Consider the following 288,358-nt stretch of genomic DNA (forward strand, 5'->3'; position numbering starts at 1 on the left):
TACACTTTCATACGGGCAAAATGTGCCACATCGAAATAATGGTTTTAGACCCCAAGTATGTTTGGACGAAATGTGTTTCAGACAATTTGGAGTCGATTGAGCAATGTCCGTCCGTCTGTCTGTCTGTCTGGCTGGCTGGAGCGCACGATAACTCTCGAAGGGATGAACCGATTCTGTTCAAATTTTGGCTTTCGTAATATTTTGTCCAAACTTAGTTTAAGTTCGAAGATGAGCTATATCGGTCCACTCCTTCCGGTACCTCCCCCACAAAAGTTCGAAAATGTTCGGAAAATTTGTACGCACGATAACTCTTGAAGGGTGTAACCGATTTGGTCCATACTTTGCCCATCGTGGAGCGTGTACCAGACTTAGATCAGGTTTTAATATGGACTCAATCGGTCCACTCCGTCGGGTACCTCCCACACAAAATTTTGGAAAAGTTCAGTTTAGGAACATCTCTCGAATCGCTTTGATTTTTGCTTTAGCAACTTGTATTCACTGCCCTCCATACGACGGTATAAGTTTCATCAGGGGCAAGTCCATACTTCCTGAGAAAATAGCCTGAAAGTTGCAAAAAAACCCTATGACACCGTGTGAGGAGGTTGGAGGGCAAAATAACTCTCGAACAGGTCTGCCGATTTGGTACAAAGTTTGGCCTTAGTAATATTTTGTCCAAACATAGTTTAAGTTCGAAGATAAGCCATATCGGTCCACTCCTTCAGGTACCTCCCCCACAAAAGTTCAAAAATGTTCGGAAAAATTGTGCGTACGATAACTCTTCAAGAGAGTGGCCGAATTGGTCCATACTTTACACATCCTAATATATCTACCAGATATAGATCAGGTTCAAATATGGTCTATATTTGTCCACTCCATCCGGTACCTCCCACTCAAAATTTCGGATACATGTTCACTTTAAGACCTGCTTTCGAATCACGTTGATTTTTGTTGAAGCAACTTCCCAGCAAAATGTTCGATGCCAAGGATGCTATTGAATCATGGGTGCAAGTGATCTGGCATGTCATCTTTTTAGCATTTTCACTCATGAATTTTTGATATGATCGTGACCACCATAAGATGACATTCATTTTCGGATCTTAAGATGGCATTCATTGTCGGATCCTAAGCATGTCATTTTGGCCAATGCTTTGACATGTCATTTTCACCAACCCTTTGGCATGACATTTTCATGTCTTGTTTGGAAAATGGAAAATTCTATATTGAAATATGATTTTCATGACAAACCAAACTCTTTATTAATTCAAACTAATTCATGAAATAACTAGAACTAATTTATCAGCATAAAGTTTACACCCAAAATTTCACTTTAATCACCGCCGCTGCACCGCAACAGAGTTTACTTCGTCCACTCACAGCCACTGATTTTGTTTCATCTTACAAAAGCTTTTCTATTATCTTATCATCACCAGTTCAGATGTTGACATGGACTCCAACAGCACTCCTTTAAGAATTTCTAGTTCGTGAACCTACATTTAATTTGTAATTTTGTAATTTTATAACAAAAATTTTGGAATTGTATACCCTTTTGTTTTGATGTCGCTACTTCTAGGGATGTACAAATCGACTTGTTTTTTTGTAGTGATCTGTACAAATGATTCAAATGCTGATGAAAAGATCGGATCTTTCACGACTTCCTTTGCATGGGTTTAAATGTTAATGAAAAGATCGGATCTTTCACGACTTGGTTAGAACCAATGCAAAATATGCCATGAAATCACGTCATCGAATAGAACCCCTTCCTGCAAATTTTGCTGGGTTGCGTTCGCTGCCTCAATTACGAAGGTAAAATTTTTGTCAGTGGCAAGTCCAAATTCTTGAGCAAAAAGCCCGAAGGGTGTAAAAACCCCCTATGGCACCATATGTAGTGGCTGGAGATCCACTTCCATAATGGTCAATGTCGATCCATTCCTTTAAGTGTCTCCTCCGCAATACGTTTGATCCTTAATCCTAATCAACATTTTTGTTGTTCATACATCCAAAATTTTAAAAACCCCCTAAATACATACGTTTTTTGGGAAAAAATTGTTTCAATATACACAGGCTGAGGGTATATCTATGTCAGCAAAGCTGACTGATACTTTTTTACTTGTTTAAAGATTATTTTTACACCCACCATCAGACCAATAAACGTGGATTTTTTAAAGATTATTTTTACACCCACAATCAGACCAATAAACGTGGATTTTTTAAAGATTATTTTTACACCCACCATCAGACCGATAAACGTGGATTTTTTAAAGATTATTTTTACACCCACCATCAGACCAATAAACGTGGATTTTTTAAAGATTATTTTTACACCCACCATCAGACCAATAAACGTGGATTTCTTAAAGATTATTTTTTCACCCACCATCAGACCAATAAACGTGGATTTTTTAAAGATTATTTTTACACCCACCATCAGACCAATAAACGTGGATTTTTTAAAGATTATTTTTACACCCACCATCAGACCAATAAACGTGGATTTTTTAAAGATTATTTTTACACCCACCATCAGACCAATAAACGTGGATTTTTTAAAGATTATTTTTACACCCACCATCAGACCAATAAACGTGGATTTTTTAAAGATTATTTTTACACCCACCATCAGACCAATAAACGTGGATTTTTTAAAGATTATTTTTACACCCACCATCAGACCAATAAACGTGGATTTTTTAAAGATTATTTTTACACCCACCATCAGACCAATAAACGTGGATTTTTTAAAGATTATTTTTACACCCACCATCAGACCAATAAACGTGGATTTTTTAAAGATTATTTTTACACCCACCATCAGACCAATAAACGTGGATTTTTTAAAGATTATTTTTACACCCACCATCAGACCAATAAACGTGAATTTTTTAAAGAAAATTTTTACACCCACCATCAGACCAATAAACGTGGATTTTTTAAAGATTATTTTTACACCCACCATCAGACCAATAAACGTGGATTTTTTAAAGATTATTTTTACACCCACCATCAGACCAATAAACGTGGATTTTTTAAAGATTATTTTTACACCCACCATCAGACCAATAAACGTGGATTTTTTAAAGATTATTTTTACACCCACCATCAGACCAATAAACCTGGATTTTTTTAAGAAAATTTTGTCACCCACCATCTGACCAATAAACGTGGAGTTTTTGAAAATTATTTTTTCACCCACCATCAGACCAATAAACGTGGATTTTTTAAAGATTATTTTTACACCCACCATCAGACCAATAAACGTGGATTTTTTAAAGATTATTTTTACACCCACCATCAGACCAATAAACGTTGATTTTTGAAAGATTATTTTTACACCCACCATCAGACCAATAAACGTGGATTTTTTAAAGATTATTTTTACACCCACCGTCAGACCAATAAACGTTGATTTTTGAAAGATTATTTTTACACCCACAATCAGACCAATAAACGTGGATTTTTTTTAAGAAAATTTTGTCACCCACCATCAGTCCAATAAACGTGGATTTTTTAAAGATTATTTTTACACCCACCATCAGACCAATAAACGTGGATTTTTTTAAGAAAATTTTGTCACCCACCATCTGACCAATAAACGTGGAGTTTTTGAAAATTATTTTTTCACCCACCATCAGACCAATAAACGTGGATTTTTTAAAGATTATTTTTACACCCACCATCAGACCAATAAACGTGGATTTTTTTAAAGATTATTTTTACACCCACCATCAGACCAATAAACGTTGATTTTTGAAAGATTATTTTTACACCCACCATCAGACCAATAAACGTGGATTTTTTAAAGATTATTTTTACACCCACCGTCAGACCAATAAACGTTGATTTTTGAAAGATTATTTTTACACCCACAATCAGACCAATAAACGTGGATTTTTTTAAGAAAATTTTGTCACCCACCATCAGTCCAATAAACGTGGATTTTTTAAAGATTATTTTTACACCCACCATCAGACCAATAAACGTGGATTTTTTTAAGAAAATTTTGTCACCCACCATCTGACCAATAAACGTGGAGTTTTTGAAAATTATTTTTTCACCCACCATCAGACCAATAAACGTGGATTTTTTAAAGATTATTTTTACACCCACCATCAGACCAATAAACGTGGATTTTTTAAAGATTATTTTTACACCCACCATCAGACCAATAAACGTTGATTTTTGAAAGATTATTTTTACACCCACCATCAGACCAATAAACGTGGATTTTTTAAAGATTATTTTTACACCCACCGTCAGACCAATAAACGTTGATTTTTGAAAGATTATTTTTACACCCACAATCAGACCAATAAACGTGGATTTTTTAAAGATTATTTTTACACCCACCATCAGACCAATAAACGTGGATTTCTTAAAGATTATTTTTACACCCACCATCAGACCAATAAACGTTGATTTTTTAAAGATTATTTTTACACCCACCATCAGACCAATAAACGTGGATTTTTTAAAGATTATTTTTACACCCACCATCAGACCAATAAACGTGGATTTTTTTAAAGATTATTTTTACACCCACCATCAGACCAATAAACGTGGATTTTTTAAAGATTATTTTTACACCCACCATCAGACCAATAAACGTGGATTTTTTAAAGATTATTTTTACACCCACCATCAGACCAATAAACGTGGATTTTTTAAAGATTATTTTTACACCCACCATCAGACCAATAAACGTGGATTTTTTAAAGATTATTTTTACACCCACCATCAGACCAATAAACGTGGATTTTTTAAAGATTATTTTTACACCCACCATCAGACCAATAAACGTGGATTTTTTAAAGATTATTTTTACACCCACCATCAGACCAATAAACGTGGATTTTTTAAAGATTATTTTTACACCCACCATCAGACCAATAAACGTGGATTTTTTAAAGATTATTTTTACACCCACCATCAGACCAATAAACGTGGATTTTTTAAAGATTATTTTTACACCCACCATCAGACCAATAAACGTGGATTTTTTAAAGATTATTTTTACACCCACCATCAGACCAATAAACGTGGATTTTTTAAAGATTATTTTTTACACCCACCATCAGACCAATAAACGTGGATTTTTAAAGATTATTTTTACACCCACCATCAGACCAATAAACGTGGATTTTTTAAAGATTATTTTTACACCCACCATCAGACCAATAAACGTGGATTTTTTAAAGATTATTTTTACACCCACCATCAGACCAATAAACGTGGATTTTTTAAAGATTATTTTTACACCCACCATCAGACCAATTAACGTGGATTTTTTAAAGATTATTTTTACACCCACCATCAGACCAATAAACGTGGATTTTTTAAAGATTATTTTTACACCCACCATCAGACCAATAAACGTGGATTTTTTAAAGATTATTTTTACACCCACCATCAGACCAATAAACGTGGATTTTTTAAAGATTATTTTTACACCCAGACCAATAAACGTGGATTTTTTAAAGATTATTTTTACACCCAGACCAATAAACGTGGATTTTTTAAAGATTATTTTTACACCCACCTTCAGACCAATAAACGTGGATTTTTTAAAGATTATTTTTACACCCAGACCAATAAACGTGGATTTTTAAAGATTATTTTTACACCCAGACCAATAAACGTGGATTTTTTAAAGATTATTTTTACACCCAGACCAATAAACGTGGATTTTTTAAAGATTATTTTTACACCCACCATCAGACCAATAAACGTGGATTTTTTAAAGATTATTTTTACACCCAGACCAATAAACGTGGATTTTTTAAAGATTATTTTTACACCCAGACCAATAAACGTGGATTTTTTAAAGATTATTTTTACACCCACCATCAGACCAATAAACGTGGATTTTTTAAAGATTATTTTTACACCCACCATCAGACCAATAAACGTGGATTTTTTAAAGATTATTTTTACACCCAGACCAATAAACGTGGATTTTTTAAAGATTATTTTTACACCCACCATCAGACCAATAAACGTGGATTTTTTAAAGATTATTTTTACACCCCACCATCAGACCAATAAACGTGGATTTTTTAAAGATTATTTTTACACCCACCACCAGACCAATAATCGTGGATTTTTTAAAGATTATTTTTACACCCACCATCAGACCAATAAACGTGGATTTTTTAAAGATTATTTTTACACCCACCATCAGACCAATAAACGTGGATTTTTTAAAGATTATTTTTACACCCAGACCAATAAACGTGGATTTTTTAAAGATTATTTTTACACCCACCATCAGACCAATAAACGTGGATTTTTTAAAGATTATTTTTACACCCACCATCAGACCAATAAACGTGGATTTTTTAAAGATTATTTTTACACCCACCATCAGACCAATAAACGTGGATTTCTTAAAGATTATTTTTTCACCCACCATCAGACCAATAAACGTGAATTTTTTAAAGATTATTTTTACACCCACCATCAGACCAATAAACGTGGATTTTTTAAAGATTATTTTTACACCCACCATCAGACCAATAAACGTGGATTTTTTAAAGATTATTTTTACACCCACCATCAGACCAATAAACGTGGATTTTTTAAAGATTATTTTTACACCCACCATCAGACCAATAAACGTGGATTTTTTAAAGATTATTTTTACACCCACCATCAGACCAATAAACGTGGATTTTTTAAAGATTATTTTTACACCCACCATCAGACCAATAAACGTGGATTTTTTAAAGATTATTTTTACACCCACCATCAGACCAATAAACGTGGATTTTTTAAAGATTATTTTTACACCCACCATCAGACCAATAAACGTGAATTTTTTAAAGAAAATTTTTACACCCACCATCAGACCAATAAACGTGGATTTTTTAAAGATTATTTTTACACCCACCATCAGACCAATAAACGTGGATTTTTTAAAGATTATTTTTACACCCACCATCAGACCAATAAACGTGGATTTTTTAAAGATTATTTTTACACCCACCATCAGACCAATAAACGTGGATTTTTTTAAGAAAATTTTGTCACCCACCATCTGACCAATAAACGTGGAGTTTTTGAAAATTATTTTTTCACCCACCATCAGACCAATAAACGTGGATTTTTTAAAGATTATTTTTACACCCACCATCAGACCAATAAACGTGGATTTTTTAAAGATTATTTTTACACCCACCATCAGACCAATAAAAGTTGATTTTTGAAAGATTATTTTTACACCCACCATCAGACCAATAAACGTGGATTTTTTAAAGATTATTTTTACACCCACCGTCAGACCAATAAACGTTGATTTTTGAAAGATTATTTTTACACCCACAATCAGACCAATAAACGTGGATTTTTTTAAGAAAATTTTGTCACCCACCATCAGTCCAATAAACGTGGATTTTTTAAAGATTATTTTTACACCCACCATCAGACCAATAAACGTGGATTTTTTTAAGAAAATTTTGTCACCCACCATCTGACCAATAAACGTGGAGTTTTTGAAAATTATTTTTTCACCCACCATCAGACCAATAAACGTGGATTTTTTAAAGATTATTTTTACACCCACCATCAGACCAATAAACGTGGATTTTTTAAAGATTATTTTTACACCCACCATCAGACCAATAAACGTGGATTTTTTTAAGAAAATTTTGTCACCCACCATCTGACCAATAAACGTGGAGTTTTTGAAAATTATTTTTTCACCCACCATCAGACCAATAAACGTGGATTTTTTAAAGATTATTTTTACACCCACCATCAGACCAATAAACGTGGATTTTTTAAAGATTATTTTTACACCCACCATCAGACCAATAAACGTTGATTTTTGAAAGATTATTTTTACACCCACCATCAGACCAATAAACGTGGATTTTTTAAAGATTATTTTTACACCCACCGTCAGACCAATAAACGTTGATTTTTGAAAGATTATTTTTACACCCACAATCAGACCAATAAACGTGGATTTTTTTAAGAAAATTTTGTCACCCACCATCAGTCCAATAAACGTGGATTTTTTAAAGATTATTTTTACACCCACTATCAGTGGATTTTTTAAGATTTTTTTAAGAAAATTTTGTCACCCACCATCAGTCCAATAAACGTGAATTTTTTAAAGAAAATTTTGTCACCCACCATCAGACCAATAAACGTGGATTTTTTAAAGATTATTTTTACACCCACCATCAGACCAATAAACGTGGATTTTTTAAAGATTATTTTTACACCCACCATCAGACCAATAAACGTTGATTTTTGAAAGATTATTTTTACACCCACCATCAGACCAATAAACGTGGATTTTTTAAAGATTATTTTTACACCCACCGTCAGACCAATAAACGTTGATTTTTGAAAGATTATTTTTACACCCACAATCAGACCAATAAACGTGGATTTTTTTAAGAAAATTTTGTCACCCACCATCAGTCCAATAAACGTGGATTTTTTAAAGATTATTTTTACACCCACCATCAGACCAATAAACGTGGATTTTTTTAAGAAAATTTTGTCACCCACCATCAGTCCAATAAACGTGAATTTTTTAAAGAAAATTTTGTCACCCACCATCAGACCAATAAACGTGGATTTTTTAAAGATTATTTTTACACCCACCATCAGACCAATAAACGTGGATTTTTTAAAGATTATTTTTAAACCCAGACCAATAAACGTGGATTTTTTAAAGATTATTTTTACACCCAGACCAATAAACGTGGATTTTTTAAAGATTATTTTTACACCCAGACCAATAAACGTGGATTTTTTAAAGATTATTTTTACACCCAGACCAATAAACGTGGATTTTTTAAAGATTATTTTTACACCCAGACCAATAAACGTGGATTTTTTAAAGATTATTTTTACACCCACCATCAGACCAATAAACGTGGATTTTTTAAAGATTATTTTTACACCCACCATCAGACCAATAAACGTGGATTTTTTAAAGATTATTTTTACACCCACCATCAGACCAATAAACGTGGATTTTTTAAAGATTATTTTTACACCCACCATCAGACCAATAAACGTGGATTTTTTAAAGATTATTTTTACACCCACCATCAGACCAATAAACGTGGATTTTTTAAAGATTATTTTTACACCCACCATCAGACCAATAAACGTGGATTTTTTAAAGATTATTTTTACACCCACCATCAGACCAATAAACGTGGATTTTTTAAAGATTATTTTTACACCCACCATCAGACCAATAAACGTGGATTTTTTAAAGATTATTTTTACACCCACCATCAGACCAATAAACGTGGATTTTTTAAAGATTATTTTTACACCCACCATCAGACCAATAAACGTGGATTTTTTAAAGATTATTTTTACACCCAGACCAATAAACGTGGATTTTTTAAAGATTATTTTTACACCCACCTTCAGACCAATAAACGTGGATTTTTTAAAGATTATTTTTACACCCAGACCAATAAACGTGGATTTTTTAAAGATTATTTTTACACCCAGACCAATAAACGTGGATTTTTTAAAGATTATTTTTACACCCACCATCAGACCAATAAACGTGGATTTTTTAAAGATTATTTTTACACCCACCATCAGACCAATAAACGTGGATTTTTTAAAGATTATTTTTACACCCACCATCAGACCAATAAACGTGGATTTTTTAAATATTATTTTTACACCCACCATCAGACCAATAATCGTGGATTTTTTAAAGATTATTTTTACACCCAGACCAATAAACGTGGATTTTTTAAAGATTATTTTTACACCCACCTTCAGACCAATAAACGTGGATTTTTTAAAGATTATTTTTACACCCAGACCAATAAACGTGGATTTTTTAAAGATTATTTTTACACCCACCATCAGACCAATAAACGTGGATTTTTTAAAGATTATTTTTACACCCAGACCAATAAACGTGGATTTTTTAAAGATTATTTTTACACCCAGACCAATAAACGTGGATTTTTTAAAGATTATTTTTACACCCACCATCAGACCAATAAACGTGGATTTTTTAAAGATTATTTTTACACCCACCATCAGACCAATAAACGTGGATTTTTTAAAGATTATTTTTACACCCACTATCAGACCAATAAACGTGGATTTTTTAAAGATTATTTTTACACCCACCACCAGACCAATAAACGTGGATTTTTTAAAGATTATTTTTACACCCACCATCAGACCAATAAACGTGGATTTTTTAAAGATTATTTTTACACCCACCATCAGACCAATAAACGTGGATTTTTTAAAGATTATTTTTACACCCAGACCAATAAACGTGGATTTTTTAAAGATTATTTTTACACCCACCATCAGACCAATAAACGTGGATTTTTTAAAGATTATTTTTACACCCACCATCAGACCAATTAACGTGGATTTTTTAAAGATTATTTGTACACCCACTATCAGACCAATAAACGTGGATTTTTTAAAGATTATTTTTACACCCACCATCAGACCAATAAACGTGGATTTTTTAAAGATTATTTTTACACCCACCATCAGACCAATAAACGTGGATTTTTTAAAGATTATTTTTACACCCACCATCAGACCAATAAACGTGGATTTTTTAAAGATTATTTTTACATCCACCATCAGACCAATAAACGTGGATTTTTTAAAGATTATTTTTACACCCACCATCAGACCAATAAACGTGGATTTTTTAAAGATTATTTTTACACCCACCATCAGACCAATAAACGTGGATTTTTTAAAGATTATTTTTACACCCACCATCAGACCAATAAACGTGGATTTTTTAAAGATTATTTTTACACCCATCATCAGACCAATAAACGTGGATTTTTTAAAGATTATTTTTACACCCACCATCAGACCAATAAACGTGGATTTTTTAAAGATTATTTTTACACCCACCATCAGACCAATAAACGTGGATTTTTTTAAGGATTTTTTCCACCACATTGGCTGCCGAACCTTAAATAAAACAATTTGAAGGTGTTTGTTTTTGGAGTATGGAATTTTTTATTTTGTATTTATTTTTTCTCTTTACTTTTTTAAAACGAACTTCTTTAATTTTTAAATGTCTTGGTGATTTTTTTCTAAACATAACAATAGATAAAAACAAAAGGAATACTTTTTTTCTTCAGAATAAAAAAAAGGGCAAATAAATGTTATGTCGTTGGGGGTGGTTTGCTAAATAAAATTTTTGTTCATTTTGCATTAAAATTAAAAAAAAAAACATGTTTTAATGTTGCATTTTATACTAAATATCATCACAATTAAAACAAGAAAAAAACATGGCATGATTTGTTTTGTTTTAATAAAAATTAAAAAATAATTTAAGGCCGGCCTCGGTTTGAAATGAATGAAGCGGGGTTTCAACTCCTTTCCCACAGAAGTAGGGTTTTAGTAATTTTTTGAGAACTTTTGGTAATGAACTCACTTCAATTTTTAGTTTTGAACTATGTTTTTTTTTAATATGATATGGCCAAAAGTTCTTAACAAAATATTTGTATAAAAGTTATTACTGCTGAAATTGTTTCTCTTGTGTTCTTCATAGTGTTTTCTCCTAATAGAGAGGAGACTTAAAAATATTTGTTTTCTCTTCTTTTGCTTTCATTACTTTTAGCTATTTTGTCAAATGATGAGGTACTTAATGTTTTTCTTTAATTTATTTAGGAGAAATTTTAAAAATTTCTTTACTTTTCTTTCTTTTATTAAATACAAAATAGTTGTTGGTGTTTTAAACTAATTATACTGACATTTTGCAAGGGGGGGGGGGGGGGGGGGTAATATTAAATTAGAGTATTGCAAAATAAACCAAAATTAAGTTCAATAAAATTTTTTTAATATTTATCTTAAAATTGTTTTAAAATGTAAACAATTTCCATATGAAATTGTAGGTTTTCCTACAATTATCGAACTCAAAATTGGCTTATTTTGTTTTAATGATATTATATTTCGTTATTGTGGGCATTTTAGCTTTATCTAGAATCTTAAAAAAATAATAATTTGTTAATCTTTTGTGGGCTTCTTTCATGACATTTATAAAAGAGTTATAAAATATTTATTTTACAAAAAAAAAAAAAAAAAAACAAAAAATGCAAAAACAAACTAAAAATTAGTAACATATTTCGTTTAATTATCACTAGCAAAAATAATAATAATAATTACAATAAAAATAATAGTTTTCTTTTTCAACACTATGGTTCCTGATTTTGTCTTTTTGTCGGTGTGTTTTACTTTTAGTTTTTTTTTATTTATCATGGAAGTTTTCAATTTTGCTCCCACAATATTCAATTCCTTAGTTTTCTTTAAAAAACAATTAACAAAAAACAGTTTTAGTATGATTTCTTTTTTCTTCTTATTTTCTAAAACAAAAACAAAAATTGTTGTATTTAGCCTTTTCATGTGCGTTTACGGGGGGTACGGTACTGTACGGTACATTCATACATATTTCTAAGAACTTATTTACAAACTATTAGTATTTGTTTTTTAATTATTATTATTATTATTTATTATTGATTAGCTGTTATGGCTGCAGGTATCCGTCTTCGGGTGCTATCCTCTTGACTGGAGACCTGCGTTTGCGACTCGACGGCATTGTTATCTCTAACATCATTATCGGGGTTATCCCAGAATTGTCGTTCACCCGAACCGAAGATATTGAAGAAGGTACCGGCAATAATGTAAATGGCGGCGGCAATAAAGAATACTTTCTGCCATTGGGCAATTGTGGGCTAAAAAGAGGAAAAAGAGAAAAAAAGGAAACAAATTAGAAATCAAAATTTTATTTAATTTTTAAGGTTTTTGGAAGGATTATCAGAGTTATATTCGAGAATTTAAGAAATGGGTTTGTGATAATTTTGAGAGAAGCCTATTCTTGAAGTCGATCTAAATTTCCCAAAATTTTCACATAAATTCAGTTTAAGGTCACTTATTTGATCGTGATCAATTTTCTATAGCAGATAGTTCTTGTGGTCCTGATTACAGCGGTCCTGAGGAAGTTCATAAGTCCTGAGAAAATGGCAAGAAATCTCAAAAAATACAGTTTAAGGCCTCCTCTTGGATCATGTTCTCATGAAAATGGTCTTAGGAAGCACCCTTTCCCAACGCAAGGTTCTTAGGAAGCACTCTTTTCCATGAAAAGGGTCTTAGGAAGCACGCTTTCCCATATAAAGGGTCTTAGGAAGCACCCTTTCCCATGGAAAGGGTCTTAAGAAGCACGCTTTCCCTTTGAAAGGGTCTTAGGAAACACCCTTTCCCATGGAAAGGGTCTTAGCAAGCACCCTTTCCCATGGAAAGGGTTTTAGGAAGCAACCTTCCCCATTGAAAAGGTCTTAGGACGCACCCTTTCCCATGGAAAGGGTCTTAGCAAGCACCCTTTCCCATGGAAAGGGTTTTAGGAAGCAACCTTCCCCATTGAAAAGGTCTTAGGACGCACCCTTTCCCATGGAAAGGGTCTTAGGAAGCAACCTTTCCCATCTCAAGGGTCTTAGGAAGCACCCTTTCCCATGGAAAGGGTCTTAGGAAGCACCCTTTCCCATGGAAAGGGTCTTAGGAAGCACCCTTTCCAATGGAAAGGGTCTTAGGAAGCACCCTTTCCCATGGAAAGGGTCTTAGGAAGCACCCTTTCCCATGGAAACACCCTTTCCCATGGAAAGGGTCTTAGGAAGCAGCCTTTCCCATGGAAAGGGTCTTAGGAAGCACCCTTTCCCATGGAAAGGGTCTTAGGAAGCAGCCTTTCCCATGGAAAGGGTCTTAGGAAGCACCCTTTCCCATGGAAAGGGTCTTAGGAAGCAGCCTTTCCCATGGAAAGGGTCTTAGGAAGCACCCTTTCCCATGGAAAGGGTCTTAGGAAGCACCCTTTCCCATGGAAAGGGTCTTAGGAAGCACCCTTTCCCATGGAAAGGGTCTTAGGAAGCACCCTTTCCCATGGAAAGGGTCTTAGGAAGCACCCTTTCCCATGGAAAGGGTCTTAGGAAGCACCCTTTCCCATGGAAAGGGTCTTAGGAAGCACCCTTTCCCATGGAAAGGGTCTTAGGAAGCACCCTTTCCCATGGAAAGGGTCTTAGGAAGCACCCTTTCCCATGGAAAGGGTCTTAGGAAGCACCCTTTCCCATGGAAAGGGTCTTAGGAAGCACCCTTTCCCATGGAAAGGGTCTTAGGAAGCACCCTTTCCCATGGAAAGGGTCTTAGGAAGCACCCTTTCCCATGGAAAGGGTCTTAGGAAGCACCCTTTCCCATGGAAAGGGTCTTAGGAAGCACCCTTTCCCATGGAAAGGGTCTTAGGAAGCACCCTTTCCCATGGAAAGGGTCTTAGGAAGCAACCTTTCCCATGGAAAGGGTCTTAGGAAGTACCCTTTTAAATGGAAAGATCTTAGGAAGCACCCTGTCCCATGGAAAGGGCCTTAGGAAGCACCCTTTCCCATGGAAAGGGCCTTAGGAAGCACCCTTTCCCATGGAAAGGGTCTTAGGAATCACCCTTTTTCATGGAAAGGGCCTTAGGAATGACCCTTTTTCATGGAAAGATCTTAGGAAGCACCCTATCCCATGGAAAGGGCCTTAGGAAGCACCCTTTCCCATGGAAAAGGTCTTAGGAAGAACCCTTTCCCATGGAAACAGCTCGTCTATAAAGACGACCTTCAGCTCGTCTATAAAGACGACCTTCAGCTCGTCTATAAAGACGACCTTCAGCTCGTCTATAAAGACGACCTTCAGCTCGTCTATAAAGACGACCTTCAGCTCGTCTATAAAGACGACCTTCAGCTCGTCTATAAAGACGACCTTCAGCTCGTCTATAAAGACGACCTTCAGCTCGTCTATAAAGACGACCTTCAGCTCGTCTATAAAGACGACCTTCAGCTCGTCTATAAAGACGACCTTCAGCTCGTCTATAAAGACGACCTTCAGCTCGTCTATAAAGACGACCTTCAGCTCGTCTATAAAGACGACCTTCAGCTCGTCTATAAAGACGACCTTCAGCTCGTCTATAAAGACGACCTTCAGCTCGTCTATAAAGACGACCTTCAGCTCGTCTATAAAGACGACCTTCAGCTCGTCTATAAAGACGACCTTCAGCTCGTCTATAAAGACGACCTTCAGCTCGTCTATAAAGACGACCTTCAGCTCGTCTATAAAGACGACCTTCAGCTCGTCTATAAAGACGACCTTCAGCTCGTCTATAAAGACGACCTTCAGCTCGTCTATAAAGACGACCTTCAGCTCGTCTATAAAGACGACCTTTAGCTCGTCTATAAAGACTCCCTTTAGCTCGTCTAGAAAGACGACCTTCAGCTCGTCTATAAAGACTCCCTTTAGCTCGTCTAGAAAGACGACCTTCAGCTCGTCTATAAAGACGACCTTCAGCTCGTCTATAAAGACGACCTTCAGCTCGTCTATAAAGACGATCTTAAGCTCGTCTATAAAGACGACCTTCAGCTCGTCTAGAAAGACGACCTTCAGCTCGTCTATAAAGACGACCTTCAGCTCGTCTATAAAGACGACCTTCAGCTCGTCTATAAAGACGATCTTAAGCTCGTCTATAAAGACGACCTTCAGCTCGTCTATAAAGACGACCTTCAGCTCGTCTAGAAAGACGACCTTCAGCTCGTCTAGAAAGACGATCTTCAGCTCGTCTAGAAAGACGATCTTCAGCTCGTCTATAAAGACTCCCTTGTAGCTTCTCTATAAAGACTCCCTTGCAGCTTGCCTATAAAGACGCCCTTGTCTATAAAGCCTCCTTTCAGCTCGTCTATAAAAACTCCCTTCAACTGCTCTATAAACTAAAGACTTAAGTTGATTCTTCTTCTTGAAATATCTTCTTACCTGATTATTAATCAAATTGCCAGCAGCAATGGGAGCCAGCAGACCAGCCAAATTAGCCGAACAATTTGTTATGGCCATAAGGAAGCCAGCAAAACGAGGTGTCAAATCCAAATGATTAATTTTGAAACCTGAGTAAATACCACCATTCAAACCAACACCAATGGTTAGAATGGCCAGTGTAAGGACACGATCACAGCCAGTATAGGAGGCGGCAACCAAAGCCAAACCGGGACCATATTGACCTGGAACACAAAAGGGAGAAAAAAAGTTAAGGTTATATTTAAAACGTTTTTAAGACGTCGCAGGGACTTACCAATCGAATTCATAACTTTTCTGGTTGCAGTGTGATTGAAACGTTTTGAGGAGATCATCCAATCGGCCACAACCGAAATACCCATAGAGAAGATCCACATGGCCAAATAGGGCAAGGAGGACAACAAACCATTGGATTTCAATGAAAATCTCAAGACTTGTTTCATGTAGGTGGGCAATTCTGTCATCAAAGTTTCATAGCCATAGTTGTGGCCCATGTGAGCGAAGAGAATGGCATAGAAGGGCAAACACTTGAAGATGTTCTTGAAGGGAATGGGAGGGCTCTGTAAGAATAAAACATAAACAAAAATTAATAAAAATCACTTTAAGTTATGAGGTTCCAACCTACCTTAATTTCCGTGGTACCCCACAATGCGGTATTGATGTATTTCTTTTCCCTTTCATCAATGGTGGGATGGGCCGAGGGATCTTCATATACCCAAATGATGAAAGCAATCGACCAAATGGTACCCACTGCACCGAAAACATAGAAAATAGAGGGCCAGCCTCCATCGAAACCATATTCAGCCAACAGACCCGACAGTGGCATAGAAATAATTGTACCAAACTGAGCCCCCGCATATACGGCTGCACCCATACGTGATCTTTCATTGGGTGGAATCCATTTAGCCAGCAAGGCATGGGTGCAGGGTACAATTGGTCCCTCGCCCAAACCTTGAATGAAACGAACGATACACAAACCCCAAACACCACCTTCACGAGCAGCCACTGGCACCAAGAAAGCGAAGACGGAGTTGATAAGCATACCATAACCCAAGAAATTCAAGGCACCATATTTTTTGGCCAACATGCCAAAGGGAATCTGTGGAAGAAGAAATGAAGTGGAAATTAGTGTTGAAAAAGAATTGGAAAGGGGTGGGGTAAGTAAATTGGACACATTACCTGTGTTATGACATAGCCATAGAAGAATGATGACAGAATATAACCCTGCAAGGCGGAACTCCAGGCAAATTCACCATCTTGACCATGATCCTACAATCAAACATACAAAAATATATATATTAAAAAAACATTCATATGTGTGTATATATATTCAAAGTAATGTGAGAGTAGGGAATTTTGAGATGAAACCTATTGTAGGTTATTTAAAACGTTTAATAATTTTTGATTTTTTCAATAATTTTGATCTCAAAACTTACCACTTCTGTATAATTCGAATCCGGACATTCATCATCCAAAATATCTTCATGTCCATCATTAATGGCCGTATGATTGACCATAGCCACAATGGCCACAGACATATTTGTTCGCATCACATAGGCATTCGCCATGCCCAGGAAGAGCATAAATGTGACAAAAAAACGGGTTTGGAGGAGACCTGTAAATAAAGTAAGTAAGAAATTAGTAAATAATTAAAAAATAAAAATAGAACCAAAGAAATGATGAAATATTTAAAAAAAAAATCTTATCTCAAAAAAAAAAAAAAAAAAAAAATCTTTTAACACGTGAAGTCATGGGTTCTGATTTCACTTCCCCGCATGATGACGATGCTAATAATAATAATAATCATTATGACTAATTGTATTATGTAGCGAATGATATGTGGAGCATATTTAGTATGTTTTGCTTTATTACCCCTGGCCGGGGGTGCAGATTCTTTATTCATGGAATTTTTAACACATTATTTAATAACAATATAAGAACAATAACAAAAAAAAAAAAAAAACAACCATATAAAAGAAAAATGTGTATTTAAGTGTAGCACATTTTTATGGTTTATATTTCATTAACATTTGTTGTTAATAGAAGTGCTAAATACTTTTTTTCGTGTTGTATACACTTAGAGGCATCTATGATGAGGTGATGCAAGATTATTTTGGGAACTTTGAAGATAACTTTTTGGTTAGAAAAAAATTAAAAAAAAAAAAATTTAAGGCGGCCTTCATATCTTTTGTAAAAGGGTGTGCTCTAAAGACTTCTTTCAGGTTGTTAATAAAGACTCCCATCAACCCGTTTATAATGACTCCCACAGCCTGTCTATAAAGACGCCTATCAGTCAGCTATAAGGATTCCCTTAAAGTCGTCTATAAAAACTCCCATAAACTTGTCTATAAAAACTCTGTTCACGTTGCCTGCAAAGACTCCCAGCAGGTCGTCTATAAAGACTCTCTTCAGGTCTTCTAAAAAGACTCCCCTCAGCTCGTGTTTAAATACTTCTTTTAAGACCCTCTTCAGGTCGTATAAATACTTGCTTTCAGCTCATCAATAAAGACTCCCTTCAGCTCGTCTATAAAGACTACCTTCAGCTTGTCTGTAAATACTCCCTGAGAGGAGTCTAGAGACTCCTTTCAGGTCTTCTATAAAAGCTTCCTTCAACCCATCTATAAAGACTCCCTTCAATGGATAATCTTACAGTTTGCTCTACTCCAAAAGTTTGAAGCTAGAAAAATAACGAAATGTTCCTAACGGAGCATTTGAGTCGATGCAATTCACTCAACGCAACTACAAAATTCACGAACGACTCTGAGAAACTAACTCAATACCTGCATCAGTCACCTAATCCACGACGGACTTGAATTCCTAAAAGTTATTCTTCGATTTCATCGCCTTTATTAATGATTAATAAAATTTTCCTCACCGAGTCTCTGGATCGATGCAATCCACTCAAACAGAGTGGGAAAATTATCCCGCGATTCTAACACAACTAAAGGGTGTTTTTTTAAGCTAGATAGAACTTTAAATTGTAAAAAGTAACACAAAAAATTAAGGGGTCGATCATCGATAACAATTATTGTTGAGTGGCGTTGCCAGTTGTCAAAATTGATCCACGTATGGCAACTCTCAACTGAAGTTGCGAATCTCAGTTGACGAAGCGGCTGTTTTTCAGCAACCACCAATTTTCAGTTGCAGTGAACATTTTCGAAGAAACAAGAAGTAAAATAGAAGGAAAAATAAACATTTTGTTAACAATTATTGATTCTTTGCATCTTTAATTAATTTTGTGTATCAATATGGTGAAAATAACGACAAAGCAGCAGTTCGAAATATTAATTGATAAACTGTGTGATAATCCAAACTTAGCCCGAGGAGTTCGGGAGTTTTGGTGAAACCAAAGCCAAAGCGGATGAAGCGTGGAGGTCCATTTCCGAGTTTAAACAGCCATGAACCTCCAACACGAACACCTGAAGAGTGGCAGAGTCTGGATTCACTTTAAAGCAAAGTTGATAAAGAAAATGCCTCAAAATAAAATAAACTTCAACGACACTGGTGGTGGTCCATCACAATAAGTGAATTTATCGCCTTTGGAGCGGACAGCAGCAAATCTTTTGCAAATGAATTTGGTGACAAATACAGTAGGTTCAGTTTAAGTACAAATGACGAACATCCTCCATCTATATAGCCAACTACACCAGGGAATTTCGTTTTTGAATAAAAATGGTTTTTATTTTGCCTTTTTTCCTCCTCTGTCATCTTCGAAACGATCCAATTTTGGCATAATTTGTCCTCTATCAAGTGGACAACTTCCTTCAATACTCTCGACAATGTAGATTGAGCCATGCAATTGTTGAAATGTTGACTTTTGGAAACTTCCGTAATCCAAGAATCGCAACGCTGCGCACACTTTTAAAAGTGGGGGTATTCCTGTTGATCTGTAACTTTCTTTGAAGTCATCCTTTAACGTTTCCACAACGAAAACTACGGCATCCTTTGGCAATCCAAAATACGCCTTAAACCTGAAATAATTTACTGATTATACAGATCTTTCCACATGATCATCAGCTTACAGTGCAGATGGCAATTCCAATGGATTCGACTTGTCCCTCAAATTTCTTCTAATTGATGCAATGTCCTTAACATTTTCTTCATCATCAAAAAGTAATTCCACCGAACTTATCATTTTTTGGGACAGCAAATAAAACTTGACGATCCGAAGATTCAATGGGCAGGTTATATTCCAATCTTGGGTTGTTTTCCAAATTTGCTCGAAAACTCAGCCAAAATATTAAAATATTGTCCAGAATACACAAAAGAGTTATCCAAAGCGCAATTATTTTTAAAATATTTTTTTTTTTTGCGAATAGAGGTCACAAGTTTGAAAAAACACTGATCGATAACATGTTTATCGACCACCCAGTTGAGTTGACATTAGGTATGTTCGTTTACTCAACAATTTGTACAAATTTGTACAAGTTCAGTAACTTCTTGTAATCGGCTAAGGTATTTTGCATTGTACTGTAGAGTACACGAACGACATCCAGTAACAATTTGTACAAATTTTGAGTAAACGAACACACCTATTAATGGTACAACATTTCGTCTCAGTCGCGCAGACAACTGACAACGCAACTCAATTTTAGTGGCAATGCAAGATAGACCCATAAATTTTGATGAAACTTTTTTTTTATTTGTTTCAGTATACTCTGACAAATCATCATGAATAGACTCACGCTTGAACAACGCTACGAAATTATCCAAATTTACTTTGAAAATCAGTTGGCAAATGATCCGTTGTTTTATCGCAAAATTGTGTTCAGCGATGAGGCGCATTTTTGGCTTAACGGGTTTGTTAATAAGCAAAATTGCCGCATATGGAGTGAGACCAATCCACAAGAGACCCTACAGACTCCATTACATCCAGAAAAATGCACCGTATGGTGCGGTTTTCACGCTGGTGGCATCATCGGACCTTATTTCTTCAAAAATGAGGCCGGAGCTCGCGTTACGGTCAATGGAGATCGTTACCGCCATGGTTTAATAAGAAAGGTTAGCCAAAGCTTTCTGTCAATTTAAATTTTTTCTTTCGACTATTCCTAAAACGTCAAAACAATATACACAATATACATATGTATGTGTGTGTGCTGTTTGAATAATATGCCAAACAATTTTAAAAACAATCCAATTCAATGATTTTTAAATTTGTTTTTAGAACATTTGTATGGAAGAAATTCGTCAGCTTTGCATTGAAACAAACATTTTATCATATCCACAACTCGATTATGTGGAGAAACCTTGACACTTCATTCATTTTTCGCGTTTTTTATAAAATGCTCAAAAATGGTATTGTAAACAAACCCACTTGTAGCTTTTGTGTTTACTAATATTGACGTTTTAGGAATTAAGGAAAAACAAGGGTTCTATAAATTGTTTTCATTTAAATCTACCTCTTTACTTATACCATGGTTACCGCACCATGATCAATGATTTTGTAATGTAATTTTGTAAAAGTAATGATCGAATTACAAAGCTTATCCACATCCATTGCCTCCATTCATTCTAATACAGAACAGCCGCCTGAATAACGGCATTTTCCTGTATGAGTTTTTGAGTTGATGCACTCATTGTTTGACTCAGATTGTTCCAAACTTCCCTAGTCGACTTACAGCCCTTTATCAAAGATAGCTGGACAGGTATGACACTAGGTGTATATGTATATCGCCACCAGAAATGCCCGAAGCCGTAACCCAAATGAAAATCAAAATTGGTTTTTTGATGGAATATGATGCAACAAGCTCTAATACATGCTCTGACAACATTATAAGCTTCTACGTTAAAAAAAATAACGATCCTAAACAAGAAATGTAATTTCTGAACCTTTGATTCACTCAAACTGTTCCAAGCTTCTCCAGCTTAATGGGGGGTGAGACTAAGTATGATGTGATTTTAATATGAGTATTTAGGAGAAGTGTTTTTATATTAGGATCTCCACGATATAGTCATGTGATATCAATTTGTTCGTAAACAAGTCCATTTTTCCTGAGACAATGTCCTTAGAGCTCTAAAAAGCCTGCAACCACCAAATACATTGAATGCTGGGCACTTGAGAGCTCTCAAGTTAAGAAGGTTTAAATAGAAGAAGAAATTCGGATCCTTCCTCATAAAAGTGCAAAATTTTATGTGGAGTTTAAGGGCTCTTTGAGTATTCTATGGGAATCGGATTACAATGTAACTTCGGCTTAAATGTCGTTTAGGGGCACCTCTCGGATCGGGCTGAAATTTTTACAGTAGATATCCCTTGGCATCCTGAACACAACGATATATAATTTTCCGGGGGAAAGTCCATACTTCCCGAGATATGGGTCTTGACATTTCGGAAATTTCGTACTTTAACACCTTTAGGTTGTTTATGGGCACCTTTCGGATCGGGCTGAAATTTTTACAGTAGATAGCCCTTGGCATCCTGAACACAACGATATATAATTATCCGGGGGAAAGTCCATACTTCCCGAGATATGGGTCTTAACATTTTACAATTCTAAAGTAAAGGCCATATGGCCATCGTTTTAAAGCTTATGGGGAGTACTTTTATGCACGCAACCTATTTTTACACCTCCTTATAGGAGAATGTATTAAATTCCTGGTCGAAGTCGGCTGCTTAAGAAACTATAAATGTAAAAGAAAGTTTTGATTGCGTAGCCCCCTTTTGTCCCTGTCCATAGGAGAAAGTCTTAAATCCCCGGCCGAAGGCCGGCTACTTAAGAACAATTTCAATTTAAAAGAAAGTTTTGATCGCGTAGCCCACTTTTGTCCCTGTTCAGCCCGATCAGCTTGTAACTTGTAACAACATAAAGGTGTTACAAGTATGAAATTTCCGAAATGTTAAGACCGATATCTCGGGAAGTATGGACTTCTGCCCGGAAAACTATATATCATTGTGTTCAGCGTCCCAGGGGGTACCTATGGTAAAAATTTCGGACCGATCCGAGAGGTGCGCCTAAACGACACTTGTTCCGTAACTTCTTCGTGGGTACGCTTGGATGCTCTCTGACATAATGGTCCAAAAACTCTAGAAAAAATCTTACGGCGACAACTAAAATGGCTATTGGACACGATAACTGTCGAAAGGAGTGACTGACATTGTCCGAACCGTTAGACATCTTAATATTTTTCTCAAACTTCAATCATGTTCCAAGAAGTCTTTCGGAAAACACCTTCTGCTCCATCCAGCCACCAATACAATTAAATGTCACGGAATCCTCCAATATTATTTTTTTCTATCATTATCCCTTAATATAAATACTAACGGTCTGTTCCTTTACTTTTGAAAATAGTAAAACCGGCAAAAGTAGTAAAAGTTGGAAACTGCTCCCATATGAATTGCATTGTGTCTGAAGTAAAGGAACGCTTTTCGAGTAAAAGTGGTAAAATTTGAAGATTCTTGCTCGTAAAGGAACAGAGCTTAAATAAACACTAAGTGGCAAACAGCTGATATGTATTAGGGATCTCTAGGTAGATATCTTGATCATTTTCGATAATGCCACGGCAGAAATGTACGTAATAAAAAGCTTTGTTTCGCACTGCTTTTTTGGACGTCATAGCGTGAACTACAAAACCGCATAGCGAGCGTGTATTCTGATCAAGAAATAAATAACCAAAAAAGTGTTTCTCTGGAATTAAAAAACCTAATCAGTGTTTACGAAAACTTTTTCTAAATCAAAACTTTAAATTTTTCAACCATTTCGTGTGGCCAAAAATTTTAATCTACGCCCAAATTAAAAATAGTGAAAAACAAGACCTTAATAAATAAGAAACAGAAAAGCTGTGAAGAATCCATTCCCGTGCAGCGGGGGGTGTTAAGCCAACGAGCCTTTCTTTTGTGGAAAACAATATTATTTCCACAGGTTGGATTTTTCTTAATAAATAATTAACATCAAGGAAAAAATTGCATCATAAATTGTTGACCAGTGGAATTTCAAGGTTAAATTTCTGAATTCTTAAGAGACGCCAAACAACATCATACGGGACTCTTAGAGATCCCGTTATATCCAGTTTTCTTTGTCTTTTTGCACATAGTTTCTTAAAAAAAGACTAGTGCGAGGGAGAAGGCAAGAGACGCCAAGTGCATCACAAAATGGAAGGGGGAGTAAATCTTCCCCCTCCGCCGGGGAAGCAGCCGCCTGATAGGCAGAACTTCAGAAAGGAAAAAAACAACGAAGCGAAAATGTATGAAAGGAAAGACAGGAGTAGAAGCAGAAGTATTACCAGAAAAACAGATAGTGGCAAAAAACAAAAACTGGAAGAAGTAAACAACAAAAATGTGATGTCTGTCGATCATGAGGATTGTCAATCAAGCCCTTGTGTCAATCATACCTCATCTATAGACCAGGGAGCCTCTTCTATTGCTAGCAAGGAAGGTAAGGTAAACTACAACAATACTTATGACAACGACCATAAAGGTCCTTATATTGCTTATATCGATAAAAAAGTGACTGAGGGTGACAAGTCCGGCATCAATGGAATCCATGTCACTAGACTATTAAAATCTTTGAAAGTTGAGGGTGTTCTTGAGGTATTCAAAATAGGCTTTGGCCGTGCCAAAGTGGTATTCAAGAGCGGCCTTACAGCCAATCTACTTTTAGAAAATGAAGAACTAAAAAATCAGGGCTACATCCCTAAAATATTCCCTCATTTTGTGTCCAAAATAGGTATAATATTTGGTGTGCCCATTGAAATATCAGACGAAGAATTAATCAGTGCCATTGACTCAGAAGTCCCAATATTGAACATTGTTCGCATGACCAGAATGTGCCAAAATGAGCGTGTTCCAACCACCAGAGTTAAGATTTTCTTCAAGGGCGTGAATCTGCCTCAATCGGTTAAATTCTACGATTACATGAAAACTGATGTTAAACACTACATATCGTTTGGGCAGTGTTACAACTGTTTCAGATATAATCACTTCTCACAATTTTGTAAACAAAAAATCCCAGCCTGTAAAACATGCTTTATTGCTCACAATCAAAACGAAGATTGTGACCCAGAACCCAGATGCACCAACTGCCAGGGCAATCATGAACCTACGTTCAAAAAATGCCCTGCAAGAATCAAAGCGTACCAAATTAAAAAGATCATGACTATTGAGAACCTAGCCTATAGGGAAGCTAAGGCAAAATACTCAGCGGTTTTTACAAATCGTTTTGAAATCTTCAATGAAAACACTGAAGAAATATTCCCAGCTATAAAAAATAACAAAAAACAAAATCATTCCAACATCATCAACAACACTGCTGAAGCAGCTAGTTTTCTACATTCATCAAACTCTTTTGCAAAGATTACTAAAAACAATCAAAACAAATTAAGGGAGGAAGCCAATGCAAGAAGGAATATGGAAGAATATAAAAAGGCATTAAATCAAGAAGAAGTTCACAAATCACCGAACGGCGTTGCGCTCCAGTCCAGCTCCCGTTACCAATCTAAACAACAACCAATCTCATATGCATTGGCTCAATCAGAACAAAACTCTCAATTTGAGAAATATGATAAATTAGAAAAATTCTTGGAATCTATGGTTCAAAATGTTGACGCTTTAAGAGAGAAGTGTCAGAAAAAGTTAGAAAAAGATGAATTAGACGTTTTAACAAATATTAAGCAAAAAATGATCACAGAAATGTTAAATCTTGATGTACTCATGGTAAATTCGAGTACGCTATCTTCTAATATCGATGCAAACGTTCCCTTCGGCGACGAAGAGGAACTCCTCTAAGGTATTTTATTAACACATTTATAATCTAATCTTATATATCTTTCAAAAAAAAAAAAATTTTTTTTTTAGTTTTTATTTTATTTTCCTCCCTTTTTTGACTATGATAAAAATTCTTCAGTATAATATTCAAAGCCTAAATAAAAAAGGCAATAAAGAACTTTTGGAACTATTTCTAGAGAAGAAAAACATCGACATTGCTCTCTTCTCCGAGACTTGGATTCGAGACACTACAACTACCAACATTTGCAATTATAATTTTGTTAGTAAAAACAGAAATGATGGCTTTGGAGGCGTCGGTATTTACATAAAACGTAGCATAAAATACCGCATCATCAACTTTAACACCAGCGCTGAAATCATTGGGATTTCTACCTTAAACCTTCAAAAAAATATCAACTTGATTGTGGTCTATATACCACCCAACACCAATCGCAACTTATTCAAAGAAATAGTTTCAAACCTGTTCAAAGCTGCAGCTAAACTTAAAAATCCAACATTCCTAGCGGGGGATTTCAACGCAAAGTCAACATCGTGGGGTAACCTTCTCACCGACTTTCAAGGTGAAACAGTCTACAATTGTGCCAACAGTTCTAATTTCAAATGTCTCAACTCAGGAGCTCCAACCTTTACAACCAGCAATTCCAGCTCAGCCATTGACTTGTCATTCCTAAACTGCGACTCTCTACACACCAATTGGTCAGTGTCAAATTTAAAAATTACCAACAGTAACCACCTTCCTATCATTATTGAAATTCATGGAGCCTTCATCCCACCCAGAAATTGTAAAATTGTCTGTAAAAAAAGAGTTTTACAACAGCTCGCCAGCTCCCAAATTGGAAACAATTTGATTGAGGCTGTAAAAACCTTTCATAAGGCCATTGACAACAACACCATCACTGTAGATCACCGCAATAAATATGTTCCAAAGGCATGGTGGAACGACAGGATCCAGGACCTTTACAATCAAAGGAACCATTTAAGAACGCAATTTAATAGGACAGGTGATTGGGAAACCGGCTTGAAAGCAGGAGCCATGGAGAGGAAACTATATAAACAAATTGAAAGACTCAAAAGAAGGAATTTTAATAACCATCTACAGGAATTATCGGAGTCAACAGATCCTAAGGCCATGTGGAGCATGCTGAAAAACACCAAAAAATATAAACAAGACAAATCTCCTAATAACTCTTGGGATGAAGACCAGAAGGAGGAATTTCTCAGCCATGTGACCAGTTCGTCTCTTGTGGGGGAAGAACCCACACCTGTCATTTTTGGAAATATATTACAAGATAAACCTCGCCTGGACAGAATGGAAATGATTAATTTTATCAAAAATAGAAACCCCGAGTCAGCTGCTGGAATAGATAGAATTTCTTACAATATGATTTCTAGCTTGAGTGAAACAGAAAAACATAAATTTTTGGACATCCTGGATATGACATGGATGCAAGGCAATTTCCCCGAGCAATGGAGGCACATAAAAATAGCTCCTGTTCCCAAAAAGGGAAAGGACCCCTCGGACATAAAAAGTTTCAGGCCAATTGCACTACTCTGCACCTCTCAGAAAATTGTCGAAGGAGCCATAAAAAAACTGATTTTGGAGACAATAGAACAAAACAACATCATTCCTAAAAGATCTTACGCCTTCTGTAAAGGAAAATCTACAACTATGTGCATAAATGACGTCATCAATTCGGTAGAGATTCAAAAGAACAAGGGCAACTTCGTTGTTGGAGCGGTAATAGACATTGAAAAAGCCTTTGATAACACAGACATCGGGTTACTGGCTTTATCCCTCTTTGAGAAAGGCATTAACGCACATGTTATTAAGTGGTTATACGACGGTATGAGTGATAGAACCTTATCTCTGGGAAGCAAGAGGACTCAAATCAGAAATGGTCTGCCTCAAGGCAGCGGGCTCAGCCCCTTATTATTTAATATTTACACCAGCTCTTTACACTCAACTACATCTGACAAATGTTCCCTTTTCCAGTTCGCGGATGACTTTTTCATTCTTTATTTTGACAATGATTTTGACTCTGCTAAAAATGGTCTATGCCTCAAGATCGCGGAATTCAACACTAAATGTAAAAAACTCAAGCTAAGTTTCAACATAGAAAAAGTTAACGTTATGCACTTCAGCAGACGACCAAGAAATTTAAATATATCACTGAATGGTACGGAACTAGTACAAGCAAATTCAATAAATTACCTGGGTGTTAAGATTACCGCCAGCAACTCTGCCAAGATCCACATTGACAGTATTACAACTGCAGTAGAAAAAAGTTGCTCCTTTTTGAGAATTATCAGTGGGTGCAGTTTCGGAGTTAAACCTTCGAGAGCAATCCATTTTTACAAAGCCTTTGCCAGGGCTAAAATAGAATATGGCGCGGCATCGCTTTCCAACCTCACTAAAGGATCAGAACAAAAATTGAAAGTTTGCATCCAAAACAGTCTTAGGAAGTCTCTAGGTTTAATTAAATCAACTCCAGTGTCAATAATTTATAACTTGGCTGCAGAATTGCCTCCACGACAAAGATTTCAACTTGCTACGGCTAAAGAGCTAGCAAAATGTGTTGCCTTTGGATTACCGGGTGCAGAGTTAATGTCTCAAAATCCACTTTTAAAAACTAGCTACTCCTTGATATGGCAAAAATTCCACAACATTTTAAACAACATTGCCCCAACAAAACTTTATAGCTCCATCTCTAACATAGCAATCTATGATGATTTCTTCAAAGGCCTTGTCTCCAACAAAGCCGATGCAAGCAAAGAAATGATACTACAACTGGCTTCTGAGAAACTCAGCGTATTACAAAACAACGGATTCCAAATTTTTTACACTGACGGTTCGGTTTCAGGCAATCTAACAGGTGCGGCATTTCACCATCTCAATGATAATACAACAAATTCCTTCTACGTGCCCAAAAAATTTTCATCAATGTCAGCGGAAGTCCTTGCTTTTCTCAAAGTAGCTGAATATGCCGAAGAGAAACATTTTAATCGCATTGCGATTCTAACAGACAGCCTCAGTGGCATTCAGGCAGTGGTCAATGGCACGCACAAAAACTACATTATAGACAGGCTCATTAACAAGGTGATTAGTTTATCTTTTACTCTTGAACTTCACTATATTCCAGGGCATTCTTTTATTACTTATAATGATATTGCAGATCGGGCAGCAAAAAATGCACATAGGGATGGCACTCTTTTGGACCTACCCTGGACGCTTAATGATGCTATAAACGCAATGGCCAGTTCTTTATGGGAAGAATGGTCCGATGAATATAAGGAACTTGCAAATCATGGTAATTCTCATTATTTTAGAATTTTTCAAAATACCTCAAGAACACCCTGGTTCAAATCATCCACTTTGGATGCATTAACTCAAAAAATGTTTAATAGAATTTTAAGTGGGCACTGTTTCTGTAACAGCACCCTAGCCAGAATGAGCGTGTCACCCTCACACTTGTGTGATATATGCGAAGTTGAAGACACAGCAGCACACGTACTTTTCAGCTGCAGTAAGTATAATAATGCTAGAAGAGGTTTCCAGGATCTATATAACTACTCTTCACTTGAAGATTTTATACTTTTCAAGGGCTTGGACGGTCTGAATGAGCTGGCAGATTTTTGCAAGAAGGCATCTATTGAGTTATAACCTGCTTTACTCTCCACTTTAACGGCCTGCTTGGACAAAAGGCAATTTTTATATCTGGTTTCTTCTTGGAAAAAAAAAAACCAGACATCCTATTGCAATTTTCCTACTGAATGAAATCAATTACAATGCACTACAATGCACAATCATCACTCTTATCAACTTTATTAATGGCCCCCCTACTCACTCATCGCATCAACATTCATCTTAATTCATATACTAATCCAAAAACACGCCTACACAATTGGAGATGACTTTAAACACCCCCCACATTGGCTACCCGCTATAATTCTATCTACATTATCCTGATCATGAGTTCCATCTACTTATTCCCTCATTTTGATTTTTATCTTCATTTTTCCCGAGTTAACTACATTACACAATCAACACTAATACACACGCTCGTTCACCTTTAACCCACTGTACATTCTTATCGCACATCGCATCATCATCAACATAACTCTAACATACAACTGCGAACTAAGTTTGCACAATTGGTGATGGCTGTGAACACCCCCTCATAGCTAGGGAGTGGGCCAAGGAGTTATTCTCTTAAGTTAATAAGGAAAAAAAAAAAAAAAAAAAGCTTTGTTCCTTTATGTTAGTTTCTTAATGTTTTACCATTTTTAACTTGGAAAGTGTTCCTTAACCCCAAAAATTTGTAAAACTTAAAGCAAAGTTTAAGAGAGAGAGAGAGCATGCCAAAATGGCTTTCTCTTTTACTACTTTCTGCTCGACAAATTTCGTGGTGTAAAAAGTGGAAAGACTGTCAAACTGCTGATTTGACAATTAAGGCAAAGGAAAACAACAACGCGCATTGTCAAAGCAAAATGAAAAGAAATAAAATAAATATAAGGTCTGTCTGTTTACTATCCCATCAAGAATTGTCCAGCAAGAACTTTCTCAGAGAGTAAGGAATTTTTATTCTCTTTTGCAAGAAAATTGTAAAATGTAAACAAACACCTTCCCAGCAAAAACCAGCAAGCAATCAGCTGACTTGCCAAAACAGAACAATTTGTCCGCCAATAAAGGAACCAAAGGAAACATATGTACATGTTGTATTTTATTAAAAATAAAAAAGAAAATGAACGAAAAAAATAAATGTTCTATTTTGCAACTTGGTTCTCAAAAAAAAAAAAAACACGTTTGACTTGCTTATTTTCACAATAAAGTTGTTTTCAATTTGCACAAACATAAGTCAACGAAAAACTAAAAACATATGATTGATTGTTTTCAGGAAGAAGAAGAGTTACAAGTTCTTTCTAGAAGAAATTTGTCCAGTAAGAATTTGCAAACTCTTTTTGTGTTAACAGACGACTTCCAGAAACAATTGGTACAAATTGTAACAAATTTTAGGGTAACCAGATAGACTTATAAATAATAAAAAATTTAAACCAGTGAAATAAAAAATAACAAGTAAAAAAGTATCAGTCGGTCAATGGATCGACATTGACCATTATGGAAGTGGATCTACAGCCACTACATAAGGAGCCTATGGAGTTTTTATACCCTTCGGGCTGTTCGCTCAAGAAGTATGGACTTGCCCCTGAAAAAAGCTTTTACCATCGTAATTGAGGCAGCGAATGCAAGTTGCTTCAACAAAAATCAAAGTGATTCGATATCAGGTCTTAAAGTGAACTTATCCCAAATTTTGTGGGAGGTACTGGATAGAGTAGACAAATATAGTCCATATTTGAACCTGATCTATATCTGGTAGATATATTAGGATGTGTAAAGTATGGACCAATTCGGCCACTCCCTTCAAGAGTTACCGTACGAACACTTTTTCCGAACATTTTTAAACTTTTGAGGTACCTGAAGGAGTGGACCGATGTGGCTTATCTTCGAACTTAAACTATGTTTGGACAAAATATTACTAAGGCCAAATGTTGGACCGAATCGGCAGATCCGTTCTAGAGTTATCTTGCGCTCCAACCACCTCACACGGTGTCACAGGGGTTTTCTGCAACTTTCATGCTATTTTTTCAGGAAGTATGGACTTGCCTCTAATGAAACTTGTACCTTCGTATGGGGGCAGTGAATACAAGTTGCTAAAACAAAAATCAAACCGATTCGAGAGATGACCCTAAACTGAACTTTTCCGACATTTTGTGTGGGAGGTACCCGAAGGAGTGGACCGATTGAGTCCATATTGAAAACTTATCTAAGTCTGGTACATATTTCAGGATGTGCGAAAGTCAAAAATTGAACCGAATCGGTTCATCCGTTCGAGAGTTATCGTGCGCTCCAGCCAGCCAGACAGACAGACGGACGGACATTGCTCAATTGTCTGAAACACATTTCGTCCATACACACTTGGGGTCTAAAACCATTATTTCGATGAGGCACATTTTGCCCGTATGAAAGTGTATATACCCTCGTTAGCATAAATGCTGAAGGTATAATATAAAAACAGTGAAATTTATTTAGTTTTTTTGTTATTTTTACATTGCTGCCAGATCTACTATTTTTCCGTTCCTTTACTTTTGTGCAAAACTTGTTATGTGAGAGCAATTTTGACAGTTCTCTCTTTTGATACTTTTACTATAAAAAAGCATAGGAACAAAGCTAAAGTTGTTGCGTAAATTGTTACATCTCCAATGGGAAATCTTGTTTTAATGACTTCTTTATAGTCCAATTAAAAATAGAACATTTTTAATTACAATTTTAAATATTTGTTTACATTAGCTGTGTTCCAGAACTAAAAAGTTTTTACAATTTTTACCACTTTTACACATTTTGCGTTCCCGTACACAAAATTTATATGAAAATCGTTTACGACTTTTACAACTTTTACGACTTTTACCACTTTATAAAGTACGGGAACAGGCTAATTATTGTTAAGTTTGCAAAATTGCCTCTTCTTCGATTACAATTGTTATTTTTTGCGATAATAAAATGTCTGTAAACATTTGCATTTAATCAAAAAAAACATTTCAAGTATGCCAACAGACACGTGTTTTAATGCCACATTATTTGCTGCTGCTGACTTATGCAATTGATTATTAATTTACTACTTCAGCACAAAAAAAGAGCGACATTTACACAGGGAGACAAATTTCAAAAAAATATTTATTTACATTTACGTCTTTTCTTTGACAGTTATATTCGGCTCTCCAGAATGGAGTAGAAATAAAATTGCAAACGTAATGTCTGCGTAAATTTTAATAGGCAAGGAGGGGGAACATTTAAAAGTGAACTTTCATTTGCAATTCTTATCTTTTTTAATAAAACAATTAACACGACTTAAAAACTAGTATCGCAACTCGATGACATTATTGCAATTGCATAATTCGCGCTTACATTGTCCGCATTCTCCTTCGGGTTCATAGTTTTGTTGCATCCTTAAGCTTTCAATTAATATTCCCTTTTTCTCCTCTATTTCTTTATCTAGTATTTTGATATTTAGTCTTATTCTGAACCAAAATTCCCCGAGAGTTTTGCCTTTCCGCCGTTTCCACTTAAAGAGGAGAGTCTGAGAAAACTCACGGGGAATTTACGTGAAAGATAGCCTCCATTATCAAAATCAAACTATATTTCTTTTATATTCATGAAGAAGAGCATGTACTATTTGATCTTATTTTTTGAATTGAATTATGTCATTCGTTTAAATGTCAAATTTTTGAAAGTGAAATTGAAAAAAATAAAACAAATTCAATAAAAAATTTAACGATTAAATGTCAGTGACATTTCCAGCTGTCTGTAAATATTTCATGTATAGTTTTATTATTTAAATAAACAATTAGTTGCCGTCTCTAATGAATTCATTTGTTTTTCATTTCAATACTAAAATTTGTAAAAAAAAAATGTATTGCTGTTTTGTGCGCCTTTGTGGATAATACGTCAAGCGTTTTATATTGCTTTGAATGAATTTGTATTAATTTTATTTCATCATCACTTGACAATAAAGTTGATGATGTTATTCTTGGTTACTAATGGAAAATTATCAGCAGCTATTTTCAATCTAATTATAAAAAATTTACGACAATATTTGTTTCACTATTTGTTACATAAAATGTAAACAAAAATAAGCGCTTCAGAAACTTGTTACTAAATGCTCGGAGGAGAGATAGTATGAGGGTTCGATTTTAAGTTCACGTACATTTATACCTATTAAATGACACAAATGCCAAACGAACCGTAGAAGTCAATCCCTCCAAGCACCAATAGGAGGTAGACAACAAGAGTTTATTACCGCCAAGGAAAAAATCTGTATCATGTCAAAGCAGCTGCTGCTGAACTCTTAATAATTCTCCCTTCCTCAGATATCGACTTCACTCTAGTCCAGGAAACTTGATTTTTAAAGAATAAGATGGAGGGCAAAATCAAGGTGAGAATATGTTAAGTCAACAAAAATAATTTAAACCTAATCATTCTCTCCAATTTTAGAAGATGTGACAACACAGCCGTGAGACTGGATGGGGGCACTCGGCAAACTCCTAATTTTGTTCTCAGTCTACATGCTTTACGGGGATTCACACAATGCCAATGTTCCTTGCATTCATTGGGAAAAGAGCGATACCAATGTCAAAGGTGAATCCATAAATGTTAGATTTTATTTTAAAATAATTCCATTCCATTTCAGAACAGATATTACATATTTTTTTAAAAAAATTCAAGAAGAAAATTTCTAATATTTTTGTATGGTTTCAAATATTTTTTGTCATATTTGTTCATAACAAAATATGGCGAAATATATTCTAAATCATGTGAGTATTTCAGAATTTTCTATTCGAATTTTTGAAACATATGCAGAATCATATGACTATGGATAAGTAACGGATACAGCCATTACCAATATTGACGACACTGATATTAAGATTGCAAAGATGCTTATGAGTTCTGTACGATCGCATCATGGAGATCCTAATATTACAACACTCCTACTTAACAGAAATTTCAAAATCCAAAAATTATCTGAGCCTCACATATTTCCTCCTATACTGCGTAAAGGGCTGAGCTGTTAGAGAAGCTTGGAACAGATTGAGTGAATCAGTGCATCGAACCAAAAGGGTCAGTGACGAAGGTGTGCTTACTTAAGTTGCTGTTCAGTATGTTAATGAATGAAGACAGTGGAATCTAAGAATACCTGTTCGATCGACCACCTAAGATCCTAATATTTCAACATTCTTACTCAATCCACATTTCGAAACCAAAAAATCATACTGAGTATCACTTCTTTACATCTATGTATACTACAAAAAGAGCTGTAAGTCGGCTAGAGAGGCTTGAATAGTTTGAGTGAAACAGTGCATCGGCCCAATGGCTCAGTGTGAAATATGTCGTTATTCAGGCACCTGCTGAGTATGAGAATCAATGAAGGCAATGTAATCAATGAATTTCTGAACGATTACCCACTGAAGATCCTAAAATTACCGCACTCCTACTCAACGCCCATTTCAAAACCAAAATATCATATTGAGTGTCACGCCTTTTTTACTAGTCTTACATGAAGTCTGGAGTCTGCAAGTCAGCCAGAGAAGCTTGGAACAGTTTGAGTGAAACAGTATATTGACCCAGTTGCTCTGTATGAGAATCAATGAAGGCGATAGAATCTAAAAAACAAATACATGTACGAATTCACGTGGGTTGATCCTCAACACACTTTTTATATCCAAAAAGTACTGAGTAGCATTACTGTACATCTATCTTACATAGAAAGTTGTAAGTCGGCTTGAGAACCATGGAACAGTTTGAGTGAATTTCGAAAAGGCTCAGAAGGATATCATTATTCGATCAGCAGCTAGACGAGTCGATGAAATCCATGAATACCGGTACGAATAGACGTAGGCATGTATTGATTTTACTGAAGACTTTCTAATCGTCGCCAGTTTGCCAGAGTCATTCAAGAACTTTGTTTACCAGTTTACCTAAGTTCTTTGAGTTTGAGTAAACTGCATGGCCTCATGATGTCTTCTATAGACAAAAGAAGACCTCCTGAGGTCTTATATAGACAACAGAAGACCTTCTGAGGTCTTTTATAGACAACAGAAGACCTCCTGAGGGCTTCTATAGGCAACAGTAGGCCTTTTGAGGTTGTCTATAGACAACAGAAAACCTCTTGAGGTTTCCTATGTTCAGTAGAAGACCTCTTGAGGTCTTCTATGGTCAGCAGAAAACCTCTTGAGGTCTTCTATAGGCAACAGAAGGCCTTTTGAGGTTGTCCATGGACAACAGAAGACCTCTTGAGGTCTTCTATAGGCAACAGAAGACCTCTAGAGGTCTTATTTGGACAATAGAAGACCTCCTGAGGTCTTTTATAGACAACAGAAGACCTCTTGAGGTTGTCTATAGAAAACATCTTGAGGTCTTCTATAGACAACAGAAACCCTCTTGAGGTCTTCTATAGGCAACATAAGGCCTTTTGAGGTTGTCCATGGACAACAGAAGACCTCTTGAGGTCTTCTAAAGGCAACAGAAGACCTCTAGAGATCTTATTTGGACAACAGAAGACCTTCTAAGGTCTTTTATAGACAGCACAAGATCTCTTGAGGAGACATTCCCTTAGAAGGTTTATTGAAATGCCCAATAAAACTCCTATTAAAATCAAAATTGATGAAAGACAATGCAAGAAGTCTAATGGCCAAGGTGGAGGGACTAACCCACAGAACCTCTATCCACGCCATTGTTTATTTGATTTGCATTGTCGTCTTTGAATTTCTTTCTTTTTTTCTTGATTCACAGACCATGCGCTGATATTGCACAATGAAATGTACAGAAACCACAAAAAATAAGAATCAAGAAATAAAACATCTTAAAAGAAAGATAAGAACCGAGAAGAAAAAAATCGCTAAGCACGTGTAATAATAAACATGAACTAATTATGCAAAGCAATAGCAATAAATAAAAATGAAACACAACGACAACATTCAAATTTGCAATAAATCAAAACGACAAAAAATTATAAAATTTTTATTTACCCAATTTTGGATTTGTTTCCTCAAAGATTTCATTAAAACTGTTTTGATCCCAGACAAGGACATGACCGTTGCGTTGACGATTTTCCGTTTGTTGTTGGTGTTGGCGTGTCAAAGTCATTTTGTTAATTTATGTTTTTTTTTGGTTAATTCTTAATATAATTAATAAATTGTAACACTTATAATTAATAAATAAATAATTTAAGAGAATTTTTTGTAGTTGGTTGGTTTTTTGGTATAACTTTTGGTTGCGAAAGGAACGTTTAGAAGAAGTTGATCAACTTGGTTGATTTTGAAGATTTTTTCTTAAATCTTGGGTTTTTATACGGATTTTTATTACTGTCGATTTTGAAAAAGTATTTTGTCAACACTTTTTACGCACACGTTTAAACCATTTCATGTTCTACCGCGAATTTGTTAAAATTTGCCTCATTTCCGGATGTGGTTTTTTAGTTTATAATTGTGAAAAGGTTTAATCTGATTCAAATAATTGCGTTTCCTCTTTTAGTTTCGCGTAGCGCAGTGAATCACGTATTCACAGTTCACTTATCCGTTGTAAAGTTCTCAGCTAACTAAATTCTTCGTTGTGTTGATAGCAGTATAGTGCGGCACAAGAATTTCGAAAATGCTGTGCTATGTGCTTTTTTCTTCAGAGCTTCAAAATTTGCGGTGACGTTAATTCTGGCTCGTGGGTAGGTAATTTCTCTTTTTTTATTATTTACGAAAGGTGTCTTTTGTAAACTGAGTTGAGCGGAAATGCTTTGTAAATAATTTGCTCACTCAGCAGAATTTGTTCTCTTTTTAAACGAAAAAAACAAAACGATTGCAATTTTTTTTGTATTTTTATGTTACACGGCTAGTCTGTCGTTGGATCTGTCGCGTATTTAAATTTCTATCTACTTGGCGCGCCTTCTGATATTCAACTGACACACGGCTAAGTGTAACGGCAAACTTTTATCTTTTCGAACGGAATTTTCTTGCATTACGCTATGTTGGCTGGCTAGCAGTTCAGTTAACACGTGAATGTATGGGCGCGTGAGTGTGTGTGAGTCGTATATAACACGAGGGAGAAGAGAACATTTCTCTTGTAGATCAAGGGTGATTTTGTTGTTATTATTTGGGGTTGCAAAAAAGCTCTGCTGCCATTGTAGTAGTGCTAATGGAGGGTTAGAGGTAAGTAGGGAACCGCGCAAGAGCTATTGTTTTACTGATATTTTACAAAAACAATGCTAAGGTCGGTTTATTATATCCCCTTCAAATCCCGCCAGCTAAATGCTAAGCATAAATATCAAAAATCATCAGGCACGATTCCACGATTAATGACGCACAGAAGTATTACTTGACAAAAAACGTATTCTTAGATGGGATCTAATCGGATACTTCTTAGCAGGTATTAGAACAAGGTGATCGTTATAAGGCACTAATATTCGAACAAAGTGCCAAATAGATTTAGAAATGATGAAAAATGAAAGCTATTAGAAGAGCGGGAGGTAGATCCAAAAGGCATTTAATGACAAAAAAAAACTACTAAAGTCATGAAAGTTTTCTGGCGGAGCTGCAACATCTTTATTATAGAAGAACAGAAAGATCTTCTAATAAATAAGCTGAAAGAATTTTTATTACTGGAACTACAGGTCCTCCCAATAGATAATAAAATATTTACCAAGAGAGAGCTGAAAGCTAGAAAGTTTTTTAAAACGTCTTGTAGAAGAACTGAAAGTCCTACTAATAAAGTCCTTAAAGGTTTCTTCTAAATTAAAATAAATAGCTTCTTGAATGAATCATGGAGATCCTAATATTACAACACTCCTACTTAACACACACATTTCAAACCCAAAAAAATTATCTGAGTCTCACTTTTTTTCCTCCTATACTAAATAAAAAAGTTGTAAGTCGGCTAGAGAAGCTTGGAACAGTTTAAGTGAAACAGTGCATCGACCCAAAAGGGTCTGTGAGGAAGGTATGTTTACATAAGCAGCTGCTCAGTATGTTAATGAATGAAGACAATGGAATCTAAGAATACCTGTACGATCGGTCACTAGAGATGCTAATATTTCAACACTCTTACTCAACACACTTTCCAAAACAAAAAACCACATTGAGTATCACTTCTTTCTACCTATACTACATAAAGAGGTGTAAGTCGGCTAGAGAAGCTTGGAACAGTTTGATTGAAACAGTGCATCTGTGCAACAGTGCAAGCCTCAGTGTGGAAGATGTCGTAATACAGGCAACTGCTCAGTATGAAAATCAATGAAGGCAATGTAAATGTAATCAAAGAATATCTGTAGGATGACCCACTGAAGATCCAAATATTACCGCACTCCTACTCAACACCCATTTCAAAACCAAAATATCATATTGAGTGCCTTTTTTACTAGTCTTACATGAAGAGCTGCAAGTCAGCCAGAGAAGTTGGAACGGTTTGAGTGAAACAGTAAATGGACCCAGTTGCTCTGTATGAGAATACAAATACAGGCACGAATTCACGTGGTTTGATCCTCGCATGATTAGTTTCACTCCCACTCAACACACTTTTTATATCCAAAAAGTACTGAGTAGCATTTCTGTCCATCTATCTTACATAGAAAGTTGTAAGTCGGCTTGAGAAGAATGGAACAGTTTGAGTGAATTTCATAGACGAGAATGCTATTATCATTATTCGATCGGTACGAATTGACGTAGGCAGGTATTGATTTTACTGAAGACTTTCTAATCATAATGATCCTCGTCGCCACTTTGCCAGAGTCATTCAAGAACTTTGTTTACCAGTTTATCTAAGTTTTTGAGTTTGAGTGAACTGCATGGCCTCATGATGTCTTCTAAAGGCAAAGCAGACCTCTTGAGGTCTTTCATATAGGTCTTCTATATACAATAGAACACCTCTTGAGGCATTATAAAGACAATATAATAATCTTGAGTTCTTCTTTAGACAACAGAAGACCTCTTGAAGTCTACTATGGACAACAGAAGACAGAGACAAGAACCACAGAACACCTCTTAAGGTCTTCCATATACAACAGAATACATCTTGAGGTCTCCTATGTTCAGTAGAAGACCTCTTGAGGTCTTCTATAGGCAACAGAAGGTCGTTTGAGGTTGTCCATAGACAACAGAAGACCTCTTGAGGTCTTCTATAGACAACAGAAGACCTTCTGAGGTTTTTTTATAGACAACAGAAGACCTTCTGAGGTTTTTTATAGACAACAGAAGGCCTTTTGAGGTTGTCTTTAGACAACAGAAAACCTCTTGAGGCCTCCTATGTTCAGTAGAAGACCTCCTGATGTCTTCTATAGACAACAGAAGACCTCTTGAGGTCTTCTATAGACAACAAAAAATCTCGTGAGGTCTCCTATGGTCAGCAGAAAACCTCTTGAGGTCTTCTATAGACAACAAATGACCTTCTGAGGTTATTTATAGACAACAGAAGACCTCTTGAGGTTTTCTATATGCAACAGAAGGCCTTTTGAGGTTGTCTATAGACAACAGAAGACCTCTTGAGGTCTTCTATAGACAACAAAAAATCTCGTGAGGTCTCCTATGGTCAGCAGAAAACCTCTTGAGGTCTTCTATAGACAACAAATGACCTTCTGAGGTTATTTATAGACAACAGAAGACCTCTTGAGGTTTTCTATATGCAACAGAAGGCCTTTTGAGGTTGTCTATAGACAACAGAAGACCTCTTGAGGTCTTCTATTGTCAGCAGAAAACCTCTTGAGGTCTTCTATAGGCAACAGAAGACCTCTTGAGGTCTTCTATAGGCAACAGACGACCTCTAGAGGTCTTATTTGGACAACAGAAGACCTTCTGAGGTCTTTTATACACAGCGGAAGACCTCTTGAGGTCTTCTATTGTCAGCAGAAAACCTCTTGAGGTCTTCTACAGGCAACAGAAGACCTCTTGAGGTCTTCTATAGGCAACAGAAGACCTCTAGAGGTCTTATTTGGGCAACAGAAGACCTTCTGAGGTCTTTTATACACAGCAGAAGACCTCTTGAGGTTGTGTATTGACAACAGAAAACCTCTTGAGGTCTTCTATAGACAACAGAAAACCTCTTGGTGTCTTCCATAGAGTGACATAGATGACCAAAAAGTCTTCTCGTAGAAGATCATAGAAGACCAACGTTTTTCTCATAAAAAGATGTGATCTTCCCATAGAAGATCATGCATCTTCCCATAGATAATCAATAATTTTCCACATTAGATCAGTGATTTTTGTATGGAAGATCAACGATCTTTCCATTGAAGATCAACGATCTTCCCATAGAAGATCAACGATATTCCAATAAGATCAATGATATTCTCATAGAAGATCAACGATGATCTTGCCATAGAAGATCAACGATCTTCCCGTAGAAGATCAACCACCTTCCAATAGAAGATCAACGATCTTCCCCTGGAACAATAAATATCTTCCTATAGAAGATCAGCGATCTTTCTATAGAAGATCAACGATCTTCCAGTAGAAAATCTACGATTTTCCCAATCTTCCCAAGGAAGATCAATGACCTTCTCCAAGAAGATCAACGATCTTTCCGTAGTCGATCAACGATATTCTCAAAGAAGATCAACGATATTTCCATAGTAGATCAACGATATATACTCATAGAAGAACAACTTTCTTCCCATAGAAGATCAACGATTTTCCAATAGAAGGTCAACGATCTTCCCATAGAAGATCAATGATCTTCTCATAGAAGATCAACAATCTTCCTATAGAAGATCAACGATCTATCCACAGAAGGTCCACAATCTTCCAATAGATGATCAATTATCAACAGTATTCTTCTCACAAAAATTAACGATCTTCTCATAGGAGATCAACGATCTTCCCTTAAAAAACAACGATATTTTCTTAGAAAATCAGAATATTAAGGATCTTCCCATTGAAGGTTAGATATTTTCCCATTGAGGATCAGTGATCTTCCTATAGCATATCAATGATAATAAAACATTAATGATCTTCCCATAAGAATATCAAATATCAGTGATCTTTTCGTAGAAGATCGGAGATCATTCCGTAGAATATTGAAGATCTTTGCGTAGAAGATCGGAGATCTTTCCATAGAAGGCAAGTTATATTCCCATAGAAGATTAACTGTCTTCCCATAGAAGATCAACGATCTTCGCATTGAAGGTCAGCGAACTTTTCAAAAAAGATCGGCGTTCTTTCTATAGAAGATCGGTAATTTTCCTATGGAAGATTGGTGATTTTCCTTTAGAAAACTGGCGAATGATCGAAAAACCGATTATAGCATTTCACTGCATATCCCTATATTCCCTTGGAAGATCTTCGATCTTCCTATAAAAGATCTTTCCGTTGAAGATCAATGACCTTCCCGAAGAAGATCAATTATACCCAAGAAGATCAGCTATTTTCCTATAGAAGATGGGCGTTCTTTCAATGAAAAGATAAAGATAAAGAATATCGTTGATCTTCATCTAGAAGTGGTTTCGGTGAATTCAACTAATCTTTGACCCAATTTTAATGTTGCCCTTTTTTACCAAACTAAAAGAAAAATCAATCATCAGTGATGTTCCCATAGAAGATCAGTGATCTTCCCATAGAAGATCAGCAATCTTTTTATAGGAGAACGGTGATCTACCCGTAGAAAAATCAGTGATCGTCCCATAGAATAGTAGTAATCTTTGCTTAGGAGATAAGTTCAGAAGATGACCGATCTTCTAATAAAATATCAGTATTCTATTCCGTGATCATTCCATAGGAGATCAGCTACCTTTCCATAAAAGATCAGAGATCTTCTAAGAGAATAGTAGAGATATACCTATAGAAGATCGCTGATCTTTGAATGGAAGAAATTACAACATCCCATAGGAGATCAGTGATCTTCCCATACGGAGTCAGTGGTCTGCTAAGAGAATAGATTGGTGATCTTTCTATTGAAGATCGATGATTTTTCCATAGATACTTGGAGATATTCCTATAGAATATCGATGATCCAATAGAAGATTGGGTGATTTTCCTATAGAATATCAGCAATTTTTCTATAGAAGATGGTCGTTCTCCCTATGAAAGATCAGTGATCTTTCTATATAAGATCACTAACGTTCCTAAAGAATTCGGGGATCTTCCTTTAGAAGTGATTTCGGTAATTTCTGCTATTCTTTGACCCAATTTTAAATTACGTTTTAAATTTCAAATTGTTCCCCTTTAACCAAAAGAAAAGAAAAATCAATCATCTCCCCACTCTACGATTTTCTCGCCTCTACCAACAGAAAAAAATTGCCGGCAAGCGGTCACGAGATCAATATTTTAGTGTGTTTTTCTTTCTTTCAATAAGTGAATGAGGTATTTGCATGATTTTGCGTAGATGATGATTTAGTTGATCTATTTAGTTTAGCTAACATTTTGTTTTTATTTATTTTTAGTGAACTTTAAAGACGAAAGTCCATTAACACAAGTTTATTGGTCTGTTTTCAGCGTCGGTTGGGCTTTCATTATGAAAAAAGAATGAAAAAAAGAAAAGCACTAAATAAAATAAAAACAACAAAAAATAATGTATTTGGTAATTGGTTGTAGTTGATGTATTGGTTTTGTTGTTGTTGTGTTTTTATTTATTATTGCTCTTCAATTGGCACAAAAATGTGGCTAAAATGAAAAATTTTTTAATGACCGACTAGTCTGTTTTTGGTTTAGAAAACAAAAGCAAAATAAAATTTGAAAATAATGCTGATGATGTGATTAAAAAACAAAAACAAAAAAAAATGATTTTATAGCGAATTAAATTTATGGAATTTTATATACACAATAATAAATGCTATAATTTAATAATAAAAATGAATTTAATAATAATAATAGTTTTTATATAAACCAAATGCAGAGAAGGTTTTCTTTAGCAAATAGAAACTTTTTATAATTTTTCCAAAGAGATTAATGGATGGATGTCACAATTAAATGATACAGATTAGCTTCTTGCATTACCATTTTTCCATAACTTCCGATATTCAGAAATATGAAATGTTCCTAGTTTCGCTTTAGCCTATGGAAATTTACTTCAAAAGGGTCCAACATTTTTTTATAAACTAAAAATTTCCTACAAATTCTAAAGAATTTCATCACCTTAACCACCCGCAAGTAATGCCAAATATTTACATTGTCAATAATCGTGTTAGGTCAAGTATACGGCTGCCGTATAATTGTATGAGTACAACCCTCTTGTTCATGTTTTTCATTCATGTTTAGCCTGCCAATCCATACCTTGTGATCGATAGCGTAAATGTCATATGGGGCTGCTGTTCTCGTTTATTGATCATTCGAAATAAAATTGAAATTCATTTCATTCATTGATCTTTGGCAATTAAATCATGTCAATATTTTTGGATCAATGACTCATCGATGGTACAGGAAATTCTTTTAATTGCTTTGTCTATCCTAGAATAGTTCAAGGCTAATGACTATATATAGTTATATAATCGAAGCAAATGTAATTGGCTGTAATTTTAATTAATTGCAATTTGTACTCTTAAGAACGCTGCTTTCCTCTCTTAACACTTTTTTTCGTTTACTCGGCAAATTTTCTTAATTTGGCATTCAGTTGTCACAAAAGTGTCGATATAAAACATGCATTCCATCAATATATAACAAATTACTTTTTGAAATTAAAAATAAAAATCGATTTCCAACGAGAAATTAATTAAAAATAATTTCACATTAAGCAGAAATTTTTTATTTCGAATTTTTATTAGTGTTACTTTTTATTTAGAAACTGCAGAAGATTTTCACATAGAAGGTCAGTGATATTTCCACCGAAGACCAGTGGTCTTTCCGTAGAAAATCAGTGATCTCTCAATAGATGATCATCCCTTAGAAGATCGGTGATATTCCTATTGAAGATCAGTGATTTTCCCAAAGAAGATCACTGATTTTCCCAAAGAAGATCAGTGACCTTTCCAAAGAAGAGCGGTGATCTTCAAATAGAAGTTTTTCCCCATAGAAGATTAGTTATCTTCCTGGGGAAGATCAGTTAGATCAAGAAGAAAATAAGTGATTTTCCAACAGTTATCTTCACATAAAAGATTAGTGAACTTTTCACATAAGATCAGTTAATTTCACATAGAAGATCATTGATTTTCCCATGGAGGATCGGTTAACTTCCTATAAAATTGATTATGTTTCTATAAAAGGCCAATTATTTTCTATGGACTGTCAGCGATCATTCCATAGAAAATCATTGATCTTACCACAGAAGATCGGTTATCTTTCTTTACAACATCAGGGATTTTTCGATTAAAGGTCAGTGATTTTCCAAAGAAGATCAGTGGTATTTCCAAAGAAGAGCTGTGATCTTCTCATTGAAGATCAGTGATCTTCCCATCGAATATGAGGGATCTTTCGATTGAAGGTCAATGATCTTCCCTTGAATATCAGTGATTTTCCCGTAAAAGATCAGTGATCTTCCCAAAGAAGATCAGTGGTCTTCCCATAGAAAACTACGGATCTTCTGATAGAAGATCAGTCAGTTATCTTCCCGCGGAGATCAAGAAGAAAATAAGTGATCTTCCAACAGAAGATCAGAGAGATCTTCACGTATAAGATCAGTGAACTTTCCATAAAAGATCAGTTACTTTCACATAGAAAATTATTAATTTTCCCATAGAAAATCAGTGATCTTCCCATCGAATATCTCTTGTATTCCCAGAGAAGATCAGTGATCTCCCCATAGAAGAACAGTGACATTTACATAGAAGGGCATTGGATCAGTTATCTTCCTTTGGGAGATCACTTGACTCTCTATAAAAGGTCAATGATGAACTATGGACTATCAATGATCCTTCCATAGAAGATTGTCACAAAACATCGGTTATCTTCCTTTAGAATATCAGTAATTTTCCCGTAGAAGGTCAGTGATTTTCCCAAAGAAAATCAATGATTTTCCCATAGAATAGTATTGATCTTCACATAGAAGGTTAGATCAACGATATTCCGGTAAAAGATAAATAATCTTCTCATAGAATATCAACGATCTTCTTATAGAATATCAATGAACTTCACGTCGATGATCCGTAATCTGTCCATAGAAGATCTAAGAAGACCAACAATCTTTCATAGAAAAGTTATGTTCACATAGAAGAGAAGCGATCTTCCCAATACAAATCTAGGATGTCCTAATAGTAGAAGATCTGTGAACTTCCTTTGGAGAATAAGTGGTCTTCCAATAGAAAATTAGTTATCTTCCCATAGAAGTATCAGTGATTTTTCCATAAAAGAGTGATCTTTCCATAGAAGATCAGTGATCTTCCCATAGAATGATAAGTGAAGATCAGTAATCTTCCCATAGAAAATCAGTGATCTTACCTAAGAAGACAAGTGATGATCCCATAGAAGATCGCTGCTTTTCCCATAGAAGATCAGTGACCTTCCCATAGGAAATCGGTTATCTTTCCATAGAAGATAAGTGATGATCCTCCCATAGAATATCAGTGATCTTCCCATAGAAGATCGCTGATTTTCCCATAGAAGATCAGTGACCTTCCCATAGGAAATCGGTGATCTTTCCATAGATGATAAGTGATCTTTCCATAAAAGATCAGTGATCTTCCCATAGAAAATCAGTGATCTACCTTTAGAAGACAACTGATGATCCCAAAGAAGATCGCTGCTTTTCCCATAGAAGATCAGTGACCTTCCCATAGGAAATCGGTGATTATTCCATAGATGATAAGTGATATTTCCATAGAAGATCAGTAATCTTCCCATAGAAAACCAGTGATCTTCCCATAGAAGATCGGAGATCTTTCCATAGAAGATCGGAGATCTTTCCATAGAAGATCGGAGATCTTTCCATAGAAGATCGGAGATCTTTCCATAGAAGATCAGTGACCTTCCCATAGGAAATCGGTGATCTTTCCATAGATGATAAGTGATCTTCCCATAGAAGATCAGTGATCTTCCCATAGAAAAACAGTGATCTTCCGATAGAAGATCTCTGATTTTCGCGTAGAAGATCAGTGACCTTCCCATAGGAAATCGGTGATCTTTCCATAGATGATAAGTGATCTTTCCATAGAAGATCAGTAATCTTCCCATAGAAAACCAGTGATCTTCCCATAGAAGATCGGAGATCTTTCCATAGAAGATCGGAGATCTTTCCATAGAATATCGGAGATCTTTCCATAGAAGATCGGAGATCTTTCCATAGAATATCGGAGATCTTTCCATAGAAGATAAGTGATCTTTCCATACAAGATCAGTGATCTTTCCATAGAAGATCAGTGACCTTCCCATAGGAAATCCCTGATCTTTCCATAGATGATAAGTGATCTTCCCATAGAAGATCGGAGATCTTTCCATAGAAGATCGGAGATCTTTCCATAGAAGATCATAGATCTTTCCATAGAAGATCGGAGATCTTTCCATAGAAGATCAGTGATCTTCCATAGAAGATCGGTGATCTTTCCATAGAAGATAAGTGATCTTTCCATAGAAGATAAGTGATCTTCCCATAGAAAATCAGTGATCTTCCCTTAGAAGGCAAGTGATCTTCCCATAGAAGATCTCTGATTTTCGCGTAGAAGATCTGTGACCTTCCCATAGGAAATCGGTGATCTTTCCATAGATGATAAGTGATCTTTCCATAGAAGATCAGTAATCTTCCCATAGAAAACCAGTGATCTTCCCATAGAAGATCGGAGATCTTTCCATAGAAGATCTCTGATTTTCCCGTAGAAGATCAGTGACCTTCCCATAGGAAATCGCTGATCTTTCCATAGATGATAAGTGATCTTCCCATAGAAGATCGGAGATCTTTCCATAGAAGATCGGAGATCTTTCCATAGAAGATCGGAGATCTTTCCATAGAAGATCAGTGATCTTCCATAGAAGATCGGTGATCTTTCCATAGAAGATAAGTGATCTTTCCATAGAAGATAAGTGATCTTTCCATAGTAGATCAGTGATCTTCCGATAGAAGATCAGTCATCTTCCGATAAAAGATCAGTGACCTTCCCATAGAAAATCAGTGATCTTCCGATAGAAGAGAAGATCAGAAAGTTCATCAGTGATATATTTTCTTATAAGAAAAACATCAGTGATGATTTCTTTCCAAGGAAACTTTACCTGTCATGACTTTTTTATCGGAAAGTGGATAAGTAATGATTTCCCTCAAAGGAAAGTTCACTTGTCATGACTTTTCTTATAGAAAAAATTATCAGTGATAAGTTTTCTAATATCAATGATCATCGGTGATGATTTATCTCAAAGGAAAGTTCACCTGTCATGACTTTTCTTATAGGAAAAATTATTAGTTATGTCCTTTCTTATGGTAAAGTCCATCAGTGATGTCCTTTCTTATGGTGAAGTCCATCAGTGATGACGTTTCTAATAGAAAAGTTCATCAGTGAAGATTCCTTCCAAAGGAAAGTTCACCTGTCAGGACTTTTCTTATAGGAAAGTTCCTCAGTGGTGATTTCTCTTAAAAGAAAGTTTACCTTTCATGACTTTTCTTATAAGAAAATTCACATTTCATTAGTTTCTTATAGGAAAGTTCACATGTCATGACGTTTCTTTTAGGAAAATTCATCAGCGATGGCTTTCCTTTTTTGATTGTGGGTAGCTGTTGCTCAAAATTTTAACGCCACCCTAATACATCACGCAATAAAAAGAAACTAAACGGAAATAATTTCATTCAGTTTGTGTATGTTTCAAATTTTACCGGCATCATAAAATGACATTGACCATAGAAAAATGTTATGCTGTTATAAGATTTATACACAATTTTTTCCTTCTTTCATTGCACTTGTCTCTTGGATGGTTTGTGGTACATGTATTTAAAAATAAATAATGACTTGTCAAGTAAATTTTTAATGATAAATCAAAAACATAAATTGAACATACAGTGGGTTTGAAAAGTAAAAATATCTGCAGGTTTTTATTGAATCTTGATTTTTAGTTAATCTTTACAGCGTCCGTCTTCAATAATCTGAAGACAAATTAATGCATGTCGCAATATTGTAATTAGTCGCTTGCGTGTCGTAATGTGTTCTATGAGTACATGGAAAATGATATCGTGATTTCTGAAAAGCAAATTCTACTAAAGGTAAGGAAGGATACAACTGTCTGCTGGAGTCTCTTGAATTTCAGAGAAATTTTTTAACTTCATATATCAGAAAAAAACTCTTCCCCTAAGTGACGAGAAATAGAATTTGGGACGTAGAATCTAACTGCATAGGAACAATGACCAGGATCTCCTCCTCTACACGATGCCAATTCCCAAAACATAAATTAAAAGAAATATTTCAATGACATTCCTTGCAAATTGTCAAAAATTGTCTGTCGCCTGTCTTCACAGTTTTTAAGTTAGAAATTAGTGCATTAAATAATACTGCAATTAGTCGCGACGTTGCGTAATTCAAACGTAACGCAAATCTAATATCTGGGGCTGGATTCTTGTTCTATGAAAATTTGAAATGAAAAATATTTTCATTAATATTTTCTTTTTAAAATGTTTCATTTGACATTTATTCCCTTTATAAAAGTTTTTTCATTTCAGATTTCACACAATAGAAAACCTCACATATCCTTTTCTACTATTACAACTATAGAGAATAACCTTTGGATAAATTTTGAATATCTCAAATATGTATTTCCAAAAATTAATGATCCAACCCTAAACAATAGCAGTAATACCCCTTCTGAAATACCACAACCCTTATCTACATTTCATAATCATCACGCTTCACACTAAACCCTCGTGATTTATGAAAAGCAAATTCTATAACCAATTCAAAATACATTCATTTTCTATGACGGCAGGAAGTTATCTCTCTACAAAAAACAGCAAATCAACATTTCCAATACAAAGTCTAAAAATATCAAACACAAATGTATTTCAACACCTTGCCTATTAAAAAATATGCAAAATCATTCGAAAATAAAATGGGTGATAAAATTGTGCAAATATTAATAATAATTTGTTGTTAGATTGATGGAAAAAAATCACAAATTCACGTTTTATTATTTGTTCGCATTTTTTTTTGCCTTCTTAACATTGTCACGTTAACAAATTCTAAATGTTTGACGGTAGGTGTTCCTTTTCGTGTGACTGTACAAAATTTATTGCAACTGACAAGTTCTAAGTTTAGATGACACATTCAAGTTCTTATTTAATTTTATTAGATGAAATACTTCTACGGACTGACAACGGTGGTGGTGGTGCTGGTGGTGAAATGATGAAGTGTGTGCGGATGGATGGTTCGGCGGGCTGTGAGTATTGTGGGCTCACGTGTATGTCGGCTGATAGTGTAAAACACCAAATAATTATACAAAACAATCATTCTCGAGTGCAAATAAATTCGAAATTGACAAATGTGCAGAGAGAGGTAGAGAATGCGAACAGAAGAGAAGCATATTCGAGTAGAAAAGCAATGAGGGATAGTTTACACTGTCGACACTGTGACGTATGATTGGTGTATGTTATTAATACGTAGAGGTGACTAATTAATTAAAATAACTCATTCGACACCATATTTTTTCAAAGGCCATTAGAAGCGTGGATTATTTAAAGAATATTTTTCAAAGGCCATTAGAAGCGTGGATTATTTAAAGAATATTTTTCAAAGGCCATTAGAAGCGTGGATTATTTAAAGAATATTTTCTCAAAGGCCATTAGAAGCGTGGATTATTTAAAGAATATTTTTCAAAGGCCATTAGAAGCGTGGATTATTTAAAGAATATTTTCTCAAAGGCCATTAGAAGCGTGGATTATTTAAAGAATATTTTTTAAAGGCCATTAGAAGCGTGGATTATTTAAAGAATATTTTTCAAAGGCCATTAGAAGCGTGGATTATTTAAAGAATATTTTTCAAAGGCCATTAGAAGCGTGGATTATTTAAAGAATATTTTTCAAAGGCCATTAGAAGCGTGGATTATTTAAAGAATATTTTTCAAAGGCCATTAGAAGCGTGGATTATTTAAAGAATATTTTTCAAAGGCCATTAGAAGCGTGGATTATTTAAAGAATATTTTTCAAAGGCCATTAGAAGCGTGGATTATTTAAAGAATATTTTCAAAGGCCATTAGAAGCGTGGATTATTTAAAGAATATTTTTCAAAGGCCATTAGAAGCGTGGATTATTTAAAGAATATTTTTCAAAGGCCATTAGAAGCGTGGATTATTTAAAGAATATTTTTCAAAGGCCATTAGAAGCGTGGATTATTTAAAGAATATTTTTCAAAGGCCATTAGAAGCGTGGATTATTTAAAGAATATTTTTCAAAGGCCATTAGAAGCGTGGATTATTTAAAGAATATTTTTTCCAGGACCCTTTCTGAAAGAGAGGGTGCTTCCTTTCTTCCCTGTGTTAAAGAAAGGGTGCTTCTTTAGACGCTTTCTGAAAGAAAGGGTTCTGCTATAGTCCCTTTCTGAAAGAAAGGGTGCTTCTATAGTCCCTTTCTGAAAGAAAGGGTGCTTCTATAGTTCCTTTCTGAAAGAGAGGGTGCTTCCTTTCTTCCCTGTGTTAAAGAAAGGGTGCTTCTTTAGACGCTTTCTGAAAGAAAGGGTTCTGCTATAGTCCCTTTCTGAAAGAAAGGGTGCTTCTATAGTCCCTTTCTGAAAGAAAGGGTGCTTCTATAGTCCCTTTCTGAAAGAAAGGGTGCTTCTATAGTCCCTTTCTGAAAGAAAGGGTGCTTCTATAGTCCCTTTCTGAAAGAAAGGGTGCTTCTATAGTCCCTTTCTGAAAGAAAGGGTGCTTCTATAGTCCCTTTCTGAAAGAAAGGGTGCTTCTATAGTCCCTTTCTGAAAGAAAGGGTGCTTCTATAGTCCCTTTCTGAAAGAAAGGGTGCTTCTATAGTCCCTTTCTGAAAGAAAGGGTGCTTCTATAGTCCCTTTCTGAAAGAAAGGGTGCTTCTATAGTCCCTTTCTGAAAGAAAGGGTGCTTCCATAGTCCCTTTCTGAAAGAAAGGGTGCTTCTATAGTCCCTTTCTGAAAGAAAGGGTGCTTCTATAGTCCCTTTCTGAAAGAAAGGGTGCTTCTATAGTCCCTTTCTGAAAGAAAGGGTGCTTCTATAGTCCCTTTCTGAAAGAAAGGGTGCTTCTATAGTCCCTTTCTGAAAGAAAGGGTGCTTCTATAGTCCCTTTCTGAAAGAAAGGGTGCTTCTATAGTCCCTTTCTGAAAGAAAGGGTGCTTCTATAGTCCCTTTCTGAAAGAAAGGGTGCTTCTATAGTCCCTTTCTGAAAGAAAGGGTGCTTCTATAGTCCCTTTCTGAAAGAAAGGGTGCTTCTATAGTCCCTTTCTGAAAGAAAGGGTGCTTCTATAGTCCCTTTCTGAAAGAAAGGGTGCTTCTATAGTCCCTTTCTGAAAGAAAGGGTGCTTCTATAGTCCCTTTCTGAAAGAAAGGGTGCTTCTATAGTCCCTTTCTGAAAGAAAGTTTCCTTTAATTCTTCTATCTTCTGGTACAGTGTAACCTAGCCCTACCCAAACAGCGACACTTGAGTTGCCATAAATCATAGTGCGGCGACATCAGATCAAATAGCTCAACAAACTATAGCTATTAACATTTATTTGATTCGATCATAACTCATGAGGTCTTTCCCCTCTGTCGGCACCACAAATCATACTACATACGAACCTATCGAGAGAGGGCGTTAATTAAATCAAATAGCAATTCATTAATACGATCACGATAGGCGAGTTACTATTTTCTCACTTGCGGACAGACAGACGGAATACTGAGAAATAATTTCACAATGTTGTCAAAGGGGGAGAGATGTTGTTAAGTTGAGTTATCAGCCGTAATGGAAATTGTTGCCGGTTCTGGTGTTTATGGATTCTGTAGCTGACTGTTATCGTCGTTTACCCCACACGTTTTACTTTCCGCCGACTTTATAAATAAACTTAAACTCGTGACAACTATACGTTTGTTATTCGGTCGTTGTAAATATAATTGTCGAGAGCTCACGTTATGATCTTATTTCATTCTATGGAATTTATTGAAATCGACTTTATAAGGTGGAGGATGGATGGCTGGTTGGGTGGATGTTGGAATGTTTTCATTTTCAATTTATTGACAGAATGAAAAGCAGGTTTTTTTATTGAGACCAAATGAAATGCGTTGTAGCTAAAGAAGAATATCGGAAGATTTATGAGACTCTTAACACTTGATTTGATACCCAAATGGAGGTGGTGTGATAAGAGATAGGAGGGATCATCTACATGTCCATGGAAATATTTTGAAAAATTCATAGAAAATCATGAATGATCTCTGAGGAATTTTATAGACAATTAAAAGCTTTAGAAGACTTGTGAGAGACAAAAATGAGAGTTTAAAATGTGTCATAGCCACGAATTCATAAAATCCCCGCTGTCAGAGCAAAGGTTCTCTTTATCATTTTTCTCCCATTATCATTTTCCTTTTCAAGTTTATCTCCATTTTTTAAACTTTTCATAAATCATGACATGAAAAACGTGTGAAATTATGAAATCCGCAGAAAGTGTTCAGTGCACCGAACACGAGTTTACGTCATTATCAAGTACGCCATAACCCACATAAGATAAGTAGACTATGATAAGGCAAGCGGTCCCTCAATGCCAATGACTGGGCAAAGTTATTTCTTTTCTTTGAAAAAACAATTTTTTACAACTTATTTAAAATAAGTGAATAATATAATGACAAATAAGCGTATGTGTTATACAATAAATAATTACTAATCGAAGGCGGAGATGGGTAGGAAGATAAGCAGATACAATATAAAATAAGCGTTTAATCTAGAAGAGTAAACATTACTTATTGAAATTGAAGATACCATCATAGGAAGTGACATTACAAAATAAGTTTTTAATCATCGAAAGCAAAATGGTTGAGGATGGGCGGAGGTATTCTAGAACATGAATTATTGTTTTATAATTATTTTTTATACTCGTATTGAAGAAATTTGTTTGTCACTTTTCCTGGAAGAGATAGAGAGGCCGATTAATTGGAATAAATTATATTATTCCTCTGTTCATATTAAAATTCAACTTGGAGATTTTAATGGAAAACTGAGACTGAGGGAGGACAAAGTTTGTTCCATCTTTAGAAAGTTAAGTTTTTATGCCGACAACAGCTAACATTTCCTTCTGCAAATATCGGCTCATATCAGTATCTGCATCCCGGTTTATAAAATTCAATGGTGGAAAGCTAGTTACGAAACTCCCACAGAGTTATAAAAAATCTCCTTTAATTACCTCAGGAATAAAATGGCAACAATTCGAATGACGAAGAAAATGAGGAAGATGATGCAAATATGAACAGCAAAGGTCATTAGAGCGTGGATTATTTAAAGAATATTTTTTTCAAAGGCCATTAGAAACGTGGATTATTTAAAGAATATTTTTTCCAGGGCCATTAGAGCGTGGATTATTTAAAGAATATTTTTTCCAGGGCCATTAGAGCGTGGATTATTTAAAGAATATTTTTTCCAGGGCCATTAGAGCGTGGATTATTTAAAGAATATTTTTTCCAGGGCCATTAGAGCGTGGATTATTTAAAGAATATTTTTTCCAGGGCCATTAGAGCGTGGATTATTTAAAGAATATTTTTTCCAGGGCCATTAGAGCGTGGATTATTTAAAGAATATTTTTTCCAGGTCCATTAGAGCGTGGATTATTTAAAGAATATTTTTTCCAGGGCCATTAGAGCGTGGATTATTTAAAGAATATTTTTCCAAGGCCATTAGAGCGTGGATTATTTAAAGAATATTTTTTCCAGGGCCATTAGAGCGTGGATTATTTAAAGAATATTTTTTCCAGGGCCATTAGAGCGTGGATTATTTAAAGAATATTTTTTCCAGGGCCTTTAGAGCGTGGATTATTTAAAGAATATTTTTTCCATGGCCATTAGAGCGTGGATTATTTAAAGAATATTTTTTCCAGGGCCATTAGAGCGTGGATTATTTAAAGAATATTTTTTCCAGGGCCATTAGAGCGTGGATTATTTAAAGAATATTTTTTCCAGGGCCATTAGAGCGTGGATTATTTAAAGAATATTTTTTCCAGGGCCATTAGAGCGTGGATTATTTAAAGAATATTTTTTCCAGGGCCATTAGAGCGTGGATTATTTAAAGAATATTTTTTCCAGGGCCATTAGAGCGTGGATTATTTAAAGAATATTTTTTCCAGGGCCATTAGAGCGTGGATTATTTAAAGAATATTTTTTCCAGGGCCATTAGAGCATGGGTTATTTAAAGAATATTTTTTCAAAGGCCATTGGGCGTGGATTATTTAAAGAATATTTTGTCCAAGGCCATTAGAGCGTCATTTATTTAAAGAATATTTTGTCCAAGGCCATTAGAGCGTCATTTATTTAAAGAATATTTTGTCCAAGGCCATTAGAGCGTCATTTATTTAAAGAATATTTTTTCAAATGCCATTAGATCGTGAATTATTTAAAGAATATTTTTTCCAGGGCCATTAGAGCGTGGATTATTTAAAGAATATTTTTTCCAGGGCCATTAGAGCGTGGATTATTTAAAGAATATTTTTTCCAGGGCCATTAGAGCGTGGATTATTTAAAGAATATTTTTTCCAGGGCCATTAGAGCGTGGATTATTTAAAGAATATTTTTCCAGGGCCATTAGAGCGTGGATTATTTAAAGAATATTTTTTCCAGGGCCATTAGAGCGTGGATTATTTAAAGAATATTTTTTCCAGGGCCATTAGAGCGTGGATTATTTAAAGAATATTTTTTCCAGGTCCATTAGAGCGTGGATTATTTAAAGAATATTTTTTCCAGGGCCATTAGAGCGTGGATTATTTAAAGAATATTTTTTCCAGGGCCATTAGAGCGTGGATTATTTAAAGAATATTTTTTCCAGGGCCATTTGAGCGTGGATTATTTAAAGAATATTTTTTCCAGGGCCATTAGGGCGTGGATTATTTAAAGAATATTTTTTCCAGGGCCATTAGAGCGTGGATTATTTAAAGAATATTTTTTCAAGGCCATTGGAGTGTGAATTTTTTAAAGATTATTTTTCCAAATGACATCAGCGGCGTGGATTACTTAAATCTTGGATTATTTAAAGAATACTTTTTCAAATGCCATTAGATAGTGAATTATTTAAAGAATTTTTTTCCAAGGCCATTAGATCGCGGATTATTTAAAAAATATTTTCTCCAAGGCCATTAGAGCATGAATTATTAAAAGAATATTTTTTCCAAGGCCATTGGAGTGTGAATTATTTAAAGAATATTTTTTCAAAGGCCATTAGAAGCGTGGATTATTTAAAAAATATTTTTTCAAAGGCCATTAGCAGCGTGGATTATTTAAAAAAATATTTTTCCAAGGCCATTAGAGCGTGGATTATTTAAAAAATATTTTCTCAAAAGCCATTAGATCGTGAATTATTTAAAGAATATTTTTTCCAAGGCCATTGGAGTGTGAATTATTTAAAGAATATTTTTTCAAAGGCCATTAGAAGCGTGGATTATTTAAAAAATATTTTTTCAAAGGCCATTAGCAGCGTGGATTATTTAAAAAATATTTTTCCAAGGCCATTCGATCGTAAATTATTTAAATAACATTTTTTCAAAGGCCATTAGAGCGTGGATTATTTTTTAAACGGCCATTAGAGCGTGGATTATTTAAATAACATTTTTACAAAGGCCATTGGAGTGTGAATTATTTAAAGAATATTTTTTCAAATGCCATTAGTAGCGTGGATTATTTAAAAAATAATTTTTTAAGGCCATTAGATCGTGAATTTTTTAAAAAATATTTTTTCCAAGGCCATTAGCTCATGATTTATTTAAAAAATATTTTTCAAAGGCTATCAAAGCGTGGATTATTTAAAAAATATTTTTCAAAGGCGATAAAAGCGTGGTTCATTAAAAAAATATTTTTTCAAAGGTCATTAGAGCGTGGATTATTTAAAGCATATTTGTTCATGTACATATGTTTTTTATTTATTACTTTTATTTTATATTATATATTAATTTAAAAAAATATATTTTATTTCTTTAATAAAGTTAAATATTTCCTAGGCTCTTAAAGGGTTAATATATAAAAAGCTTTTATTCGCGATAAGCTTTGACATTGTAATTGATCGGCATACTTTGTTGACTACCGTAACAGTAAAAGTGAAATTTAATACGTTTACTTTGTGGCTACATTTTAAAGCATACTTTTAGGCGCTTGTAATAAAAAGAGCCGTCATGAAGTAGAGTTGAAATTATTGAAAAAATACAAAAGAAATAAATGAAAATTACTTCAAATGTGGAAAAAATGAGAATAAACACTTAAAAGAAACACAAGAAGATGTTGATGGGAAAAAGTTTTTTTTAGAGTATTCCATCACACACAGCAACGTATGCATATGCTACGTTTACATATAACTGGATTTATAAGTCCAGTGGATTTTAATTGTCAAACTCATTGCAAATGTATCAAAGAAATCCCCATAAAGTAGGCTCTACTGCTCTGATGTAAATATTGTGTTAGTTACATCCACTACTCAGAAGTGGCCGCCATGGAGAACATTACGGGGGATATTCTGAACAAAAATTTCCCATGAGTTTGGTTTTTTTCACAGTTTCAACTTAAAGGAGAGCGCATGAAAACTAACGGGAATTTGCGTTCAAAATAACCCACAATTAATTTCTACAAAAAGAAGGTATGTTGCTCTCCACATGTTATTTTTTTATCATTGTTGAAGTGTATATAAAAAATAGATCGCACTGGATCTAAAATATCTTTTTAAAAGCCTGTTTATATTATAGCTTTTTGCAGTGTTAACCTTATTTGTGAGGATTTATTTGATGTGTACGCAATGGCATTAACATTTGAAACCCAGTGGGTTTGTTAAATCAGGTTATATGTAAACCTACTATTACATAGCATTTTCTATAATCTTTTCTAATCTCAAATCTTTTCTATAAGCCTGTAGCAGAACCTGCATAAATCTAATTTTTTTTACTACGTTATCGAAGAAATTAGTAGATTCTTGCAGTACTGGAACAGACCATACATTCATGTTTTCTATGCACAGACATAGGGTCTGTTCCACTAACTGCGAAAATCAATTGTTTTTTTACATTTTTTTTAAAATTTTTTCCTAAATAAATTTGAAAAGTTTCACACACATTGTTTCCCAAGCCAAGTATGATTATCTATTTTTAAAAATCAATTTTGATTTAAAAATAAATGTAATAATAGAATAATATTTCATTATTATTTTTTTCCGCTGTTGACATTGATTTGAATCTTTTGGCGTGTGCAAATCCCCATAAAACCAAATAAAATTACATAAAATATTTTTTTTGCAATGTGTAATTTTGTTAACATTGAAACGACGAATGGATTTAATAAAAGTGCAGTGTCAGTGCCTGTCATTGGGATTGTCTTTTTTGCAACAAGATTTGTACTTGTCTTGTTAAAAAGGGTATAACAAAAAACGAAATTACATGAAATTTATTTATAGCAGGATTATTTAAAGAGCGTGGATTATTTAAAGAATATTTTTTCCAGGGCCATTAGAGCGTGGATTATTTAAAGAATATTTTTTCCAGGGCCTTTAGAGCGTGGATTATTTAAAGAATATTTTTTCCATGGCCATTAGAGCGTGGATTATTTAAAGAATATTTTTTCCAGGGCCATTAGAGCGTGGATTATTTAAAGAATATTTTTTCCAGGGCCATTAGAGCGTGGATTATTTAAAGAATATTTTTTCCAGGGCCATTAGAGCGTGGATTATTTAAAGAATATTTTTTCCAGGGCCATTAGAGCGTGGATTATTTAAAGAATATTTTTTCCAGGGCCATTAGAGCGTGGATTATTTAAAGAATATTTTTTCCAGGGCCATTAGAGCGTGGATTATTTAAAGAATATTTTTTCCAGGGCCATTAGAGCGTGGATTATTTAAAGAATATTTTTTCCAGGGCCATTAGAGCATGGGTTATTTAAAGAATATTTTTTCAAAGGCCATTGGGCGTGGATTATTTAAAGAATATTTTGTCCAAGGCCATTAGAGCGTCATTTATTTAAAGAATATTTTGTCCAAGGCCATTAGAGCGTCATTTATTTAAAGAATATTTTGTCCAAGGCCATTAGAGCGTCATTTATTTAAAGAATATTTTTTCAAATGCCATTAGATCGTGAATTATTTAAAGAATATTTTTTCCAGGGCCATTAGAGCGTGGATTATTTAAAGAATATTTTTTCCAGGGCCATTAGAGCGTGGATTATTTAAAGAATATTTTTTCCAGGGCCATTAGAGCGTGGATTATTTAAAGAATATTTTTTCCAGGGCCATTAGAGCGTGGATTATTTAAAGAATATTTTTCCAGGGCCATTAGAGCGTGGATTATTTAAAGAATATTTTTTCCAGGGCCATTAGAGCGTGGATTATTTAAAGAATATTTTTTCCAGGGCCATTAGAGCGTGGATTATTTAAAGAATATTTTTTCCAGGTCCATTAGAGCGTGGATTATTTAAAGAATATTTTTTCCAGGGCCATTAGAGCGTGGATTATTTAAAGAATATTTTTTCCAGGGCCATTAGAGCGTGGATTATTTAAAGAATATTTTTTCCAGGGCCATTTGAGCGTGGATTATTTAAAGAATATTTTTTCCAGGGCCATTAGGGCGTGGATTATTTAAAGAATATTTTTTCCAGGGCCATTAGAGCGTGGATTTTTTAAAGAGTATTTTTTCAAATGCCATTAGAAGCGTGGATTATTTAAAGAATATTTTTCAAAGGCCATTAGAAGCGTGGATTATTTAAAGAATATTTTTCAAAGGCCATTAGAAGCGTGGATTATTTAAAGAATATTTTTTCCAGGGCCATTAGAGCGTGGATTATTTAAAGAATATTTTTTCCAGGGCCATTAGAGCGTGGATTATTTAAAGAATATTTTTTCCAGGGCCATTAGAGCGTGGATTATTTAAAGAATATTTTTTCCAGGGCCATTAGAGCGTGGATTATTTAAAGAATATTTTTTCCAGGGCCATTAGAGCGTGGATTATTTAAAGAATATTTTTTCCAGGGCCATTAGAGCGTGGATTATTTAAAGAATATTTTTTCCAGGGCCATTAGAGCGTGGATTATTTAAAGAATATTTTTTCCAGGGCCATTAGAGCGTGGATTATTTAAAGAATATTTTTTCCAGGGCCATTAGAGCGTGGATTATTTAAAGAATATTTTTTCCAGGGCCATTAGAGCGTGGATTATTTAAAGAATATTTTTTCCAGGGCCATTAGAGCGTGGATTATTTAAAGAATATTTTTTCCAGGGCCATTAGAGCGTGGATTATTTAAAGAATATTTTTTCCAGGGCCATTAGAGCGTGGATTATTTAAAGAATATTTTTTCCAGGGCCATTAGAGCGTGGATTATTTAAAGAATATTTTTTCCAGGGCCATTAGAGCGTGGATTATTTAAAGAATATTTTTTCCAGGGCCATTAGAGCGTGGATTATTTAAAGAATATTTTTTCCAGGGCCATTAGAGCGTGGATTATTTAAAGAATATTTTTTCCAGGGCCATTAGAGCGTGGATTGTTTAAAAAATATTTTTCCAAGGCCATTAGATCGTGGATTATTTAAAAAATATTTTCTCCAAGGCTATTAGAGCGTGGATTATTTAAAAAATATTTTTTTCAAGGCCATTAGATCGTGGATTTTTTAAAGAGTATTTTTTCAAATGCCATTAGAAGCGTGGATTATTTAAAGAATATTTTTCAAAGGCCATTAGAAGCGTGGATTATTTAAAGAATATTTTTCAAAGGCCATTAGAAGCGTGGATTATTTAAAGAATATTTTTTCCAGGGCCATTAGAGCGTGGATTATTTAAAGAATATTTTTTCCAGGGCCATTAGAGCGTGGATTATTTAAAGAATATTTTTTCCAGGGCCATTAGAGCGTGGATTATTTAAAGAATATTTTTTCCAGGGCCATTAGAGCGTGGATTATTTAAAGAATATTTTTTCCAGGGCCATTAGAGCGTGGATTATTTAAAGAATATTTTTTCCAGGGCCATTAGAGCGTGGATTATTTAAAGAATATTTTTTCCAGGGCCATTAGAGCGTGGATTATTTAAAGAATATTTTTTCCAGGGCCATTAGAGCGTGGATTATTTAAAGAATATTTTATCCAGGGCCATTAGAGCGTGGATTATTTAAAGAATATTTTTTCCAGGGCCATTAGAGCGTGGATTATTTAAAGAATATTTTTTCCAGGGCCATTAGAGCGTGGATTATTTAAAGAATATTTTTTCCAGGGCCATTAGAGCGTGGATTATTTAAAGAATATTTTTTCCAGGGCCATTAGAGCGTGGATTATTTAAAGAATATTTTTTCCAGGGCCATTAGAGCGTGGATTATTTAAAGAATATTTTTTCCAGGGCCATTAGAGCGTGGATTATTTAAAGAATATTTTTTCCAGGGCCATTAGAGCGTGGATTATTTAAAGAATATTTTTTCCAGGGCCATTAGAGCGTGGATTATTTAAAGAATATTTTTTCCAGGGCCATTAGAGCGTGGATTATTTAAAGAATATTTTTTCCAGGGCCATTAGAGCGTGGATTATTTAAAGAATATTTTTTCCAGGGCCATTAGAGCGTGGATTATTTAAAGAATATTTTTTCCAGGGCCATTAGAGCGTGGATTATTTAAAGAATATTTTTTCCAGGGCCATTAGAGCGTGGATTATTTAAAGAATATTTTTTCCAGGGCCATTAGAGCGTGGATTATTTAAAGAATATTTTTTCCAGGGCCATTAGAGCGTGGATTATTTAAAGAATATTTTTTCCAGGGCCATTAGAGCGTGGATTATTTAAAGAATATTTTTTCCAGGGCCATTAGAGCGTGGATTATTTAAAGAATATTTTTTCCAGGGCCATTAGAGCGTGGATTATTTAAAGAATATTTTTTCCAGGGCCATTAGAGCGTGGATTATTTAAAGAATATTTTTTCCAGGGCCATTAGAGCGTGGATTATTTAAAGAATATTTTTTCCAGGGCCATTAGAGCGTGGATTATTTAAAGAATATTTTTTCCAGGGCCATTAGAGCGTGGATTATTTAAAGAATATTTTTTCCAGGGCCATTAGAGCGTGGATTATTTAAAGAATATTTTTTCCAGGGCCATTAGAGCGTGGATTATTTAAAGAATATTTTTTCCAGGGCCATTAGAGCGTGGATTATTTAAAGAATATTTTATCCAGGGCCATTAGAGCGTGGATTATTTAAAGAATATTTTTTCCAGGGCCATTAGAGCGTGGATTATTTAAAGAATATTTTTTCCAGGGCCATTAGAGCGTGGATTATTTAAAGAATATTTTTTCCAGGGCCATTAGAGCGTGGATTATTTAAAGAATATTTTTTCCAGGGCCATTAGAGCGTGGATTATTTAAAGAATATTTTTTCCAGGGCCATTAGAGCGTGGATTATTTAAAGAATATTTTTTCCAGGGCCATTAGAGCGTGGATTATTTAAAGAATATTTTTTCCAGGGCCATTAGAGCGTGGATTATTTAAAGAATATTTTTTCCAGGGCCATTAGAGCGTGGATTATTTAAAGAATATTTTTTCCAGGGCCATTAGAGCGTGGATTATTTAAAGAATATTTTTTCCAGGGCCATTAGAGCGTGGATTATTTAAAGAATATTTTTTCCAGGGCCATTAGAGCGTGGATTATTTAAAGAATATTTTTTCCAGGGCCATTAGAGCGTGGATTATTTAAAGAATATTTTTTCCAGGGCCATTAGAGCGTGGATTATTTAAAGAATATTTTTTCCAGGGCCATTAGAGCGTGGATTATTTAAAGAATATTTTTTCCAGGGCCATTAGAGCGTGGATTATTTAAAGAATATTTTTTCCAGGGCCATTAGAGCGTGGATTATTTAAAGAATATTTTTTCCAGGGCCATTAGAGCGTGGATTATTTAAAGAATATTTTTTCCAGGGCCATTAGAGCGTGGATTATTTAAAGAATATTTTTTCCAGGGCCATTAGAGCGTGGATTATTTAAAGAATATTTTTTCCAGGGCCATTAGAGCGTGGATTATTTAAAGAATATTTTTTCCAGGGCCATTAGAGCGTGGATTATTTAAAGAATATTTTTTCCAGGGCCATTAGAGCGTGGATTATTTAAAGAATATTTTTTCCAGGGCCATTAGAGCGTGGATTATTTAAAGAATATTTTTTCCAGGGCCATTAGAGCGTGGATTATTTAAAGAATATTTTTTCCAGGGCCATTAGAGCGTGGATTATTTAAAGAATATTTTTTCCAGGGCCATTAGAGCGTGGATTATTTAAAGAATATTTTTTCCAGGGCCATTAGAGCGTGGATTATTTAAAGAATATTTTTTCCAGGGCCATTAGAGCGTGGATTATTTAAAGAATATTTTTTCCAGGGCCATTAGAGCGTGGATTATTTAAAGAATATTTTTTCCAGGGCCATTAGAGCGTGGATTATTTAAAGAATATTTTTTCCAGGGCCATTAGAGCGTGGATTATTTAAAGAATATTTTTTCCAGGGCCATTAGAGCGTGGATTATTTAAAGAATATTTTTTCCAGGGCCATTAGAGCGTGGATTATTTAAAGAATATTTTTTCCAGGGCCATTAGAGCGTGGATTATTTAAAGAATATTTTTTCCAGGGCCATTAGAGCGTGGATTATTTAAAGAATATTTTTTCCAGGGCCATTAGAGCGTGGATTATTTAAAGAATATTTTTTCCAGGGCCATTAGAGCGTGGATTATTTAAAGAATATTTTTTCCAGGGCCATTAGAGCGTGGATTATTTAAAGAATATTTTTTCCAGGGCCATTAGAGCGTGGATTATTTAAAGAATATTTTTTCCAGGGCCATTAGAGCGTGGATTATTTAAAGAATATTTTTTCCAGGGCCATTAGAGCGTGGATTATTTAAAGAATATTTTATCCAGGGCCATTAGAGCGTGGATTATTTAAAGAATATTTTTTCCAGGGCCATTAGAGCGTGGATTATTTAAAGAATATTTTTTCCAGGGCCATTAGAGCGTGGATTATTTAAAGAATATTTTTTCCAGGGCCATTAGAGCGTGGATTATTTAAAGAATATTTTTTCCAGGGCCATTAGAGCGTGGATTATTTAAAGAATATTTTTTCCAGGGCCATTAGAGCGTGGATTATTTAAAGAATATTTTTTCCAGGGCCATTAGAGCGTGGATTATTTAAAGAATATTTTTTCCAGGGCCATTAGAGCGTGGATTATTTAAAGAATATTTTTTCCAGGGCCATTAGAGCGTGGATTATTTAAAGAATATTTTTTCCAGGGCCATTAGAGCGTGGATTATTTAAAGAATATTTTTTCCAGGGCCATTAGAGCGTGGATTATTTAAAGAATATTTTTTCCAGGGCCATTAGAGCGTGGATTATTTAAAGAATATTTTTTCCAGGGCCATTAGAGCGTGGATTATTTAAAGAATATTTTTTCCAGGGCCATTAGAGCGTGGATTATTTAAAGAATATTTTTTCCAGGGCCATTAGAGCGTGGATTATTTAAAGAATATTTTTTCCAGGGCCATTAGAGCGTGGATTATTTAAAGAATATTTTTTCCAGGGCCATTAGAGCGTGGATTATTTAAAGAATATTTTTTCCAGGGCCATTAGAGCGTGGATTATTTAAAGAATATTTTTTCCAGGGCCATTAGAGCGTGGATTATTTAAAGAATATTTTTTCCAGGGCCATTAGAGCGTGGATTATTTAAAGAATATTTTTTCCAGGGCCATTAGAGCGTGGATTATTTAAAGAATATTTTTTCCAGGGCCATTAGAGCGTGGATTATTTAAAGAATATTTTTTCCAGGGCCATTAGAGCGTGGATTATTTAAAGAATATTTTTTCCAGGGCCATTAGAGCGTGGATTATTTAAAGAATATTTTTTCCAGGGCCATTAGAGCGTGGATTATTTAAAGAATATTTTTTCCAGGGCCATTAGAGCGTGGATTATTTAAAGAATATTTTTTCCAGGGCCATTAGAGCGTGGATTATTTAAAGAATATTTTTTCCAGGGCCATTAGAGCGTGGATTATTTAAAGAATATTTTTTCCAGGGCCATTAGAGCGTGGATTATTTAAAGAATATTTTTTCCAGGGCCATTAGAGCGTGGATTATTTAAAGAATATTTTTTCCAGGGCCATTAGAGCGTGGATTATTTAAAGAATATTTTTTCCAGGGCCATTAGAGCGTGGTTTATTTAAAGAATATTTTTTCCAGGGCCATTAGAGCGTGGATTATTTAAAGAATATTTTTTCCAGGGCCATTAGAGCGTGGATTATTTAAAGAATATTTTTTCCAGGGCCATTAGAGCGTGGATTATTTAAAGAATATTTTTTCCAGGGCCATTAGAGCGTGGATTATTTAAAGAATATTTTTTCCAGGGCCATTAGAGCGTGGATTATTTAAAGAATATTTTTTCCAGGGCCATTAGAGCGTGGATTATTTAAAGAATATTTTTTCCAGGGCCATTAGAGCGTGGATTATTTAAAGAATATTTTTTCCAGGGCCATTAGAGCGTGGATTATTTAAAGAATATTTTTTCCAGGGCCATTAGAGCGTGGATTATTTAAAGAATATTTTTTCCAGGGCCATTAGAGCGTGGATTATTTAAAGAATATTTTTTCCAGGGCCATTAGAGCGTGGATTATTTAAAGAATATTTTTTCCAGGGCCATTAGAGCGTGGATTATTTAAAGAATATTTTTTCCAGGGCCATTAGAGCGTGGATTATTTAAAGAATATTTTTTCCAGGGCCATTAGAGCGTGGATTATTTAAAGAATATTTTTTCCAGGGCCATTAGAGCGTGGATTATTTAAAGAATATTTTTTCCAGGGCCATTAGAGCGTGGATTATTTAAAGAATATTTTTTCCAGGGCCATTAGAGCGTGGATTATTTAAAGAATATTTTTTCCAGGGCCATTAGAGCGTGGATTATTTAAAGAATATTTTTTCCAGGGCCATTAGAGCGTGGATTATTTAAAGAATATTTTTTCCAGGGCCATTAGAGCGTGGATTATTTAAAGAATATTTTTTCCAGGGCCATTAGAGCGTGGATTATTTAAAGAATATTTTTTCCAGGGCCATTAGAGCGTGGATTATTTAAAGAATATTTTTTCCAGGGCCATTAGAGCGTGGATTATTTAAAGAATATTTTTTCCAGGGCCATTAGAGCGTGGATTATTTAAAGAATATTTTTTCCAGGGCCATTAGAGCGTGGATTATTTAAAGAATATTTTTTCCAGGGCCATTAGAGCGTGGATTATTTAAAGAATATTTTTTCCAGGGCCATTAGAGCGTGGATTATTTAAAGAATATTTTTTCCAGGGCCATTAGAGCGTGGATTATTTAAAAAATATTTTTTCCAGGGCCATTAGAGCGTGGATTATTTAAAGAATATTTTTTCCAGGGCCATTAGAGCGTGGATTATTTAAAGAATATTTTTTCCAGGGCCATTAGAGCGTGGATTATTTAAAGAATATTTTTTCCAGGGCCATTAGAGCGTGGATTATTTAAAGAATATTTTTTCCAGGGCCATTAGAGCGTGGATTATTTAAAGAATATTTTTTCCAGGGCCATTAGAGCGTGGATTATTTAAAGAATATTTTTTCCAGGGCCATTAGAGCGTGGATTATTTAAAGAATATTTTTTCCAGGGCCATTAGAGCGTGGATTATTTAAAGAATATTTTTTCCAGGGTCATTAGAGCGTGGATTATTTAAAGAATATTTTTTCCAGGGCCATTAGAGCGTGGATTATTTAAAGAATATTTTTTCCAGGGCCATTAGAGCGTGGATTTTTTAAAGAATATTTTTTCCAGGGCCATTAGAGCGTGGATTATTTAAAGAATATTTTTTTCAGGGCCATTAGAGCGTGGATTTTTTAAAGAATATTTTTTCCAGGGCCATTAGAGCGTGGATTATTAAAAGAATATTTTTTTCAGGGCCATTAGAGCGTGGATTATTTAAAGAATATTTTTTCCAGGGCCATTAGAGCATGGATTATTAAAAGAATATTTTTTCCAGGGCCATTAGAGCGTGGATTATTTAAAGAATATTTTTCAAAGGCCATTAGAAGCGTGGATTATTTAAAGAATATTTTTCAAAGGCCATTAGAGCGTGAATTATTTAAAAAATATTTTTCAAAGGCCATTAGAGCGTGGATTATTTAAAGATTATTTAAAAAATATTTTTCAAATGCCATTAGCAGCGTGGATAATTAAAAAATATTTTTCAAAGGCCATTAGAGCGTGGATTATTTAAAAAAATATTTTTCAAAGGTCATTAGAGCGTGGATTATTTAAAGCATATTTATGTTTTTTATTTATTACTTTTATTTTATATTATATATTAATTAAAAAAAAAATATATGTTATTTCTTTAATAAAGTTAAATATGTCCCAGGCTCTTAAAGGGTTAATATATAAAAAAAGCTTTTATTCGCGGTAAGCTTTGACATTGTAATTGATCGGCATACTTTGTTGACTACCGTAACAGTAAAAGTGAAATTTAATACGTTTACTTTGTGGCTACATTTTAAAGCATACTTTTAGGCGCTTGTAATAAAAAGAGTCGTCGTGAAGTAGAGTTGAAATTATTAAAAAAAATACAAAAGAAATAAATGAAAAATACTTCAATAATGGAAAAAATATGAGAATAAACACTTAAAAGAAAAACAAGAAGATGTTCATGGGAAAAAAGTTTTTTTTTCAGAGTATTCCATCACACACAGCAACATATGCTTATGCTACGTTTACATATAACTGGATTTACTAAGACCAGTGGATTTTAGTTGTCAAACTCATTTCAACTGTATCAAAGAAATCCCCATAAAGTAAGTTCTACTGCTCTAATGTAAATATTGTGTTAGTTACATCCACTACTCAGAAGTTGCCATGGAGAACATTATGGGGGTTATTCTGAACAAAAATTTCCCATGAGTTTGGTTTTTTCACAGTTTCAACTTAAAGGAGAGCGTGAGAAAACTAACAGGGAATTTGCGTTCAAAATAACCCACAATTAATTTCTACAAAAAGAAGGTGTGTTGCTCTCCACATGTTATTTTTTATCATTGTTGAAGTGTATATAAAAAATAGATCGCACTTGATCTAAAATATCTTTTTAAAAGCCTGTTTATTATAGCTTTTTGCAGGGTTAACATTCTTTGTGGGGATTTATTTGACGTGTACGCAATGGCATTAACATTTGTTTAATCAGCTTAGGCCGCCATCAGACCATCTGCTTTTTCACATGTATGTTGTCACTTTGGGTATACTAATATACAGAACAGCTGATTCATACATGTGAAAAAGCAGATGGTCTGATGGCGACCTTATATGTAAACCTACTATTACATAGCATTTTCTACCATCTTTTTTAAACTACAAGCCAGAACCTACAAGAACCAAAAATTTTTTACTACGATAACATTTTTTCCTTCATGTTATCGAAGAAATTAGTAAAAATTAGTAGATTCTTGCAGTACTGGAACAGACCATACATTCATTTTTTCTACACACAGACATATGGTCTGTTCCAGTACCTGCGAGAATCTATTATTTTCTAAATTTTTTCCTAAATAAATTTGAAAAGTTTTACACACATTGTTTCCCAAGTATCATTATCTATTTTTAAAAATCAATTTTGATTTAAAAATAAATGTAATAATAGAATAATATTTCATTATTATTTTTTTCTGCTGTTGACATTGATTTGGATCTTTTGGCGTGTGCAAATCCCCATAAAACCAAATAAAATTACATAAAATATTTTTTTTTTGCAATGTGTAATTTTGTTAACATTGAAACGACGAATGGATTTAATAAAAGTGCAGTGTCAGTGCCTGTCATTGGGATTGTCTTTTTTGCAACAAGATTTGTACTTGTCTTGTTAAAAACGGTATAACAAAAAACGAAATTACATGAAATTTATTTATAGCAGGTTTATTGTTTATAAATTATATGTGTCAACAAAGCGGGGGAGCAAATTTGTTGCGGAAGTTATAAATAAAACAAATATGTAGGTATATATTTCGAATTTACAATAATGATTACAATCTTTAGTAAACAAAGTGAGTTGATATAAGCAACGTTCCGTTACTTTTTTAATGATAAAAGTTACTAAAGACTGAACTGTCAAAAATTGCTAGCAAATAAAAATTTTTGCAAAGAGCAAGGGAACGAAAATGGCAGAAACGTTAAAAACATGAAGAAACGTCAAAATCGGCGTGCTAACTAGTTAGAAGCCAGGGGCTCAATTCTGTTTGTATGAAAATGTGAAATGACAAACTTTGTAAAGGAAATAAATGTAAAATGAAAAAAAAATGTAAAGAAAATATTTTTCATTTCAAATCTTCATAGAACAAGAATCCAGTCCCAGCTTCAGGAAACAGGTTACAACTTTTGCTCGCTCTCATATTTGTTGTGTAAAAGTTTCTAAAGTGAAAGCTAAGCTATTCCCTGTCTGGGATCTTACTTCTTTCACAGCTGGATAGCGTGGATTAAAATTCATTACCAACCTAATATATTCAACTTGGCGGTATTTTTTGTAACGCCACTTTATGATGTGTAGTTTTCTCTTAAAATAAACTGTCTTGTTGATCACACAATTTTCATAAGAAATTACACACATACACAATACTGTCAAAATGTTACATTTTGCACAATCGATGACATATTTTACTTTCAGTAGTCCCATAGAACCAACCCCCTGGCTGACTCTTCTCTTTCTCTTGCAAAAAATAATAAAAACAAATAATTATTTTTAATCAATTAGATCTGTGTGAAAATGAGAAATTATGTGAAAGAAAAACGAAAGGAGAGAGGGAGAGGCGGGAATTTTAAATTGTTGAAAAATAAACAAACTACAGTTAACTATGTGTAAACCGACAAAAGCTCTAATGTAAACATGGCGCGAGATAAAGTTGCTAAACTTTCTGTTGTAATTCACGAAAAGAAAATTCTTAAGTCCCGGTTCACACTACAGTGACATCAAATAAAATAATTTCATGAAATTAGGCGTTCTTAGATCGTGTTCCCCACTACAACAATTTCATAAAATTACTTTAGTATGGAAGGGAGGGAGTGCAGTTGAAGTCCACTTGGAAATCTGAACAGGAAGACAATTTAAAAATACTTTAACTTTGCTATGATAATCTTAAAATATTTTCTAATATTTTTTTTTAAATATTTTCTAATATATTTTTTTCTTCTGGGTGACGTAGGGGATGAGAGATACCAAGGAACGGTCCTGACCGGCTTTAACATGGCAAAGTCCGGGATTTATCTTGGTCCCTCTCTCATCTCAAGTGGACACTGACCTCCCCGTGGTGTCATCTGGGGAGCTGCCTTTAATACCCGTTAAAGGCAGTGAGCTAACATGTGCCGCGCGTTCACCCATAAAAACGTTAAAAACTTGGGTTTGGGCGCCGGGTTAGTAACCCTCCCCAAGAAAAAGCAGCCTACTATGAAAAAACAAAAGAAAAGAAAAACAAATCCCTCTAAAGTTGACGACCCCCGCAAACGTTTTAAGGACCATGATCTGCGAATCTGCACCTGGAATGTTCGCACACTTTATAGAGAAGGTGCAGTTTACGCATTGGCAGATGTACTTGAAAAGTACAAGGCCGACATTAGTGCCATACAGGAAAAACGATGGAAAGGGAAAGGCGTCACAACAACACCTAAAGGTGACGCGCACTGTATTATAGCTGCCATGACATAAAGCATGAGTTTGGTTGCGGATTTGTAGTTGGTCGGAGGTTAAAACACCTGGTCTCGAGCTTCACAGCCGCGAATGAAAGACTTGCTACAATTCGAATAAAAGAAAATTCTTCAACATCAGCTTTATTTGGGCTCATGCTCCCACTGAAGACAAAGACGAACAGACCAAAGATATATTTTGCGAGCGCTTAGAAGAAACTTATGACCGTTGCCCTGCCCATGACATTAAAATTATACTAGGCGATTTTAATGCCTAAATTGGAAAGGAGAATATTTTTGGCCCAACAGTCGGGATATTCAGTCTCCACAGTGAAACATCTGACAATGGTATGAGGCTGATAGACTTTGCAGCTGCAAAAAACATGGTAGTTAGCAGTATCAGATTTAAGCATCTAGATATTCATAGGGGCACCTGGCTGTCGCCAGATCAAAGAACAAGTAATCAAATTGCTCATGTTGTGATACATGGAAGACATTCATCGAGCGTGTTGGATGTGCGCTCGTTTCGAGGTGCAAACATAGACTCGGACCACTACCTTGTTGCAGCAAAGGTACGTACCCGATTAAACGTAGCAAACAAAGTGCGAACAGACACAACACGGAAGTTGGACATCGGTAAGCTGAAATCACAACAGATAGCCACAGCATATTCCACTCAACTGGCCCAACTGCTTAATCAAAGCACTCTTTGTCCCGATAACATATCAGGACAATGGCAAAACATTGCCCACTCAATGCAAACAGCCGCAAAATCAGTACTTGAATACCAGAGACCTCCACCAAGGAGTCCATGGTATGACCAGGAGTGCCGTGTTGCTACCGAAAAGAAAAATGCGGCATATAGGGCTACTTTACAATCAGTAGCTACGCGTAGCGCACGAGTGAGCAATCACAACATATAGCCACAGCATATTCAACTCAACTGGCCCAACTGCTTAATTAAAGCACTCCTCGTCCCGATAACACTCCATGCAAACAGCCGCAATATCAGTATGACCGTGGTATGACCAGGAGTGCCGTGCTGCTACCGAAGAGAAAAATGAGGCATATAGGGCTACTTTACAATCAGTAGCTACGCGTAGCGCACAAGAGAAAAGGAGAGAGGAGAAACATCTTTTTCGCAGGAAAAAGAGAGAGATGGAAAAGCAAGAGTGTGAACAAATCGAGATGTACAGGAGACAGAATGAAGTCCGAAAATTCTACCAAAGAGTGAAACATCGAACTGATGGCTTTGGTACGGGCACCTCCTCCTGTAGAGACCAGCAATGTAATTTGGTAACTGATACATATAATGTGCTCAGGATATGGAAAGAGCATTTTTCAAACCTGTTGGTATCCAGCGAAGACGACGAAGATACCACAGATCAAATCCCCAGAAGATGGTATTGAATGTATACCGCCCAGGCAAGATGAGGTAAAGACATCAATAAACCGGCTGAAGAATTATAAGGCAGCAGGAGCCGATGGATTACCAGCCGAGCTGTTTAAAACCGGAGGCGACACGCTGATAAGGTGTATGCATCAGCTAGTTAGCTCCATCTGGCAGGAAGAACGAGTACCCGACGATTGGAACCTAATCATCTTGTGTCCCGTCCATAACAAAGGAGATAAGACTTTATGCTCCAACTATAGGGGCATAAGTCTTCTTCCTATCGCTTACAAGATAGTGTCAGGGATATTGTGAGAACGACTAAAGCCCATGGTCAACGAAATAATTGGGCCATACCAATGCGGCTTTAGACTAGGGATAGGTATTGGAAAGCAATAATCGATTTTTCAACTTTTCGATTTTGGCCTAAAACTAAAAATGCGATTTTTCAGTCTAGCGATTATTTCACTTGTCATAAAACTCGACTTTCGACTTTTTTATAACCGCAGAGTTTTCTTTCGAGTTTTCTTTTGAAAATGTAAAACCGCCAAAACTGTAAAACCGCCAAGTCAGCAATCAATGGGCAAACTCGAAAATCGATCACAAGATAATCGATTATGCGATGTTCCCAGCAGCCAAAAGTCGACCACGATTTTTAGACTTTTAACTGCAAAAAGTCGACTAATCGATAAATCGAGAAGACCCAAGAAATTCAGATCGACACCTACCACCTCTTTGTCGATTATAAAGCAGCCTTCGAAAGCCCACTACGTTCAAAGGTATTCCAGGCCATGTCTGAATTTGGTATCCCCGCAAAGCTTATTCGGCTTTGCAAAATGACTTTGACACAAGATCCTCAGTTAAAATAGGAAAGAACCTCTCCGAAGAATTTTGTACCAAAAGAGGTTTCAGGCAAGGAGACAGCCTCTCGTGTGATCTCTTCAACATCCTGCTGGTAAAAGGTTATTCGAGAGGCAAACGTCAAAAGAAGTGGCACAATCTACACCAATAGCCTCGTGTTACTTGCTTATGCTGATGATATAGACATCATGGGACAATCAGTAAAAGAAGTAACAGATACCTTTATGAAGGTCGAAGGAGAATCTGCTAAAGTGGGTCTGGCGGTAAACGGCGGGAAGACTAAGTTGATGGTGTCGACGCGCAATGCGTCCATAGAGATCGGGCCAACTGTTGACGTTGGTTCCTATAATTTTGAGGTAGTAAAAGACTTCGTCTACCTCAGCAACGCCGTAAACACAACTAACGACATCAGTTGTGAAATAAAAAGAATTGTATTGACTAACATATGCTACTTTGGCTTAAGTAAGCACTTCAAAAACAAAGCCACAACTCGTCAAACAAAAATAACGCTTTACAAAACACTGATACTAGCCGTGCTGATGTATGGTTCCGAAGCCTGGGTACTTGCTCAAGCAGATAAGGCAGTGCTTGGTGTGTTTGAGAGAAAAATTCTTCGAAGGATCTACGGACCAATCTGCGTTGACGGTGAATATCGACGTCGTATGAACCTCGAGCTGTATCTGCTATACAACGACATCAATATAGTTAAACGTATTGAGATGCAACGATTGCCTTGGCTAGGCCATATCATAAGAATTAGCGATGATGAACCCGCTAAAAAGGCGTATAAATATGAGCCGCTTGGCGGTGTACGCAGAATTGGCTGGCCAAAGAATAAATGGCGCAAACAAGTGGATGAAGAGATGACAAGGCGCTGTATTCCAGAAAGAGAAGCAAGAGACAGAGAGAAATGGAGATCTTTTCTTAGTTCGGGCTATAGAACAAATGTTCTGTAATGGGCCAGCTAAGTAAGTAAGTAATATTTTTTTCTAATAACGGGTGATCCTGCAAGAGGTACTTTTTTCAACAGCCTTTTGTGACAGATCACGCGAGAGTCGTGTCACGTGTTCATGTTATTTTTGTTTAGTACTGTTTGACATTTTATCATGGAAAAGCTTACGCCTCTACAACGTTTACAAATCGTTCAACTTTATTACGAAAATTCGCGTTATGTGGGGAGTGTGTTTCGCGACTGATTTTGTTCAGTGATGAGGCACATTTCTGGCTTTTTTAGGTATGTAAGGAAGCAAAATTGCCAGAGAGATTCAAGAGATGCCACTTCATGCAGAAAAAATAATGGTTTGTGGGTTGGTGGAATCGTCGGACTCTATTTCTTTAAAATTATGCCGGTTAGGACTTCACCGTCAATGGCGACGGTTATGCACCGTGACAAGCGACTATTTGATGTTCGAAATTGAAGCTCGTAATTTGGCGAAATTTTGGTTTCAACAAAACCGCACCACTTCCCAGATATCGCATCAATCAATGGAAAGAAAGACTTGAAAGAACACTTTGGTGAGCCTGTTTTGGACAAGTCAATTGGCCACCAAGATCGTCTTTATACCACTCCGATAGACTTTTTCATGTGAGAATATGTAAAGTCAAACTTGTATGCGGATAAAGCTGCTTCGATTCCGGTCTTGGGGGAAAACATCAGACGTGCCCTTCGCCAGTTACTAATCGAAAAGCTTGAACGAGTCATTGAAACTTGGACTCAACGGATGGACCGTCTGAGACGTAGCATCGGCCAATATTTGTTAGACATAACCTGCAAAAAAAATGTCATCGAATGTTCTTTCAAATGCTAATAAACATTCCCCATTCAATTTGATTTTTCTGTGTTTTTTTTCTTTAAAGAAAGTAGGAACCTCTAAATGGATCACCCTTTTGTTTTCTAAGTTGATGGGAACTGTTTTGTTTTAGAATCTAATACTACGTTTACATTTACGAATTCCACTCGATTTCAACTGTTAGATAAAATCCAATGGATTTGAGATGAGTTTTCATTTGACTTATACGCAAAGGAATTGACAGATGAAATTCCCACGATTTCGTAAATGTAAACGTACTATAATACCACTTGCAACTAAATTTTTCTCTAAAACTTGTACAAATTTATTTGTACATCATCTCTGTATTACAATTACTATTATTATCTTAACAAACTTCTTAGGATTATATTAATTTTGACATTATTTCACTAAACCTTCTTATGAGAATGGTCCTTCGATGACCTCTCATTCTAAATTCAAAAAATTAAAAAAAAAAATCGATAGTCGTGAATTAGAGGAGTGAGCTGTATTAGGGATAGGTAATGGAAAGCAATAATTGATTTTTCGACTTTTCGATTTTGGTCTAAAACTAAAAATGCGATTTTTCGGTCTTGCGATTATTTCCTTTGTCTTGTAACTCGACTTTCGACTTTTTCATAACCGCAAAAAATCGATTATAATCGACTATTCGTCGATTTTCGAGTTTTCTTTTGAAACTGTAAAACCGCCAAAAGTGTAAAACCGCCAAGTGAACAATCTATGGGCAAACTCCAAAATCGATCGCAAGATAATCGATTATGCGATTTTCCCTCCAGACAAAATTCGAATACGAGTTTTATATTTTTGACTGCAAAAAGTCGATTAATCGATTAACCGAAAGTTGACTTAACTATCCCTAAGCTGTATTCACTTTGTTGCACGCCTGAATTGACAATTATATGGCCTGTTCCCGTACTTTATAAAGTGGTAAAAGTCGTAAAAGTTGTAAAAGTCGTAAAAAATGTTCATATAAATTTTGTGTACGGGAACGCAAAGTGTGTAAAAGTGGTAAAAATTGTAAAAACTTTTTAGTTCTGGAACAGAGCTATAGAAAATACATACATACATGTAGTATATATATGTTTAAAATAACACAGTTGAATGGAATTGATGATGATTTCCGTTTAATTAAATTTATTTCTATTGAATGTCTGTCTCCCGTGAAAAAAATAATGCGAAAAAAGTTTGCAATTAATTGGTTCACAAGTGAATGTAAACGTGATGTGATTATTTCGTGTGAGTGTGTACTAATAGAAGTGTCGTAGAACAAAATTCACTAATGAACAAGATGATTCAGTTTTGATTCCCTTTGTCAGATTGGAGTATATTTTGCGATTAAAACAAACCTTCAAAACTGACCTAATTATTTACACAATATGTGGTAATTTGGTACACGTTTTTGGCGGCAATTGCAGCGACAAATGTTATGGAGCGAAAAAAGTGTTATTAAACTTTTGTTTTTAATATGGAATTCCTAAAATACCACTCGAAATTACGTTTGAGGTAAGTTAACCGGTTCCACATAACTTGAATGAAATTATACTTACTCCGCTCAATCGTGATACAATTTCGAATTTGATGACATTGATTTACACTTACCTGTAAATAAAAGAAAAAATTTTTGAATTAATAAAAATGGAATAAAAAACAATTTACAGAAAAAATAATTAAGAATGAATATTTTTTTATAGAATAAAGCCACAAAAGGTGCAATGTAAACATGCTATAAATAAATCAATTTGCTGCTTTATATGGATGGATTATATTGGGGTAATAATGGGCATAGTTTTCCCAACAACCCAGTCTACACAAAAAAAAGAATATAATCCTTCTTATGTTGCGAGAAATATGTAGAATAAAACAATGACTATAAAAATATTTAGGGCAGGGACCCATAAATCAGGAAGTGAAGATTTGAAGATTTTATTGGTGTTTCAGCACAACCAGATGTTGTCCATGAAGTTGCACGGGCCGGAGACCACTCATACTTCATTCAGCACAACAGAAGAACGCCATGTGTCAAGGCAAACGCGAGAGGTTTTGGTCCAATTAAGGTCTGGAACCATTTATCCCCGGATTCGTTATGAACACAGTAGAGTTGTGTAGTTCCGGAACGAACTAGTTCCAAGGAACTATTCCGGACAAGGGACTATTGGAACTATATCCAGCTCTTGCGTTAGGTTAGGTTAAAGGACGCGTAGCTGTCATATTGGACAGCCACTTCACTCGGAGACCTTATGGTCCATTGTGTTCATCCTGTAGGTGGTTTGAAAGAGATGTAATGTATATTACATGGAAAAGAAGAATAGATATCAAAGAAAGAGTTAAACAAGGTAATGGAGTAAAAGAGTATTAATGGTAGAGAAGTCATTGAAAAGGATGTTTTAGATATAAGAGCGAGAGAGGAGAGTTTGCCACGCTAAGGCGCATGGGTTGGTTCTCGTTGAAGCCATTTTAAACCTTTGGCCAAAAGAAGCAGTTTCGTCGGCTCGACTTGGTAGAACGTTGCCAGAGATGTTGTGGTGTGTTCACCCACCTTTCGAAGTCTCCTGACAACGACAAAATAAGTGCTCAATCGTCTCCGTCTCTTCTTCATCTTCGCATAATCTGCAGTAGTCGGTAGTGTCGTCTCTATCCCATCTGCAGGTCAGAGATCTTATCCTGCAGTGTCCTGTGGTTGTTCCAACCATTAATTTCAGATCGGATTTCTTCATGGAGAGAAGGGATATAGTTCTTCGCTGAGATAGGTTGGGCCAGATTGCCTTTGATACCTTGCAACCGGGTTCATTGTTCCAAATCTGACCAGCCTTGTCCCGGTAAACTTGTTCTAGCTGCCGCATGAAATGACACAAGGGTGGCTTGATAGAGTTGTCGATTTCAATTTCGGTTGACTCCGATCCGCTACGTGCCAGCTCATCCGCTATCTCATTGCCTTCGATATTGCAGTGACCCGGGACCCAGCATAAGGTAACGATTGATTTTAGGTCTGCCAGAGCTTTCCTGCAGTCCAAGACCGCAGCAGACTTGATTGAGTGGGATTTAAGTGATTTAAGGGCCGCCAGTTATGTCCCCTTTCTTATTGCTTATCAACTCTGCTGCTTTCTTAACTGCAAAGATTTCAGCCTGGAAGACACTAGAATGCTCGTTCAATCTGTATGAGAGCCGTAAATTGTGGGTATCGCTGTAGACGCCTTTTTCCTGTTCCCGTTTCCATCTTGGAACCGTCGGTATAAACCTCTATACCGAGTAGAGGTGGGGAATTGTGGGTCCAGGCCTCCCTGTGGTGTGTTCGTACATCAATCTCGTCGAAGTGTAACTGTGGTGATATGTAATCACTGATTACCTCCGATCCCAGTTGAAATCCGCATCGTCGTAGGATATAGGCATAACCATAATCAGTGTTGCGCCATGAGTTTGTCTCTTTGAGACGAAGAGCACTCTTGGCTGCCAACTCTTGTACTACAAGATTCAACGGGTGAAGATCTGACTGTGGAGTGCTTTTCATAGCACCGGTAATTAACAGTGATGCCGCTCTTTGAACAGTGTTTAACTTATGAAGAAGCGTCGTCAAAGCATTCCACCATACCAGCCCCCCTATTCTGTAATTTTTTAACAACTTTACTCATTGTTTATTTTACAACAATTTCATTTGTTTGTTTTGTAGTTGTTACAAAAACAAAAGAAATTTTAACAACTTTTCAATCGATAAAAGTTACAGAATTCCTATACAGAGAACCATAGGTAAGGATTGGGCGTACTATGGTCGTAAAAATTCAATAGATGACCTGTGGTTTCAGTCCCCAGCTCTTACCTATGGAGTTCTTACAAGAATATAGTGCTATTAGACCTCTCTTGGCACGTTCTTCGACATTCCTTTTCCATGTTAATTGATGGTCCAGGATGATGCTCTTGCGTTTATATAGTTCCTTTAGTTCATATAGTTCCTTGCGTTTTTCTGGTTCCTTCAATTTAACGCCTACGTCGATCTTACGTTGTTGCTGTTTGTTCGCTGGAATTTATTTATTTTCATGTCAATTCATCCACCAAACCACCAACATTTCGGTCTCGAAACTATTTGGAACGAAGGAAACAAAAAGAGCGTCGAAGGAGAAAGATTCGTTAAACTATTTCAATCTCGGAACTATTCGTTCAAAAAGAACGAAGAAAGAAAAAAATTCGTTGAACCATTTCGGTCTCGGAACTATTTGGAATGAAAGGAACGATAAAAGAGAAAGATTCGTTGAACTATATCGGTCTCGGAACTATTTGGAACTATGGAACTATATTAGGGAACTAGTTCCTTTTGGGAAAAGGAACTAGAAAGATCGATCCGCTCCGGGAACTAGATTGCCCAACTCTAGAACACAGCCAGTCAGCCAGAGGAACCAGAACCAGGTAATCGAAGAAGGTACACGAACCAACATATTTATGTTGCTATAATAACAATAACAACAGACGGACAGAGCCCATAGAGTGCTCAGAAAATTTCTAGAGAAATCTTTAGAGCGCACAGAGGGCTGAAAAAATGTCTGTAGAAATCTTTAGAGCCCATAGAGGTCTTAAAATATTTCTATAAAAAGCTTCAGAGCCCATACAGCACTCAAAAATGTTCTTTACCGTCCAAAGACGGCTCAAGAAATGTCTATCAAATTCTTTAGGGCTCAACAACTTTCTACATAAATCTTTAGAGCCCATAGCGGGCTCAAAAACTTTATAAAGAAAACATTTAGAGGCCATAGAGGGCTCAAAAAATTTATAAAGAAATCTTTAGAGCGCAAAGAGGCTTTAAAAAAAATTCTGCAAAAATCTTTAGAGCCCATAGAGGACTCAAAAAATTTCTTCAGAAGTCTTCAGTTCCCATGTAGGGCTCAAACAATTTCCACAGGAATCATTAGAGCCCATAGAGGCCTAAAGTTTTTCTATAGTAATCTTTAGAGCCCATAGAAGACTCAAAAAATTCGATAGAAATCTTTAGAGCCCATAGAGGGCTCAACAAATTTCTATAGAAATCTCTAGAGCCCATATAAGGCTCAAAAAATTTCTATTGAAATCTTTAGGGCCCATAGAGGGCTCAAAAATGTCAATGGAAATCTTTAAAGCCCATTATGTGCTCGAAAAATTTCTATAGAAATCTTTGGAGACCATAGAGGGCTCAAAAAATCTTTGGAGCCCATTGTGGGCCTCAAAAAAGTCTATGGGCTCCAAAGGTTTCTATATACATACATACTAAAGAAGGACAAAACAACGAAATTAATTTAAAATGGTACTTGACTCTCCATTTAGCTATTATTTCCAGCAAAAACATCTGAGTCCATCAATTTGGGCAAGCGTGGTATTGATGTTAAGCCTTCAACTCTACCTACAGAATGAGAGCGATTTTATTGAAATTTTGATTTACTTAAGTACTTAGGATGAGACGCGAATAGTATTAGTTGTACAAGAAGGTAGTATGATCAAAGATGTAAATTAATAGTACTATTTACAAAATATGTACATGGTTGCACTTTTAACCGTTGAATTCAAATATTAACAGAAACAATGAGTTCTTTAATCTGCTGCGGTAAACGGCATTATTATTATGGGTTGTTAAATCGGGTATGTCCTCAATAACACTGCAATAATGGTGTGTAGATGGAGTAAAGCTGCGCAAGTCTTGTTGGATGTCCAAACAAGCTGGTAAAACTTCTCATAATCTCCTTCTGGAGTTATTTTTCGTCACGAATTGTTGGTTCTCCAAACAACCTGGTAAAACTCGTTGGAAAAAGCTATGATAGGTTAAGGTCTTCAGTTGGCAGTCAACAGAATCTTGAATAACAACTGCGAATCTTCTGGCTGCTAAGGTTGTCCAAATCAGCGATAATCTCTTCAACAGTAAGTACACAGTTACAATTGTCAGAAATTGCCTAGATAAACATCTTTCTGTGATGTTGATGTTCTGCTTGTAAACAATATGCGCGACAAACACAGCAAGCGTTGATTTTCTCGGCTGAACGTTACGCACCTCATTCCTCCCTCATTTCCATACAGATGAATGTGTCTGCGTCTTCTTTTCTTAGCTGCCTTTGCTCGTACATGTGTGCAAATAAACACCATATTGGTACGGAATGGGAAAATGTTGTTTTGATCAATGTCGTTGCTTGATCGAAGGAGTTGACGTTCTTGTTTACGCCAATCCATAAATTTGCTGCGTAATCTGGATGATTGTCGATGGATGTTGTTCAAAACTGATACACAACAGAGACATCTCTATGTTTCTGGGATCGCCTAGTACAAAACGCATGGGATTGCCATCATAACGCATTGCCTGGATAAGTTTTGTAAACTATGCCAACTGGTCTTCACCAGATACGTACGCTTCGCATTCAATGTTGTTGTTGTCCTCGGCTGTTAATGATAGAATGGTCGTGTTACATGGCCATGAGTTGGGCGTCAATAAAGAAGAACAAAACAACGAAATTAATTTAAAATGGTACTTGACTCTCCATTCAGCTATTATTTCCAGCAAAACATCTGAGTCCATAAACTTGGCAAGCGTGGTTAAGCCTTCAACTCTAGCTACAGAATGAGAGCGATTTTATTGATATTTTGATTTACTTACGTACTTAGGATGAAACGCGAATAGTATTAGTTGCACAAGAGGGGTAGTATGATCAAAGACGTAAATTAATAGTACTATTTACAAAATATGTACATGGTTGCACTTTTAACCGTTGAATTCAAATACTTAAACATATGTTGCGTAATACAAATTGAATTAGTGAAAACGTATACGCAAAGTATTAAAATAAAATATGTTCATAAGAGAAATTATAATAATAAAAGTTGATCCGCTTCAATACATTTTTTGAGTCCTCTAAAGGCTCTATGGGTTCGGGAGACGCTCTAATGTTTTCAATAGAAATTTTAAAGCCTTCTATGGACTCTTAAAATTTCTATAGCAATTTTTCGAGCCCTCTAGGGGCTATGAAGATTTCTATAGAACATTTTTGAGGCCTCTATGGGCTGTTAAGATTTCTAAAGAAATTTTTTGAGCCTCCCATAGCCCATACTAAAGAATCCGCTAAAAACAGGAAGTTCTAATTTTAGTGAGTGCTTGTAAGGCACTGATTTTTATTGTATAATATTTTACTTAAGAACTACTTATGATAATCTAACTTAACCTAATGCGGTCCAATAATAGTACAAGATCAGTGAATTGTTTGTTCAATACTTTGGTTGTTTGGAAAATTGATAATTGTACAAAATTTATAATTATTGGTATTGTTCGGCTATAGGGTTTTTGAAAATAAAAATTGGGTATTATTTTTTAAATAGTTGCTTTATTTTCCAATATTTCGATTGGAGTCTCCAATTATCTTCAGGGAATTGAAAGAGAGATTTGGTTTATCTGTTCCAAGAGATTTCTTCAACTCAAATACAATACCAATAATAACATTATTTTAAGTAAGGCAAACGATATTCACTTCAAAATTTATTTTTTTATAAATAAATTTTCCAGCGGCCAAATCTCACGCCACAGAAAATGTTTGTTTACACAAACTGTATGCCTCTAGAATTTCAATATGCCAATATGCAAACGAAGGTTTTATTTATGTCCTCTAATTCGAAACTCAATATTATCTGTTGTTTGACGAGGATCTAGTGTTGAGTTTTAATTTATTAAATTTAACATCTGACCGAACCAGCACGGCGAATTCACATTTAGACTAGAATTTCTGCTTCCTTTGGATTCTTCTTAAGATTATCCAAAAATATTGATTAATCCAATTAATTAATTAAAAAAATATTGATTTTCATCTCTTTTAAATAATTTTAAGATCCTCGAAAACTCTTTTTTTTTTGTTGAAGCACTCTAATATACCAGTAAATCATATATTTATTGTAGAAGTGGTGTATTACTCATTATTTCTAGTTTATTTTGCAAAATTGTTTAAAAACAATGATGTTTATCTTCAAAAAAGACAATTCTGATGTGGTTGTTGTTAATTGTACTTCAAGTACCATTTTCAACTTCTTATTTTTTTCGAATTTAATGCGGAAGAGCGTAAACAAGTTTATCTCGCATCAACATTTCAGAAACGTAAATCTTTTATCAGCAAAAGAGACAGTCGTCAGGTAGCCAAAAAAAAGCCAACTGAGTGAAAAAAAAATGATGCCACACGTTTCTCGATGACAATCAGTTTAAATGGTTTTTGTTTTAATTTTTGTCAAGTGTTATCGTAGATAATGAAATGAGTGTTCAGAGTCTTGTCCAGATAGAAATGAAAAAGCTGTGTCTACTCATACTCGTAATTACTTAAAATCGAAAAGTCGAATATTCACGTAATTAATTTTTATATATTCTACTTCTTTGTATCAACAAAACAAAGTGTAAACAGTTTTATTGTTATAAACGACTTTCAGAAGTTCAGAAATTGTTTTTATAAGTCACTCAAGTTTTCTTAACGAGAGATGTCAATAACAATAACAAAAGCAAGCTGACCAATAAATCAAGTTTAGAAAGTCAAACCACAACCTCATTTGATTTATAATTTTACTTTGGAAATTCTAAACTATTACTGTCTTGTTAAGAAATAGTTAGAAAATGACACATTTTGAAATTGAAAGAAATTGGAAAATTTATAAAATATCTCATAAATAATAGCTTATATTTATTGGCTCCGTTCTAGTACTATTTTTATAGTAAAACTAACAAAAAGTGTGATGAGAGGCGTTTAAATGTCTGTGGTATTCAAGGAAAATCCAAAAATTTACTGCAAAATCCTGCCAAAATAATATAGGGGCAATTATAAATGCCAAAGTGGGCTACCACTGATTGATTTTTTATTTATTATCTTTTTGGCAACACTGGTTTAAACAGCTGACGCACGTTTCGTGTTTTGTTTCACTGTCAAACATCTTCAGTTTGGTCTATAATTTAACAATGAATCGTCTTACAAACGAACAACGCTTGCAAGAATGCAAGAATTTAAGCCGAACGACCTACCGTAACGTAGAATTTTTGGTGAATGGGCTCTTGGAATGTTGGCCTAAGATCCACTTTTTATCGAAAAATTGTGTTCAGCCGCCTAGATCGTGCGATTGAACGCCTTTAGACAATTTTTTGTGGGGCTATGTTAAAGCTCATGTCTATACACACATGCCCGTTTCAATTGACGCATTGGAAGACAACATTGATGCATTTATTCACGAGATACCGGTCGAAATGTTGGAAAGTGTATGCCAAAATTGGACTAAGCGGATGGACCATTTGAGGCGCAGTCACGGTCAACATTTGCATGAAATAATCTTCAAACATTAAATTATATGGACTGTACTGTCGATTCAAATAATGATTTCATGAATTTTTCTGAATTTTATGTGTGTTTTTTTTAACTTTCCTATAGTTCTTAAAAAATCACCCGTTATTATATTGTCCGCTATCAAATATTTTCAATATTAAGTCTGTCTGGTTACTTTCCCAGCAAAAATTTTCCAGCAAGAACTTTCTCAGAGAGTAAGGGATTTTTGTTCTCTTTTGCTAGAAAATTGTAAAAAGTAAACAGACACCTTCCCAGCAAAAACCAGCAAGCAATCAGCTGGCTTGCCAAAACAGAACAATTTGTCCGCCAATAAAGGAAGCAAACACGTTGTATTTTATTAAAAATAAAAAAGAAAATTAAACAAAAAAGTATTTTTCCACTTTACAAATTTGTTCTCCATAAAACAATACAATTAGACTATGTTATTTCCACAATAAAATTTTCACAAACATAAATCAACAATAAATTAAAAACAGATGATTGATTGTTTTCAGGAAGAAGAAGAGCTTGCAAGTGCTTGCTAGAAGAAATTTGTCCAGCAAGAATTTGCAAGCTCTCCGTGAAAGAACTGTCAAAATGTCTCTCTCGAATCGCTCTCTTTTGTTGGTTTTTTGTGTTAACAGACGACTTCCAGCAACAATTGGTACAAATTGTTACAAATTTTAGGGAAACCAGACACAGCTATTGTCTGCAAAATTTCATTTCCATTTGGCAACACCCTCAAAACAGCTGTCTTTGTCTAGTCAACATAGTTAACAAACGACACCAACAGCAGCCGTCGCAGAAGAGGGAGAGACGACGACACATAGTGAGAGTGAGAAAAATGCAAATTCAAAACGATGCCATGCATGCAGTAACAATTTTATTTAGAGATCGCTAAACATGTTAGCAAGCACGTGCCAAAAACCTGACTTGGCAGACAAATCGGGGTTTGTAAGCAATTATGTTGAACTTGTAACTGCATTTAACGGCGATGTGCAATGTGACAGACACAGTGACAGCGTGAATGGCAAGCAAAAGTGTGCGAGCATCAAGCAAACTAGTATTTGAAACATGTTTTTTTTTATTGGCGGCGCCACAAAACAAATTAGCTCAAAGACGTCAGGTAGTTTGACACAATATTCCATTTGTCATATGTTTCGATTAAACAGTAGTTTTTGTTTGCAAAAAAAAAAAAAAAATGCGAAAGAACGGAGAGCTAGAGAGATATCAGCAGAGAAACTAATGAACGCTTGGCTTGTGTGAAGGTAAATATGTAGTAGGTGCATATTTTGGAATGGATAAATAACGAATTAAATTAATACGGCCTGTAAATTAATTGGTTTGACACCAAAACTATGTGTGATAGTGGCATTGGATGAGGGTTGAGGGAAACATGTTTAATTTTCCTGTCAAATGGATTCTCAAATGATATGTATTTAAATATCAACTGAAGGGAGAAAGTGACAAAAAAAGCACGGGGAATTTATGTTCAGAATAACCCCAATTATTTCCTCAATGGTGACTCATCATCCCCCTAAATTCTATAGACAGGATAGAACTGGTGGAGGGACTGAAATACAATCACATCTGAAGCGGTTTCCGTCAATACAGGCCAAATAGAAACTTGCGGAGCCAGGATTTGGAGGAGGGAACGCTCTAATGGAAAGAATAAGAATATGGAAAAATCGCCGGGAATGAGGCCAATGATTGGAGCTTATGGAACTTCCTCTTCGGCAACACAATTGACAATTAAATTAATGGTCTGTTCCAGTACTGCAAGAATCTACTAATTTTTTCTATTTTTTTCCGATAACATAAAGGAAAAAATGTTATCGTAGTAAAAAATAGTAGCTTCTTGCAGGTTCTGGAACAGAGCATAAACAAAAATTAGATTATTTGAAAAGAAATTAATTTGATAACAAGCTGAGAAACCTGTTCTATCTAACGGGTGATTTTTTAAGAACTATAGGAAAGTTTTTCAAAAAAAAAAAAAAAAACGCCCAGAAATGTCAGAAGAATGCATGACATATTTATGTATTTGAATCGATAGCACGGTCCATATAATTTAATGTTTGAAGATTATTTCATGCAAATTTTGACCGTGACTGCGCCTCAAATGGTCCATCCGCTTAGTCCAATTTTGGCATACTCTTTCCAACATTTCGGCCGGTATCTCGTGAATAAAAATGTTGTCTTCCAATGCGTCAATTGAAGCGGGCATGTGTGTATAGACATAAGCTTTAACATAGCTCCAAAAAATAGTCTAAAGGCGTTAAATCGCACTATCTAGGCGGCCAATTGAAATTAAATGTTTACCGAACTCGCCTCTTAGTCTTGTGCCAGACAATGAAAATTTTCATGAAAATGTTTTGAGCTTATGGGTGAGAAGGGAAAAAGGGAGCACCTTCACATCCGCTCCCTCCTAAAAGCTAAAATATTTCCATGTGTTATTTTCAGTGTATGGCACAAGAGTCAATAAGTCCATTGTTACGCGTGCTGTGTGGCATGTGGCACCGCCTTGTTGAAACCACATGTCATGCAAGTCAAGCTCTTGCATTTTGGGCAAAAAAAGTTGGATATCATCTCACGGTAGCGCTCACCATTCACAGTTACATTACGATTCGCATCATCTTTGAAGGAGTACGGTCCAATGATGCCACCAGCCCATAAACCGCACCAAACTGTGAATTTTCTGGATGCATTGTTAGCTCTTGCAATGCTTCTGGCTGATCTTTACCCCAACATCGACAATTCAGCTTATTAACTGCCCATTGAGCCAAAAATGAGCTTCGTAGCTGAACACAATTTTTCGATAAAAAAGTAGATCTTCCGCCAACTTTCCAATTTCAATAATTTGCAAGCGTTGTTCGTTTATAAGACGATTCATTGTTAAATTATAGACCAAACTGAAGATGTTTGACAGTGAAACAAAACACGAAACGTGCGTCAGCTGTTTAAACCAGTGTTGCCAAAAAAGATAATAGATAAAAAATCACCCGTTATTTAGGAGCTAATGACCTGTAAATTTATTTCTAAAAGTATGACAAATGTCGCTATTTTTAATTTAAGACTTCCTTGTTTCTTCATCAGTTTCAACTACATACATACATACAAACACAAACATTTGTTTACAAAATTTCTGCATATTTAAAACGTCATTTGTTCTACGTTTTAAAATAATATGCCGGTAACTTTCCGTCGTCATCACATCCGATAGTTAATAACAAATATTCGCAAATACTAGGGATTTTGTTTTTGGCCATATTCAATTTTTTTTTTGTTTGGTGGTAACATGTTTTCGACAAAAAGGTAGTTATACAAATGCGTATTTATAAAATGAAATGCCAGTGAAATGTGAGACATATCTTCAAAAATGGCAACGTAAAATGTCAACAATGTTTTTTTGTAAATAAAATAACCAGCAAACAATATTAATGAATTTTTTTCAGAATTGCCGAAAGAATCACCAAAAGTAAATAAACAAAATATAAGCCAGCCATTACAATGCAATTTTTGGTCTTTAAAGGAATTATTGTTGAATGTGATTCATTAAATATATTTATTTAAATATTTAGCACAATTAGCAAACACTCCCCACTTAGTATTAGCCAAGCATGGCAGTTCTGCTAAAAAGAATAGATATTTTTATTTTATTTTTTATTTTCATTTAAAAGACATGATGCTTTTTACGTCAACCTAAAATGTGTTAACTATTTTTATTGTTTTCTTTTTTAAGGTTCTGACTCTTCGTGCTGAATAGAAATTGAAAAGGTTGTATGAGGTTTATGGTGTTCATGAAAACATGCAGTACAAGGCCACGGAAGTTAGAAGAACTTCGAAACGATCAGTGTTGTGTGAGATATCGAAATTGTTTGATGCTCTCCGATTCCTAAGCTCAATGATTTATCTTCAGAATCTAAGAAAGCAAAAGATAGACTGGGATGGCGAAGTTCCCAAGGAACTTCTAACTATAGAATCGCATCTAATATGTCATTCAGCATTTGTCTGCGAATCAAATATTACTGTAATGGAAATTGTGGAAGCAATAGGATGCCTGAAACCCGGCAACCAGGACCTAGGATTGGAGCATAGTTTTGCTGAAAACAAAAAGAATGCTAATCATTCAAGGAAATTTACAGCGAGTTCAAAGAAGGAACTATTGTTTGTTCCTCTCGAATCTAGGGGAAAAATTAGCCTGGGCGAAAGAGTTCGAAGAGCTAGATGAGTCCGAAAAAGTGAATCGTCACATGAGTTGCAGTGAGCTAGAAATAGTGGAACTGATAGGATTTTCTGATACTTCAATGAGAACATATGAGTCTAATTAAAACCCACATATATAAAACGAAAAATCTCATTACGGTTGGTATCTTCCAAATCAAGGATAGCCCCAATAAAAATTGGCACGCTTCCAAGATTGAATTTGTGTGCAGCCGTATAGGCAGCCGTATTGTTAGTCAACCTAAGACAAAAATTGGCTAGAATTTGTACCGAAAAACGAGGAAACGTGAAGGGGTCGAGTCTATAAAAGTGAATTGTCACATGAGTTGCAGTGAACCAAAAAGCAGTGAAACTTGATGCTTCAATGAGAACATATGGATCGATGTGGTCTATTCAAGATCTACAGATATGAAAGGATAAACCTCAGTACGGTTGGTTTTCACCAAATCAATAGCAGCACCAACAAAAAGAAATCACGATTCCAGGATTGGAGTTGTGTGCAGACGTATTGCTAGTCGAACTAAGACAAAAGCTGGCTAGAGTTTGTACAGAGTAACTCGAGTCTATAAAAGTGAATTCTCGCATTAGTTGCAGTGAACCAGAAAGAGCGAACGAACGAATCAACAATTTTTAGAGTGGGATAAAGATTGATTCAGCCAGGCTACAGGTGTGGTCTATCTACATATATAAAAGGTTGGTATGGTATGGTTGATATTTTCCAAATCAAGGATAGCCACAACAAAAATTGACACGCTTCCAAGATTGAATTTGTGTGCAGCCGTATTGTTATTTGATCTAATGATAAAAGTTAGGGAGAAATCAAAGATAGAAGTATTGTACTATAGGGATTTAGCAATTGTTTGGAATTGAACAAAGATTGATCCTGTGCTAGGCCTACCGGTGTTTGTCTATAATGTGATAAATGATATTTAAACCAGAAGCAGTGGTATATTTAATATCTACAGATATAAAAGGGAAAATGATTGGAGCCGTGTTTGTAGCCGTATCGCTGCTTAACCTAATGAAAAACGGTGGAAGTTGACGGAGTATTTTTCTTTACCAATTCAGCAATTTTTTTGGTTTGGATAAAGATTGATCCAGCTAGGCTTCAGGTGTTTGCAGAAAGGCAAATATATTCAAACCAGAAGCTGCGGCCTATTTAAGATCTACAGATATAAAAGACAACATTTCGGTATGCTTAGTATCTTCCAAATCAAGGGCAACATCAACAAAAATATCCACTTTTTCAATACAAACTCCTTATGTCATGTTAGCTAAATTAATTCAATTAATTAAAAATAGCCACGCTTTCAAGATTAAGGGTTGTGTGCAGTTGGAAAGGTGAATAGACACACGAGTTGCAGTGAACCAAAAAGAGTGAAACTGATGCCTCAATGGAGCTAGACAACAAGTGAAGATCTACAGATATAAAAGGGTAAATCTCAATACGGTTGAGATATTCAAACCAAGGTTAGCACAATTTCAGGCTTTCAAGATTGCATTTGTGTGCAGCCGTATTGTTATTTGATTTAATGACAAAAGTTAGGGAGATTTTAGAGATGAAAGTTGATGATTCAGAAACTGTTTTGAATTATATAAAGATTGATATAGCTAGGCTAGGCCAGAGGCTGTGGTCAATTTAAAATCTACAGATATAAAAGAAAAAATCTCAACACGGTTGATAACTTCCAAATCAAGGGTAGCACTAATAATGATAGTCACGTTTCAAAGATTGTAGTTGTTTGCATCCGTATTATTAGTTAACGTAATGACAAAAGTTAGGGCGAGTTTAAAGATGGCAGTTGAAGGAGTATTTTACTATACAGAATTTGGTTGACGGCTACGGGTGCTTGTGTGTAATGTGAAGCAGAGGAAATACCAAAAATAAAGAAAGTAGCTAAAGTTAACGTTGTGATAACCAAATGATTAGAGCCACACTAGTCTCATTACAAAGAGCAACTAAAGGAAATCGAGAAAAGAAGTACACGAGACTGATGTTATTCTTATTCATTCCGTGATTCCAAGGGAACTTGTTTTATTAAATCTATTTTTCTTAAACCTATACCTTGCAATCAGAAAGAACAAATAAAACATCCATTGAGCTCTTTTAACGAAGATCTTTTCCTTTGCAGATTACTAATTCTGTCCGACTCCGAAATAAAAACAAACTGTATAGATCATCTCAGCTTTTTGATTTGGTATTCAACAAAATACAATCTCTATTAATGTTATATAGGAAATTATATTCAACAATAAAATTGCACTGATTTAATGTCAAAATTGAAAATGTTATTCCTAACATCAACACATCAATTAAAAATTCTCCACACTAAGGAATTGAGTCATGTTGCGCGTAATCAAAAAAACTGCACATCCCCCTCAGTTAGCTCGAGAAACTTATATTCAATTAAGCTATGTTTGCAATCATGACAACACGATTTGTGACAAATTAACGTTGTTTCTCCAAAATTGCTATATCTCTAACACGTTTAAATTAATCCATTTATTTATTTTTTGTTTTTAACGATTTCGATTGCCAAATTCTAAGAATTTTGCCAGACACACAACTTTTTGTGCATATCTTTCTTCCCACTAATTCTGTATGCATAAACGATAATTTATTTTGTTGTTATTTGAAATGTTTGCTAAATTTGTCGGGGGTTATGGCCTGGTGAGTATGGCTATTGAATAATAATTTAGGTTTTTTGGTGAGGGAAATAACTGAGTTTGCTCGGAAATACTATCGATATGAACATCTTATTTGGTTGTGATTTATTATTTCATGTGGTGATAAACCAACCACGAAAAAAAAATATTGCAAAAAGTGCAGCACGTACAACTTGTTGTGATGTTGTCGCTGACAATCACACAAAACCAAGCAACGCATCATATAGTTATGTGAAATAAAACCGAACATCTGATTGTTAAAAGCGTGATAAATTGTTTTTGACGTTTTCTTTACAATTCTGTCATTGCATTGTCGGGGTCATTTACACTGCCAGAGTTGTTAAACATGCAATTTTAAAGAGGAAGGTATGATAATCAAAGTGAAGAAAACGTTTGTCATGGAAATTGTGAAAGCAGTAGAATGCCTGAAACCGACAAGTCCCCATAATTGGATAATGTTCATCCTGAAGGTCTTAAAACGTCACCGGAAATTAGTGTCAAACTATTGCTTCCTGTCTTAACAGAAGTCTGGGAATCGATAGCAAACTAGGGACTAGGATGGCGAACTAGTCACATCAACCAACGAACAAGTGGAAGTATGGTTCAACCCCTACTTCTCACTTCTAACTGTAGAATCACATACAACATGTCATTCAGCATGTCTCTGCGAATTACATATTATTAGAGATGACATCTCAATCATTTGTGCCTATCTGTGATGGAAATTGTGAAAGCAATAGAATGTCTCATACGCCGCAAGTGTCCAGGTTTAGATATTATTAATCCTGAATTTCTTAAAGCGACACCGGAAAATTGTGGTATACTACTGCCTCCTGATGTAAATTAATTTTGATCATCCAATGAAATTTGCAGTGAGCTCAAAGAAGAAACTATCATAAATTTTTCGATCCTTTAGGATTTGTAGGTCCAGGCCTAGTGACTCCAAAGTTTTTGTTTCAGGCTTTATGGAAACAAAAGATAGACTGCAATGACAACGTTCCCAAGGATATTTGGTCCATATAAGCGAGGATACGAAAAGACCTAGAAGAGCTTAGAACCTTAAAAGTGAATCGCAACATGAGTTGCAGTTAACCAGAAAGAGTGAAACTAATAAGTGGAGAGCTGTGGTCAATATATACACCTCGGATATCATTTGTGCCATCAAGAAAAATAGTCACGCCTCCACAAGGGGAGTTGTGTGTGCAGCAGTATTGTTAGTCGTCTTAATGACAAAAGTTGGGGAGAGTTTATTCCGAAGAGCGAGGATACGGAAGGAGCTAGAAAAGCTCGAGTCTGTAAAAGTAAATAGTCACATGAGTTGCAGGGAAACAGAAACAGTGAAGCTGTTGGGATTCATTAAGCTTAAGCTGAGAGCATACAGATCTATGTGGTCTTTTTAAGATCTACAGACATAAAAGGAAAAATCTCAGTACGGATGGTATCCTCCAAATCAACAGTTGCACGAACAAAAAAGTTACGTGAAGAAGGTGAGTCTATAAAAGTGAATTATCACATGAGTTGCAGTGAACCAGAAACAGTGAAGCATATATGTGGTATATTTAAGATCTACAGATATAAAGGGAAAAATATGAGAAAAATATCAGGTTGGTATCTTCCAAAACAAAGTAGCTCTAACAAAAAGAGTCACACTTCCAACATTGGAGCCGTATTGTTAGTCAAACTAATGAGAAAATATTTTTAGAGCTTGTATCGAGGATACGTGAGTCGAGTCTTTAAAAGTGAATTGTCGCATGAGTTGCAGTGAATCAGAAAGAGTGGGTGAGGGGTTTTCTGATGTTTCAATAAGAGCATATTGATCTAAGTGGGCTTTTTAATATCTACAGAGGTAAAAGGAAAAATCACAGCACGGCTGGTATCTTCCAAATCAAGAATTGCACGAACAAAAAAGTTACGCTTATGGAGTATACGTGAAGAAGGTGAGTCTATGAAAGTGAATTTGCACATGAGTTGCAGTGAACCAGAAACAGTGAAGCATATTGGCGGTATATTTAAGATCTACAGATATAAGGGGAAAATATTAGAAGGGTTGGTATCTTCCAAAACAAAGTAGCACCAACAAAAAATAGTCTCATTTCCAAAATTGGAGCCGTATTGTTAGTCCAACTAATGAGACAATTTTTTTACAGCTTGTATCGAGGATACGTGAAGAAGTCGAGTCTTTAAAAGGGAATTGTCACATGAGTTGCAGTGAATCAGAAAGAGTGGGTGAAGGGTTTATGATGTTTCAAGATCTACAGACATAAAAGGAAAAATCTCAGTACGGATGGTATCTTCCAAATCAAGAGTAGCACGAACAAAAAAGATACGTTTATGGAGGATGCGTGAAGATCTTGAGTCTATGAAAGTGAATTTTCACAATGAACCAGAAACAGTGAAGCTGTTGGGTTTCCTGAAGCTTCAATGGGAGCATATGGATCTAGGTGGTCTATTTAAGATCTACAGAAATAAAAGGAAAAAATTGCAGTATGGCTGGTATCTTCCAAATCAAGAGTAGCACTAAGAAAAATAGTCACGCTTACAAGATTTGAGCCGTATTGTTAGTCAAAAATTGGGTAGAGTCTGTACAGAGGAGCAAGTAAACGTGAAAAGCTCAAGTCAATAAAAGTGAATTGTGACATGAGTTGCAGTGAACCAGAAAGAGTGAAACTGATATGGTTTTTTGATGTGTCAATGAGAGCATATGGATCTATGTGGAATATTTAAGATCTACGGATAAAAAGGAAAAATCTCAGTAAGGTTGGTATCTTCCAAATCAAGGGTAGCTTCAACAAAAATAGTCACGCTTCCAAGATTTTAGCCGTGTGTGCATCTTAATTGTTAGGCGATCTAAGACAAAAGTTGCGTAGAGTTTGTGCCGAGAATATGCAAAGAGCTCAAGTCTATAAAAGTGCGTCAACTAAGTAATGCCAAAATTTACAGAGAGTTCGAAAATAGAGCATGACGGAGTATTTTACCATAGCAATTCCGCAAATGTTTTGAGTTGGATAAAGATTGTTCCACTTAGACTGCAGATGTTTGTCTGTAATAAGGTAAACGATATACAAACCGGGAGTTGTGGTCTATTTAAAATCTACAGATATAAAAGTAAAAATCTAAGTATGGTTGGGATAATCCAAATCAAGAGAAACATAAACAGTGAAGCTGTTGGGTTTCGTGAAGCTTCAGTGAGAGCATATGGATCTATTTGGCGTTTTTAAGATCTACATACATAAAAGGAAAAATATCAGTACGGCTGGTATCTTCCAAAAAGGTTACGCTTATGGAGGATACGTGAAGAGCTCGAGCCTATGAAAGTGAATTGTCAACAGTGAAGCTGTTGGGTTTCGTGAAGCTTCAATGAGAGCATATGGATCTATGTTGTCTATTTAAGATCTACAGAAATAAAAGGAAAAATTTCAGTATGGCTGGTATCTTCCAAATCAAGAGTAGCACCAAGAAAAACAAGTCACACTTCCAAGATCGGAGCCGTATTTTTAGTCAGACTAAAAACAAAAATTGGGTAAAGTTTGTACAGAGGAGCAAGTATACGTGAAAAGCTCAAGTCAATAAAAGTGAATTGTGACATGAGTTGCAGTGAACCAGAAAGAGTGAAACTGATAGGGGTTTCTGATGCTTCAATGAGAGCATATGGATCTATGTGGTCCATTTAAGATCAGCGATATAAAGGAAAAAATCTCAGTAAGGTTGGTATCTTCCAAATCAAGGGTAGCTTCAACAAAAATAGTCACGCTTCCAAGATTTTAGCCGTGTGTGCATCTTAATTGTTAGGCGATCTAAGACAAAAGTTGCGTAGAGTTTGTGCCGAGAATATGCAAAGAGCTCAAGTCTATAAAAGTGCGTCAACTAAGTAATGCCAAAATTTAGAGAGAGTTCGAAAATAGAGCATGACGGAGTATTTTACCATAGCAATTCCGCAATTGTTTTGAGTTGGATAAAGATTGTTCCACTTAGACTGCAGATGTTTGTCTGTAATAAGGTAAACGATATACAAACCGGGAGTTGTGGTCTATTTAAAATCTACAGATATAAAAGTAAAAATCTAAGTATGGTTGGGATCATCCAAATCAAGAGAAACATAAACAGTGAAGCTGTTGGGTTTCGTGAAGCTTCAGTGAGAGCATATGGATCTATTTGGCGTTTTTAAGATCTACATACATAAAAGGAAAAATATCAGTACGGCTGGTATCTTCCAAAAAGGTTACGCTTATGGAGGATACGTGAAGAGCTCGAGCCTATGAAAGTGAATTGTCAACAGTGAAGCTGTTGGGTTTCGTGAAGCTTCAATGAGAGCATATGGATCTATGTGGCCTATTTAAGATCTACAGAAATAAAAGGAAAAATTTCAGTATGGCTGGTATCTTCCAAATCAAGAGTAGCACCCAGAAAAACAAGTCACACTTCCAAGATCGGAGCCGTATTTTTAGTCAGACTAAAAACAAAAATTGGGTAAAGTTTGTACAGAGGAGCAAGTATACGTGAAAAGCTCAAGTCAATAAAAGTGAATTGTGACATGAGTTGCAGTGAACCAGAAAGAGTGAAACTGATAGGGGTTTCTGATGCTTCAATGAGAGCATATGGATCTATGTGGTCCATTTAAGATCTGCGATATAAAGGAGAGTTTTAGCCGTGTGTGCATCCTCATTGTTAGTCAATCTAAGACAAAAGTTGGTTAGAGTTTGTGCCGAGAATATGTGAAGAGCTCAAGTCTATAAAAATGGGTCATCTAACTAACGCCAAAATTTAGAGAGAGTTCGAAGATAGAGCATGGCGGAGTATTTTATCATAACGATTCCGCAAATGTTTTGAGTTGGATAAAGATTGTTCAACTTAGACCGCAGATGTTTGTCTGTGATAAGGTAAACGATATTCAGGAGTTGTGGTCTATTTAAAATCTACAGATATAAAAGGAAAAATCTCAGTATGGATGGTATCTTCCAAATCAAGGGTAGCCTAAAAATAGTCACATTTCCAACATTGGAGCAGTGTGTGCAGCGGGATATGAAGAGGTTGGGACCGACCACCGAATCTTTTGAAAATGCTGTGGATTCCGAAAGAAAATCCATAAACTTCCAGAGAAGGTAGAGGACTGAGGAAACATTCACCTAAGCAATGGTAGTTAATAGGAAGTACATGGACGAACTTTGTTATGCTGTGATCGACACCAGTAAAGGGTCTGGCAGGCTACATAAGGATCACCAGAAATCCATTGTGAACTAATAGGCGTGAACCAATAGCAGTCAACAGCATTGAGCTTAAGGGGGGACTTACTAAGTGAACTTTTGGGGAGAGCGTTAGAACTTTTTCTTAAAAATAATGTTCAATATTGTAGAATTAAAAATTTCCCAGCTGAATTGAGGTTTTCATTTTCATTGTTAATGAAATTTTAAAACATTTGTGCCAGAATTTCTTATCCACCTCCTTAAAACTTACAAAAAAATCTCAGATGAAAAATAAAAAAATAATTCAAAACAATTTAAAATTCAACCTACTTTTTGGTGTGTGTGAGAGGAACTCGGGCTACTAGCCTAGCACATAAGCAACCTTCTTTCGTAATTGTTTTGAAAAAACAAAATAACATAAATGGAAAATTAAATTAACGGAAGTTATTTATTATGCTAAAAACATACAAACAAATTCCAATTTGGAACAGTAGAACAAGCAAGTGTAGACAACTGGAGCTGTGGTGCGTGACAAATAAAAATCACACAGTTTTTTTTTAATTCTTTTTTAAACAAATATTAATAACGAAAACATTGAACTTTAATTTGTTTATTAATATAGTATTTTTGGGGAATTATTTTTCCTTCAACAATATTGCTCTCACTGCTGCTACGGTGGCCAACAGATATTTGTTGTCAAATAAAACGCAAGTTCAATTCACTGGATGGCAATGTTTTGACGCTGTGTTGTCTATTAACCTTGTTTACGTTTAAAGCTTTTTGGAAAAACATGTGCGGAATATTAAATAGTTACAGATACTTCAAATGAATATTGAAATAACATTTCTGGGGGATTTTTCTTTGGGGGGAACTTTATTTATGATCTCGTTAAGAGATCAATTATGAAGCGGGTGTTTGATAAAAAGTGATTTTTTATTAAGTTAAGGGAATGTTGTTTACATTAAAACCAAAATTACGTATATTCAGCTATTTGAAATTCAATTCAGCTAAGGAAAGACTTTAAGAAAACCAAGAAAAATGATTTTTTATGAAATTAAGGCTGACTCAACGGGGAATTTAGCTTATATAGAAATTTTGGTTTTAATATTTTTTTAAGAAATGTTGAGTAATGGCATTTAGCCACACGATAATCCAATTCAGCAACAAAAATTCGTATTCAGCAAATTAAAAATTATTGAATTTAAGTGATATTTTGCTTCACAAATCATATTCAGCTCTAAAAAATCATATTCAGCTGGAAAAAATTTTATTCAGCTAAGATTTTTCAAAAACAAAAAAAAAAAATACAATTTTTATAAATAATCATATATTAACGAATTTAAGATCAATTCAGATTCAATAAAAAAGAAGGGATGAATTATTACCTCAGCTACTTTCAATCTTGTTCAGCTAAGTATATTTTTTATCAAAAATTTTCAGCCGCAATAAACCTTTTCAGCTAAGAATTTTTTTTCATAAATAGTAAAATTTCAGAATTATTTTTACTAAGGTTAGTTTTGAATAAAATACAACAATTTTATAACTATTTAAAAAATTATTGAATTTATTTGATATTTTACTTCAAAAATCATATTCAGCTAAGAAGAAATCATATTCAGCTACAAAAAATCTTATTCGGTTAAGAATATTTTTCAATAAAATACAAATTTTTAATAATCTTCATATATGAACGAATTTAAGATCAATTCAGCTACAATAAAATATGCATCGATGAATTATTACCTATTTAGCTACTTTTAATCTAATTCAGCCAAGTATATTTTACAACAAAATTTTATAATTATTTTCACATTTTATCGAGTTTAATATCAATTCAGCTACAGAACAATCATATTCAGCAACTAAAAATCGTACTCAACCCCAATAAATCCTATTCAGCCAAGTATTTTTTCAATAAATTCTACAATTTCATAATTTTTTTTCACATATTAACAAATTTAAAGTCAATTCAGCTACAGAAAAGCATATTCAGCTAAGGATTTTTTTTTAATTTTTTTGAAATGTATAATTATTTTTTACATTTTATAGAATTTAAGGATATTTTTCAATAAATTATTAAATGTATAATTATGTAATTTAAAGTAAATTCAGCAACAAAAATCATATTCAGCCAAGGATATTATTCAATAATTTATACATTCGGCAACAAAGACTGTTATTCAGCTACAAAAAGTCATATTCAGCTACAATAATTCTTATTCAGCTATGAATATTTTTCAATAAAATTAAAAATTTTGTAACTACTTTCACATATTATCGGTAATTTATAAATTCGCCAACATGGAATGTTATTCAGCTACAAAAAGTTATATTCAGCTACAATAAATCTTATTCAGCTATGAATATTTTTCAACAAAATAAAAAATTTTGTAACTATTTTCACATATTATCGACTTTAAGTTCAATTCAGCTAAAGAAAATAGTATTCAGCTAATGATATTATATATTTTTATATTAATTATCACGTTTTATAGAATATTTATTTATATTTTTACCAAAATTTAACATTTAAAAATTCTTTTCACATATTATCGAGTTTAAGATCAATTCAGCTACAAAAAATCTTATTCAGCTAAGGATATTTTGTAACGAAATTAAAAAAATTCATAATTATTTTTCTATTTTATTGATTTTAAGATCAATTTAGCAACATAAAATCATATTCAGACACCAAAAACCTTATTCAGCTAAGGATATATTTCAATAAATTATAAAATTTTCTAATTATTTTCACATATTATCTAATTTAAGTTCAATTCGGCTACAATAAAAAAATGAATTAATTATAACCTATTCAGCTACATTAAATCGTATTCAGCTAAGACAATTTTTAATGAATTATAAAATGTTATAATTATTTTAACATATTAACCAATTTTTGGTCAATTCAGCAACTTTAAATTTTATTCAGCTGAATAAAGCCATATTCAGCTAATGCAAATTTTATTCAGTTATGGATATTTTCTAATAAAATTTGAAATGTTATAATTATTTTCACATACTATCGAATTTAAAGTCAATGCAACTACAAATAATTATATTCAGCTACAAAAAATCATATTTAGCTACTTTAAATCTTATTCAGCAAAGGATATTTTGTAACAAAATTGAACATTTTATAGCTATTTGCACTTATTATAGAGTTTAAGGTCAATTTAGATACAAAAAGTCACATTCACCTACAACAAATCTTATTCAGCTAAGGATATTTTGTAATAAAATTGAGCATTTATAAGTATTTTTACATATTATCAAGTTTAAAGTCAATTCAGCTACAAAAAAATCGTATTCAGCTAGGGACATCTTTCTATAAAATTAATTTTTATAATTATTTTAACATATTAACAAATTTTTGGTCAGTTCAGCAACTTTAAATCGTATTCAGCTGAATAAAGTCATATTCAGCTAATGTAAATTTTATTCGACTTTGGATATTTCCAATTAAATTTAAAATGTTATAATTATTTTCACATACTATCGAATTTAAAGTCAATGGAACTACAAATAATTATATTCAGCTACAAAAACTCATATTCAGCTACTTTAAATCGTATTCAGCAAAGGATATTTTGTAATAAAATTGAAAATTTTATAACTATTTGCACTTATTATTGAGTTTAAGGTCAATTCAGATACAAAAAGTCACATTCAGCTACAATAAATCTTATTCAGCTAAGGATATTTTGTAATAAAATTGAGCATTTATAAGTATTTTTACATATCAAGTTTACAGTCAATTCAGCCACAAAAAATCTTTTTCAGCTAAGGATATCTTTCAAGAAAATTAAAATTAGTTAAACATTTTCACATATTAACGAAATTTAAGGTCAATTCAGCCACAAAAAATTTAAATGTACTAATTAAATTTTTTTCAGCAAATGCTGAAAATTAGCATATAAGAAATATGGCAAACAAAAGAAGACAAATAAATTCAACAATTGTGTGTTACATTACAAAACAATTTTAATTCTAGACTTAACAGCTCCTCTTTCACCACCACCTCCACCTGAGGTAATTGTATTCGTTGTTCTATTTATATTTGAAATTGAACAAAGAGCATCATTAATGTCTGAATTAAATAAAATAAATAACAACAACAATTATACTTGAATATTGTTGAGTGCATATAATTAAGCCATATTTTTAAATACCACAATTGTTGTTGCAGTTTGTGGAATTTAGCTACAATTCAGCTGGGTTTTAAAGTAATCATCTCAACAAAATATTTTAAGCTGGGGGTTCCCTTTTCGTGTTTTACAGCTACTAGTTGTAACTACTAAATTGGTGACATTGCCGGACACAAAGCATATTGTAATTCCGCATTCTTTGTAATGTAAGAATGACAATTTGTAAGAGCTACTAAATTTTTAGTGTCATTTAGCAAATAATGACCAATAAAAAACCGAAAAGAAAGAAAAAAAACCACCGTAAAAGTATAGCTTAAATACAATGTGAGCAAATGAACAAAGCTTGTTGGGTAACGCTGATTGCCGTATGTGATCTCTGTCCGCTATTATATTATCAGAAGTAGAAGTATGCCAAAGTGCAGCAATTCAGGAAATACAATCTTTTAAAGATGTTGCAATCGCAATAAATCAACGAAATTATGCAAACAAACGAAATTGAGCTGAATACACAATCAATTAAATGGAAAAAGTGGACAATCTTAATGGAAAATTACAGAATTCAGCAAACAAAAGAATACCAAAAAAGCATGTTGATGAAATGAAATGTTGAATTTTTTTCAAGTTATGATCAACTCAGCTGGGGAGATGTTATGCCATAGAATCAAATTTGTTGTGTTGTATGATTTTTATGACTTAAATTTGTTATTCAGCTACTTTAAATGCAATTCAGCTAAGGTTTTTTTGTATTTTAACTATTGTTTGTTAAATTGTAATGGCAAAACATATGTTAATAAAACTATTCAGCTACTGAAAATTGTATTCAGCAAGGAAGAACAGAAAAAAAGCAATAAGAATATTAAAATATTCAATTCAGCTAGTTTTTAATCAATTCAGCTAAAGAAATTTTATGTCATCCGATAAAATATGTTATAAACTTTTTATTTTAACATCTAAAATTGTAATTTAGTTATTCGAAACACAATTCAGCTAAGGTTTTTTAGGCATTTTTTTTTTGTTTAACGATTTTCGTAATATGTAAAGATAAAATCTTATAATATCACAATTCAGCTGCTGAGATTTATATTCGGCAAAGAAAAAATTAAATTAAAATTAAAATATTCAATTCAGCTAGTTTTTAATCAATTCAGCAAAAGAATTTTGCCGTACAAAAGAAAATAAACTGTGCAGTACTAAGGAAGAACAGAAAAAAAGCAATAAGAATATTAAAATATTCAATTCAGCTAGTTTTTAATCAATTCAGCTAAAGAAATTTTACGTCATTCGATAAAATATGCTATAAACTTTTTATTTTAACAGTTAAAATTGTAATTTAGCTATTCGAAACACAATTCAGCTAAGGTTTTTATAGGCATTTTTTTTTGTTTAACGATTTTTCGTAAAATGTAAAGATAAAATCTTATAATATCACAATTCAGCTGTTGAGATTTATATTCAGCAAAGAAAAAAATTAAAATGAACATAAAATATTCAATTCAGCTAGTTTTTATTCAATTCAGCAAAAGAAATTTTGCCGTACAAAAGGAAATAAACTGTGCAGTACTAATTTTATGGCTTAAAATTGCTATTCAGCTACTATAAATTCAATTCAGCTAAGTTCATTGTTTCATTTTGTATTTGGTCAACATAATTTAGCTACTGAAAATTTTATTCAGCATGGAAAAAAATATTCAAATATTCAATTCAGCTGGTTTTTAATCAATTTAGCTAAGTAAATGTTATGCCGTTTGATAAATCATTTTATAAACATTTACTTTTACGAGATAAAATTAGAATTCAGCTATGTCATTTAAGACATTTATTTTTGTTGAACTATTTTTGAACCATTTTCACATTTTATAAAATGTTAGGTCAATTCAGCTACAAAAAATCATACAAAGCAAAGATTATTTTTTTCAATATAATTTGAAATTGTGCCATTTACTTCATATTTTATCGAAAAATATCAATTCAGCTACAATAAATCTTATTCAGCAGAGGATATTTTATATATTTATAATTATATTCACATTTTATAGAATTTTAGCTTAATTCAGCTACAAAAAATCATATTCAGCTAAGAATATTTTTGAATATAATTTAAATTTAGATCATTATTTTCATATTTTATAGAATATAAGATCAATTCAGCTACAAAGAAGCATATTCAGCTGCAAAAAAATCTTATTCAGCCGAGGATAATTTATATATTTACACTTAATTACGCATCTAATAGAATTTTAATTCAATTCAGCTACAAAAAATCATATTCCGCTAAGAATATCTTTCAATATAGTTTAAAAATTTAGTAATTATTTTCATATTTAAGAATTTCAATATAATTTAAAATTGTGTAATTATTTTCATAATATAAGATATATTCAGATACAAAAATCATATTCAGCTACAATATATAAAATAAAATATAAAATTCAGCATATTTTAAACCAATTCAGCTACATTTTATTGAATTCAGCAAAAAAGATTTTTAAGTTTATCACTTAGAATTGACACTTTCTTAGTATTATTACCCAATAATCCTCAAAATATTAAATTCAGCACATATTAATCCAATTCAGCTACATTTTATTGTATTCAGTAAAGAAACTTTTAAATTTTACAGCATAAAAAATCACATTCTCAAAAGTTTTGACAAATCCCTCTGAATTAAATAAATTCAGATGCTCTTAACACAATTCAGCTACATATTGGTACATTCAGCAAAGACATCAAAAACAGATTTTTATAAAAAAATATCCTAATCTCAATACACATGTAAAATCAATTCCCATTTAATAGATTCGGCTGCCTTTAACATAATTCAGCTGCATTTCATTATATATTTTTTTAAATTTTTTAAAACAAAAAGTGTGTTCTTATATTCAGCAAAGACAAATATGTATTTTGTATAACACAAAAATGTCACATTGTTCTTATTTAGCCTATTCAGCTACATTTTCGTATATTCAGCAAATAAAATTTTTAATTTTATAATGTCAATTCTACATAATAATGCTTAATAATCCTCGAAATATTAAATTCAACATATTTCAATCCATTTCAGCTACATTTTATTGTATTCAGCAAAGAAATAAATACAATTTTATAAAATAAAAATATTACTATTTCAATGCCCATACCAAATCGATCTCAATTTATCCAATTCTGCTACTTTTAACGCTATTCAGCTAAATTTTAATATATTCAGCAAAGAAAAGTTTTAATTTTTCAAAAAGAAAAATCATTATTTTTAATTTCCAGCTCTTCAATAAACTATTCAACTTTCAAAATTGACTATTCATTTACATTTTGTTATCTTCAGCAATGAGAATTTTTAATTTTATAGCACAAAAATATCGCTATTTCAATACCTTTACCAAATGAATCTAAATTTAATCAATTCAGCTGATTTCAACGCTATTCTGCTATGTCTTAAGAAATTCAGCTGTTTATAAAACAATTCAGCTATATTTTATTTATATTCAGCAAAGAAAAATTGCAATTTTTTAAAGCAAAAAATAACTATTTTTAATATCCAGCTCTTCAATAAACAATTCAGCTTTCAAATATCACTATTCAGCTAAATTTTGGTATATTCAGCAAACGCATTTTTTAATTTGATAACACAAAAGTATCCCTACATCAATGTCTATGGCAAATCACTTCCAATTTAACACATTCAGCAGCTTATAGTACAATTCAGCTACATTTTATTATATTCAGCAAAGAAAATTTTTCATTTTTCAAAGCGAATAAACATTATTTTAAATATCCAGCTATATTATATTGAATATTCAGCTACTTAATATACTATTCTGCTGACACAAATCACTATTCAGCTACATTTAGGTATATTCAGCAAAGCAAATTTTTAATTTAATAACACAAAAATAACCCCATTTCAATATCTTTTTCAGATCAATCGGAATTTAATAAATTCATCTGCTTTTAACACAATTCAGCTACATTTTATTATATTCAGCTAAGAAAAATTTTAAATTTTCAAAGCGAATAAGCATTATTTTGAATTTCCAGTTCCTTAATAAACCATTCAGCATTGACAAATTACTATTAACCCAATTCAGCTACGTTTTGATATATTCAGCAATGAAATTTTTTAATTTAATAACACAAAAATATCCCCATTTCAATATATTTTTCACGTCAATCGGAATTTAATAAATTCATCTGCTTTTAACACAATTCAGCAACATTTTATTATATTCAGCAAAGAAAATGTTTAATTTTTCAAAGCGAATAAGCATTATTTTGAATATCCAGCTCCTTAATAAACCATTCAGCATTGACAAATTACTATTAACCTAATTCAGCTAAATTTGGGCATATTCAGCAATGAAATTTTTTAATTTAATAACACAAAAATATCCCCATTTCAATATATTTTTCAGATCAATCGGAATTTAATAAATTCATCTGCTTTTAACACAATTCAGCTACATTTTATTATATTCAGCTAAGAAAATTTTTTAATTTTTCAAAGCGAATAAGCATTATTTTGAATATCCAGCTCCTTAATAAACCATTCAGCATTGACAAAATACTATTAACCCAATTCAGCTACGTTTTGATATATTCAGCAATGACATTTTTTAATTTGATAACACAAAAATATCCCAATTTCAATATTTTTTCCAGATCAATCGAAATTTAATAAATTCATCTGCTTTTAACACAATTCAGCTACATTTTATTATATTCAGCAAAGAAAATTTTTAATTTTTCAAAGCTAATAAGCATTATCTTGAATATCCAGCTCCTTAGTAAACCATTCAGCATTGACAAATTACTATTAACCCAATTCAGCTACGTTTTGATATATTCAGCAATGAAAATTTTTAATTTGATAACACAAAAATATTCCCATTTCAATGCCCATGCCAAATCGATCTCATTTTAACAAATCCAGCTACTTTTAACACAATTCAGCTGCAATTTCATATATTCAGCAAAAAAAATTTTCATTTTTCAAAAAGAAAACACATTATTTTCAAATTTCTAGTTTTTCATTAAACTATTTTTCATTCAAAATTTACTATTTAGCTTTAAAGATCACTATTCAGCTGAGTTTCATTTTATTCAGCAAAGAAAAAATTTAATTTTTCAAAAAGAAAAATCATTATTTTAAATTTCCAGCTCTTCCATAAACTATTCAGCTTTCAAAAATCACTATTCAGCTGCATTTTATTATTTTTGACTTTTTCAAAGAAAAATCATTATTTTTTATATTCAGCTCTTCCATAGGCTATTCAGCCTTCAAAATTCGCTATTCAGCTAAATTCTAAGTAAAAGAAAATCCCCAACAAATCATTGACAATTAACGCCAATATTCCCCTCAAATAATTTTACTCGAAAAACTAATACTACGTGCCAATACTTGACAACTAATATTTGTTTTATGAATGATGTTCCTCCATTATACAATAGACGTATAAACTATTTCAATGTTGTTTGCGTGTTAGCGCTTAAAAGTGGAATTGTGGTGTTTTTTTTTAAGTGAAATTTTTAAAACGTTAAATTGTGACATTTTTATGCCAAGTGAAATTATTCAAAAAAAAAAAGCATTAGAGTAACACGGAAGTTAATTTCAAATGTTGTCATTACTTCATGCAGAAGAGGGGGGGTTTTGGAAGAAATTTCAATAAGAGTTTCAAGAGAAACATTTTTGAGTATTTTTTTTTTTTGTTATTTAAGGAACAAGTATAGTTAAGGGGCTCACTTCAAAGGTTTATCAAATTGCTACAACAAATTGTCCTTCTTGTTCTAATCCCCAAACGATGTTTATTTCTTTAAAGGGAACCAATACCGATATTTTGAGTTCAGTTTTTTTCGACAAAATTTTTTAAGAAGACCTCTCTATTATTGTTCAAAGACTTTGATTGAAATCAATAATGAATTAAATATATTTTTTTCGAAAAAAAGGAAATGGAGGTATGCCCTGTTTTGAATTTAGAAAAATAGATTTTTTTGTCCTTGCCCACTCCTTAAGCAATTAATTCTGGTTTTCAATTTTATTTTCAATATTTCAATTAAATTTTGTTTTCAATTTTATCTTCAAAATTTCGATCATCTCCGACAATCATTATCAGAATTTTCAATTTAATTATTTCCTTAATATTTTTTATCGAAATTTACGAGCCCGCAAACAGGAGTTTGGTAGTAATTCGATCTAATTTATGACCTGTTTTTGATTTAGAAAAATCAATTAATTTTTGTTTTCCATTTTATTTCCAATATTTCGATCAGCTCCGATAATCATCATCAGGATTTTCAATTTAAATATTTCCATGAATTTTTTGTTTGAAATTTTACGAATTCGAAAACAGGACTTTGGTAGTAATTCGATCGAATTTATGGCCTGTTTTGAATTTAGAAAAGTCAATTAATTTTTGTTTTCAATTTTAGTTTTCAAATTACTTATTTCATCGAATTTTTTCCCGAAATTTTAAAAGCCCGCAAATATGATTTCTTATGACCTGTTTTTAATTTCGAAAAATCAATTAATTTTTGTTTTCAATTTTATTTCCAATATTTCGGTCATATCCGGTAAAAATCTCCAGGAGTTTCAATCCAATTATTACTTGAATCTTTTTCGAAATTTTACGAATCCGAAAACAGGAGGTTGGTAGTTACTCGACCGAATTTATGACCTGTTTTGAATTTACAAAAATCTATTAATTATTGATTTCAATGTTATATCCAATATTTCGATCATCTCCGATAATCATCACCAGGATTTTCAATTTAATTATTTCCTTGAAATTTTCCCCCAAAATGTTATGAATCCGAAAACAGGCCTGTTTTGAATGTATAAAAATCAATTAATTTTTGTTTTCAATTTTATTTCCAATATTTCGATCATCTCCGGTAATCATCATCAGGATTTTTTATTTAATTATTTCCTAGAACATTTTTCTCGAAATGTTACGAATCCGCAAACAGAAGTTTGGTAGTAATTCGACCGAATTTAAGGCTTGCTTTGAATTTGGAAAAATCCATTAATTTTTGTTTTCAATTTTATCTTCAAAAATTCGATCATCTCCGATGATCATCATCGTGATTTTTTATATAATTATTTCCTAGAATTTTTTTTCGAAATTTTACGAATCCGCAAACAGAAGTTTGGCAGTAGTTCGACAGAATTTTGAATTTTCAATTTTATTTTAAATATTTCGATCATCTTCGGTAATCATTATCATGATTTTTAATATAATTATTTCCTAGAATATTTTTTCGAAATTTTACGAATCCGCAAACAGAAGTTTGGCAGTAGTTCGACAGAATTTTCAATTTTATTTTAAATATTTCGATCATCTTCGGTAACCATCATCAGGATTTTTTATTTAATTATTTCCTGGAAATTTTTTCTCGAAATGTTACGAATCCGCAAACAGAAGTTTTGTAGAAATTCGACCGAATTTATGGCCTGTTTTGAATTTAGAAAAATCAATTAATTTTTGTTTTCAATTTTAATTCCAATATTTCGATCATCTCCGATAATCATCATCGGGATTTTTTTATATAATTATTTCCTAGAATTTTTTTTCGAAATTTTACGTATACGCAAACAGAAGTTTGGCAGTAGCTCGACAGAATTTTGAATTTTCAATTTTATTTCCAATATTTCGATCATCTCCGATAATCATCATCAGGATTTTCAATTTAAATTTTTCCTTGAATTTTTTGGTTGAAATTTTACGAATCCGCAAACAGAAATTTGGTAGTAATTCGATCGAATTTATGGCCTGTTTTGAATTTAGAAAAATCAATTAATTTTTGTTTTCAATTTTATTTCCAATATTTCGATCATCTTCGGTAATCATCATCAGGATTTTTTATTTAATTATTTCCTAGAATTTTTTTTCTCGAAATGTTACGAATCCGCAAACAGAAGTTTGGTAATAATTCGACCGGACTTATGACCTGTTTTGAATTTACAAAAATCCATTAATTTTTGTTTTCAATTTTAATTTCAATATTTCGATCATCTCCGATAATCATTTTCAGGATTTTGATTTTTTTCTCATTTTATTTTATTTCCTCGATTTTTTTTTGAAATTTTAATGCGCCGGCAAACAGCGAAAATCGCATTTAATTAATTTAGTCCGTGAAATCCTCATAAAATAACCCAAAAACCTTTACGAACCTCACTCTCGTATTTTTATGATTGCTTGTCGCTTCTTGGCCAGTAACCTCTTCTTAAGTCTAGATGGCGAAAAAAATGTTGTAAAATAAAACAACAACTTACCGGTTGGTTTATCCAGATCCTTCTCCTCGCTTGCCATAATTTGTTCCTTGGAAGTCATTTTTGTGGAGTGTGTGTGTGTTTTTTTTTTAATTTAATATAAACTAAAAAATATTATCAACGTTTAATAATACTGTTTAAAACAAATTGTTGATGTTGATTTCAAAATTCTGTTTTTGTATCTTTTGACCGGGTAACGTGGGTTGGTGGCTCACGTTTCTTTGAGGTTTTTCTTCGATGTGCGGTTGATTGTTATAACATGTTGTGAGCAGGGTTTTTATTTGGGTTATTTTGTATGTGCTTCAAAAAACTTCACTTAGCCACAAAAAAAGCAAAAAAAATATGCTGCGGTTTCACTTTAATACTCTTTCCCCTATTGTATTATTGGGTATTCAAAAATTTGGCAATAACCAATTTTTTTCGATTGAGACGTGCGATGCGAACTTTTTTGTTCGATGTTGGCCGGTTGCCGTCGCGCAACTAATCACTTTTTACTTAAAACAGGCAGCAGATAAACAACGAACGTACACACCGCGAGTAATAACTATGATTACAGTTTTCAAGTTTACGTTGTTGACGAACCGCTTTGCAAACTTAACTACACTTTGTGAACGTCGTCAACGTATAACAGTTGAAGAGGTTCTGATAAAACCGGAGTAACTTACTGTGATTTAAATAAAATATAAATTTGCCAAAAAAATAAACCACAATAAATGCAAAATGAGACACACAGCCAGGCCAGGCCAGGCAGGCAACAACAAGATACACCATGCACAACACAACAAATGATGAGCAAACAAACAAAACAAAACAAACGAATGGATGGAATGATCATCGGTATTGTCTCTTGTGTTTAACACTCAATTGTACTCAGTGTCTATATGTGGGTGAGAGAGGCAGAGAGAATGAGAAAGTGTTTATCTTGTTACAGGGTGTAAGGGGGTGAAATATTTGTTTTCTTTTACGCCAACGACAACATTGACGCTGACGTTAGCGGCGTCAGCCAACGTCGTCGCTGCTATGATGTGCTGCTCGTATTATTATTTTCGTGGGGAAGTCGACGATGTTATGTTGTTGATGTTTTGTTGTTCGTCGGTTGTCGGGGTTGTCGTATGAATGTTGCCACTGTTGTTGTTATTGTATTAAAATTTTTGTTATTTTTTACTTTATTTGCTGCAACAGGTTGTGATGTCTGTCTATCTGCCTATATTATTATTGTGAGGGTGGTGATAATAATAATAGGTGTTGAATGATCTTTTGGTGATCGGATATGCGCGAAAGAACGTTTGAACCATGTGAGGTTATGTTTATTATTTCGTGTACTGATGTGATGTTATTATTGTTGTTGTAGCTTTATTAGTGTCTTATTGCCTACAAAATGGACGTCTTGTTGTTGGTACTGTTGTTTGGGTCGTTCGGTCGTTAGCCTCTTTTGTGTATTAATCTGTAAGAAATATAAAATAAATAAACGTTTTATAACATTTATTAAACAAGTACATGTACAGGTAATTAGATCCCAATTAAACTACAGTGCATTACCCATAAATGTAACTTAACGATATTTTTTATATTTGAAGCATTGTGGCGTTTTTTTATTGGGATAGCGTTTGCAATTTTGTTTTTTCAAAATAGTCTGGCTTAATCCCATTGTTGTTGTTTTAATATTTTAAAACAACTATTTTATTAGTGGAAAAGATTTGGCATTGTTCGCCAAGGGGTAAGGCAGGGAATATTATAGTTTCGATCCACGCCACTGGGTCTCATCAGTTCCCTTGTTTCTTGTTTGTGGATATTCTCCACCGAAGTTATTTTTCAATAACTTCTTCAACAAGAAACTTTTTATACCCAAACATCAATCGTCAGCTCGAAGTATAAAGGTAAGCAAAGAAAAAAGTTCAATGAGAAGTTTTTCCTTGGCAACCTCATACAACTCCGACGAAAGTGTCTGCGAAAACAATTCAAACCTCTTCCACTTGTATGTGTCGTCGAATTTCGACGAATGCACACACCAAAATTTGGTTGGTCTGCTTTACAGCAAAAACAACACACGTCGTGCCAGTGTCTTCAATTTGAAGCATTGTGGCGTTTTTGAAGACACTGGCACGACGTGTGTTGTTTTTGCTGTAAAGCAGACCAACCAAATTTTGGTGTGTGCATTCGTCGAAATTCGACGACACATACTAGTGGAAGAGGTTTGAATTGTTTTCGCAGACACTGTCGTCGAAGTTGTATGAGGTTGCCAAGGAAAAACTTCCCATTGAACTTTTTTCTTTGCTTACCATTAGTACAATCGTGTACATTAGTACAAATTTCCAATACTCGAATTTCTCATACTCCGACAGTAATCACTATTCCAAATTTCGTTTTCTAGCTCTTTCCGTTCATCAGAGTCCAAGTTGTACCAAATTTAGTACCATTTAGTATTTTTCGTACGAATTTCCAAAACCACCTCCATATCTCAATCCTAAACTTCACCAGTAACCTTTATTCCAAATTTCAGGTTTCCAGCTCTATCCGTTCACCCAAATCCAAATTGTACCAAATTTAGTACCATTTAGTACTTTTCGTACACATAGGTACGATAATCCAAAACCACCTCCATACATCCTCTTAAGGTCTTGCATATACCTATTGAGGTTTTCTTTAGGCAGAAGACCTATGGAGGTGTTCCATATACCTCTTGTGGTCTTTCATATACCTCTTCATGTCTTCTATAGACAGAAGACGTCTTTAAAACTTTTATGGACAAAATACCTCTTGACGTCTTCTATAGACAGATCTCTTTAGGTTTTCTATAGAAAAAAAGACCACTTGAGGTCTTCTATAGACAGAAGACTTCGTGGGGTCTTCTATAGACACAAGACCTGTCTATAGAAGCCCTGTAGAGGTCTTCTATAGAAGGAAGACTTCATAATGTCTTCTATAGACAGAAGACCCTCGGCTAGATGTTGTGACATTTCAGAAACGTAGAGGTTAAACAGTTCCGCATTTGGATACTCAATGTTTCACTCTATGGGTCTTAGACTTCACAAAAAATGGAAAAGACTTACGACGCAGAGCCTTAATAACCCAGTACCGACGGGGATCAGTGATGTGCTACTGCTACAAGCAAACAACCCAAAGGAAAAAAAAGGAGGAAGAGAAAGGGAAGCTTAGGGAGAGAATTACTAGATCACCAATCATCAGAGACTGTAAGCAACCCTGACTTCGATTCCGACAGCAATAGTAAAATAAACACAAGTATCGCCAAACTAACAATCAAAAAGGGTGTAGTGGTCAGGGGCTCAACGGCGAAAGTAAAGAACAGCGAAATGCTCCAAAGGAGATAAATAATACTCACACCACTTTTTCAGAAACGGCGAAGAGGATAAGATCTCCTTAAGAACAGAACCCTGCTAAACCTTTCAATAAAACGAGCACTCCACCTTCATATGTCCCGAGCAGGCAGAGAATCTTTTGGCAGAGGGCGAAAAGTGAGCTAGGACATAGGGTGAGTCCAATCACAAAATCTTCTGCAACTATTGGAAACTCCGAAAAGAATGTCCGAAGCTTCCCGAAGAAACAGTAGGCCAAGGTAACCTAAACACATTTTTCATTTGTAATTCGAATTATTAGCCGATAGCCTTAGATACTAGTGCTATTTTTTATATAATTTTATTGTAATTATACCCTATACCACAATGTGGAAAAGGGTATAATAAGTTTGTTTTCCCAAAAATTCATGTAACGCCGCGAAATATTCGTCGTAGACCCCTCATGTGGTATACCAAACTTCATATCTCGACGAGATAAAGCGATTTAGCGATGTGTGTCCGTCCGTCCGTCCGTCCGTCTGTCCGTCCATTAAAAATTGTAATCAAGCTAGAGGCCGCAATTATGGACCGATTGTCACGAAATTTAGTATGGAGGTCGGGTTTGGACCAGAATAGAACTGATTAGTTTTTGGCGATGATCGTGAAATGTTAAAGGGATGAAATGGACCAAAAACAAAATTTTTGCTCGATTTTGTAGCCGCTCTGTAGGTCGCAATAATAGTCCGATCGGCGCGAAATTTTAAACGTAGTTTTGGTTTGAGATGAAGAAGTAGCGTGCAAGTCAACGGTATGATCGGATAATATTTAGCGGGTTAAATTGATCAAAACTTTTGTGTGAAAATTGGTAAAATTTCTAATGCACATCTTATAACTTTATCCCAAGAAGACGCGTTTAGTGGTATAGGGTATCACATGGTCGGCCCCGTCCGACTATAGTCTGTTCTTACTTGTTTTTTATTATAATAAATATTTGAAATAAATAAATAAATAAATAAAAAAATTCGAATTATTCCATTTGTAATTCGAATTATTTTATTTGTAATTACAAATGAAATCATTCGAATTACAAATGGAATAATTCGAATTACAAATAAAACAATTCGAATCACAAATAAAATAATTCGAATCAAAAATGGAATAATTCGAATTACAAATAGAATAAATAGAATTTCAAATGCATTAATTCGAATTACAAATTGAATAATTCGAATTTCAAATGGAATAATTAGAATTACAAATAAAATAATTCGAATTACAAATGGAATAATTCGAATTTCAAATGGAATAATTCGAATTACAATTGCAATGTTTCGAATTAAGATTGGAATTCTCCAAAAAAAATTTTACGAATTACAAATGGATTTCTCGAATTACAACTAAAATGATTCGAATTACATCTGAAAAAGGTGTAGTAAATACCTTAAAAGGTCTTCCATCTACTAAAGAAGACCTTAAAATGCCTTCTGTCGACTAGAGAATCCTTAAGGGATATTCTATCTCTTAGCGAAGGTCTTATAAGATCTTCTGTCTATTAGCGAATACCTTAAAAGGTCTTCTGTCTACTAGAGAAGATTTTAAAAGTTCTTCCGTCTACTAGAGAAGATCTTGAAAGGTCTTCCGTCTACTAGAGAAGACCATAAAAAGTCTTCTGTCTACTAGAGAAGTCCTCAAGAGGTCTTCATCTGTTAGCGAAGACCTTATAAGATCTTCTGTCTATTAGCGAACACCTTAAAAGGTCTTCCGTCTACTAGAAAATATCATAAAAAGGTCTTCTGTCTATTAGAGAACACCTTAAAAAGTCTTCTGTCTACTAGAGAAGTCCACAAGAGGTTTTCTATTTGTTAGTGAAGACCTTAGAAGTATCCAGTTTACTAGCAAAGACCTAAAATGGTCTTCCGTCTACTAAAGAAGACCTTAAAATGCCTTCTGTCTACTAGAGAAGTCCTTAAGGAATCTTCTATCTGTTAGCGAAGGTCTTTTAAGATCTTCCCTCTATTAGCGAACACCTTAAAAGGTCTTCTGTCTACTAGAGAAGTCCTTAAAACGTTTTCTGTCTACTAGAGAGATCCTCAAGAGGTCTTCTATCTGTTATAAGAACTTCTGTCTATTAGCGAATACCTTAAAGGGTCTTCTGTCTACTAGAGAAGTGCTCAAGAGGTCTTCTATCTGTTAGCGAAGACCTTAAAAGATCTTCTGTCTATTAGCGAATACCTTAAAGGGTCTTTTGTCTACTAGATAAGTCCTTAAAATGTCTTCTGTCTACTCGAGAATACCTTAAAAGGTCCTTTGTCTACTAGAGAAGATTTTAAAAGTTCTTCCGTCTACTAGAGAAGATCTTAAAAGTTCTTCCGTCTACTAGAGAAGATCTTAAAAGTTCTTCCGTCTACTAGAGAAGACCATAAAAATCTTCTGTCTACTAGAGAAGTCCTCAAGAGGTCTTCATCTCCTAGCGAAGACCTTATAAGATCTTCTGTCTATTTTTTTTTTTTTTTTTTTTTTTTCTTTTTTTTTTTTTTTTTTTTTTTTTTTCAATTTCAATTTCTTTATTGATTTGTATAAAAAAGTTACAAATTATTATGTCCCGCGAAGCTTTGGGCTTGTCTGCGGGATTAATTTCAATGTAAGTGTGTACATACTTTATACTATACAGTTATACAATTCAGTTCAGTTGTAATTATATTATTTTCAATATATAATTATTTAAATAAGAGAAAAATCAATACATTATTGTGAATTTATGAAATGTGTTTTGTAAAATTTTTTTCTTTTCAATTTATTTCTTATATTTAGCAACTCCAGTGGTAGTTCATTCAGTGTTTTTGGTAAGCTCACTGCCAGGGCTCGTCTTCCATACTCATTTTTAAATTTAGGAATATAGTATCTTCTTTCGGCTCGTCTTCTTGTATTTTGGACATGATGGATGTGTTGTAGTAAATCGGTGTCTTCAGAAAATTCGTTTAGTATTGTGATTTTGTAAAGACTTGTGATGTTTAAAATGTGTAGGTTCCTATAGTGTGTGTTATGTTCTGATTGATTTTCTTGCGGTATTGCTGATACTTCGTTATTGAGAGTGGTTGTTATTAGATTTGAAGGTTGATTACTTCCGGTTACGGCTTGGTACAAATCTCTTTTACGTAACAATTTGTGTAGAGTTTTTACCACACTGTTTTGTGCAGTTTGCAGTATTCTGAGATTTGCAGCGTTCCCCCAAGCAGTTATACCATGTCTCAAATACGACTCAGCAAGCGAAAAATATTAGCGAACACCTAAAAAGGTCTTCTGTCTACTAGAAGATATCATAAAAAGGTCTTCTGTCTATTAGAGAACACCTTAAAAGTCATCTGTCTACTAGAGAAGTCCACAAGAGTTTTTCTATTTGTCAGTGAAGACCTTAGAAGTCTCCTGTTTACCAGCAAAGATCTAAAAAGGTCTTCTGTCTACTAAAGAAGGCCTTAAAATGTCTTCTGTCTACTAGATAAGTCCTTAAAATGTCCCCTGTCTACTAGAGAAAACCTTAAAAGGTATATCCTAAAAGTTCGTCTACTGGAGAAGATCTTAAAAGTTCTTCCGTCTACTAGAGAAGACCATAAAATGTCTTCTGTCTACTAGAAGATATCATAAAAAGGTCTTCTGTCTATGAGAGAACACCTTAAAAAGTCTTCTGTCTACAAGAGAAGTCCACAAGAGGTTTTCTATTTGTTAGTGAAGACCTTAGAAGTCTCCTGTTTACTAGCAAAGACCTAAAAAGGTCTTCCGTCTACCCAAGAAGACCTTAAAATGTCTTCTGTCTACTAGAGAAGTCCTAAGGGATCTTCTATCTGTTAACGAAGGTCTTATAAGATCTTCTGTCTATTAGCGAACACCTTAAAAGGTCTTCTGTCTACTAGTTTTTGTGGATTCTGAAACTAAACCCTAAAAAGGTGAACCTTGACCGCGATTTATTTACAAAACACTCCGGCGTTTTTTTGTTTATTGCTTTTTCTCATTTATGAACATTGTAGTTTCAGAATCCGCAAAAACTTCCAAGGTGTAAGCTTTACAGAAAAAATTTTTAGCCATTTGATACAAAATTCAAAGATTCAATCAAAAATTTATCGATTTTCCGGCGATAAAAAATTGTCATATTGACAAAATTCGATAAAATTATTTGATCACAAAGTAAAAATACAACTGATAAAATATTTCACATATTGACAAAAATATTTATCAAAATATTCCACATATTCCATTTTATCAGTTCAATATAAAAAATCGATAAATATTTTAGTCAATGTGTGAAATATTTTATCACTTGTATTTTAATTTTATCGAATGTCGCCAATATGATAATTTTTTTTATCGCCGGTTTTTTTCTGTGTTCTTTCCTTTAAAGTTGGTTCAAGAGCACCGTGTGCTGTAATGTATCTAGGGCATTCTGTAATGTATCTACGGCATTTGAAGAGCTCTATAAAGATCCGTATAAATGTCCGAATCGAACATAAAGCACTTGATATAGGTCCCAATAGAATAAGAAGGGCTCCATACATGCCCGAGTAGAGTTTTAGGAGCTCTAAAAAGGTCTGAATATATAATGGGGGCTATATGAGGTAGAACTCTATATGAGGAGTTCTATGGAGGTTCGGATAGACTACAAGCAGATCTAAAGTCCGAGTACAGCACGAAGAGATCCATTGAGGTTGAAAAAGAGTAGGTCAAAATCTATTCTGACCCCTATAATGCTCCTCAAAATCTATTTTGACCTCTATAATGCTCCTCAAAACCTATTCCGACCTACTTAGAGGTCCTTGAAATCTATTCGGACCTCCTTAGAGGTCCTCAAAATCGATTCTGACCCCTATAATGCTCCTAAAAATCTATTTTGACCTCTATAATGCTCCTCAAAACCTATTCCGACCTACTTAGAGGTCCTTGAAATCTATTCGGAACTCCTTAGAGGTCCTTAAAATCGATTATAACCTCTACAATGCTCCTCAAAATCTGTTTCAATGTCCTTAGAGCTCATCAAAATCTATTCTTAACTCCATAAAGCTGCTCAAAATATATTCGGACCTCCTTAGAGGTCCTCAAGATCTATTTCGGCGTCCTTAGAGGTCATCAAATCTAATCTTACCTCCATAAAGCTCCTCAAATCTATTATGACCTCTATAATGCTCCTCAAAATGTATTTCGACGTCATTATAGGTCCTCAAAATCTACTCTGACCTCCATAACGCTCCTCAAAATCTATTTGGACCACATAAGAGGTCCTCAAAATCTACTGTGACCTCCATAAAACACCTCACAATGTATTCAGACCTACTTAGGGGTTCTAAAAATCTTTGCTGAACTCAATAATGCTCCTCAAAATCTATTCCGACTTCCTTAGAAATCCTCGAAATCTATTCTGATCCCTATAAATGTCCGAACCAGGCCCGTGAAGATTTTTAAAAGCCCTATAGAGGCCTGAATATATAATGAGGGGCTATATACAGGTCAGAACTATATATGAGGATTTCTATAGAGGTTCGGATAGATTACAAGGAGATCTATAGTCCGAGTAGAGTACGAAGAGATCCATTGAGGTTGAAATAGAATAGGTCAAAATCTATTCTGACCCCTATAATGCTCCTCAAAATCTATTTTGACCTCTATAATGCTTCTCACCTATTCTGACCTACTTAAAGGTCCTCAAAATCAATTCGGACCTCCATGGAGGTCCTCAAAAGTTAGTCTGACTTTCTTAGAGGTCCTCAAAATTGATTATGACCTCTATAAAGCTCCTCAAAATATATTTCGACGTCATTAGAGGTCATCAAAATCTACTCTGACCTCCATAACGCTCCTCACAATGTATTCAGACCTCCTTAGGGGTCTAAAAATCTTTTCTGAACTCTATAATGTTTCTCAAAATCTATTCCGAGCTACTTAGATGTCCTCAAAATCTATTCTGACCGCCATAAAACACCTCACAATGTATTCGGACCTACCGAGACGCTCTAAAAATCTATTCTGACCTCTATAGTGATCCTCAAAATATATTCCGACTTCCTTAGAGGTCCCCAAAATCCATTCTGATCTCTGTAAATGGCCGAACCAGCCGCGAGTAGATGTTTAAAACCCTATGGAGGTCTGAATATATAATGAGGGGCCATATACAGGTGAGAACTCGATATAAGGAATTCTATAGATGTTAGAGCACGAAGAGATCCATAGAGGTTGAAATAGAGTGGGTCAAAATCTATTCTAATGCTCCTCAAAATCGATTTTGACCTCTATGATGCTCCAAAACCTATTCCCACCTAATTAGAGGTCCTTAAAATCTTTTCGGACCTCCTTAGAGGCCCTCAAAATCGATTATGACCACAATAATGTTCCGCAAAATCTATTTCGACGTCCTTAGAGGTCATCAAAATCTATTCTGACCTCCATAAAGCTGCTCAAAATCTATTCGGACCTCCTTAGAGGCCCTCAAAATCGATTATGACCCCCATAATGCTACTCAAAATGTATTTCGACGTCATTAGAGGTCATCAAAATCTACTCTGTCTATTCGGACCACCTAAGAGGTCCTCACCTCAATGTATTCGGACCTCCTTAGACGCTCTAAAAATCTATTCTGACCTCTATAACGATACCTAAAATCTTTTCCGACCTCCTTAGAGGTTCTCAAAATCTATTCTGACCTCTATAAATGTCCGAACCAGGCCCGAGTAGATTTTAAAAGTCCTATAGGGGTCTCAATATATAATGAGGGGCTATATGGTGAGAACTCTATATGAGGAGTTTTATAGAGGTTTAGATAGACTACAATGAGATCTATAGTCCGATAACCGCATCTCTACTCTGAGTGAAGAAATCCGATCTGACATTAACAATTGGAATAATCACGGGTCACTGCAGAATAAAATCAATGATTAGCAAATGGGAAGGAGATGTAATTGCTGACTATTGTAAGCTGTGCGAAGATGAAGAAGAGATAAAGACTATCGAACACCTATTATGTCACTGTCTAATGCTTATGTCTAGAAGATTGCATACCACCATCCAATCTCTTACAGCCATCGGCCAATCCGAGCCTGCCCCTCCTTGCCAAGGGCCACTCTCTGTCCACTATGTCTATTATTTCCGTAATAACGTCTCCGAGTGGAGCATCTGTTTACTACGACTGCTACGCATCCTTTAACCTAACCTTACCTAGGTGACAAAAAACTTTTGGAAGTTTCCAGCGTACATGTTTAAGCGTTTGTGGGGCATAATCAGGGCCACAGCTTGTGATACCTACCCCACAAAGTCATAATATGCTATTTACTTTTAAAATTTGGCTTCGTCTGATAGTATATTTAGGTTCACCAGTCCTGTTACTGTCGGCTTTGCTGACTAATTTTTCTTCTTCTTCTTCTACTTCTTTGAATTGCAATTATTTCGAGTCCACTGTGTACATTTGTGGGTAGTTTGTAGTTCTAAATAGGAATGAATCTGTCTTCTATTGTATGACCTGGGCAGATGTTGGTGTAACAAGGTCACAATCTAGTTTAATTGGAATTATGTCAATAAAATGAAGATGACAAAAATGATAGCATTTGTCAATGATAAGCTTGTGCAAGTCTTTAAGAGAATTAGGAAATTGAATAAAAATATTTTAGTACGCCTCTTGAGAGCTATAACAGCTCTTTAAAATGATCCACTGTGCATGTGTGCTATGAAAGATGTATTTTTATAATATTTTTCAAGGACTCTTGCAGACCTATAAAGTGTGGACTTTTCAAGGACAATCAGATATTCAAACTGGCCATAATTATTGAATGTATTAAGGCCATGGTACGTAAGCGGTGCTTTCTAGCTTAAGTCATTTCTGGTAACAGACTAATAGTACGTTTATATATAGGAGGATTTAACAATACGTCAAATAAATCCTCATAAAGAAGGTTAACCCTACAAAAGGCTATAATATAAACATGCTATAAGAGGAACAAGGGGAACTTAGTTTCAACTAAGCTCGGCAGTTCTTTATTCGTTTGCTAGAAATGAGTTAAGCAGGAATACCAAGCTGTTTATATATCGAGGCCTTTAGATTCTTGACGCTTCTTTGACTACCTACCATTACGACCATCATATATCATATCACGAAGTATATGCTTAAAAATTATGTTAGTTTTGTAACTACATACCATACCACAAAAAACAGGAACATATCCGCCATATATCATCCATCACGCACGTGTTCCTCGATCACACCATAATTTTGACAAGATGATAATTAAGTCAACAGACATACAATAAGACATGCTTGATCATTGTTTATTATACTGCCGATTCTTTTCCATAAACACGAGTCCATTTTTGGTGTGTAAATAAATTGATCAAATTTTTGCATATTCAATTTTCACGACGAATATCAAGACGAATATCATTGTTATTGAATTTGTATTTATTGTCACAATATTTGCTCAAACTATGAATTGAAATGATGATTCGGCAGGAAAGGCGGTAACATGATTTTGCACGATTTTTGGGGTATTCGAAAAAATATTTGAACCGCCAATTAGATTGTCATATAATTTGTTGTGGGTAATTTAATTTATATAGACATTAGATAGACGTGACAGATTAGTATAAATGTCAAATATCAACAATAATTTGTCAAAAGATATTTTGGGATTTGTTCTTGTATTTTTCTTTCTTTTCGACAGGTAGCTTTTCATGGCATGATAGGAATTTTGAGGGCAAAACCTATAACTTTGCGGGTTGCGTGTGCGTTAAAAAAAAAAAAAAAAAAACAAAACAAAACAAAAACAAAACAAAATACATGTATTTCAATTTGCCCTGTATCATAGACAGAAGAGAAAGATGTCTCCTCATATTAGACAATGAAATCTACATAAAGAAAAAGTAGAGGACTTCTAATAGAAGCCCAAGAGGTTTTATTAAAGAGAGAGGAGTGGAATTCTAATAGAAGCCCAATAGGTTTTCTTAAAGAAGTACAGGATGTCTTCTTATAGAAGATATGGACATCTTATAGAAGACAACACGGTCTTATCACATAAGACAAATTGTTCAAAGACCTCTTGAGGTCTCCTATAGACAGAAGACCTCTTTAGATCTTCCACAGACAGAAAATCCCCTCAAGTATTCTATAGAAAGAAGACCTCGTGAGCTCTTCTATAGACAGAAGAACTCTTGACAGAAGACCTCTTTGGGGGTTCTATATGCAGAAAACCTCTTGAGGTCTTCTACTAATAGAAGAACTCTTGAAGTCTTGTATAGACAGAAGACTTTCTGAGATTTTCTATAGACAAAAGATCTCGTGAGGTTTTATATAGACCTCTGGTCTTCAATTGACAGAACGACTGCCGAAGTCTTCTATAGACAGAAGACCTCTTGAGGTCTTTTAAGACAGAAGATCTCCTGAGGTCTTTTGTCTGCAAAAGGTTTTCTATAGACAAAATATCTCGTGAGCTCTCCTATAGACAGAACGCCTCTTGATTTCTTTTATAGACAGAAGTTCTCTTCCGGACGGAAGATCTCTCGAGGTATTATATAGACGAAAGACCTCTCGATGTCTTCTATAGACAGAACACCTCTCGAAGACTTCTAAAGACAGAAGAACTTTCGAGGTCTTGTATAGACAGAAGTCTTCTTGAGGTCTTCTATAGACAGAAGACCTCTTGAGGTCTTCTATAGAAAGAAGATCTCTTGAGGTCTTCTATAGACAGATGACCTCTGGAGGTTTTATATAGACAGAAAACCTCTTGAGGTGTTCTATAGACAAAAGATCTCTTGAGGGTCTTCTATAGACAGAAGACCTCTTGAGGTCTTCTATATACAGAAGTGCTCTCGAGGACTTCTGAAGACAGAAGACCTCTCGAAGTCTTCTACAGAAAACCTCTTGAAGACTTCTATAGACAGAAGGCCTCTGGAAGTGTTCTATAGACAGAAGACCTCTTCAGGTGTTCTATAGACAAAATACCTCTTGAGGTCTTCTACAGACAAAATACCTCTTGAGGTCTTCTATAGACAGAAGACATCTTGAGGTCTTCTATGTCAGAAGACCTTTTGAGGTCTTCTATAGACAGAAGAGCTCCTGAGGTATTCTATAGACAGAAGAACTACTGAGGTATTCTATAGACAGAAGAACTCCTGAGGTCTTTTACAGACAAAATACCTCTTGAGGTTTTCTATAGACAAAATATCTCGTGAGGTCTTCTACAGACAGAACAGCTCTTGATTTCTTTTATAGACAGAAGTTCTCTTCCGGACGGAAGATCTCTCGAGAACGGAAGACCTCTCGATGTTTTCTATAGACAGAAGACCTCTCGAGGACTTCTAAAGACAGAAGAACTCTCGAGGTCTTCTATAAACAGAAGTCCTCTTGAGGTCTTCTATAGGCAGAAGACCTCTTGAAGTTTTCTATAGACAGAAAACCTCTTTAGGTCTCCCATAGACAGAAGACCTCTTGAGGTCTTCTACAGACAGAAGACCTCTTGAGGTCTTCTATAGACAGAAGACCTCTTGAGATCTACTATAGACAGAAGACTTCTTGGGGTCCTCTATAGACAGGAGACCTCTGGACCTATAGACAGAAAACCTCTTGAGGTGTTCTATACACAAAAGATCTCTTGAGGGTCTTCTATAGACAGAAGAAATCTTGAGGTCCTCTATAGACAGAAGAACTCTTGAGGTCCTCTATAGACAGAAGACCTCTTGTGGTCCTCAGACCGAAAAATTCTTGAGGTCCTCTATAGACAGAAAACTTCTCGAGGTCCTCTATAGACAGAACATCTCTTGAGGTGTTCTATACACAAAAGATCTCTTGAGGGTCTTCTATAGATAGAAGAGCTCTTGAGGTCTTCTATAGATAGAAGACCTCTTGAGGTCTTCTATAGACAGAAGACCTCTTGAGGTCTACGATAGACAGAAAACCTCTTGAGGTCCTCTATAGACAGAAAACTTCTCGAGGTCCTCTATAGACAGAACATCTCTTGAGGTGTTCTATACACAAAAGATCTCTTGAGGGTCTTCTATAGACAGAAGACCTCTTGAGGCCTTCTATAGACATAAGACCTCTTGAGGTCTTCTATAGCCAGAAGACCTCTTGAGATCTTCTATAGACAGAAGACCTCTTGAGGTCTTCTATAGATAGAAGAGCTCTTGAGGTCTTCTATAGATAGAAGACCTCTTGAGGTCTTCTATAGATAGAAGACCTCTTGAGGTCTTCTATAGGCAGAAGACCTCTTGAGGTCTTCTATAGACGGAAGACCTCTTGAGGTCTACGATAGACAGAAAACCTCTTGAGGTCTTGTATAGACAGAAGACCTCTCGATGTCTTATATAAACAGAAGACGTATTGAAGTCTTTAATAGACAGAAGAACTCTCGAGGACTTCTAAAGATAGAAGAACTCTCGAAGTGTTCTATAGACAGAAGACCTATTGAAGGCTTCAATAGACAGAAGACCTCTCGAGGACTTCTATAGACAGAAGACCTCTCGAGGACTTCTATAGACAGAAGACCTCTTGAGGTCTTCCATAGACAGAAGACCTCTTGAGGTCTTGTATAGACAGAAGACCTCTTGAGGTCTTGTGTAGACAGAAGACCTCTTCAAGTCTTCTATAGACAGATGACCTCTTGTGGTCTTCTATAGACAGATGACCTCTTGTGGTCTTCAATAGGCAGAAGTCCTCTTGCGGACTTCTATAAACAGAAGACCTCTTGAAGACTTCTATAGACAGAAGACCTCTTGAAGACTTCTGTAGACAGAGGACCTCTTGAAGTGTTCTATAGACAAAAGACCTCTTGAGGGCTTTTAAGACAGAAGACCTTTTGAGGTCTTCTATAGGCAAAAGACCTCTTGACGTCTTCTATAGACAGAAGGCCACTTGACAGAAGACCTCTTGAGGGCTTTTAAGACAGAAGACCTCTTGAGCCTTCTATAGACAGAAGACCCCTTGTGGTCTTCTATAGGCAGAAGACCTCTTGAGGGCTTCTATAGGCAGAAGACCCCCTGAGGTCATCTGCCTACCTCTTGAGGTCATCTATAGACAGAAGACCTCTTGAGGTCTTCTATAGACAGAAGACCCCTTGAGGTCTTCGATAGGCAGAAGACCTCTTGAGGGCTTCTATAGGCAGAAGACCCCTTGAGGTCTTCTATAGGCAGAAGACCCCTTGAGGTCTTCTATAGGCAGAAGACCTCTTGAGTTCTTCTATAGACAGAAGACCTCCTGAAGTTTTCTATAGACAAAAGACCTCTTGAGTTGTTCTGTAGCCAGAAGACCTCTTGGGGTCTTATATAGACAGAAAACCCCTTGAGGTCTTCTATAAACAGAAAACCTCTTAAGTTCTTCTATAGACAGACGACTTCTTGAGGTGTTCTATAGCCTGAAGACGTCTTGACGTCCTCTATAAACAGAGGACCTCTTGAGGTGTTCTATAGACAAAAGACCTCTTCTATAGGCAGAATAACTCTTGAGATCTTCCACTGACATGGGAAGAAGACCTTGTGGAGTCTTCTATAGATAGAAGAACTCTTGACAGAAGACCTCTTTACGGGTTTTATAGGCAGAAAACCTCCTGAGGTCTTCTACAGACAGAATAACTCTTGAAGTCTTCTATAGACAGAAGACCAGAGCAGCTTCAGAACTGCACCCATTTTCACTACCACTACATCGAACCGATGGTGACAAGTGGTGGATGATGTTCTGGCATACGAAACAGATCCATGACCCGGCTTTCTTTTCTATCCCGGCACGGACCATAAGCTATTGGTGAAGGAATTTCGGAATATATATTGAACTTCCATTGTGAAATAATAAAAAAAAACACATAATTGTTATGGTGATAATCAGTGGCGGAAGATTTCTCCGCGTTAATTCGGTGAATACTAGTACATTTTCCCATAAAAGATCAGTAGGTTTTTCTATTGATATAAGGAAGGCCTTTTCATAGATGAATAGTAGGTCTACCCATTGAAGAGAACAAAGGTCAGTAGATCTTCTCATAGAAGACCAGTAGGTCTTCTCATAGAATACCATTAGGTCTTCTCATAGAAGACCAGTAGGGATTCTCTCAGAGAACCATTAAGTCTTCTCATAGTACACCGGTATGTCTTCTCATTGTACACCGGTATATCTTCTCATAAAAAACAGTAGGAATTCTAATAAAAAACCTGTGGGTCTTTTCGTAGACTACCAGAAAGTCTTCTCCGAAAATGGCATTAGGTATTCTCATTGAAAACTGTTCTCGACGACTAGTAAGTCATCACGTAGATCACAAGTAGGTTTTCTCATACAGGACCAGTCGTTGTTCTCGGAGAATAGTGGCAGGTCTTCTCATGGAAGACCATTTGACCTTTTCATATAGAACCAATTGCCATTCTCGTAGATGACCGGTTGCTGGACCATAAGGTCTTCTCATAGTAGATCATAATGTCTTCTCATAGAAGAGCAGAAGCTATTTTATAGAGAACCAGTGGGCTTTCTCATAAAAGAGGGGTAGGTCATCGTAGAAGATCTGTATGTCTTCTCGTAAAAGACCTGTAGGTCTACTCGTAGAATACCAGTAGAGATGAGTTTTCCCTGAGACGACCAAAGAGGTCGTATCATAGAACACCAGTAGCTATTTTCATAGAAAATCAGTAAGCCTTCTCATAGAAGACAAGTAGCTCTGCTCATAGAACTCCAGTTTATATCATAAAAGAGTCCACTAGGTCTTCTCGTAGAAGTCCTCTCTTTCTTTTGTATCTAAATAAGTTAGTAATTTGTTTTAAATCTTCCAAAAATAAACATTTATATATCAAGGGTGATATAAAACGTGTTTCTAATTTAAAAATAAAACAAGAAGGTAGTTAAGTAACACTTCGTCGGAGAGGTGCTAATTATGTTGACATGAGCATATTCCTTTTAACGCTTTTTGTTGTCTTTATAATTGACAAAAATTAGATGATGGAGATTATAAAAGTAATCTGAATTTTGTGTTAAAAAGTAATCCACAAATCTCAGTAATATACATATGTATGTGTTATGGACGCCAAAAGTGATATGTGAGGAATGTTGTATAAGGTGTAAATATGTACTTAATATAAACAATATTTTCTCATTTCAAATGTCAGATTAATAATAATAATGAGTGATATGAAGTTAGAAAAAATTCAAACAATATACCAAGAAACAATGCAGTGTTCAATTTTTCATCTAAAGTACGAATGAGTTGTGAGTCATATGTAGTTTGTGGTATTTAGATTATTGAGTATTAATTTTAAGATTATCGTATTGCTATTTCCTAAGAATTTGTAATTTTATATCTAATTATTATGTTTTAAACAAGAATTAATCATTTATAGTTAAGACTTTAATTACATTTGTATTAGGTGATGAAATATTTCATGTTTCAATTTGTGATGATATTGGTTAAGAAGTGGGAAGAAACAGTTAATTTATCTATTTCAGAGTTTGGTATTCGATTTTTGTTTTAATATGTTTATGCTTTTATCTGCTTCGCTTGTTGTCATGTTAAGTCAAAAAGTTTTATTTTCATTAGAAACAAATAAGAATGTCAATAATATTACCTCAACAATTATTATTGCTTGTTTAAAATTTAATCAATTATTAATATCTAAAATAAAAAGACAATTGTTGTGATTGACTAATTATTGTTGGGAGTTTTCAATGGCACAGTGGGGCAAGACAGACATTTTGTTAATACATACAAATGTTCACCTAAGGTCCCCTTCCTAAAAACACAAAGCCCAAGGACATGTTTAATTGTCCCTAAAATTCTTATAAAATCCAATCCTAAGCACATCTTCAACTGTCCCTGAAAATTCCTAAAAAAATCCACGCCTACGGTAATTTTAATTGTCCCTAAAATTCTTAAAAAATCCACGCCTAAGGAAATTTTAATTTGTCCCCAAAAATTCTTAAAAAATTCAAGCCTAAGGGAATTTTAATTTGTCCCCAAAAATTCTTAAAAAATTCAAGCCTAAGGGAATTTTAATTTGTCCCTAAAAATTCTTAAAATATCCACGCCTAAGATAATTTTTACTTGTCGCTAAAAATTCTTTAAAATCTATGCCTAAGGTAATTTTTAATTGTCCCTAAAAATTCTTAAAAAATCCAAGCCTATGGGCATCTTTAATTGTCCCTTAAAATTCTTAAAAAATCCAAGCCTAAGGACATCTTTAATTGTCCCTAAAAATTCTTAAAAAATCCACGCCTAAGGTAATTTTTAATTGTCCCTAAAAATTCTTAAAAAATCCACGTAATTTTTAATTGTCCCTAAAAATTCTTAAAAAATCCCCGCCTAAGGTAATTTTTAATTGTCCCTAAAAATTCTTAAAAAATCCCCGCCTAAGGTTATTTTTAATTGTCGCTAAAAATTCTTAAAAAATCCACGCCTAAGGTAATTTTTAATTGTCCCTAAAAATTCTTAAAAAATCCACGCCTAAGGTAACTTTTAATTGTCGCTAAAAATTCTTAAAAAATCCACGCCTAAGATAATTTTTAATTGTCGCTAAAAATTCTTAAAAAATCCACGCCTAAGGTAATTTTTAATTGTCGCTAAAAATTCTTAAAAAAATCCACGCCTAAGGTAATTTTTAATTGTCCCTAAAAATTCTTAAAAAATCCACGCCTAAGGTAATTTTTAATTGTCCCTAAAAATTCTTAAAAAATCCACGCCTAAGGTAATTTTTAATTGTCCCTAACAATTTTTAAAAAATTCACGCCTAAGGTAATTTTTAATTGTCCCTAAAAATTCTTAAAAAATCCACGCCTAAGGTAATTTTTAATTGTCCCTAAAATTTCTTAAAAAATCTACGCCTAAGGTAATTTTTAATTGTCGCTAAAAATTCTTAAAAAATCTACGCCTAAGGTAATTTTTAATTGTCGCTAAAAATTCTTAAAAAATCTACGCCTAAGGTAATTTTTAATTGTCGCTAAAAATTCTTAAAAAATCCACGCCTAAGGTAATTTTTAATTGTCGCTAAAAATTCTTCAAAAATCCACGCCTAAGGTAATTTTTAATTGTCCCTAAAAATTCTTAAAAAATCCACGCCTAAGGTAATTTTTAATTGTCGCTAAAAATTCTTCAAAAATCCACGCCTAAGGTAATTTTTAATTGTCCCTAAAAATTCTTAAAAAATCCACGCCTAAGGTAATTTTTAATTGTCCCTAAAAATTCCTAAAAAATCCACGCCTAAGGACATCTTTAATTGTCCCTAAAAATTCTTAAAAAATCCACGCCTAAGGTAATTTTTAATTGGCCCTAAAAATTCTTAAAAAATCCACGCCTAAGGTAATTTTTAATTGTCCCTAAAAATTCTTAAAAAATCCACGCCTAAGGTAATTTTTAATTGGCCCTAAAAATTCTTAAAAAATCCACGCCTAAGGTAATTTTTAATTGTCCCTAAAAATTCCTAAAAAATCCACGCCTAAGGTAATTTTTAATTGGTCCTAAAAATTCTTAAAAAATCCACGCCTAAGGTAATTTTTAATTGTCCCCAAAAATTCTTAAAAAATCCACGCCTAAGGTAATTTTTAATTGTCCCTAAAAGTTCTTAAAAAATCCACGCCTAAGGTAATTTAATTGTCCCTAAAAATTCTTAATAAATCCACGCCTAAGGTAATTTTTTATTGTCCCTAAAAATTCTTAAAAAATCCACGCCTAAGGTAATTTTTAATTGGCCCTAAAAATTCTTAAAAAATCCACGCCTAAGGTAATTTTTAATTGTCCCTAAAAATGTTTAAAAAATCCACGCCTAAGGTAATTTTTAATTGTCCCTAAAAATTCTTAAAAAATCCACTCCTAAGGTAATTTTTATTTACCCCTAAAAATTCTTAAAAAATCCACGCTAAGGTAATTTTTAATTGTCGCTAAAAATTCTTAAAAAATCCAAGCCTAAGGTAGTTTTTAATTGTCCCTAAAAATTTTTAAAAAATCCACGCTAAGGTAATTTTTAATTGTCCCTAAAAATTCTTGAAAAATCCACGCCTAAGGTAATTTTTAATTGTCGCTAAAAAATCCACGCCTAAGGTAATTTTTGATTGTCCCTAAAAATTCTTAAAAAATCCACTCCTAAGGTAATTTTTATTTGTCCCTTAAAATGTTTAAAAATCCACGCCTAAGGTAATTTTTAATTGTCCCTAAAAATGTGTAAAAAATCCACGCCTAAGGTAATTTTTAATTGTCCCTAAAAATGTTTAAAAAATCCACGCCTAAGGTAGTTTTTAATTGTCCCTAAAAATGCTTAAAAAATCCACGCCTAAAGTAATTTTTAATTGTCCCTAAAAATTCTTAAAAAATCCACGCTAAGGTAATTTTTAATTGTCGCTAAAAATTCTTAAAAAATCCACGCCTAAGGTAATTTTTATTTGTCCCTTAAAATGTTTAAAAATCCACGCCTAAGGTAATTTTTAATTGTCCCTAAAAATGTGTAAAAAATCCACGTCTAAGGTAATTTTTAATTGTCCCTAAAAATGTTTAAAAAATCCACGCCTAAGGTAGTTTTTAATTGTCCCTAAAAATGCTTAAAAAAATCCACTCCTAAGGTAATTTTTATTTACCCCTAAAAATTCTTGAAAAATCCACGCCTAAGGTAATTTTTAATTGTCGCTAAAAAATCCACGCTAAGGTAATTTTTGATTGTCCCTAAAAATTCTTAAAAAAATCCACTCCTAAGGTAATTTTTATTTACCCCTAAAAATTCTTGAAAAATCCACGCCTAAGGTAATTTTTAATTGTCGCTAAAAAATCCACGCTAAGGTAATTTTTGATTGTCCCTAAAAATTCTTAAAAAATCCACTCCTAAGGTAATTTTTATTTGTCCCTTAAAATGTTTAAAAATCCACGCCTAAGGTAATTTTTAATTGTCCCTAAAAATGTGTAAAAAATCCACGCCTAAGGTAATTTTTAATTGTCCCTAAAAATGTTTAAAAAATCCACGCCTAAGGTAATTTTTAATTGTCCCTAAAAATGTTTAAAAAATCCACGCCTAAGGTAATTTTTAATTGTCCCTAAAAATGTTTAAAAAATCCACGCCTAAGGTAATTTTTAATTGTCCCTAAAAATGTTTAAAAAATCCACGCCTAAGGTAATTTTTAATTGTCGCTAAAAATTCTTAAAAAATCCACGCCTAAGGTAATTTTTAATTGTCCCTAAAAATTCTTAAAAAATCCACGCCTAAGGTAATTTTTAATTGTCCCTAAAAATTCTTAAAAAATCCACACCTAAGGTAATTTTTAATTGTCCCTAAAAATTCTTAAAAAATCCACGCCTAAGGTAATTTTTAATTGTCCCTAAAATTTCTAAAAAAATCCACGCCTAAGTTAATTTTTAATTGTCCCTAAAAATTTTTAAAAAATCCACGCCTAAGGTAATTTTTATTTGTCCCTAAAAATTCTTAAAATATCCACGCCTAAGGTAATTTTTAATTGTCCCCGAAAATTCTTAAAAAATCCACGCCTAAGGTTATTTTTAATTGTCCCTAAAAATTCTTAAAAAATCCATGCCTAAGGTAATTTTTAATTGTCCCTAAAAAATCTTAAAAATCCACGCCTAAGGTAATTTTTAATTGTCGCTAAAAATTCTTAAAAAATCCAAGCCTAAGGTAATTTGTAATTGTCACTAAAATTCTTAAAAAATCCACGCCTAAGTTAATTTTTAATTGTCGCTAAAAATTCTTAAAAAATCCAAGCCTAAGGTAATTTGTAATTGTCACTAAAATTCTTAAAAAATCCACGCCTAAGGTAATTTTTAATTGTCCCTAAAAATTCTTAAAAAATCCACACCTAAGATAATTTTTAATTGTCTTTAAAAATTCTTAAAAAATCCAAGCCTAAGGTAATTTTTAATTGTCCCTAAAAATTCTTAAAAAATCCACACCTAAGATAATTTTTAATTGTCCCTAAAAATTCTTAAAAAATCCACACCTAAGATAATTTTTAATTGTCCCCAAAAAAATTCTTAAAAAATCCACGCCTAAGGTAATTTTCAATTGTCCCTAAAAATTCTTAAAAAATCCACTCCTGAGGTAATTTTTATTTGTCCCTAAAAATTCTTAAAAAATCCACGCCTAAGTTAATTTTTAATTGTACCTAAAAACTCTTAAAAAATCCACGCCTAAGATAATTTTTAATTGTCCCTAAAAATTCTTAAAAAATCCACGCCTAAGGTAATTTTTAATTGTCCCTAAAAATTCTTAAAAAATCCACGCCTAAGGTAATTTTTAATTGTCCCTAAAAATTCTTAAAAAATCCACGCCTAAGGTAATTTTTAATTGTCCCTAAAAATTCTTAAAAAATCCACGCCTAAGGTAATTTTTAATTGTCCCTAAAAATTCTTAAAAAATCCACGCCTTAGGTAATTTTTAATTGTCCCTAAAAATTCTTAAAAAATCCACGCCTAAGGTAATTTTTAATTGTCCCTAAAAATTCTTAAAAAATCCACGCCTAAGGTAATTTTTAATTGTCCCTAAAAAATCTTAAAAAATCCACGCCTTAGCTAATTTTTAAATGTCCCTAAAAATTCTTAAAAAATTCACGCCTAAGGTAATTTTTAATTGTCCCTGAAAATTCTTAAAAAATCCACTCCTAAGGTAATTTTTATTTGTCGCTAAAAATTCTTAACAAATCCACGCCTATGTTAATTTTTAATTGTCGCTAAAAGTTCTTAAAAAATCCCCGCTTAAATTAATTTTTAATTGTCGCTAAAAGTTCTTAAAAAATCCACGCCTAAGGTAATTTTTAACTGTCCCTAAAAATTCTTAAAAAATCCACGTCTAAGGTAATTTTTAATTATCCCAAAAAATTCTTAAAAAATCCACGCCTAAGGTAATTTTTAATTGTCCCTAAAAATTCTTAAAAAATCCACACCTAAGGTAATTTTTAATTGTCCTTAAAAATTCTTAAAAAATCCACGCCCAAGGTAATTTTTATTTGTCCCCAAAAAATTCTTAAAAAATCCACGCCTAAGGTAATTTTTATTTGTCCCCAAAAAATTCTTAAAAAAATCCACGCCTAAGTTAATTTTTAATTGTCGCTAAAAAATCTTAAAAAATCCACGCCTAAGTTAATTTTTAATTGTCGCTAAAAATTCTTAAAAAATCCACGCCTAAGGTAATTTTTATTTGTCCCCAAAAAATTCTTAAAAAATCCACGCCTAAGTTAATTTTTAATTGCCCCTAAAAATTCTTAAAAAATCCACGCTTAAATTAATTTTAAATTGTCGCTAAAAATGCTTAAAAAATCCACGCCTTATTAATTGTCCCTAAAAATTCTTAAAAATATTCAGACCTAAGGTCCACTGAAAATTCTTAAAACATCCACGCCGAATGTCCTCCTTAGTAGTCCCCAAAAATTCTTAAAAAAAGAGATTTCTTGGGTTCATACAGCACGTTGTCTGTAGATTCTTGGGCTCTTCGGTAAAAATTCCGCACAAAACACTGTCAGAGTCTATGTCAGTATGTGTTGCATCAAGTTGTTATGTGTTAAGTGTTTATTTGGAATTGAAACTTAATAGGGGAGTACGACGTACCTACTTTTCAATTGTCATAGAAATTCTAACAAAAAAAAAAATTCAATTATACAACAACAATAAACATAAATGAAATAAACTGAACAAGAAAACAATAACAACAAATTCTATGGTTGATAAGTAGTAGCTCCCCTCCTCCCCCACCTCCAAAAACAACAGTTTTGTTTGATTTAAACGCTTTCGACAGGTGTAAGTATTTTATTGCTCTGTGCGCTGAGTGTTGTAATCAAATTCTGGTTTTCGGTTGGTGGAGTAGGAACGCAAACGTTGATGTTTCAACAATCATTATCTGCAGATAGGAAGTGGAAACCCTAAAAACCAGTTAAAATTACAGACTTATTTGTTTACAGACAAACTGTGTGCAGGGAATACCTAAGTAAAAAAATAACTTTGGGCTACATGTTTTTTAGCATTTTGTGGAAAATTTTGTTGGCATGTTGAAGGTCATATGAGGTGGCTGCCCTTTTAGATGATGGGTTAACTGTGTGTCTGTATGCCTGTTGGGCATAAGTAATCGGTCAAAGGTGACAGTAATGATAGCTCACCTTTGATTAATTTGATTTGGGTTCTTTCCAACAAAGATAGATGTTGGTATTAGAGGCAGGCCTAAGAAGAGATGCCAAAAAAAAAAAACAGTTCCATATACCTTTTGTTTTACTAGATAAGCTGTGAATGATCAGAAGAAGTTTATTGCAAATGAAAAAGAACAATGTCAGAAAATTTGTCACACTAAACACTACACGTCACGAAAAACGTCTTAAAAGCTCTGGTTTCTAAAACACAAAACTTTGAGCAATTTATCGTGCCTTAAAACTGCCATTCGGACTCAGCGATAAGCAGGATATGTCCTATTATATTTCCAAAATAGAAAAAACGCTGTAATCTCCAATGAAAAAGAAGTATTCCATTGTACCTTGTGAAATGTTAGTGGGAAATATTTTCTTATTTTGAATGACCTGCGAAACTTAAATCGCTTTCCTCTAAGATCTTAAACGTACATGTGTAGTATTTTTATAGGCTTGAGTAGATCTTTTAAGTGGCAATTTATTAAACAATTTATTCACCAAGCCAGACGCCTTAATAAAACACAATTTACACTTAATAAAGTGAGACGAATGCAATCGCAGAAATCTCCAAGAATTAGCTAAATTTTCTGTCACACGCAATCAAAGGTTGACTGGGCATATGAAGACAAGGGCAAATACTTTGGGATGATTGGTTTTGGTTTTTCTTTGTGAGAACTGAAGTATTCCAGAAGATGTCCTCTGGTATTCAAGGAGAAGACCTGTGGTCTGCAAGGAGAAGACCTGTGTCATTATAGATGACGTCATGTGACCTTCTACGAGAAGGCATGTGGTGCTCTTTATGAGAACAGAGTTCTTCTCCATGAATTCCAGAGGTCTGCTTTATGAAGACCAGAGCTATTTTTTATGAGGACTAGAGGTCTTTCTGTCAAGACCAGAGGTCTTCTCATTGAAGAAAGCGGGACTGCCCCTAAAAAGGCCTGAGGTCTCCTCTACGCACAACTGAGGTCTTTTCTATGAAGACCCGCGATTTTCCTTATGAAGACCTGATTGTCTTCTTTATGAAGACTAGAGGTTTTCCCTATGAATGCCTGAGGTTTTCTCTTCGAAACACCTGTATTGCGATTCTCTAACTCATTTTTCGAGTTATCGACAATAATCGGTAAAATAAAATTGCTTAAAATTTCGGTAATTAACGATATTTTTCGGTAAATTTCCGGCCAATAAAAAGTAGTCGTAAAATTATACCAATGGCAACAGTGTTGTCAACTTTTTTTGAACTTTTAATTCATAATTTTGCATTTTAATGTTACCGATTTTTGTCGGTAACTCAAAAAATGAGTTAGAGAATCGTACTGCTGAAGTCCTTTCTATGAAGCCTTGATTGTCTTCTTTATGATGACCTGTGGTGTTCCCTAAAATACATCTAGTCTTCTCTAAGAATATTTGGGGTACTCTATGAAGATGTGCGGTCTTCCCATGAAAACTTGAGGTCTTTTCTATAAAGACCTAAGGTCTTCTCCATGAGTACCTGGGTCGTCTCTATGAAGTCCTGAGGTATTCAGGTCTTCATACAGAAAACCTCTGCCCTTCATACAGAAGACATTTGGCCTTCCAGAAGACCAAAAGTCTTCTCTATGAAGTCCAGAGGTCGTGTCTAAAAATACCATATGTCTTCTCTATGCACAACAGAGAGCATTTCTAAAATGACCTGAGGTCTTCTGTATAAAGACCTAGGGTCTCTTCTATGATTACCTGAAGTCTTCTCTAAAAAGACCAGAGGTCTCCTCTATGAAAACCAGAGGTCTTCTCTTTGTATACTTCAAGTCTGTATAGAGAAGACATTTGATTTTTAAAGAGAATAATTTTGGTCTTCAAAGAGAAGAATTTTGGTCCAGAGAAGAATTCAGGTAATCATAAAGAAGACCACATTTTCCATAAGGAGGGCCTGTGCTCTTCTGTAAGAAGTCATGTGGTTATTTATGAGAAGACCGGGCTTTCTATAAGTAGGGCTGTGGTCTTCATAGAGAAGACCTCTGATCCTCACAGAGTATAACTCAGGTCTTCATAGAGTAGACCTCAGGTCTTCATAGAGTAGACCTCAGGTCTTCATAGAGTAGACCTCAGGTCTTCATAGAGAAGACCTCTGGTCTTCATAGAGCAGACCTCTGGTCTTCATAAAGTAGTCCTCTAGTCTTTATCAAGAAGACCTTTGGTCTGCATAGAGAAAAACCTCAGGTATTTATAGAGACGAATAAAGTTTTTATAAAGAATGCCTCCGGTCTGCATAGACAAAACCTCAAATTATCATAAAGAAGACCTCAGGTCTTCATAGAGAAGACCTCAGGTCTTCATAGAGAAGCGCTTTGAAGTTTATAGAAAAGACTTTTGGTCTTTATGGAGAAGACATCTGGTCATCATAGAGAAAACCTCAGGTCTGGACCTAGAGTGGACCTATTGTCTTCATAGGGTGGACCTCTGGTCGTCATAGAGAAGATATCTGGTGTGCATAGAGAAGTCCTCTGGTCTTCATAGAAAAGATTTCTGGTCTTCCAATAGAAGACACCTGGTCTTCATAGAGAAGACCTCTGGTCTTCATAGAAAGACCTCTGGTCTTCATAGAGAAGACACCTGGTCTTCATAGAGAAGACACCTGGTCTTCATAGAGAAGACACCTGATCTTCATAGAGAAGACACCTGGTCTTCATAGAGAAGACACCTGGTCTTCATAGAGAAGACATCTTGTCTTCATAGAGAAGACATCTTGTCTTCATAGAGAATACCTCTGGTCTTCACAGGGAATACCTCTGGTTTTTACAGAGAATACCTGTGGTCTTCACAGAAAAGACCTCTGGTTTTTACAGAGAATACCTCTGGTCTTCACAGGGAAGACCTCTGATCTGCATAGAGGAGATATCTGGTATTCCAAGAGAAGACACCTGGTCTTCATAGAGAAGACACCTGGTCTTCATAGAGAAGACACCTGGTCTTCATAGAGAAGACACCTGATCTTCATAGAGAAGACACCTGGTCTTCATAGAGAAGACACCTGGTCTTCATAGAGAAGACATCTTGTCTTCATAGAGAATACCTCTGGTCTTCACAGGGAATACCTCTGGTTTTTACAGAGAATACCTGTGGTCTTCACAGAAAAGACCTCTGGTTTTTACAGAGAATACCTGTGGTCTTCGTAGAGATCTCTGGTCTTCATATAACAGATCTCTTGCCTTCGTAGAGAAGACCTCTGATCTTCACAGGGAAGACCTCTGATCTTCACAGGGAAGACCTATGGTCTTCATATAGAAGATCTCTGGTCTTCGTAGAGAAGACCTCTGATCTTCACAGGGTAGACCTCTGGTCTTCACAGAGAAGACCTCTGGTCTTCACAGAGAAGACCTCTGGTCTTCATAGAGAAGACCTCTGGTCTTCATAGAGAAGATCTCTGGTCTTCATATAGCAGAACTCTTGCCTTCGTAGAGAAGACCTCTGGTCTTCATAAGGAAAACCTCTGGTCTTCATAAAGAAAACCTCTGGTCTTCATAAGGAAAACCTCTGGTCTTCATAAAGAAAACCTCTGGTCTTCATAGGGAAGACCTCTGATCTTCATAGAGAAGTTCGATGGTTTTCTTGGAGAAGACCTCAGCTCTTCTTATAGAAAACCTCTGGTCGTCATAGAAAAGACCTTAGCTCTTCATAAAGCTTTTCGATGAGAAGACTTATGGTCTTCGATAAGAAGGTTACTATAAGAAGGTGTTTGGTCTTCTTTTATAAGTCCTAATGTCTTCATAGAGAAGGCTACAGGGGTTGAGAGAAGACTTCTGTTCTTCATCTGAACATCCGTGTACCTCGGTATCTTAATTACGTCTTTTGTTAGAAAATGTTATGTATACAGCATTCCTATATTAATATTTCCGTTTATGGTTTTTGTATTTGATGTATTTAAAAAATTACACCTACTGTCATTGGCGAAAAAAGTCCCTTTTTCTTGTCACTAATTTGAATTTTAAATCAGTTAAGGCGAATTACCTAAACGTGATTTTTAAACTATACGATAAAATAGAAAGAATAAAATTGCCCATCACGTTGTGGTTATGATCTCACATCCCACTCCACAATCATCATCTAGCAATTGGTTTAACTGGCTATAACTATTTGTTAATGTGGCTTAATGGCTTTCATGCCAAGTCTTCTGTTAGGTGATTTCGGTGCCTTGTTTTTATTCATTTGATTTTTTTTCTAACGCTTTGGGTACTTGAAAGTTGCCAGACTATTTGTCATTATTAATTAAGTTTCAGGTGACAGCTAGTCAAGGGGTTCGATTGCGAAAAACAGGGGGTAGTTGGCCAAAGCGCTTTTATCTGGAGGACGACAAAAACTAATCAGTTATTGATTAACAACACATTGTGATAAGATCGGCCGAGTAAAAAAACAAAAATTCACTGATTATCCTCCGTGTATTATGATGGCAGCGGAGGTGCGAAATCAAAAACATAATCGCTAAATATGGGAAGTAGCCAAATTATTGAGAACGTCAACATCAATCAAATTTATTGCTGCCATCGACGGCCAATTCATTACTTTACGAGGAGAGTATTGGCAAACCAAAAACGAAACACAAACAAACACCAATTTTCGCTATCATAATTTTATGATAAATGGTATTTTAGGTTTATTGGACCCATATTTTTATTTTATGGTTCAAATGGGGTGGGTTTCGTTCGTTGGGCCTGGGCAATTGTGCAAATAATTTAACTGGATTTTTGTTATACATTTATAATTGACAAGCGAACTGATTATGGTGGGGATTTAATCAGCAAATTAATAAACAATGAAACTTTGTTGGGATCGTAAATAAGGGCAGTCAAAGCTATAGAGATTAGGTTAGGTTAAAGAAAGGGGGGTCAAAAGTTCAAGCGTGGTATATTAAAGTGGCAGTTAAAGACTATTTTCCAAATAAATTTTTGACCCAATATTAAGAATTAAGTTAATTATTTATTAAGTGTGTGTCCGATACAGGATATTTGTGATAAGATTGCCAAGAAAATTTGTTATCAAATTCTCCCATAGAAAGCTTCTTCTATAAATTTAATAAATGTTCAAATGATTTTCCCAAACCAATAACTATTTAATGCCAGATGTATCAACAATCAAATATATTTTTGTAAATATGTATGCACGTTTCTACGGTCCATTAAATCTATCTCTCACCCATTCAAATAATTAATATTTTGAAAAACAAAAACAAAAAAATTGGTTCCCATCCTCATAGATTGCCGGTAAGTAATTACTGTGTTGTTGGATAAAAAATAATCTAATATCAGAAATACAACAACACCTAAAAACTGGTTTTAATTCTAGTCTTCGTCATTGTTTGATTTATTCACAGTTCTGAATTGTTTTGAATAATTATAGAGAAAAAGTATTTTGAGCTTGAACTTGAATTGTAAGCAATTTTTTTTGTTTGTTTGATAAAAACAATTAAATGGCCAGATAAGCAGACACACAACAAGATGTTATGTGGTAAAAGGGGAGGATGAGGTTGTAAACAGATTTATGGGCTTCCCCACGAGGTATTATATAATATGTTGTTGTTGTTGTTGTTGTAACAGTGTTTATTATTATGTTTGTATGTTCGTTCTACTGTTCAATCTGTCTCTGGGTCTATCTCCAATTCCAGGAAAGTGGCTGCTTCGATGGAATGTAACCACAGATCCACTGGAGTTAGATGAGTAGGTTTGGCTGGGCAGTTGAAAAGGTGTTTTGTGTCGTGCGGGCCCATGCCATATTGGGCAGATGTCTTGCACGGCGCGGTCTATTTCCGCCCAATAAGAATTTAGGCGACTGCAATATCCCGAGCGTAGTTGAGCCAAAACAACTCTAGTTTGTCGTGGCAGCTGACGCTCCTCAGCTGCCATAGATGGGGGGTGCACTCCGAGGTCTTTATTCACACTATATTTGCTTATGGCCTTAGCAACAGCGTCCGTGTGAATACTATGTATTTAAACCTGCTTGATATGCCTATTGTTGTAGGGGTTCTCTCCTATATTGTCGGACCTCCCTCTCTAGAGCATGAATATCCTTCCTGATATGCCTGAATGTGTGTACTGCAACGAGAGCATCTCATTGTGTTGCTTTACTGTAAGAATCTTTGCCTCCTCATGTAGATGGTCCACTGAAGACTTGAGGAGGCACCCTGTTGCTGTTCTCAGGGCGGCATTCTGGCAGGTTTGAATCTTTTTTCAATGCGTATCACATAATCCCGGGGACCAAACTGGCGCCGCATAGCTTACCACAGACTGACCTATCGCGTTATTTGTGGTCAACAAGGTTTCTTTATCTGCACCCCAAGTGCTGCCGGCTAGGGACTTGAGGACCTTGTTCCTACCTTTCAGTTTGTCGCAGATAACTGTGGCGTGCGCGCACCTCTTGAAAGTAGTGTCGAATGTGACCCCTAAAATTTTGGGGCAGTTTGTGGTCGAAATTCTGCTACCGTCGACCACGACATTCAATGCTCTTCCAAACTGCGCTGTCCATGTACAGAGTGTCTGTAGATTTAGTGGCGGAAATTTGCATATTCCTCGCGTGGAAAAAAGTGGTAAGATCGGTTAAATAGGAGTTCAGTCTCTCACAGATGTCATCAGGGAAGGTACCTGACGCCAGGATCGTGCAATCATACGCATACGTTACGATCTCGATGCCGTCTGGAGGAGGCGGAATACAGGAGAGGTAGAGGTTAAACAGTTCCGGAGATATCACTCAACCTTGGGGAACTTATTCCTGAATTCCCCCTACGACTGGCGTCCACACATATAGTTGACTATCCAATGTTTCAAGCTTGGCCGGAGGGTTGTCTGCTCAATGTCCTCAAACAGCGTGGAGTGCCTGACTGTATCAAAGACTTTTTATAAATCAAGCGTCACCATCACTGTTCTATCACTCAGCCGTCTCTGGTTGAGTCCTTGACAAATATATGTGGAGATGGCGTGCATCGCTGTTGTCGTGCTGTGCTGCTTACGGAATCATTGCTGATGATCAGCAACTTGATAGCTATTCCTGATACTGGGGAGGACTAAGGCTTCAAGGGTCTTTGCTACGGGCGACAAAAGCGAAATCGGCCTGTACGATTCACTTTTGCTGGCATCCTTGCCTGGCTTCAGTAGCGGGACCACCCTGCCCATTTTCCAGACTTCGGGAACATTGAAGGTGGCTAGCGACACAGTTGACAAGTTGAGAACTTTAGTGAGATACTCCACTGCCGGCTAATCCAGCTGCTTCAGCATTACCATGGAGATTCCATCAGGGCCCAACGCTTTGGATGATTTAGCGTTCCCGATGGCATTTGCAACATCATCCATTGTAAACTGTGGTGGTTCATCCTCGGCAGGAAGAGATCTGATGTGACGTAATACTCTCCTCTTCGCCCTGTCACTCTCGGGGTGCTCGACAAACTGTCGATTGAAATAACTTGCGCACCTCTTCGGATCAGTTAACGTTACGTCGGCAAATGTGAATGAGGTCCTATCTTCCATCCTTCCAGGGTTCGAGAGTGACTTAACCGTTGCCCACAATTCACTTATACCGGCACCAATGTTGCAACTCTACAGATGATTTAATCACTTGTTCCGCTTATGTTCGCCGACCAGCCTGTTAACTTCCAGTGTCAGCTCCCTGGCTCTGGGGTCGTCGGGGTTGGTTCGACGAAGCTCATCACGCTCATTTGCTAATCCCGTCGCCTCTGCTGGGAAATTTGATCTTACTTCGGGTATTCGACCAGCAGGTATATGACGAGCGGCTGCAGCAGTGATGATGTCTCGGAACGTCCTTTCCGCTACCCGAACATCAGAAGGGTTGGGCAGTTCTCTGAAGCGGTGATTGGTGAACTCTCTGAAACTCGGCCAATCAGCTTTCCTATGATTGACGAACGTGCGGCGTTCAGAGGTGATGAAATCGGGTGGTCTGCCAATATAGACCATTATGGGGAGATGGTCTGATCCAAGGGAAATGACGGGTTGCCAGGTGACATCATTTGTCAGACCAGGTGACACGATGGTTATGTCTGGCGAACTGTGACACTCTCCTCTAATTCTGGTAGGGGCGTCCTCATTGACGGTGCAAAACGTAGAGCTATCAATATGCTCAGCCAGCGCTGTACCCCGAGGGCCGAATGCCACATCTCATGATGCGCTTTAAAGTCCCCCAGGACCAGACGATTATGACCTTCCAAAAGCGGCGGGATGTATACGTTCAGCAACTCTATCTCGGCAGTTCCAAACCTGACTGCAACCCCCATACATTCCATGTACGGGTCATTAGAGACAGGCTCAAGCGAGATGGGTCTGTATTGGACAGACTGGTGCAATAGGAAAGCTAATCACCTACCTCCATTTCTGGTGCGATCCTCTCTTAATACGTTGTAACCATCACAACGTTGTAATCTACAGTTGCTGTTGAGCTTGGTTTCTTGCACCGCCGCGACCTTAAAGTTCTTACCTCGGAGTCCATTGCAATTAAATTGCAAAAAGGGTGCATTTTCTGGGATTGGGACAACAACGGCTGGTGTTAAAGGCTGCGTATGCAATTGCTGTCGAGGGGACTGCTGGGGAGTTTCATAATCAGACGACGAGGGAGTTTCTTAATCCGATGGCGACTCACTGGGGACTGTATCCGCGAAGCATGCAGCTACATAGTACCTGTCGTAGTCCCTCACGTGGACAAGTCCAGAGCAACCCCTTAAATGCACCCACTCCTGACATCTATTGCATCTCACCGAAGGTTGGATATGTGTGAAGATGCGAATGTGACAAACTGAGCACAAATAAATTGGTCCTGGGGTTTCCTTCGTCCCCGCACGGACCAAAAGAATTCGGAGCAGGCATTCCGGGATATGCTGCTCCCACTACAGAAAAACGAAACAAATACGAACACATGTACACTGAGGTGGAAGCCGCTGGCCGGAACGCTGATGTTGTGTGGTTCCGGGTCAATCCGGTACGAAAGAAGCCGCTGCCGTGGGATTGTATAATATAATATGTGTTACAGCTCGGATAGTCATTAAAAACTTCGCTAGAGAAAATCACGACTATAATATCGATAATTCAACGTCTTAAACCTCCAACAGATACAAAAAGCGACCAAATAACCAAAATCCTTTTCCTAAAAAAATTTGTGGCCTTTTTGGAAGTATGAACTTGCCGACAACAATATGGATTTGAATTAAACCCAGCAAAAATCCTCATTACAAAATAACCAGATATTTCGCGCGACCTGCCCTTGTTAAAATAGTGGGTGGGAAAGGAGGTTTGTAATGAGGATTTTTGCTGGGAAACTAAAAAGTGTTGAGAAGGAGTTACAGTTTGGGAAGTGAATCTTATTTTTGGGAGTCATTTCTTTGCGATCGATATCGCGGCCACCAGTCATTTCAGTTGGCCACCGTATAATGTAGAGCTTTTGGACTACTACGTCAGAATGCATGGACCTGCGCACGAAAAACATAATATAGCTGTAAACAGGACCACATGGAGTAGCGGCGGTATAAATTTCCAAAGGATCCAAAGGAGATCCTAAACTGCACTTAAACAAAAATATTGAACATTTGTGGGATACCTCCTAAGGTGAAGACCGATATGGGCTATTTTCGAAGTTAAACTAAGTTTGGACAAAATATTACGAAGGTCAAAATGTGGGTAGGGCATGTTTTTGTTTGGTAGAGGGAGGGGGCAAATTGCCCCCTCAACTTGCTCGAATTCAAGAAAAGTTTCACTCGCGAGTGGAATTCGAGCGAATATTCGAAGCTCTGGTTACAACAAAAATCAAAAGGAATTCGAAGAGGAGGTCTTATACTGCACTTTTCAAGGCTTTTACAAGGAGTACACAGAAAAAAATATTTCAGAATTTTTACATATTTTCGTTCGTGATGTAGTTTTTTTCATACTGTACAGGTACCTCACATAAGCTACATGTGCAGTTTCTTATGTCCATCCGAAGGCCACTATTTTTTCAAAAATATGTAAGATTTTCATGAGATGCCCCGCCTACTTTGGTTACTTTCCTATGTAAACTTTAAAAACGCCGATACACGTGTCTCATATTTTTCGCTATACTCAGTTTTCCTTGTCATTTTTTTGTTTTTGTCGCACAGTGTTACTGAAAGCATCCGTTACATCGGTCCAGTAACCCTTCTTTCGTCTATAATGGAAAAGAAACCAATAAAAAAGTATCAGTCGCTTGGACCTAAAGAAAATAAGCAAACACAATACTTCTGACGTCTATGGGTTTTTTGAGTTTTTGGTCGAATTACTAAGGAAGTATGGACATGCCCCGGAATAACTTGTACCGTCGTAACAAAGGAAGCATACACAACATTTAAAAGCGATCCCAGACAATTCCTTATACTACACTATTTCCAAAAATTGTTTGGGAGAAATAATACCATGTACAACGTTTGGTCCACTACTACCCAGTTTACTCGGACCTCTACTACCCAGTTAAAAAAGTACCAGTCAGCTTTGCCGACACAGAACCGAAACTGAATTGAAACTTTCATCTACCTTCAAGAGTTATCGTGGGGAAGGTACCTAAAGAAGTGGTACCGATATGGCTCATATTCGAACTTAAACTTACGAAATCCAAATGTTGGACCAAATCGGTGCATCCATTCGAGGGTTATCGTGCGCTCCAGCCAGACAGACGGACGTGCATTGTACTTGGATTTCTTAAAGAATTTTCAAAGCCTTCGAACATGGATTTCTTAAAGAATTTTTCTGGGTTTCCAAAGGTGGATTTCTTAAAGAATTTTCAAGGCCTTCGAACGTGAATTTCGTAAAGAATTTTCAAGGTCTTTAAAAGTGAATTTCGTAAAGAAATTTTAGGGTCTTCAGAATTTTTAAAGGTTTTCAAACGTCGATTGCTTAAAGAATTTTCAAGGCATTCGAATGCGGGTTTTTTAAAGAATTTTTCTGTGTCTTCAAAGGTGGATTTCTTTAAGAATTTTTCTGGGCCTTCAAACGTGAATTTCTTAAAGGATTTTCAAGGCTTTCTGAAGTGAATTTCGTAAAAAATTGTTCAGGGTCTTCAAAGGTGGATTCCTTAATTAATTTTCAAGGATGTCGAACGTGGATTTCTTAAATAATTTTTAAGGTCTTCAAACGTGGATATTTTTTAACGCTTGTTTTGTGGCCTCCTACAAGACTTTCACATAAACTTAAACAAGTTCAAGTCCTTCAAACTTGAATTTCTTATGTTCGTAGTCTCTATCAAGACCTTTAAATGCAAATTTCTTCATTATGGTTTTTTGCATCCTTCTTGGCCTTTAGACGTGGTTATCTTGACTTATTTGCAAACCTAATTTTTTAAAGCAATTTCAAGGCCTTTTGTCCGGGTTTTCTGAACAATTCCTCAGGTCCCTGAGAAACTTTTTTCTATAGAAAATTTTCCTCAGTTCCCGGAAGACACTTTTTTTAATTAAAAAAATTCTTCAAAAACACTCCTCAGTTCCCTAAGAACATTTTTTATAGAAAAAAATCCTCATTTCCCTGAGGACACTTTTTTATAGAAAAATCTTCAGTTCCCTGAGCACACTTTTTTTAATTGAAAAATCCTATGTCACTGAGTACACTTTTTTCTATAGAATCCTCAGGTCCCTGGGGACACTTTTTTATATAGGAAAAAGAATCCACAGGTCTTTACGGACACTTCTTTCTGTAGAAAAATCCTCAGGTCAAAGAGAACACTTTTTTCTATAGAAAAAAACCCTCAGGTCCCTGAGGACACTTTTTCCTATAGGAAACAATTCCGCAAGTCACTGAGGACACTTTTTACTATAAAACAAATTGCTTAGGTCCCAGAAGACAATTTTTTCTATAGAAAAACATTTCTCAGGTGCCAGAGTACACGTTTTTTTTTATAGACAAAATTCCTTAGGTCCGGAAGACAGTTTTTTCTATAGAAAAAAATTTCTCAGTTTCCTGAGGACACTTTTTTATAGAAAAAATTTCCTCAGGTCCATGAGGTCACTTTTTTATAGAAAAAAATTCCTCAGGTCCCTGAGGTCACTTTCTACAGAAAAAAATTCCTCAGGTCCATGAGGTCACTTTTTTCTATAGAAAAAAATTCCTCAGTTTCCTGAGGACACTTTTTTCTCTAAAAATATATCTCAGTTTCCTGAGGACACTTTTTTCTATAGCAAAATATTCCTCAGTTTCCTGATGACACTTTTTTCTGTAGAAAAAATTCCTCAGTTTCCTGAGGACACTTTTTTCTCTAAAAATATATCTCAGTTTACTGAGGACACTTTTTTCTATAGAAAAATATTCCCCATTTTTCTGAGGATACTTTTTTCTATTGAAAAATATCCTAAAGACACTTTTTTCTAATGAAAAATTCTTCAGGAGCCTGAGGACACTTTTTTCTATAAAATCCTGAGGAATTTGTTCTATTGAAAAAGGTCCTCAGAGTCCTGAAAACATTTTTCATTAGAAATTTTCTAATTAGAATTTTTTCTAATGAAAAATTCTTCAGGAGCCTGAGGACACTTTTTTTATAGAAAAAATTCCTCAGTTTCCTGAGGACACTTTTTTCTATAGCAAAATATTCCTCAGTTTTCTGAGGACACTTTTTTTTATAGAAAAAATTCCTCATTTCCCTGAGGTCACTTTTTCTATAGGAAATATTCCTCACTTCCCTGAGGTCACTTTTTTCTATAGAGCAAACATTTCTCAGTTCCCTGAGGACAATTTTTTCTGTAGAAAAAATCCCTCAGGTGCCAGAGTGCACTTTTTTCTATAGAAAATTTTTTGAAATCCCTAAAGACACTGTTTTCTAATGAAAAATTCTTCAGGACTCTGAGGACCTTTTTCAATAGAACAAATTCCTCAGGATGCTGAGGACACTTTTTTCTATAGAAAAAATACACTTTTTATAGAAAAATATTCCTCAGTTTCCTGAGGACACTTTTTCTTTAGAAAAAAAATTCTCAGTACCCTGAGGACACTTTTTTTCTATAGAAAAAAATTCCTCATTTCCCTGAGGTACCTTTTTTCTATAGAAAAATATTCCTCAGTTTCCTGAGGACTCTTTTTCTTTAGAAAAAAATTTCTCAGTACCCTGAGGACACTTTTTTTCTATAGAAAAAATTCATCAGTTCCATGAGGTCACTTTCTATAGAAAAAATTGTCCTCTAGCATCTGGTTAATTTATTTCTATAGAAAAAAAGTGTCCTCAAAGTATTTTTTTCTATAGAAAAAGGTGTTTTAGCCTACGCCTTATACCTCTTTCCATAAGATACCTGAAGTTACGTATGTTGAAGTCGGTAGCTGATAAAGCTCGTGATCACAGTTGGTCCATAGTTTGTACACTGTTACATTTCGCATCGGATGTGATTTAGACCACTGGGTTGCCCTTGGGATACTTTGGTGATCGGGGTACATTCAACATATGCTCATTCTTAATTTTTCAACGTTCTTCGCTGGTGGTTTAAGTTAAAAACAAGTAAAAAGTAAGTATCAGTCGACATTGGCCGACAGCATGCATGAACTGAGACTCCCCATAAATTATATATTTAGGGGGATTCTCAGAACTTTATGGCCTTGTTTGGACGTATGAACTTGTCGACAAAAATATCGATAATTTTAGGATATTTATCTTAACGATTTTATTTGGAATAAATTCTTTCCTTTTGCTAACAAATTTGATTTGTATTGACGTCCAAAAGTGTTGAACTTTTGTGGAGTAGATATGTAGATACCTAAAGGAATGGGTCAACATTGCCCATTTTGAAAGCTGATATTATTTGGGTGCCACCGTGGTGCAATGGTATGCACGCCCGCCTTGCACGCAGAAGGTCGGGGGTTCGATTCCCCGGCCAGGCAACATCAAACATTTTTCAACGGTGGCAAAATACCCCTCAGTAATGTTGGCGACATTTTCTGAGTATTTCAGCCTTGAAAAACTTCTCCATAAGTGGTGTCTTAAGACACGCCGTTAAGACTCGGCGATAAACAGTAGGTCCCATATCATTGAGCTAAATATGAATCGGGGTGCACTCATTGATATGAGAGAAGTCTCCCTTGTCCCGTATGGGATGTTGTGGAACAATGTTTGTTGTTGTTTGTTATTATTTTGGAAATCATTGCCTTCTTATTTATTGCGCCCACCAGCTGTATTAGTTTGCCATCGTATGATTTAGAGCTATTGGATTTACATAACCCTTAAACTGTGCTTAAGCGAAATTTTTAACTTTTTTTCAGACAGACAGAAAGACGGGCATTTCTAAATCAGCTCCAAATTATTTGAAACTGATGTCGTCCAACTATACTTGGTGTCTAAAACCATTATTTCGATAAGGCACATTTTGGTCGTGTGCTAGCCTAAAGGCTGCGTGTGTAAAAAAAACTTATTCCTACGAATTTATATTGTTATATGCAGAAGTTTCCAACTGCCGATCTTAGTTATTTCATTAGACCAGGAATTCTTGATTGCAATATGGAAACACAGCATCTTATAGTCCCAAGAATGTAATGTCAATGTTAAATATGCCAATAAAATGTCAAAACATTGTATACCACCGACTATATACTGAGATTCATACAGATTGAAAGTGCTGCATGTACACCTTACAGGTGAAATACCTTGAAGGTGTTAAATCACATAATATTTGTTCATGTGATTAGCATACGTTTATCAGTCGTCGTTACATTACAATTTTGTTTTATGGTTTAACTAAATGACGACTGACTATAATAGTACTCCGCTAATCTTCCCCTGTCTATAACTGTCTATAAAAGTTTGTGACGGAGGAATGGAATGGAAGTGATGAGCTGCAGCTTGTCTTACTTAATAGCTAAGGTAATTAAGAAAAAAGTAATAAAACCCATTTTATTGCACTTGAATCTGTAAAAGGTAAATGATGGGCAGGCAGGCATGGAACTCACACTGATCCCGATTCTGCCAACATCTTATCTTGCTTTTCAGGTTTTTTAGCAATGGAGGTGGTATTTTTACGATATGTTGTTGTTGATTTTGTTAAAAAATTTACAATTTTACTGATTATTTACATTCTGGTTTTGAAAAGAGGGGTTTTTACGGTCACTGTCAAAGCGAGAATAAAAACAAACCATTTTTATAGCACATTTCGAGTAATCACTTGTCGCAGAACTTGAATTCATTTCACATTTGATGTATGCGTTTTATACACGTGGCTGATTCCACTCCACAAGATTTTAAAATATTTTTTTTTACATTTTTACATAATTGTTTTATTTAGGTTTTATTAACAACTGAACTTCGCCATACCGCCATAACCTACAAACAATAACAAAAACACACAATAAAAATACACTTTTCATTTTTTATTTTGCAGTAGTTGACTTTTAATTAAAACCGGCACCGAATTTCAATAACAATAACAGAGAGCACAAAAGAGGTGAGGTGTTTGTTACTCAGCAAGAAGAAGAGTCAATGGAATCGAATCATGAGAGTGAATACAGCGGAATGTTGTTGCAGCGCTGCAACATTACTGCTGTCATCATCGGTCAACAAACAGTCAGTCAGTCAGCCAGCTCCAATCAGCAAACAAGTAAAGATAAATGGAGAACTGCAAAAACGTGAGTTGTTGTCAACTAACCACGTAACCACGTAGTGTGGGTTATGGTTGGGTAAACACAGACAGAATATAATATACACACAGTCCTCAGGGACTGGAGAATTTTTTTCTGTAGCAACAAAGTGCCCTCGGTGACCTGAGAAATATTTTTTTCCATAGAAAAAAGTGTCTTCAGGGACCTGAGGAATATTTTTCTATAGAAAAAAGTGTCTTCAGGGACCTGAGGAAGTTTTTTCTATAGAAAAAAGTGTCCTCAGGGACCTGAGGAAGTTTTTTCTATAGAAAAAAGTGTCCTCAGGGACCTGAGGAATTTTTTTCTATAGAAAAAAAGTGTCCTCAGGGACCTGAGGAATTTTTTTCTATAGAAAAAAGTGTCCTCAGGGACCTGAGGAATTTTTTTCTATAGAAAAAAGTGTCATTAGGGACCTGAGGAATTTTATTTTATAGAGAAAAGTGTCCTCAGGGACCTGAGGAATTTTTTTCTATAGAAAAAAGTGTCCTCAGGTACCTGAGGAATTTTTTTCTATAGAAAAAAGTGTCCTCAGGTACCTGAGGAATTTTTTTCTATAGAAAAAAGTGTCCTCAGGGACCTGATGAATTATTTTCTATAGAAAAAGTGTCCTCAGGGACCTGATGAATTATTTTCTATAGAAAAAGTGTCCTCAGGGACCTGAGGAATTTTTTTCCTATAGAAAAAAGTGTCCTCAGGGACCTGAGGAATTTTTTTCCTATAGAAAAAAGTGTCCTCAGGGACCTGAGGAATTTTTTTCTATAGAAAAAAGTGTCCTCTGGGACCTGAGGAATTTTTTTCGATAGAAAAAAGTGTCCTCTGGGACCTGAGGAATTTTTTTCTATAGAAAAAAGTGTCCTCAGGGACTGGAGATTTTTTTCTGTAGAAAAAAGTGTCCTCAGACTCCCGAGGAATTGTTTTCTATAGAAAAAAGTGTCCTCAGGGAACAGAGGAACTTTTTTTGTAGCAACCTGGACCTGAGGAATTTTTTTCTATAGAAAAAAGTGTCCTCAGGGACCTGAAGATTTTTGTTCTATAGAAAAAAGTGTCCTCAGGGACCTGAGGATTTTTTTTCTATAGAAAAAAGTGTCCTCAGGGACCTGAGGATTTTTTTTCTATAGAAAAAAGTGTCCTCATGGACCTGAGGATTTTTTTCTATAGAAAAAAGTGTCCTCATGGACCTGAGGAAATTTTTTCTATAGAAAAAGTGTCCTCAATGACCTGAGGAATTTTTTTCTATAGAAAAAAGTGTCCTCAGGGACCTGAGGAATTTTTTTCTATAGAAAAAAGTGTCCTCATGGACCTGAGGAATTTTTTTCTATAGAAAAAAGTGTCCTCATGGACCTGAGGATTTTTTTCTATAGAAAAAAGTGTCCTCAGGGATCTGAGGATTTTTTTTTCTATAGAAAAAAGTGTCCTCAGGGACCTGAGGATTTTTTTCTATAGAAAAAAGTGTCCTCTGGGACCTGAGGAATTTTTTTCTGTAGAAAAAAGTTTCTTCTGGGACCTGAGGAATTTTTTTCTGTAGAAAAAAGTGTCCTCAGGGACCTGAGGAATTTTTTCTTTAGAAAAAAGTGTCCTCAGGGACCTGAGGATTTTTTTCTCTATAGAAAAAAGTGTTCTCATGGACCTGAGGATTTTTTCTGTAGAAAAAAAGGTGTCCTCAGGGACCTGATAGAGGATAGAGCTACAAACCTGAAGTTTGGAATTAGGATTACTGTGTAGGATTGAGATATTGTGATATTGTAGGATTGAGATATTGAGGTAGCTTTGGAAATTCGTACTTATGTGTACTAAAAGTACTACTGTGTACTAAATTGGTACAATTTGGATTTGGATAAATGGATAGAGGCGGAATCCCGAAATTTGGAATAATGATTACTGTTGGAGTTTGGGATAGAGGCAGTTTTGGAAATTCGTAGTTATATGTTCATGTGTACGAAAAGTACTAAATGGTACTAAACTTAGTACAACTTGGATTTGGGTGAACGGATAGAGCTGGGATCCTAAAATTTAAAATTAATATTACTGTTAAAGTTTAGGATTGGGCGATGGAGACAGCTTTGGAAAATCGGACTTATGTATACGAAAGTACTAAATGGTACTAAATTGGGTACAATTTGCACTCGGGGGAACGGATAGAGCTGGAAATTTGGAATTAAGATTACTGTTGAAGTGTAGGATTGAGATATATAGGTGGTTAAGGAAATTCGTTCTTATGTGTATGAAAACTACTAAATGGTACCAAATTTGGATTTTGGGTGAATGGATAGAGCCTGAATCGTGAAATTTAGAATTATGATTACTGTTGCGTGGAGGAGTGAGACAGATTTCGGAATTTCGTACTTATGTGTACAAAAAGTACTAATTTTTTTACAATTCGGATATGGGGAACGCATCAAGCTAAAATCCTGAAATATAGAATTAAGATTACTGTTGGAGTGGAAAAGTATTAAATGGTACCAAATTTGCTATATGAATAAAGGTGGAATTCTGAAATTTGATATTATGGTCGCTGTTGGTGTGTAGGGTTGAGATATGGATGTGGTTGTACAATAAGTGAACGAAAGTTAGTAAATGCCACAATATTTAGTTCAAATTGTTTTTGTTTTTTTATACGCACTCGCAACACGCAAAGTTATAGGTTTTGGCCACAAGAATCCAGCCCCTGTTATTGTTTTTATAGTGTTTTGTTTAACTAGCTTTGGTGTCCGTTTAGTTCAAATCTGGTGACTCATTTTTAACACAGTTGCAGTTGACCAATCGAACTAAAACTTTGCGCACTTTTCAGATTTGGATGACAATACATGAATATGGAACCAAAACCTATATGGGTCTATTTTTTCCTACCGCCCCATATAACGGTACCACCCTATTTCAGGTAATTTGAGAATTTTGTCTTAATTTTTAGCCCGAATTGGCTCTAACTTGGCATTTGGAGTTCCCAATGGCCTAGGAATTTCCCCACTAAAAATTGTGGACATAGGTCAAGGTTTAGTATAGTCTCCATATAGCGGTACCACCCGATATAATTTAAATCTAGTAACTCATTTTTAACACAGTTGCAGTTGACCAATCGAACTGAAACTTTGTACACTTTTCATATTTGGATGACAATACATGAATATGAAATCAAAACCAATATTGGCCCATTTTTACAGTGTTGTATTTAACTTGTTACATTGTTTCATTTATCTTGCTTTTCAAATCTGGTAACTCATTTTTGACACAGTTGCAGTTGACCAATCGAACTAAAACTTTGCGCAGTTTTCAGATTTGAATGACAATACATGAATATGAAAACAAAACCAATATGGGTCCATTTTTTTCCTACCGCCCCATATAACGGTACCACCCGATTTCAGGTAATTTGAGAATGCTGTCTTAATTTTTAGCCCGAATTGGCTCTAACTTGGCATTTGGAGTTGCTAATGGCCCAGGAATTTCCCCTCTAAAAATTGTAGACATAGGTCAAGGTTTAGTATAGTCCCGATATAGCGGTACCTCCCGATTTTATTCAAACGTAGTAACTCATTTTTAACATAGTTGCAGTTGACCAATAGTGTTTCAGTGTTTTATTTATAAATGCACTTAAAACTAGAAAATAATTTGTCGCTTATGCTTGGTTCAATGAACATCGGCCGTTTGTATGAAAAAACTGCGTTCACACAGGCTGTTCATTCTCATATTTGAAATTTCAATGTATTTATACCCTACACCACTATGTGGGGAGGGTATTATAAGTTGGTTTTGCCCAAAAAGTTTGTAACGCATCGAAATAATGGTCGTAGACCCATACTTATATATACCAAAATGAATGTCTCGACGAGCTAAGTCGATCTGGCTATGTGTGTCCGTCCGTCTGTCCATATAAACCTTGTAATCAGGCTACAGGTCGCAATTTTGATCGGATCGTCACGAAATTTTGGATATTGATGGGGGTTCCGGGGGGGAAGAAGCCTATTCATTTTGGTGATGGTCGGATAATATTTAGGGGTCGGAAAGGGCAAAAAACTTAGGTGGATAAAAAGGGGTGTACCAAAAGCAAAACCTGACAATGAAAGTAGAAAATATAACCTTTCTAATGATGTAAAGTTGGTGCTCGTAGGTGATCAAACAACGAAGATATCACAATACCAGCAAATATAACCCCAATTTTCATTTTTGCGATTTTAATTATATTGACGAATATCACAGCTTTGGTTGGAAACTTTCCAAAAGCAAAGCCTGACTATGAAAGTAGAAGATCACGTCTTTACAATGACATAAGACAATCAGCTTTCAGACGAAGTATGAGCGGTCAAATTCGGTCTGGTAGTTGCAGAGAAATTCAAGGTCAAAGTTAAACTTTTGAGTTTTTTTAAACTATTTTTCATCAAAATATGAGTGTTTTTGTGGTTTTTATATATTCCAATGTATGAAAGGTGGTCAAACACCAACAAATAAACAATAAAATTACCAAAAAACTAAAAATAAATTCGAAAAAAAATGTCGAATATTTTTTCTTCAAAAATTTAAAAAAAAATAAAAAAAATGCTCCTTGGGTTTTCATAAATCTTATATAACTCGTATAAAAACTCATATACTCAAAAAAAAAAAAATTAATTTGTCTCAAAAAGCTGTAATTCATATGGAAACAGTATAGAAAAACACACATTTTTACCCATGTAATTTCAATAAATTGAAAAAAGTGGCAAACGGACGGAACGGGACGGGTACAAAAGTATATATGGGCTGAAAGAGGAGACTCTCGGGCACCTTCCTGTGAAAACAGAACCTTGTTTCATGTTGTTCCACAAAAGTTCTAGTCCACTAAATTTGGAATTTCATAAAATTTAGTACCTGAAGAAAAATAAAATAGCTCATGTTGTGTAAACGCTACTGTAATTTGTTAAAACGATTTTGAAAGGCCACAATCCTACCTACCTTACAAAAAACAACGAACACAATATCTGTTATAGTTTCCGAGAAATAGCTACGTCTTTCTCAAGAAATTTGCAAAAATTACGTATTTCCCAAAAATGGGGAAAATGTTCGTATTTTAGGGGCACACCACGCCCACACCACGCCCACACCTTCCAATATTTTGACCTAATTTGTTGGTTTCCTTAGTTTCAATATGTATACTACCATATAGAAATTAAATATCTTTGACAAAACAAAATTTTAATTTTTGGCCAGGAAAATCGATTCCTGAACCATTGTGCGGCGTAGGTAACCAAATAACGGAGATATCGCAATAGTCGGTAATACATCCCATTTATCCATTTTTTTTTTTTTTGGAGATCACGCTACGGGTCCCAATTTTGATCGAATCGTCACGAAATTTTGAGGGTTAATGGGGGTCTCACAGAGGAATGAGCAAAGAACTTATTTGGAGAAAAGTCAACATTTTATTTCAAATCCAATATCTCTGTTTCTTTAAGAAAACCTGGCAAGGAAAGTAGAAAATATCACCTTTACAACGATGTAAAGTAGGTTGTCGTAGGTGGTCAAATAGCAGAGATATGGCAATAGTCGATAATGCATCCCATTTTCCGATTTTTTTGTAATCACGCTACAGGTCGCATTTTTGATCGGAACGTCACGAAATTTTGGGGGTTAATGGGGGTCCCACAGGGGAAGAAGCCTACTGATTTTAATGATGGTCGGATAATATTCAGGGGTCGGAATGGGCAAAAACTTATTTGGAGAATGGTCAACGTTTTATTTCAAAGCCAATATCTCTGTTTCATTAAGAGGTGTATCAAAAGCAAAACCTGGCAAGGAAAGTAGAAAATATCACCTTCACAATGATGTAAAGTAGGTTGTCGTAGCTGCTCAAACAACAGAGATATCGCAATAGTCATTAATGCATCCCATTTTCCGATTTTTTTGTAATCACGTTACAGGTCGCAATTTTGATCGGATCGTCACGAAGTTTTTGGAATTTTATGCGGGTCCCACAGAGGAAGAAGCCTATTTATTTTGGCGATGGTCGGATAATATTCAGGAGTCGGAATAAGCGAAAAGTTTATGTGGAGAAAAGTCAACGTTTTTTTCTTATGCGAATATTTCCGATTCTAGTAGGAGTATTCCAAAAGGAAAAGATGTCCTTTATATTGACGCAAAGTATGTTGGCGTAAGTGGGCAAAGAGCCGAGATATCGCAAAATATATTATAAAATATAATTTTTTGTAATCAAGCTACAGGTTGGAATTTTGATTGGATAGTCACGAATTTTTGGGGGTTGATGGGGGCCCCACAGAGGAAGATGTCTATTGATTTTGGTGATAGTCGGATAATATTTAGGGATCGGAATGGGGAAAAACTCATGTGGAGACAAATTCAAAATTTTATTCTTTGTGAATATATGGATTTCTAGTAGGGTTATTTCAACGGCAAAGCCTGTCAATGGAAGAAGAAAATATGACCTGTACATTGGTGTAAAGTAGGTTGGCGAAGGTGGTCAAACAAGGGATATACCACAATAGTCGGTAATGCATCCAATTCTTCCATTCTACAGGTCGAAATTTTGATCGGATGGTCACAAAATTTTGGTTGCTTATGGGGGTCCCAGAGAGAAAGAGGCATATTTTTTTGATTAAACACCAAAATATGTTTGGTGGTAGTCGGATTATGTTCCCTAAAATAAATGTTTACCAGTGTAAAGCTTATGCACAGGGGTAGTGGTGTAGGGTATCACATGGTCGGTTCCGTCCCGACTATAGCCTTTGCTCATTTGTTTTGATATATTTATCAAACTGTCGTTGAAAAATATGATAGAAACAACGCGATAGAGGAATTTTACAACAATGATATGTTCTGAAGAGTTGTGTATTACATTCCAGCGAATATTTCCCCAAAGATAACATTAAGAAAAATTTGACGGTTTTGGAGATACGCTGCGAAATATATATAAATCACGAAAATTTTAAATATATTATAAATTTTGAGGCCATAAATTAGGTTATTCGTGTTCATTATGTTTTCAAATACATTCTTCTTGTTCTTATCTACAAGTTTGCTGCGCATGTCATGGAAAGATTCGTATTGGTTTCAAAGATATAGCCCCCATTTTCTTTAAGAAGTCAATAATTAGCCATGTTTAGATAGGGCCATAAAATCCGAACTCGATCTAACAAAACAAAATCCAAAGAGGGTTTTTGTCTATTGTGTCTGCACTTTCATAAAAACCGTATTTGAAATTGTTTGCACAAAATTACCTTGAAAATGTTGCACAGTGCTTTTAACGACAAATTAAATTTACAATAACTTGTTTTGAAAATTCATGTTCGATCAGCGGCACATATGCATCTACCTTGATTATTGTGTTATGTTTGAAATCAACCAAAAATAAGTGTAAACACCGGGTTGTATTTCAGAATTTCGTGAAATCCAGTGGTTTTCGCAGAATGAGTGTAAATTTAGTATTAACCTCAATAAGTATGTAGTATATTCTTCCACATGATGGAATCCCTCAAATAAAACGCTTGCATTTAAATTAAAAATTGTGGCAAAATGAAACGGCAAGCTGTTTATGTGAGAGATTTCATCACGTGGAAGAATATACTTATTGAGGCTAAGCGACAAATTATTTTCTAGTTTTAAGTGCATTTATAAATAAAACACTGAAACTTAATTTTTTTAATTACATTTCTTTTATTTCTTTAACCATAGGCTGAGGGTATTTAGCTGTGAATAAAGCCAACTGATTCTTTTTACTTGCTTTTTTAACGAGAACACTAGAACTTTCTATTCAAAGCCTTGAAATGTGGATAATTCATTTTTATTTCAACTTAATCAGTCATCAACTAATTGGCGGATAATTTGTTGTTTTCATTTATTTTGTAGTTTATGTTTTGCGTAGTACAAAAACACTTCTCGTGCCGCTGCTATTCTCCTCGCGCCCATGTCCTATGCATGATGGCAAATAATTTAAAACGTACTCATCTAAATCGCTCTATAAATTGTAGCAGCGCGTTGATATAATAATCGGATGTAATCGGATCATAAAAACGCCAAAGATATCAACGATTAGAGGAGGTGATAATAAGGTGGCAAGTGTGTGATGTGAGTTCGAGATTGTGTGTGTGTGTTTGTGTGGTTGTCCACAAAAGTGAATTTTACACGCCTCAACTAAATGGCTAATTCGAGCGAAATCGTTTAGCCGTTTGTTTGTTCGGGTGTGACATTAAATTTGTTTTGTTTTCCAAATTACATCAAATTATGACCCAGTTATAAAATGATGTAAGGGAAAATGAAATACGGAGAAGTCTAATGATGACAAATGTTAATTTTATTGGTTTATTTTCGTTCAATTTGTCAAGTAATTAGGTAATGGAATGAAATGAAATGTTTGTCTAGAGAATTATCTTGGGAAATTGGAGCGTAATTCTTGATTTCATATTATTGAATAAACAAATCGGATGTGGGATTCTGTACTCATTTTGGCGGTGGAGTCAAAGAATAAAATTTGAACTTTTGCAAGTAAAATATAAAAACAATATGCCTGTTCCAGAACCTTTATGTTACCGAACAAACAGTAAAGATTAGTAGATTCTTGCAGTTTCGGGAACAGACATAATTTTTCATTCATAACATTGCGTTTAGTTCTGGTACTATATATTTTTACGGATTTTAGCTTATCACAAATTTGTTAGTGATTTAATATGGCGCCATAACTTCGATGACTTTCAACATTTCAATAAATATTTATGTTTAAATATTTATGTTTGAAATAAATTTTACTTAATCCCCCGCCATTTTTTGATTTTTCAAATCACAACCTAAATTTCGAAAAAAACTCATTGCCTATCTTATAGAAATCTATTAGTTATCAATTAGCCATAAAACTGATTTAAAAATCTTATCTTTTTTTTATAAATCAATTCAACGACAACAAAATATCGATTAAAATTACACACACGTGTATGTATGTTGAAAATTGTTATTTAGTTCAATGTTAAATTAAAAGAAATGGGACAGAATATGTGACAAGGTTGATTTGATCATTTATTGTTCTATGGCCAATTATTATATGTTATCTTTTGTTATTCGGAAGTCAGACTTTAAAGGAGCACAGAAAAAAATTTTAGCCATTTGATAAAAAAATTCAAGATTCAATAAAAAATTTATCTATTTTCCGGAGATAAAAAAATTGTCATATTGACAAAATTCGATAAAATTATTTGATCACAGCAAAAATACTGATAAAATATTTCACATATTGACAAAAATATTTATTAAAATATTCCACATATTCCATTTTATCAGTTCAATATAAAAAATCGATAAATATTTTAGTCAATATGTGAAATATTTTATCAGTTGTATTTTTACTTTGTGATCAAATAATTTTATCGAATTTCGTCAATATGATAATTTTTTTTATCGCCGGATTTTTTTCTGTGGTGACATTAACCCTTTCGGTGATTCTATGCTATATGGCATAGCCAGTTTTTGAAGCCCGTTTTAAGGCAAAATTATTATGGGTACCCATTTTTAATAATTTTGTATTTTTCCCTGAAGTGTTATCTAAAAATAAATCAACAACAAGTAAGAACGGCTTTAAGTTCGGCCGGGCCGAACTTGTTATACCCTCCACCAGTAGTGTATCAAAACGTCGATCTATACCGACAAATTTTTGGCGTAAAGTTTTTAGACTCAAAGAAGACTAAATACCAATTTTATGATATTTTAGTAGGATAATGTGGTTAAAACCTAAAAAATATCGTAAATCACGAGGTGCGCTTCTATGGGGGATATAGGAAGACGTGGACCTATACTGATAATTCTTTTCTGGAACATTTTATAACCGCATGAAAGACTAAATAACAAATTTCAGTCATTTCGGTGGAATATTAACGTCACATCCTTCACAATTATGAAAATCGGGAGGTACTGTACTATGGGGGCTGTATCGAAACGTGGACCTATACCGACGAAATTCAGTCGGAAAGGGTTTTACTTCCAACGTAGAGTAAATACCAAATCTCAGCCATTTCTGTATGTTGTTGTGGCCACAACCCTCAAAAAAAGGAAAATCGGGAGGTACCGTTCTATAGGGGCTATATGAAGGCGTGGACCTATAGCGACAAATTTCATATGGAAAGTTTTATAACTCAAATGAGGACTAAATATCAAATTTCAGCAATATCGGAGAAATATTGAGGCCATAACCTTCAAAATACCGGAAATCGGGAGGTATCGTTCTTTGGGGGCTATATGAAGGCGTGGACCCATACCAACAAAATTCTGGGGGAAAATTTTATATTCCCAACGAAGGCTAAGCACCAAATTTCAGCCATTTTGGTGTGATAACGAAGCTAAAACCTTCAAAATACCGAAAATCGGATGGTACCGTTGTATGGGGGCTGTATTAAGGCGTGTGCCTGTACCAAAAAATTTCTGTGGGAAAGTTTTATTACCCGAACGAAGACTAAATACCAAATTTCAGCCACTTTGGATGAATATTGAGGTCACAACCTTCAAAATACCGAAAATCGGGAGGTATCGTTCTAAGGGGGCTATATGGAGGCGGGGACCTCTACCGACAAATTTAGAGGGGAAAGTTGAATACCCCTAATGAAGACTAAATACCGAATTTCAGCCATTTCAATGGATTATTGTTCAAAATACCGGAAATCGGGAGGTACCGCTCTATGGGGGCTATATTAAGGCGTGGGCCCGTACCAGCAAATTTCTGTGGGAAAGTTTTATTACCCGAACGAAGACTAAATACCAAATTTCAGCCACTTTGGATGAATATTGAGGTCACAACCTTCAAAATACCGGAAATCGGGAGGTACCGTTCTAAGGGGGCTATACGGAGGTGTTGACCTATACCGACAACTTTAGAGGAGAAAGTTGAGTACTCCTAACGAAGACTAGTTACCGAATTTCAGCCATTTCAATGGATTATTGTAGCCATAACCTTCAAAATACCGAAAATCGGGAGGTACCGTTCTATGGCAGCTATATGAAGGCGTGGACCTGTACCGACAAATTTCTGGGGGAAAGTTTCGTACCTCCAAGGAAGACTAAATACCAAATTTCAACTATTTCGAAGTAATATTGAGACCACAACCTTCAAAATACCGAAAATCGGGAGGTACCGTTCTATGGGGGCTATATGAAGGCGTGGACCCATACGAACAAAATTCGGGGTGAACTTTTTATATCACCAAGGAACACTTAATACCAAATTTCAGCCATTTCGGTGTGATAATGAAGCTAAATTGGGTGCCACCGTGGTGCAATGGTATGCACACCCGCCTTGCACGCTGGAGGTCGTGGGTTCGATTCCCCGGCCAGTCAACATCAAATTGTCAACGGTGGCAAAATACCCCTCAGTAATGTCGGCGACATTTCCTGAGTATTTCAGCCATGTAAAACTTCTCTACAAGTGGTGTCTAAAGACACGCCGTTCGGACTCGGCGATTAACTGTAGGTCCCATATCATTGAGCTAATATGAATCGGGGTGCACTCATTGATATGAGAGAAGTCTCCCTTGCCCCTTATGTGATGTTTGTGGAACAATTATATTATTATCAAGCTAATACCTTAAAAATACCGAAAATCGGGTGGTACCGTTCTATGGGGGGCTATATCAAAACGTGGACCGCCCATTTGCAACACCAAAACATCCTAGGAGTAATAGAAACTTCAATACCAAATTTCAAAGCTCTATCTTAAAAATTGCGGGCTGTATCTTGATTTCAACAGACGGACAGACAAACGGACATGGTTATATCCACTTAGAATTTTACCCTGATCAAGAATATATATGCTATTTCTTTAAATACTTTCAATGCCATATGGCATGGTGTCCAAAAATCACTTTTCCAAACAAAATGTTAAAAAATTAATTTTGATTATTCATATAATGGACATAAGTATACATATTAGGCCGGGGCGATTTGAAAACCTTAATGAGGCCTTCGCGTATCTGATTCCTGGGATTGAACTGAGCAAAAAAGTCCAATAGACCATAGGTCTATCGCGAAAATCGAGCCTCCCGATTTTGACTTTATCCACTTTTTTTTTGGACATTTAAGCATATAACGGCCAAACCATTGAGATTTTCGATCCAGTTCAAAGACAAAAATTGTAGCCAAGACAGTGATTAAGAACTCTCTAATACATTGCAAAAGCATTGGCAGTTTTGGCCTTGAGAAGGTGCAAACTTTTCGGAAAATGTCGATAAATGGCACTGTGCTACAAAAGTTGACCAGAAAAATATTCGAGCGTTCTTATGCGAAATTCTATCGTGTTGGGATCCATGGACAACGAAAATGCCTTTAGTACGTTTGGGTCACTTCGTTTTATTTTTTTATAACGGTAAAAGTAGTGAAAATCTGGGTTTCTTGCATTTTCAAATTTAAACGGGCATATCTTCTTTTTTTTACAACGGATTTCTATTGATCCTTCTTCCTTTTAAAGGGGTGAATAATATCTTTCGAACATGTTATTATTTTTTTAAATCGGTTAACAAATTGCTAAGTTATAGTGGTTTATGTCTGAAAACCCCCACAAAAAATATAACTGAATTTCTCATAAAAAACTTAAAGTCAAAATCGGGAGCCTCGATTTTCAAAAATATGGTGAAAATAACAATAAAACATCAGTTTGAAATATTAATTGATAAATTGAGTGCAAATCCAATGTGCACATGGGTTCCATCTATACAGCCTACAACACCAGGGAATTTCGTTTTTGAATAAAAATAATTTTTCGTTTGTCTTTTTTCCTCCTCCGACAATTTCGAAACGATCCAATTTTGGCACAATTTGTCCTCTATCATTAGAACAACTTCCTTCAATACGTTCGACAATATAGATTGAGCCATGCAATTGTTGTAATCATTGTCATGGGACTTTTGGAAACTTCCCTCCGCAAAAAATCTCAACGCAGCGCACACTTTTAAAAGTGGGGGTATTGCTGTTGATCTGTAACTTACTTTGAAGTCATCCTTTAACGTTTCCACAATGTAAACTACGGCATCCTTTTCAATCGAAAATACGCCTTAAACCTAAAATAATTTACTGATTATACAGTTCTTTTCAACGTGAGCTTCAACTTACAGTACAGATGGCAATTTCAATGGATTCGACTTGTCCCTCAAATTTCTTCTAATAGATGTCATGTCCTGTACATTTCCTTAATCATCAAAAACTAATTTCACTGAACTTATTCTTTTAAAATAGTTTTTTTTTGGCGAATTGTGCCTTTTGGATTTAATAGAGTTCACAAGTTTGAAAAAACACTGATCGATAACACGTTTATCGACAACCCAGTTGGGTTGGTAACAATGATACAACATTTCATCTCAGTTGTGCTGACAATTGACAACGCAACTCAAGTTTAGTGGTAATGCAAAATCGACCCCTAAACAAAGATGTCAATATTATAAGATAGGAAAAGTCAATTGTGAAAAATTAACTGTAGAGGGAGTTAACCTCTGTTGCTACGATATCATAGCAACATTCTGTTAAACGAAAACTGTTACTCATTGGAATATTGACAAGAAAAACATTAAAACTCAAGTTTGACGGCATTCGCTTTTGGTTTTATATTAAATAAAAAATAAGAAACAGTGAAGAAATAAATTTCAGCCACAAAACACGACGTTAATGTTTTCTGCCGCGAGAAATGGGAATCAAAAACGATTGGCATTGCTGTTATCAATTCCAGTGAGTTGTGTTGCCATCTGTAACCAAAATGTGGAACTATTAGCATATGTTTTTGGAAAATGCATTTGTTCGGGTCTTTATTGCTATACGTCTTTGCCCTAAACAAAGACGTACAGCAATCAGTGTTCGGAAACAAACAGTACATTATCATAAGGTACCGTACATGTACACAAACACTAAAAATAATTATAAAGTTTATGTACACGTACACAAACATTAAAAATCCATTTTAGTGTTTATGTAAGTGTACCCAACGAGAATCGAAAAGTTCGTCAAACACACATGTTTGGTACGCAACCTCCATCGTAATGTAACAACCACGTACCCAACCGAAAAGGTTGCGTACATCAGCGCGTACATTAAAAAACCACGTAGAGTACATCATAATGTACCTGTAGAAAGAAAGTGTTGCTAGGGTACACTTACATTTGTTTGGTTAATAAGGTATTAAAAATATTAAGTTTAATTTTTGTGGAATATATACAAATGAAATACATGTAAATATAAATGAATATGTATCTTCAATTAATTACTTAATTAATGAATTACTTTTTGCTTTTTTGTGTTTTTCCAAATTATGAATTGCCGTTGAGGTTCCCAGTGACTGGTACCTAGCTGTGAAGGCAACATCCGGTCTTTGGGTCTGCTATATTTTTATAGTTTGTTTACAGGTAGAATTATCGTAGTTTTAGGTTTTGATAAGTTAGAAAGTCAGAACTAGGTATATTATTTTATAATTTACGGAAAATTTCGCGAAAACCCTTTGGAATAGTTGCAGGTAGCGTAATTTTTTAACAAAATTAATTTTTTGCAAACTATATATGCAAAGAACCCCCTCAAATGCTATTTAATTCATTTTTAAACGTTGAGTGAAAATAATTATGAAAATGCCAAGACCAAAAAATATTGTTCTTCGTGATATGTTCAGTACAAACGAATCAAATCAAACAGTGTGTAATTTACAAAATTATGTCAACAATATTTTAAATTGGCATTCCGCAAATTTAGAGCGACATTTGAAAATTGTGCATCCCGATTTGTATGCGAACTATATTGATCAAAAACGGGAAAACGTAAAAGAAAAAAGAGTCATCAAAGTATTATTAAAACAAGTAAGAACAGACTATAGTCGGACGGGGCCGACCATGTGATACCCTATACCACTATCCCTGTGCACTAGCTTTCCGGGCTAGCTTTTGATAAATGATAACTTTTATTTAAATGTATACACAAAAGTTTTGATCAATTTAACACGCTAAATATTATCCGATCAAACCGTTGACTTGCACGCTACTTCTTCATCTCAAACCAAAACTACGTTTAAAATTTCGCGCCGATCGGACTATTATTGCGACCTACAGAGCGGCTACAAAATCGAGCAAAAATTTTGTTTTTGGTCCATTTCATCCCTTTAACATTTCACGATCATCGCCAAAAACTAATCAGTTCTATTCTGGTCCAAACCCGACCTCCATACTAAATTTCGTGACAATCGGTCCATAATTGCGGCCTCTAGCTTGATTACAATTTTTAATGGACGGACAGACGGACGGACGGACGGACGGACACACATCGCTAAATCGCTTTATCTCGTCGAGATATGAAGTTTGGTATACCACATGAGGGGTCTACGACGAATATTTCGCGGCGTTACATGAATTTTTGGGAAAACAAACTTATTATACCCTTTTCCACATTGTGGTATAGGGTATAAAAAGTGTGAATCCAAAAAACATTGAAACAGCATTGGTGGAACTTTTTACAAAAAATGGACGTCCTTTACATATGGCCGAAGATAAAGCCTTCAAAGTTCTTATAGAACCTGATTTAAGTGTACTCGGGATAACTGTAAATGAACATAACGTAATGGAACGAATTATCGCTTTCTCAAAAAATATTAAAACGGAAATCTCAAACGATCTTAAAGGGATATTATTTTCCCTTAAGATGGATATCGCAACAAGGCTGGACTTAAGTATGCTGGGTATTAATGTTCAGTACATTAATCGTTGTTAAAACGTTGGCTATAAAGGAGCTTAGATCAAGTCACACTTCTGAATATTTAAAAACAGTTATACTGGATGTTCTAAAGTAATATGATGTTGATATGCGTAATATTTTAACTATTACAACCGACAACGGATCAAATATGCTCAAAACTGTACGAATCCTGAACTCTGAAATGCAATTGTCGATAAATAATGATGCCGCGGATTTCGAAGAAGATGATATCGATTGCCGAATAGATATTGACACAATTGAATCAATTGATTTTAACATCTCATCGAACACAATTACTAGCATTCGTTGTGGTGCTCACACTCTCCAACTGTGTGTAAACGATATTCTGAAACAGTCGGCAATAAAAGACAATGTCGATAAGATACGATTCGTGGTAAAAAAAAAAAACTTAGAAGTAAAACGATTTTAAATTTTCGAAGAAGTGAACTCTACAAAAAACCTATCATTGATTGTGCAACACGTTGGAATTCAACATATAAAATGATTGAAAGATGCCTGGAAATGATGGAAATTATAAATACAATATGCAAGGATTATCCTGATTTATTTCTTGAATCTGAAGAATGGTCTTTCGCAACTGAATTCTTGGGACTATTTAAACCTATTTACAATGCTACCATTAAGTTACAAAGCGAACAGTTGTGCTATAGTGAACTATACATTATTGTTATGGATATAACATTTCAAATTGACGCTTTACCGGATAGCAACATGAAAACCCTTCCCAAAGAGTCCTTGAAGATAAGAAAGGATAAACATTTAAAAAATGAACTGTTTAACGCAGCTGTGTTCTTGGATCCACGAATCAAAGTATGCTTAACCTGCGAACAAAAACAAAGGGCGAAGAACTACATACTATCGTTATATGAACGCATGAACTCAAAAGAAGGTAAGTTTGCTTAAGTAAACCAGAACAATGCCTATTTATTTATATCAATAATCTTTTATGTTTCAGAACACAATACAAGTCACCCAATATTAGAGGAAACTCCATCACCGAGTAGACCAGATGCAGCCAAATCTTTTTCCGATTATCTGCAAATTATAGATCCTACCACAGAAATTCCGAGTTCATCTAATTTACACAATTTAGAAGCTGATTTTGCCAATTATGAGCGGCAATCAAGATTGCCACTAAATGAAAATATAATAGCGTTTTGGAACTCTCACAAAACCCATCATCAGTGAGATTGCTAATATGTACAGGCAATACCGTCAACCCAAGTAAGCGTGGAACGCTTATTTTCTGCTATGAAATACATATTATCTGATCAGCGCAATCGCATGTCAGCAACAAATCTTGAACATATATTAATGGTAAAAGTTAATGGGGATTTCAATTATGAAAGTTGAGCTTTCTCCTCTTAAATTCTATTTTCTTTAGTATGTTAATCTTTTTTATATTCGTTAATTTTTTATAAAATAAATAAATGTTTTAATATTTACTGGTTAAATATAAATATAGTTACTTTTGTATTTTATTTATACGATATTCATTCTTATTTTTATGGTTGCATTTTTCCTCATGCCATTCATATTTTATATTTCTTTATAAACATCACTCAGGTGTACGCAACCTCCATTTGTTTTTTAGGGTACATAATGATGTACGCTACGTGGTTTTTTAATGTACACGCAACATTTATAACGTACGTACCCAACCAATTCGGTTGGGTACGTGGTTGTTACTTTACAATGGTGGTTGCGTACCAAACATGTACGCTACGATTATCGTTGGGTACATGTACACAAACGCTAAAAATTGTTTTAAAGTTTGTGTACATGTACGGTACCTTATCGTAGTGTAACTTTTCATGCTAGGTACGGTACAAAACGTTATTGTACGGTACCTTAATGTAAGTTTTCGAACGCTGACAGCAATAAAGACCCGAACAAATGCATTTTCCAAAAACATATGCTAATAGTTCCACATTTTGGTTACAGATGGCTACACCACTCACTGAAATTGATAACAGCAATGTCAATCGTTTTTGATTCCCATATCTCGCGGCAGAAAACATTAACGTCGTGTTTTGTGGCTGAAATTTATTTCTTTTCTTATTGTTCATTCAATGAAAAAATCAAAAGCGAATGCCGTCAAACTTGAGTTTTAATGTTTTTCTTGTCAATATTCCAATGAGTAACAGTTTTCGTTTTACAGAATGTTGCTATGATATCGTAGCAACAGAGGTTAACTCCCTCTACAGTTAATTTTTCACAATTGACTTTTCCTATCTTATAATATTGACATCTTTGCCCTAAACAAAGACGTATAGCAATAAAGACTCGAACAAATGCATTTTCCAAAAACATATGATAATAGTTCCACATTTTGGCTTCAGATGGCTACACAACTCACTGGAATTGATAACAACAATGCCAATCGTTTTTGATTCCCATTTCTCGCGGCAGAAAACATTAACGTCGTGTTTTGTGGCTGAAATTTATTTCTTCACTATTTCTTATTTTTTATTTAATAAAAAAACAAAAGTCAACGCCGTAAAATTTGAGTTTTAATGTTTTTCTTGTCAATATTCCAATGAGTAACAGTTTTCGTTTAACAGAATGTTGCTATGATATCGTAGCAACAGAGGTTAACTCCCTCTACAGTTAATTTTTCACAATTGACTTTTCCTATCTTATAATATTGACATCTTTGCCCTAAAAAAGAAAAGGGCAACCCAGTTCGAAATTTGCTCGGCCTTCTTTATTCTTTTATTTTTATGATGTCAGAAATGAAGCAGGAAAGCAGGCGAGGCAGCTTATGTACCCAGACCGTTAAGGCCTGCGTACATAAGCTGCTTCGCCTGATTGCCTTGCTCTCCTGCTCCATTTCTGACATAATAAAAATAAAAGAATAAAGAAGGCCGAGCAAATTTCGAACTGGGTTGCCCTTTTCTTTTTTACTCTTTTATCAGAAGTAAGCAAGGTAAGCAGGCAAGGTAGCTTATGTACTCAGCCCTTTACTCGTACAAAATCTTATTAGGAATTTGTTTGTTTGGGCATTTTATCCGGACATAAATCCCAACTAATGTTTGTAGTTATGTCCGAGTTGATTGACGGATATAAGCCCAATTTCATTTAGAAAATAATGTTCGGGTACTTTTCCACACATTTCAGTCGTTAACCATCAGTCTATTTTGAAACGTTTGATAATTAATTACGGGTGTGTATCTGCGACAAGCTGCGGATCAAGTCCCTAGCCGTCTCTTCCTTAGGATACCTTCCCACAAATGTTCAACATGATTATTTAATAGCTCGAAGTTTTCGAAGATCCTTGGAAATTTATATCGATGCTACTCGTTGTGGTCCTGTTTATAGCGATTTTATGTTTTTCGTGGGCAAGTCCATGCTTCCTGACATAGTAGGCCGAACGCTCTAAGTTATACGGTGTCCAACTGAAATGACTAGTGGGCCGAATATCTATCGACAAGAAATGATTCCTAAAATAAGATCTACTTCCAAAATGGACTATGTCGATCAATTTCTTCATGTACCTCCTCCGCAACCAGGGACGTACGCAGGGGGGGGGGGGCACAGGGGGCCCGGGCCCCCCCCCGAAATGGTTTGGTCGAACATAATTTGTTAAGCTACTGTAACTACTTATTATATTTTTTTCTCATAAAAATGTTTGTATGTTTGAAGATTTCAAATTAAAACATACTTTTCTGAACAGAAAATGTTCATCATTAACAAGTTTTGTAAGAAAATATTTGAAATTTTTTTGTTTGTATGCTGTTTTTGAGAGAAACTTCCAATGAAATCTGAATTACTTCTTCATGTCATATCATTCCACTATCAAATGCGAATTCCATAATGAATATACTCCAACTTTATGTCATATTCGAACTATATATAGCTCTCGAAGCTTAAAACTCATTCAGTAACAACAAAAATAGCGATTTGAGTGTTGTGGGAATGGAAGTATATGAAAAAATGTCTATTGGATAAAATGTATGAAGAGTCGGTCCTTCGTGGACTCCATCATGAAAGCCATTTAGAAATTTGTTTTACTAGCATCGCCAAAATTTTGTTATCCTATTTTAGACAAATTAGCTGCTAAACAGTATGAGAAAATAATGAAGACAAATGAATTTTTGTGCGTCACTTCATTTTTTTCTTTATCATCACCGAAGTAAAATTGTAGCCTCAGACTTTAAGGTGTACGAGATTATATACACTAGGATACGAAACAAATAGGTCTCATCAAAATAATGATTTTAGACTCCACATATGTTTGGACGATATTCGTTTCAGACAAGATGGAAGTACTTACCACCGTCCGTCCGTCTGTATCTCTGTTTGTCTGGCAGGTTGGAACTCATGATAACTCTCGAACGGATCAACCTATTTGGTCCAAGATATGGATCTCGTAATGTTTTGTCCAAATTAAATTCAAGTTATATCGGTAGCTCTGCCATAAAAGTTAAAAAATGTTAATTAAAATGGTCGAAGGGACTAACCGATTCAGTCTAAAATCGAACCTAGTATGGACTACCTAGTTCCACTCGCAAATTAACTTCCAAAAGTACATCAAGTTTCAAGAGATTTTTTTGGACAACATCTTCAGGTCCCTCATACAAGTCTAACATAACTGCAGTTTAAAGACTGTTCGAGGATCCTTTGGACATTTTGTAGTCTTGTTTACAGCGATATCCTATTTTTCGTGAACAAGTTCATGCTTCCTAAAATAGCTTATGGGCGCGGTAACTATCGAGAGGAGTGTCTCTCAAAATAAGATCCGTTTCCAAAATTAATTATCTTATTATTAGCAAATAATTATGTGGGGTTCTTTTGTAACATTATATTAAAAGTAAAAATAATCCTGGAATCAGACTCTATCTCCTCCGGTAAATAACATTGTGCAACATTTTTAAGGTAATATTGTGCAAACTATTTGAAGTGAGGATTTTGTGAAAGTACAGACCCAAAATACAGAAGCCCTAGTTGCGTTTTGTTGAGTCAGACCCAGCACGGATTATCCAAACATTGTTAAATATTGACTTTTTAAACCAACTCGGGGCTATATTTCTGAAACCAATGAATATCTTCTTCTGACCTCTGAAGCAAATTTGTAGATAAGGGCCAGACCAAGGCAATTTGTATAAGGTATATGCATGAATTACAACAAGTAAAAAATTTACAAAAACAACATTGTTGTTATTGAAAATTAATTGTCAAAAATAAATATTGAATAATAGGGTCGTTCCAAAATTTTTTTCAGGAAATTTTTTACATTTTGAAAATCCTCTAAAATAGAACAAATTTGAATCAAAATGTAAATATAAAGCATGTCGTAATTCATTGTTATTACACGTTTACGGTGAAAAGAATAATTTTATGGTAGCAAATTTCGAAGTTTCAAATTTCATGAGTAGACCCTATTAAATTTTGAAAACTAAATTTACAAAAAAAAGTAAGAATAAAGCAGGTTGTCACTTCTACCTTGTATAAATATGCCTTGGGCCAGACTAAAATATTTGGAGAAATAATGAACTGGAAGTAGATTTATTGCCTCAAATGTTATAATATATCTAAAAATTCCATAATTTGTATACATTTCGCACCATATCTCCATTCTTAAAAATTAAGCTAAGATCATCGAAATATTGAAAATCTTGCTATAGCAGAGATAACGGCAATTCTTTGTGTTTGTTAAATTCTGCGATAAACCATAACGTGGACCTATATGATTATATTCTATTTTCAATTCTAAATATCCTACTCTGTAAATATTTAAAATTTTATCCTAAATATTATGAATTCTTTCTGTTGAATTTATATGCTGTGTATCAATATTTCACATAAAATTCGAAAAATAGAATAGAATATGGGTCAAAAGCTCCAGTCCATCGGACAAAAATTTACCCAGATATGAGATTTCGAAGGGAAACATTTGTTGTGTTTTGTATCTAGCATAGAAACTAAAAACGTCTTTTCCTCGAAGAGGCACTTTTGAAAGCGGTGCCCACTGTAGCTCGAAAACGGATGCTCCGGTCTTTATATGTTTTTGTAGGACTATTATACACATAAAGCATGTGATTAACCGAGAGAGTCTTTAAAAAAAAACTGACGGAGTCCAACAAAAATATCAAATTTTTACAGTTTCTTATTTTTGTTAAAACCGAAATTTCGATTTTAACTTTTCAAAATTTTTTAAAAATGTTTTTTTTTTTTTTTAATTCCGTTTCGATAATGGACAAGATTATTAGGTTCGTAATGATCCCACAAAAATATATGCCGATCGGTTTATTCTTTTTCAAACTACAGTGGGTACCGTAAACTGCTTTAGTAAAAACAGTGCTTTATAGGCGGGCACTTGCCAGAAAGATTTTTTCAAAAAAAAAAAAAAAAAAAATAGAAGGTAACTCAAGGTTTAACAGATTTCTTAAACAAATGCATGAAAATGGATCCTTATAAATGGCCATAACCAATTAAAATGGCTTTGCGTAACGCTACACAACATTTTTTAATTTCATGATTTTTGGTCAAGTTGGGCCCCCCCCGAAATGAAATCCTGCGTACGTCCCTGTCCGCAACACCTTTGAGCATTAATCCTAATCCACATTCTTGTCGGCAAGATGTAACGTCTAATGTAAAGGACCACAAAATTCTGAAACACTACTTAACACATAATTTTTGGGGGAAAAGATGTTGGTTTTGTAGCCGGTGTTTGATCTGTCAGTAGATTAAAGTTTAAATTCACATAGGCTGACGGTAAATCTCTGTCGGCAAAGTCGACTGATACTTTTTTACTTGTTTTGGAGTCTTTTTAACCATTTCTGAGTAACATTTTAACTAATTCTATTACAGATTGTGAATTACACAACAATGTTTTTTGTTTTGTATCGGCAACAGATCAAAGCAATCGATCATCATCCAAGCACTTGACTAAATAAGACCCAATGAATTTATTACCATGTCACCGAGTTCGAGTAGATTCTCGGCACGAAATACGTCATATTCATTTTTGTGCATTCATCATTACATACTTATCTTTTAATGTGTGTTTTAGTTTCTAAATTTTGTGTAATGCGCCACAACAGGTGAATACAAAAAAGGGCCCCTGATTAGATTTGAGTCACAGATTTTATTAGCCCTGTCATATAGTTAGTGGGACCATAAATGCCTGTTGTAAAATATTTTTGTTTTTTATTTTCTTTGTAGAATGAAATTTATTTAAATCAGTGCTGTTGACACAGAGATAATGTAATGGGAGGGGTGGATGGTTGATAAAATATGTATATAAAAGGGTAGATGACTTGAGAAAATGTGAAGAAATGACATGCAAGAAAAGTTTGTTTGAGGTTTTTTTTATAGGGCAGGTGGTTACATTTTAAATTATTTCAAAAATCTGTAATTTCAAAATTATATCTGAAACAATCAAACGATTGTTTCGTTAAGCTGGGAACACATTGTCAGTTTTGAATGTCAGCTTTGTTGGTGCTTGCTAGTGTGGCCGTTAATTTTTGTCATTCATCATGCAACGACAAAATATTTTGTGGTTGCTGGACGGTTGGACAGTTATCGATAATTGCAAAAAATCGTGTTTCAAATCTGACAATGTGTACTGTGCTTTACTTTGCTGTTTAATTTAATCTTCGAATCAAACATCAAATTATTTAAAAATACACATTTTATACATGCTTTATTTTCCACAGTAAATAACAAAGGCCTTGAAATCATTGATTTCCTGTGGAAATCTTTATGACGGGAGCTATATATAATGCAGCAAAATTACCTATCTAAACAGCCATACGTCCAACAATCAATGGTCATTCCTATCGAAAATAAAAGAAAAAAAAAATAATGGACGTCATGTCGGCCGGGAAAAAGCTCGTCATAAATTTCACGTGATTCGCCCATAAAAATATTCTTTGAAAGCTTGTAGACTTATTCCCTATAATTTCTATAACAAATAGCGTTTAACCACATTCAAGCACATGTTCTAAGAAGTTTTGCAATTTAATCTAAGCAAAAAGAAAAGGGGTACGAAACGGCAATTGCGTTTACACTTCACAGTAGGTAGGTCGAAGTTATTTATAGCACCATGTTATAAATTATGTAAATATAGAAGGGAATAAATAGTGTTCAAAACAAATGCTACAAATGGTTGTGAAATGAAAACGAAATAAAATATTTTGCATACACAACAAAAAAAACGACCATGTAGGAAAAGTTTGAAATATCAATATATTTTAAAGAATATACAGATGTACCCTTTTCTTTCAGAAAGGGTCTATAGAAGCACCCTTTCTTTCGGAAAGGGTTACAAAAGCACCATTTCCTTAGAAAGGGTCTACAGAAGCACCCCTTCCTTCGAAAGAGTCTATAGGATCACCTTTTCCTTCAGAAAGAACCTATAGGACCACATTTTTCTTCAAAAAGAGTCTATAGAAGCACCCTTTCCTTCAGAAAGGGTCTACAGAAGCACCCTTTCCTTCAGAAAGGGTCTACAGAAGCACCCTTTCCTTCAGAAAGGGTCTACAGAAGCACCCTTTCTTTCAAAGCGGATCCAAAGAAGCAGTCTTTCTTTTAGAAATGCTCTATAGAAGCACCCTTTCTCTCAGTATGGGTCTATAGAAGCACCCTTTCATTCAGAGAGGGCATGTAGAAGCACCCTTTCTTTGGGAAATGGTCTATAGAAGTACCCTTTCTTTCAGAAATGGCCTATAGAAGCAACCTTTCTTTGAAAACGGGTCCAAAAAAGCAGCCTTTTCTTTCAGAAATGGTCTATAGAAGAAACCTTTCTTTCAAAACGGGTCCAAAAAAGCAGCATTTTCTTTCAGAAATGGTCTATAGAAGCACACTTTCTTCAGAGAGCGTCTAGAAGGTTTTATAGAAGCACCCTTTCTTTCAGAAAGGATCTATAGAAGCAACCTTTCCTTCAGAAAGGATCTATAGAAGCAACCTTTCTTTGAAAACGGGTCCAAAAAAGCAGCCTTTTCTTTCAGAAATGGTCTATAGAAGAAACCTTTCTTTCAAAACGGGTCCAAAAAAGCAGCATTTTCTTTCAGAAATGGTCTATAGAAGCACACTTTCTTCAGAAAGCGTCTAGAAGGTTTTATAGAAGCACCCTTTCTTTCAGAAAGGATCTATAGAAGCAACCTTTCCTTCAGAAAGGATCTATAGAAGCAACCTTTTCTTCAGAAAGGATCTATAGAAGCAACCTTTCCTTCAGAAAGGGTTTATAGAAGCACCCTTTTTTTAGAAAGGGCATATAGAAGCACCCTTTTTTTAGAAAGGGCATATAGAAGCACCCTTTCTTTAAGAAAGGGTCTATAGAAGCACCCTTTCATTCAGAAAGGGCAAATAAAAGCACCCTTTCTTTTAGAAAGGGTCTACAGAAGCACCCTTTCTTTCAGAAAGTGTCGATAAAAGAACCCTATTCTTTCAGAAAGGGTTAATAGAAGAACCCTTTCCTCAGAAAGGTCTATAGAAGAACCCTTTTCTCAGAAAGGTCTATAGAAGCACCCTTTCGTTCAGAAAGGGTCTATAGGACCACCTTTTCCTTCAGAAAGAGTCTATAGAAGCACCCTTTCTTTTAGAAAGGGTTTATAAAAGCACCCCTTCTTTCAGAAAGGGTCTACAGAAGCACCATTTCTTTTAGAAAGGGTCTACAGAAGCACCATTTTCTTTCAGAAAGGGTCTACAGAAGCACCATTTCCTTAGAAAGGTCTATAGAAGCACATTTTCATTCAGAAAGGGTCTATAGGACCAACTTTTCCTTCAAAATGAGTCTATAGAAGCACCATTTCATTAGAAAGGGTCGATAGAAGTACCCTTTCGTTCAGAATGGGTCTATAGATGCACTCTTTCGTTCCTTCAGAAAGGGTCTATGGGACCAACTTTTCCTTCAGAAAAGGTCTATAGGACCACATTTTCCTTCAGAAAGGGTCTATAGGCCCACCTTTTCCTTCAGAAAGAGTCTATAGAAGCACCCTTTCTTTTAGAAAGGGTTTATAAAAGCACCCCTTCTTTCAGAAAGGGACTATAGAAGCACCCTTTCTTTCAGAAAGGGTTTATAAAAGCACCCCTTCTTTCAGAAAGGGTCTATAGAAGCACCCTTTCTTTCAGAAAGAGTCTACAGAAGCACCATTTCCTTAGAAGCACACTTTCATTCAGAAAGGGTCTATAGGACCACCGTTTCCTTCAGAAAGAGTCTATAGGACCACCTTTTCTTCAGAAAGAGTCTATAGAAGCACCCTTTCTTTTAGAAAGGGTCTATAGACGCACCCTTTCCCTCAGAAAGGGTCTATAGAAGCACCCTTTTTTTCTGAACGGGTCCAAAGAAGCAGCCTTTCTTTCAGAAATGGTCTATAGAAGCACCCTCTCTTTCAGAAATGGTCTATAGAAGCACCCTTTTTATCAGTATGGGTCTATAAAACCACGCTTTCCTTCAGAAAGGGTCTATAGAAGCACCCCTTCTTTCAGAAAGGGTTTATAAAAGCATCTCTTCTTTCAGAAAGGGTCTACAGAAGCACCATTTCTTTTAGAAAGGGTCTACAGAAGCACCATTTTCTTTCAGAAAGGGTCTACAGAAGCACCATTTCCTTAGAAAGGTCCATAGAAGCACACTTTCATTCAGAAAGAGTCTATAGGACCAAATTTTCCTTCAGAAAGAGTCTATAGAAGCAACATTTTCTTAGAAAGGATCTATAGAAGCACCCTTTATTTCAGAAAGGGTCTATAGGACCACCTTTTCCTTCAGAAAGGGTCTATAGGACCTCCTTTTCCTTCAGAAAGGGTCTATAGGACCACCTTTTCCTTCAGAAAGGGCCTATAGGACCATATTTTCCTTCAGAAAGAGTCCATAGAAGCACCCTTTCTTTCAGAAAGGGTTTATAAAAGCACCCCTTCTTTCTTTCATTCTTTTAGAAAGGGTCTACAGAAGCACCCTTTTCTTTCAGAAAGTGCCTATAGAAGAACTCTTTTCTTTCAGAAAGGGTCTATACAAGCATCCTCTTTCAGGAACCACGCTTTCGTTCAGAAAAGCACTCATTCTTTCAGAAAGCGTTTATAGAAGCACCTTTTTCCAAAATGTTGGTATGAAAGCATATTTTCTTTCAGAAAGGGTCTATAGAAACATCCTTTCCTTTGGGGAAGAGGATCAGATTCAGATACCGGACCCGCCACATCACACCAAGGTATTGAAGAAACTGTAAAGGGACTAACTCTATTATGAAGTGATCAATACCAGCAGAGGTTGTGGGTGTGTCTTGGTTGCAGAATAGACTCCAAATTGTCTGAAATAGATTTCATCCTAATATTCTTGGGGGTCCAAACCATTATTTTGAAGGCACTTTGGATCGTGTCTTAGGCTAAAAGCTGAATGTATAAAAAAGCATAATAGTAATTTGTTTAAAAGTTCCCTGTAAGTGTTCTTCATGTTGTTCCGTTTTATTGATGTCCTCCAGCAGCATTTTCGTTTTTACATCTAAGTCCTTATTTTTAGAAGAAACACGTCATTACGGACTTAAAGGTTGAATTAGACGTGACATAACCATAATGCCATATCAATCAGCTAATTGAACCAAACCCATGGAAATCAATGTATTCAATTAGTGGTAACTTAACATAATGCCATAGCCATAACCATGAAAAAACCAATTGGGTTTTGGTTTTCTATGGTTACTGCATTATGGCTATGTCACGTCTAATTCTACCTTAAGTCCATATTTATATTGTGCAATTTTCCTTGCGGCAATTGTCAGTTTGATGGAGAGAGACGTGAGGTATTTGGTAACCCTTTACCACTCAACACCCTCTCTTACCTACAAACTGAGACTTGCCGCAAGTAAACTCGCCGAATGTAAATTGGAACTAATCAACTGGACTGAATATGGTTCCATTACCTCTTTTTTATTAGTATTTAAAATCGAAGGACCAAATGTATTTTTTACAGTAGCGGCATCTATATGTAAAGTAGAAATTAGAGTAAGGATGATTTACGTATATAGAATATATAGAAGCACCCTTTTTATCAGTATGGGTCTATAAAACCACGCTTTCCTTCAGAAAGGGTCTATAGAAGCACCCCTTCTTTCAGAAAGGGTTTATAAAAGCATCTCTTCTTTCAGAAAGGGTCTACAGAAGCACCATTTCTTTTAGAAAGGGTCTACAGAAGCACCATTTTCTTTCAGAAAGGGTCTACAGAAGCACCATTTCCTTAGAAAGGTCCATAGAAGCACACTTTCATTCAGAAAGAGTCTATAGGACCAAATTTTCCTTCAGAAAGAGTCTATAGAAGCAACATTTCCTTAGAAAGGGTCTATAGAAGCACCCTTTATTTCAGAAAGGGTCTATAGGACCACCTTTTCCTTCAGAAAGGGTCTATAGGACCTCCTTTTCCTTCAGAAAGGGTCTATAGGACCACCTTTTCCTTCAGAAAGGGCCTATAGGACCATATTTTCCTTCAGAAAGAGTCCATAGAAGCACCCTTTCTTTCAGAAAGGGTTTATAAAAGCACCCCTTCTTTCTTTCATTCTTTTAGAAAGGGTCTACAGAAGCACCCTTTTCTTTCAGAAAGTGTCTATAGAAGAACTCTTTTCTTTCAGAAAGGGTCTATACAAGCATCCTTTTTCAGGAAGGGTCTATAGAAGCACCATTTTCTTAGAAAGGATCTATAGAAGCACTCTTTCGTTCAGAAAGGGTCTATAGGACCACCTTTTCCTTCAGAAAGGGTCTATAGGACCACCTTTTCCTTCAGAAAGAGTCTATAGAAGCACCCTTTTTATCAGTATGGGTCTATAGAACCACGCTTTCCTTCAGAAAGGGTCAGAAGCAAAATTTCGTTCAGAAATAGTCTATGGAAGCACCACTTCTTTTAGAAAGGGTCTACAGAAGCACCATTTTCTTTCAGAAAGGGCCTATAGAAGCACCCATTCTTTCAGAAAGGGTCTACAGAAGCACCATTTCTTTAGAAAGGTCTATAGAAGCACACTTTCATTCAGAAAGATCTATAGGACCAACTTTTCCTTCAGAAAGAGTCTATAGAAGCACCCTTTTTAACAACGGGCCCAAAGAAGCAGCCTTTCTATCAGAAATGGTCTGTAGAAGCACCCTTTCTTTCAGTATGTGTCTATAGAACCACGCTTTCGTTCAGAAAAGCACTCATTCTTTCAGAAAGCGTTTATAGAAGCACCTTTTTCCAAAATGTTGGTATGAAAGCATATTTTCTTTCAGAAAGGGTCTATAGAAACATCCTTTCCTTTGGGGAAGAGGATCAGATTCAGATACCGGACCCGCCACATCACACCAAGGTATTGAAGAAACTGTAAAGGGACTAACTCTATTATGAAGTGATCAATACCAGCAGAGGTTGTGGGTGTGTCTTGGTTGCAGAATAGACTCCAAATTGTCTGAAATAGATTTCATCCTAATATTCTTGGGGGTCCAAACCATTATTTTGAAGGCACTTTGGATCGTGTCTTAGGCTAAAAGCTGAATGTATAAAAAAGCATAATAGTAATTTGTTTAAAAGTTCCCTGTAAGTGTTCTTCATGTTGTTCCGTTTTATTGATGTCCTCCAGCAGCATTTTCGTTTTTACATCTAAGTCCTTATTTTTAGAAGAAACACGTCATTACGGACTTAAAGGTTGAATTAGACGTGACATAACCATAATGCCATATCAATCAGCTAATTGAACCAAACCCATGGAAATCAATGTATTCAATTAGTGGTAACTTAACATAATGCCATAGCCATAACCATGAAAAAACCAATTGGGTTTTGGTTTTCTATGGTTACTGCATTATGGCTATGTCACGTCTAATTCTACCTTAAGTCCATATTTATATTGTGCAATTTTCCTTGCGGCAATTGTCAGTTTGATGGAGAGAGACGTGAGGTATTTGGTAACCCTTTACCACTCAACACCCTCTCTTACCTACAAACTGAGACTTGCCGCAAGTAAACTCGCCGAATGTAAATTGGAACTAATCAACTGGACTGAATATGGTTCCATTACCTCTTTTTTATTAGTATTTAAAATCGAAGGACCAAATGTATTTTTTACAGTAGCGGCATCTATATGTAAAGTAGAAATTAGAGTAAGGATGATTTACGTATATAGTCCAAAGCTAGACACATATGTACATTTCTTATGCATTTTCCACACGGGCATTTATCGCAAAATCCATTCAACCGGCATAATTATCCCATCAACCAGCTGCATCAACAGAATTTATTTATTTTTATGGTTAAATTAAATCATCACGCCGTTGTCAGAATGTCAGAATACCTCACAGGCACGCAGCGATCTTAATAAGTATTAATTATTTTAATAATTAGCATAAGCATTATTTACAAATTGTAGTGCAGTTTTCTCTCTCTCTTCAACTGCAAACGGAGACGACGTTAGCTGGATGATTGACTGACTTATTTGAGCTCATCTTGGTAAAAGCAAACCGTGACAGCAGACGGCTGACTTATTTGAGTGCATTTTACCAGGTAAACGGGTATTAATCACGCTTCCACAGCTCGCATGTGTAAACAAAGTGATCTATCTCTGTGTGGTAATGCAAGTGAATTTCATGCGTTGTTGTTTGTTTTGTCGGCGACCGGCGACTGTCAACAAATCAACAGATTTATGTTTTATTTGTTTTTTTTCTTAATTAATCAACAAAATATTATTACAGCTGTCTGACACACGGCAAAAAGGTAGAAGATAATAATATGAAAAAAATGTGCACGTTTTTATATTAATGCGGGTGGGAAAAGGTTAAACTAGTACTGAGGTGTCTTAATTCCGTGATGAATTTGATATTAAGAAAATGATTGTGCCATCATCTATATGGGATATAAAACCAAAGATGTATAACATAACAAGATAAGACATTTCCAATGCTACTATACATCGGCAGATGGTACTGGTGGTCTAACATAATGTGAAGTTACAATATTGTGACATGAATTATGTTATATTTAACATAGTTCACATTGGTGTACGCTTTTGTTTCTGTTAATTGTCTGTTATACATAAACGCACTCTATGCTTGAATATTTAAATTGAACTCCATTGTGAATGATGTCCAATCTTTACCACTTTATGTCTTTGTAAAAACCAAAGACATAAAGTGGTAAAGATTGGACATCATTCACAATGGAGTTCAATTTAAATATTCAAGCATAGAGTGCGTTTATGTATAACAGACAATTAACAGAAACAAAAGCGTACACCAATGTGAACTATGTTAAATATAACATAATTCATGTCACAATATTATAACTTCACATTATGTTAGACCACCAGTACCATCTGCCGATGTATAGTAGCATTGGAAATGTCTTATCTTGTTATGTTATACATCTTTGAAAAACATAATATACTGATTATTTCACATGTAGATGGCATTACTGTTATAAGTGGACTGTTGTGTGGTCGTTCGGTCATACCATCAAATTAATTGTTTATAAAAAATAGTTTATTATAGCTATGTTCCTTTACCTGCCTGAGGTTACCATTTCTTACCATTTTTAACCTGCAAAGCGTTCCTTTACTTTAACAAACATACCATTTATATGAGACCAGTTCACCACTTTTACCATTTTTTGCCACTGTTACCATTTTTTAAAGTAAAGGAACAGACCATATGTATAACAATTTTTGTCATACCAATACAATATACCATTATGTCTTGTCCACCCGCAAATCTGTCCGATGTTTATTATTTACGCTACTACAACTACTCACATGTGATTTCAGCTATTGCAATTGAATCTCATGCGTTTTTATTTTTTTTTTTTGTCCGTCGTCTGTTAACAAATCAACAGATTTACGTTAGCTTGTTTTTATTAAACAACATACAGTAACAACTGTCTGGCACACATCAAAAATTTGAGGACAATAAGATACAAATTCGTTCACATTTTGATATTAAAGTGGGTTTCAAATGTTAAACTGCTTACTGAATTTCCGAATTCCGGGAAAAAATTGGAAAAAAATTGTTGATCGTGTTGTTTCAATGATCGATTCTATAATGAATCGAATACAATAAGATCTATCAATGATTTTCAAATTCTGACGGCTATGATCATTCAAAGACGTACAATATTAAAGATTGGACATAATGCATATGGCAGTTAAAGTTTAATATTCAAGTATAGAGGTCGTTTTCGCATAAAAGACATTTAACAGAACACAATAGAAACAAAAGCGTACACAAATGTGAACTATGTTAAATATAACATAATTCATGTCACAATATTGTAACATGACATTATGTTAGATGAACTAGATCTTTCAAATGAACTTGATTGTAAAACTCTAGTAACAAAGACATAAAATATAACAAGATGGGACATTTACATTGCTACTATACATCGGCAGATGGCGCTCCAGGTCTAACATAATGTTATGTTCCAATATGGTGACATAAAATTATGTTATACTTGTTTTTGTTGCCGTCATGTTCTGTTAGTTGTCTGTTATACACAAACACCAAAGACATAAAAGAGAACAAGATGGGACATTTACATTGCTACTATACATCGGCAGATGGCGCTGGAGGTCTAACATAATGTTATGTTCCAATATGGTGACATAAAATTATGTTGTACTTGTTTTTGTTGCCGTCGTGTTCTGTTAGTTGTCTGTGATACACAAACACCCTCTATGGTTTAATAGTAAAATTGAACTGCATTATGCACTATGTCCAATCTTTACAGTTCTATGTCTTTGCTAGTAATGATTGGAAATCATGCATACTTACTTACTTAGTTGGCCCATTACAGAACATTTGTTCCATAGACCGAACTAAGAAAAGATCTCCATTCCTCTCCGTTTTTCGCTTGACTTTTTGGAATACCGCGCCTTTTCATTTCTTCGTCCACTTGTATGCTCCATCGAAGCTTAGGCCTGCCGATTCTGCGTGCACCGCCATGTGGCATGTATTCATACGTCTTTTTAGCGGGTTCGTCATCGCTCATTCTCATCATATGGCCTAGCCAATGCAATCGTTGCATCTCGATACGTTAACCTATATTCATGTCTTTGTATAGCTTATATAGCTCGTGATTCATACGACGTCGATATTCACCGTCAACGCAAATCGGCCCGTAGATCTTTCGAAGAATTTTCCTCTCAAACACACCAAGCACTGCCTTATCTGCTTGCGCAAGTACCCATGCTTCGGAGCCATACATTAGGATGGGTAGTATCAGCGTTTTGTATAGTGTTATTTTTGTTTGACGAGATGTGGCTTTGTTTTTAAATTGCTTACTTAGACCATAGTAGCATCTGTTGGCCAATACAATTCTTCTTCTTATTTCACAACTGATGTTGTTTGTTGTGTTTATGGCAGTGCCGAGGTAGATGAAGTCTTTAACTACCTCAAAATTGTAGGTACCAACTTCCACAGTTGGTCCGAGCTCTATGGACGCTTTGCGCGTCGACACCATCAATTTGGTCTTTTTGCCGTTTACCGCCAGACCCACTTTCGCAGATTCTGCTTCGACCTTCCTAAAGTTATGAGTTACTTCCTTTACTGATCGCCCCATGATGTCTATGTTATCAGCATAGGCAAGTAACATGTGGCTATTGGTGTAAATTGTGCCATTTCTTTTGACATTTGCATCTCGTATTACCTTTTCCAGCAAAATGTTGAATAGGTCACACGAAAGGCTGTCTCCTTGTCTGAAACCTCTTTTGGTACAAAATTCTTCGGAGAGGTTCTTTCCAATTTTAACTGAGAACCTAGTATCAGTTAAAGTCATCTTACAAAGCCGGATGAGCATTGCGGGGATACCAAATTCAGACATTGCATGGAATACCTTTGATCGGAGGGGACTGTCGAATGCTGCTTTATAATCGACAAAGAGGTGGTAGGTGTCGATCTGCATCTCTTGGGTCTTCTCTAGGATTTGCTGCAGGGTAAATATCTGGTCAATGGTGGACTTGCCAGGTCTAAAGCCACATTGGTATGGTCCAATTATTTCGTTGACCATTAGCTTTAGTCGTTCGCACAGTATCCCTGACACTATCTTATAGGCAATAGGGAGAAGACTTATGCCCCTTTAGTTGGAGCATACAGTCTTATCTTCTTTCTTGTGGACGGGACATAGGATGCTCAGGTTCCAATCGTCGAGTACGCGTTCTTCCTGCCAGATGGTGCTAACTAGCTGATGCATACACCTTATCAGCGTGTCGCCTCCGGTTTTAAAAGCTCGGCTGGTAAGCCATCGGCTCCTGCTGCTTTACTATTCTTCAGCCGGTTGATTGCTGTTTTTACCTCATCTTGGCCGGGTGGTATACATTCTATACCATCTTCTGGGATTGTATCTGTGGTATCATCGTCTTCGCTACTATTGGATACCAGCAGATTGGAGAAATGTTCCTTCCATATCCTGAGCACTCTATCTGTATCTGTTACCAGATTACCTTGCTGGTCTCTACAGGAGGATGTGCCTGTACCAAAGCCATCTGTTTGATGTTTCACTCTTTGGTAGAATTTTCGGACTTCATTCTGGCTCCTGTACATCTCGATTTTTTCACACTCCCGCTTTTCCATTTCTCTGTTTTTCTTGCGGAAAAGACGTTTCTCTTCTCTCCTTTTCTCCCGATATCTCTCTCGTGCGCTACGCGTTGCTACTGATTGTAAAGTAGCTCTATATGCCGCATTTTCCTCTTCGGTAGCAGCACGACACTCCTGGTCTGTAATGTACAAGACCGGGGTCCTGCAAAGATGCATATTTTTATATCTTTTGATAAGCATCATCGAACGAAGAGAACATATGGACTGAGGGAGCCTTCTTTCCGCTAACTGCAGCCGGGTGGGGGGATTCTTGTCCATACCTCTCTAAGTCAGTCAACATTACATAAAATAATATTACAGACTCCCTATAAACTAATTAAAATCAAATAATGGAACTGTGGACCAAAACGACAGATTATATGAGTACATTTGAAAGGTTTAACAAGAATATCGGACTATCCCCTGTCGCAAAACACGATGAACAGGACATATTTCGCTATACCTAACATTTTTCTTTCTCCTAGATCTAAGTGGAGAAAAGCCTCTAAACCCTCACCAACCATTGTTCTGTTGGCTGAGACTTATTTTTAACAGAACCCCTAATATAAACACTCACTTTTCTATTGCCTCATCTTTTTAGATAGTGCCCCGGAAGAGGAATTAACACGGCATTTTAACTATTGATACATACATTTTTTATTCAATCCATAGATATCGACAAAAAAAATTAAATTTAAAATTATCTTATGTTTACTTTAGGAAAGTTAATTCATGTGAAGTTTTGATTACACAATTGTATAAATTACTTATCGCATGCGAATATATTATTTATTAGAACTAATTTAATGTTTGTAAAAGAAAGTTTTCAACGATCTTTAATATAAAGAATTCATTCATAACGTACCATTTGAATTGGTTCCCCACAATGGGTTAACGATAAAGAGTAATACGTTTCAACATTTTAAATCGACAAAACCTCAAAGAGAGTGAGTACTCTTATGAGAAGTTTAAAGAAAGACAAAATCAAAAAAAATAATGTTAACTGGAGTAAATCTACAAAATTTCAAATTAAGAGAAAACTAAACTCAATTTATCACTCTCCTCGTCTATTACTACATCAAAGCAAGTAAACATTCGTACATGTTTATGTGTGACTCGAATTTGTACAGTGGTTTTCGGGTTATAAAATTACATGGTAATTAGAATTAAACTTACCGATAGAACGACGTCCACGATGAAGGCCTTCCTCATGGTTCGAACTCGGATGCTGCTTAAGATAATATTTATATGTTTCATGCGAACTTGCAGTGATGAGTTTTACGAGTATTTCAGTTTCACTATTATATATCTAATGTTAAATATAATTAATTATAAATACGGCGTATTTTGATTGGGATCAGCTTCAAAATTTCATAGTTACGCTAGTTTCATTTCCTGATAAAGTTAATGTTCCATATTAAAGATTGTCCTCTGGTTCGCAAAGAAAAATTTGACAATGGATTTTGCTGATTATTTTTGCCCAGCTGTATTCTACCTAGAGGTTCCGTGACAGCCTATTCCGGACGAATGATGTTGATATTTTTGGTTATATTCAGAAGGAATTTTTGCAGATACAATTTACACCATATGAATGAATATGGGGCACCACTTTTTACGTATCTTCCGGAACAATTCTTCCTGGGAATGGCATCAAGTTGATGATAGTAAATATTTCAAGGCTTGCAGTTACTGGTATGGTATGGAAGAATATTCCCATAAGCCACTGATGTGAAAAGTATGATTTTAAACGTCGCAATCTTAGTAGCAGGTGTAGCTTTAAATTTATAGGGAAATAATCGAAGACGGATGTGTGGTCACTGTTTAGTTAAGTGTGAGATGACGGAGGATGAATACAGCCAGATTGAAAGAGGTTTCCGTATTTGGCATGAAGCATTCATGCCACTTTTTCTTGAGAGCTGTATTAAGAACTTTTTTTCCAATTGGTTATTGTGATCTGCTAAACATATTTATTAAAACCCCAAAGCGATCCGTCTTAAGAAGAAAAAAGGAAAGTTAGGAACACAATCACTTTTATTCCTAAATCAATTTAGAAGGCTTACCTTCGAAATTTTCCACAAATATTTCCACAAGTATTTAAAGCAAATGTTGAGGAATGTCGTGTTCACAAAAATCTCAAGTTTTATTGAAAGATTGTTTAAAATGAGATATATTAATTCTTGTAATGCGATTTTTTTGAGACGTTTCCACTATGACTGCAAATAATAAAAAGGAAGTTTCCTCATGTGGCCTTTAATAAGAAACTTGTCAAATCCGACAAAATAATCATCAGTATGACATGTGAAAGCTGCAAGGTATGATAATATTTTGGTACGTTTATAAGTACCATAATCTAGGCATAGTATCTGACTGAATCTTACAATGCCTTAATAACCGGTTACCGAACCGGTTTTTTGGGGTTGCGATAAAACTCTATTTTCTTTAGAATTTCCAGGAGAAATTCATTTGAGTATATTTCTTTTCCATTTTTTTTAAATTTTATAAGTACGCTCAGTAATTTACTCAACTATATTACAGATAATTTTAATGTCTATTGTCTGAGTGTAATATCGTAAATTTCTTGGTTCACTTCTTTGTTCACCAAAGTAACCGTAGCGAATGGGGGAGCATAGTAAACAAGAACAAAAACAAGTGCTGTCAGATTTTACATATTGCTTTTCTATGTTCTTCTATATTGGTCATGTACATAAATTGATTTTTTAAAATAAACAAAACAAGCGAACAATTTAATGGGTAACAAATTGTGCAATTAATGCGTAAAAAATATTAAGGAGTTCCTCTCCTTTCCAGTGAAGTGAAGGTGCAAAATGTGTCCCACCTAGGATTGGAAGCTGAATAGAAGATGGAATACTTTCACTCAACCTAGCTATGACCAATATACCCAACGGGCAGAGTACATGGAGGGCTGCAGAGAAAGGTGGAATGCTTTCACTCAACCTGGCTATGATCAGTGTACCCAACACAGTCAGAGTACATGGAGGCTGCATCGGATGAATGATTATTAGTACTACAACATTTTTATGGATGTTTTTTTTATTAGTCGTCCACTACAAACCAGATTATTTCTTCGACTTGCGAGTAGAAATAAGATGGAAATAAGACGACCTGTGAAGTTATTGTTTATATGAATATGAACAGCCATTAATCGAAAGCCAGTATTGAATGTGGATCTGTTATTTTTATTCGTTAATAAAGCTGTTTACATTATATTTTTTTGTAGTGCGAAATAGAGAAGATAGTACTACTGAATCTACATTCTTTTCATTACATGAATTCTGAATACATATCCAACAAGCAATGAAGTAGCAATTGTCATGCAAAAAGAACCAAACTCAATATGGGGTATTTTTTCAAACACTTTACTGTTGTAATAAGAGCTGTGAGAACTATATTAAATAGAGCATAAATTGGTCCTCGAACAAGTCCCAATCAGAATTTTGAAACTTTTACAAAATTGATGTTATTTTGGAAGAACGATTGCGATGTGAAAATGTTGGACTAGATCTTGGAAAGTATGGACTTATCCTGGAAAGAGTTAAACTTAAACGCGAATTGTAAAGTTTATCTTTTTGAGACTTTATGAAGGTTTGAAATAAAATTTACTATGTGGAAAGCTTCTCCAATTTGGGTACCCAATTCGTAAGTTTGCTTCATTTTCGTTCAAGAGCGTTGATGTTGACAGTGTTTCTTGGAGCTTTTGGTGCCATTGTCGCCGAATTTAGGAACATTTACGCCAAAAAAGAATTAGATCTAAGGTTCCCATAGGATGACAAAAAGTATGTTTTTATCGTTCTTGGGTTCGATACAATACAGCAGAAATATTCGTCGGATTGTGACGTTCATGACATCCATTTACGCTAGTTAATAAATACGTATACAACATCATTTTTTTAGGAAGAACGAATTTTGGGTTTTTGACAATTGTCATGCCATCTTTCTATTGAGTGGCAGCTATATTAGGCAATCGCCGCTTACACAATAGTTTGACGACGATTGCATCTGAAATGCATTCGTACTTGTGTTTTAATTAGTACTAGTGTGTTGGGAGTAAATAAAGAAAATAATCCGTATAAAAATGTCTTTGGGTTTTCTATATCTATATATCGTCTTCGCAATTAGAAACTTTTGAAAGAGGAAAATTATAAAAATATCATCGTCATACGGGCATTTCGTGCGAGACCGGTATCTTCACTAAGTTTAAAGCGCATTATTGAATCGTTTCCTCTCTGAGGATCTAAGTCCTTATATCCTTTCCATGAAAGGTACCTACAATTTTACCATCCATATCCTCAAGCACGTAGTAATGTGCCCCTAACTTCTCGCGTATCTTGGCTTTTAAGAATACGGGCGATAATTTCGCATTAAAGTTCTTTTCAAAACTGCTCTGCGCAAAGTTTCTGCGAAATACTATCTGCCCTACAGAAAAGTTTTGAATCCTTGTACGAAGATTGTATTGATGCTGATTTTTTTCAAAAGCATCTTTAAGCTGTTTGCGAATTTCAGACCTCAATAATTGTAGTTGATCGTCTCTACACAGGTTAGTTGTTGGTTCGTCTAGGAGTTTGAGATTTTTTAGAAGGGAAAATGTAGAAGCATGAGTTACCATGTCGAACCCAAATAATGCATGGTACGGGGAACACTGTATCGATTGATGAAGGGAGTTTCGCAGGGCACAGCTGATAAAGCTTAAGTTTTGATCCCACTCACGGTGATCATTCTTAAGAAAAGATCTTATCCCTGCGATCAACGAACGGTTCACCCGTTCCGAAGCGTTGGCCTGTGGTGAATAATAGGCAGTGTACATATGATTTATACCATATGAAGTGAAAAACGCTCTTAAATCATTCGCCTTGAACTGGCTGCCGTTATCGCTCACTACTGTTTCCGGAATTCCATAGACGTGGAATATTTGCTTTAAAAGGAAGTCCTTTATAGCAGTCGAGGTGAACTTCCTCAGTGGGCACAGCCAATGGAACTTGCTAAAATGATCCAGAACGATTAGCAATCCAATATAACCAGATTTGCTTCTGGGATATGGCCCTAAGAGGTCAATATAAAAGCGTTGAAATGGTCGTTCGGAAACAGTTTGGTTTACCATCGGGGGCTTTAAAATGCAGTTTGGTGCTTTTGTTGATTTACAAACTTCACACTCTCGTATGTAGTTCCGAACATCCTGGACTAATCCAGGCCAATAGAAATGACGTTTCAATAAATCTACGGTTTTAGACATACCTCCATGTACGGTTACCGCGGAATCATGTGCCCTGGAAATGGTATCTCTCCGAAGTGCAAGTGGAACCCATAGTTTCCAAGCATCTTGCTCTTCAGTGTCTACCCCGGAATAATGCTGAGTTCTATAGTACACATACTTTTCCACTACTTGTATGTCAGGGAATTTGGACTGATTTTGCTTGACCTTCTCTTTAAGGTCGTGATAGTCCTGATCATCGAAATGAGCAGAATTAAGGTCAATTAGGGGGGTTACCAGGCCAAGCTCCGAAATTTCATTGGGTATCCTCGACAATGCGTCTGGAACGATGTGTTCTCTGCCTTTGCGGTGACTAATTGTAAACTTATATGGTTGGAGTTTAAAAACCCAACGGGCCAGTCTACCGCTCAAATCTGGCTGACGCATGAGCCACAGGAGGCTGGAGTGGTCTGTAACCACTTCAAACTCCTGCAGCTCCAGATAACAACGGAAACGCTTGATAGCTTCCACGGCCGCCAGACATTCGCGTTCCGTAACGCTGTAATTGCGCTGGGCCGTGGAAAGCTTCTTGCTCATAAAAGCAATAGGCTTCTCGTTTCCGTCGTCATCCTTTTGGACTAGCACCGCGCCGATGCCGAAGTCTGATGCATCGCAATGCAAAAAGAACTTCCTCGAAAAATCGGGGTTTGACAATATCGGGGCTGTGGTGAGAAGGTTTTTAAGTTTTTGGAAAGCTTCTTGGGCCTCTGGGGTCCATTTAAATTTATTTTTACATTTCAAAACCTCCGTTATATGAAAAGTTTCTGAAGCGAAATCTTTCACGAACCGTCTGTACCACCCGGTTAATCCGAGAAACCCACGGACCTGTTTAAGGTTCCTCGGAGTAGGCCAGTTAGTAATCGCGGTAACCTTTTCGGGGTCAGTAGTTATCCCCCCGTTTCCAATGACGTAACCCAAGTAATTAACCTTAGTTACGCAAAATCTACTTTTGGATATGTTGAGGGTTAGGTTAGCCTTTCGAAATTGAGACGACAGCCGCAGAAGAACCTCCATATGAGAAGGGAAATCTTCGGAAACGACGACGAGATCATCCAGATAGCCAAAGACACAATGGCGTAAGTCTGGTGGGATGATCTCGTCGATTAGCCTGCACATCGTCTGAGGAGCGTTACAGAGCCCGAAAGGCATTACCACAAATTGGTAAAGGGGCCTTCCAGGGACTGTAAACGCTGTCAACGCTTTCGACTTTTCGTCCAGGCTAATCTGCCAGAAAGCATCTTTCAAATCTAGCTTTGAAATTAGATTTGCTTTCGGCAGTCGTGCGAAGATTCCCTCTATATTGGGTAAAGGATAAGCATCCTTTTTGGTGACTGCGTTCAGTCTCCTCGCATCTAGGCATAACCTAACCTTATTGGGTTTGACCACCAGACGCATGGGCGAACTCCATGCTGAAGTGGATGGTTCAATAACACCCAATTTCAACATTCGATCTATTTCCCCAAACATTAACTTCTCGACTGCAGGGGATACGGGGTAAAAACGCTGTTTGATAGGGGATGCATCCCCTACGTCTATCGTGTGCTTTATCAGACTGGTTCTTCCCAAGCCCTGAGTCTCAAAATTGGGAAATAGATCGATTACCGACTTCAAATGATTTTGTTGTTGGTTAGATAAGGGATAAAAATGCTCGTCTATCTGAGTTTCTTGTGGAGTAATTTGGTCATTTTTTTCATCTGGACTAAAATTGGGGATACTATCTGTTATTGAATCCATCGCCACCACATCGACTGAACCAATGATATCCGGTATCAAATTGTAGGTCTTCCAGAAGTCGATGCCGAGTATGAGTCTTTGTGATAATGATGGTATAACAAACAATTTCAAAGGTTTTTGTTTGCCTTTGAATGAAATTACGACGTCAATCCATCCTAAGACTTTTTGTATATTACCGTCAGCAGTTTTCACACTAGACTTACATCGGGTAAAAATGGGGTATTTTGTGAAGTCTTTTAGTGCTAAATCCGATCCTATGCAACTTACACTTGCCCCAGTGTCAAGAAGGCCCAATTCTGTATATCCCAGAAATGCCACTTTGGCATAATACCGCATGTCTTTCGGATTAGAAATGATTGTTGAGATCCGTATCTTTTTACACAATTTCTTGGATTTATAATAGGATCGAAGACGTAATGTGGACCTTTTTGGAGGTTTATAATCGGGTTTGGTTAAAGAACTGACATCAAAAATTTCCTTTCGTTTTTGCATATATTTAGCCATACGAATATGATATGGGGATGTAGGATATATAATGTCTGATGAACGATTCCTTTGGAATTCTTGACTATATGCAGGTCTTTTCAATATAGTTACCGTTTTAGGTGTATTGTTATTATCACCATCATTTGAAGTGGAATCAAATATATTTGGAAGGTTACATTTGGTATCAGTGTTAGTGTTTTCTTTAAGGTCTGCAATTGGATTTACTCCAGTTGAGGACCCATAGTCTTGGAGTTTTTTGTCTGGTTGTTTTTACGAGCCTTGCAGTCTTGACAGTTGGGTTTATACACATTTTTTATCCCACAACCATAGCAAAAAATGGTCCTATCCTGCAAACAGTCATGCCAGTGATGACCTGGTTCGTCGCAGTTCCAACACTTGTTGCTATTAGGCTTATGAAAAGCATCTACGTTTGGTACTGGCTCTGTCAAGAAATCTGTTTCCTCGTCAGTGTTAATATCCGCCACATATTTACGAGGAACAGGGTTTACTGGTAAATTGCGAGATACCAAATTTTTCCTTACATATTCCTCGCTAAGGAAATGTTCTCTGGTTTGAACCAGTTGTCTTAATTGAGATACAGAAGTAATCTTTAAAAACAACAGCTCTTGCCGCACCTCTGGACGAAGATTCCTCTGTAGAATCTCTACTAGCTCATCCTCAACCATTGGTGTGGGCAGTCTATCCATGATAGATGATATGGCCTCGAAAAACATATCAAACGTTTCATTACTTTTCTGCTTACGATTACGGATTTCCTCACGTATATCGTAAACAGTTTTAATATCTTTGTATTGCCCTCTAATGGCGCTACAAAAATCATTCCAGTTCAGGTTTGGCGTCTGTTTATGGTAACGCCAATACCATTCCTTGGCTTTACCACTTAACAGAGTGTTTAAATTGCGACAAATGATCGAGAAATCCCCATTGAAGTTATCGTTCGTTAAAGACTTGACACGATACAAAAACTCGTCAACATTTAGAGCTGAAGAATTGCCATCAAATTTTAAATTCCAGCTTTGGATGATTGAGGTGGCTTTATCAGAACGTATGTGATAGCTATCGTTATTTAACGGATTGTTTAGCTGGACATTGTTAAAAGCTGCATTTTGCTGAATGTTCTGTGACTGATTGCCAAAACTTGTATTATTTACTACATTAGTAGAATTTGGATATTTTGGTGGGGCTGTATTGCGATTAAGATGTTGTGAAGGATTCGGTAAAAGGTTCATATTTTTTAAATGACGTGTCAAATTCATTTCTATTAATCTGTTGATTTCATTATAATCGACAGGATTAAAAATAGCTTGATTATTATTCCCTACAGGAGAATTCGCCGCATGTTGATTCCAATGCATGGAGCTACGACTTGGAGAAGCTAACAATTGGTTTTGTAAACTAGAATTAAAAGTTAGTTGTTCCTGAAACAGATTCCGGACGGCACTACGGGTATTATATTGTTTCGGAACAGCCCCTCGACCTCTACCTCTTTTAGGAAAATTTTTTGTCTTAGGGTCAGCTTTTTGAGTTATCGAGAATGTTTTCAGTTCGTTTAGCTGGCAAGGACGCTTACAAACTGGGCATTCCGAATTATTTACTAAATGTTCCTCAATACACGGCCTATGAAATGAATGAGAACATTCAGTTATAATCAAGCATTCTTGGCCATCTGTCATTGTATTTTCACATATCTGACAAATAAAAAGCTCACTGTCATTAGATGCTTCTAAGGGTCCTGGCAGAGGATCAGCCGGAAGTTGTGACTTCTGAGGTGGACTTCTTTCCAACGACATGTTAAGTAGTTTAAAATAAGTGAATTTAAAGAACAATTATTCCAATCAAAAGAAAAATATTCAATTAAGAAACTTTTATAAAAATTTGGAGCCTATCATTTCAAGATGAGAACAAATAAAAAGGAGTCAAATGAGGTAATATTGCGAAATATGTTGGAAATCAAAACAGGTCTATGGAGTATTATATTACTTGGCCTTTAATTTTATATTGAACAAACCAGTCTAGAGACAACATTTTAACCTAAAGCTCGCATCTGAAAACAGTGGTCACCTAAACGCAACTAGCATGAAAATGATATCCGAATTGTTCACAGGTACTGATAACCAAGTTCGATATGAATTAAATAGCCAAAAAATACAATATTGTAGGTATTTGGAATTTAGCTATGTATCTTTGTAATAATTAAGGAAAGGGCTAATAGGACACTAGCGGTTAACTTATTCGAAATAAACATCAAATAGTTAATTATCCTGGAAAGCTTCTATCAACTATTCCGTAATAAAACTTAGACACACAGAAAAATTCAAAATTCGCATGAAAATGAACTCTACATTTTGAAAAAAAAAAAATTAGAGCCTAAAGTGGACTAAGCCTTTCCTTCGGGCCCCTATTGTTGGGCGCCAATTTCTGTAATGTACAAGACCGGGGTCCTGCAAAGATGCATATTTTTATATCTTTTGATAAGCATCATCGAACGAAGAGAACATATGGACTGAGGGAGCCTTCTTTCCGCTAACTGCAGCCGGGTGGGGGGATTCTTGTCCATACCTCTCTAAGTCAGTCAACATTACATAAAATAATATTACAGACTCCCTATAAACTAATTAAAATCAAATAATGGAACTGTGGACCAAAACGACAGATTATATGAGTACATTTGAAAGGTTTAACAAGAATATCGGACTATCCCCTGTCGCAAAACACGATGAACAGGACATATTTCGCTATACCTAAAATTTTTCTTTCTCCTAGATCTAAGTGGAGAAAAGCCTCTAAACCCTCACCAACCATTGTTCTGTTGGCTGAGACTTATTTTTAACAGAACCCCTAATATAAACACTCACTTTTCTATTGCCTCATCTTTTTAGATAGTGCCCCGGAAGAGGAATTAACACGGCATTTTAACTATTGATACATACATTTTTTATTCAATCCATAGATATCGACAAAAAAAATTAAATTTAAAATTATCTTATGTTTACTTTAGGAAAGTTAATTCATGTGAAGTTTTGATTACACAATTGTATAAATTACTTATCGCATGCGAATATATTATTTATTAGAACTAATTTAATGTTTGTAAAAGAAAGTTTTCAACGATCTTTAATATAAAGAATTCATTCATAACGTACCATTTGAATTGGTTCCCCACAATGGGTTAACGATAAAGAGTAATACGTTTCAACATTTTAAATCGACAAAACCTCAAAGAGAGTGAGTACTCTTATGAGAAGTTTAAAGAAAGACAAAATCAAAAAAAATAATGTTAACTGGAGTAAATCTACAAAATATCAAATTAAGAGAAAACTAAACTCAATTTATCACTCTCCTCGTCTATTACTACATCAAAGCAAGTAAACATTCGTACATGTTTATGTGTGACTCGAATTTGTACAGTGGTTTTCGGGTTATAAAATTACATGGTAATTAGAATTAAACTTACCGATAGAACGACGTCCACGATGAAGGCCTTCCTCATGGTTCGAACTCGGATGCTGCTTAAGATAATATTTATATGTTTCATGCGAACTTGCAGTGATGAGTTTTACGAGTATTTCAGTTTCACTATTATATATCTAATGTTAAATATAATTAATTATAAATACGGCGTATTTTGATTGGGATCAGCTTCAAAATTTCATAGTTACGCTAGTTTCATTTCCTGATAAAGTTAATGTTCCATATTAAAGATTGTCCTCTGGTTCGCAAAGAAAAATTTGACAATGGATTTTGCTGATTATTTTTGCCCAGCTGTATTCTACCTAGAGGTTCCGTGACAGCCTATTCCGGACGAATGATGTTGATATTTTTGGTTATATTCAGAAGGAATTTTTGCAGATACAATTTACACCATATGAATGAATATGGGGCACCACTTTTTACGTATCTTCCGGAACAATTCTTCCTGGGAATGGCATCAAGTTGATGATAGTAAATATTTCAAGGCTTGCAGTTACTGGTATGGTATGGAAGAATATTCCCATAAGCCACTGATGTGAAAAGTATGATTTTAAACGTCGCAATCTTAGTAGCAGGTGTAGCTTTAAATTTATAGGGAAATAATCGAAGACGGATGTGTGGTCACTGTTTAGTTAAGTGTGAGATGACGGAGGATGAATACAGCCAGATTGAAAGAGGTTTCCGTATTTGGCATGAAGCATTCATGCCACTTTTTCTTGAGAGCTGTATTAAGAACTTTTTTTCCAATTGGTTATTGTGATCTGCTAAACATATTTATTAAAACCCCAAAGCGATCCGTCTTAAGAAGAAAAAAGGAAAGTTAGGAACACAATCACTTTTATTCCTAAATCAATTTAGAAGGCTTACCTTCGAAATTTTCCACAAATATTTCCACAAGTATTTAAAGCAAATGTTGAGGAATGTCGTGTTCACAAAAATCTCAAGTTTTATTGAAAGATTGTTTAAAATGAGATATATTAATTCTTGTAATGCGATTTTTTTGAGACGTTTCCACTATGACTGCAAATAATAAAAAGGAAGTTTCCTCATGTGGCCTTTAATAAGAAACTTGTCAAATCCGACAAAATAATCATCAGTATGACATGTGAAAGCTGCAAGGTATGATAATATTTTGGTACGTTTATAAGTACCATAATCTAGGCATAGTATCTGACTGAATCTTACAATGCCTTAATAACCGGTTACCGAACCGGTTTTTTGGGGTTGCGATAAAACTCTATTTTCTTTAGAATTTCCAGGAGAAATTCATTTGAGTATATTTCTTTTCCATTTTTTTTAAATTTTATAAGTACGCTCAGTAATTTACTCAACTATATTACAGATAATTTTAATGTCTATTGTCTGAGTGTAATATCGTAAATTTCTTGGTTCACTTCTTTGTTCACCAAAGTAACCGTAGCGAATGGGGGAGCATAGTAAACAAGAACAAAAACAAGTGCTGTCAGATTTTACATATTGCTTTTCTATGTTCTTCTATATTGGTCATGTACATAAATTGATTTTTTAAAATAAACAAAACAAGCGAACAATTTAATGGGTAACAAATTGTGCAATTAATGCGTAAAAAATATTAAGGAGTTCCTCTCCTTTCCAGTGAAGTGAAGGTGCAAAATGTGTCCCACCTAGGATTGGAAGCTGAATAGAAGATGGAATACTTTCACTCAACCTAGCTATGACCAATATACCCAACGGGCAGAGTACATGGAGGGCTGCAGAGAAAGGTGGAATGCTTTCACTCAACCTGGCTATGATCAGTGTACCCAACACAGTCAGAGTACATGGAGGCTGCATCGGATGAATGATTATTAGTACTACAACATTTTTATGGATGTTTTTTTTATTAGTCGTCCACTACAGGTCATACCATGAATTCCTTTGTGGAGGTCTCTGGAATCCAAGTATGGATTTTGCGGCTGTTTGCACGGAGTTGGCAATATTTTGCCATTGTGTTGTTATGTTATCGGGACAAGGAGTGCTCGCGTTAAGCAATTGGCAAGTTGAGTGGAATATGCTGTGGCTATATGTTGTGTTTGCAGCCTATCGATGTCCAACTTCCGCGTTGTGTCTGTTCGTGCTTTATTTTTATGCATAATGCACTGTAATTCCACTATCATGCAACAGAGGGCGTTTGTGTATAACACACACACACACCTAACAGAGCACAACAGAAACAAAGTCGTACACAAATGTGAACTATGTTAAATATAACATAATTTCATGTCAAAATATTGTAACATAACATTATGTTATACCCCCAGCGCCATCTGCCGATGTTTAGCAGCAATGGTAATGTCCCACCTTTTTATATTATATATGTATCTTTAAATAATACTAACTTCACAACCCACGACCTGCAGCATGCAAGGCGGGTGTGCATACCATTGCACCACGGTGGATACCTAATTAAATAAATAAAACTCAGACCCTTTGAGGACTTCAAAAGTGCTCTTGTGGACTTCTATAGACAACAGATTACCTATTAAGAACTTTTATAGACAACTGAAGACCTCCTGACCTCTTTAGGTATTCCATGGACAACAGAAGACACCTTGAAGTCTTCTATGGACAACAGAAGACACCTTAATGTCTTCAATAGACAACAGAAGTCCTTTTGAGGCCTTCTATGGCCAACAGAAGACCCCTTTATATCTTCTACGGACAACACAAGACCTCTGAGGTCTTCTATAGACAAAAAACCTCTTGTGATCTTCTATAGGCAACCGAAAACTCTGTTGCGGTCAAAAGATGATCTCTTCTATGAACAACAGAAGAACTCGTTAAGTCTTCCATGGACAACCGAAGACCTCATGGTCGAGGGCTTCTATAGACAACAGAAGACCTCTTGAAGTCTTCTATAGACAACATAAGACCTCTTGAAGTCTTCTATCGACAACGTAGGACCTCTTTTTTTTACAAGACAACAGAAGGCCTGTTGAGGTCTTCATTTTACAACAGAATACCTTTTGAAGTCTTCTATGGAGATCTTCTATTGACAACAGAAGATAACTTGAGGTCTTCTTTAGACAACGGAAGACCTCTTCAGGTCTTCTATGGACAATAGAAGTCTTCAACAGGACAACAGAAGGCCTCTTGAAGTCTTCTACAGGACAAAATAAGACCTCTTGAGGTCTTCTTTGGACAACAGAATACCTTTTGAAGTTTTCTATGGACAACAGAAGACTTTTTGAAGTCTTCTATTGACAACAGAAGACCTCTTGAGGTCTTATGGACTTCTATAGACAACGGACTTAAGAACTTCTATAGACAAAATACCTCTTAAGGTCTTCTATGGACAACAGAAGACATCTTGTGGTCTTCTACAGCACAGAAGAAAGCTCTTGAGTTCTTCTATGGACAACAGAAGACCTCTTGAGGTCTTCTATAGACAACAGAAGACCTGTTGAAGTCTTCTATAAACAACAGACGACCTCTTGAAGTCTTCTATGGACAACAGAAGACCTCTTGAGGTATTCTATAGGCAACAGAAGACCTCTTGAGGTCTTTTATAGGCAACGGAAGACCTCCTAAGGACTTCTATGAACAACAGAAGAACTCTTGAGGTCGTCTAAAGGACAAAAAAAGGCCTCTTGAGGTCTTCTATAGCCAACAGAAGACCTGTTGAGGTCTTCTATGGATAACAGAAAACGTCTTGAGGTCTTCTACAGGACAAAAGAAAGTTCTTGAGTTCTTCTATGGACAACAGAAGACCTCTTGAGGTCTTCTATAGACAACAGAAGACCTGTTGAAGTCTTCTATGGACAACAGAAGACCTCTTGAGGTCTTGTATGGACAACAGAAGACCTCTTGAGGTCTTCTATATGCAACGGAAGACCTCTTGAGGTCTTCTATGTACAACAGACGACCTCTTGAAGTCTCCTATGGACAACAGAAGACCTCTTGAGGTATTCTATAGGCAACAGAAGGCCTCTTGAGGTCTTTTATAAGCAACGGAAGACCTCCTAAGGACTTCTATGGACAACAGAAGACCTCTTGAGGTCTTCTAAAGGATAAAGAAAGGCCTCTTGAGGTCTTCTATAGCCAACAGAAGAGCTGTTGAGGTCTTCTATGGATAACAGAAGACGTCTTGAGGTCTTCGACAGGACAAAAGAAGACCTGTTGAGGTCTTCTATGGATAACAGAAGACCTCCTGAGGTCTTCTACAGGACAAAAGAAGTCCTCTTGAAGTCTTCTATAGGCAACAGAAGACCTCTTGAGGTCTTCTATGGACAACAGAAGAGCTCTTGATGTCTTCTATAGGCAACAAAGGGCATCTTGAGGTCTTCTAAGGACAAAAAAAGGCCTCTTAAGGTCTTCTATGGACAGCAGAAGACCTCTTGAGGTCTTCTACAGGCAAGGGAAGACTTCTTAAGGTCTTCTATGGACAACAGAAGGCTTCTTGAGGTCTTCTATGGACAACAGAAGACCTCTTGAGGTCTTCTACAGGACAAAAGAGGGCTCTTGAGCTCTTCTACGGACAACAGAAGACCTCTTGATGTCTTTTATGGACAACAGAAGACTTCTTGAGGTCTTCTATGGACAACAGAAGATCTCTTGAGGTCTTCTATGGACAACAGAAGACCTCTTGATGTCTTCTATGGACAACAGAAGACCTCTTGAGGTCTTCTACAGGACAAAAGAGGGCTCTTGAGGTCTTCTATGGACAACAGAAGACCTCTTGATGTCTTTTATGGACAACAGAAGACTTCTTGAGGTCTTCTATGGACAACAGAAGATCTCTTGAGGTCTTCTATGGACAACAGAAGACCTCTTGAGGTATTCTATAGGCAACGTCTTCTATGGACAACACAAGACCTCTTGAGGTCTTCTGTAGGCAACGTCTTCTATGGACAACAGAAGACCTCTTGAGGTCTTCTATGGACAACAGAAGACATCTTGAGGTCTTCTATAGACAACAGAAGACCTGTTGAAGTCTTCTATGGATAACAGAAGACCTCTTGAGAACAAAAGAAGGCCACATTTGGGTCTTCTATAGACAATAGAAGACCTCTTGAGGTCTTTTATGGACAACTCTTGAGCTCTCTAGCGTCGATGCCATATGCGATAGGTTTACAAATATTTGCTGCTAAATCTACTGTCACACTTTTTATCACCTGGACCACTGAAAGGTGGCTACCATTGATCATATTGTTTCTGGTTCCGGCCAGTAACTTCCCCCAACTAATTTTGTATAACGTTCGATAGCAGGTTTAGGTCGTCCACGCAAGCAACAGCTATTTGCATCAATATGAAAAGCAGGAAAAAGTTCCTGAACCCGCACAATACGCTGCTAATTCGAGGAGTTGGCTCTTTGTTGAAATCTTATAAAGTAAAAGGCCGGTTTGTGGTAAGCTATTCGTCGCCAGTGCGGTATGTAAATATTAGCGCTACGCAGTGGAAGAATATTCAAACCTGCCAGAATATCAACCTGAGGACTCCTCATGAGGAGACGAAGATTTTACCTGTACGTCAACACAACAAGATACAGTGTGAATGCCGTACTCGGAGATTATCTGCAATCCATTGCATAAGAAGAACATCAGCTACCAAGCCAAACACAAGTGGTTTTAGCCCAGTTTAGCTGCCTCAAATCACATTTTGAATCTGGATACAGATGAACCAGAACTACATAACTGAATAAAATATACGAACGAACATGTTTGCGTTGCGTTGATAACTTACGAATTGAGTTTCGTATTTGGCCGAAACTTTGTGCATTGTAAAATTTCTCACAAACGTACATCAAGTTCCAAGATGATCTATAAAGGGCTGTTCCTTGTGGCAAGTCCATGCCTCCCGAATTGATACTCCAAAAGCTCTAAAAATATTACGGTAACCAACTAAATAAAATGGCTGGTGGGCGAAATAACTATCAGAGGAAGTGACTTATATTGGTCCAAGAAATCACTACCTGGATAATCAATGTTAGTTTGGTTACAATTTCCATTACTTAAGATCCCAGTGCCCTGAGAGGAAGAACTACAGGCTAAAACTCAATCAGCTGTTCGTATCATTTCTTCGCTTTCAAGGAAGAAGTAGAGCGGTGGTTTTCACACTATAGTACAAATGTATAAGATATGCATATCTACTATTTTGAACAGTTTACATTAGAGCTTTTCGTCGAGTTAACCTTCTTCGTGAGGATTTAATTGACGTATACGCAATGACTATATATGTTATGCTTTTCCTTTTATTCACGTACGAATACACCAGCCAATGGCCTAAGCCAGAGAGGGAGAGTGCTCTTTGTCGGGTTAACCTCCTTTATGAAGACTTATTTGAAGTATATGCAATTTAATTGTTAATTTAAATCCACTGGAATTACTGATTCTATTACAATCTAAATCTAAAATCACCATCTTTCTAATTTCCACTTCACACCTAGAGGGCGCTTGTTTGTTATAATAGAAATAACACGTATTTGGTCCTTCGACATTAAAAAGAAATTTAAATACATTGTTGCTAACTTCGATTCGCTACGATGACTTGTTTTTTGTTTGTTTTTATTTACATTATTCGAAGCCCTAACGATCTTAGACATAATAAATGTTATATACTAACAATATGATGACAATTAAAATTCGCTTTTCTGATTTGGAGAGTAAATTGCAATTTATTTATCGTTAAAAATTCACGAACTAAAGTTGGAACAAAAATACTGATAAGCACTACAAAAATCAAATATTTGAGAAATAAATAAACTCGTTGTAATGGAATTTGGCTTATAAAAAATCATCACATTATGGCACACACTCAAGACAAAAACTAAAAAAAAAACGACAACAATTGTTCATAATTTCTTATCATTTTTCGTTATCAATTAATTTTGAAATTCTATTGTCTTCTTCTTCATCGATTTAAATGCAATTATCAAACTAATATTATTTGAACAACCTACATAAATTTTGTGTTCTATTATCAAGTGTTTTGAATCTAATTGGGATTTCAATGTACTTGAAATAGATAATTAATTGCGCAATAAAGCTCCTATGAAAATTTTAATTAATTTTCTTAAAAAGTTATCATATCAAATTGGACAATCAAATTCATTCATTCATCCGGTTATTCATGACATGCATGGTCTCGTGGAATTTGCCAATTCAAATTGAAGTATATTTTTCATTTGAAATCTCTACAAGAATTAGTGATAAATAATTAACGTTTCTGTTTAGCCAAGGTCTGAAGTACCCTCTAGATTATCTTAGTGAAATATATAACGAGGTATTCTAGGAAGTGCTTACTTCCATTTTGTCATAGTAGTGACGTCTTTTGCCTGTCTTAAGAAGATAAACAATTTTTATTGCGTTTAAGTTTTATAATGTTTGTGCAAAGTATAACTAAAATTGCTATATTTCGTGATAAAATGGATTTTTCTAAATCACCAATTGACATTTTCGTATGATAAACAATCGATACTTGCAACATATTTTCCACCATACAAATTGATTAAAACTTCTTGAGGCTTGAGTTTACTAAAGATAATACAAAAAATTAATAATGGATAAGAATTGATGGGGAAAAACTTAAAGCAATTTCTATGGGAAAAGGTGATGAGATAGGTTTTTAGATCGAAAGATCAAATTGTATTGTAATTATGGCCATTGCGCCATCTAGATGTGAAGTAAATATTATCCAAAGACATATAAGGTCTGTCTGGTTACTTTCCCAGCAAGAACTTTCTCAGAGAGTTTTTATTTTCTTTTGCAAGAAAATTGTAAAAAGCAAACAGGCACCTTCCCAGCAAAAACCAGCAAGCAATCAGCTGATTTGCCAAAACAGAACAATTTGTCCGCCAATGAAGGAACCAAAGGAAACAAAAATTTTGTACTTTTATTAAAAATAAAAAAGAAAATGACCCAAAAAAACATTTTTCCCCTTTGCAACGTTGTTCTCCAAACAAACAACACAATTAGTCTTGCTATTTCCACAATAAAATTGTTTTTAATTTTCACAAACATAAATCAACGAAAAATTAAAAACAGACGATTGATTGTTTTCAAGAAGAAGAAGAGTTTCTAGTGCTTGCTAGAAGAAATTTGTCCAGCAAGAATTTGCAAACTCTCAGTAAACGAACTGTCAAAATGTCTCTCTCGAATCGCTCTCTTTTGCTGACTTTTTGTGTTAACAGACGATTTCCAGCAACAATTGGTACACATTGTTATAAATTTTAGAGTAACCAGGCAGACTTATATAACAAGATTCCACAGCCAGTCAACTTCAAATTTTCAACGGTGGCAAAATATACCCCTCAGTAATGTTGGCGACCATGGTAAAGTAAATACTACAACAAATACAACTCAACAACAACCACAAAGGAATTTGTTTTTGTTTGTAACGTTACTGTCACCGGTACATGTAAACAAAACAAGGACATGTGTATAAAGTATTGGAATTTAGAAAACTAATATTTTTCACATTTGATTGAATATTTTGAAAAACATGAATGAAAATCCAAAAAACTCACAAAGTTGGAATTCCACTGAGACCAATAGCTTCTTCTATACAGGTTCCATGTTACAACATGTCAAAGTTCATTGGGGAAATATTACAAAACTTAATTTCAACAGACTACAATATAAAGAATTCCAGCAATCTGAAGAAACAACTGGATAAAGTAGTTTTGGATAAAGACGACATTTTAGTCTCATTTGACGTGGTATCGCTCTTTACGAACATACCGATATATTTGGCAATAAAAATTATAATGGAAAAATGGGATAATCTGAAAACTCATACAGCAATCTCTAAAAACAATTTCCTTAAAATACTTCAGTTTTGTCTGAATGAAAACAATTATTTTCAATTTGACAATAAGTTTTACCATCAAAGTTATGGTATGCCTATGGGAACTCCCTATCTCCCACCATTGCCAATATCGTACTCGATAAACTACTTGACGACGTGATTGAGGAACTAAGGACAAAAAATATACAAATAAAACACATTTTCAAAATACGTGGACGATATTTTTGCCATAATAAACAAGAATCATGTAGAATCTATACTACAACAACTCAACATATAGGCATCAAAACAAATTACAATTTACAGTGGAAAAAGAAAATGATGGCTCGATTCCATACTTGGATATCAAAATAATTAGAGAAAATGACAAAATAATCACTAATTGGTATGCAAAACCAACATCTTCTGGGAGGTTAATAAACTATTACTCAACACGGAAAATAAACTATTATACGGAAAACAAAAAGAATCTTAAAGACATACTAAAGAGGAACAATTACCCAACAAAAACTATAAATGAAATTATTAGAAAAAGTATGCACCAAAAAGCACCACAGCCTGAAAGGGAAACCCAACATTTTTTCAGTGTACCTTTTATACCACGACTCACTGAAAATAAATCTTTAAGAAACATGATAGAAACGAACGACACAGCCATAGCATACAAATCCAACGAAACATTAAGCACAATATTTGAACGGAGAACGGTAAAGAGAGACAAGTTAAACGAAAATAACGTCGTATATGAAATAACCTACAAGGGGAACGAAAACGAACAATGCAACAGAGTTTATGTGGGAACAACAAAGAGACGACTTGGTGTTAGAATAAGCGTGTAAATGAAAATCGACACACAGCAGATTTGAAAAACGTCAAGATATTGGGTAAAGAGACGAATGAAAACAAACGATATACACTGGAAAGCTTACGTATTCAAGAGAGAATACAAATGTCAATAAACACCAAAGAAGACAAGGACAATACTAAACTACAATACTCGGTTGCAATAGCTTAAGTGATACGTTCTGTGATATAGATTAAGTTTTTTATTTACAATTATTTATTTATTTATTTATTATTTATACAATGCGTGTTTTTGTGAAGTCCCGTTTTTTTATAAATATAAATATAAATATAAGGAAAATGAACTAATTGTAAGTAAAAAGTATAATCAAAAACGTACACAAGAAAAATGTATATTCAACAAATGCTACTATGTTTTTTACAGAAAATTCCAATAAATATCCCCTGAAGAAGTCGGAAATAAACTGACGAAACGTTGGGAAAAACAATGAATTTACATTAGTTTTATTCATTAATAAATCTGACCAAGCCCATTACAAATAAATAAACAATCATTATATTCAATGGTCACAATAAACAAATTGAAAATTCGTTACATTTTCAAGTTGAAAGTATCCATATCATTTTACTAAATGAATAATTTCACGCAAAGAGTAGAATTCTTGCAAACATTTTTGGAGTCGCTAAAAATTCGTTGAAAAAGGAGAAACTGAGAACAGAACTTTGTGTACAGGGTTTCACGCCATTAACACCGCTTACCTATAAACTCATTTTCATTTTAATGCAAATGTTCATAATCTGGCATAAGGCCATGTTTATATTACAGCCTTTTGCAGGGTTAACCTTCTTAATGAGGATTTATTTGACGTATACACAAAGGAATTGACATTTGAAACCCAGTGGGTTTGTTAAATCCGGTTATATATAAACGTACTATAAGACCATGTAAAACTTCTCTACAAGAGGTGTCTTCAGACACGCCGTTCGGACTCGGCGATAAGCAGTAGGTCCCATATCAGTGAACTAATATGAATCGGGGTGCATTGATATGAGGGAAGTCTCCCTTGTCCCGTCTGGTATGTCTGTGGAACAATTATATATATTACTAGCAAAGTGCCCGCTACTTCGTATGCGGAAAGGATATAAAAACAAATGAAAATATAATACGGAAATGGTGAACACTGAATATTTTGTTGTCCTAAATACGTTCGTATCACTTTAGTCGGATTTTCTAAAAAAACCAGCCGCATCTCACCCCAAAACAGTAAATGTTTTTGTAGCATAGGTCTACGTTTCCGAATAAAATTACTAAACCGTTCAGAATAAAGAAACAATTTTGTTGAAAAGATAGAAACAGATAGAAACTCTATTAGTGTACCAAATTTAGTACCATTTAGTACTTTTCATACACATAAGTTCGACTTTCCAAAACTCCCTCGATCCAACACTCCTACTGTAATGTAAATTCCAAATTTGAGGACTCCAGCTCTATCCGTTCACCTAAATCTAAATTGTACCAAATGTAGTACTTTTCGTACCCATTGTACGAATTTCCAAAACTCCCTCAATCTTACACTTCAACAGTAATCTTAATTCCAAATTTCAGGATTTCAGTTCAACTCGTTCGCCCAAATCCAAATTGTACCAAATTTAGTACTATTTAGTACTTTTCGTACACATTAGTACTAATTTCCAAAACTACCTCCATATCTCAAACCTACACTCCAACAGTAATCTTAATTCCAAATTTTAGGATTCCAGCTCTATCCGTTCATCCAAATCAAATTTGTACCAAATTTAGTACCCTTCGTACGCATTTTCAAAACCACCTCTTATATCAGCCCTACTTCCCTTTTTTGATTTTCATTTCAAATTTGAAGATTCCAGCTCTATCCGTTCACATAATACAAAATAGTACCAAGTTTAGTACATTTTAGTACTTTTCGTACACCTCGATTTCGAATTTCTAAAAGCCCTGTGGTACACCTATCCTACACTCTATTAGTGACTCTCGATCCAAATTTCAGCTCTTCCTGTTTAGCTCTTCCCGTTTGCCTAATACAAAGGGTACCATATTTAGTACCTTTTAGTACTTTTCGTACCGTTCTAGTTCGAATTTCCAAAAACCCAGCCTTATCTGACACCTTCGGACCAAGACTGACCCTCACCCAAAAATTCAAGATTCTAGCTTTAGCCGTTTGGTCTGGGCGTTGATGAATCATTAAGTCAGTCAGTCAATCACTTTACTCTTTTATTAATATAGATAGCTAGGTATCCGTTCACAGGACATGTAGGTCCACTTATTTTGTATTCCCTTTACCATAGTATTGGTTGGTTTTTCCGTTTGTAACGTATTGAAAGAATCATTTGTGACACTATTATGTTCTTATATTCTCGATCAGGGTAAAATTCTGAGTCGACCTCGCCATATCCGTCTGTTTAATCGTCTGCAACAATTGAGACAGAACGCAATATTTTTGCAACCAAATGTTTTTTTTCCCATAGGTGCTCTTGAAGCAACTTTTAATGGAAGGTGCTTATACCTGGAATGTTTTTTGCGGATTCTGAAACTACAATGTTCATAAATGAGAAAAATCAAAAAACTAAAAAGAAATCGCCGGAGCGCTTTTTAAATAAATCGCGAATCAAGTCCACATTTTTGGGGCTTTTTAGGTTTTCAAGATTTTGCTTGGAAACCGCAAGTCCTATCGAAATGGTACTAAAGAAAATGTTGTAGCTACAAGATAATTTCGTAGGTTTTACCGTTATTGAGATATAAAATTTATTTAAAAAGCGCTCGGGCAATTTTTTGATTTTTCTCATCTATAAATATTCTAGTTTCAGAATTCGCAAAAACTTCCCAGATGTAAGCACCTTCCATTTAATGTTGCTTCAAGAGCACCGCGGAGGTATATCGGCCGTTGTTTTGGTATAGCCCCCAATACAACGGCACTTTCCGATGTTTGGTTTTTAGCTATAATTTTTAACCGAACTTGCTGTAATTTGACATTTAAGGTTGTTATCATATGTCCCCACTTTGATATAGCCTCCATATAAAGGTACCGCCCAATGGAAGATACATACACGGAGGAAAAAAACGCCTCTCAACATATGTCCCAAACATATTTTGCAGCAAACATATTTGTTTGCAATCAGTTCCAAACATAACATATGTTTGGGTCCTTCAAACAAATATATGTTTGGGTGTAAACAAATTATATGTTTGGGTGCAAACAAATACAAACCCAAAAGCCACAAAAAATAACCAACACATGCACCAGTGGGCGTTTCTGAGAGCAAGGGAGCGTAAATTTCAATGTCAATCACATTTACATATATGCATGCTCACTTGCTCTCAGTAAGCGCTCACTGGCTATCTCAAACATATACACCCATTTATAAATGCTTGTGGTTTATTGAAAGGTATAAAAAAAAGCAAAAGCAACAAAAGACACATAGGTACATAAAAAATTCAAAAGAAATACATAACAGACGCTAATAAAAGATAAATCACAAATTTATACAGAAATACAGAAATATCGTCGAACGCTTCTCCTTAGTTGTGAAATAAAACACATCTTCCTCAACGTTGAAATCATCAGCGGGAAATCGGCATCTGAAATCAAATTACATAATGTAATAAATAGGTACATCCATATTCATGATGATTTATTCACTCACTTTACCGTCTTAACTCAACGATTTATTTAGAGAACTGAAGAAAAAAGAACAGCATAATTAATACCATTTTTTTCTTTTCCTCTTCGCTTGCTACGTTGGTTATTGCGTCTCCTATTACACCATACACACAGCTCTTTATTATAAAACAGTATTCCGCAGCCACGAGAGCCCTGTTGTCACTCTCTTTGACAGAAATCCTCTCTCCACCCATAAAAAATATGTTCTAACATAAAAAAATATGTTGGTACCCAAACAAATAAAATAGAGATATGTTACAAAATGTTGCAAACATATGTTTGTTTGGACACAAACAAATTATGTTTGGATCCAAACATATATTTGTTTGCAATCAGTCCCAAACAAATATTTGTTTGGTTCCAAACATATTTCTAACATAAATTTTTCTGCGTGTAGATACATTTTCTGACCTAAATTAGGCATTTGGGGTATCGGTGTTCGAAAAACTTCTCCACATAAAATTGTTCAGAATATTTTATGGTTGAGGGCACAGTCTATACCACCATCCGGCAAAAAGGGGCACACGTGCCCTTGATGAGAATAACAACAGAACAACCACCTCTCAGTCTTCGTTCAGAAGTCAATGAAGAAGGTTCTGTTGTCGCTTGCTTCAATGATTTTTAATTTTAGCAATGCATTAACCCACACGATGTTTGTGGAGAGAGCGAGAGAGAGTCGTATGCGTGAGACAGCAAACAATGCGCTTGTGTTGGTGCCGATACCTGGTCTATACAGTCGGACACTCAGCCCAAACTAGTTAGCCCTGACTATTTAGTTTGCTGTCAAATACATTATTGTGACATAAAATACAAAGGAAATCAAATCACAATAATGTAATGTAAAATCTATTATGTTTGTTGTCAAATGTTGTTAACAGAACTCTGAATCGCCGACCTTCTGTAGGCCTTGGTTGAGGGTATGAAAAATTTAGCCCGGTCGAACTTAACGATTTTTTTATTTGTTTTTCTTTATAAAAGTTTTCATTTCACATTTTCATGGAAACGGATTTGGGCCTCAGTAAACATTTTCGCATTTTTTCGAGCCTGTTGTGTAGTTCTGTAACTTTTAATTTTTGGGTTACCGACAGAACTTGTCGAACCTCCAATTAATTTTTTCTTACCGACAGAAATCGGTAAAATTGATACGCAAACTTATAAATGAAAAGTACCAATAAGGCCATGTTTATATTATAGCCTTTTGCAGGGTTAACCTTCTTTATAAGGATTTATTTGAAATATAAGCAATGGAATTGACATTTGAAACCCAGTGGGTTTGTTAAATCTGGTTATATATAAACGTACTATAAGTCCCAATTTACATTAGGCGAGTTTACTTGCGGCAATTGTCAGTTTGATGGAGAGAGAGGTGAGGTATATGGTAACCCTTTGCCTCTCAACACCATCTCTCACCCACAAACTGACAATTGCCGCAACTAAACTCGCCTAATGTAAATTGGGACTAAAAGGAGACAACACTGTTGCTATCGGTAGGACTTTGTCCCAATTTACATTAGGCGAGTTTACTTGCGACAATTGTCAGTTTGATGAAGAGAGAGGTGAGGCATATGGTAACCCTTTGCCTCTCAGCCCCCTCTCTCACCTACAAACTGACAATTGCCGCAAGTAAACTCGCCTAATGTAAATAGGGACTTAGTGACAACCAAGGCACATTTATATAAGGTAGATTCATGAATTACAATTACTAACAAATTTAGAAAAACAATGTCAAAAAAATATTGAATAATAGTCCCGATTTACATTAGGCGAGTTTACTTACGGCAATTTTTCTCGTTCCGTTTTAAATTTGCCTCTTGCGTTTATAAAAGGCAATTCTGTTCCGACAAGTTTTGTTTTCAAAACAATGAAAATAATGTCAAATACGAAAAATATAAAAGAAATTGCCTGAAAATTGCCGGTATGAACATTTTTGTTCCTTTTCCATTCCCCTTACGTGTCTCTCCTACAAACGGGGGGTTGCTGCAAGAAAACTTGCCTAATGTAAATTGGGACATAGGGTCGTTCTAAAAATTTTCTCAGAAAAAAACATAAATACATTTTGAAAATCCTCTAAAATAGAACAAATTTGAATCAAAATGTAAATTTAAAGCATTCAGAAATGTCGTAGGTCCTTTTTCACGTTCAGGATGAAAAGAAGTATTTTATGGTAGCAAATTTCGATGTTACAAATTTCATGAGTAGACCCTATTATATTTTGAAAGCCCAATTTACAAAAAAGTAAAAAAACCGCTGATTGTCACTTCTACCTTCTATAAATGTACCTTGGTGACATCTTCATTTGAAATCAAAACTATTTAGATTTTGGAAATGAAACCCTAACCCCTAATCAAAAAACAATTATTGAAAATAATAAATATTGTTTGTGGGGAAATTAACAATTTTTGAAAACTTCAATTAAAACCCGTGTTTTGGAGGAAAGTTTATCATTTCTGGAATGTGGATTGAAGGAATTCCACACACTACTCAATCTCACACGTACACAAAGGGTTCATCGGCAGCAGCAGTTTGGCGTAAATGTATGGGCCGCATAACTTGCCAACAAATTTCGTCAATTAACGAAATTGATTTTTTTCCGATTTTTGTCGGTAACCAAACAAAAAATGAGTTAAAGAATCCCACTACTGACCTATCTTTTCAATTTACCGTGTTCCGAGCTATAATTTGCGATTGGGATTAATGAGAATTGAAATGTACTGGAAATTTTTTCACAAGAACAACAAAGCAACTGATAACAAACAGAAAATCACGTTTCATTCAAAAGGTTTAAGAACCCGAAATAGGATCATGATATATTTTATAGACGGCAATAAAAAATACATGTCTTATCATGCAAAGAAAAATCTAGGTAAACTGTTAAGGGAATTAAATCACAGTCAAGGTTTACAATCCACATGACGTCAATAGATGTCGAAAACAAATTTATTACCCTGCCTCGATGAAATAAAAACAGATGATTTTAAAACCCGTCATAAATTTTTTATTTGAACCAATTGTGGGTGACAAAAAAACAACAGGCTACGTCATTTATCAGGAAAGACCTTTATGGCACCAAAAATCAAGCAAGGTCATATAATCCACAGGTGTGTATCTTTCCATTTCCGTCAGAGGTGGTAATACTTTGCAAATATTTGCATAATTAGATATATGGGGTGTGGAATAAAGTTCTTCTCCGGGTTTTTTGAAATCACATTTACTCTAAACACAAAGTTTTGAAAACAAAATTGCCTAATAATATAATAATAATCGTTCCACAAACATCCCAGACGAAACAAGGGAGACTTCTCTCATATCAATAAGTGCACCCCGTTTCATATTAGCTCAATGATATGGGACCTACTGTTTATCGCCGAGTCCAAATGGCATGCATTACGACACCACTTGTAGAGAAGTTGTACATGGCTGAAATACTCAGGAAATGTCGCCAACATTACTAAGGGGTATTTTGCACCCTTGAAAATTTGAGGTTGCCTGACCGGGGAATCGAACCCACGACCTTCAGCGTGCAAGGCGGGTGTGCATACCATTGCACCATGGTGGCTCCAAAAAACAATTGACTAATCACATGTCACAATTATTTATCATTTTCACAATCCTGATGCTAACGATGATATGTAGTGAATCAGCTAAATCAATGTAGCTATTTCTGTTAACTGTTGTTTATACATCTCCCAGATTTAATCAACCCACCAACCCATCTACCTAAGGTGAATGAACATTTTACATGCCGTAAATTGTTGTAATGCAGAGACTTGACTGCCTCCTTCCGTTGTAATTTAGTTAATTGTGACTTCTTTACAACAAAGATTACAACCATTTAAACGCTGCCCACATGGTTTCCCATCAGCTAAATTTAAAATTCACATCTCTTGACTTCGTCATTGTTTAAACATTGATAAGTTCAATTCAAGATGAAATTATTCATCACCAAAGTGACATAATAATCATTAAACAAATAACGAAAAAGGGGAAAAAAGACAACAAACTTCAAATAATTGGTATGACAAATATTATTTTGACAGTATTTAAAGAGTCCCAGTGGACGCGGAATTCCAAGAATTAACTGCAGTAATAAAATAATTATAAACAGAAAACGCTATACAAGCTTTCAAAGGGAAAAAATGGCATACTATATAAAAAGCATCACATCCTATTTGCCTATTATTTTTAAGGAAATTTATCCGAAGACCACCAGACCACAAACGAGGATTTTTAAAGAAATTTATCCGAAGATCACCAGATCACAAAACGAGGATTTTGTTAAGAAGACCACCAGATCACAAAACGAAGATTTTTTAATGAAATTGATCGGATGAACACCAGATCATAAACGTGGATTTTTAAGGTAATTTATCCGAAGACCACCAGACCACAAAAGAGGATTTTTTAAGAAGTTTATCCGAAGACCACCATACCAAAAAACGAAGATTTTTAAAAGAAATTTATCCGAAGACAACCAGATCACAAACGTGGAGTTTTTAAAGAATTTTATCCGAAGATCACCAGATCACAAATCGAGGATTTTTTAAAGAAATTTATCCGAAGACTGTCAGAGCAAGAAACGAGGATGTTTAAAAAAAATTTCTCCAAAGACCACCAGACCAAATACGTGGATTTTTAAGGAAATTTATCCGAAGACAACCAGGCCACAAAACGAGGATTTTTTAAAGAATTTTATCCGAAGACCACCAACTCACAAAACGAGGATATTTTAAAGAAATTTATCCGAAGACCGCCAGACCAAAAAAAACGAGGATTTTTAAAAGAAGTTTATCCGAAGACCACCAGATCACAAAACGAGGATTTTTTAAAGAAATTTATCCAAAACCGCCAGACCAAAAAAACGAGGAATTTTATAAGAAGTTTACCCGAAGACCACCAGATCACAAACGTGGATTTTTTAAAGAAATTTATCCGAAGACCACCAGATCACAAAACGAGGATTTTTTAAAGTAATTTCTCCGAAGACCGACAGGCCAAAAAACGAGGATTTTTTAAAGAAATTTATCCGAAGACCGCCAGACCCAAAAACGAGGATTTTTCAAAGAAATTTATCCGAAGACCACCAGATCACAAAACGAGGATTTTTTAAAGAATTTTATCCGAAGACCACCACATCACAAACGTGGATTTTTTAAAGAAGTTTATCCGAAGACCGCCAGACCCAAAAACGAGGATTTTTAAAATAAATTTATCCGAAGACCACCAGATTACATACGTGGAATTTTTAAAGACATTTTCCGAAGACCGCCAGATCACAAAACGATAATTTTCTAAATAATTTTATCCGCAGACCACACATCACAAACACGGATTTTTAGAAGAAATTTATCCGAAGGCCGCCAGAACAAAAAACGAAGATTTTTCAAAGAACTTTATCCGAAGACCACCAGATCACAAAACGAGGATTTTTTTAAAGAATTTTATCCGAAGACCACCAGATCACAAACGTGGATTTTTAAAAGAAATTTATCCGAAGACCACAGGACCACAAAACGTGAATTTTTTTAAAGAAATTTATCCGAAGACCACCGGACCACAAAAAGTGGATTTTTTAATGAAATTTATCCGAAGACCGTCGAATGGACCACAAAAAGTGGATTTTATTTTAAAGAAATAGATCCGAAGACCACTGGACGGACCACAAAAAGTGGATTTTTAAAGGAATTTATCCGAAGATCTCCAGACCATAAAACGCGGATTTTTTAAAGAAATTTATCCGAAGACCGCAGGAATACAAAATGTGGATTCTTTAAAGAAATGTATTTGAGGACCACCAGAACATAAAACGTGGATTAAAAAAAATTATCCGAACACCACCAGACCACAAAATGTGGATTTTTTAAAGAAATTCCCCTTTTTCTTTGGTAAGGGTTTGTGGAAGCACACCTTAACTTGAAAAAGGGTCTTGGGTCTTAGAAAGGGTCTGTAGAAGCTCCTCCTCAAGTGCAAAGGGTCTTTTGAAGCACCCATTTCCCTTGGAAAGGTTCTTTAGAAGCACTCTTTCCCTTGGAAAGGGTGTTTAGGAGCACTCTTTCCCTTGGAAAGGGTCTTTAGAAGCACGGTTTCCCTTTGGAAAGGGTCTTAGGGAGCACCCTTTCCCTTGGAAGGGTTTTTAAAAGCAACATTTCCCATTGAAAAGGGTTTTTAAAAGCAACATTTCCCCTTGAAAAGGGTTTTAAAAAGCAACATTTCCCCTTGAAAAGGGTTTTTAAAAGCAACATTTCACCTTGAAAAGGGTTTTTAAAAGCAACATTTCCCCTTGAAAAGGGTCTTTAGAAGCACCCTTTCTCTTGAAAAGGGTTTTTAGAAGCACCCTTTCTCTTGAAAAGGGTTTTTAGAAGCACCCTTTCCTTTGGAAAAAGACTTTAGAAGACCCTTTCTTTGGAAAAAGACTTTAGAAGAACTCTTTCTCTTGGAAAGGGTCTTTAGAATCACCCTTTCTCTTGGAAAGACTCTTTAAAAGCACCCTTTCCCCTGGAAGGATCTTCGGAAGCACACTTCTCCATTAGAGGGGTTTAAAGAAACACCCATTTCCCTTGGAAAGGTTCTTTAGAAGCACCCATTTCCCTTGGAAAGGGGTTTAGAAGCACCCTTTCACTTGGAAAGGGTTTTTAGAAGAACCCATTTCCCTTGGAAAGGGTCTTTAGAAGCATTCTTTTGATTGGAAATGGGCATTAGGAGCACCCTTTTCCTTGGATAGAGTCTTTAGAAGCACCCTTATCCTTGGAAAGACTCTTTAGAAACAACCATTTCCCTTGGAAAGGGTTTTTAGAAGCACCCTTTCACATGGAAAAGGTTTTTAGAAGCTCCCTTTCACTTGGAAAGGGTTTTTAGAAGCACTCTTTTCCTTGGAAAAGGGTCTTTTGAAGCACCCATTTCCCTTGAAAAGCGTCTTTAGAAGCACCCTTTCCCTTGGAAAGTTGTCTTTAGAAGCACGTTTTCCCTTAGGAAAGGGGTCTTTAGAAGCACGCTTTCCCTTAGAAAAGGAGCACCCTTTTCCTTGGAAAGAGTCTTTAGAAGCACCCTTATCCTTGGAAAGACTCTTTAGAAGCACTCATTTCCCTTGGAAAGGGTCTTTAGAAGCAACCTTTGCCATGGAAATGGTTTTTAAATCTCCCTTTTCCTTTGGAAAGGGTTTTTGGAAGCACCCTGGAATGGGTCTTAGGAAGCACCCTTCCCCTTCGAAGGATCTTCAAAAGCAACCTTTCCCTTTGCAAGGGGTTTTTAGAAGCACCTCTCCCTTTGGAATGGGTCTTAAGTAGCACCATGTGAACATACCTTTATTTACCATACCACATTTATTATTATTATTTTTTTTTTAATTTTCCCCTTGAAATTAACAAACATTCCGCGTGATGTCCCTTGTGACCCGTTCAAGATATCGCCCCGTGACCCGTTTGGGTAATTGGTTCGAGGATATTTGTTTGGAAGAAGATAAAATCAAATTGTTCACCCAGAAACGTGACAGCGGTTCGCTATTGGTAGAGAAAACACGAAAATTATATCAAAATTTCCATAGAGAAGTTGAAATGGAAGCACCCAGAGAGACGGTGAGTTTCGGAGGGGTTGTCCAATTAATGCCAGCAAATATGCGCATCTGTCAATATCCGGCGTTTGATAAACATTTAACCCTTTCCGTGGTTATAAATGAACGTGTTGTACGACGCAGTCAAAAAATGAATGATGAATGTGAGTTGACAATTGCTCCGTCGCTCAAGCCATGCGTTCGCAATTCTTTTCGCATTGTCACCGCCAAGGATGACGAGGATCTGGAGCAGAATGGAAGTAAACCGGATAGTGAATTGATATTAAAATATGGCCAACCATTTCGTTTGGAATGTGTCGATGATCCCAACGAGCCTTTGCTGCTGTATACGGCCCAAAAGTCATGGGATCTCACATCGACCATTCAAAATTCATTTGAATCGAGAAAATATGGAGAAATTAATTTGCCACTGGGATTGTGTTCGAAGAGGGTAAGAATTGAATTGAAATACTCGCATATGTAGTGTTAATTATTTACGAGAAATTCTATCTATGGGCCGATCCAAGAAAGAAATTTCTTTAAAAAATCCAGGGTTTGCGGTCTGATGACCTTCGGAGAAATTTCTTTAAATAATCCACGTTTTTTGGTCCGATGACCTTCGGACAATTTTCTTAAAAAATCCACGTTTTTTGGTCAGAAGACCTTGGGACAAATTTCTTTAAAAAATCCACGTTTTGTGTTCTGATGACTTTCGGGGAAGTTTCTTTAAAAAATCTACGTTTTGTGTTCTGATGACCTTCGGAGAAATTTCTTTAAAAATCCACGTTTTGTGTTCTGATGACCTTCGGAGAAATTTCTTTAAAAATCCACGTTTTTTGGTTTGATGACCTTCGGAGAAATTTCTTTAAAAAATCCACGTTTTTTTGGTTTGATGACCTTCGGAGAAATTTCTTTAAAAAATCCACGTTTTTTGGTTTGATGACCTTTGGATAAATTTCTTTAAAAAATCCACGTTTTTTGGTTTGATGACCTTCGGATAAATTTCTTTAAAAAATCCACGTTTTTTGGTTTGATGACCTTCGGAAAAATTTCTTTAAAAATCCACGTTTTTCGGTTTGATGACCTTCGGAGAAATTTCTTTAAAAAATCCACGTTTTTTGGTTTGATGACCTTCTTTAAAAAATCCACGTTTTTGGTTTGATGACCTTCGGAGAAATTTCTTTAAAAATCCACGTTTTTTGGTTTGATGACCTTCGGAGAAATTTCTTTAAAAAATCCACGTTTTTTTGGTTTGATGACCTTCGGAGAAATTTCTTAAAAAAATCCACGTTTTTTGGTTTGATGACCTTTGGAGAAATTTCTTTAAAAAATCCACGTTTTTTGGCTTGATGACCTTCGGATAAATTTCTTTAAAAAATCCACGTTTTTTGGTTTGATGACCTTCAGAAAAATTTCTTTAAAAAATCCACGTTTTTTGGTTTGATGACCTTCGGAGAAATTTCTTTAAAAAATCCACGTTTTTTGGTTTGATAACCTTCGGAGAATTTTCTTTAAAAAATCCACGTTTATTGGTTTGATGACTTTCGTAGAAATTTCTTTAAAAAATCCACGTTTTGCGGTCTGATGACTTTCAGGGAAATTTCTTTAAAAAATCCACGTTTTTTGGTTTGATGACCTTCGTAGAAATTTCTTTAAAAAATCCACGTTTTTGGTTTGATGACCCTTGGAGAAATTTCTTTAAAAAATCCACGTTTTTTGGTTTGATGACCTTCGGAGAAATTTCTTTAAAAAATCCACGTTTTTTGGTTTGATGACCTTCGGAGAAATTTCTTTAAAAAATCCACGTTTTTTGGTTTGATGACCTTTGGAGAAATTTCTTTAAAAAATCCACGTTTTTTGGTTTGATGACCTTCGGAGAAATTTCTTTAAAAAATCCACGTTTTTTGGTTTGATGACCTTTGGAGAAATTTCTTTAAAAAATCCACGTTTTTTGGTTTAATGACCTTCGGATAAATTTCTTTAAAAAATCCACGTTTTTTGGTTTGATGACCTTCGGAAAAATTTCTTTAAAAAATCCACGTTTTTTGGTTTGATGACCTTCGGATAAATTTCTTTAAAAAACACGTTTTTTGGTTTGATGACCTTCGGATAAATTTCTTTAAAAAATCCACGTTTTTTGGTTTGATGACCTTCAGAGAAATTTCTTTTAAAAATCCACGTTTTTTGGCTTGATGACCTTCGGATAAATTTCTTTAAAAAATCCACGTTTTTTGGTTTGATGACCTTCAGAAAAATTTCTTTAAAAAATCCACGTTTTTTGGTTTGATGACCTTCGGAGAAATTTCTTTAAAAAATCCACGTTTTTGGTTTGATGACCCTTGGAGAAATTTCTTTAAAAAATCCACGTTTTTTGGTTTGATGACCTTCGGAGAAATTTCTTTAAAAAATCCACGTTTTTTGGTTTGATGACCCTTGGAGAAATTTCTTTAAAAAATCCACGTTTTTTGGTTTGATGACCTTCGGAAAAATTTCTTTAAAAAATCCACGTTTTTTGGTTTGATGATCTTTGGAGAAATTTTTTTAAAAAATCCACGTTTTTTGGTTTGATGACCTTCGTAGAAATTTCTTTAAAAAATCCACGTTTTTTGGTTTGATGACCTTCGTAGAAATTTCTTTAAAAAATCCACGTTTTTGGTTTGATGACCCTTGGAGAAATTTCTTAAAAAAATCCACTTTTTTTGGTTTGATGACCTTTGGAGAAATTTCTTTAAAAAATCCACGTTTTTTGGCTTGATGACCTTGGGAGAAATTTCTTTAAAAAATCCAGGTTTTGTGGTCTGATGACCTTGGGAGAAATTTCTTTTAAAAATCCACGTATTTTGGTTTGATTACCCTTGGAGAAATTTCTTCAAAAAATCCACGTTTTTGGTTTGATGACATTCGGAAAAATTTCTTTAAAAAATCCACGTTTTTTGGTTTGATGACCTTCGGAAAATTTTCTTTAAAAAATCCACGTTTTTTGGTTTGATGACCTTCGGAAAAATTTCTTTAAAAAATCCACGTTTTTTGGTTTGATGACCATCGGAAAAATTTCTTTAAAAAATCCACGTTTTTTTTGGTTTGATGACCTTCGGAGAAATTTCTTTAAAAAATCCACGTTTTTTGGTTTGATGACCTTCGGAGAAATTTCTTTAAAAAATCCACGTTTTTGGTTTGATGACCCTTGGAGAATTTTTTTTTAAAAAGTCCACGTTTTTTGGGTCAGAAATTTTGCAGAAATTTCTTTATGACCTTCGGAGAATGTTTTTTCAAACGTTTTCTTGTCTGATGACCTGCGCAGAAATTTATTTAACAAATCCACGTTTTGTGGTCCAATGACCTTCGCAGAAATTTCTTAAAAAAATCCTCGTTTTGTGGTCTGATGACCTTGGGGGAAATTTCTTTAAAAAATCTACGTTTCGTGGTCTGATGACCTTCGGAGAAATTTCTTTAAAAAAAAAACCGTTTTGTGTTGTGGTGGTCTTTAGAAATTTTTCTTTAAAAAATCCACGTTTTTGGTCTGATGACCTTCGCAGAAATATCTTTAAAAAATCCACGTTTTTGGTCTGATGACTTTCGGACAAAATTTCTTAACAAAATCCATGTTTTTTGGTCAGATGACCTTAGGAAAATTTCTTTAAAAAACCCCCCTTTTGTGTTGTGGTGGTCTTGGGAAAAATTTCTTTAAAAAACCCACGGTTTGTGGTCTGACGGTCTTCTAACAATTTTCTTCGGATATTATTTTTTTAAAAAATCCACGGTTTGTCTTCGGAAAATTTTCTTTAAAAAATCAACGGTTTGTGGTCTGGTGGTCTTCGAGAAAAATTCTTTAAAAAAATCCACCGATTGTGGTCTGCCGGTCTTCGGAAAAATTTCTTAAAAAAATTCACGTTTTGTGGTCTGTGGAGAAATTTGGAGAAAGTTCACGTTTTGTGGTCTTTTGAGAAAAAATCTTCGTTTTGTGTTGTGGTGGTCTTGGGAAAAATTTCTTTAAAAAAATCCCCGTTTTGTGTTTTGGTGGCCTAGGGAGAAATTTCTTAAAAAAATCACGTTTTGTGTTGTGGTGGTCTTAAGGAAATTTCTTAAATAAAAAATTTTGTGTTGTGATGGTCTTGGGAGAAATTTCTTTAAAAAATCCACGTGTTGTGGTTTGAGAAGGAAGACATTTTAAAAGTATTCATTCTAATAGAATAATTTTGTGTTTAACTATTTTAGAATTGTGGTCCGGGTAAGCAAATTCCTGCCGCTTATACTAACTGGTATTGTCAACATATTGATCCGCATAAACGCTTCGAAACTGATGGAACACCTTTGCCTGTAAGAAAGTGAAAAATTCTATATTATGATAATAAAATATCTGCAACTCCGTTTTCCTTTTCCTAGAGCAATGAACCTTTGGTCATAACCCATGTGGCAACCAATCGCAATCTGGCTGCTGAAAATGTTGTTATACAAACCCTATTCGGTCCGGAATTCTTAGTATCTGTACAAAATTATAAAAATATCTTTAGACGTGAGACATGGCAGAATGTTTGGATTATCAGCAATGGACATCAGGTCAAATAAACAAAGGGAAGGAGGTGTGTTTTATTTCTCATAGAACTGCGTATTTGTGCTTGTCCCATAAATCAGAAAAAAGATAAAATTCTGCACAAATTACAATCTAATTGTTTATTGACATTTTTAATAAAATTGTTGTGCTAATCTTGAATACCTTGGCCATAACCTCATAAATCACGCAAAAATCAGGCGATTATGAAACGTGATATAGTTTTGCAAGCAATTGGTCTTCTACACGTGAAAGCCATATTGTCGTTCTACTAATGGAAACAAATGTCAGTTATAAAAATAAATTCTTTATGAGGAGATAAGCAAAAATAAAATATGTTCGAGACATGACATGATAGGCACTTTGGAGATTTTTTTGGTGTCGCAGGAATATCCACAAAAATAACGGTGGCTAAATGGAAAAATTGTTCTCCTCTAACTTTTCAAACAAATAAATTTAGAGCTAAAAAAGAAGTCATCATATTCTAAAAACAGAAACAAAAAAAGAACTATTAAAAATATGTTAAAAATAGCAATTAGTTTCTTAATAAATACCTCTTTTCAGCTATTTGCGTCTACATTCATAAATTTAGTATGGCCATTAAATTGATCTTGTCGATTTAATGATCAGCGATACTTGTGCAATATCGTGAAATTTTGCCCAGTCACTCTTCGCATTTCAAGCCCCTTTCTCCAATAAGAAGGCGTTGCCACAGCAAGAAAGAACTTCATGTTCTTATCTCATTCATCTGTTTTTCTTCATAGCAGATTTGTGTTTCTATTGATTTTGTTCACTCCGATAAATTAGAACACGAGACCAAATCGTGCTAATGGGTGTTGAGTGCAAGTTATTTGTTCAGCATTTAATTAGACATTTTCTTATGATACGCTGAGGCAAGCACGTTTTATGCCAACATTGCTGATAAGTTGTCATAACTGAGTTGTCTGTCTTAAAAAAAGAAGGCTAGTCAAATAGGCTGTCTGTATATTCATGAAATTCTTTCTGACTCACTGGAATGCTAAACTCAAATAGTTGTCAAGTAGTTTGATATGCAAAGGATTGATTATGAATGGATTGAACAAATATGAATAAAAAAACGTGGATTTTTTAAAATATAGTTCTCTCAAATTTTGTTTTTTTCAAAAAAGTGGGTTTAAAAAAAAATTATTTTTTCACAAAACGTGGATTTTTTAAAAATATGTTTTCACCAAACGTGGATTTTTTAAAAATATTTTTTCACAAAAAGTGTATTTTTTAAAAATATTTTTTTAATTTTTTTTAAAAATATTTTTTTCAATTTTTTTAACAATATTTTTTCAATTTTCACACGGGGATTTTTTAAAAATATTTTTTCAATTTTTACACGTGGATTTTTTAAAAATATTTTTTCAATTTTCACACGTGGATTTTTTAAAAACATTTTTTTACAAAACTTGGATTTTTTACAAATATTCTTTCACAAAACGTGGATTTTTTTCAAATATTTTGCACAAAACGTGGATTTTTTAAAAATATTTGTACAAATTTTTTCACGAAACGTGGATTTTTTAAAAATATTTGTACAAATTTTTTCACGAAACGTGGATTTTTTAATACTATTTTTTCTTCTATTTTTTCACAAAGCGTGGATTTAAAAAACTTTTTTCACAAAACGTAGATTTTTTTAAAATATTATTTCAAATTTTTTAATAAACGTGGATTTTTAAAAATATTTTCACAAAACGTGGATTTTTTAAAAATATTTTCACAAAACGTGGATTCTTTAAAAATATTTTCCACAAAATGTGAATTTTTCCAATTTTTTCACAAAACTTTAATTGCTTAAATAAATTTTTTTTCAAATCTTTTAAAAAACATGGGTTTTTAAAAATCTTTTCAAAAAACGTGGATTTTTAAAAATATTTTCATAAAACGTGAATTTTTAAAAATATTTTCACAAAACGTGGATTCTTTAAAAATATTTTCCACAAAGGGTGGACTTTTTTTAATATTTTCTCCAAAACGTGGATTTTTTAAAAATATGTTTTCACAAAACGTGGATTTCTTAAAAATATTTTTTCACAAAACGTGGATTCTTTAAAAATATTTGTTCACAAAACGTGGATTTTTTAAAAATATTTTTTCACAAAACGTTGAATTTTTAAAAATATTTTTTTACAAACGTTGATTTTTTAAAAAAATTTCCACAAAACGTAGATTTTTTTAATAATGTTTTCCACAAAACGTGGATTTTTTAATAATATTTTCCACAAAACGTAGATTTTTTTAATAATAATTTCCACAAAACGTTGATTTTTAAAAATATTTTCCACAAAACGTAGATTTTTTTAATAATATTTTCAACAAAACGTGGATTTTTAAATACATTTTCCACAAAACGTGGATTTTTTAAAAATATTTTCCACAAAACGTGGATTTTTTAAAAATATTTTCCACAAAACGTGGATTTTTTTAAAAATATTTTCCACAAAACGTGGATTTTTTAAAAATATTTTTTCACAAAACGTGGATTTTTTAAAAATATTTTTTCACAAAACGTGGATTTTTTAAAAATATTTTTTCACAAAACGTAGATTTTTTAAAAATATTTTCCACAAAACGTGGATTTTTAAAAATATTTTCCACATCACGTGGATTTTTTAAAAATATTTTTTCACAACACGTGGATTTTTTAAAAATATTTTTTCACAAAACGTGGATTTTTTAAAAATAGTTATTCACAAAACGTGGATTTTTTAAAAATATTTGTTCACAAAACGTGGATTTTTTAAAAATATTCGTTCACAAAACGTAGATTTTTTAAAAATATTTGTTCACAAAACGTGGATTTTTTAAAAATACTTGTTCACAAAACGTGGATTTTTTTAAAAATACTTGTTTACAAAACGTGGATTTTTTAAAAATATTTGTTCACAAAACGTGGATTTTTTAAAAATATTTGTTCACAAAACGTGGATTTTTTAAAAATAGTTGTTCACAAAACGTGGATTTTTTAAAAATAGTTGTTCACAAAACGTGGATTTTTTAAAAATAGTTGTTCACAAAACGTGGATTTTTTAAAAATAGTTGTTCACAAAACGTGGATTTTTAAAAATATTTGTTCACAAAACGTGGATTTTTTAAAAATATTTGTTCACAAAACGTGGATTTTTTAAAAATAGTTGTTCACAAAACGTGGATTTTTTAAAAATAGTTGTTCACAAAACGTGGATTTTTTAAAAATAGTTGTTCACAAAACGTGGATTTTTTAAAAATAGTTGTTCACAAAACGTGGATTTTTTAAAAATAGTTGTTCACAAAACGTGGATTTTTTAAAAATAGTTGTTCACAAAACGTGGATTTTTTAAAAATAGTTATTCACAAAACGTGGATTTTTTAAAAATATTTGTTCACAAAACGTGGATTTTTTAAAAATATTCGTTCACAAAACGTAGATTTTTTAAAAATATTTGTTCACAAAACGTGGATTTTTTAAAAATACTTGTTCACAAAACGTGGATTTTTTTAAAAATACTTGTTTACAAAACGTGGATTTTTTAAAAATATTTGTTCACAAAACGTGGATTTTTTAAAAATATTTGTTCACAAAACGTGGATTTTTTAAAAATAGTTGTTCACAAAACGTGGATTTTTTAAAAATAGTTGTTCACAAAACTTGGATTTTTTAAAAATAGTTGTTCACAAAACGTGGATTTTTTAAAAATAGTTGTTCACAAAACTTGGATTTTTTAAAAATAGTTGTTCACAAAACTTGGATTTTTTAAAAATAGTTGTTCACAAAACGTGGATTTTTTAAAAATATTTGTTCACAAAACGTGGATTTTTTTAAAAATATTTGTTCACAAAACGTGGATTTTTTAAAAATACTTGTTCACAAAACGTGGATTTTTTTAAAAATATTTGTTTACAAAACGTGGATTTTTTAAAAATATTTGTTCACAAAACGTGGATTTTTTAAAAATAGTTGTTCACAAAACGTGGATTTTTTAAAAATAGTTGTTCACAAAACGTGGATTTTTTAAAAATAGTTGTTCACAAAACGTGGATTTTTTAAAAATAGTTGTTCACAAAACGTTTTTTTTTATTTTTTTACAAAACGTGGATTTTTTAAAAATATGTTTTAGGCAAACGTGGATTTTTTAAAAATATGTTTTAGGCAAACGTGGATTTTTTAAAACTATTTTTTTATTTTTCACAAAACGTAGATTTTTTAAAACTATTTTTTCAAAAAACGTGAATTGTTTAAAAATATTTTTTTTACAAAAAAGTGGATTTTTTAAATATTTTCCACAAAACGTGAATTTTTTAAAAATATTTTCCACAAAACGTGGATTTAAAAAAAAACATTTCCATAAACGGTGGATTTCTGAAAGATATTTTTTCAAACGTGGATTTTTTAAAAATATTTGTTCACAAAACGTGGATTTTTTAAAAATATTTGTTCACAAAACGTGGATTTTTTAAAAATAGTTGTTCACAAAACGTGGATTTTTTAAAAATATTTGTTCACAAAACGTGGATTTTTTAAAAATATTCGTTCACAAAACGTAGATTTTTTAAAAATATTTGTTCACAAAACGTGGATTTTTTAAAAATATTTGTTCACAAAACGTGGATTTTTTAAAAATATTTGTTCACAAAACGTGGATTTTTTAAAAATATTTGTTCACAAAACTTGGATTTTTTAAAAATATTTGTTCACAAAACGTGGATTTTTTAAAAATATTTGTTCACAAAACGTGGATTTTTTAAAAATACTTGTTCACAAAACGTGGATTTTTTTAAAAATATTTGTTTACAAAACGTGGATTTTTTAAAAATATTTGTTCACAAATCGTGGATTTTTTAAAAATATTTGTTCACAAAACGTGGATTTTTTAAAAATAGTTGTTCACAAAACGTGGATTTTTTAAAAATAGTTGTTCACAAAACGTGGATTTTTTAAAAATAGTTGTTCACAAAACGTGGATTTTTTAAAAATAGTTGTTCACAAAACGTGGATTTTTTAAAAATATTTGTTCACAAAACGTGGATTTTTTTAAAAATATTTGTTTACAAAACGTGGATTTTTTTTAAAAATATTTGTTCACAAAACGTGGATTTTTTTTAAAAATATTTGTTCACAAAACGTTTTTTTTTATTTTTTTACAAAACGTGGATTTTTTAAAAATATGTTTTAGGCAAACGTGGATTTTTTAAAAATATGTTTTAGGCAAACGTGGATTTTTTAAAACTATTTTTTTATTTTTCACAAAACGTAGATTTTTTAAAACTATTTTTTTATTTTTCACAAAACGTAGATTTTTTAAAACTATTTTTTCAAAAAACGTGGATTGTTTAAAAATATTTTTTTCACAAAAAAGTGGATTTTTTAAATATTTTCCACAAAACGTGAATTTTTTAAAAATATTTTCCACAAAACGTGGATTTAAAAAAAAAACATTTCCATAAACGGTGGATTTCTGAAAGATATTTTTTCAAACGTGGATTTTTTAAAAATATTTGTTCACATAACGTGGATTTTTTAAAAATATTTGTTCACAAAACGTGGATTTTTTAAAAATATTTGTTCACAACACGTGGATTTTTTAAAAATATTTGTTCACAACACGTGGATTTTTTAAAAATATTTGTTCACAAAACGTGGATTTTTTAAAAATATTTGTTCACAAAACGTGGATTTTTTAAAAATATTTGTTCACAAAACGTGGATTTTTTAAAAATATTTGTTCACAAAACGTGGATTTTTTTAAAAATATTTGTTCACAAAACGTGGATTTTTTAAAAATATTTGTTCACAAAACGTGGATTTTTTAAAAATATTTGTTCACAAAACGTGGATTTTTTAAAAATATTTGTTCACAAAACGTGGATTTTTTTAAAAATATTTGTTCACAAAACGTGGATTTTTTAAAAATATTTGTTCACAAAACGTGGATTTTTTAAAATTATTTGTTCACAAAACGTGAATTTTTTAAAAATATTTGTTCACAAAACGTGGATTTTTTAAAATTATTTGTTCACAAAACGTGGATTTTTTAAAAATATTTGTTCACAAAACGTGGATTTTTTTAAAAATATTTGTTCACAAAACGTGGATTTTTTAAAAATATTTGTTCACAAAACGTGGATTTTTTAAAAATATTTGTTCACAAAACGTGGATTTTTTTAAAAATATTTGTTCACAAAACGTGGATTTTTTAAAAATATTTGTTCACAAAACGTGGATTTTTTAAAAATATTTGTTCACAAAACGTGGATTTTTTAAAAATATTTGTTCACAAAACGTGGATTTTTTAAAAATATTTGTTCACAAAACGTGGATTTTTTAAAAATATTTGTTCACAAAACGTGAATTTTTTAAAAATATTTGTTCACAAAACGTGGATTTTTTAAAAATATTTGTTCACAAAACGTGGATTTTTTTAAAAATATTTGTTCACAAAACGTGGATTTTTTAAAAATATTTGTTCACAAAACGTGGATTTTTTAAAAATATTTGTTCACAAAACGTGGATTTTTTTAAAAATATTTGTTCACAAAACGTGGATTTTTTAAAAATATTTGTTCACAAAACGTGGATTTTTTAAAAATATTTGTTCACAAAACGTGGATTTTTTAAAACTATTTGTTCACAAAACGTGGATTTTTTAAAAATATTTGTTCACAAAACGTGGATTTTTTAAAAATATTTGTTCACAAAACGTGGATTTTTTAAAAATATTTGTTCACATAACGTGGATTTTTTAAAAATATTTTCCACAAAACGTGATTTTTTAAAAAAAAAAATTGTACAAAACGTGAATTTTTTAAAAATATTTTCCATAAAACGTAGATTTTTTAAAAAATATTTTCCACAAAACGTGGATTTTTAAAAATTATTTTCAACAAAACGTGGATTTTTAAAAATTATTTTCAACAAAACGCTGATTTTTTAAAAAATATTTTCCACAAAACGCGGTTTTTTTAAAAATATTTTTTCAAATTTTTTCGCAAAACGTGGATTTTTTAATACTAAAGAAGAACAAAACAACGAAATTAATTTAAAATGGAACTTGACTCTCCATTTAGCTATTATTTTCAGCAAAACATCTAGGTCCATCAACTTGGGCGTGGTATTGATGTTAAGCCTTCAACTCTAGCTACAGAATGAGAGCGATTTTATTGCAATTTTGATTTACTTAAGTACTTAGGATGAGACGCGAATAGTATTAGTTGTACAAAATGGTATTAAGATCAAAGATGTAATTTGTAGTACTATTTACAAAATATGTACATGGTTGCATTTTTAGCGGTTAAATTCAAATATTTAAACATACATATGTTGCGTAATATTAATTGAATTAGTGAAAACGTATACGTAAAGTATTAAAATAAAATATTTACATAAGAGAAATTATAATAATAAAAGTTGATCCGCTTCAATACTATTTTTTTATAAGTTTTTCACAAAGCGTGGATTTTTTAATACTATTTTTTTCCAAATTTTTCACAAAGCGTGGATTTTTTAATACTATTTTTTTCTAAATTTTTCACAAAGCGTGGATTTTTTAATACTATTTTTTTCTAATTTTTTCACAAAGCGTGGATTTTTTAATACTATTTTTTTATAATTTTTTCACAAAGTGTGGATTTTTTAATACTATTTTTTTCTATTTTTTTCACAAAGCGTGGATTTTTTAAACTTTTTTTCATAAACGTAAATTTTTTAAAAATATTTTTTCAAATTTTTTCGCAAAACGTGGATTTTTTAAAAATGTTTTTCTCAAATTTGGATTGTTTAACAAAAATTTTCAACTTTGTTTACAAAACGTGGTTTTTTTAAAAATATTTTTTAAATGTTTTACAAAACCTGGAAACGTGGATTCTTTATAAATATTTTCCACAAAAGGTGGATTTTTTAAAAAAATTTTCCACAAAACGTGGATTTTTTAAAAATATTTTCCACAAAACGTGGATATTTTAAAAATATTTTCCACAAAACGTGGATTTTTTAAAAATATTTTCCACAAAACGTGGATATTTTAAAAATATTTTCCACAAAACGTGGATATTTTTAAAAATATTGTCCACAAAACGTGGATTTTTTAAAAATATTTTCCACAAAACGTGGATATTTTAAAAATATTTTCCACAAAACGTGGATATTTTAAAAATATTTTCCACAAAACGTGGATTTTTTAAAAATATTTTCCACAAAACGTGGATATTTTTAAAAATATTGTCCACAAAACGTGGATTTTTTAAAAATATTTTCCACAAAACGTGGATATTTTAAAAATATTTTCCACAAAACGTGGATTTTTTAAAAATATTTTCCACAAAACGTGGATATTTTTAAAAATATTGTCCACAAAACGTGGATTTTTTAAAAATATTTTCCACAAAACGTGGATATTTTAAAAATATTTTCCACAAAACGTGGATTTTTTAAAAATATTTTCCACAAAACGTGGATATTTTTAAAAATATTGTCCACAAAACGTGGATTTTTTAAAAATATTTTCCACAAAACGTGGATATTTTAAAAATATTTTCCACAAAACGTGGATTTTTTAAAAATATTTTCCACAAAACGTGGATATTTTTAAAAATATTGTCCACAAAACGTGGATTTTTTAAAAATATTTTCCACAAAACGTGGATATTTTAAAAATATTTTCCACAAAACGTGGATTTTTTAAAAATATTTTCCACAAAACGTGGATATTTTTAAAAATATTGTCCACAAAACGTGGATTTTTTAAAAATATTTTCCACAAAACGTGGATATTTTAAAAATATTTTTTTAAATTTTCCTACAAAACATAAATTTTTTAAAAATATTATTTTCAAATTTTTTATACAAAACGTGGATATTTTCTCAAACATTTTTTACAAAACGTGGATATTTTTTCAAACATTTTTTATAAAACTCGGATTTGTTAAAAATATTTTTTCAATTTTTATACAAAACGCGGACTTTTTAAAAATATGTTTAAAATGTTAATCACTCTTCTGCACAAAACGAGAATTTTTTAAATATAAATTTTACAAAACTTGAATTTTTTAAAAATATTTCTTTTTACAAAACTTTAATTTTTTTTAAATATTTGTTTAAATATTGTTTTTAAAAATACACAAAACAGAATTTTTTAAATAAGGCCACCACAACACAAAACGTGGATTTTTTAAAGAATTTTCTCTTAAGACTACCAGACCAAAACGCGGATTTTCTAAAGAAATTTCTCTGAAGACTTGCAGACCAAAAAAGGTGGATTTAAAAAAAAAAAATCCCAAGACCGTCAAACTACAAACTTGGATTTTTATACCCTACACCACTATGTGGGGAGGGTATTATAAGTTGGTTTTGGCCAAAAAGTTTGTAACGCATCGAAATAATGGTCGTAGACCCATACTTATATATACCAAAATGAATGTATCGACGAGCTGAGTCGATCTGGCTATGTGTGTCCGTCCGTCAGTCCGTCCGTCCGTCTGTCCGTCTGTCCATCTGTCCATCTAAACCTTGTAATCACGCTACAGATCGCAATTTTGATCGGATCGTCACGAAATTTTGGATGTTGATGGGGGTCCCGGAGGGGAAGAAGCCTATTGATTTTGGTGATGGTCGGATAATATTTAGAGGTCCGAATGGGCAAAAAACTAATGTGGATAAAAAGACAACGAATATCTCAGCTTCTATACGGGGTATACCAAAAGCAAAACCTGACAATAAAAGTAGAAAATATCACCTTTCTAATGATGTAAAGTAGGTTCTCGTAGGTGGTCAAACAACGAAGATATCGCAAAAGCCGCAAATAGAACACAACTTTTAATTTTTGCGATTTTAATAATAATGACGAATATCACAGATTTGGTTCGGGACCTTCCAAAAGCAAAGTCTGACAATGAAAGTAAAAAATCCCATCATTACAATGATGTAAAGCAGGTTGGCGTAGGTATCCAAATAACGGAGATATCGCAATAGTCGGTAATTCAAAGTTAATATCTCCTTTCTGTAGGAGGTATATCGAAAGCAAAACCTGGCAAGGAAAGTAGAAAATATCACCTTTACAACGATGTGAAGTAGGTTGTCATAGGTGGCCAAACAACAGAGATATCGCAATAGTCGGTAATGCATCCCTTTTTCCATTTTTGTGCAATCACACTACGAAATTTTGATCGGCTCCTCACGAAATTTTGGGTGTTGATGGGGGTCTAACAGAGAAAGAAGCCTATTGATGGTTGGCATACATCCCACTTTTCCATTTTTTATTTGGGTTGTACTGTCGATGCACTTAAATGCGTTTCAAAAAAATTGACCTGTGTTAATGAAGACATTCAGAGCAAAGGCGCTAAGCTTTCCCAATTTTAATATTTTGAATTTTATTAGTCAATAGCTTATGAACAGTGGTAGTGGTGTAGGGTATCACATAGTCGGCCCCGACCCGACTATAGCCTAGGCTCACTTGTTTAAAAGAAATTTCTTTAAACAACACCACAAAATAAAATGTGGATTTTTTAAGGAAATTTCTCCCAAGACCCTCAGACTACAAAACTTGGATTTTTTAAAAATATTTTCCACAAAACGTGGATTCTTTAAAAATATTTCAAACAAAAGGTGGATTTTTTAAAAATATTGTCCACCAAATGGGGATTTTTTAAAAATATTTTCTACAAAACGTGGATTTTTTAAAAATATTTCCCACAAAACGTGGATTTTTTAAAAGTATTTTTTTAAATTTTCCTACAAAACGTGGATATTTTAAAAATATTATTTTTAAATTTTTTACAAAAAGTGGATATTTTAAAAATATTATTTTCAAATTTTTTACATACAAGACGTGGATATTTTTAGACATATTTTCTCAAAGATTTTTTACAAAACGCGGATTTGTTAAAAATATGTTTTAAAATTTTTTACAAAACGTGGATTTGAATTGAAAATCGTTCGCCTTACTAGAAAATTTATTATTATTGGTATTGTTCGGCTACAGGCTTTTTGAAAATAAAAATCGGGTGTTGATTTTTATATAATTTCTTTATTTTCCAATATTTCGATTGGAGTCTCCAATCATCTTCAGGGAATTGAAAGAGAGTTCTGGTTTATCTGTTCCAAGTACTTTCTTCAACTGAAGTTTGTCATATCTGTATTTGTTGACTGTGTGCCTATACATTTGAGCACAATTGTCTGTATCTGTTTTATAGTTTAGTCGTATATCATTCGGAGTGTTTATGATGTGTAACATCTCAAGAGTATAACGTTTATGATAATTAGTCTCTTGAGTTAATATTTTAATGTTATTGAAGTCGGGTGTGTGGTTTGTTACGGCACAGTGTGCTGCCAAAGCTGTTTTTTGATCCAGGGGTTTGTTATGTGCCTTTTGATCTGATCTGTGTCCTGATACTCTGGTCTTTAGTTTACTCTTAGTAGTGCCAACATGTTGGACTTGTCTCCTTTACAGTTTTTTTAGAAATATCTTTTCAATTTTTTCACAAAACGCGGACTTTTTTAAAAAATATGTTTAAAATGTTAAACGAGGATTTTTTTAATTTAGATTTTACAAAACTTGAATTTTTTAAAAATATTTTTTTTTTCACAAAACTTGAATTTTTTAAAAATATTTTTTCACAAATCCTTAATTTTTTAAAAATATTTTTTTTAATATTGTTTTTAAAAATAGACAAAACAGGATTTTTTTAAAGAAAATTTTCCCAAGACCATCACCACAACACTAAACGTAGGTTTTTTAAAAAAAATTCTCTGAGGAACACCACAACACAAAACTTGGATTTTTTAAAGAAATTTCTCCCAAAACCACTTCAACACAAAACATGGCTTTTTTAAAGAAATTTTACACAGGACCACCACAACTTAAAAGGTGGATTTTTTAAGACATTTTTTACAAGACCACCACAATACAAAACTTGGATTTTTAGAGAAATTTCTCCCCAGACCACTACAACACAAAACGTGGATTTTTTAAAGAAATTTCTCTGAAGGCCACCACAACACAAAACGTGGATTTTTTTAAAGAAATTTCTCTGAGACTGCCAGACCAAAAAACGTGGATTCTGTAAAGAAATTTTTCTGAAGACCTCCAGACCACAAAACGTGGATTTTTTAAAGAAATTTCTCTGAAGGCCACCACAATACAAAACGTGGATTTTTTTAAAGAAATTTCTCCCAAGACCATCTGACTACAAAACTTGGATTTTGTAAAAGAAATTTCTCTGAACAACACCACCACAACATAAAATGTGGATTTTTTGAGGAAATTTCTCCCAAGACCGTCAGACTACAAAACTTGGATTTGTTAACTAAATTTCTGTGAAAACCACCACAACACAAAAATGGCTCACACAAAACGTTCCAGAAAGACCAGAGAGACTTCTCTTATATGAATGGGATCTACTTTTTATCGGAGGTGTGTCCTAAGAAGTCACTTGTAGAGATGTTTCACATGGTTAAAATACTCAGGAAATGGAGGTATTTTTGCTAACGTAGAAAAGTGATATTTCCTGTCCTGTGAATCAAACACGGACATCATTGTGCAAACCATTGCACACAATCGACTTATGAAATGCAAATTCAATAAATCCTCTACTGTGTTGTTTTGTTTAGAGTCTGTGTGGAATAGAGAATCTGAACATGACCCAAAGTCTCCGATTTTGGATGGTTCGAAAGTTTTGCTCTCCATTTTCTTCATAAACCAACTGTCGGTTGACGCATCTCAGATTTTGTTATATAATTTCAAACCCCAAATTCAGTTTGATTCCAAAAAATTATAACAAATTCAATTATTTTAAATGTAGTAAATAAAACGAGCTCGAGGTCAGATCTGACGAAACAGATGGCAGCAGCAACAGGTCGACGTGTGTGCTTGGCGAAATTATTGTTATTGTTGTAATAGTTTTAATCACTATTTATCCTGATGATGTCTTTCGAAGAAAGGCGAAATATCGAATAAAATAATGCAAAAATAAAAACAACAACCATCCAAGACCTCGAGCTCGTTTTATTTACTACATTTAAAATAATCAAAATAAAGGTCGAATCAAATAACCAAAAAATCATAACAAATTCAACTTATGCCAAAATTCAATATTTATTAAAGAAAAATAAAACACTGTAAAATAAAACAAATTTATTTGTTTTAATTTCGAAAAATCTTAGAATGTTTCTCCAAAGTGTTGCGGGAAATTTCGTCTCTCCTTTAAACTCCCGAATTCTGTTTAATCCATGAACGCAAAGCACCAACATAAGTGTACATGGCCGGTTTGCCTTCAGCACCACAACCGAAACCCCACGAGACCACACCGAACAATTTATTCTCCACAGTCAGGGGGCCACCACTATCCCCCTGGCAGGCACTTACTTGGCCACTAGGATGACCAGCACAAATCATGCGATCAGTAATGCCGGGAATATTTTGGGGATTACAAAAGTCACGACTCCACAACTGGACTTGGGCAAATTTCAGTTTATTTGGTAATTGTAAATTACCATTGATGGCACCAAAACCACTAATGGTGGCCAAGGTGTCGGCGGCGAAGTTAGTGTCCATATCAGCCAATGCAACTTTATCAACCGCAGTTGTTCCCAACGTTAGAGGTTCAGCCAAACGTATCAAAGACATATCATAATCTTGACTTTGTGGATTGTACTGAGGATGGATAATGAATTGAGCCACATTTAGAGTTTTGCCATTACCGGCCAAAAGATCAGTGGTGCCAACAACAACTTTCATGGCAGCGGGATTTTGTTTGATGGTACAATGGGCGGCGGTGACAATGAAAGTTTCGGATATTATAGAACCACCGCAATGATGACGTCCATTTAGCTGCAATGATACTTGATGCGGAAATTGTCCTGGGCTGGCAAATTGCCCACCGATGATACGGCTGGCACAGGAAATTTGTCCCACAAGGGCGGCGAAGAGTAAAAACAAAAACATTGTTTTTTGAAGAGGAGAAACTTTTGAAAATGTTAAGAATTTGCAAAGTTTGAATTTGCACTGATTTCCCAAGGCACTGAAAGTGGCTTTTATACTCCATATTCTAGCACAGAACGTTTGAAATATTATGGCATGTTGAAAAACATTTCACCAAGGGGTGCCAAAAATAAGTTCTAATGGCTTGCCATAATCTTGAACTAATTTCTGTCTAAGGTGTGATGCCACCCACTGACTAACATAGTTGAGTGTAGGCTTATCTCCTAATAAATATCAAGGTGTTACATTTTTTAGTTAGCCATGACAGCGAATTGCTTCCTTATACAGTTCTCGTAATAAGTAGGTGCTGGGAGGTTAATTTGGAAATAGGGCAATTTTGAATGTAGAAATAAAAATTCTACATGCTTCTTATGTGCTCTAAGTCTGTTAACTGATCATTAGGAGACCGCACAAAATGTATCCCGAGGTCTTCTGTGGACAGAAGTTCTTTCTTAAACTCTTCTATAGGCTAGAGTTCCTTTCTGGTGGCCTTTCCTCTACGCTCGTCAGGATTTTCGTTTAATGACAATTTTAAGACAGGTCTTCTCTTTTGTCTATAGTACAAGAACTTTGGATTTTTAAAGAAATTTTCTAGAGCAATATCACACCCATAAGCGAGGACTTTAAAGAAATTTTTCTAGAGCAACATCACACCCATAAGCTTGGATTTTTAAAGAAAAATTTCTAGAACAACGTGGATTTTTAATGAAAATTTTCTAGAGCAACATCACACCCAATAGCGCGGATTTTTAATAAAATTTTTCTAGAACAACATCACATCCATAAGCGTGGATTTTTAGATACATTTTTCTAGAGGAACATTACACCAATAATGGTGGATTTTTAAAGAAATTTTTTCCAGAGCAACATTCCACCCATAAGCGTGGGTTTAAAGAAATTATTCTAGAGCAACATTCCACCCATAAGCGTGGGTTTAAAGAAATTTTTCTAAAACAACATCACATCCAAAAGCGTGGATTTTTAAAGAAATTTTTCTAGAACAACATCACATCCAAAAGCGTGGATTTTTAAAGAAATTTTTCTAGAACAACATCACATCCATAAGCGTGGATTTTTAAAGAAATTTTTCTAGAACAACATCACATCCATAAGCGTGGATTTTTAAAGAAATTTTTCTAGAACAACATCACATCCAAAAGCGTGGATTTTTAAAGAAATTTTTCTAGAACAACATCACATCCATAAGCGTGGATTTTTAAAGAAATTTTTCTAGAGGAACATTACACCAATAATGGTGGATTTTTAAAGAAATTTTTCCAGAGCAACATTCCACCCATAAGCGTGGGTTTAAAGAAATTATTCTAGAGCAACATCACACCCATAAGCGTGAATTTTTAAAGAATTTTTTCTAGAACAACATCACATCCAAAAGCGTGGATTTTTAAAGAAATTTTTCTAGAACAACATCACATCCATAAGCGTGGATTTTTAAAGAAATTTTTCTAGAACAACATCACATCCATAAGCGTGGATTTTTAAAGAAATTTTTCTAGAACAACATCACATCCATAAGCGTGGATTTTTAAAGAAATTTTTCTAGAACAACATCACATCCATAAGCGTGGATTTTTAAAGAAATTGTTCTAGAACAACATCACATCCATAAGCGTGGATTTTTAAAGAAATTTTTCTAGAACATCACATCCATAAGATTGGATTTTTAAAGAAATTTTTCTAGAACAACATCACATCCATAAGCGTGGATTTTTAAAGAAATTTTTCTAGAACAACATCACATCCAAAAGCGTGGATTTTTAAAGAAATTTTTCTAGAACAACATCACATCCATAAGCGTGGATTTTTAAAGAAATTTTTCTAGAACAACATCACATCCAAAAGCGTGGATTTTTAAAGAAATTTTTCTAGAACAACATCACATCCATAAGCGTGGATTTTTAAAGAAATTTTTCTAGAGGAACATTACACCAATAATGGTGGATTTTTAAAGAAATTTTTCCAGAGCAACATTCCACCCATAAGCGTGGGTTTAAAGAAATTATTCTAGAGCAACATCACACCCATAAGCGTGAATTTTTAAAGAATTTTTTCTAGAACAACATCACATCCAAAAGCGTGGATTTTTAAAGAAATTTTTCTAGAACAACATCACATCCATAAGCGTGGATTTTTAAAGAAATTTTTCTAGAACAACATCACATCCATAAGCGTGGATTTTTAAAGAAATTTTTCTAGAACAACATCACATCCATAAGCGTGGATTTTTAAAGAAATTTTTCTAGAACAACATCACATCCATAAGCGTGGATTTTTAAAGAAATTGTTCTAGAACAACATCACATCCATAAGCGTGGATTTTTAAAGAAATTTTTCTAGAACATCACATCCATAAGATTGGATTTTTAAAGAAATTTTTCTAGAACAACATCACATCCATAAGCGTGGATTTTTAAAGAAATTTTTCTAGAACAACATCACATCCATAAGCGTGGATTTTTAAAGAAATTTTTCTAGAACAACATCACATCCATAAGCGTGGATTTTTAAAGAAATTTTTCTAGAACAACATCACATCCATAAGCGTGGATTTTTAAAGAAATTTTTCTAGAACAACATCACATCCATAAGCGTGGATTTTTAAAGAATTTTTTCTAGAACAACATCACATCCATAAGCGTGGATTTTTAAAGAAATTTTTCTAGAACAACATCACATCCATAAGCGTGGATTTTTAAAGAATTTTTTCTAGAACAACATCACATCCATAAGCGTGGATTTTTAAAGAAATTTTTCTAGAACAACATCACATCCATAAGCGTGGATTTTTAAAGAAATTTTTCTAGAACAACATCACATCCATAAGCGTGGATTTTTAAAGAAATTTTTCTAGAGGAACATTACACCAATAATGGTGGATTTTTAAAGAAATTTTTCCAGAGCAACATTCCACCCATAAGCGTGGGTTTAAAGAAATTATTCTAGAGCAACATCACACCCATAAGCGTGAATTTTTAAAGAATTTTTTCTAGAACAACATCACATCCAAAAGCGTGGATTTTTAAAGAAATTTTTCTAGAACAACATCACATCCATAAGCGTGGATTTTTAGATACATTTTTCTAGAGGAACATTACACCAATAATGGTGGATTTTTAAAGAAATTTTTCCAGAGGAACATTACACCAATAATGGTGGATTTTTAAAGAAATTTTTCCAGAGCAACATTCCACCCATAAGCGTGGGTTTAAAGAAATTATTCTAGAGCAACATCACATCCAAAAGCGTGAATTTTTAAAGAAATTTTTCTAGAACAACATCACATCCATAAGCGTGGATTTTTAAAGAAATTTTTCTAGAACAACATCACATCCATAAGCGTGGATTTTTAAAGAAATTGTTCTAGAACAACATCACATCCATAAGCGTGGATTTTTAAAGAAATTTTTCTAGAACATCACATCCATAAGATTGGATTTTTAAAGAAATTTTTCTAGAACAACATCACATCCATAAGCGTGGATTTTTAAAGAAATTTTTCTAGAACAACATCACATCCATAAGCGTGGATTTTTAAAGAAATTTTTCTAGAACAACATCACATCCATAAGCGTGGATTTTTAAAGAAATTTTTCTAGAACAACATCACATCCATAAGCGTGGATTTTTAAAGAAATTTTTCTAGAACAACATCACATCCATAAGCGTGGATTTTTAAAGAAATTTTTCTAGAACAACATCACATCCATAAGCGTGGATTTTTAAAGAAATTTTTCTAGAACAACATCACATCCATAAGCGTGGATTTTTAAAGAAATTTTTCTAGAACAACATCACATCCATAAGCGTGGATTTTTAAAGAAATTTTTCTAGAACAACATCACATCCATAAGCGTGGATTTTTAAAGAAATTTTTCTAGAACAACATCACATCCATAAGCGTGGATTTTTAAAGAAATTTTTCTAGAACAACATCACATCTATAAGCGTGGATTTTTAAAGAAATTTTTCTAGAGGAACATTAAACCAATAATGGTGGATTTTTAAAGAAATTTTTCCAGAGCAACATTCCACCCATAAGCGTGGGTTTAAAGAAATTATTCTAGAGCAACATCACACCCATAAGCGTGAATTTTTAAAGAATTTTTTCTAGAACAACATCACATCCAAAAGCGTGGATTTTTAAAGAAATTTTTCTAGAACAACATCACATCCATAAGCGTGGATTTTTAGATACATTTTTCTAGAGGAACATTACACCAATAATGGTGGATTTTTAAAGAAATTTTTCCAGAGGAACATTACACCAATAATGGTGGATTTTTAAAGAAATTTTTCCAGAGCAACATTCCACCCATAAGCGTGGGTTTAAAGAAATTATTCTAGAGCAACATCACATCCAAAAGCGTGAATTTTTAAAGAAATTTTTCTAGAACAACATCACATACAAAAGCGTGGATTTTTAAAGAAATTTTTCCAGAGCAACATTCCACCCATAAGCGTGGGTTTAAAGAAATTATTCTAGAGCAACATCACACCCACAAGCGTGAATTTTTAAAGAATTTTTTCTAGAACAACATCACATCCAAAAGCGTGGATTTTTAAAGAAATTTTTCTAGAACAACATCACATCCATAAGCGTGGATTTTTAAAGAAATTTTTCTAGAACAACATCACATCCATAAGCGTGGATTTTTAAAGAAATTTTTCTAGAACAACATCACATCCATAAGCGTGGATTTTTAAAGAAATTTTTCTAGAACAACATCACATCCATAAGCGTGGATTTTTAAAGAAATTTTTCTAGAACAACATCACATCCATAAGCGTGGATTTTTAAAGAAATTTTTCTAGAACAACATCACATCCATAAGCGTGGATTTTTAAAGAAATTTTTCTAGAACAACATCACATCCATAAGCGTGGATTTTTAAAGAAATTTTTCTAGAACAACATCACATCCATAAGCGTGGATTTTTAAAGAAATTTTTCTAGAACAACATCACATCCATAAGCGTGGATTTTTAAAGAAATTTTTCTAGAACAACATCACATCCATAAGCGTGGATTTTTAAAGAAATTTTTCTAGAACAACATCACATCCATAAGCGTGGATTTTTAAAGAAATTTTTCTAGAACAACATCACATCCATAAGCGTGGATTTTTAAAGAAATTTTTCTAGAACAACATCACATCCATAAGCGTGGATTTGTAAAGAAATTTTTCTAGAACAACATCACATCCATAAGCGTGGATTTTTAAAGAAATTTTTCTAGAACAACATCACATCCATAAGCGTGGATTTTTAAAGAAATTTTTCTAGAACAACATCACATCCATAAGCGTGGATTTTTAAAGAAATTTTTCTAGAACAACATCACATCCATAAGCGTGGATTTTTAAAGAAATTTTTCTAGAACAACATCACATCCATAAGCGTGGATTTTTAAAGAAATTTTTCTAGAACAACATCACATCCATAAGCGTGGATTTTTAAAGAAATTTTTCTAGAACAACATCACATCCATAAGCGTGGATTTTTAAAGAAATTTTTCTAGAACAACATCACATCCATAAGCGTGGATTTTTAAAGAAATTTTTCTAGAACAACATCACATCCATAAGCGTGGATTTTTAAAGAAAATTTTCTAGAACAACATCACATCCATAAGCGTGGATTTTTAAAGAAATTTTTCTAGAACAACATCACATCCATAAGCGTGGATTTTTAAAGAAAATTTTCTAGAACAACATCACATCCATAAGCGTGGATTTTTAAAGAAATTTTTCCAGAGCAACATTCCACCCATAAGCGTGGGTTTAAAGAAATTATTCTAGAGCAACATCACACCCATAAGCGTGAATTTTTAAAGAATTTTTTCTAGAACAACATCACATCCAAAAGCGTGGATTTTTAAAGAAATTTTTCTAGAACAACATCACATCCATAAGCGTGGATTTTTAGATACATTTTTCTAGAGGAACATTACACCAATAATGGTGGATTTTTAAAGAAATTTTTCCAGAGCAACATTCCACCCATAAGCGTGGGTTTAAAGAAATTATTCTAGAGCAACATCACATCCAAAAGCGTGATTTTTAAAGAAATTTTTCTAGAACAACATCACATCCAAAAGCGTGGATTTTTAAAGAAATTTTTCTAGAACAACATCACATACAAAAGCGTGGATTTTTAAAGAAATTTTTTCTAGAACAACATCACATCCATAAGCGTGGATTTTTAAAGAAATTTTTCTAGAACAACATCACATCCATAAGCGTGGATTTTTAAAGAAATTTTTCTAGAACAACATCACATCCATAAGCGTGGATTTTTAAAGAAATTTTTCTAGAACAACATCACATCCATAAGCGTGGATTTTTAAAGAAATTTTTCTAGAACAACATCACATCCATAAGCGTGGATTTTTAAAGAAATTTTTCTAGAACAACATCACATCCAAAAGCGTGAATTTTTAAAGAAATTTTTCTAGAACAACATCACATCCAAAAGCGTGGATTTTTAAAGAAATTTTTCTAGAACAACATCACATACAAAAGCGTGGATTTTTAAAGAAATTTTTCTAGAACAACATCACATCCATAAGCGTGGATTTTTAAAGAAATTTTTCTAGAACAACATCACATCCATAAGCGTGGATTTTTAAAGAAATTTTTCTAGAACAACATCACATCCATAAGCGTGGATTTTTAAAGAAATTTTTCTAGAACAACATCACATCCATAAGCGTGGATTTTTAAAGAAATTTTTCTAGAACAACATCACATCCATAAGCGTGGATTTTTAAAGAAATTTTTCTAGAACAACATCACATCCATAAGCGTGGATTTTTAAAGAAATTTTTCTAGAACAACATCACATCCAAAAGCGTGGATTTTTAAAGAAATTTTTCTAGAACAACATCACATCCATAAGCGTGGATTTTTAAAGAAATTTTTCTAGAACAACATCACATCCAAAAGCGTGGATTTTTAAAGAAATTTTTCTAGAACAACATCACATCCATAAGCGTGGATTTTTAAAGAAATTTTTCTAGAACAACATCACATCCAAAAGCGTGGATTTTTAAAGAAATTTTTTCTAGAACAACATCACATCCATAAGCGTGGATTTTTAAAGAAATTTTTCTAGAACAACATCACATCCATAAGCGTGGATTTTTAAAGAAATTTTTCTAGAACAACATCACATCCATAAGCGTGGATTTTTAAAGAAATTTTTCTAGAACAACATCACATCCATAAGCGTGGATTTTTAAAGAAATTTTTCTAGAACAACATCACATCCATAAGCGTGGATTTTTAAAGAAATTTTTCTAGAACAACATCACATCCATAAGCGTGGATTTTTAAAGAAATTTTTCTAGAACAACATCACATCCATAAGCGTGAATTTTTAAAGAAATTTTTCTAGAACAACATCACATCCATAAGCGTGGATTTTTAAAGAAATTTTTCTAGAACAACATCACATCCATAAGCGTGAATTTTTAAAGACATTTTTCTAGAACAACATCACATCCAAAAGCGTGGATTTTTAAAGAAATTTTTCTAGAACAACATCACATACAAAAGCGTGGATTTTTAAAGAAATTTTTCTAGAACAACATCACATCCATAAGCGTGGATTTTTAAAGAAATTTTTCTAGAACAACATCACATCCATAAGCGTGGATTTTTTCCAGAGCAACATTCCACCCATAAGCGTGGGTTTAAAGAAATTATTCTAGAGCAACATCACATCCAAAAGCGTGAATTTTTAAAGAAATTTTTCTAGAACAACATCACATCCAAAAGCGTGGATTTTTAAAGAAATTTTTCTAGAACAACATCACATACAAAAGCGTGGATTTTTAAAGAAATTTTTCTAGAACAACATCACATCCATAAGCGTGGATTTTTAAAGAAATTTTTCTAGAACAACATCACATCCATAAGCGTGGATTTTTAAAGAAATTTTTCTAGAACAACATCACATCCATAAGCGTGGATTTTTAAAGAAATTTTTCTAGAACAACATCACATCCAAAAGCGTGGATTTTTAAAGAAATTTTTCTAGAACAACATCACATCCATAAGCGTGGATTTTTAAAGAAATTTTTCTAGAACAACATCACATCCATAAGCGTGGATTTTTAAAGAAATTTTTCTAGAACAACATCACATCCAAAAGCGTGGATTTTTAAAGAAATTTTTCTAGAACAACATCACATCCATAAGCGTGGATTTTTAAAGAAATTTTTCTAGAACAACATCACATCCATAAGCGTGGATTTTTAAAGAAATTTTTCTAGAACAACATCACATCCATAAGCGTGGATTTTTAAAGAAATTTTTCTAGAACAACATCACATCCAAAAGCGTGGATTTTTAAAGAAATTTTTCTAGAACAACATCACATCCATAAGCGTGGATTTTTAAAGAAATTTTTCTAGAACAACATCACATCCATAAGCGTGGATTTTTAAAGAAATTTTTCTAGAACAACATCACATACAAAAGCGTGGATTTTTAAAGAAATTTTTCTAGAACAACATCACATCCATAAGCGTGGATTTTTAAAGAAATTTTTCTAGAACAACATCACATCCAAAAGCGTGGATTTTTAAAGAAATTTTTCTAGAACAACATCACATCCATAAGCGTGGATTTTTAAAGAAATTTTTCTAGAACAACATCACATCCAAAAGCGTGGATTTTTAAAGAAATTTTTCTAGAACAACATCACATCCATAAGCGTGGATTTTTAAAGAAATTTTTCTAGAACAACATCACATCCATAAGCGTGGATTTTTAAAGAAATTTTTCTAGAACAACATCACATCCAAAAGCGTGGATTTTTAAAGAAATTTTTCTAGAACAACATCACATCCATAAGCGTGGATTTTTAAAGAAATTTTTCTAGAACAACATCACATCCATAAGCGTGGATTTTTAGATACATTTTTCTAGAGGAACATTACACCAATAATGGTGGATTTTTAAAGAAATTTTTCCAGAGCAACATTCCACCCATAAGCGTGGGTTTAAAGAAATTATTCTAGAGCAACATCACATCCAAAAGCGTGAATTTTTAAAGAAATTTTTCTAGAACAACATCACATCCAAAAGCGTGGATTTTTAAAGAAATTTTTCTAGAACAACATCACATACAAAAGCGTGGATTTTTAAAGAAATTTTTTCTAGAACAACATCACATCCATAAGCGTGGATTTTTAAAGAAATTTTTCTAGAACAACATCACATCCATAAGCGTGGATTTTTAAAGAAATTTTTCTAGAACAACATCACATCCATAAGCGTGGATTTTTAAAGAAATTTTTCTAGAACAACATCACATCCATAAGCGTGGATTTTTAAAGAAATTTTTCTAGAACAACATCACATCCATAAGCGTGGATTTTTAAAGAAATTTTTCTAGAACAACATCACATCCATAAGCGTGGATTTTTAAAGAAATTTTTCTAGAACAACATCACATCCATAAGCGTGGATTTTTAAAGAAATTTTTCTAGAACAACATCACATCCATAAGCGTGGATTTTTAAAGAAATTTTTCTAGAACAACATCACATCCATAAGCGTGGATTTTTAAAGAAATTTTTCTAGAACAACATCACATCCATAAGCGTGGATTTTTAAAGAAATTTTTCTAGAACAACATCACATCCATAAGCGTGGATTTTTAAAGAAATTTTTCTAGAACAACATCACATCCATAAGCGTGGATTTTTAAAGAAATTTTTCTAGAACAACATCACATCCAAAAGCGTGGATTTTTAAAGAAATTTTTCTAGAACAACATCACATCCATAAGCGTGGATTTTTAAAGAAATTTTTCTAGAACAACATCACATCCATAAGCGTGGATTTTTAAAGAAATTTTTCTAGAACAACATCACATACAAAAGCGTGGATTTTTAAAGAAATTTTTCTAGAACAACATCACATCCATAAGCGTGGATTTTTAAAGAAATTTTTCTAGAACAACATCACATCCAAAAGCGTGGATTTTTAAAGAAATTTTTCTAGAACAACATCACATCCATAAGCGTGGATTTTTAAAGAAATTTTTCTAGAACAACATCACATCCAAAAGCGTGGATTTTTAAAGAAATTTTTCTAGAACAACATCACATCCATAAGCGTGGATTTTTAAAGAAATTTTTCTAGAACAACATCACATCCATAAGCGTGGATTTTTAAAGAAATTTTTCTAGAACAACATCACATCCAAAAGCGTGGATTTTTAAAGAAATTTTTCTAGAACAACATCACATCCATAAGCGTGGATTTTTAAAGAAATTTTTCTAGAACAACATCACATCCATAAGCGTGGATTTTTAGATACATTTTTCTAGAGGAACATTACACCAATAATGGTGGATTTTTAAAGAAATTTTTCCAGAGCAACATTCCACCCATAAGCGTGGGTTTAAAGAAATTATTCTAGAGCAACATCACATCCAAAAGCGTGAATTTTTAAAGAAATTTTTCTAGAACAACATCACATCCAAAAGCGTGGATTTTTAAAGAAATTTTTCTAGAACAACATCACATACAAAAGCGTGGATTTTTAAAGAAATTTTTTCTAGAACAACATCACATCCATAAGCGTGGATTTTTAAAGAAATTTTTCTAGAACAACATCACATCCATAAGCGTGGATTTTTAAAGAAATTTTTCTAGAACAACATCACATCCATAAGCGTGGATTTTTAAAGAAATTTTTCTAGAACAACATCACATCCATAAGCGTGGATTTTTAAAGAAATTTTTCTAGAACAACATCACATCCATAAGCGTGGATTTTTAAAGAAATTTTTCTAGAACAACATCACATCCATAAGCGTGGATTTTTAAAGAAATTTTTCTAGAACAACATCACATCCATAAGCGTGGATTTTTAAAGAAATTTTTCTAGAACAACATCACATCCATAAGCGTGGATTTTTAAAGAAATTTTTCTAGAACAACATCACATCCAAAAGCGTGGATTTTTAAAGAAATTGTTCTAGAACAACATCACATCCATAAGCGTGGATTTTTAAAGAAATTTTTCTAGAACAACATCACATCCAAAAGCGTGGATTTAAAGAAATTGTTCTAGAACAACATCACATCCATAAGCGTGGATTTTTAAAGAAATTTTTCTAGAACAACATCACATACAAAAGCGTGGATTTTTAAAGAAATTGTTCTAGAACAACATCACATCCATAAGCGTGGATTTTTAAAGAAATTTTTCTAGAACAACATCACATACAAAAGCGTGGATTTTTAAAGAAATTTTTCCAGAGGAACATTACACCAATAATGGTGGATTTTTAAAGAAATTTTTCCAGAGCAACATTCCACCCATAAGCGTGGGTTTAAAGAAATTATTCTAGAGCAACATCACACCCATAAGCGTGAATTTTTAAAGAATTTTTTCTAGAACAACATCACATCCAAAAGCGTGGATTTTTAAAGAAATTTTTCTAGAACAACATCACATCCATAAGCGTGGATTTTTAGATACATTTTTCTAGAGGAACATTACACCAATAATGGTGGATTTTTAAAGAAATTTTTCCAGAGCAACATTCCACCCATAAGCGTGGGTTTAAAGAAATTATTCTTGAGCAACATCACATCCATAAGCGTGAAGTTTTAAAGAAATTTTTCTAGAACAACATCACATCCAAAAGCGTGGATTTTTAAAGAAATTGTTCTAGAACAACATCACATCCATAAGCGTGGATTTTTAAAGAAATTTTTCTAGAACAACATCACATCCAAAAGCGTGGATTTTTAAAGAAATTTTTCTAAAGGAACATTACACCAATAATGGTGGATTTTTAAAGAAATTTTTCTAGAGGAACATTACACCAATAATGGTGGATTTTTAAAGAAATTTTTCCAGAGCAACATTCCACCCATAAGCGTGGGTTTAAAGAAATTATTCTAGAGCAACATCAGACCCATAAGCGTGAATTTTTAAAGAATTTTTTCTAGAACAACATCACATCCAAAAGCGTGGATTTTTAAAGAAATTTTTCTAGAACAACATCACATCCATAAGCGTGGATTTTTAAAGAATTTTTTCTAGAACAACATCACACCCATAAGCGTGGATTTTTAAAGAAATTATTCTAGAGCAACATCACACAAAGAGCGTGGATTTTTAAAGAAATTATTCTAGAGCAACATCACACAAAGAGCGTGGATTTTTAAAGAAATTTTTCTAGAACAACATCACATCCATAAGCGTTGATTTTCAAAGAAATTTTTCTAGAGCAACATCACACCCATAAGCGTGGATTTTTAAAGAAATTATTCTAGAGCAACATCACACAAAGAGCGTGGATTTTTAAAGAAATTATTCTAGAGCAACATCACACAAAGAGCGTGGATTTTTAAAGAAATTTTTTTAGAGCAACATCACACTCATAAGCGTGGATTTTTAAAGAAATTTTTCTAGAGCAACATCACACTCATAAGCGTGGATTTTTAAAGAAATTTTTTTAGAGCAACATCACACCCATAAGCGTGGATTTTTAAAGAAATTATTCTAGAGCAACATCACACTCATAAGCGTGGATTTTTAAAGAAATTTTTCGAGAGCAACACCACATTCATAAGCGTGGATTTTTAAAGAAATTTTTCTAGAGCAACATCACACTCATAAGCGTGGATTTTTAAAGAAATTTTTCTAGAGCAACATCACACTCATAAGCGTGGATTTTTAAAGAAATTTTTCTAGAGCAACATCACACTCATAAGCGTGGATTTTTAAAGAAATTTTTCTAGAGCAACATCACACTCATAAGCGTGGATTTTTAAAGAAATTTTTCTAGAGCAACATCACACTCATAAGCGTGGATTTTTAAAGAAATTTTTCTAGAGCAACATCACACCCATAAGCGTGGATTTTTAAAGAAATTTTTCTAGAGCAACATCACACTCATAAGCGTGGATTTTTAAAGAAATTTTTCTAGAGCAACATCACACTCATAAGCGTGGATTTTTAAAGAAATTTTTCGAGAGCAACACCACATTCATAAGCGTGGATTTTTAAAGAAATTTTTCTAGAGCAACATCACACTCATAAGCGTGGATTTTAAAAGAAATTATTCTAGAGCAACATCACACTCATAAGCGTGGATTTTTAAAGAAATTTTTCGAGAGCAACATCACATTCATAAGCGTGGATTTTTAAAGAAATTTTTCTAGAGCAACATCACACTCATAAGCGTGGATTTTTAAAGAAATTTTTCTAGAGCAACATCACACCCATAAGCGTGGATTTTTAAAGAAATTTTTCTAGAGCAACATCACATGGTTCATGCTCAATGAGGAAGCAATTCATTGTCATGGCTAACTGCAAAATTTAGCACATTGATATTTGCGAAGTGATAAGCCTACAACCAACTATGTTAGTCAGTGGAGGGCATCGCACCTTAAGCAGAAATCAGGTCAAGATTATGGCAAGCCGTAGAAAAACGTTAGAACTTATATTTTTGGCACCCCTTGGTGAATTGTTATTTCAAATGTCACAACATTCGAAGTATTCCATGCTAGAATTTTGAGTATAAAAGACACTTCCTGCACCTTGGGAAATCAGTGCAAATTCAAACTTTGCAAAATTCTTAACAACATTTCCAAATCTTCTAAATAATGTTTTTGTTTTTACTCTTTGCCGCCCTTGTGGGACAAATTTCCTGTGCCAGCCGTATCATCGGTGGGCAATTTGCCAGCCCAGGACAATTTCCGCATCAAGTATCATTGCAGCTAAATGGACGTCATCATTGCGGCGGTTCTATAATATCCGAAACTTTCATTGTCACCGCTGCCCACTGTACCATCAAACAAAATCCCGCTGCCATGAAAGTTGTTGTTGGCACCACTGATCTTTTGGCCGGTAATGGCAAAACTCTAAATGTGGCTCAATTCATTATCCATCCTCAGTACAATCCACAAAGTCAAGATTATGATATGTCTTTGATACGTTTGGCTGAACCTCTGACGCTGGGAACAACTGCGGTTGATAAAGTTGCATTGGCTGATATGGACACTAACTTTGCCGCCGATACTTTGGCCACCATAAGTGGTTTTGGTGCCATCAATGGTAATTTACAATTACCAAATAAACTGAAATTTGCCCAAGTCCAGTTGTGGAGTCGTGACTTTTGTAATCCCCAAAATATTCCCGGTATTACCGATCGCATGATTTGTGCTGGTCATCCTAGTGGCCAAGTAAGTGCCTGCCAGGGGGATAGTGGTGGCCCCCTGACAGTGGAGAATAAATTGTTCGGTGTGGTCTCGTGGGGTTTCGGTTGTGGTGCTGAAGGCAAACCGGCCATGTACACTTATGTTGGTGCTTTGCGTTCATGGATTAAACAGAATTCGGGAGTTTAAAGGAGAGACGAAATTTGCCGCAACACTTTGGAGAAACATTCTAAGATTTTTCGAAATTAAAACAAAAACATAAATTTGTTTTGTTTTACAGTGTTTTATTTTTCTTTAATAAATATTGAATTTTGGCATTAGTTGAATTTGTTATAATTTTTTTTAGAATCAAACTGAATTTGGGTTTCGAAATTATGTCACAAAATCAGAGATGCGCCAACCGACAGTTGGTTTAATAAAGAAAATGGCGATCAAAACTTTCAAACCATCCAAAATCGGAGACTTTGGGTCATGTTCAGATTCTCTATTCCACACAGACTCTAAACAAAACAACACAGTAGGGGATTTATTGAATTTGCATTTCATAAGTCGATTGTGTGCAATGGTATGCACAATGATGTCCGGGTTTGATTCACAGGACAGAAAATATCACTTTTCTACGTTAGCAAAAATACCTCCATTTCCTGAGTATTTTAACCATGTGAAACATCTCTAAAAGTGACTTCTTAAGACACACCTGCGTTAAAAATTAGATCCCATTCATATAAGTGAAGTCTCTCTTGTCTTTCTGGAAGGTTTTGTGTGAGCCATTTTTGTGTTGTGGTGGTTTTCACAGAAATTTAGTTAACAAATCCAAGTTTTGTAGTCTGACGGTCTTGGGAGAAATTTCCTCAAAAAATCCACATTTTATGTTGTGGTGGTGTTGTTCAGAGAAATTTCTTTTACAAAATCCAAGTTTTGTAGTCAGATGGTCTTGGGAGAAATTTCTTTTAACAAATCCAAGTTTTGTAGTCAGATGGTCTTGGGAAAAAATTTCTTTAAAAAAACCACGTTTTGTGGTCTGGTGGTCTTCAGAGAAATTTCTTTAAAAAATCCACGTTTTGTGTTGTGGTGGTCTTCAGAGAAATTTCTTTAAAAAATCCACGTTTTGTGTTGCGGTGGTCTTGGGAGAAATTTCTTTAAAAAATCCACGTTTTGTGTTGTGGTGGTCTTCAGAGAAATTTCTTTAAAAAATCCACGTTTTGTGTTGCGGTGGTCTTGGGAGAAATTTCTTTAAAAAATCCACGTTTTGTGTTGTGGTGGTCTTCAGAGAAATTTCTTTAAAAAATCCACGTTTTGTGTTGTGGTGGTCTTCAGAGAAATTTCTCTAAAAATCCACGTTTTGTGGTCTGGTGGTCTTGAGAGAAATTTCTTTAAAAAATCCACGTTTTGTGGTCTGGTGGTCTTGGGAGAAATTTCTTTAAACAAGTAAAAAAGTATCAGTCGGCTTTGCCGACAGAGATATACCCTCAGCCTGTGCAAATTGGAACACTTTTTTTCACAAACAACGTATGTATTTAGGGGGTTTCAAAATTTTGGTCGTATGAACCGACAAAATTGTTGACATAGACCATGGGGGTGCCATAGGGGGTTTTTACACCATTCGGGCTGTTTTCTCAAGAAGTATGGAAGTATGGACAACTCAAGAAGTATGGACAACTATTACCATCGTAACTGATGCAGCGAATGTAAGTTGCTTCAACAAAAATCAAAATGATTCAATAGCAGGGCTTAAAGTGAACTTATCCAAAATTGTGTGTGGGAGGTACGGGAAGGTGTGGAAAAATATAGTCCATATTCGAACCTGATCTATATCTGGTAGATATTATGGGAATGTGTATAGTATGGACCAAATCGACCAATCCCATCAAGAGTTATCGTGCGCACAATTTTTCCGAATATTTTTGAACTTTTGTGGGGTAGGTACCTGAAGGAGTGGACCGATATGGCTTATTAACGAACATAAACTAAGTTTGGAAACAATATTACGATGGCCAAATATTGGCCGGAATCGGCGTTTCCGTTCGAGACTTATCTTGCACTTCCACCCATAAACATGGTGTCATAGGGTTTGTTTTTTAACTTTCAGGCTATTTTTTCAGGAAGTATGGACTTGCCCCTGAGGAAACTTGTACCTTCGTATAGGGGACAGTGAATACAAGATGTTACAACAAAAACCAAGGCGATTCGAGGGCAGGTCCTAAACTGAACTTTTTGTGTGGGAGGTACTCGAAGGAGTTTACCGATTGAGTCCATATTGGAACCTCATCTAAGTCTGGTAGAAATTTCATAATGTGCAAAGTATGGACCAAATCGGTTACTTCTTTCAAGAGTTATCGTACGCACAAATTTTCCGAACATTTTCGAACTTTTGTGGGGCAGGTACCGGAAGGAGTGGACCAATATAATCCATCTTTGAATTTGAACTAAATTTGGACAAAATATTACGAAAGCCAAATTTTGGACCGAATCGGCAGATCCGTTCGAGAGTTATCTTGCGCTCCAACCACTACAGGGTTTTTTGTAACTTTCAGGCTATTTTCTCAGGAAGTATGGACTTGCCCCTAATGAAATTTACAGCGTTGTATAAAGGACAGCGAATACAACTTGCGTAAACAAAAATCAAAGCTATTCGAGAACAGGTCCTAAACTGAACTTTTCCGAAATTTTGTGTGGGAGGTACCCGAAGGAGTGGACTGATTGAGTCCATATTGGAACCTCATCTAAGTTTGGTAGAAATTACACGATGTGCAAAGTATGGACCAAATCGGTTATTCCCTACAAGAGTTATCGTGAGCACAAGTTTTGCGACAATTTTTGAACATTTGTGGGGGAGGTACCTGAAGGAGTGGACCTATATGACCCATCTTCGAACTTAAATCGAATCTGGACAAAATATTTCGATACCCAAAATTTGAACCGAATCGATTGATACGTTCGAGAGTTATCGTGCGCACCAGCCAGACAGACAGACGGACAGACAGACAGACGGACGGACATTGCTAGATCTACTCAAAATTGTCTGAAACGGATATCGTACAAACATACTTGGGGTCTAAAACCATTATTTCGATGAGGCACATTTTTGGTCGTATCAAAGTGTAAATACCCTCTTTAGCCTAAAGGCTGAGGGTATAAAAATCCACGTTGTGTGGTCTTGTGGTCTTGGGATACATTTCTTTAAAAAATCCACGTTTTGTGTTGTGGTGGTCTTGGGATAAATTTCTTTAAAAAATCCACGTTTTGTGTTGTGGTGGTCTTGGGATAAATTTCTTTAAAAAATCCACGTTTTGTGTTGTGGTGGTCTTGGGAGAAATTTCTTTAAAAAATCCACGTTTTGTGTTGTGGTGGTCTTGGGAGAAATTTCTTTAAAAAACCCACGTTTTGTGTTGTGGTGGTCTTGGCAGAAATTTCTTTAACAAAATTCACGTTTTTTGTTGTTGTGGTGGTCTCGAGAAATTTTTTTTAAAAAATCCACGTTTTGTGGTGTGGTGGTCTTCAGAGAAATTTCTTTAAAAATTCCAAGTTTCTTTAAAAAAACACGTTTTGTGGTCTGAATTTATTAGGGTAAAATGAGAAAATTTGTCTGTCACTTTGTTCCATGTGATTTACAATAATTTGCATTTGTGTCATAAGTGTGGATATGGAACAACTCAAAAATTATATTTTTGAAAAATACTAACTATTTTATTCCAACAGATATTCCTGCAACTTTTGGCATAGATGTTCTATATACTATTACTTATAAATCTAGTCAAAAATATAAAAACTTTCTTCAGTCAGCTCCAAGTAGTTATGACGCAAACATTAAAATGCGATTATCTCAAAACGGGAAAATGGCGTATGGAACACTTAAGCATGACACTAACACTTAAGCATGACTGACATCATAGACTCTTTTGGAATTTTCCTCACCAGGACACACGTCAAATCTATATATATAAAAGAGCTCAGTGAGTGAGTGAGTGAGTGAGTGACTGAGTGACTGACATATCATCGCCCAGACGAAACCGCTGAAGCTAGAATGCTGAAATTTTGACTGTGGGTTGCTGTCGGTGTGTAGGGGTGAGATAAGGCTGGGTTTTTGGAAATTCGACCTAGAAGGGTACGAAAAGTACTAAAAGGTACTAAATATGGTACTCTTTGTATTAGGCAAACGGGAAGAGCTAGAATTCTGAAATTTGGAATGAGGGTAACTGATGGAGAGTTAGAAAGATGTACCAAAGGGTTTTTTGGAAATTCGACCTATAAGTGTACGAAAAGTTACTAAATTTGGTACCAATTGTATATTTTGAGCGGATATAGCTACAATCTTCATATTTGGTATGGGAATCAAGGTAGGGAAGTGCTGTTGATATAAGGAAATGATTTTGGAAGTACGTACTTATGTGTACGAGTAGTACTAAATGGTACTAAATTTGGTACAATTTGGATTTGTGTGAACGGATAGAGCTAAAAACCTGAAATTTGGAATTTAGATTACCGTTGAAGTGTACGATTGAGATATGGGGGTAGTTTTGGTAATTCGTACTTTTGTGTACGAAAAGTACTAAATGGTACCAAATTTGGTACAATTTGGATTTATATAGACATGGAAACCTGAAATTTGGAATTAATATTACTGATGGAGTGAAGGATTTAGGTAGTTTTGGAAATTCTTACTTATGGGTACGAAAAGTAGTAAACGGTACTAAATTTGGTACAAATTATATTTGGGTGAACGGATAGAGCTGGAATCCTGAAATTTGGAATTTAATTACTTTTGTAGTGTAGGATTGAGTTATGCCATGTTCATACCAGCATTTGAATCACGTCGTTCGTTCTCATAATTACGTACACGAATTAACCCGTTCATACGACATGTTACACAATTCATAGCAACATGATTCATATTTTCATACTTTTTATTTTCTGATTTTAAAGAAAGTTTCGTCCAAAAGACGAATAAAATTTATTGATATGAACTGAAAAACTATTTGTCCTTCTTTCAGATATCTATTTAATATTTAATTACATTATTTTCATTCATCTTTTCTATTTTTTTTTCACAATTCTGGTGTTTTCAGCAAATAAAAATATTTTTCTAATTTCAAAATGAACGAGAGAGAGACCTGCCAAAATAACTTTTTGGTATACAGACTTTCTGGCAGTCATTTGATTTTTGTTCCTAAATTTGTACTCGAATTTGAAACGATGGACAAGAAATGCAACTACAATAAACGAAAAGAGAAAATTTGCTATGATTTGAAAGTATATTAGTCCTTGAACCGTTTACTTTTCATTCAGGTTTTGCAGTTTTTCTAAAAATTTTTGGGTTTTTAATAAATTTTAAATTTTATATTTTTCCTGTCATAATTCATTTATTTCGATAAATTCTCTCATTTGTTAGAGATGGGACATATTTTATCGTCGTTCTGAGAGTAATTTAAATTGAACAAAGTACACAAATCGTTGTTCGTTCTCAAAATTTTGTATGGGAAATGAAGTAATTATATCGTAATTTGGGTTCGAACAACGAATAGAGAACGAATTACCGTCAGTCTGAACATGGCATTAGTCTTGGAAATTCGTACTTATGGGTACGGAAAGTACAAAATGTACTAAATTTGGTACAATTTATATTTGGGTGAACGGATAGAGTTGGAATCCTGAAATTTCGAATTAAGGTTACTGATGGAGTGTAGGATTGAGGTAGTTTGGGAAATTCATACTTATGGGTACGGAAAGTACAAAATGTACTAAATTTGGTACAATTTACATATATTTGGGTGAACGGATAGAGTTGGAATCCTGAAATTTGGAATTAAGATTACTGATGGAGTGTAGGATTGATGAAGTTTTGGAAATTCATACTTATTGGTACGGAAAGTACTAAATGTACTAAATTTGGTACAATTTATATTTGGGGGAACGAATAGAGCTCAGATCCTGAAATTTGGAATTATGATTACTGTTGGATTGACTTAGTCTTAGAAATTCGGAAAGTACTAAATGGTACTAAATATGGTACAATTAAATTTAGGTGGACGGATAGAGCTGGAATCCTGAAATTTGGAATTATAATTACTTATGGAGTGTAGGATTGAGGTAGTTTCGGAAATTCGTAGTTATGGGTACGGAAAGTACTAAATGGTACTAAGTTTGGTACATTTTGGATTTGGGTGTACAGATAGAGCTGGAATCGTGAAATTTATAATTAAGATTACTTATGGAGTGTTGCATTGAGGTAGCTTTGGAAATTCGTACTTATGGGTACGAAAATTAATAAATGGTACTAAATTTGGTAACATTTTGATTTGGGTGGACGGATAGAGGTGGAATCCTGAAATTCGCAATTTCCGTTGGAGATAGTTATTGAAATTCGTACTTTCATACGAAAAGTATTAATAGTATTATGAATAGAAGTGGAATTCGGAAATTTCGTATTATAGCCGCTGTTGGTGTGTAGGGTTGAGATATGGTTGTGGATATACATACAATAAGTGTACGAAAATTACTAAATGGCACAGAAGTTGGTCCAAATTGTTATTGTGTAAAGGGTTAGAGCTGAAATTGCGAAATTCGGTATTAGTATAGCAGTTTACGTTTAGAGTGGAGATAGAGAGGAAGTTTTGCAAATTCGTACTAATGTATACGAAAAATACTAAATCGCGGATTGGATACAGTTTTGGATAAAAGGAAGTAATTTTTGGAACTTATACATACTATAAGTACTAAATTTGGTAACAGTTTTGTGTTGCATGATGGGATATAGGTGGAATTTCGAATTGTTTTTTGAAATGCATACAAATTCTAAAATTAGGCTGAGGGCTGGTTGATTTATTGAGAAATACGAAATGTACTAAATGCTATTAAATTTGACGTTGGGTGTAGCAATGAAGATGGAATTATATCATTAGTGCGTAAAAAGTACAAAATTGAAATAAATTTGGTATAGACGTAAAATTCTGATATATTATTGATTTGTCAGGTTCATTGTTAGAGGTGGTCGTACAATAAGTGTACTAGAAGTATTAAATAATACTAAATATTGAAGCACTGGTACTGGGTGAATCGATAAATGAAATATGTTATGAGGATAACTGTTGAGATTGGATCAGAATGTTTATTTAAATCCGCCTTTAAATGTATGAAAGGTTTCTACATGTAATACCATTGACATTGGGTGAACAAGTAGAGCTAAAACTGTAACATTTGATCTAAAGTCCTGGATTTTAAAAATTGTACTGAAAATGTACTATTGTTTCTAGGTTAACACGAATTCGGTTTCTAAATAATGTACTGAAATCAAAAAGTCAAACGTACCTTTTCAACAAAAGTGTTTTTATCTTTGTTGTCTATTCTAAACGTTATTGTAAGTTCATTTGAAAAGGTAGATCTATGCGGCTAATGTCTTACAAGAAGGTTTTTACATCCTGAGAAAAAAGGCCTAAAATAAAATGTCTCAAAAATTAACTGTTATATAGGGTAACATCTTCTGAATAAAGGTTTTCTACATTTTTATATCCCTAATTCTAAAATTCGGTTGGAAAATGTGGATAAAATTTTCAAAATACCCACACCGTTCTAAAACATGGACTGGAATTTAAAATGTAGGCAGCTGTTGAAGTGTAGAGCAGTACTTGAACGAAATTAAATATCAATTCAAATAAGTATTAGTACATCAAAATGTTCAGTGTTCTCCATATTAAATATTGTTTATTTGTATATTATTCATTTTCCGCTTACGAAGTGGCGGGCATTTTGCTAGTACTTTATAATTTTCAAATACAAATTCATATGGGGTTGCTAAGCCCGACAATTGACCGATGTGGTGAAATAATATTATTGCCCCCGGCAATGTAATCCAGTGGTTTAGGAACATTTTCGAAATACATCAGCTTCTGTTCAAGTGGAATTCGGGTTTAATAGTAATTCCATTAGGGTATGGATTTTGTATGAGCGCCTAATTTGGAGTTGTAAATTGTCCATATCAAATACAAAATCATTTATTATTTGAATAGAACACATAATTAAATTTAAATTTAAACGGAAATGGAAAACTGTAATGTTTATTTTTTTACAATATGTTTATTCAACACCCTATATTTCATTTAATTATTCAGAACAGAAAGCATGACATGACAACACTTTGTGTCACTTCAGGGCTATCATACTGCGTTGATGTTTATACCCTCAGCCTTAATGTTTGTTACAAATATGGTTATTAGGGCTATAATAACAAAAAAATTGATAACGAAAACGCGTTTTTTAATACGATTCGGTGCAAAAATTTCCCGCACTGACACCGATTGCATTGCCAAATTGCATTTGAAAAAAGTTCTACTCCACATCTGATATCAGGTGAGCTGCTACCAACAGCAAAACCGGTCATATAATGTTGGTTGCGTGGGTACGAATCGGCTTTTCTTATTCACTTGCAAAAAACTCATCACTAAGCTCGACTCCAACGACAAATTGGCTGCTGTAAAAATTCTTTAAAAAATCCACGCTTATGGCCCTTTTAGGCTGCTGTAAAAAATTCTTTAAAATCCAACGCTTATGGTCCTTTTTGGCTGCTGTAAAAATTCTTTAAAAAATCTACGCTTATGGTTCTTCTTGGCTGATGTCAAAATTCTTTAAAAAATCCACGCTTATGGTCCTCTTTGGCAGCTGTAAAAACTCTATAAAAATCCACGCTTATGGTCCTTCTTGGCTGCTGTAAAAATTCTTTAAAAAAATCCATGCTTATGGCCCTCTTTGTCTGCTGTAAAAATTCTTTAAAAAATCCAAGCATATGGTCCTCTTTGGCTGCTGTAAAAATTCTTTAAAAAATTCATGCATATGGTCCTCTTTGTCTGCTGTAAAAATTCTTTAAAAACTCCACGCTTATGGTCCTTTTTGGCTGCTGTAAAATTCTTTAAGAAATCCAAAATCCTCTTTGGCTGCTGTAACAATTCTTTAAAAAATCCAAAATCCTCTTTGGCTGCTGTAAAAATTCTTTAAAAATCTAGGTTTATGGTTCTCTTTGGCTGCTGTAAAAATTCTTTAAAAAATCCAAGCTTATGGTCCTCTTTGGCTGCTGTAAAAATTGTTTAAAAATTTACGCTTATGGTTCTCTTTGGCTGCTGTAAAAATTCTTTATAAAATCCAAGCTTATGGTCCTCTTTGGCTGCTGTAAAAATGCTTTAAAAATCTACGCTTATGGTTCTCTTTGGCTGCTGTAAAAATTCTTTAAAAAATCCAAGCTTATGGTCCTCTTTGGCTGCTGTAAAATTTTTTTAAAAATTTACGCTTATGGTTCTCTTTGGCTGCTGTAAAAATTCTTTAAAAAATCAAAGCTTATGGTCCTCTTTGGCTGCTGTAAAAATTGTTTAAAAATTTACGCTTATGGTTCTCTTTGGCTGCTGTAAAAATTCTTTAAAAAATCCAAGCTCATGGTCCTCTTTGGCTGGTGTAAAAATTCTTTAAAAATCTACGCTTATGGTTCTCTTTGGCTGCTGTAAAAATTCTTTAAAAAATCCAATCCTCTTTGGCTGCTGTAAAAATTCTTTAAACAATCCACGCTGATGGTCCTCTTTGACTGCTGTAAAAATTCTTTAAAAAATCCACGCTTATGGTCCTATTTGGCTGCTGTAAAAATTCTTTAAAAACTTCAAGCTTATGGTCCTCGTTGGCTGCTGTAAAAATTCTTTAAAAAATCCAAGCTTATGGTCCTCTTTGGCTGTTGTAAAAATTCTTTAAAAATCTACGCTTATGGTTGTCTTTGGCTGCTGTAAGAATTCTTTAAAAAATCCAAGCTTATGGTCCTCTTTGGCTGCTGTAAAAATTCTTTAAAAAATCCACGCTTATGGTCCTCTTTGGCTGCTGTAAAAATTCTTTAAAACATCCACGCTTATGGTCCTCTTTGGCTGCTGTAAAAATTCTTTAAAAAATCCACGCTTATGGTCCTCTTTGGCTGCTGTAAAAATTCTTTAAAAAATCCACGCTTATGGTCCTCTTTGGCTGCTGTAAAAATTCTTTAAAAAATCCACGCTTATTGTCCTCTTTGGCTGCTGTAAAAATTCTTTAAATAATCCACTGTTATGGTCCTCTTTGGCTGCTGTAAAAATTCTTTAAAAAATCCACGCTTATGGTCCTCTTTGTCTGCTGTAAACATTCTTTAAAAAATCCACGCTTATGGTCCTCTTTGGCTGCTGTAAACATTCTTTAAAAAATCCACGCTTATGGTCCTCTTTGGCTGCTGTAAAAATTCTTTAAAAATCCACGCTTATGGTCCTCTTTGGCTGCTGTAAAAATTCTTTAAAAAATCCACGCTTATGGTCCTCTTTGGCTGCTGTAAAAATTCTTTAAAAAATCCACGCTTATGGTCCTCTTTGGCTGCTGTAAAAATTCTTTAAATAATCCACTGTTATGGTCCTCTTTGGCTGCTGTAAAAATTCTTTAAAAAATCCACGCTTATGGTCCTCTTTGGCTGCTGTAAAAATTCTTTAAAAAATCCACGCTTATGGTCCTCTTTGGCTGCTGTAAAAATTCTTTAAAAAATCCACGCTTATGGTCCTCTTTGGCTGCTGTAAAAATTCTTTAAAACATCCACGCTTATGGTCCTCTTTGGCTGCTGTAAAAATTCTTTAAAAAATCCACGCTTATGGTCCTCTTTGGCTGCTGTAAAAATTCTTTAAAAAATCCACGCTTATTGTCCTCTTTGGCTGCTGTAAAAATTCTTTAAATAATCCACTGTTATGGTCCTCTTTGGCTGCTGTAAAAATTCTTTAAAAAATCCACGCTTATGGTCCTCTTTGGCTGCTGTAAAAATTCTTTAAAAAATCCACGCTTATTGTCCTCTTTGGCTGCTGTAAAAATTCTTTAAATAATCCACTGCTATGGTCCTCTTTGGCTGCTGTAAAAATTCTTTAAAAAATCCACGCTTATGGTCCTCTTTGGCTGCTGTAAAATTTTTTAAAAAATCCACGCTTATGGTCCTCTTTGTCTGCTGTAAACATTCTTTAAAAAATCCACGCTTATGGTCCTCTTTGGCTGCTGTAAACATTCTTTAAAAAATCCACGCTTATGGTCCTCTTTGGCTGCTGTAAACATTCTTTAAAAAATCCACGCTTATGGTCCTCTTTGGCTGCTGTAAAAATTCTTTAAAAATCCACGCTTATGGTCCTCTTTGGCTGCTGTAAAAATTCTTTAAAAATCCACGCTTATGGTCCTCTTTGGCTGCTGTAAAAATTCTTTAAAAAATCCACGCTTATGGTCCTCTTTGTCTGCTGTAAAAATTCTTTAAAAAATCCACGCTTATGGTCCTCTTTGGCTGCTGTAAAAATTCTTTAAAAAATCCACGCTTATGGTCCTCTTTGTCTGCTGTAAAAATTCTTTAAAAAATCCACGCTTATGGTCCTCTTTGTCTGCTGTAAAAATTCTTTAAAAAATCCACGCTTATGGTCCTCTTTGGCTGCTGTAAACATTCTTTAAAAAATCCACGCTTATGGTCCTCTTTGGCTGCTGTAAAAATTCTTTAAAAATCCACGCTTATGGTCCTCTTTGGCTGCTGTAAAAATTCTTTAAAAAATCCACGCTTATGGTCCTCTTTGTCTGCTGTAAAAATTCTTTAAAAAATCCACGCTTATGGTCCTCTTTGGCTGCTGTAAACATTCTTTAAAAAATCCACGCTTATGGTCCTCTTTGTCTGCTGTAAAAATTCTTTAAAAAATCCACGCTTATGGTCCTCTTTGGCTGCTGTAAAAATTCTTTAAAAAATCCACGCTTATGGTCCTCTTTGGCTGCTGTAAACATTCTTTAAAAAATCCACGCTTATGGTCCTCTTTGGCTGCTGTAAAAATTCTTTAAAAAATCCTCGACTATGGTCCTCTTTGGCTGCTGTAAAAATTCTTTAAAAAATCCACGCTTATGGTCCTCTTTGTCTGCTGTAAAAATTCTTTAAAAAATCCACGCCTATGGTCCTCTTTGTCTGCTGTAAAAATTCTTTAAAAAATCCACGCTTATGGTCCTCTTTGGCTGCTGTAAAAATTCTTTAAAAAATCCACGCTTATGGTCCTCTTTGGCTGCTGTAAAAATTCTTTAAAAAATCCACGCTTATGGTCCTCTTTGGCTGCTGTAAAAATTCTTTAAAAAATCCACGCTTATGGTCCTCTTTGTCTGCTGTAAAAATTCTTTAAAAAATCCACGCCTATGGTCCTCTTTGTCTGCTGTAAAAATTCTTTAAAAAATCCACGCTTATGGTCCTCTTTGGCTGCTGTAAAAATTCTTTAAAAAATCCACGCTTATGGTCCTCTTTGGCTGCTGTAAAAATTCTTTAAAAAATCCACGCTTATGGTCCTCTTTGGCTGCTGTAAAGATTCTTTAAAAAGCCACGCTTATGGTCCTCTTTGTCTGCTGTAAAAATTCTTTAAAAATCCACGCTTATGGTCCTCTTTGTCTGCTGTAAAAATTCTTTAAAAAATCCACGCTAATGGTCCTCTTTGTCTGCTGTAAAAATTCTTTAAAAAATCCACGCTTATGGTCCTCTTTGTCTGCTGTAAAAATTCTTTAAAAAATCCACGCTTATGGTCCTCTTTGGCTGCTGTAAAAATTCTTTAAAAAATCCACACTTATGGTCCTCTTTGGCTGCTGTAAAAATTCTTTAAAAAATCCACGCTTATGGTCCTCTTTGGCTGCTGTAAAAATTCTTTAAAAAATCCACGCTTATGGTCCTCTTTGGCTGCTGTAAAAATTCTTTAAAAAATCCACGCTTATGGTCCTCTTTGGCTGCTGTAAAAATTCTTTAAAAAATCCACGCTTATGGTCCTCTTTGGCTGCTGTAAAAATTCTTTAAAAAATCCACGCTTATGGTCCTCTTTGGCTGCTGTAAAAATTCTTTAAAAAATCCACGCTTATTGTCCTCTTTGGCTGCTGTAAAAATTCTTTAAAAAATCCACGCTTATGGTCCTCTTTGGCTGCTGTAAATTTTTTTAAAAAATCCACGCTTATGGTCCTCTTTGTCTGCTGTAAACATTCTTTAAAAAATCCACGCTTATGGTCCTCTTTGGCTGCTGTAAACATTCTTTAAAAAATCCACGCTTATGGTCCTCTTTGGCTGCTGTAAAAATTCTTTAAAAATCCACGCTTATGGTCCTCTTTGGCTGCTGTAAAAATTCTTTAAAAAATCCACGCTTATGGTCCTCTTTGGCTGCTGTAAAAATTCTTTAAAAAGCCACGCTTATGGTCCTCTTTGTCTGCTGTAAAAATTCTTTAAAAATCCACGCTAATGGTCCTCTTTGTCTGCTGTAAAAATTCTTTAAAAAATCCACGCTTATGGTCCTCTTTGTCTGCTGTAAAAATTCTTTAAAAAATCCACGCTTATGGTCCTCTTTGGCTGCTGTAAAAATTCTTTAAAAAATCCACACTTATGGTCCTCTTTGGCTGCTGTAAAAATTCTTTAAAAAATCCACGCTTATGGTCCTCTTTGGCTGCTGTAAAAATTCTTTAAAAAATCCACGCTTATGGTCCTCTTTGGCTGCTGTAAAAATTCTTTAAAAAATCCACGCTTATGGTCCTCTTTGGCTGCTGTAAAAATTCTTTAAAAAATCCACGCTTATGGTCCTCTTTGGCTGCTGTAAAAATTCTTTAAAAAATCCACGCTTATGGTCCTCTTTGGCTGCTGTAAAAATTCTTTAAAAAATCCACGCTTATTGTCCTCTTTGGCTGCTGTAAAAATTCTTTAAAAAATCCACGCTTATGGTCCTCTTTGGCTGCTGTAAATTTTTTTAAAAAATCCACGCTTATGGTCCTCTTTGTCTGCTGTAAACATTCTTTAAAAAATCCACGCTTATGGTCCTCTTTGGCTGCTGTAAACATTCTTTAAAAAATCCACGCTTATGGTCCTCTTTGGCTGCTGTAAAAATTCTTTAAAAATCCACGCTTATGGTCCTCTTTGGCTGCTGTAAAAATTCTTTAAAAAATCCACGCTTATGGTCCTCTTTGGCTGCTGTAAAAATTCTTTAAAAAATCCACGCTTATGGTCCTCTTTGGCTGCTGTAAAAATTCTTTAAATAATCCACTGTTATGGTCCTCTTTGGCTGCTGTAAAAATTCTTTAAAAAATCCACGCTTATGGTCCTCTTTGGCTGCTGTAAAAATTCTTTAAAAAATCCACGCTTATGGTCCTCTTTGGCTGCTGTAAAAATTCTTTAAAAAATCCACGCTTATGGTCCTCTTTGGCTGCTGTAAAAATTCTTTAAAACATCCACGCTTATGGTCCTCTTTGGCTGCTGTAAAAATTCTTTAAAAAATCCACGCTTATGGTCCTCTTTGGCTGCTGTAAAAATTCTTTAAAAAATCCACGCTTATGGTCCTCTTTGGCTGCTGTAAAAATTCTTTAAAAAATCCACGCTTATTGTCCTCTTTGGCTGCTGTAAAAATTCTTTAAATAATCCACTGTTATGGTCCTCTTTGGCTGCTGTAAAAATTCTTTAAAAAATCCACGGTTATGGTCCTCTTTGGCTGCTGTAAAATTTTTTAAAAAATCCACGCTTATGGTCCTCTTTGTCTGCGGTAAAAATTCTTTAAAAAATCCACGCTTATTGTCCTCTTTGGCTGCTGTAAAAATTCTTTAAATAATCCACTGTTATGGTCCTCTTTGGCTGCTGTAAAAATTCTTTAAATAATCCACTGTTATGGTCCTCTTTGGCTGCTGTAAAAATTCTTTAAAAAATCCACGGTTATGGTCCTCTTTGGCTGCTGTAAAATTTTTTAAAAAATCCACGCTTATGGTCCTCTTTGGCTGCGGTAAAAATTCTTTAAATAATCCACTGTTATGGTCCTCTTTGGCTGCTGTAAAAATTCTTTAAAAAATCCACGCTTATGGTCCTCTTTGGCTGCTGTAAAAATTCTTTAAAAAATCCACGCTTATGGTCCTCTTTGGATGCTGTAAAAATTATTTAAAAAATCCACGCTTATGGTCCTCTTTGGCTGCTGTAAAAATTCATTAAAAAATCCACGCTTATGGTCCTCTTTGGCTGCTTTAAAAATTCTTTAAAAAATCTACGCTTATGGTCCTTTTTGGCTGCGGTAAAAATTCTTTAAAAAATCCACGCCTATGGTCCTCTTAGGCTGCTTTCTTTAAAAAATCCAAGCTTATGGTCCTCTTTGGCTGCTGTAAAAATTCTTTAAAAAATCCACGCTTATGGTCCTCTTTGGCTGCTGTAAAAATTCTTTAAAAAATCCACGCTTATGGTCCTCTTTGGCTGCTGTAAAAATTCTTTAAAAAATCCACTGTTATGGTCCTCTTTGGCTACTGTAAAAATTCTTTAAAAAATCTACGCTTATGGTCCTTTTTGGCTCCGGTAAAAATTCTTTAAAAAATCCACGCCTATGGTCCTCTTAGGCTGCTTTCTTTAAAAAATCCAAGCTTATGGTCCTCTTTGGCTGCTGTAAAAATTCCTTAAAAAATCCACGCTTATGGTCTTCTTTGGCTGCTGTAAAAATTCTTTGAAAAATCCACGCTTATGGTCCTCTTTGGCTGCTGTACAAATTCTTTAAAAAATCCACTGTTATGGTCCTCTTTGGCTGCTGTAAAAATTCTTTAAAAAATCCACGCTTATGGTCCTCTTTGGCTGCTGTAAAAATTCATTAAAAAATCCACGCTTATGGTCCTCTTTGGCTGCTGTAAAAATTCATTAAAAAATCCACGCTTATGGTCCTCTTTGGCTGCTGTAAAAATTCATTAAAAAATCTACGCTTATGGTCCTCTTTGGCTCCGGTAAAAATTCTTTAAAAAATCCACGCCTATGGTCCTCTTAGGCTGCTTTCTTTAAAAAATCCACGCTTATGGTCCTCTTTGGCTGCTGTAAAAATTCTTTAAAAAATCCACGCTTATGGTCCTCTTTGGCTGCTGTAAAAATTCTTTAAAAAATCCACGCTTATGGTCCTCTTTGGCTGCTGTAAAAATTCTTTAAAAAATCCACGCTTATGGTCCTCTTTGGCTGCTGTAAAAATTCTTTAAAAAATCCACGCTTATGGTCCTCTTTGGCTGCTGTAAAAATTCTTTAAAAAATCCACGCTTATGGTCCTCTTTGGCTGCTGTAAAAATTCTTTAAAAAATCCACGCTTATGGTCCTCTTTGGCTGCTGTAAAAATTCTTTAAAAAATCCACGCTTATGGTCCTCTTTGGCTGCTGTAAAAATTCTTTAAAAAATCCACGCTTATGGTCCTCTTTGGCTGCTGTAAAAATTCTTTAAAAAATCCACTCTTATGGTCCTCTTTGGCTGCTGTAAAAATTCTTTAAAAAATCCACGCTTATGGTCCTCTTTGGCTGCTGTAAAAATTCTTTAAAAAATCCACGCTTATGGTCCTCTTTGGCTGCTGTAAAAATTCTTTAAAAAATACACGCTTACAGTCTTCTTTGGCTGCTGTAAAAATTCTTTAAAAAATCCAAGCTTATGGTCCTCTTTGGCTGCTGTAAAAATTCTTTAAAAAATCCACGCTTATGGTCCTCTTTGGCTGCTGTAAAAATTCTTTAAAAAATCCACTGTTATGGTCCTCTTTGGCTGCTGTAAAAATTCTTTAAAAAATCTACGCTTATGGTCCTTTTTGGCTGCGGTAAAAATTCTTTAAAAAATCCACGCCTATGGTCCTCTTAGGCTGCTTTCTTTAAAAAATCCAAGCTTATGGTCCTCTTTGGCTGCTGTAAAAATTCTTTAAAAAATCCACGCTTATGGTCCTCTTTGGCTGCTGTAAAAATTCTTTAAAAAATCCACGCTTATGGTCCTCTTTGGCTGCTGTAAAAATTCTTTAAAAAATCCACTGTTATGGTCCTCTTTGGCTGCTGTAAAAATTCTTTAAAAAATCTACGCTTATGGTCCTTTTTGGCTCCGGTAAAAATTCTTTAAAAAATCCACGCCTATGGTCCTCTTAGGCTGCTTTCTTTAAAAAATCCACGCTTATGGTCTTCTTTGGCTGCTGTAAAAATTCTTTGAAAAATCCACGCTTATGGTCCTCTTTGGCTGCTGTACAAATTCTTTAAAAAATCCACTGTTATGGTCCTCTTTGGCTGCTGTAAAAATTCTTTAAAAAATCCACGCTTATGGTCCTCTTTGGCTGCTGTAAAAATTCATTAAAAAATCCACGCTTATGGTCCTCTTTGGCTGCTGTAAAAATTCATTAAAAAATCCACGCTTATGGTCCTCTTTGGCTGCTGTAAAAATTCATTAAAAAATCTACGCTTATGGTCCTCTTTGGCTCCGGTAAAAATTCTTTAAAAAATCCACGCTTATGGTCCTCTTTGGCTGCTGTAAAAATTCTTTAAAAAATCCACGCTTATGGTCCTCTTTGGCTGCTGTAAAAATTCTTTAAAAAATCCACGCTTATGGTCCTCTTTGGCTGCTGTAAAAATTCTTTAAAAAATCCACGCTTATGGTCCTCTTTGGCTGCTGTAAAAATTCTTTAAAAAATCCACGCTTATGGTCCTCTTTGGCTGCTGTAAAAATTCTTTAAAAAATCCACTCTTATGGTCCTCTTTGGCTGCTGTAAAAATTCTTTAAAAAATCCACGCTTATGGTCCTCTTTGGCTGCTGTAAAAATTCTTTAAAAAATCCACGCTTATGGTCCTCTTTGGCTGCTGTAAAAATTCTTTAAAAAATCCACGCTTATGGTCCTCTTTGGCTGCTGTAAAAATTCTTTAAAAAATCCACTCTTATGGTCCTCTTTGGCTGCTGTAAAAATTCTTTAAAAAATCCACTCTTATGGTCCTCTTTGGCTGCTGTAAAAATTCTTTAAAAAATCCACGCTTATGGTCCTCTTTGGCTGCTGTAAAAATTCTTTAAAAAATCCACTCTTATGGTCCTCTTTGGCTGCTGTAAAAATTCTTTAAAAAATCCACTCTTATGGTCCTCTTTGGCTGCTGTAAAAATTCTTTAAAAAATCCACGCTTATGGTCCTCTTTGGCTGCTGTAAAAATTCTTTAAAAAATCCACTCTTATGGTCCTCTTTGGCTGCTGTAAAAATTCTTTAAAAAATCCACTCTTATGGTCCTCTTTGGCTGCTGTAAAAATTCTTTAAAAAATCCACGCTTATGGTCCTCTTTGGCTGCTGTAAAAATTCTTTAAAAAATCCACTCTTATGGTCCTCTTTGGCTGCTGTAAAAATTCTTTAAAAAATCCACGCTTATGGTCCTCTTTGGCTGCTGTAAAAATTCTTTAAAAAATCCACGCTTATGGTCCTCTTTGGCTGCTGTAAAAATTCTTTAAAAAATCCACGCTTATGGTCCTCTTTGGCTGCTGTAAAAATTCTTTAAAAAATCCACTCTTATGGTCCTCTTTGGCTGCTGTAAAAATTCTTTAAAAAATCCACTCTTATGGTCCTCTTTGGCTGCTGTAAAAATTCTTTAAAAAATCCACGCTTATGGTCCTCTTTGGCTGCTGTAAAAATTCATTAAAAAATCCACGCTTATGGTCCTCTTTGGCTGCTGTAAAAATTCTTTAAAAAATCCACTCTTATGGTCCTCTTTGGCTGCTGTAAAAATTCTTTAAAAAATCCACGCTTATGGTCCTCTTTGGCTGCTGTAAAAATTCTTTAAAAAATCCACGCTTATGGTCCTCTTTGGCTGCTGTAAAAATTCTTTAAAAAATCCACGCTTATGGTCCTCTTTGGCTGCTGTAAAAATTCTTTAAAAAATCCACTCTTATGGTCCTCTTTGGCTGCTGTAAAAATTCTTTAAAAAATCCACTCTTATGGTCCTCTTTGGCTGCTGTAAAAATTCTTTAAAAAATCCACGCTTATGGTCCTCTTTGGCTGCTGTAAAAATTCTTTAAAAAATCCACGCTTATGGTCCTCTTTGGCTGCTGTAAAAATTCTTTAAAAAATCCACGCTTATGGTCCTCTTTGGCTGCTGTAAAAATTCTTTAAAAAATCCACGCTTATGGTCCTCTTTGGCTGCTGTAAAAATTCTTTAAAAAATCCACGCTTATGGTCCTCTTTGGCTGCTGTAAAAATTCTTTAAAAAATCCACGCTTATGGTCCTCTTTGGCTGCTGTAAAAATTCTTTAAAAAATCCACGCTTATGGTCCTCTTTGGCTGCTGTAAAAATTCTTTAAAAAATCCACGCTTATGGTCCTTTTTGGCTGCTGTAAAAATTCTTTAAAAAATCCACTGTTATGGTCCTCTTTGGCTGCTGTAAAAATTCTTTAAAAAATCCACTATTATGGTCCTCTTTGGCTGCTGTAAAAATTCTTTAAAAATCCACGCTTATGGTCCTCTTTGGCTGCTGTAAAAATTCTTTAAAAAATCCACGCCTATGGTCCTCTTAGGCTGCTTTCTTTAAAAAATACACGCTTACAGTCTTCTTTGGCTGCTGTAAACATTCTTTAAAAAATCCAAGCTTATGGTCCTCTTTGGCTGCTGTAAAAATTCTTTAAAAAATCCAAGCTTATGGTCCTCTTTGGCTGCTGTAAAAATTCTTTAAAAAATATAAGCTTATGGTCCCCTTTGGCTGCTGTAAAAATTCTTTAAAAAATCCAAGCTTATGGTCCTCTTTGGCTGCTGTAAAAATTCTTTAAAAAATCCAAGCTTGTGGTCCTCTTTGGCTGCTGTAAAAATTCTTTAAAAAATCCACGCTTATGGTCCTCTTTGGCTGCTGTAAAAATTCTTTAAAAAATCCACGCTTATGGTCCTCTTTGGCTGCTGTAAAAATTCTTTAAAAAATCCACGCTTATGGTCCTCTTTGGCTGCTGTAAAAATTCTTTAAAAAATCCACGCTTATGGTCGTCTTCGGCTGCTGTAAAAATTATTTAAAAAATCCACGCTTATGGTCCTCTTCGTCTGCTGTAAAAATTCTTTAATTCATAAAATTAAAATTAAATATCCAAAGGTCTTTAGAAATCGGTTTCGGAGCGGGAACTTTTTGCCCCGAATCGAACTGAACGAAGCGTTTTCGTTATTAATACTCTGCACATGGTACTGATGTGGTATTTTTTTTTTTTTTTTTTTTTTTTTTTGTTTATAGCCCTTATAACCATATGTGTAACATAAAGGCTGAGAGTATAAAAAGCAACGTAGCATGATAGCCCTGAAGAGACAGCAAGTGTTCAGAAAAATTGTTTGGCTAAATTACGTTTTGTTGCGACGAGCGAATCTTGTCATGCAATGATTTCTGTTCTGAATAATTAAATGAATTGTAGGGTGTTGAACAAACATTGTAAAATAAATATTACATTTCCATTTCCATTTAAATTTAATTATGTGTTCTATTCAAATAGTAAATGATTTTGTATTTGATAGGGACAATTTACAACCCCAAATTAGGCGCTCACACAAAATCCACACTCAAATGGAATTACTATTTAAACCCAAATCCCCATTTTAACAGAATCTCAAGTAGTGCGAGAATGATCCTCAATCACTTGATTACATTGCCGGGCGCAATAATTTTATTTCACCACATCGGTCAGTTGTCGGGCTTAGCAACCCAATATGAATTTGTATTTGAAAATGACAAAGTATTTGACGTGTGTCCTGATGAGGAAAATTCCAAAGGTGTCTATGATGTATTCGACATATCCACATTGACGTTTGGCTTTAATGACGGTAGTGTTTCTGTTTCGGGCGATATGCAAGTGGTTTGGGAAGGTGTTGAGCCCAGCGATCGTGTTGAGGTGAGTGTTGCTATCGTTCGATTTGCAATGGGAAAATTTTGATTAATGCATTTCTTTCTTTTTTGCTATTCAGAGTCGTGTAGAACTTATGAAACTTGTGCGCGGCTCTTGGCAACCCACCGCCTTTTCATTGTATACGAAAAATTTCTGCGAAGCAATGTTTAATGAAAAGACGTTATACTATCAAGTTTGGTCACAGCATATTCTCGAAAGTGATCGCAAGTGCATAACCTCACATGTAAGTTGTTTGTAGTTTTTGAGATGCTAAAAATGTCGGTTATGTTGTTCTTTTGTATTTTTCTTTTCGGATAGCACACCATCCACCATCGTCCTTTTGTCATTGACACAAAAGTGAACTATGCCATTAACATGGAGGGTCATCATAAACTGGTTGTACGTTATACTGCTTTCGATGAGATGGATGTGAAACGTCCAAAAGCGATTTGTTTCGAAATTCACGGAGAATTTTTCAAGGTGTAAAATGCAAATAAAATCATAAAAAAAGAATATAAAAAATATGATTTACATTACCATTTAATTCAAGGTATTACAAGTATAAACCACAAAATGTATTTTTATATCCTTTTAAAATGTTCATTCATATCACAAAACGTGGATATTTTAAAGATATTTCTCCCAAAAGCTAAAAATAATTTTTTTACAAATAAAAAGGCGTTAAGCCGAAATCCGTTACCACGAAATATTTTGAAATAATTTTTTTTCTGTTACGAAAGTACCAATGTCCACAATTTTACGGAGAAGGTAACTTCAGGAATGGACCGACATATCCATTTAGGAAGTCGATCTTATTTTGAGAGCCTTTCCTTTCGATAGTTATAACACCATATAACCAGCCATTTTAGTTGTCAGGAAGCACTGACTTGGCTTTGAAAAAATAGAATATCGTTGTAAACAAGGCCACAAGGAGTACCTTTGGTCAAAATATCCAAAGGCTCGTCGAACAACCCTGCAGTTATGTGGAACACTTGTGAGGCAGGTATTCGAAAATGTTGTTAAAATAATCAAAAAAAAAAAACAACTTTGAATCTGAAGGAGTGAACTCATATGACTTAATCTAAGTTTGGACAAAATATTACGAAATCCAAAATTTGGACATAATCGGCTGAATCGTTCGAGAGTTTTCAAGCGCTCCAGCCGTATAGACAGACGGGCGGATTGGGCCCCGGGCCCCCTGGCCCTCCCCCCCTGCGTACGTCCCTGAAAGAAAGGGTGCTTCTATATACCCTTTCCGAAAGAAAGGATGCTTCTACAGACCCTTTCCGAAAGAAAGGATGCTTCTATAGACCCTTTCCGAAAGCAAGGGTGTTTCTGTATACCCATTCTGAGAGCAGTGGTGCTTCTATAGACCCTTTCTGAAAGAAGGGGTGCTTTTAGAGAACCTTTCTGAAAGCAGTGGTGGTTTAAAGACCTTTCTGATAGCAGGGGTGCTTTAAAGACCTTTCTGAAAGCAGGGGTGCTTCTATAGACGCTTTCCGAAATAAAGGTTGTTTCTATAGACGCTTTCCGAAATAAAGGTTGTTTCTATAGATTCTGTATACCCTTTCTGAAAGAAAGTATGCTTCAATAGACCCTTTCCGGAAGAAAGGATGCTTCTATAGACCCTTTCCGAAGGAAAGGGTGTTTCTGTATACCCTTCCTGAAATAAAGGGGGATTCTGTATACCCTTTCTGAAGGCTGGGTGTTTCTAAAGACCCTTTCTGAAAGTAGGAGTGCTTTTAGAGACCCTTTCTGAAAGCAGGGGTGCTTCTATAGACCATTTCCTAAAGAAAAGATGTTTCTATAGATCCTTACCGAAAGAAAGGGTGTTTCTTTATACCCTTTCTTAGAGCAGAGGTGCTTCTATAGACCCTTACTGAAAGCAGGGGTGCTTCTATAGACCCTATCCGAAAGCAGGGGTGAAAGAAAGGTTGCTTCTATAGACTCTTTCTGAAAGAAAGGGTGTTTCTGTATACCCTTTCTGAAAGCAGGAGTGCTTCTATAGACCATTCTGAAAGCAGGAGTGCTTCTATAGACCCTTTCCGAAAGAAAGGATGCTTCTATAGACCCTTTCCGAAGGAAAGGTTTCTTTTATCGACCCTTTCCGAAAGAAAGGATACTTCTATAGACCCTTTCCGAAAAATGGATGCTTCTATAGACCCTTAACGAAAGAAAGGGTGTTTCTATATACCTTTCTGAAAGCAGGGTTGCTTCTAAAGACCCTTTCTGCAAGCAGGGGTGCTTCTATAGACCCTTTCCGAAAAAAAAGATGAAAGAAAGGTTGCTTCTATAGACTCTTTCTGAAAGAAAGGGTGTTTCTGTATACCCTTTCTGAAAGCAGGAGTGCTTCTATAGACCATTCTGAAAGCAGGAGTGCTTCTATAGACCCTTTCCGAAAGAAAGGATGCTTCTATAGACCCTTTCCGAAGGAAAGGTTTCTTTTATCGACCCTTTCCGAAAGAAAGGATACTTCTATAGACCCTTTCCGAAAAATGGATGCTTCTATAGACCCTTAACGAAAGAAAGGGTGTTTCTATATACCTTTCTGAAAGCAGGGTTGCTTCTAAAGACCCTTTCTGCAAGCAGGGGTGCTTCTATAGACCCTTTCCGAAAAAAAAGATGTTTCTATAGGCCTTTACCGAAAGAAGTGGTGTTTCTGTATACCCTTTCTGAAAGCAGGGGTGCTTCTATAGACCCTTTCCGAAAAAAAAGATGTTTCTATAGGCCTTTACCGAAAGAAGTGGTGTTTCTGTATACCCTTTCTGAAAGCAGGGGTGCTTCTATAGACCCTTTCCGAAAAAAAGGATGCTTCAATAGAACTTTTCCGAAAGAAAGGATGCTTCTATAGACCTTTTCCGAAGGAAAGGATGCTTCTACCCTTTCTGAAAGAAGGGTTGCTTCTGTATACCCGTTCCGAAAGAAAGGATGCTTCTATAGACCCTTACCGAAAGAAAGGGTGTTTCTGTATACCCTTTCTGAAAGCAGGGGTGCTTCTATAGACCCTTTCCGAAAGAAAGGATGCTTCTATAGACCTTTCCGAAAGAAAGGATGCTTCTATAGACCATTTCCGAAGGAAAGAATGCTCCTATAGCCCCTACCGAAAGAAAGGGTGTTTCTGTATACCCTTTCTGAGAGCAGGGGTGCTTCTATAGATCGTTTCTGAATGCAGGGGTGCTTCTATAGACCCTTTCTGAAAGCAGGGGTGCTTCTATAGACCCTTTCCTAAAGAAAGGATGTTTCTGTATACCCTTTCTGAAAGCAGGGGTGCTTCTATAGACCTTTTCTGAAAGCAGGGGTGCTGCTATAGACCCTTTTCGAAAGAAAGGAAGCTTTTATAGACACTTCCTAAAATAAAGGGGTTTCTGTTTACCCTTTCTGAAAGCAGTTGTGTTTCTGTATACCCTTTCTGAAAGCAGGGGTGATTTTAGAGACCCTTTCTGAATGCAGGGGTGCTTCTATAGGCCCTTTCTGAAAGAAAGGATGCTTCTATATACCCGTCCCGAACAAGAGGGTGCTTCTATAGACCCTTTTCGAGAGAATGGTTTCTTCTATAGACTCTTTCTGAAAGAAAGGGTGCTTCTATAGACACTTTATGAACAAAAGATTGCTTCAACAGACCCTCTCTAAATGGAAGGGTGCTTCTATAGACTCTCTCTGAACGAAAGGGTTCTTCTGTAGGCGCTTTCTGAAAGAGAGGGTGTTTCTATCGACCCTTCCTGAATGGATGCTTCTATAGACCCTATCTTCTGTGTGCTTCCTAGTTACTAGAGATAAGCTATGTGCTAGTAGAGCCCTGCGTGAATAACTGAAATTAATAACGTCAATAAGGCATTGTAGAATCGTAATCCAGAACGAACCCTCCTCATTTTATTTTGTACAAATGGTACGGGCTAATAAAACAACGTCTACATGGATATTTGTTAAACCTTATTTCGTAACAATATAAAGTTTTTATGTGTTTTAGGACCTATAGTAAAAGTTTATGACGAAAGATTTTGTAAAATAATTTAAAGGAAATTTTTATAATTTTTGGTAAAGAGGGACCGAATCTACCCCTATAATGACCCGCATAAGGGTTAATTAATATGAAAAATTAAATTAACGACCTAAAAACATAAGTACACAAGGTTAGGTGAAAATTAATTAATTTTTAAATATTTGACCAGGTTTTTCGAAGAACTGGGCACTGTGGAATGGTATAAGTATTCTCATATATTTAAGTACATATTATGCTGTGAATTGTATAATAGTTTGTATAGTTTGTTTGGTAGTTTTGATATATGTAATTGTAACTGAAAAAATAACGGTCTCTAGCTTTGTGCTTGAGACAATTTAAAAAAAGCATATAGTTTGACAACCACTGCCCCTTATAAATGTGGGTATGTGACTACGCTATGAACTTACCCAATGCACAAACCTTCCGGCATTCACAATAGTTGGCATTGCCATATAATAATGAATTGTTTTAATACTGAATTAACTTCCATATTTAGCCATTGCTTTTCATGCAATAATCAAAATATTATTGCCCAAAATCCCTTGCTTTTCAGGCAAAAGGAGAAGGTAAAAACTTTATTATTGCTTAGCTTAGACTGTTTGTCTGTGTTATTATCTTATAAGATCCGTTCCTTTAGTTTTTACCATATTTTACTCGAAAAGTGTTCCTTCCCAGCCAGCATTTTTTGGAAATTTTAATCAAATTCGAGTCTTTTTGATCCGACTGCACGATTAAAAAGCTGGAATATGAGCTGATTTTCTGATCATAAATGACTCTTTTGTCGGGAGGAAAACGGAACCTCAGGCGACTCTTCTAAACAAATCACAAATGAGTCTTCCTCTGCATTAGTTTCGAGTCGTTTTTGCCCATTTTCTGATGGTATATAAAGTCTTTTTCGAGTCGTATTTTAATTATTTATTGGTGATTTGTTGATTAATTTGGGACTCTTTTTTGAGTCATGTTTATTATCGTTTATGAGTCTTTAGGGAGTCATTTATGAGCCTTTTTATTAGACGAAAATATTAAAAGAATTTTCTTTTTATTCTTCTTTTTTTGTTCTTTTCTCTGTTGTGTTGTCTTTTCTGCTTTGCTATGACTTTTAATTATCCCCTTTACCTGAACATGTGTTGTGTTTGTCTATATTCTTAATATTATACGTTACATTTATATCAAAGTTTTGTAGAAAGTGTATATGAGAATTATTTTCAACAAAACAAAACAATCAGTATTTAATCATCTATCTGTTCAAAATATGATCAGAAGATACAACGAAAAAATAGTCACATTTTAAACGCCTAAATGATTTATCTGTGATTACTACACATTTGTTGTTGTATTTTAATTTGAACTCTTTTCAATCGTTACAGTGAGTCACTTTCGAGTCCCTTTCTGATCATACAAGCGACTTAATCATTTTTTGATCATCAAAAGGACTCTAAAATGACCCCTCAATGTGATTTTTGAAAAAACAATATTCCAAATGCTGGCTGGGTTTACTTTAAAATCATAAAATATACACCTACAAAAACGAAAATAATTATTTTACAAAGGAATTTGACACTTCATATTCGAACAGCTGGAGTGACACCACAACCTATAAAAAGTAAGGGAACATACCAGTTATGTATTAGTAGTAGTTCCCAAGGCAAATTAAACAGGTAGTGGTATCGACAAATTTTGAACTTGTTGTGTCATAATTTTCTTTACGTTGTTGGGGAAATTACAGAAAAATATTATTTAACGGGATTTGACACTTCATATTCAAACAGCTGTGGTGACACCACTACCTATTCAATATGCCTTGGTAGTTCCAAGCATATCTGTCTGTCGCTTTTCAGATTCATGTTGACAATACCTGTAGAACCAAGTCGATAAAGTTAGGTTTTTTTTAATTTCTTCCTCTTATACTCGGTCATCGATTTGTAATTTCCTTTACCCTCTTCATTAAAAAAGAAATACACATAGTTATCTTTTTTTCCAAAAAACTCAATAGTTAATTTTATTTACGTGTTTTTTGTTTTTAATTAATTGTAATAATGATTCCTAAAAGATTATCTTTTATTATTGACACTACTTAATCAGTATTTAATAAATTAATTAATTTGTTATCCATAACCCAGCAAACATTTTGGATCAAAATTTATATTAATTTGCATATAAAAAACAGTAGCAAAGAATCAGTCCGCTTAGAGTACAACAAAATACTCGCTGTCTATGGTTATACAAAAAAGAAGAAGAACAAGAAAAAAAAAAGATTCTGTAACTCATTCGCCACAACCATGGATTAAAAATATATTTTTCAAGAATTACCACTAGCGTGGATTGTTTCTAAATCATTTTTTAACATAACTACAAAGTTTGATTTTTTTATTTTTAAAAATTGCCACAAAACGGGGATTTTTTAGAAAAATATTTTTTTTTTCAAAATTGCCACAAATGTGGATTTGTTAAACATATTTTTTTCAAAATTGCCACAAAACGTGGATTTTTTTTTAAAAATATTTTTTCAAAATTGCCACAAACATTTTTAAAAAATGTTTTTTTCAAAATTTTCACAAATGTTGATTTTTTATTAAATATTTTTTAAAAGTTGCCTCATATGTGGATTTATTAAAAAATATTTTTTCAAAATTGCCACAAACGTAAATTTTTTAAAAAATATTTTTTCAAAATTGACACAAAACGTGGATTAAAAAAAAATATTTTTTCAAAATTTCCACAAATTTCCATTTTTTAAAAAATGTTTTTTTTCTAATTGTCACAAATGTTGATTTTTTATTAAATATTAAAAAAAATATTTTTCAAAATTCCCACAAACGTATATTAAAAAAATATTTTTTTTTTCAAAATTGCCAAAAAGAAGAAAAGATATTAAAAAATATTTTTTCAAAGGTAACACAATCGTAAATTTGTTAAAAAATATTTTTTCAAAATTGCCACATATGTGGATTTATTAAAAAATATTTTTTCAAAATTGTTACAAACGTAAATTTTTTAAAACATATTTTTTCAAAATTGCCACAAAACGTGGATTTTTTAAAAAATATTTTTTTTTAAATTGCCACAAAACGTGGATTTTTTAAAAAAAATATTTTTTTTAAATTGCCACAAAACGTGGATTTAAAAAAAAAATATTTTTTCAAAATTGGCACAATCGTGGATATGTTAAAAAATATTTTTTCAAAATTGCCACAAACATTTTTAAAAAATGTTTTTCTTTTAAATTGTCACAAATGTTGATTTTTTATTAAATATTAAAAAAAATATTTTTCAAAATTCCCACAAACGTATATTAAAAAAAATATTTTTTTTCAAAATTGCCAAAAAGAAGAAAAACTATTAAAAAATATTTTTTCAAAAGTAACACAATCGTAGATTTGTTAAAAAATATTTTTTCAAAATTGCCACAAACATTTTTAAAAAACGTTTTTTTTTTAATTGTCACAAATGTTGATTTTTTATTAAATATTTTTTAAAAATTGCCACATATTTGGATTTATTAAAAAATATTTTTTCAAAATTGCCACAAACGTAAATTTATTAAAAAGTATTTTTTTTAAAATTGCCAGAAACGTGAATTTTTTAAAACAAATTTTTTCAAAATTGCCACAAAACGTGAATTTTTTAAAAAATATTTTTTCAAAATTGCCACAAACATTTTTAAAAAATATTTTTTTTAATTGTCACAAAATTCCCACAAACGTGTATTAAAAAAATATTTTTTTCAAAATTGCCAAAATCGCAATTTTTTATAGATGGCGTCAAACGTGGATTTAACAAATAGTTGGACTTTTTTAAAAACCCAATTTTTGTTTAAGATTACCACAAAAGTGAATTTTTATTTTTTCAAAATTTCCACAAAAGTGATTTTTTTGAAAAAACTATTTTTCAAAATTTCTACAAACGTGGATTTTTTTAAAAATTTATTTTTTAAAAGTTACCGCAAACGTGGATTTAAAAATCGTCGATTTTTTAAAAAATATTTTTCAAAATTGCCACAAAGATGGATTTAAAAAAAATATTTTTCAAATTTACCGTAAACGTGGATTTTTTAAAAAGCTTATTTTTTCAATTTACCGCAAACTTGTATTTTTAATTTTTTTCAAAATTACCACAAACGTGGATTTTATTTAAAAAAATATATTTTTTTCAAAATTACCACAAACGTGGATTTTATTTAAAAAAATATATTTTTTTCAAAAAATATTTTTCCAAAATTGCTACAAACGTGGATTTTTTAAAAAATATTTTTCAAGAATTTCCACAAACGTGGATTATTTAAAAAATATTTTTTCAAAAATTCCACAAACGAGGAATTTTTAATACATATTTTTTAAAAATTTCTAAAAACGTGGACTTTTTTAAAACATATTTTTTAAAAATTTCCAAAAACGTGGATTTTTTTCACCTTTGTCACAAAAGTGGATTTTTTTTAAAAACTTATTTTTTAAAAATTACCGCAAACGTGGATTTTAAAAAAAAAAAAATTTTCCAAAACAAACGTGAATTTTTTGAAAAAAAAAATTATTTCACAAAAAAAAAAATTATTTTTTCAAAATTACTACATTCGTGGATTTTTTTTTAAAAAACTTATTTTTTCCAAAATTACCACAAACATTTTTAAAAAACGTTTTTTTTTTAATTGTCACAAATGTTGATTTTTTATTAAATATTTTTTAAAAATTGCCACATATTTGGATTTATTAAAAAATATTTTTTCAAAATTGTCACAAACGTAAATTTATTAAAAAGTATTTTTTTTAAAATTGCCAGAAACGTGAATTTTTTAAAACAAATTTTTTCAAAATTGCCACAAAACGTGAATTTTTTAAAAAATATTTTTTCAAAATTGCCACAAACATTTTTAAAAAATATTTTTTTTAATTGTCACAAAATTCCCACAAACGTGTATTAAAAAAATATTTTTTTCAAAATTGCCAAAATCGCAATTTTTTATAGATGGCGTCAAACGTGGATTTAACAAATAGTTGGACTTTTTTAAAAACCCAATTTTTGTTTAAGATTACCACAAAAGTGAATTTTTATTTTTTCAAAATTTCCACAAAAGTGATTTTTTTGAAAAAACTATTTTTTAAAAGTTACCGCAAACGTGGATTTAAAAATCGTCGATTTTTTAAAAAATATTTTTCAAAATTGCCACAAAGATGGATTTAAAAAAAATATTTTTCAAATTTACCGTAAACGTGGATTTTTTAAAAAGCTTATTTTTTCAATTTACCGCAAACTTGTATTTTTAATTTTTTTCAAAATTACCACAAACGTGGATTTTATTTAAAAAAATATATTTTTTTCAAAATTACCACAAACGTGGATTTTATTTAAAAAAATATATTTTTTTCAAAAAATATTTTTCCAAAATTGCTACAAACGTGGATTTTTTAAAAAATATTTTTCAAGAATTTCCACAAACGTGGATTATTTAAAAAATATTTTTTCAAAAATTCCACAAACAAGGAATTTTTAATACATATTTTTTAAAAATTTCTAAAAACGTGGACTTTTTTAAAACATATTTTTTAAAAATTTCCAAAAACGTGGATTTTTTTCACCTTTGTCACAAAAGTGGATTTTTTTTAAAAACTTATTTTTTAAAAATTTACGGCAAACGTGGATTTTAAAAAAAAAAAAAATTTTCCAAAACAAACGTGAATTTTTTGAAAAAAAAAATTATTTCACAAAAAAAAAAATTATTTTTTCAAAATTACTACATTCGTGGATTTTTTTTTAAAAAACTTATTTTTTCCAAAATTACCACAAACGTGAATTTTTTGAAAAAAAAACAATTTTTCAAAAAAAAACTTATTTTTTCAAAATTACCACAAACGTGGATTTTTAAATTTCTTAAATTGCCACAAACTTGGAGTTAGAAAAAAAACAATTTTCAAAATTACCGTAAACGTGGATTTTTTTAAAAAACTTTTTTTCAAATTTATCGCAAACTTGGATTTAAAAAAAATATATATTTTTTCAAAATTACCACAAACGTGGAATTTATTAAAAAATATGTTTTCAAGATTACCACAAACGTGGATTTTATTTAAAAATATATATATTTTTTCAAAATTACTACAAACGTGGATTTAAAAAAAATATTTTTTGAAAGTTACCGCAAATGCGGATTTAAAAAACGTCGATTTTTTTAAAAAATATTTTTCAAAATTGCCACAATGGTGGATTTATAAAAATATATATTTTTCCAAAATTGCCACAAACGTGCATTTTTTAAAAATATTTTTCAAAAAATTTTCCACAAACGTGGATGTTTTAAAACATTTTTTTACAAATTTCTACAATCGTGGATAAAAAAATGTCCACAAACGTGGATTTTTGATTCTTTAAAACATATTTTTCCTCAACCGTAGATTTTTTAAAATTGTTCAAAAACGTGGATTATTTAAAAAATATTTTTACACCTTTGTTAAAAACGTGGAATTTTTTAAAATCTTATTTTTGAAAAATTACCGCAAATTGGATTTTTTTAAAAAACTTTTTTTTTCGAAATTACCACAAAAATACATTTTAATAAAATCCACGTTTGTGGAAATTTTGAAAAAATAAGTTTTTTAAAAAATTTACCTTTGTGGTAATGAAAAAATTAGTTTTTTTAAAAAAAATCCATATTTGTGGCAATTGAATTTATTTTAAAAAACTTATTTTTTTTTTCAAAATTACCACAAACGTTAATTTTAATAAAAAAATGTATTTTCACAATTACCTCAAACTTGGATTTTAATAAAAAATTTGTTTTCAAAATTTCCACAAACATGGATTTAATAAGATTTTTTTTTTCAAAGTTACCATAAATCTGGATTTTTTTTAAATTTTTATTGGTGATTAAAAATACTGTATTAATATTTTGTTATCCTTTTGTTTTGAAAAATAAGTTTTTTCAAAAAAAAAACATGGATTTTTTTTTTAAATTACCACAAACGTGGATTTTTTAAAAAAAGCTTATTCTTTCAAAATTACCACAAACGTGGATTTTAATAAAAAATATATTTTCAAAATTACCTCAAACTTGGAACTTAATAAAAAATTGTTTTCAAAATTACCACAAACGTGGATTTTATAAAAAAATTATTTTTTTTTTCAAAGTTACCAAAACCTTAATTTTTTGAATTTTTATTTTTAAAAATACTGTTTCAAATACTGTATTAATATTTTGTTATGCTAATGTTTGCTGGGTTATTTTGCATAAATTATGTTTTTTTTTTCTCCATTGCGCTCCCATAAATATAAAATTATTAAATCTCTTCCATTGTCATTTTAATTACGATTTATGTTTGTATCAATATTTTATTATAACACATATATTTTTATAGTAGTCTTTATGTTGTTGTTAAATCGTGTATTACACTTTAATTTTTAATATTCTAAATGTGTAATGTTCACATCTATATTTATATATGTATATTGTTATTTATATGTTTATATTTTATACAGTGATATGCTGAAATGAGGAGATTATAATAATTCCATTAGTTTTTTTTTCAAAATATATTCCCATATACAATTTGCGTTTTGCTTAATTAATTGTATTATTTTTATTTAATAGTATTTACAATATATTTCTACGGGGGTTTATTGATACAATTAGTGTATGTATGCGTATATGTACAATAATGAAGAGGATAACTGGTAAAATTGGCTTTAGAGTAGGCAGGAGCTAAAATTTGTAATACATTTTTTCTTGGGTATTCGTATGATGAAATAAATCAGGTGAACCAGTAAATGCAACAACAAGACTATTTTGTTTAAAAGTTAGAGTTGCGTCGTTCATGAACGAACCGGCTCAAAGGAACGATTCCGTGAAAAGAACGAACGAATCCGTATCCAGCTCATTCTTTTATATCGTTCATTTAGATCGCCGATGGCCGAGTCATTGCTGCTTACAAAATTAGCAGCATTGGTTTTGCAGTCAAACTCTAAACAAACGCTGCGTTAGCGCAAGCAGCACAAATTTCCACACAAAACAAACAATGATTCAGAGAGCTACTCTCGCTCAGTAACTCACCTCATTCAGTAGCACATCTCGGTCATATCTTTCTTTTGCATCATTCGTTCATCTGGTTCTTTCATATCAAAACCACCACCACTACGTTCAGAAACAAAACCACCCCCATTAGCACACAAACAAGCAAGTAACACAACAGTTGTGTCATTCGTGACCGAACATTATCAAAAGAACGATTCGGTGAAAAGAACGACGGAGTCATATGCAGCAGAGAACGAACGACTTCAAAAGAAAATAATACATTCAAATGTATTGTTGAGCGAAAAAGAGCCAACGAACGAAGTAAACGACCCGGATCTTTTTGGTGAACGGAATGAAAAAGATCGATCCGCTCAATGAACGAGATTGCCCAACACTATTAAAAGTCCTTCAAGCTGTCAAAATGTTTGTTACATGTTCATACGATTAATTCACAATAACAGCCAGAATGGGTGAAATCAGTTGGCCTTATAGCTCCATATTATGTATTTCACCATGTGAATCGATGGATACCCTAAAAGTATGCAATTTTAATTGTAAATTTAGTGGCAGACTCTTAACAATCTGCAGGCCGATTCCAGGAAATTTGGACTAATCAGTTTATATTTTTCAGATAATTTCCCAATTACACCATGAGTCTAAAATCAATCTCTAAAGCATTAGGGAGACCTTCAATAAGAGAACTGAATCAGCTCTCCTCTACGTCCACGAGACTTTATTCCACATAAAAAGTTCGAGAGAGATGCCTTTTGTGACTCATTTTGTTTCTATTGTAGAGCCATTGTTCCAACCAAAACGTTCGGAAGAGTTCTTTGGTAACGAGCCCAAAATCAGCCTCTAAACCTTCAGTGAGATCTTCAAATAGACCGCGAACTATGAATTAGCACATCTCGAAGTCGACGCGACTAAAATCAGGCCTACATTACGAGAGAGGCTGTCAAAATGTCCACGAGCAATGAGTCAGTCCTTCTCCAAGCCTCAACGCCGTAAATCCGTCAACGGAAACATGAAAGAAAAAAGGCTCGTGGCTTTCTTCCGCCCTAAATCTTCAGTAAGACCATGAGCTGAGAATCAATACAATTACGATCTATAAATCTGGCCTAAATGAAAAAGCAACCAATTTCAACCTACCTTCTTTGGACCAGGTCAACCTCGACAGAACGCAAAAAAAGCTTTTTCGTTGTTATTACTTCTCAATTACCATGAATTTTGTCATCAGTCGCGATTCCTGTTAGACCCCTTTCATGAGCCCTGTTCAGACCCTTAATTAATATATTGCGCCTACAAGTATGCACATCAATTTATATTTCGAAGACAAGAACCAATTCACATTTATCTATGTTGAACAATAGATGGCGTACTTGTATTTGCTAAGTAGAAAATAGCAACATTAAAGATTTTGAATTGTGTGCTTCTAGACGAATCTCAAAATACCGAGCCATATCTCGAAACATCGTACCTAAAAGTGATTATTTATTTTTTTCAAGGATGGCCAAAAATGTGGATTCTGTAAAACAAAAATGTTTCAAGAATAGCCGCAAATGTGGATTATTAAAAAATATTTTTCAAGGATTACCGCAAACGTGAATTTTTGTTTAATATTTTTTCAACGATTACCACAAACTCGCAATTCTAAACAAATATTTTTTACGGGTTAAACCCTCAAGGAAATTTTTTAAAATATTTTTCAAGGATTAACGTCTATTTTAAGGATGTGGACTTTTTTAAATAGTTGTTGAAGAATGTTTAAAAAATATTTTTTTTTTTTCAAAATTACCACAATACGGAATTTTCAACTATTCCAAAAACGTCGGAGGGATTGAAATTTAAATCTTAGATTGGCTTATTAGGAAAATGTTTTATTTTCGGGCCAACAAAGTAAGTAACTTTTTTTTCAAAATTAATTTCTTGTTCAAAATTACCACAAAAGTGAATTTTCAACTATTCCAAAAACGTCGGAAGGATTGAAACTCAAATCTTAGATTGGTTTATTAAGGAAATGTTCTGCATCGGACCAAGGAAGTAACTTTTTTCATGCACGTTAAAGTTTTGAAGCATATCACATGGTTGAGACACTCCTTCTAAAGCCATTAATTACCAATACGATTTCAATAATTTTTATTCATATAATTTTAGTTTTTATGTATTTATGTTCGGTTGTATGTATTATGTATGTAAATATATTACAGGAAGGCACATTTTTATATATCTGTTAAAAATTATTTAAATGGATTTAAATGGCATGCTATCATATTTTAATGAAAATAAAAAATATTAAAAAAATATTCGAACTCTATTAAGCTGAAATTAAAAAAAATTCTAGTTTTAAGAAATTATATAATATTGTTAACATACATGAAAGAGACTACAGCCGTATAAGTTGTTATAATGTGGCCTCTTCAGCAACAGGTATGTATTACTGAGCGTGGATTTTTTAAATACTCTTTCAGGCTTGACCACAGACGTGGATTTTTTTTAAAATAGTTTATCAAGCTTAATCACTGACGTGGATTTTTTTAAAAATATTTTTCAAGTTTAACCACAGACGTGGATTTTTTAAAAATATGTTTTTAAGCTTAACCATGGATTTTTTAAAAATATTTGTTCAGGGTTAACCAAAAACGTGGATTTTTTAAAAATATTTCTTCAAGCTTAACCACAGAAGTGGATTAAAAAAAAATTCAAGGTTAACCACAAACGTGGATTTTTTAAAAATATTTTTTCAAGCTTAACCACAAACGTGGATTTTTTAAAAATATTTTTTCAAGCTTAACCACAAACGTGGATTTTTTAAAAATATTTTTTCAAGCTTAACCACAAACGTGGATTTTTTAAAAATATTTTTTCAAGCTTAACCACAAACGTGGATTTTTTAAAAATATTTTTTCAAGCTTAACCACAAACGTGGATTTTTTAAAAATATTTTTTCAAGCTTAACCACAAACGTGGATTTTTTAAAAATATTTTTTTAAGCTTAACCACAAACGTAGATTTTTTAAAAATATTTTTTCAAACTTAACCACAAACGTGGATTTTTTAAAAATATGTTTTTAAGCTTAACCACAAACGTGGATTTTTTAAAAATATTTTTTTAAGCTTAACCACAAACGTGGATTTTTTATAAATATTTTTTAAGCTTAACCACAAACTTGGATTTGTTAAAAATATTTCTTCGTGCTTAACCACAAAAGTGGCTTTTTTAAAAAATTTTTTTCAAGCTTAACCACAGACGTGGATTCTTTAAAAATATGTTTTTTTAAACTTAACCACAGACGTGGAATTTTTGAAAATATTTTTTCAAGCTTATCCACTAACGTGGATTTTTTAAAAATATTTTTTTCAAGCTTAACCACAAACGTGGATTTTTTAAACATACTTTTTCAAGCTTAACCACAGACGTCGATTTTTTAAAAATATTTTTTTCAAGCTTAATCACAAACGTGGATTTTTTAAAAATATTTTTTCCAAACTTAACTACAAACGTGGATTTTTTAAAAATGTTTTTTCAGGCTTGACCACAGACGTGGATTTTTCTAAAAATATTTTTTCAAGCTTAATCACTGACGACGATTTTTTAAAAATATTTTTTCAAGCTTAACCACAGACATGGATTTTTTAAACATACTTTTTCTAGCTTAACCACAAAAGTGGATTTTTTAAAAATATTTTTTCAAACTTAACCACAAACGTGGATTTTTTAAAAATATTTTTTCAAGCTTAACCACAAACGTGGATTTTTGAAAAATATTTTGTCAAGCTTAACCACGCACGTGGATTTTTTAAATATATTTTTTTAAGCTTAACCACAAACGTGGATTTTTTAAAAATATTTTTTTAAGCTTAACCACAAACGTGGATTTTTTAAAAATATTTTTTCAAGCTTAACCACAGATTTGGATTTTTTAAAAATATTTTTTTAAGCTTAACCACAAACGTGAATTTTTTAAAAATATTTTTTTAAGCTTAACCACAAACGTGGATTTTTTAAAAATAGTTTTTCAAGCTGAACCACAATCGTGGATTTTTTAAAAATATTTTTTCAAGCTTAACCACAATCGTGGATTTTTTAAAAATATTTTTTTTAAGCTTAACCACAGACGTGGATTTTTTAAAAATATTTTTTCTTGAATAACCACAATCGTGGATTTTTTAAAAATATTTTTTCTTGAATAACCACAACCGTGGATTTTTTAAAAATATTTTTTCTTGAATAACCACAATCGTGGATTTTTTAAAAATATTTTTTCTTGAATAACCACAATCGTGGATTTTTTAAAAATATTTTTTCTTGAATAACCACAATCGTGGATTTTTTAAAAATATTTTTTCTTGAATAACCACAATCGTGGATTTTTTAAAAATATTTTTTCTTGAATAACCACAATCGTGGATTTTTTAAAAATATTTTCTTTTTCAAGCTTAACCACAGACGTGGATTTTTTAAAAATATTGTTTCAAGTTTAACCAGAGACGCGGATTTTTTAAAATTATTTTCTCAAGCTTCACCGCAGACGAGGATTTTTTAAAAATATTTTTTCTCGAATAACCACAATCGTGGATTTTTTAAAAATATTTTTTCTTGAATAACCACAAACGTGGATTTTTGATAAATATTTTTTAAGCTTAACCACAAACGTGGATTTTTTAAAAATATTTATTCAAGCTTAACCACAGGCGTGGATTTTTTGAAAATATTTTTCAAGCTTAACCACAAACGTGGTTTTTTTAAAAATATTTATTCAAGCTTAACCACAGGCGTGGATTTTTTAAAATTATTTTCTCAAGCTTCACCGCAGACGAGGATTTTTTAAAAATATTTTTTCAAGCTTAACCACAAACGTGGATTTTTTAAAAATATTTATTCAAGCTTAACCACAAGCGTGGATTTTTTGAAAATATTTTTCAAGCTTAACCACAAATGTGAATTTTTTAAAAATATTTTTTCAAACTTAACCACAAACGTGGATTTTTTAAAAATATGTTTTTAAGCTTAGCCACAGACGTGGATTTTTTAAAAATATTTTTTTCAAGAAGAATCACAAATTTGGATTTTTTAAAAATATTTTTTCAAGAAGAACATCCAATATGAATTTTTTAAAAATATTTTTTCAAGCTTAACAACGAACGTGGATTTTTTAAAACTATTTCTTTAAGCTTAACCACAAACGTGGATTTTTTAAAAATATTTTTTTCAAGCTTGACCACAGACGTGGATTTTTTAAATTTTTTTTCAAGCTTAACCACAAACGTGGTTTTTGTAAAAACATTTTTTCAAGCTTAACCACAAACGTGGATATTTTAAAAATATTTTTGCAAGCTTAACCACAAACGTGGATATTTTAAAAATATTTTTGCAAGCTTAACCACAAACGTGGATATTTTAAAAATATTTTTGCAAGCTTAACCACAAACGTGGATATTTTAAAAATATTTTCTTCTTGGATTTCTTAAAAATATTTTTTCGTGCTTAACCACAGACGTGAATTTTTTAAAAATAGTGTTTCAAGCTTAACCACAAACGTGGATTTTTTTAAATTTTTTTTTCAAACGTTAAAAAAAGTTTAAAAACGTTATGTTTTCAAAAATATTTTTTTCAAGCCCTCAGAAACGTACATTTTTTAAATAAAAAATTGAAGCATTAAAAGAAATAAAAACCAAGCAAATAAATTAAACAAAATAAATTTTTATTAAAATTTTTAAAGCGATTTTTAATCAGGATATGTAAAATTTAAAGCTAAATTGGGGGGTATTATTTATAATTCTTTTTTGTATTTTCTAATTAATTATTAAAATTAAATGCATAACTCTTGCAAGCGTTTCTATCTCTTTCTCTGTCTGTATCAATAGCATTTATATAAATATTTATATTTATACAAATAGTTTAGGCTTAAATTTCATATACATTTTTTTCACATAATGGTATTATATCGTATTTTAAATATTTAAACAAACAAATATTAGCTATGGAATGTTGAAAAGAAAATAATAACGAAATTATCAAACAAATTAAAATATAGCGAAATAAAATAGTAGCAAGAAGAGGAGGAAAACTAAAAGGCAAAACAATTTAACTTATTTATAATAGCAAATGCTGTAATTGGCTTTAATTTTTTTATTGTTATTTTTTATTTTTTTTTTTCTCATTACTATGCTGTTTATTATGGTAAATTGTTTGGGGAGGTTTTCTAAATTGATATGTTATGAGTTTATTTTTATATAATTTTCGCGTTAAGTTTACTATATTTTTGTTGTATAATTTATAATGGAAGTTGTGTATGTTTGTTTGTCATTTTGTGTATTTGTTATCATTTGTTTTGAGTTTTGGCAAGATTTGTGCTTTGATTTTCTATTTTCTGGTATTATTTTACTATTTTTATTAATTTTTTAATTTAATTTATTTTTTAAAAATTTTTAAATAATTTTTAATTTTTTATAATTTTCTTAAATTTACAGGAATGCTTAAAGGATATCACTAACCTCTTACACATATAAAAAAATTAAATATATTTTATTTTCAATTATTTACATGTCTTTTATGTAGAAAATAGAATTAAAAAAGAAAACAAACAAAAGAAATTCTAAATAATTGCAGAATTAATATATTTTATAATAATTTTGGTTTTCTTTACCTTATTCTTATATATAATATGCTATATTTAAATTGTTTATAAATATTTAATATTTACAAAATATTTATATGTATGTTTGTAAGAAGGTTTTGTGCTTTTGTAACTAAAGTCTTGGGTTGTTTATACACTTTTTCGTATATAATGTAATGAAACACAAAATGTATATCAACTAAAACCAATATATATTGGCAGATATAGAATTTTATGTTTTAAAGGATAAAGTTTTTATTGATGAACTGAATACCCATGACGATACTAATAATTTGCTTGAATAGGTCGTATAAGTGTTGACAACACGTATACGCCTCATGCTAAGTATTCCACAAGTCGTTTCATAGCATTTTAATTTAATTGTGTATCCTTTCGAAATGGATCTAATCAGTTTACCGCAAAATTATTAAATTAAGACTAAAAAATTGTAAGAATAAAAATTAATAAAAAAATAGTTTTCTCTTAAAAACAAAATTCAAAACAAAAATTCATCTAAGAATTCATAAAAAACTACAACTTAATCATAATGTTACTAAATGATTTTATGTTTTACTACGACTCACAATGGTTTCCCGTTTTTTTTTTACTTTAACTACAACAGTCAATTCATTCTTCATTAGTGTAAATCTCTCTAGGCTTGCTTTTAGTTTTACTTTTTCTTTTTACACAAAAAATTCTTTTGTTTATAATTTCCTTTGAAAATATTGCACATTATTTTGTGATTGTAGTTGTTGTTGTTGGTTTTGTTTGTAATGGATTTTATGCCATTTTCTTGTTTTCAATTTTTGCTATTTCCATTGGCCATAGTTATTGTTGTGCAGCATCAATGAGGTTGGTATAAATTGGGTACCATTCCCAAAAAAGTAACCTCACAATTTCGATGGATCATAATTCTCGAGACGCCACTGCTGTCGCAGTTGGCCGCCGTTACATTCTTCCATAACGATTTTATCGCGTTTTTCACTAATCGCCAAACACTTGTCGGAGGAACCGTGGCGGATTTGTTTGGTCTCATTGTTAAATGTCCAGAACTGGAAATAAAAAAGAGAACAAAATTAAAAATTAATTTAAAATATTAATAGGTTTTAGAATATATTAATAGAAAAAAATAAATTTTTCAAGGGCGTACATTTTTGAAAAAAATATTTTCAACCACAAACGATGATTTTTTAAAAATATTTTGCAATATTTTTTCCACAAACGCAAGTTTTTTTTTAAATATTTTTTCACAAACGTGGATGTTTTAAGAATATTTTTTTCCACAAACTTGGATTTTTTAAAAATACTTTTTCCCCAGAGTGGATTTTTTAAAAATACCTTTTCCACAAACGTGGAAAAACGTTTTTAGAAAATTTTTTCCATAAACGTGAATTTTTTGAAAATATTTTTCCCATACACGTGCATTTTTTAAAAATATTTTTTAAACAAACGTGGTTTTCTTAAAAATATTTTCAACCACAAACGTGGATTTTTTAAAAATATTTTGCAGAATATTCCATAAACGCAAGTGTTTTTAAATATTTTTTTACAAACGAGGATTTTTTAAAAACACTTTACCACAAACGTGGATTTTTTAAAAATATTTTTCCACAAATGTGGATTATTTAAAAATATTTTTTCCACAAACCTGGAAAAACGTTTTTAGAAAATTTTTTCCATAAACGTGAATTTTTTGAAAATATTTTTCCCATACACGTGGATTTTTTAAAAATATTTTTTAAACAAGCGTGGATTTTTTAAAAATATTGTCAAGCACAAACGTGGATTTTTTTTAAAAAAATTTCAACCACAAACGTGGATTTTTTAAAAATATGTTCAACCACAAACGTGGATTTTTTAAAAATATTTTCAACCACAAACGTGGATTTTTTAAAAATATCTTCAACCACAAACGTGGATTTTTTAAAAATATTTTCAACCACAAACGTGGATTTTATAAAAATATTTTCAACCACAAACGTGGATTTTTTAAAAATATTTTCCACCACCAACGTGGATTTTTTAAAAATATTTTCAACCACAAACGTGGATTTTTTAAAAATATTTTCAACCACAAACGTGGATATTTTAAAAATATTTTCAACCACAAACGTGGATTTTTTAAAAATATTATCAATCACAAACGTGGATTTTTTAAAAATATTTTCAACCACAAACGTGGATTTTTTAAAATATTTTCAACCACAAACGTGGATTTTTTAAAAATATTTTCAACCACAAACGTGGATTTTTTAAAAATATTTTCAACCACAAACGTGGATTTTTTAAAAATATCTTCAACCACAAACGTGGATTTTTTAAAAATATTTTTTCCACAAACCTGGAAAAACGTTTTTAGAAAATTTTTTCCATAAACGTGAATTTTTTGAAAATATTTTTCCCATACACGTGGATTTTTTAAAAATATTTTTTAAACAAGCGTGGATTTTTTAAAAATATTGTCAAGCACAAACGTGGATTTTTTTTAAAAAAAATTTCAACCACAAACGTGGATTTTTTTAAAAATATGTTCAACCACAAACGTGGATTTTTTAAAAATATTATCAATCACAAACGTGGATTTTTTAAAAATATTTTCAACCACAAACGTGGATTTTTTAAAATATTTTCAACCACAAACGTGGATTTTTTAAAAATATTTTCAAACGTGGATTTGTTAAAAATATTTTCAACCACAAACGTGGATTTTTTAAAAATATTTTCAACCACAAACGTGGATTTTTTAAAAATATTTTCAACCACAAACGTGGATTTTTTAAAAATATTTTCAACCACAAACGTGGATTTTTTAAAAATATTTTCAACCACAAACGTGGATTTTTTAA

At 34.0% G+C, this 288,358-nt stretch overlaps 9 protein-coding genes and 1 pseudogene across 17 annotated transcripts in view; 4 read left to right on the forward strand and 6 right to left on the reverse strand.

Annotated features, from left to right (window-relative positions):
* Nucleotides 1-10,968: 10,968 nt before the first annotated feature.
* Picot (putative inorganic phosphate cotransporter protein picot) lies at nucleotides 10,969-160,791 on the reverse strand. 5 transcript variants are annotated; one of them, XM_073991255.1, is made up of 10 exons: nucleotides 160,613-160,791; nucleotides 160,489-160,560; nucleotides 108,766-109,044; nucleotides 107,604-108,264; nucleotides 17,271-17,449; nucleotides 17,014-17,103; nucleotides 16,460-16,933; nucleotides 16,112-16,394; nucleotides 15,799-16,040; nucleotides 10,969-12,710 (listed from the first exon to the last, which is right to left on the reverse strand). In XM_073991255.1, the coding sequence occupies exons 4-10, from the start codon at nucleotides 107,659-107,661 to the stop codon at nucleotides 12,489-12,491; spliced, it is 1,548 nt and encodes a 515-aa protein (XP_073847356.1). In that variant the 5' UTR covers nucleotides 107,662-108,264; nucleotides 108,766-109,044; nucleotides 160,489-160,560; nucleotides 160,613-160,791; the 3' UTR covers nucleotides 10,969-12,488. The 5 variants fall into 5 exon arrangements, with proteins under 5 accessions (XP_073847356.1, XP_073847354.1, XP_073847353.1 ...); XM_073991253.1 differs by having other exon boundaries at nucleotides 108,530-109,044; XM_073991252.1 differs by lacking the exons at nucleotides 160,489-160,560; nucleotides 160,613-160,791 and adding an exon at nucleotides 147,050-150,140 and having other exon boundaries at nucleotides 107,604-109,044.
* Nucleotides 18,838-20,364, reverse strand: LOC141406143 (uncharacterized). Its single transcript, XM_073991257.1, has 2 exons — nucleotides 19,857-20,364; nucleotides 18,838-19,805 (listed from the first exon to the last, which is right to left on the reverse strand). Exons 1-2 carry the CDS (start codon nucleotides 19,967-19,969, stop codon nucleotides 19,514-19,516), a joined length of 405 nt encoding a protein of 134 aa, XP_073847358.1. The 5' UTR covers nucleotides 19,970-20,364; the 3' UTR covers nucleotides 18,838-19,513.
* Nucleotides 23,372-36,111, forward strand: LOC141406140 (uncharacterized). Its single transcript, XM_073991250.1, has 2 exons — nucleotides 23,372-28,649; nucleotides 28,726-36,111. Exon 1 carries the CDS (start codon nucleotides 23,921-23,923, stop codon nucleotides 25,550-25,552), a length of 1,632 nt encoding a protein of 543 aa, XP_073847351.1. The 5' UTR covers nucleotides 23,372-23,920; the 3' UTR covers nucleotides 25,553-28,649; nucleotides 28,726-36,111.
* On the reverse strand, nucleotides 85,193-86,014 carry LOC141406056 (uncharacterized; annotated as a pseudogene).
* Nucleotides 160,792-182,394: 21,603 nt separating the features above from the next.
* LOC141405003 (uncharacterized) lies at nucleotides 182,395-194,096 on the reverse strand. The gene is made up of 2 exons (XM_073988911.1): nucleotides 193,602-194,096; nucleotides 182,395-193,533 (listed from the first exon to the last, which is right to left on the reverse strand). Exon 2 carries the CDS (start codon nucleotides 191,051-191,053, stop codon nucleotides 189,464-189,466), a length of 1,590 nt encoding a protein of 529 aa, XP_073845012.1. The 5' UTR covers nucleotides 191,054-193,533; nucleotides 193,602-194,096; the 3' UTR covers nucleotides 182,395-189,463.
* A 19,223-nt stretch (nucleotides 194,097-213,319) lies between these two features.
* LOC141406359 (cilia- and flagella-associated protein 161) lies at nucleotides 213,320-218,269 on the forward strand. Its single transcript, XM_073991689.1, has 3 exons — nucleotides 213,320-213,993; nucleotides 217,758-217,859; nucleotides 217,926-218,269. The coding sequence occupies exons 1-3, from the start codon at nucleotides 213,373-213,375 to the stop codon at nucleotides 218,106-218,108; spliced, it is 906 nt and encodes a 301-aa protein (XP_073847790.1). The 5' UTR covers nucleotides 213,320-213,372; the 3' UTR covers nucleotides 218,109-218,269.
* Nucleotides 218,270-231,277: 13,008 nt separating this feature from the next.
* On the reverse strand, nucleotides 231,278-232,069 carry LOC141406233 (trypsin-1-like). Its single transcript, XM_073991433.1, has one exon. The coding sequence runs from the start codon at nucleotides 232,029-232,031 to the stop codon at nucleotides 231,291-231,293; it is 741 nt and encodes a 246-aa protein (XP_073847534.1). The 5' UTR covers nucleotides 232,032-232,069; the 3' UTR covers nucleotides 231,278-231,290.
* Nucleotides 232,070-245,720: 13,651 nt separating this feature from the next.
* LOC141387239 (trypsin-1) lies at nucleotides 245,721-246,465 on the forward strand. The gene has a single exon (XM_073956600.1). It carries the CDS (start codon nucleotides 245,725-245,727, stop codon nucleotides 246,463-246,465), a length of 741 nt encoding a protein of 246 aa, XP_073812701.1. The 5' UTR covers nucleotides 245,721-245,724.
* Nucleotides 246,466-266,616: 20,151 nt separating this feature from the next.
* On the forward strand, nucleotides 266,617-267,600 carry LOC141406142 (uncharacterized). Its single transcript, XM_073991256.1, has 3 exons — nucleotides 266,617-266,905; nucleotides 266,979-267,143; nucleotides 267,218-267,600. Exons 1-3 carry the CDS (start codon nucleotides 266,639-266,641, stop codon nucleotides 267,383-267,385), a joined length of 600 nt encoding a protein of 199 aa, XP_073847357.1. The 5' UTR covers nucleotides 266,617-266,638; the 3' UTR covers nucleotides 267,386-267,600.
* Nucleotides 267,601-272,869: 5,269 nt separating this feature from the next.
* Pgant9 (polypeptide N-acetylgalactosaminyltransferase 9) overlaps nucleotides 272,870-288,358 on the reverse strand; it is a 423,799-nt gene continuing 408,310 nt past the window's right edge. For all 5 annotated transcript variants that reach the window (XM_073956150.1, XM_073956151.1, XM_073956149.1 and 2 more), the window contains one exon: nucleotides 272,870-286,564. In XM_073956150.1, coding sequence (XP_073812251.1) covers nucleotides 286,403-286,564 — 162 coding nt within the window. In that variant the 3' untranslated portion in view covers nucleotides 272,870-286,402. The remainder of the gene's footprint in view (nucleotides 286,565-288,358) is intronic.

The sequence above is a fragment of the Musca autumnalis genome, unplaced genomic scaffold, assembly GCF_047663935.1.
Source record: "Musca autumnalis isolate F117 unplaced genomic scaffold, ASM4766393v1 scaffold_5, whole genome shotgun sequence".
NCBI lineage: Eukaryota > Metazoa > Arthropoda > Insecta > Diptera > Muscidae > Musca > Musca autumnalis.

What these genes read in the sequence shown, in the direction of transcription:
- LOC141406143 (XM_073991257.1), bottom strand. Translation starts at nt 19,969, where the DNA reads ATGATAAGTTCGGTGGAATTACTTTTTGATGATGAAGAAAATGTTAAG. An exon ending in TTGGAATTGCCATCTGCACT is followed by an intron (nt 19,806 to 19,856) that starts GTAAGCTGATGA and finishes AAATTATTTCAG; the next exon opens with GTTTAAGGCGTATTTTGGAT.
- LOC141406359 (XM_073991689.1), top strand. Translation starts at nt 213,373, where the DNA reads ATGTCCCTTGTGACCCGTTCAAGATATCGCCCCGTGACCCGTTTGGGT. An exon ending in TGGGATTGTGTTCGAAGAGG is followed by an intron (nt 213,994 to 217,757) that starts GTAAGAATTGAA and finishes TAACTATTTTAG; the next exon opens with AATTGTGGTCCGGGTAAGCA. An exon ending in CTGATGGAACACCTTTGCCT is followed by an intron (nt 217,860 to 217,925) that starts GTAAGAAAGTGA and finishes TCCTTTTCCTAG; the next exon opens with AGCAATGAACCTTTGGTCAT.
- LOC141406233 (XM_073991433.1), bottom strand. Translation starts at nt 232,031, where the DNA reads ATGTTTTTGTTTTTACTCTTCGCCGCCCTTGTGGGACAAATTTCCTGT.
- LOC141387239 (XM_073956600.1), top strand. Translation starts at nt 245,725, where the DNA reads ATGTTTTTGTTTTTACTCTTTGCCGCCCTTGTGGGACAAATTTCCTGT.
- LOC141406142 (XM_073991256.1), top strand. Translation starts at nt 266,639, where the DNA reads ATGATCCTCAATCACTTGATTACATTGCCGGGCGCAATAATTTTATTT. An exon ending in AGCCCAGCGATCGTGTTGAG is followed by an intron (nt 266,906 to 266,978) that starts GTGAGTGTTGCT and finishes TTTGCTATTCAG; the next exon opens with AGTCGTGTAGAACTTATGAA. An exon ending in GCAAGTGCATAACCTCACAT is followed by an intron (nt 267,144 to 267,217) that starts GTAAGTTGTTTG and finishes CTTTTCGGATAG; the next exon opens with CACACCATCCACCATCGTCC.
- LOC141405003 (XM_073988911.1), bottom strand. Translation starts at nt 191,053, where the DNA reads ATGTCGTTGGAAAGAAGTCCACCTCAGAAGTCACAACTTCCGGCTGAT.
- Picot (XM_073991251.1), bottom strand. Translation starts at nt 36,248, where the DNA reads ATGACTTTGACACGCCAACACCAACAACAAACGGAAAATCGTCAACGC. An exon ending in ATGGCTATGTCATAACACAG is followed by an intron (nt 16,934 to 17,013) that starts GTAATGTGTCCA and finishes CTTCTTCCACAG; the next exon opens with ATTCCCTTTGGCATGTTGGC. An exon ending in GCAATTTGATTAATAATCAG is followed by an intron (nt 12,711 to 15,798) that starts GTAAGAAGATAT and finishes TCCTCTTTTTAG; the next exon opens with CCCACAATTGCCCAATGGCA.
- LOC141406140 (XM_073991250.1), top strand. Translation starts at nt 23,921, where the DNA reads ATGGAAGGGGGAGTAAATCTTCCCCCTCCGCCGGGGAAGCAGCCGCCT.